This window comes from Salmo salar, chromosome 05 (genome assembly GCF_965601325.2).
Source record: "Salmo salar chromosome 05, fSalSal1, whole genome shotgun sequence".
In the NCBI taxonomy this organism is placed as follows: domain Eukaryota; kingdom Metazoa; phylum Chordata; class Actinopteri; order Salmoniformes; family Salmonidae; genus Salmo; species Salmo salar.
Window position 1 is genome coordinate 57141208 of NC_138295.1, and position 288358 is coordinate 57429565.

Below are 288358 nucleotides of genomic sequence, written 5' to 3' on the forward strand. Positions count from 1 at the left end.
CCAGAACACATGCTGACAAGGTTATTAGCAAGTCAATGATTTATTTTTCTGCCATTTTACTTATAAAAAGTATTATAATCTAACCTGAGAATAGCACGTCTGCTACAGGGGATAGAGACGGGTAAATTTAGGTTTTGATATTACAAAAAAAGAAAACAAAATGAACTACAGGCAACAATTTCCTTCGCTACCTTATTACTTGTCACCATAATTGACCGTGCTCACTTCCCACTAAAAAAGTGTTTATTTTGCAGTTGAATTCTACACAATCAGTCAACTTTGGCTATATTCCGCTGAAGAGCAACAGTTATAAGAGACAGTTTCGAGCAAAACAGGATAACAATTTTATTCTGCACTTACAAAAGCACAAGGTCACAGAGTAGGAGAGCTTGTCGAGGTGGAATTGTTGAGTATACATGAATTTTCACTGGGTTGAGTATTAGTGCTGCTTTGCTGATTCCGGAGCCAGACTGTACATGTCTAAAACTCTCTGATCAGGCACTAAAACACAAATTGACCTATTCCCATTTCCCCAAATTCAGAACAAAATACATGATGCAAATCCAGTCATCAATAACATTGGTATCATCATCAACTTGCCTGTTTTGCACGTTGAATGCATTTCAACTTCGTTATTGTCCTAGATGAGTGAAAGAGTGTCTGAGATTAAAATGTTTTCCAAGTCTTTATTAGCATCCATTCGTTTGCAAAGAGAGGAAATTCAGAACACAGATACGAAGTGCAAGGACGGGAGGTTTCTCTGTTTCTATCTTGAGCAGTGAGTTGGTTAATTTATTCTCTCCAGAGTCTTTTTCCCTGGGTGCATTAATCTCCATTTGATGTGTTGGTTACAAAAATAAAAGCCAAACATGATACTTGTGGTTATTCTTACACATAAAGACACAGATACATCATACAGTCGCAAAAAACATCCAGACTTCTGTAGCCGCTAAATTCAGCTCAGCAGTGAACTCAATGCGCTTTCTCAAGAGTGAGTTTAACGTGACAATGTTGAAATAAAAAAAGAAAACTTGGTAGTGTCTGAAATGGCATCCTATCCCTTCCATAAATCACTACTGTTGGTCAAAAGTAGTGCACTACATAACAGGGTGCCATTTCAGATGCAACCTGTGATGTTCCACCCCGAATCATATGCATTTGGACTCACTTCATATGTCAGGTGACATTTTAAGAGCTCAACCTTTCTCTCAGAGGCTGTATCAGTGGTCTATCAAATGCTCTATAATCGAACCCGGCCACAGTCTCAAACCAGCCTTAAAGATTGTGTTTTAAATGGCATAATTGTAGAAAAAGGACCAGCGTACACAGTAAATTAATTATTGATTACTATTTATTTTCCCACTAACACCAGCGGCCATTGGCTTTACTTCAACATCACATATTTATATAATGTTGCATTGACGCTATTTTAACAACAGCTCTGTTAATGCAAGCACTGTAAAACTGAGATATTGGGCAAAGCACAGCTATTCCTCTGGGTATACCAAAATTGCATCCTTGAGATAGTTGTTTTAGCTCTGTACTCGAGCACTTTGGATTTGAAATTATACAATGACTGAGGTTAAAGTGCAGAAAGTCAGCTTTAATTTGAGGGCATTTTCATCCATATCGGGTGCTGTTTAGAAATGAATACACATAAATGAATGTCACAATACTTTTGGTCCCCTAAAAAAAAAATCAGGGGGGAACTATGTAAAAAAAAAAATATATATATATATATATATATATTTTTAAGTGCTGTAAAGTACTCAAAGGTTTAGTATTTTGTCCCACATTCCTAGCACGCAATGATTACGTCAAGCTTGTGACTACAAACTTCTTAGATGCATTTGCTGTTTGTTTGCTTGTGTTTGATGATTACGGACAGTCCTGAATGAATCGAGAACAATGACGAGTGAGAAAGTTAGAGGCATAAACATCATACCCCCCCCCCCCCCAAATATGCTAACCTCCCGTTATCGTAATGGTGAGAGGTTAGCATGTCTTGGAGGTATGATATTTGTGCGTCTAACTTTCACTCATCATTATTCACGATTCATTCAGGATTATCCATAATCATGGTAGCATCCACATTAAATGTAGAAGTGTTTAGAAACGAATGTACAATAAAAGGGGCTCCAAAATGACAATGCATTATTTACCATTGATTTCTATTGGGCACAAAATAATCTGAAACAATCAAAACAAACAGGAAATGCATCCAACAAGTTTGTAGGGTCACAAGCTTTATATAATCATTGCATGCTAGCAATATGGGACCAAATACTCAACTTTTGACTACTTTACTACACAAGTGAATTCATCCAAATACTTCTGATCCCCTAAAATAGTTGGGACAATGTACAAAAAGTGATGTAATTTCTAAACGGTTCACCCGATATGGATGAAAATACCCCAAAACTAAAGCTGACAGTGTGCACTTTAACCTCATAGTCATTATATAATTTCAAAGTGCTGGAGTACAGAGCCAAAACTAAAAATGTGTCACTGTCCCAATACTTTGAGCTCAATTTATATCGGTGTCACTTTGAAAAACGCCTAATAATATTGCCAACTATCAAGGCATTCTTTCACATAGTTCTGCAATGCAGCGGTTTATTTGTATCGTGTTTCTGTTCTACTGGCTGGTAGCCTACCACTCACTCATACATCATCTATTCCTCTAGGATACATGAGCTTTTCTAAATGAGTCTTTCTGGGCATATTTTTAACAATACACAAACTAATAAATTAAAAACTGCTAACGTAACAAAATTGTAATATGACCCTCAACCACAAATACAGACTAAAATAAAACATGACTGAAGAGAATGGGAAAAGAACTCCTCAACAACAAAATATCCAACGTCACAGTCCACAGGTGAAGAACTAAATAAATATTGAAAGGGAGGGAGGAGTTGTGCAGTGGGTTTCTCTGGGCTAGTAGAGGGTTTCTCTGGTGGTTGTGACCTCTTCTCTCTCTGAGACATGTCTATGGTCTACATGGTGGCTTCTTTTGTCATTTCGACTGATCCTGGATCAGTCAAGTGCAGCCAACAAAGCAGCAGGAGTCTGCCAAGAGTCTCGTATGCAGCCAGGGAAGACTGTCTAACTGTCTGCGACTGTGAAAAAGAGTGATTCGTCAGTCGCTCGTTCGTTTTGTTCTGCTCCTACGTGTCATCTCCAGTCTGCCTCGTCCTCCTATTCCTTCTACCCATCCTGCTCTCCCAGTCTTCCTTGTTCATTGTGGTGGCGTCTCGCCCACGCTTTCGATGCCGTGCTGCTGGAGCTGCGCTCGGAGAAGGGCATTCTCATTCTTCAGCTCCTCGATCTGAGACGAACAACAAATGGGTGTCCTCAATGTAATCAATGAATTAGCAGCAACTTAGCAAAATACAACATCAACTTCTAGGCCTCAATTGTTCTTTCAATGATTCTAGACAGAAATGTCTGTTGTATACACTTTCCAACAAAAGTTTTAGACAACTCTGGCCACAACATCCATCGGTTTTAAATCTCAAGGTACTGTCCTATCATCCCAGTTTCTCCTCTGGGCTATCACACACTCACTGCCTCTCTCTCCCCCACAGGACTGGAGACTTCACTTCTGAGCATTAGAATGAGGACATGAAGAACAGTGCTTTGGGATTCAGTAAGGAATGAAAAGGCAAAACACTTTCCATGCAAATATATGCTATAACTTCATTTTGAAGTAAAAACGGCACTTCGGTCGTCAGACGTAAAATGACCGTTAAACGTAATCAAGCGCCTACATTTGTTTGAACATTAACCCTTTCTGTTCGCAGGAATGTGATGCTATGTGATAGCCGGGTCCCAAAAATCGGTTTGTGCGGTCTTGCCAACTCCAATGTTGTGCCTGACAATGACCATAGAAGTTGGCAAGACGGCACAAACAGATCCGGGTCCAGGCTCGGCCTCCGATTCTTTGTGATAGCCTTCTGTCTAGGCTGTTTTACCTGCTGTCTGCAGAGCTCGTTGTCCACCTGTACTCTCTCCACCTCTTTGACACCGTCCAGGAGCCTCTGGTTATTCTGACGGAGCTCTCGGATGTAGTCACACGCCTTAGACAGGATGCCCCCTTTACTCTGGGGGAAGGAGAGAGGAGTTCATTAAGACATCCCGCCGTGTGGACGACAGGAAGAGTAGCCGCTGCTTTCGCAACAGCTATTGGGGATCCTAATAAAATACTAATACTTGTGCATGCACACACACACGTCTAAATGAATGCAAACACCCTCCCACACAATTGATTCCAATTCAAAAATTGTATTTTCCCTAAGCCTAACCTTTACCCTAAAAATTTACCTAACCCCTAAGCTTAATATAGCCTTTATAAAAGGGAGGACCGGCAATATGTCCTTACCTCTCTGAATTTAAGTTGGTTTACCATTCTTGTGAGGACTTCTGGTACTCACAAGTATATTAAAATGTGTACACACACACACACACACACACACACGACAAAGCTGCTGAGAGTGCCTTACAGAGTGACTTACAGCCCCCGTCTTGGTGCTGTCTATGTTGCAGTCGGGGATGATTTTGGAAAGCGTGACGATCCAATTGTTGATCTTGTCTCTCCGCCGCCTCTCAACTGTTAAGACACACAGAACAGGTTTAGAGAAAGAGGAACAATAGGGATACATATGGGGAGTGGTTAGTGTCTACATGGATATTTTTCTCTGTATGCCTTGAATAGTCACTTAGCTAGACATGTGACATTGTGGGAACAACCGACAGTTCAACAGCAGCATCTAGTGGTTGGTTGAGATACAAAATGAAATTCCAAAAAGTGCCTCCACTTGAGAAGTCTTTGGGATAGAAATACACTGCTCAAAAAAATAAAGGGAACACTAAAATAACACATCCTAGATCTGAATGAAATAATCTTATTAAATACATTTGTCTTTACATAGTTGAATGTGCTGACAACAAAATCACACAAAAATAATCAATGGAAATCCAATTTACCAACCCATGGAGGTCTGGATTTGGAGTCACACTCAAAATTAAAGTGGAAAACCATACTACAGGCTGATCCAACTTTGATGTAATGTCCTTAAACAAGTCAAAATGAGGCTCAGTAGTGTGTGTGGCCTCCACGTGCCTGTATGACCTCCCTACAATGCCTGGGCATGCTCCTGATGAGGTGGCGGATGGTCTCCTGAGGGATCTCCTCCCAGACCTGGACTAAAGCATCCGCCAACTCCTGGACAGTCTGTGGTGCAACGTGGCGTTGGTGGATGTATTGAGACATGATGTCCCCGATGTGCTCAATTGGAATCAGGTCTGGGAAATGGGCGGGCCAGTCCATAGCATCAATGCCTTCCTCTTGCAGGAACTGCTGACACACTCCAGCCACATGAGGTCTAGCATTGTCTTGCATTAGGAGGAACCCAGGGCCAACCGCACCAGCATATGGTCTCACAAGGGGTCTGAGGACCTCATCTCGGTACCTAATGGCAGTCAGGCTACCTCTGGCGAGCACATGGAGGGCTGTGCGGCCCCCCCAAAGAAATGCCACCCCACACCATGACTGACCCACCGCCAAACCGGTCATGCTGGAGGATGTTGCAGGCAGCAGAACGTTCTCCACGGCGTCTCCAGACTCTGTCACGTGCTCAGTGTGAACCTGCTTTCATCTGTGAAGAGCACAGGGCGCCAGTGGCGAATTTGCCAATCTTGGTGTTCTCTGGCAAATGCCAAACGTCCTGCACGGTGTTGGGCTGTAAGCACAACCCCCACCTGTGGACGTCGGGCCCTCATACCACCCTCATGGAGTCTGTTTCTGACCGTTTGAGCAGATACATGCACATTTGCGGCCTGCTGGAGGTCATTTTGCAGGGCTCTGGCAGTGCTCCTCCTTGCACAAAGGTGGAGGTAGCGGTCCTGCTGCTGGGTTGTTGCCCTCCTACGGCCTCCTGCACGTCTCCTGATGTACTGGCCTGTCTCTTGGTAGCGCCTCCATGCTCAGGACACTACGCTGACAGACACAGCAAACCTTCTTGCCACAGCTCGCATTGATGTGCCATCCTGGATGAGCTGCACTACCTGAGCCACTTGTGTGGGTTGTAGACTCCGTCTCATGCTACCACTAGAGTGAAAGCACCACCAGCATTCAAAAGTGACCAAAACATCAGCCAGGAAGCATAGGAACTGAGAAGTGGTCTGCACCTGCAGAACCACTCCTTTATTGGGGGTGTCTTGCTAATTGCCTATAATTTCCACCTGTTGTCTATTCCATTTGCACAACAGCATGTGAAATGTATTGTCAATCAGTGTTGCTTCCTAAGTGGACAGTTTGATTTCACAGAAGTGTGATTGACTTGGAGTTACATTGTGTTGTTTAAGTGTTCCCTTTATTTTTTTGAGCAGTGTAGAAACAATATCTATTGTCCACTTAATGTGGCTTTGGCTTCAACAAACAAAAACATCACAAGGTGCAACTCATTTAAAAAGAAATTCAACATGATTTTGCATACACTACATGGCCAAAAGTATGTGGACACCCCTTCAAATAAGTAGATTAAACTATTTCACCCAGACCTGTTGCTGACAGGTGTATAAAAAAAATATATATAAAAATCGAGCACACAGCCACGCAATCTCCATACACAAGCATTGGCAGTAGAATGGCTTGTACTGAAGAGCTCAGTGACTTTCAACGTGACACCTTCCCAACAAGTCAGTTCATTAAATTTCTGCCTTGCTAGAGCTACCCCGGTCAACTGTAAGTGCTGTTATTGTGAAGTGGAAACGTCTAGGAGCAACAACGGCTCAGCCGTGAAGTGGTAGGCCACACAAGCTCACAGAACGGGACCGCCGAGTGCTGAAGCGTGTAAAAATTGTCTGTCCTCGGTTGCAACACTCACTACAGAGTTCCAAACTGTCTCTGGAAGCAACGTCAGCACAAGAACTGTTTGTCGGGAGCTTCATGAAATGGGTTTCCATGGCCGAGCAGCCGCACACAAGCCTAAGGTCACCATGAGCAATGCCAAGCATCAGCTGGAGTGGTGTAAAGCTCGCCGCCATTGGACACTGGAGAAGTTGAAACGCGTTCTCTGGAGTGATGAATCACGCGTCACCATCTGGCAGTCCGACGGTCTAATCTGGGTTTGGCGGAAGCCAGGAGAACGCCACCTGCCCAAATGCACAGTGCCAACCTTAAAGTTTGGAGGAGGAGGTATAATGGTCTGGGCCTGTTTTTCATGGTTCAGGCTAGGCCCCTTAGTTCCAGTGAATGGAAATCTTAACGCTACAGCATAAAATTACATTCTAACTTTGTGGCAACAGTTTGGTGAAGGCCCTTTCCTGTTTCAGCATGACAATTAGTGCACAATGCAAAGTCATACAGAAGTGGTTTGTCAAGATCGGTGTGGAAGAACTTGACCGGCCTGCACAGAGCCCTGACCTCAACCCCATCTAACACCTTTCCGATTAATTGGAACGCCGACTGCGACCCAGGCCTAGTCGCCCAACATAACTAATGCTCGTGGCTGAATGGAAGTAAGTCCCTGCAGCAATGTTCCGACATCTAGTGGAAAGCCTTCCCAGAAGAGTGAAGGCTGTTATAGCAGGAAAGGGGGTGGGGGGGGGGGGGCAACTCAATATTACTGTCTATGATTTTAGAATGTATACAAAAGTACCATATACTTTTGCCATGTAGTGTATCTTGGAATGTAGAAGTAAAGCACAGAGTTGCATGGTTAAGATAGATTGGGGCGGCAGGTAGCCTAGTGGTTTGAGCATTGGACTAGTAACCGAAAGGTTGCAAGATCGAATCCCCAAGCTGACAAGGTAAAAATCTGTTGCTCTGTCCCTGAACAAGGCAGTTAACCCACTGTCATTGAAAATAAGAATTTGTTCTTAATTGACTTGCCTAATTAAATAAAAGGTTAAAAAAAAAAAAAAAAAAAAAAGATTGGCTCTGGGAGAACATTGCTCACCTTCATTGTGTTGAGCTCTCCTCCTCTCATCTCTGGGTGTCCGTGGGCCATCCATTTTCCTATAGACAAAAACAAATGGCACACTTCACCCATTTTCAAAACCCGGGAGTCCTCAGGCCACCTCTGTACAAAACAGGTGGAACTCTTCAGACTAAAAGAAAAAATTATTTAGACTACAGCGCTCCACGCAACTAATCTAGTGCAGAAATCCCCCACCAGAACCACTATCTCAAAGCACCTGACCCTTTTACAATTACACACCACTCAGGCACCAGAGCAGTAATATGCAGGGGGGGCCGCCCTGCACTGCCTTGGGCAGCCGTGCTGATCTGAAGCAGCCGTATGGGCCAGTATATGAGGCAATAACACCACCTTGGTGCTGACAGCGAGACGCAGTGACTGAAATTACTGATTGTCTGACGGCCGTCTAGACAGGCAGCTTTCTTGGAGGTGTACGTGCCCTTCCCCGCTGTACCCCAGGGAGTCTAAGGCGCGGGCATCATTATAATCCTAAATTGCGATGTTGTCGCATTGGTGTCCAGAGTACGGCTAATGACAACTGTTTTTCCTGTGTGTGTGTATGTGTGTGTGTCTTCCCCGAGGTATTCTTTAATTAAGTTCCCCATACGTGACAGCCAGATGAGCTCATGAAGGCACTGGGGACAAGATGCGCAGGGCCGTGGCAGTAAACTAATACAATTCAACAGCACTTACTTTGACAAAGCTTTAATCCGTCTAATGAATTGTGTCATAAATTAAACCAAAACAGTTGGTGTTCACACAGTGCACTTACCTTTTTTCGCATCTAATGAGTAAAAGCAATTAAAGGCAAGCTAAAACAAAGTGGGCTGTTTTTACTTTAAACTAGCTCTTCAAGGTCTTACAGAACTGAACAACAACTCATGGCAATACTGCATCAGGACTACCATCAAAGAGTACACACACATTTCCCAATGCTAAATGTATCTCAATCACATCAAGGGTCTAACATAATCACCAGGGAATTGTACTAAAGGGAATAGGGAGGTGGTATGATTGCTCCTTCTTCTTTGTGGTATATGATCTAGGCCTAATTTGATTGGTTTATTGGTTGCAGGGGGAGGGGATGTGGAAGTTGTCCTCACCAGTTTAAACCGTCATGTTGCAGCATCTCGGTTTCGTCTCTGCGAACGGCAGGTAAGCGGTGGAAGTTTTCATTTAATTTCACTTATTTGCACAGATCAAATATGTTCAGTCATGGATTAGTTTATGCGTTGTTGATGTAAGAATAAATAAAAATACACAAATTAATCACACACAAGAAAAACACATGGAAAGGAGGAATAGAATGGCAAACCACAGAAAAACAAGTCCTCCCTAGACAACAGCACACACTGCAGTGGTATTCAGCCCTTTTAGACTGTATATTTAACAGTGAAGTAGATAACTTTACTGGTAGCTAAGGAGACGTGGGGAAATCACTGCAGCCCGACACTAGAAATACAACTGGGATAGTCTTGTACGAACATCCCACACAAAAGCCCCAAGCAGCCTAAAGAACTTGAAGAGTCAAGATCAGTCCTAATAACAAACCCATAGCCCAACACCTTACTGTGTTGGGCAATATACCTAAAGCTATATTGTAAAATGGATTTTTCAGAGTGTAAGAGGCACAAAATCTCCATGTTGTTCTACAGGCCTGAGAATAAGAGTTCATCACATACAGGCAGGGAAATTGCAAGGCAAGGGATATCCACTCAGTCCAACACAAATTACATTTCAGAGGATCATGCGTTCGTTCTGGATGGCAAAACAAGCACGGCATTATGTCAAATTAAAAAAAAGCACTTTGACCTATTCTTCCAAACCATTTCCCTTATGTGCAGATCCCTTGAAACAGAATCTCATAACAAAACACACAACTCCTTGTTTTATATTCAAACACTTGCCTGGCACTCCCCCCTTCTAGATTATATGTTTAGTTTATGGGCATATTTACAATTTACTCACACCCCTTGGCTCTGGGCATGCAGTATGTCTTCATTGAAAAATAATAAGCACATTTAAATTCATTTCCTAAATTAACCAGAACACTAATGTAAAATTAATTCACTGACACACATATCATTAATCATCCATTTGGCATGAGAGATTATTTTGATTTTCAAAATGGATTAACCAGATTTAACAGTTTGGTTTTGATTCAGTGTTACTCATTCAGAGTGGTTTGAGGAAAATAGCTTAATCACAAGATAATGATGATTGAAAGAGATAAACAAATGAGGAGGAAGTAGACAAGGAAGAGGGAAACCAGGGCAACAAGGACACAACAACCCTGTGATGACATCATCCATCCCACAAGAACAGCTGAGTGTTCAAGAAAACCACACACACACACACACACGCAGTGCTGTCTGACCCAGGTCCAAGTCACACTCTTAATCAACCCACATCTCTGTGAAAGTAAATAGGGGGGTGCAGTGCAACTTTACTTTCAGTTTTTGGAGAGAATAGTCAATATACCATTTTTTCAATAGTGAATATCAGTGGCTTTTAGTTTTCCAGTCTAACTGATACATCTCAGACTCAAATTAAACCAACTCTTAGATGCTCTAGAAAAATCCAGTTAAATTACTTCTTAATAGGTCATTATTGATGAAAGGTTGAAATTATCGCATAACACCTAGGCGTATAGGCTAGGTCCTACTTGCAAAACAGGTCTGACATGCTTGTGGAAGATGAACGTAAAGACTGCGTAGGTAGGTTTTTGACTGCTTAACATCTGGAGTGGCTCAGACTGCTGTGTGCATGGGCTCTCCTTTCAGAGCCCCCCTAAAATGAGGGACATAGGAGGAGAGGAAGAAACAGTGTGGTTGATACTCACTCAGGGTAGGGGTGTGTGCGCGGGGCTATGGTTCGCTGTGTGCCTGTCTGCAAGACGTCAGGAGGGGTCATCATCACGTAGAACTGACCTGTGGGAGAAGAGATGACATTGGAACAAGAGAGAGAGAGGGATGGGGCAGGTTGGAGACCTCAGTGACAAAGTCTTAAGGCAGAATTTGCTGAGTGACACTGGACTCTAGCACTGAGACAAACCTTGTGGCTGAGGGGATGAACAGTTAATCTCTCTCAGCCAGCACCGGGTCATGGTACTCAAAATGTCAATTTGATATGTGGTCATTCTTCTTTATGTCTGTTTGGTTGGGACTTGAACCAAAAGCGAGGGACAGTATTTTGCCCTCAGAGGACTGCTAGCCTAGCGTTAGAAGTAGAGGTGACTCACCTCCGGCCTGTGTGGGGTCGGAGGTGGTCTGCACAGACACAGTGCCGTCGCTCACAGCCGTAGCTGGGAAGTAGGCGAAGCGCGTCTCCCCTCCCAGCGTCTCTCCCACGGGGCTACCCCCATTACTGAAAGGGTTCTGGATCACAGCCTGACAGGGGACAAGGTGGGAAGGGTTAGCAAGCCCTACTGACAACACGGATATTACTTGATAATAATCAACTACAACAAGTGAGATATAACTTGTATAACGATCAATAGTTTGACACATTTAAGTATGTCAGGCTCCTTAGCCATTAGGGAACTGTGTCATTGTAAGGGGTGACAGTAGTGGCCTCGGTTCCTGGTACCTACCTGGGCCACTGCTTGAGGAGCGCCGGGGAAGGCGGCCGTAGAGACCACGCTAACCGGCCCTCCCCCGTCATCTCTCCCCTCCAGCTGCTGGTCAGTTACCTGGACAACGCGGTAAGTCACCTGAGGAAGAGAGGGAGACAGAGAGATGGAGAGAAACCAGAGTCATTAATTCTACAACAAAGAGCTTGGGATGCCTTCTAGCCTGACCATGGTCATTTTAATGTCACTGTGTTTTCAGTACTTGCAGGTTGTTGACCTCATACTGATGTTCACACCCTAGGCTATAGTATTTAAGCCCTTGCACATTGAATGATACCGTTAGGCCTATAAGTGATCTACACACTCAACGTATGCTTATATGGCAGAATGTGCCTAATTCAATATAAAAACAGCCAGATCCAGAAAAACACGGGTTCGTTTCAAAATAATCAGTATTTGTACCCCTTCATCGTGTGACTCGCCTCCTGACTAACATGTGACACCAGCCGCATGCCAATCCAGGAAGGGGATTGGAATCACATGATCACTCACACCAGCTCTGTTTACTCCAAATGAGCAGCGAAAGGAACAGCTTTAACTAGATTCATCCTTCACCCCCCCCCCCCCCCCCCAAAGAATTGGTTTATGTGAAGATATAACATTTACTGTGACAATCAACAAAAGCGTAGACGTAAACATCCACAATTAACGAACCAATTTGACATCCAAACCTGTAGGCCTATCAATGTCCTGGCCGGTTCTATTGTCTGGGTTCAGAGCGAACGCACACAAGGCTCTCAATTCAACTGAGAGGCTAGTGTTGAATTACAGGGTTATTCAGGGTTTTCCATTGTGTAATACGGTTGATTCTCTAGTGGAGGGATGGACAACACCAGTCCTCTGGGGCCTGATTGGGTGTCCAGCCCCAGCTAACACACCAGACTCCAATAATCAACTAATCATGGTCTACAGTTGAGAATGCAATTTGTTAAAATCAGCTGTGTTTGCTATGGATGGGGGGAAAGTATGACACCACTCTGGCCCCTGGGGACCGGAGTTTCCCACCCCTGTTCTAGTGTGAGTGAGTGATGCAGTAAACTGACCTCATACAGCAAAAACAAACCTATGTGAATTCAGCTAGTTAAATGTTTCTAAAATCTGCAAAACGCTGTTTACGGGACACCCACCTGACCACCCTCAGAGCGGAACTGGTACTGAATGTTGTGGTCCGCGAATGCCTGGGCCTGCTGAGTACTGCCTATGGTAACAGCAGTCTGCTCCCCTTCCCCGTCTCCTGAGAGAAGGACAGTGGAATGAGAGGATCGATAGAAGGATGGAAAAGAGAAATAACACTCAGATATCCATTGATGAAAAATTAGTGAGGCAAGGAGCATTATTGCAAAAAAAGCTAGGCCTAAAACTATTTGACACTTAAGCATGTGTTTTTGGTCTGTTCTTTGGTCGGTTTTTAAAGAAGCAGGTTTTTTAAGAGGATGTCTGAAATGTCAGTACTTTGAAACGTGTTAAAGAGTCAGAATGGTGAAGTTACGCACAATGGCAAACATGCATGCGAAACACATACATCCCAACATAAATTCTTACCTTCTAATTGGACGACCTCCTCCTCTTGTTTTTCGTGACTAGGAAGACATAAACAAGGAACAATCCTAAATATAGGCAAGCAAGGTCTAGCAGACAAGGTTAACAGAGTAGGGGATGGCAGTGGAGTACAAATGTTACAGTGACCTGGCTAATTGCCAGCAGTGGCGGAAAAAGTACCCAATTGTCATACAGTAAAGATACCGTAATAGAAAATGACTCAAGTAAAAGTCATCCAGTAAAACACTAGAGTAAAAGTCAAAGTATTTGGTTTTAAATATACTTTAGTTTCAAAAGTAAATATAATTGCTAAAATATACTTAAGTATAAAAAATAAAAGTGAAAGAATAAATCATTTCAAATTCCTTATATTAAGCAAACCAGACTAGAGGTCGACCGATTTAAAAATCGGCATGGCCGATTAATTAGGGCCGATTTCAAGTTTTCATAACAATCGGTAAATCTGCCTTTTGGGCGCCGATTACATTGCAATCCACGAGGAAACTGCGTGACATGCTGACCACCTGTTACGCGAGTGCAGCATCAAAAGGACCTTGTGGCCGCAAGGAGCCATGGTAAGTTGCTAGCTAGTATTAAACTTATCTTATAAAAAAAACAATCAATCTTCACATAATCACTAGTTAACTACACATGGTTGACGATATTACTAGGTTAACTAGCTTGTCCTGCGTTGCATATAAGCAATGCAGTGCCTGTTAATTTATTTTTGAATCACAGCCTACTTCAACTTCGCCAAACGGGTGATGATTTAACAAAAGCGCATTCGCGAAAAAAAGCACAATTGTTACATTTCTGCAACTAACCATAAACATCAATGCCTTTCTTAAAATCAATACACAGAGGTATATTGTTTTTAACCTGCATATTTAGTTAAAAGAAATTCATGTTAGCAGGCAATATTAACTAGGGAAATTGTGTCCCTCCTCTTGCGTTCAGTGCAAGCAGAGTCAGGGTATATGCAACAGCTTCGGTCGCCTGGCTCGTTGCTAACTGTGTGGCCGTAATTAATTTGCCATAATTTTACATAATTATGACATAACATTGAAGGTTGTGCAATGTAACAGCAATATTTAGACTTAGGGATGCCACCCGTTCGATAAAATACGTAACTGTTCCGTATTTCACTGAAAGAATAAATGTTTTGTTTTCGAAATGATAGTTTCTGGAATTTGACAACATTAATGATCAAAGGCTCGTATTTCTGTGCTTATTATATTTGAATTAAGTCTATGATTTGATATAGCAGTCTGACTGAGCAGTGGTAGGCAGCAGCAGGCTCGTAAGCATTCATTCAAACAGCACTTTACTGCGTTTGCCAGCAGCTCTTAGCAATGCTTGAATCACAGCACTGTTTATGACTTCAAGCCTATCAACTCCCGAGATTAGGCTGGCAATCCTAAAATGCCTATAAGAACATCCAAAAGGTATATGAAATACAAATGGTATAGAGAGAAATAGTCAATGCGTCATAAATCCTATAATAACTACAACCTAAAACTTCTTAACTGGGAATATTGAAGAACTGGGAATATTGAACCACCAGCTTTCATATGTTGTCATGTTCTGAGCAAGGAACTTAAACGTTAGCTTTTTTACATGGCACATATTGCACTTTTACCTTCTTCTCCAACACCGTGTTTTTGCATTATTTAAACCAAATGAACATGCTTCATTATTTATTTGAGACTAAATAGATGTTATTATATTAAGTTAAAATAAAGTGTTCATTGTTCATTCAGTATTGTTGTAATTGACATTATTTTAATAAATCGGCCGACTAATCAGTATAGGCTTTTTTGGTCCGCCAATAATCGGTGTTGAAAAATCATAATCGGTCGACCTCTAAACCAGACGGCCCCATTTTATTGTTTTATTTATTTATGGATAGCCAGGGGCATATTCCAACACTCAGACATCATTAACAAAATAAGAAGTATTTTTACACCACTGCTCCCTCCCTTACATCGGCGTCATTAAAAGGCATGGTCATCGCCTCCTCAAGCACAACGAACAATGGCAGACTGGGGCATGGGGCCGATGTAGAGATTGCTCTGTCATTTCCTGGTTGCTAAAATTCTACACCCGTCGCTCAATTTGAATAGTGTAGGGAATCATTTTGTAGGGAATCATCTAAATTGCAGGACAATATATTTTCAATAACAAAAAAACATGGCTGCTTGAAGTTGGTGGACTTAAAGTAAAACAGTCTCCATCATCGTCTATGCAATCTTGAATCCTTGAGGAGGTAACCACCATGGTCTACAGTATGATATCTGGGATCCTTGGGACATCATTAACCTCCTCACATAATTGTGGGAAAATGTAATGCAGGGAAGGGGGAGAGTTGTTTATATTCAAAGTGTTGTTGCAATTCACTTAGCTTCCACATGGATGAGATATTCTAAATTTAGCATGTTTAATTCTTCAAGAATCAATGGGCAGTGTTTTCCTCTATTCAATTAGCAGTGGTGGCCCACTACTGCTACATTCTTGCCACTGCTGCAAAAAAACATTATTAAAAAAAAAAAAAAAAAAGAAAACACACACACACACCGAGTACACCAAACATTAGGAACACCTAAGGTGTCAAAAGTATTCCACAGGGATGTTGGCCCATGTTGACTCCAATGCTTCCCACAGTTGAGTCAAGTTGGCTAGATGTCCTTTGGGTGGTGGACCATTCTTTATTACTACGGGAAACTGTTTAGCATGGAAAAACCCAGCAGTGTTGCAGTTCTTGACACAAACCAGTGTGCCTGGCACCTACTACTATACCCCGTTCAAAGGCACTTAAATCGTGTCTTGCTCATTCATCCTCTGGATGGCAAACATACACAATCCTTGTCTCAATTGTATTAAAGCTTAAAAATCCTTCTTTAACCTGTCTCCCCCCCTTCATCTACACTGATTAAAGTGGATTTAACAAGTGACATCAATATGGGATCATAGCTGTCAGAGCAAGTGTATACTCATATATTAGGTGTGAATGTTTAAACGTTAAAATGTTTACATGAAGTTGGGATCATTAACATTAAACATCCCTAACCGAAAAACTGTTTTTTTCCCCCCTCCACATAATTAAAATCACAGGGCAGTTATCACAAAACATTATTTTCCCTGTTATAGCCCAACTAGACAATAGACAATAAAAGGCCTGGGGAAAGTTGTGTAATTTAAATAAAAACAGGGAGGAAGAGGCAAACTTTAGGCTATTTTAGTGAATATGCGAGGCATGCAAGACAAGACATTGCGAGAAGCAGAATACCAAGAGATCATATAGGCACGGTTCTGCCTGCCCCATCCTCTCTTGGGGGCTGCCCTGCCTGCGCTTTCTCATGGCTAATGATGCAAGCGTGTGGTCAGTCTTCGGTCTGTTGCATGTAAAATAGCCTTGCCTGTATCAATTACACTTGAAAGCGCCTCGGCTGTTTGTCTGTCTTTTAGGGTAGGCTTACACTATGGCTTATTAAAATGCTGACACAAAACCTTCTCTGGCGATATGAAGCGGGACTAACGTCCATCACTAGGCGACCAGAACTGTCAATCAAATAATATAGACCACACTCTCCTAAAAAAAAAGTACTTTAATGTTTGTTAAATGCCGTGGCTTACCAAGACATTTAGTAGAAAGAAAACACATCTAGCTACCCTACCATAACAAACATCAGTACATTAAATCAGAAAAGATGATTGTTGTCAGGGTAAAAATACAGATAATTCTATGCCGGAGCAGAATTCTACTGTCTGAAATGGTAGGCCTACAGACGCTTCTGATGCGTCACTTTTTTTTAATTCTCTAAAAAGTACATTGTTGCTATCGACACGCTACTGTAACTGAGTTCTATGCCTGTAAAGGGTTGCGGTAGCTATAGCTTCATTACCTGGCCGTAGCGGTCATACATAGGCTACGTCACATGATCATTATTCTGCATCGTGAATTGACGTGGAATTTTATGATTTTAACAGAAAACATTAACATATTATATGCATTTTTTTTTAAATATGTATATATACACACACCACACTGTACCAGTCAAAAGTTTGGACACACCTACTCATTCCAGGGTTTCTTTATTTGTACTATTTTCTATATTGTAAAATAATTGTGAAAATAAAACTATGGAATGTAGTAGTAACCAAAAAAAAAAAGTGTTAAATAAATCAAAATATTTTTAATATTTCAGATTCTTCAAAGTAGCCACCCTTTGCTTCCTGGAAGCTGAAAATGTCCCAGTTCTTCCCTGGCTTGCATACTCAAACATGTCACCCATTAAGCATGTTTGGGATGCTCTGGATCGACGTGTACAACAGCGTGTTCCAGTTCCCACCAATATCCAGGAACTTCGCACAGCCATTGAAGTGGTGCGAGAGAAGGTACTGACTGGTTCTGATCCACACCCATACCTTAAGGCTTAAGGTATCCGTGACCAACAGATGCATATCTGTATTCCCAATCATGTGAAATCCATAGATTAGGGTCTAATGAATGTATTTAAATTGACCGATTTCCTAATATGACCTGACCAAATTCACATAGAATTGGACATTATAGATGTGTCACTCTCATTGAAAGCAAGTCTATGAAGCAGCAGATCTATTCTCTCTGTGCCATTTCTATTCCTCCCGGTCTTAAGTTTCGTTTTTGTACACCTGCTTCAAACAGCTGAAAATACAGTGTTTGGTTATGGAAAATATATTTCACTGTGGTTTAGATGGTACAATGATTCTCTACACTGTAGTTACTTGTGTTGTGGCAGAGCGATTTCTACATAGTGCATATTTAATTTACAAGTCCAAAAATGGATGTAGCAACTACATTCTAGCTGTAAGCTAGCAAGTTAACTTTGTATCTCTAACTAACGTTATCTAGCAAGCTAACTAATGTTAGTTCAGTGTTACCGAAACTGATAGCCCTAGCTAGCTAACGTTAGTTTAGTTAGTTAGCTGCCTAGCGTTACTACTAGCAAGATTTAGATTACTTACTTACTGTAAATTCACTACCGTAGATAACCGTGTTTGCATGAAATGCTGTGATCGTTTGCTATACTGTAACCCTTTCCTAATTGGATTTGCTAGCTTAACTGTGTAAAAATATTACTAAAATAAACCACTTTTTTATATCTAGTTTATACTACACATAATCAAGCTGTTCTCTAGAAAATGGAGGCCAGGCCTTCGCTTGCTAGAGGAGACGTCCGTACATGACGGAGAGGAAGTGGCGGGCATTGTATTACCTTGTCGCGGTGTCCAGACTCTGTTCGAGGTGCATATCCATCAGGGTTGGAATAAAATGTGATATTCACTGACACAGACGCGTAGATGGAAGTGCTGATCACGGGAACAAACACTCGGGTCATGTGAGAGAGACAGTCCAAGACACGTGAGGCATAGATCGGACTCGAAGTTAAAATGGAGACCGCTGCCGCTGGCTGGGGTTTATGTCGCTCTCGAAGCTTTCGTTCTCACGGTTTCACTCGCGCCACTTGCACTGCTAAATTGAGTCTGTGTCGTCAGGATAGCAACTTGGACTGTTGGAATTGTTTCGTTGCAAGGTTATGGCACAGTAATTCGTCGAGTAATTTTGGTAAATGTTTTCTCACGCTCGGTTTTTTTATCCTCTCAAAACCTCTGCAGTAAACCAACGTCCGTCGTGTCTCACAAAATATGGAGTGGACTGTTCGTGTTAGCGAATTGAATTCCCCGCCCTGCATCTATTTTTGTTCAACTTTTGATCTTGGAAGAGGAGTATGTAGAAATGTGTTTTATGTACAGTATGCTACACTGCAATGTTGATTTGATGTGCCCCTGTTTGAAATGAATTTCAAACTTCTCGATTCCATTATATCCATTGCGTGCCAAAATGTGTATCATTACACAACATTACAAATACACCTCTGATATTTTTTTTCTGTCTGCATTCATGTCTGATATTTACAACAAAGATGGTTTAGAAACTGTTCGGAGTACAAATCAAGCTCATGTGACATGATGCTGCTGATCACGTTGGTTTACTCAGGTGAGAGCTGAGATCGAATCCGGGTTTTTGCTTTAACCACATGACTACCCTTTTTAAATAAAAGTGGTATACGATAACAAATCGCACCATTTTGTGGCGCATTGAGCATTTCGTGTGCAAAGTCTACCTAGAGACAGTGGTTGATATTTAATAACTCAATTTAAATAGCTAAATTAAGAGAATATGTGAAGGAGATTCTTCCACTGATATTTTCTATTGACAACCAAGGAACATGTTGCATATTTGATATGATTTAATACAACGTTTTAGATTGTGTGAGCATGATAATGTTCTTGACAGCTTCCCTAAATATGATCTACAGTAGCTCAGTCTTAGGAGTTTGCCAGAGAACAAAGATCCCTAGTGATAAAGCAGCTGAAATTGTGCGAGTAACTGTGTTCTGGGCCCGGTTTCCAAAAAGCACGTTATAGCTAAGTTCATCTCAGAACCATATGGTTCTAAGATGAACTTAGCCATAAGATGCTTTTTGGAAACCAGGCCGTGGGGACTGAAATTCTGGGTTGACCTCTCTTCGTCCGCTTATGGCAACCATTGGTATTTCTATGCATCTTTAATGCCATTGCCAACTCACTCTTCCATTCCTCAGGATATACTGTATATCATGGGCTTGATTATGCTTCTGGTTCCAAAGAGTGTTTTCTCAAAGTCTGAGAGGCCCCCAAAGAGTATATATTTTCAGGTATGATTTTAACTGAATGTGTGATTGTTTGGTCAACATGTTCCTAAAAGTATCGACAGACCAGTGACAGTCAGTGCCGTTTAAGATGAGAGAGGAAGATTTGTATTTCTATTACAGCATTTTGGATGATTCTTAATCATATTCCATTCACCTAGTTCAATGTAACAGCGACAGGTTTAGGCTACTAAATGATACTCAAATTTTCCCTATACCCATCATAAGGTTGCTACAACCTAGCCTATGAATGAAAGTTTACAATGTAGGTGCACACAAGTCGAGAGACAAATTTGAGTTGACAGACAATGACACGTGAACATAAGGTGACATTCAATACCGCCTTGCAAACTCTTGCCTGCATCTAGCTGATATAGGGTGTAATCATTAATCCAACAGTTGCAAACGAAAGTTTCTATTGGACACCTTCAGATATTTTAAGAAACTTTTTTCAACAGAATCGGCGGAATGAATACACCCCTGATCAGGTGTAAACACGTTTTATTCCTTCTTGCATCTATGCGCTCTCCTCTCACCTCTTCCCTTTGCTTGTGGACTTCAATGCACAACACATCAGTTTAGCTGTGTGACCAGGCGAAAAAACCTTTCCAAGCCAAACCGCTACACACATTCCACATCGTTGTCACCATATTAGCTAAAGTAACGTCATAGTCAGCATAGCTAATAGAACTAAGGCGTTAGTAAACCCGCTACAATCATGCAGTAACGTTACAGTGTACAGTCAGTCAGTCAGTCAGCAGTTACACCGGCGTGCCCCTGTGGCAATAAATGAGTAATAACAAAAGCTTACCTTAACTTGGAAGAGTTCCAGTGTTGTCTTGGAAAGTCATAGCCAGCTAGCTAACATAGCAAGCATCCTTCTGTTTAAGCAGGGTGTTTCAGCAGGCTAAACTTGGTAGCTGCATTTGCTAGCTAAGTAAGTGAAACCACTAGCGGTTCTGGGGGGCCCCCTTGTGGCCCCCCTAAATGTGGAGTATGAAATGATTTTTACATACATTTTTGCTATATTTTTTGGGGGAAATCCGTTATTAGACAGTGGCAACAATGATGATTATGAACATGGTATTTTGCCTGCTAATGCCTGCAATGCAGTGAAGAAAACGATATGACAACAATAACGCCTAATGTAACTGGCCCCTCTAACAGTACAACTGGCCCCAGCTTGCCCCCCCCCCCAGTTGAAATGGTCTAGAACCGCCACTGAGTGAAACTGAAAGTTATTTTTTTTAATGAAATTTCTATCGCTTCTCCTTCATTTTGGAAGAAATTAATTTATTCAAAACTGTTCAACTATTATCTTTCTCTTTGAGTCAACTACTCACCACATTTTATACACTGCAGTGCTAGCTAGCTGTTGCTTATGCTTCCAGTACTAGATTCATTCTCTGATCCTTTGATTGGGTGGACAACATGTCAGTTCATGCTGCAAAACCTCTGATAGGCTGGAGGACGTCCTCCGGAAGTTGTCATGATTGCTGTTTCTAAATCTATGGAATGGGGTGAGAACCATGAGCCTCCTAGGTTTTGTATTGAAGTCACTGTACCCAGAGGAGGGCGGAAGCTAGAGTGCTGTTGAGGCTAATGTAGACCTTTGCAAAATGGTGTGTTTTAATCAATTATTTGGTGACGTGATTATATTTAGTATAATTTTATTTAAAAAGGATAACTTTTTAAATGTTAGAACATTTAACATTTTATGAAATTCAGTGAGGAGAATGGTCCTCTTCTTCCTCTGAGGAGCCTCCACTGCTACAGACAATCTTGAGATCACCTGCCTATGATGTTTGAACCAGACTTCTATTCCCATTATCTTTTTATTTTTTTTACTATGAAGTGTTATTGAACCCTATCCACTTTATATTGGCCCATTGTTTGTTTTCATAATCTTACATAGTTGCTGCTACTCAATGTGTATTATCTCTGCATAGTCACTTTATCCCTACCTAAATGTATATATTCAAATCAAATTTTATTTGTGATATGCGTGCAATCCCACAGGTGTAGACCTTACCGTGAAATGCTTACATACAAGCTCTTAACCAACAATGCAGTTCAAGAAATAGAGTTAAGAAAATATTTACAAAATAAACAAAAGTAAAAAAAATAAAAAAAAAAGGCTATATCCATAGATAAAACAAAAGGGGGGGGGTTCAATGTAAATAGTTCGGGTGGCCATTTGATTAATTGTTCAGCAGCCTTATGGCTTGGGGGTAGAAACTGTTAAGGAGCATTTTGGACCTAGACTTGATGCTCCGGTACCGCTTGCCGTGCGGTAGCAGAGAGAACAGTCTGTGGCTTGGGTGACTGAAATCTTTGACAATTTTTGTGGACTTCCTCTGACGGAAGGCCTGGATGGCAAGAAGCTTGGCCCCATGTACTGGGCCATACGCACTACCCTTTGTAGCGCCTTACGTTTGGATGCCAAGCGGTTGCCATACCAGACAGTGATGCAACCGGTCAGGATGTTCTTGATGGTGCAGCTATAGAACTTTTTGAGGATCTGGGGACCCATGCCAAATCTTTTCAGTTTCCTGAGGGGGAAAAGGTGTTGTCATGCCCTCTTCACAACTGTCTTGGTGTGTTTGGACCAAGATAGTTTGTTGGTGATATGGACACCAAGGAACTTGAAACTCAGCTCCACTGCAGCCCTGTCATTAATGAGGGCCTTTTCGGCCCTCCTTTTCCAGTAGTCCACGATCAGCTCCTTTGTCTTGACGTCATCAATGCACTTATTGATAAAGCCGGTGACTGAGGTCGTATACTCCTCAATGCCATTGGATGAATCCCTGAACATATTCCAGTCTGTGCTAGCAAAACAGTCCTGTAGCGTAGCATATTACCTCAGTTACCTCAACTAACCTGTACCCCTGCACACTGACACGGTACCGTCACCCCCTGTATATAGCCTCGTTATTGTTATTTTATTGTGTTACTTTTTTTCGAACTTTTGTTTATTTTAAAAAATTTGGCAAATATATTCTTACTTACTTTAAAAAAAAATCTGCGTTGTTGGTTAAGGGCTTGTTGTATTTGTACCGAATACCTGTTGTATTCGGTGCAAATACATGTAATTTTTTTACATAAAGAGTTGTTTTCACCTCATGTAAGCAGTTTATAAAGATGAGCTATTCCTTTAATTACACCATGACCTTTACCCTAGTTGACCCAAGAGTGGAACACACTTCCTGGGTTTTGTGTCCGACTGAAATAGTAGGAGCACCAGCTTGTTCTCTGTGATTGGTTACAGGTCACTTTTGCTGACAGTCTTCAATTTCACATAATTTAATTGGTTCCAACAATGGGCGGTCCCGTTTAGACCCGCCTTCTTTCTTTTCAACGGAATCGTAAAATATTTCCGACCTTTCCTGCGTTACCGTTCTCCTAGCAGCAGAATATTATGCTGGCAGTGCGATCGTGGGTTTTCTTTTTCAAAATAACAGTCCTGCAGAGACACGCAAACTTCATTTTTTTTTTTTAGCACAAGTGCAGCACAACTGTTTTTTACAGCATTGCAACCCACTCTGAAAAAATGTTTTGATAATTTGACGCATTTTATTTGCAATATTAAATTATTTATCCCAGTATGTTGAAAATGATTGTGTAGGCTATATTTAAAGAAATACACTTTTAATAAAATACAAATATATGTTATTGGAAATACTCAATAGAGTCTGCAAAACTTGAATTGGTCTTGTGCTGGGCAACTGGTTTAATACAGAGTACTGGTGACTCCTTACTCCACCCACTCCTTTCACTGCAACACAATACACGGTAGATGGGATACTTATTGGCTTGTAGAGAGAGAACCTTTCTACCTGTCTCAGCTAAAGTGGGGTGGGAAATGTTCAGTAGGGTCTCTACCAACCAAATATGTGTAGTTTTGGAGGGGGACTGCTGCTGGCTGAGAACGAAGTCCTTCTGGGTATGTACAACACTGTCCCACTCCAAAACGAACCATAATATTTGGTTAGTAGAGACCCTGCTGATTATTTCCCACCCCACTTTAGCTGAAACAGGTAGAAAAGTTATCTCTATGAGCCAATATGTAACCCATGTACAGTCTATTACGGTGTCTTGCATTGGGGGCTATTAGGGGACACACAATAGCCGCCAGTGTCATGTCTTTTTGCATTATTGGTATAAAAATAAATAATCTTAAAACATATTTGGGATTTGTTTTCATAAATTACTCATTGCATTTTCTTGTTGTCACAATAGAAGTGGCTATTGATTACAATTCAATGTCTTTTGAATGAGTTATCCATTTATTTGAAAGGTTTAAATATTTACCATACCGAAGTGACGTTATCATTTGTGCTGCTAGCAGAATACTAGTCTCTTGCTTCTTGGGTGAAGGTTCGTTGCGGTGACTGGGTAGCTAGCTACTGTACTGTATTGCTGAACCGAAGAATCGCTAACAATGTCGCGGGTTCTTGTTGGAGTTAAACGTGTAATTGACTATGCTGTCAAGGTAGCTACTTCCCCACTGTCTTGTATTTAAAAGCAATTCAACATTTCACCTGCAGAATTTTGGTTCGAGACTTCCTATGGCAGCTAGCTAACGTAAGGTGGGTAGATGGATGAAGGGTTAGTTTAGCAAGCTAGCATTCATTGTTTGAATGTCAAGTCTGTTCAACTAACAACCATAACTGCAAGGAAAATACCAAGGTCATTACAGGGTTGTCTAGGTAACAGTTAAGGTTAATTTGTCTAGCGTGCTACTTCTAGATTTGGTAAAACGATAAACGACTGTCAAAATGTAAAAAAGAAAGCTAGCTAACAATGCATTGTCACTGTGTTGTGACAATGTATTGCAAATGTTAAGCTACATGTATAATCATCATTCAGGCGTCATCAGAGTGATTTAAAAACATAAAATCAACTAGGTGTCACAGCATCAGGACAGTTAGATAGTAGGCTAGCACTATCCAAGCCACCCCTATCAGATAGTTCCAAGGTAATACTTTTTTGTAAAGGAAGCCTAGCACCATATCTATTACCAGTTATTTCATACTACAGTCTGAGCACTCCTGCTTCAGCTGCACATAACTAGATCCCTGTAGCTGTCTCTCGATGCACTCGTTAAGCTATGTTTGTACCCTCCCCTGTCCCATATGCTGCCCCAACTTTTATCAGATGAAGGGTGGTATGTGTCTGAGACACTGTCTGGGCCAGTCATGTATTTATGAGGTGACTAATATATATGGGCTGGACTTAAGACAGAATTTTGGCGTTTTAAATGGTTTATTTACAATGGCTGTTCAATACTATTGGGTTAGTGGCAGGCTTTCAAAAGTGTTCCAGAATTGGTTTGACTGCCTCACAAATTCAATTGGAAAGTTCTGAGAGCACACCTACATTGGGCCCACAGCAACTATTTCCGAGTGCACAGCGTCCCCACACTCAACTCTGGCACATTGACTGCATGCACTTCATGTCTCCAGCCTCTGTCTTTGTCTGTCTCTCTCTGACCCTTCTGAGTGACTATCCAGTAGTCACTTATGTTCATTAGGGCAAAGCTCTTTGAAACTGAATTAGCATTTCTTATTGGAGTTCAGGTAGTCCCACCCTTTTTCAGTCTGTTTTTTTTCCTGTTTGGTGCCTAATGAAGACAACCCTGCTCTCTCCCCTAGATCCGCGTGAAGCCCGACCACAGCGGGGTGGTGACAGATGGCGTCAAGCACTCCATGAACCCGTTCTGTGAGATCGCTGTGGAGGAGGCCGTCAAACTCAAGGAGAAGAAGTTCATCAAAGAGGTGGTGGCCGTCAGCTGTGGGCCCGCGCAAGTAACGGTAAGAGTGACGGAATGCTCTGACGACACCATTTTGAAGTCGGGTGTATTCAACGATGCAAAATATTTTCCTTATTCTACATGACATTATACATATCTGTTCTACTCAATTCATTTATATCTTAACGTCCTGTAGTTTTAGGCTTCATTTCTATCCGAACACTCTGTATCATTAGGCTACATCCTCCTTAACAGGCCTTCAATAGCTAACATTTGGAGGGAAGCTTTGGATCTTGTTTCTTCATTAGGATAGCGGTCATGAGTATGTTTTCATTCTATTGTAAGAAGGATTCTGCAGATGGTCACCTCCAACTTGATTGTGTTAATGATTGTATTATTCTGTCATTGTTCTCAGATGGTGTTCTTATATAATTTTGAGAACCCTACCGCTCAAGTGTTTGTATTTTGTGTGTGTGTGTGTGTAGGAGACCATCCGTACTGCACTGGCCATGGGGTGTGACCGCGGCATCCACGTGGAGGTCTCAGGAAAAGACTACGAGGCCATGGGACCCCTGCAGATCTCCAAGATCTTTGCTGCCCTAGCCAAGAAGGAGGAGGCCTCACTCGTCATTCTGGGCAAACAGGTCATCCGATGCAATAGATTGCGCCACTGCCACACCAATGCCAGTTGACTTTGAAATCGAACCTCATGATCTCATGTAATGCTCACTGATTGTGTTGGTATTTTTTGACAGGCCATTGATGATGACTGTAACCAGACAGGTCAGATGACGGCAGCCTTGTTAGACTGGCCTCAGGTCAGTAGTGGTTTCTTCTTGTTGTAACCCTTTTTCTCAGCAGGAATCACTAAACTGATCTCAGAGCATAGAGGCCTTGTTTACTGTTAACTGCTGACTTGGATACCATTGTAGTCCGGACCAGGACCTTTTCTCATGGTCTTTATAAGCATTAGCATATCGACGTAATGTCAGGTGAAGAGACCAGCTGAACTAGCAGGCCTTAGATTATGTCACTACAGTCAACACAGTCTGCACTGAAAAGTAGACCAAAGGCCAAATGAAGGGCAAAATTAGGGTGTATTTACATGGTTAAACCACCAGATGTCACACTTGGATTGCCTCGTGGCCTACAACGGGTTTGCAATTGTCAGGTAACATAGGAAAGAAGGCTTTGTTTTAGTTGTAAATTAATTTGATAATTTCAGATAATATTCAATCTCAATGTGGATTATGACATCTACTAAATGTAGGACCTCCCATTCTTGCAGGGCACATTTGCCTCTGAGGTGACCATCGATGGGGAAAAGGTGAAGGTGGTGAGGGAAATCGATGGTGGTCTAGAGACCATCAAAATCAGCATGCCAGCCGTCCTCACAGCAGACCTTCGACTCAACACCCCCAGATACGCCACCCTGCCAAACATCATGGTAATACACACAATGTACATTTCCTCACAAAGTGTACACACACACACACACACACACACACACACACACACACACACACACACACACACACACATAGCACTTTAATTTCTCATCTCCTTCTCCCTCCACCTCCCAGAAAGCCAAGAAGAAGAAGATAGCCAACATGAAACCAGCAGACCTGGGGGTGGACATGGTGTCGCGAATGGAGGTGTTGAGCGTGGACGAACCCCCAACGAGACTGGCCGGAGTGAAGGTGGAGACGGTGGATGACCTGGTCGCCAAACTCAAGGCTAACGGAACAATCTAGAGGCCCTGTGGGAGCCAAAGGGAGAGTGCAGGGGACACAGGGGTGAGTCTCAATACCTAAAAATAGTATGACTGTTTGAGATAGTATTTGTAACCCATTAGAAAATGTCAGAGCACTGATGAATTTCATGTTCATGTAACAACTGTGAATGGTGAGAGAAATTTTCATTTTTGGGGAATCTGCTTCTTCCACCAAATTGCCTCAACTGTAAATGCAGACCTTTGCCATAGTGTGCTGTACTTGACCAAGCTCAGTGTTTCTGTTTCTATTTGGCTGTAATATGTAATTTCCCCCTTTCATTTTGCAGGTCTCTGTTTGAGAGATGTAACAAAGTAATTTAGCAAACATGGAGGACTGGTTGCATAAGGCAGAACCCATCGCCACCCGGCCCTCTGTGTTTAACTCTGACTTCCATGATAGTAGCCTACTGACCTGGAATAAAGAGATACTGAGAAACACTGTCCTATAGGAACCCACACAGCCCAGAGGGTGAAGAAGAAGAGGGTCTGTTGTTATTGTGCAATTTAATTCACATGGTACATCTGTATTGTAATTAATGTATCTTCTCTGTGAGTAGAGGTAACTAGGTATGGAGGACCTAGACTCAAAAAATGCACAACTTCCAAGCCAGTAATATAAGTCAGTAACTTTCTTTCACCCATGTTTCTGTATGTGTTGCACTATACATTTAAGAGTGTCACAATAACATTTTCATCTGTAACATGGACCTATGAAAACCCTACATTGACACATCTGGGCTATGCAGTTTGAGTTGGATGCTATGTGTAAATAAGAACCCAAAGTTGCCGAGCTGAATGTGCATTCAGGGTTCGTGATATGTCTACTGACTTGGTTTGTATAAAGTTTATATAAATATCATTATTTCTGGGTTGGGTGGCAGCTCTGGTTGGACAGTGTCTCTCAGTAGATGTGGGAAAATGATTAAAAAGAACACACGCAAAGTTGACTCTTTACCATAAGCGCCTCTTCTGTTTAGATTGTACAGCATCCTACCATAACAATAAAGGTATCTTTCATATCTACATCTGCTGTTTTCCACTGTCATTCTATGTTGTATTTTGTCTTTCCACATCATTATTTTGGTTTTAAGATAGTCTCTTGAGTAGCGTGAACCAGGGGGCTGTTCAAAGCCACGACGAAGTCTGCTCAAAACAAAAGTTGTGCAGCCTAGGCTAGTGGTACATTGGAGTAATTAGTGGGATTCTGTTTTTATATGCAAAAGTGATTGCTTTTGATAAAATTGCCTTCCCAATGAAAAAAGCTTGTTTGATAATTCCAAATAACATTATTTTATGGAAAAGAGATGTATGTTTCTAGATGGTGCACTGTGCTGCTTTGATGACAACCTGACCATGCGGCATAGATTACTGTTCGATTTGAGAAGGGTGCTCCTCCCTCTGCTTTTGCCCGTTCACGTCACGGGCCATTGACGGGTGCACTGCAGCTCAGGTTAATATAACTCCCTCAATGGAACTATACTATTTCAGTGGTAACCAATAACTGGAATAGCTGTGTGTGATTGGCCCACTCCTCATTCCTTGGGACCAGATACCAAGGTTGTGTCCAGAGAGGAAGAGGCCAAACTCGGCGGGATATCTTTCTCCCTCCAGCAGGTGGCGTTTTTGTATTGAGGTTAATGAGTATCGAATTTGGTCAACAACAAATTATGGTTTATTTGCTACGTGAGGTGTATTTGATCAAATAGAAGTTACAAATCTTAAATTATTACGAGTGTACCGATAAGTAGGAAACGCGACACCCCGGAAACTTTGAGAAGAAAAAAAAAACACTTTAAATCGGAGTTGTCTCAATGGCTGGCTATTCATGGCATGAAGCTAGTAGCATAGCGTTCCCATTGAATACAGGGCGGTTGACGTCAACAACCCTCCTCGAATATTCAAAAGAGATCACATGATTGAGATGTATTCACCAATCCAAAGAAAGGATAGGCGAGAGCTAAGCAGCCCAGCCGTGTTGCTTTGTGAACAACAACTCCGGTTGTTAAGGCGGGGAGATCGTTGGTTTCTCCCGGAGGACAAGTGCAATAGGTGATGGAAATAATGCAGTCCAACCGGTTACCTTTCATTAATCGGGTCATTCTGTTACAATAGACCTGAAACACTGGTAAATCACCAGCCTACACCTTTTTATTTTGTGTCAACGTCAAGGTGACTGCCCAATAAATCATATTCCTGTTTGGTTGAATATGCCATCCTAGACTAGTTTACCTGTAGATATTGCTATAGTAAAGGACTGTCCCACCTCAAAGCTCAACAAGCAGTCACTTTTGCATTGTTTATTGAAAGTTTGCCTGTAAAAGTAAAGCCCACGTTTACCAATATTTTACCAATCAAGGCTTTGACATCGACACAGGTGAATTGCTCTCGAATCTTGATAACAGATAACCCGGACAGCTCGACAGTGAAGCAAGGTTGAGCGCAACAGAGGACACAACGCAGGAGCGATTGTATTACATCAGTTGTCCATCGAACTTTCACAAGGACTCTAACCAGATTTTTTTTTGTGGTATCTTAATAGAAAGCTAAAATGTGGAATATTTTTATGTGAAAGCTGTGGGAAATTTATGGTTTCGGATTTCGTGGATTCCTCTTTGAAGTAAAAAAAAAATATGTCCTCGCACCAGTTTGGTGTCCACAAATGGCACATTTTTAAGTTGACTCTATTGATATTTGTGATTGGAGGTAAGTTTCAATTTATCATGCTGTTTAATTTTGTATGTCACGTGCCAATAAACAAAACTACCCTGCTTTATATAGGTCTACACCAAACAAATGATTATTGATTCACCTAATTAACTTCGCAATAAATTGTGACCATATAGAATGTATCACGAGATGATTGAGATCCTATTTTTGTGTAGGATTTAGTTACAATTTGTGACCCTTAATCAACTTTGTATTAATGTTAACATTTCCATTCATTATTTGCTTCATCATGATCAACTACAGGTGTAAACTGTGATTTGACCATCTCTCCCCTGGGACCCTCACTGCTCAACACCACTGTTGGCAGCAATGTGACTCTGGTAGTGACCATCAGTGGTGCACCTGACCCTGTGGTCACATGGAATATGGGGAGTTTACCTGTGGTTACCTGGACCCTTGGCTCCAGTGTTGCACCAGACATAGCCATCATTCACCGTAATGTGCTGAAGATGGAGACCGATGGGTCCCTCACCTTCCGAAATGTGTCATTTCTCTACAGTAACACCTACACTGTGGAGATAGTCAAGTCTGGATTAAAAACTGTCTCAGCCACATTTGTGCTGAAGGTCTATGGTGAGTATTGGGCATTTGGTGCCAGTTTCCCAGACCCAGATAAATCATATTCCTTTACTAAAAAGCAGTTTCAATAGATATTCTCCTTTGAGCACACCTTTTATTTGAATATTACACATTTTAGTTGAATTTTAGACTTCATGTAGAGTTTGGTCATGTTAGGATCACATGTAAGTTTCTTTTACCCGTTCAAGGAATTATGTAGCTACATTGACCTCCTCACCATGGAGAAGCAATATGGTTTGTCCATCCATCTGTGTCCTTTACCCCAACTGTTGCTCTCCTTTCTGCTTTTAGACTACATCCAGAACGTGTCTGTGAACACAGAGCCTGCCAATGCCATAGAGGGAGCCGAAAAGTTCACTTTGCAGTATAGCACACTGCAGGGTGAGGCCGACCAGTGCAGGTGGTACTTTAAGGGTGTGGAGGTACAGAACAACTCTCACTACACAGTGGGCCAGAAGAGCCTGGTCATCAATCAGCCCAACCGGAACGACACAGGACCTTACACCTTGGTCTTGACCAACCCTTTCAGCGCCGTCACATTTCATAGGAATATAACTGTTCTCTGTAAGAAGGAGTAGTTGAATCTCGCCTTATTTGTCCAAAGCATTAGTCTGAACATTACTTGTATTCTACTTTATTAGTTATTTTCTGTCTCGTGCACCTGTAATTACTTGCATGTCTCTAGTTTTGTAGTTGAATCCTTTAACTTAATCCTTTACTGAAAGCAACAACATGTTTCCCTGTCTCACAAATCCACTTTACCACTGCACGTCTTTATTTACTTCAACTCCTCTATATGCAACACGCATGTGGAAATGGCAATAGTCCTCCTCCCTTTCTTACTCTTCTACCCTACACTGAACAAAAAATGCTACCACAAATGACATCCACTTTAACCAGCCATTTGATGACTACCTGTCGTCTCCCGTAGATGGACCAGACGAGCCCATGCTTGGAGCAAGTCCGTCCCAGGCCTTCTTTGTTTCCGGAGATTCCCTCTCTCTCTCCTGTCATGCCGAGGGGGTTCCCCAACCCTCCGCCTCCTGGATGTTTGGGGGTCAGACCCTGCCCGTTTCCCAAGGAGGAAGTCTCAATCTGACCAATGTCCAAACTAGCCAGGGGGGCATATACACCTGTGTGCTGGTCAATGTGAACACTGGAGCGCAGCGCAAGAGGAACTTGACGGTCAACGTTTATGGTAGAGTATTAGCGTCTGTTGAGGGGGTAATACGGTACACTTGTTTTGTGTTTGATATCATTGATCTTAGCGTAAGGGGTCTTGAAACATCTGGACGGACCATTGTGCCTGTGCGACACACAACCTGTGTGTGTGCGCCAAACCAATAAGCTTTTTGCATTTATTTAGGGTGCAAGTGTTCTAATTACCCTGCCCCCCCCCTTGTCTTCCTACCATCACAGAGAGCCCGACAGCCAGCCCACTGTGCTCAGTCAATGCAGTGAACGGAAATGTCGACCTGCAGTTCCACTGCAGGTGGCCAGGAGGCACCCCAGAAGCCCTGCTGTCCTTTCCTGCCTTGACCAACACCACCAGCGGTGCTGGAGACTTCAGCCTGACCATGCCTGCCTCTCAGGACCTCAATGGGAAAATGGTCTTCTGTAGGGCCAATCATCCCCTCCATCAGACACAGTGCAATATTACTGCCAGTGAGTTACTTATTCCCTATTCCATACTAGACTATGTAAGGTCCAGGCATTTTACAGGTCTGCACAACAAACAGAATGTTTGAGGATCACACAGTGTAACTAGTGGTCTCATTCCTCCTTAGCTGGTCCTGCAAATTTTTTACCGATGGTCTTGACCACAGTGGACCGAGAGGGTAAAATAGTGGTCACCATCCACTGCAACAGCGAGGCCACGCCCAAGGCTATGGTCACATGGTCCAAAGGTACCGAGCTCTTAGCCAATGGGTTGCAGTACCAGATCAGCGTGGACACTGCGCAGCTCAGCATCCATGATTTTAACTCCAGCACCGCTCAGCTCTACACTTACACCTGTAACTGCAGCAACCCACTGGGCAACAATAGAAAAAAGACTCAGTTACTGGGTATGTCATCGACCAGTTTCTCGGGTGGTGGTTAGCGGCCTGTTTCTCTTGGGTCATGGATAGAGTTAGAGCGCAATACATGGTGGTGTTTACTTGGTGGGTCACCGTGAAATTTGAAAGGCTTTATGTAAGAAATTGTGATCCACTGTTATAGTAGTGTTTTACGCTATACAGTAGTTACAGCATGTGGTTAAACATACATAATGTGATCTCTGTGCTGAGCACTGGGAAGGGGTTGTACTGATTTGAAATGACTGGAGAATCAGATGTTACCTGAAAGTTCTAGAGCAGCACAATGCAGCACAATGGGGTCTTAGACTGTGTAAAGAAAAACATGCTTTTAAAAAAAAAAGTTTTTACATAAAGCTCCATAGTTTTCCCCTCACCCCTCTCTCCAGGCCCCACCATCTCAGATTCCAGTCTTTTCCCTAATCAAGATGGAACCATCGTCACAATGACCTGGGAGGTCCCTCCCACCTCTGTGATTACAGGTAAAGCTGCCGACGTACCAATTCTCACAAATGTTCCTGTAAAAACAATATTGTCAGAATCTAAGAATAGTATTTTCCACAATTTAGGCATTGTTATTTGACAACATGGGAACCTCCCCAATTTTCAACCTTTTGGTTAAAATTATTTAGATTTCACTGCTGAACTACTAGACCTCACATATACTGCTGCTGGGAAAAGATACAAATCCAAACACAGTAGATGGGGGTGTACTGTAAATATTGCTTAATGTCTGAGACCATCTGGACTATCCGGCTTTGTTCTAGAGTGCACAATGCTTTGGTGTGAGAAACTGATATTGTAGCCTAATAGGTCTTAACCAATTTTTTTTTAAATGAGCCTGCTTTTTTGATGCTATTTTCCTTTTATGTCGTTTTGGGTCTATAAGTCTGTCTTCAAGCAGTTGGCGGAGAACCTTGTATAATACTACTCAGTAGTGACAGCTTCGGGATACAATTTGACATTTTTTAAATGGTTTTCTATGACTCTTGACTGTAGTTAATGTCAAATTATATGGAACATCCCTTTAAGTACTGCTCAACACTGGTTTCTGTCCCTCCGTTGCTTTGAAGGCTTTGACATCCAGATGAGCGGACCAGACCTCCTAACTGTCACTAAAAATGGCAGCCGAAGGAAAAGATCCACAGAGGGATTCCGGAGCATTCAGCAGAGGTCCGGTTCCTACCGGAAAACTGATATCTCTGTTCTGGATCCCAAATCCACATACTACTTCCGGGTCATCCCCGTTGCTGGCAGAACTCAGGGGGAACCATCAGCGGTGCAGAGAATTGGACCCGGTATTTGAACTGACTTGGATAACATTCCTACTCAGATCGTTTGGAGGCTGCTAATCTGGTTGCCACTTACTAGTAGGCTTGGCGTTGTTCCATGTGACGCAATTAATTAATTTCTTCATAAGATAGTCTGTTGTATTGTTGAAAGAGACTGGGGAATGAGCTGGATGTTAACATAAAGGTAAACTTCTACATGATACTGGTAAAGTTATAGTCAACATTATGTTTTCATGTCACCTTTCACGCATCAGTGAAAGGCTCTGTGAGTACTGCTCTAACAGATTGTACTGTGTCTGTGCTGGCATGACAGGTGGTCTGAGCAGACCACAGATTATAGGCCTCGCTGCCGGGATCCCCTGTAGCCTCCTCTTCCTCCTCCTCCTCATCGGCCTCATATACCTCTGTGTCTACTGCTGCAAGAAGAAACGTAGGAGCACTACTCTCAATCCCCTGATCTTCCTTCCATTTTTATTATCACATCCGGAATCAAGTTGTTTTCACTCTAAAATGGTGTTTCTGTTTCATAGGTGAACAGAACAGATATCCCGTGCCCAGAGCTGTAGAGAAGGTAATGTCAGTAACTGGGGAAATTTGTTATTGCGCAAATGTCATGTTCCTACCAGTACTGTAGAACTCTTTCCCCACCCCACCCCATGCAGGTGGTGTCAACCCAACCAGACGTAAACACTCCCAACCACCTTCTGACTGGAGGACTCAAACCACTGCCTGATTACAACAGAATAACATCACAGGCGGTAATTCACCCCGCCTTGTCATGACGTATACACTTACAAAATATCTGAAGTACACATCAGGGCCCGTATTCACCAAGCATAGATGAGTAGGAGTGCTGATCTACGATCAGTTTTGCCTTTTAAACCATAATGAATAAGACTTCTACTCTGAGACACTTTGGGAATATGGGCCCTGTGGAATTGCTACTGGGTTAGAACTGTTATATAGAAATGTAGGAGAGTGACATACAAGATGTCTATTCAGAAATGATTTACCAGCCATGCTTTGTATCTGATATCTTTTCCAGGCTCCGGCTGAGCAGTCAATCCCTCTCCCCACGTTTGTCGCTCCTCCCCCTGTGAGAACTGCCACAATTGTGTAAACGGTATAAAACTGTTATTTTCACCGTGATGTGCAATATTTTATGTCAAATGTTTTCTATTCTTAATATTATTTTATCACTAATGTGAAAAGCTCTTATGTATGTGAGGTTGATTTAATATGGGGATATGTTGCTCTCTGTAACAGCAGAACTGACTGGTGTTTCTTAATCAAGATTGTGTTTCTGCTTCAACCAAATTGAATATACATGTATATCCGAACGCCAATCTCTGTGATCAGCAAACTTTGTACTGATATTTATTTTAAATAAATCTTATAAAAATGACAGTGTCTATTGTATAGATACACCGAGTGTACATAACATAATGAATACCTGCTCTTTCCATGACATAGACTGACCAGGTCAATCCAGGTGAAAGCTATGATCCTTTATTGATAATACTTGTTAAATCCACTTCAATCAGTGTAGACTAAGGAGAGGAGACAGGTTAAAGGATTTTTAAGCCTTGAGACAAGGATTGTGTATGTGTGCCATTCGAAGGGTGAATGGCAAAACAAAAGCTTTGTGCCTTTGAAACGGTGTATGGTAGTAGGAGACTGGCACACTGGTTTGTGTCAAGAACCGCAACGCTGCTAGGGTTTTTCAAACTCAACAGTTTCCTGTGTGTTTCAAGAGTGGTCCACCACCTAAAGGACATCCAGCCAACTTGACACAACTGTGGGAAGCATTGGAGTCAACATGAGCCAGCATGAGTTGAGTAGAGTTACTTCATTAATCCCAATTTGGGAAATTGTTAAATCACAGCATGCATCATCAATAACAGAACCTGCAACAATGACCAACACATGATCAAAAATAGAAACACATTAAGACAAAGGCACATGAACCAACCATATTCTGTTTTCTATCTTCCTCTGGGAAAACAGGCAACGACATTTTCCAATAGAAAGACTGCATAAAAAAAGTTGATCCATTACACTCATTAAAAAGCCTCATGACCGTCTAAACCTCTGTGGAACATCTGGGCAGGATGAACCTGCTACTAAAGCTGCTCCTGTGTTGCAATAGAGTGCTGGGGAGTGGGTGTGTGTCATTGTCCATGCTCATGTGTTTTTACTTGCAGCCTTTTTATGAACATGTTCTGCATTCATTGGGCCGGCAGGTAGCCTGGTGGTTAGAGCGTTGGACTTGTAACCGAAAGGTTGCAAGATTGAATCCCCGAGCTGACAAGGTCGTTCTGCCCCTGAACAAGGCAGTTAACCCATTGTTCCTAGGCCGTCATTGAAAATAAGAATTTGTTCTTAACATTAGTGGGGATGTAAGACTTGCCTAGTTAAATAAAGGTATAAAATAATTGATTCCAGGCTGCAGCCAATTGTATCACTGGCTTTGTTAATTATTTTGTCAAGCTTGTTTAAGTCTTCCTTAGCTAAATTCACTTTTCAGCAAACAATGGGATCGGTCACTACACTCACCACAACACTGCTATAGAACATATGAAGCATTTTGTCACATACATTAAAAGATATAAGCTTCCTTAGGGCTTTTTAGTAGACACTGAGGATTCTCCTTCCAGTTCAGTTTGTTGACCACTATTACACCCAAGTACTTATAAGAGTCAACAGGGCCAATCTCTTCACAATTAATAGAAATGGGATTAAAAAGATCTTTCTTTTTCCTAAAATCTACCACTGGCTCCTTGGTCTTCAGTACATTCAGGTCCAAGTAATTGGCGTCACACCATTTCACAAAGGACTCAGTTATATCCCTATGATGAGCATCATCTCCCCCACATGACACAGTTTACTGTAGCAGAGTCATCAGAGAATTTCTGTAAGTGACTCAGTTCAGTTGTGTAAAGAGTAAGCAGAAAAGGTGACTGCTCCCGTACATATACATGTCCAATCTGATACTGCCTGGTTCGGTCATACAAACTGTCGTCAATTGGTCAGGTAGTTCACAATCCATTTGATTGTATGTGGATTTACGTGAATGTCCTTTAGCTTTTGGGCCAGCAGGTGGGGTTGTATGGTGTTGAAAGCACTGGAGAAGTGGAAGAACATTGCTCTCACCACACAGCTGGGCTTCTCCCGGTGCTCATATACTCTGTGGAGGAGACCAAGCAGAGCATCTTCATTCACCAGTTTTTGGGCGGTGGTCACATTGCAAAGGTTCCAGATAGGCTGCCGCCTCAACTCTTAATAAGGATATTAACCCCATCAGACCCTGCTGACTTCCTGGGATTGATCCTCTTTAACTGCTTCACCACTTGTTCTTCCGAGATGCTCATGGGCTCAGTGCTTCCCAGATCAGAATCCAGCACCCCCCCCCATCTGCTGTTGCTCTGCTGAAAAATCATACTCATCAAATCTGGTAAAAAACTGTCTCTGTCCCTTCCCTCATCACTCTGTAGTTGTCCCCTGGTGCTGTAGTCTGTTATCTTTTTCATACAATCCCAGACATCCTTAATGTTATTCGCTTGCAGCTTGCGTTCTAGCTTCAGTTTGCATTCATGTTTGCCTTTCCTGATCAGACCTTTACTTTCCTTCTGTACTACTTTCAATTCATCCCTATTTCCAGTTTCATCCCTTTGGAACGCATTCCAGTTTCATCCCTTTGGAACGCGTTCCAGTTTCATCCCTTTGGAACGCGTTCCAGTTTCATCCCTTTGGAACGCGTTCCAGTTTCATCCCTTTGGAACGCATTCCAGTTTCATCCCTGTGGAACGCATTCCAGTTTCATCCCTGTGGAACGCATTCCAGTTTCATCCCTGTGGAACGCATTCCAGTTTCATCCCTGTGGAACGCATTCCAGTTTCATCCCTGTGGAACGCATTCCAGTTTCATCCCTGTGGAACGCATTCCAGTTTCATCCCTGTGGAACGCATTCCAGTTTCATCCCTGTGGAACGCATTCCAGTTTCATCCCTGTGGAACGCATTCCAGTTTCATCCCTGTGGAACGCGTTCCAGTTTCATCCCTTTGTTACGCATTCTAGTTTCATCCCTGTGGAACGCATTCCAGTTCCACCCTGTGGAACGCATTCCAGTTTCATCCCTGTGGAACGCATTCCAATTTCATCCCTGTGGAACGCATTCCAGTTTCATCCCTGTGGAACGCATTCCAGTTTCATCCATGTGGAACGCATTCCAGTTTCATCCCTGTGGAATGCATTCCAGTATCATCCCTGTGGAACGCATTCCAGTTTCATCCCTGTGGAACGCATTCCAGTTTCATCCCTGTGGAACGCATTCCAGTTTCATCCCTGTGGAACGCATTCCAGTTTCATCCCTGTGGAACGCATTCCAGTTTCATCCCTGTGGAACGCATTCCAGTTTCATCCCTGTGGAACGCATTCCAGTTTCATCCCTGTGGAACGCATTCCAGTTTCATCCCTGTGGAACGCATTCCAGTTTCATCCCTGTGGAACGCATTCCACACCTCGGAGAGTCCATGCCCCGACAAATTGGGGAAAAGGGGTGCAACTCAATATTAGGAAGGTGTTTTTAATGTTTTTTTACATTCAGTCCGATGTGATTGCAATGCCGTTCAGTCAGTTACACAATATCCCGTTTTTTTAACACTTTTTAAGCAACCCATGACAATTCATATTTTAAGAAATTCCTTTTTCCACCAATTTACAAGTTTCATAACTTGGGGGATTATTACAGTTCATATCACCACTCTGTTCTGGTTTTAAAGACGGGCCTATTTTAGTGTCTTTAAGGGTTACTTATGGTTGTGCACCTGGTACATATAAACATGGTCATCTCTGACAACCACTTTCAAATCCATTTCTATCCTCCATGAACATGGTGAAATGTTTGGACGCCTGTCAAGCTGTTGTAACTTAGTAAAAAGTCAAATTATACCTTGTAATAGAGTTATGACCTTAAGGGACATGTCCTCCCGAGCTGCTCTTAAAGTTAGCCACGATGCTCTTGGAATGTTTTTTCTCCACTGACTTCTGCTAGAAACTATTTCCAAATACTTGTAAAGCTTGTGCGTGTAGTACTTCAGGGAGTACTGCTGTTATAGAGGTGTTGTATGTCTATGTGGTTTCAGATGGTTGAGGTGTGGAAGGTGGCAACATTGTGACCACTCTTGGGCATGAGAAGCAGAAGAAGGTTAGGCATCAAGGTCACGTTAGTGTCATTTCCAAGAGCAATGGTCATCAGTGGGAGACACAGACAGGACTACTGAGGTATGTTACCAAATGCAGCCTAATATATTTTGTTAGAAACATTTCGTGAGCAGTTGCACTGCATTTACATTTCTCAGAAATGTCAATGACTGTATTGGACTGTTACTAATGAATGATTGCATCTAGACAAAGGCATGCTGTATTTTGTTTTCTCTTTCTGCCTCAGATTTTTCGTACTGGAGAAATCTGGAGTAACTGAATGAGTAGTCGTACCAGTTACATTTTGATCACAGTTTATCTGCACTTGAGTGACATTTTGTCCTCTAGATTCAATTGGATTTCCAGAGTCTAATTCTAATGATGTCATCCATTTATGCAGGTGCATCAGTCATGAAAACGTGTTCCTCTGCTATACACTACAAGGTAGGTCTACTTTATACCTCATTGATGATGACTGTTTGTGCCTGCTCATAATGGGCATTTATCTTGCCTCGAGTTGAGAGGTAAAAGTTTACAAAAATGATCATGATGTCCTTAGCCTTGAATGGGTGTACAATCTGGCAGATAAGACATTGTGTTGTCTTCTGTTTCCAAGATAAATGTACATTGGGTCTTTATATTCTCAATATCATCACAAATTGCTGATACATTTGAGCCCACAAATTAAATTTTTTCTGGAAGTTGTTCTATTATTTTGCCATATATGACAGCATTCAGCTATCAAACAATACTCATTGAATGTCTGTCTTTCTCTCATTTCTTTTCACCGTCTCTTTTTCTGTCCAGTGGTGTGGTGTGTGTTGGTAGTGGCCCGAGGAGTGGACCGTGACCATTCCTAATCAGATATCTGGCCTGACGGAGTCTTGTATCCTCATCCCCTGTTCTTTCACACACCCCAACTCTTATATCCCCACTAATGTCACCTGGTACCAGTATTCCAAGCTGCCTGGTAAATACCCAGTCATCGTCAGCCACACCAAACCAGTGGATATCATAGAGCACTACAGTGGTAAAACTGAACTGGTGGGAAGGGCCTCTATGGAGACTGCAGCCTGATGATCAATGGAATGATATTAGAACATAACGTAGAGGACATTTACCCCTGGGTTGATGAGGTCAATAAGTCTGTCTTTGCCTTCTTTCAGTGGAGGGTGACACTGGAGATTCCTAGGTAATGAATTATGCAAAAGCTGACAAAGGGCTCTTGAAATTGAGATTTTTTTTTATTAACCAAACATTATAAAAACATGAATCCAAAAGAAAATGTGCCTTAGTGTAGTTTTTTTGGTTACGTTATGTAGATGTTAGCAGACTGCTCAAAAACCTGAGAAGATTCCTTACAGGAAGTGCCATCTCTGACAAGATCTTGTTCTTCTTGTCTCTGTTTATTGAAGACTGAGGATCTTTGCTGTAACGTGACACTTCCTACGGCTCCCATAGGCTCTCAGAGCCCGGGAAAAAGCTGAATGATATCGAGGCAGCCCCAGGCTGAAACACATTATCGCGTTTGGATAGTGGCCGGTCAGAGTACTCTGAGACTCAGGCTCGTGCACGAGATGTTTTTATTTTCTCTCTCTTTGTACGTATACACACTTTCCGGGTCGGAATATTATCGCTTTTTTACGAGAAAAATTGCATAAAAATTGATTTTAAACAGCGGTTGACATGCTTCGAAGTACGGTAATGGAATATTTACACATTTTTTTGTCACGAAATGCGCCATGCTCGTCACCCTTATTTACCCTTTCGGATAGTGTCTTGAACGCACGAACAAAACGCCCCTATTTGGATATAACAATGGATTATTTGGGACCAAACCAACATTTGTTATTGAAGTAGAAGTCCTGGGAGTGCATTCTGACGAAGAACAGCAAAGGTAATAACATTTTTCTTATAGTAAATCTGACTTTGGTGAGTGCTAAACTTGCTGGGTGTCTAAATAGCTAGCCCTGTGATGCCGGGCTATCTACTGAGAATATTGCAAAATGTGCTTTCACCGAAAAGGTATTTTAAAATCGGACATAGCGAGTGCATAGAGGAGTTCTGTATCTATAATTCTTAAAATAATTGTTATGCTTTTTGTGAACGTTTATCGTGAGTAATTTAGTAAATTCACCGGCAGTGTTCGGTGGGAATGCTAGTCACATGCTAGTCACATGCTAATGTAAAAAGCTGGTTTTTGATATAAATATGAACTTGATTGAACAAAGCATGCATGTATTGTATAACATAATGTCCTAGGGTTGCCATCTGATGAAGATCATCAAAGGTTAGTGCTGCATTTAGCTGTGGTTTTGTTTTTTGTGACATTATATGCTAGCTTGAAAAATGGGTGTCTGATTATTTCTGGCTGGGTACTCTGCTGACATAATCTAATGTTTTGCTTTCGTTGTAAAGCCTTTTTGAAATCGGACAGTGTGGTTAGATTAACGAGAGTCTTGTCTTTAAAATTGTGTAAAATAGTCATATGTTTGAAAAAATGACATTTTTGAGGTATTTGAATATTGCGCCACGGGATTACACTGGCTGTTGAGTAGATCACCTAGCCCAGAGAGGCTAGAGTCTCTCTACTCTTACTGTTAGTTTCTATTCACTGTGTATCTTATCATTCAAATTGTAGCATTACATCAACTAACAGATGTCTTTCAGTGAGGTTCTGCACAGCAGATGTTGCAGTATCGCAGTAGGAGGTTTGCTTTCTAGGCTAGGAACGTTCTGTGATACAACTTGGGACATAGGAACATCAGCAATTCCCCCAACAATAACGAATGATGAACTCCATTTAAAGGCTCACTGTGATATTTCCAGCATCTCTCCTTTGTCCCTCTTCTCTCTCAGATGCCCCCAGGTCTGTGAGTGTCTCAGGGGGAAGCACTGTGGTCCAGGTTGGCACTAACCTTTCCCTGTCCTGTGTGAGTGATGCCAACCCCCCTGCCAGCTCCTACCTGTGGTACTTGCTGAGAGATGGCCTGGTCATGCCAATGAACCACAGCACAGAGACCGCTGCAGTCACAGACCTGCACCCAGACAAGAATAGGTTCCATTGCACAGCTATCAACCCTCTGGGGAGGTCCAAGCCCTCCTCTAGTTTTGTGGTCACTGCAGAATGTGAGTTTTAGGTTGATCTGAGGTTTACTGAATAGATATGTGGATTTAGTGTCTTGAAATCAAATCTATTCCAATGGAAAAAAATTGATTAAAAAGAGAATGTGATTTTCCAGAATTATTCCACCACTACAAATTGCAGACAATGGAGGAGAGCACATTGACTACTACTGCCAAAATATGGACTGTGAGATTTTGTTTAATATGAAGTAGGCCTAAATGTGAACTTTTATTCATAGTTAATGGAATTAACAGTAAACATATTTTCATTCTCCTGTCAAGCCATCTGTATTGGCAAACTCCAGCTGCTCCTACCACACTGGCCAAGTCATCTGCAGGTGTCAGGCCCGGGCTTGACCACGGGCTACAGTGCTGTGGATGGTGGATGGATGACCACTGTTTCCTGGCTCTGACTCAACCACCTCCCCCCAGAACCACATGGTGATGGATATCTGGGCTGCAGAGGGCACGTATGAAAATGTGTCTGTCACCTGTCTGGTCAACAACACACATGGCCATGATAAGATTCTCCTGAGTGTATTTGTGAAAGGTATTATGAAAATGTCCTCAGTGGTAGATGAGGGTCTCCTTTTCTAATGGTCAGTATTAATTGAATATGTAGTATGAATTATGTTCAATTAAATAAATTAGAGATTGTACACTCATTTGTGACATTTATGCTTTCCACAACGCTTTTTCTACTCAACACAAATGTACTTGAAGATTATGTCACTGTGAGAGCTATTGGATACATTTTTAACATACCTGTATTTTCCTACATTTTTTGTCTTCACCAGCACCCCCCACTAATGTGTCCATCAGCCTGCTCCCAGCCTGGCCTCTGGTGGGAGAAAAGGTCACTCTGTCCTGTCTGGGTCACGGTCACCTCCCAGTCAGCTCCTACAGGTGGTACCGTGTGTTCGGGGAGCAGTCAGTCCTGCTTAGAGAGAATTCTGGGAGTTTGAGTCTCTCTGTGACCAGAGACGTGGGGCGGTTCCGCTGTTCTGGGAGAGTGCAGTTCAGACACCATGGCTGTGAACGTTGTGTGAATGTATCATTATGCCATTAACATTTTTGTAACCATTTTATTATATGGACGTTTGTCGTAGTCGTTTTGTCATTTTCTCTCTTTCCATTTATCTTCCTCTCTTTGAGATGCACCGGCTATATACTTCCCATCTCCTTTTGTTCTGGGAATGATGGGCAGGTGAGGTGTGAGTGTGTGGTGGACTCTCACCCTGTGGCGAAGATCATTTGGACACCATGGAGCATCCAGGACAATCAGACTCACAACATCACTGACCTGCTCAACTGGAGGATCCTGAGGTCCATTCTCATTGGGCCCAAGGGTGATGACATGGGTGATGTCCTCTGCAATTCAACCAATGAGCATTCATTGGTAAGTTTGGCCATATCTGAGTGAAGGACATAGGGTAATTGGCAAAATGTTAAAGAATCAATATCTAAAGGACAGTATTTATAGTGAAATGTGCCATCTTTATCAAGCAGAAGTTATACCACATTCACTACAACGTAGTGAAGAGAGTCAGATAAATTGAAAGAGTGAAAATGAAGCTGTAGTGTTATTGTATCGTATTGCTACTGTAGCGTCTGGCTTGCCCTAATGCACCTTTGGAGCTTGAATGAATCCAGACGATATTTCATGTGAATGTAGAATGTTGGAAAGCTCCAAGTGGTAAGACTGATGATCCCTTTGTGGATTTTTCAATAGCAGGTGAAACGTCTGCCCAGCGGTCCCTGTTCTATGTCGGAGTTGGGGGCGCCCTGTTGCTGGTGCTCTGCTTTGCCTCCTTTTTATTTTGGAGATTCTACTCCACCAAGAGGTGAGCACGATGATAAAACACCATAAGTTACTTTTTTACATTACATTTAAGTCATTTAGCAGACGCTCTTATCCAGAGCGACTTACAAATTGGTGCATTCACCTTATGATATCCAGTGGAACAACCACTTTACAATAGTGCATCTAAATCTTTTAAGGGGGGGGGGGGTAGAAGGATTACTTTATCCTATCCTAGGTATTCCTTAAAGAGGTGGGGTTTCAGGTGTCTCCGGAAGGTGGTGATTGACTCCGCTGTCCTGGCGTCGTGAGGGAGCTTGTTCCACCATTGGGGTGCCAGAGCAGCGAACAGTTTTGACTGGGCTGAGCGGGAACTGTGCTTCTTCAGAGGTAGGGGGGCCAGCAGGCCAGAGGTGGATGAACGCAGTGCCCTTGTTTGGGTGTAGGGCCTGATCAGAGCCTGAAGGTATGGAGGTGCCGTTCCCTTCACAGCTCCGTAGGCAATCACCATGGTCTTGTAGCGGATGCGAGCTTCAACTGGAAGCCAGTGGAGAGAGCGGAGGAGCGGGTTACTGATCTTATAAACACTTCCGGCTTCATAACCAATATTGCACACCACACTGAGTATACCAAACATTAGGAACACCTTCGTAATATCCCTTTTGCCCTCAGAACAGCCTCAATTCGTCGGGGCATAGACTCTACAAGGTGTCGAAAGTGTTCCACAGGGATGCTGGCGCATGTTGACTCCAATGCTTCCCTTAGTTGTGTCAAGTTGGCTGGATGTCCTTTGGGTGGTGGACCATTTTTGATGCACACGGGAAACTGTTGAGCGTGAAAAACCCAGCGGCGTTGCAGTTCTTGACACAATATATTACCATATCCCGTTCAAAGGCACTTAAATATTTTGTCTTGCCCATTCACCCTCTGAATGGTACACATACACAATCCATGTCTCAATTGTCTCAAGGCTTAAAAATCCTTCTTTAACCTTTCTCCTCCCCTTCGTCTACACTGATTGAAGTGGATTTAACTAGTGACATAATAAGGGATCCTAGATTTCACCTGGTTAGTCCATGTCATGTGTTTCCCTGAAATACTTTATTTAGGGTATTTTGACATTTTATTGACAGTTGCATATCAGAATATGAGATGGTAGTGTTTATTGGGGATTAAGGCGAGGGAGTGATTGGCGGAACGAGGGATCAAACCATTGTGGTCCAAGGACAGCAGCACTACCAGCCTTTTGAAACAGCTTATACACTACATTTATCAGGTATCAAGGTAAGACCCAGGTGCAGACCGTGTGGAAGTAACAATGTTTATTAGAGCAACAGGGGAAAAGGTACAGGACGGCAGGCAGGCTCACGGTCAGGTCAGGCAGAGGTCGGTAATCCAGAGGTGGGGCAAAGGTACAGGACGGCAAGCAGTCAGGCATAGAGGTCAGGCGGGTGGGTACAGGGTCAGGACAGGCAAGAGTCAAAAACCAGGAGGACGAGAAAAGAGAGACTGGGGATAAACGGGAGCTGACACAAAAACGCTGGTTGGCTTGACAAACAAGACGAACTGGCAACAGGCAAAAATACACAGGGGATAATGGGCGACACCTGGAGGGGGGTGGAGACAATCACACAGACAGGTGAAACAGATCAGGGTGTGATAACATTTACATTTTAGTCATTTCGCTGATTCTCTTATCCAGGGCGATTTAAAGTAGTGAGTGCATACATGTTCGTACTGATCCCCCATGAGCATCAAACCCACAACCCTGGCGTTGCAAGCGCCATACTCTACCAACTGAGCCACTCAGGACACTGAAAGGACATTATCATCATTTTCACATTATTATTCCAATCGCATAGTGTGGAAATATATATATTAAACATAGGAAAATCACATTTTGGACTGTACTACCCATTAAACTATAATGTCAGCGATGTCATCTAATAACTATGGTCTTACCTTCACAGAAGAGATTGCCACGTTGCACTGGAGGAGGTTGAGCTGAAGGGGGCACTGCAGGTGGTACACCATGAGCCTACTGACTGCCCAGGTAATACACTCACTCTGATGGTGTCAGAAGAGGACTCCCCCTATAATGTGTATGACACCGGGTACAGTGTCCAAGTTCAAAATGGCTGTCTCCTCCTTTGTATAAAGCTGGGTGGATAATATTTGGAGATGGGAGATATTAAAAAACACACTAGCACACAGACCAATAGATATGGAAAGATGTTTATTAGAACAAGAGGTCAGTGAGAATTGGACTCAAGAACATCTTTGAATGCTCATCGTAGAATAATTTCCTGTGTTTGTTTAGGCAGCCCAGAGGCCCGTGTTCACTGGATTTGAGGTCTATGAGGCCTGGAGCTAAATAACAGGGAGACAGACACACAATCAGTTCTGTTTCACCCTCTGTGTTGGTACAGTTCACTGGTGTATTTATTTACCATACCATTCTTTCTCCTTGAATTCTGGGCATGAATGTTAATACTTAATTAAGCCCCTTATTGACTGATCAAACCAATTTGTCTGACTGCAAGTTATCTAATATGCATGCATGGAAATTCTGTGTAAATAAGAATATTGTAATTACTTGGCAACAGATCATTTTGAATAAGTTAAAAGGATCATCAGTGCCGGCGATGTCATGATGGTACTGCGTATGTATGTTGACATTGTGTGTGTGTGTCTGTGAGCATGTCAATGCGTGCGTGAGAGAGCGAGATGGAGAGAGGGAGTTCATTTAAGCCATGCGTGTGGGCATGTGTGGGCTCTCTCTAAGCGTGTATCTGTTCTCATGACCCTACCCAGCCCACACATGACAGTTGCCTCCTCCAACTGAAAGAAAGTGTGAGCTTCAGCATGTTGCATTGACCACCCCCAGTACTGCAAGCCTCTGCACATCCACAGTTCCAGAACACCAGATACAACAACAGAAAGAGGACCACGGCACACCGGTGGCGGCCACCCCCCCCCTCCCCATCCTCCACTGTCCCATACTATCAACCCAATCCCCCCTCCAACAGTCCCCATGGTCACTCAATGGGAAAGAGCCACGTGCCTCTGCGGCCACCAGCTCAGGTGCATTTGTTCTCGCTGCTGGTTGTTGTAAAGGATTTTGCCTCCATAGACAGAAAAGCGGAGCGGATAACTTTTTGGAATTCGGCCTAGGGGGTCCTCTTTGACTTTTTGCTCACTCCAGGCTTGCACTCTCTCTCTTTCTCTCTCAGTCTTTCCCTGCGGAAAGGTTGACACTTAAGAGGGTTTATTTATCCTGAAGAACTCAGGTAAGATGCATCCTGGTACTTTACTCCCAGTGCTGTTATGTTGTGTTGCCAGATTGGGCCGTTTGGACTGATTGGACTAATAAGCAAGCGTATACAGTAAATCTGTGTGGAGTAAAGCATTGTAGCCATATGGGGCACAGGTGGGCAAAGAGGGACACTTCTGTCCATGGAGAAAAATAGCAGAGCTACTGAATGTAAGCGTATTTTTCTAAGACTAAGGAAGACTTGGTCTGAAGTGCAATTAAATGGTTAAGGGCTAATTACATTCAAATCATTCAGTGCAAAATTGAATGAGATAATGCTTGAGTCTCTAAAGCGAAATAAGTAAATAACTTTTCTTCAATCATTGTCATTTCATTTTATGTCAAAGTATGCATTAAAATAAATGCAATCACAACCAATTCAGCATTCTACAGATATTGACTTCAACGCTTGACCTCAAGTAACGTTCAATGCAAGAATGTTGAATGTAGCACAACAAGTATGAGGCATCCATTAGTCTCTGCAGTACATAGGGCCTTGGTGATTGGTCTGGCTGTGTTGCAAATAGTATTCACTTTGCGTTGAACAACTGAACTGAATGTTTATTTTCTAGTTCCGCCTCGGGTGCGAGATCAATGAGTAAGGCAGTTAGCTCTTCATTTCCTCAACCATAAAGGAATCTCTATGGACGTTTTATCATCTGGAAACATGGAGGTGTTCCAGAGGTGTTATGACTGTTGGCTGGATGGTCACTGTCTCAGGAAATACCATCTAGCTTTTATATCCATCATTTGTTGTTGGTTAGTTCTACATAAGCATTTTTTGGAGCCGGTAAATACTTACAACACTGTCCATCCTCCACTCTCACTTTGAAATGTAACACTTCGATATTTCAGTATGACCACGCTTGTGGAGTGTTTGAGTGTTTCTGTATGTGTTTGAGGTTACTGAGCTGACGTCTCTACAATGCACGCAGGTAATGGATAGCGTAAGTGGGTTGCACAGTGTTGACAGTGATACAGAAATTGAACATGTACAGTTCAAAATAGGGTCCATACTGTCTCTGTGCAACTACAGAGACACTTTGCCATCCTGTGCTATTGAATATGACACATGTTCACGTGTGCCTCTTCAAATAAGGAAGTGATACAGTGTTGTTTCATCTGGTTTGTGCTGAGTGTGTGTCACGTCTCTGCGCTGTTGCTGAGTGAAGCATTGCCTACATTGTCTGGTTCTACGCACCATTGATGCGTCTGTCTAGGTCTGTGTGTTGTGTTTAGTGTGTGGGCACAATGTGTGGCATTGTGGCCTGCAGTACTGGGGTCAGTTCTATTTCAATTCAGTCAATACAGGAAGTTATTTCTTTTTAAAAATAATGATAACCATAAGCAGCTATTTGTAATTCTGGACACGCAATTCACTTCCTGAATTCACTGAATTAAAATGGAATTGACCCCAACCCTGGCTGCCTGCAACTTAGTGTAGTAGGACCTTGAAGGCATCCGCAAAATATTGCATCGTCCAATAGCTGACTCTATTGCCTGTGCCCCATAGTTGACTGTGTTGCCTGTGCCCCATAGTTGACTGTGTTGCCTGTGCCCCATGGTTGACTGTGTTGCCTGTGCCTGATGTTTCCCTGTATTGACTGTGCCATTGACCCTGTCCCTCTGCCTTGCTGTGCGCAGCAGTGCGTAGAGCCTCGCCACCGTCGCAGTGTCACTCAGGATGCACAGCTTTATGGGAGGGGGCCTGTTCTGCGCCATAGTGGGGAACATCCTGCTGGTGGTCTCAACTGCGACAGACTACTGGATGCAGTACCGCCTGTCGGGCAGCTTCGCCCACCAGGGCCTGTGGAGGTATTGCATGTCGGGCAAGTGCTACATGCAGACAGACAGCATCGGTGAGTGGGGCACATTGGGGACCCATAGCACCACTGGGACTGCCTGTAGGGCATCCATATTAGGAAGTCCCTCAGTTGTCAGACGAAACTCCCTTAGTTGAATGACTTCCTAATATGAATGCTGTATGCCTGTCTTACCCATGTTCAGGACTACCAAGGAGGACTGTATGTAATGAAGGAGATGACTGAATGACTGAAATAGCAACATGTCATTAGACTCAGACTCAATAGAATCAATACGTTTTTTAGACTCAATATGTTTTTACAGTTAACTATGGAGGCAAATCATGCACCCGTTGGCCCTAATTGGCTGGTACTAGTTTAGGTGAAAAATAACATTTGGAGCATTAGACTGAATGAATGGGTCAAGACACAGTTTTCACAGGTGTGTGGGCTTGCGACTTTCTCTAATCTTTGAAATTGTATCTGTCCTCTCTTTTTCTTGTTTTATTCCTCTCTCTCTCTCTCTCTCTCTCTCTCTCTCTCGCTCTCTGTCCTTAGCCTACTGGAATGCCACCCGTGCCTTCATGATCCTGTCGGCCATGTCGTGCTTCGCCGGCATCATCGCAGGCATTCTCTCCTTCGCCCATTTCTCCGCCTTCGAGAGGTTCAACCGCTCCTTCGCTGCAGGGATCATGTTCTTTGTCTCCAGTGAGTCCCACTGGACATTGCGAAGCTAACAGAGCTAGACACAATACACAAATAGTCACAGCCTCAATACACAAATGTAAATGAATCCAGGACAAATCATTTTGTCTCTGTTTACAGACCCGACCGCTATTTTACCTACAATTCTGTCTCCTGTAAATTGGGAGTCCGAATTTGAATTTGTCCTGTTTTACTCTTCGCCAGCACTCTTTGTTCTGCTTGCAATGGCCATCTACACTGGAGTGACGGTGAACTTCCTGGGGAAGCGATTCGGTGACTGGCGCTTCTCTTGGTCCTACATACTGGGCTGGGTGGCACTACTCATGACCTTCTTTGCAGGTAAAAATATAAAAAAGACATAAATATGGATAGAGGGCACACTTGCCAGCAAGTCTGTTTTAGCATGGGCAGCACCATTAAAAGCTTACACCATTTAAAAGGTGTCAATTGGGTGGGACTTCCTGTAGGTTAAGGAAGGATCATAGAATTCCATCCAGGTCAGCGGGAGGGATCAGCCGAAGAATTATACTCCTGAGCAAACATTCCAACACTGCAGGTGGCAGTAAATTACCAACTTTGGCTGTATGGCTGTTTTGACAAAAAACACAATCCCGCACAGTAGGTGGCTGTATGCACTTTTTCCTTTTGTTTACAGACCGCCGATAAATGTATAGAAGGAGATAATATGCCAACTACTTTATTCTCTGTCCCCAACGCACTAGACGACCAGTTTTGCTAGCCTTTAGCCGTACCCTCATCCTACTCCTCCTCTGCTCCTCGGGTGATGTGGAGGTTGACGGAGGCCCTGCATGTCCCCAGGCACTCTCATTTGTTGACTTCTGTAATCGAAAAAGCCTTGGTTTCATGCATGTTAACATCAGAAACCTCCTCCCTAAGTTTGTTTTACTCACTGCTTTAGCACACTCCGCCAGCCAACCCTGATGTCCTTGCCGTGTCTGAATCCTGGCTTAGGAAGGCCACCAAAAATTTGGAGATTTCCATACCCAACTACAACATGTTCCGTCAAGATAGAACTGCCAAAGGGGGAGGAGATGCAATCTACTGCAGAGATAGCTTGCAAAGTTCTGTCATACTTTTCAGGTCTATGCCCAAACAGTTCGAGCTTCAAATGTAAAAAATTAATCAGTCCAGAAATAAGTCTCTTATTGTTACCGCCAGTTATAGACCCCCCTCAGCTCCCAGCTGTGCCCTGGACACCATATGTGAATTGATTGCCCCCCATCTATCTTCAAAGTTTGTACTGTTAGGTGACCTAAACTGGGACATGCTTAACACCCCAGCAGTCCTACAATCTAAGCTAGATGCCCTCAATCTCACACAAATTATCAAGGAAACTACCAGGTACAAACCTAAATCTGTAAACAGGGGCACCCTCATAGATATTATCCTGACCAACTTGCCCTCCAAATACACCTCTGCTCTTTTCAATCAGGATCTCAGTGATCACTGCCTCATTGCCTGCGTCCGCTATGGGTCCGCGGTCAAACGACCAACGCTCATCACTGTCAAACGCTCCTTAAAACACTTCTGCGAGCAGGACTTTCTAATCGACCTGGGCCGGGTATCCTGGAAGGATATTGACCTCATCCCATCAGTCGAGGATGCCTGGTCATTCTTTAGAAGTAATTTCCTCACCATCTTAAATAAGCATGCCCCTTTCAAAAAATTTAGAACTAAGAACAGATATAGCCCTTGGTTCACTCCAGACCTCACTGCCCTTGACCAGCACAAAAACATCCTGCGGCGGACTGCAATAGCATCGAACCAATACACGCAGTCAGTCAAGAAAGCAAAGGCTAGCTTTTTTAAACATAAATTTACATCCTGTAGCTCTAACTCCAAAAAGTTCTGGGACACTGTAAAGTCCATGGAGAACAAGAGCACCTCCTCCCAGCTGCCCACTGCACTGAGGCTAGGTAACACTGGTAACACCGATAAATCCATGATAATCGAACATTTCAATAAGCATTTCTCTATGGCTGGCCATGCTTTCCTCCTGGCTACCCCAACCCTGGCCAACAGCTCCGCACCCCCTGCAGCTACTTGCCGGAGCCTCCCCAGCTTCTCCTTCACCCATATCCAGATAGCAGATGTTCTGAAAGAGCTGATGCTAGCGTCCCACCTCGACAACATCCGGTGAAATTGCAGAGTGCGAAATTCAAAATACAAAAGTAATAATATTAAACATTCATAAAAATACAAGTGTTATACACCATTCTTTAGCTTAGAATCTTGGTAATTGAACCGCTTTGTCCGATTTACAATAGGCTTTGAAAGCATAGCATTTGATCATCTGAGGACAGTGCCTCACCCACTTCCTGCATTTACATGAATTCATAACCTGCACAGGTGTCACAAAACTCAAAAATAGTGATAAAATAAATCACTTACCTTTGAAGATCTTCATCTTTTTGCAATCCAAAGGGTCCCAGTTATACAATGAATGGTCGGTTTTTTCGATAAAGTCCTTCTTTATATCCCAAAAATGTCAGTTTATTTGGCGAGTTTGATTCAGAAATCCACCTGTTCCAACTCACCCAACATGCCTACAAAGGAATCTAAAAAGTTACCTGTAAACCTTGTCCGAACAATTCAAACAATGTTTCTAATCCAACCTCAGGTACCCTAATATGTAAATAATCGATACAATTTAAGACGAAATATACACTGTTCAATACCGGAGAAAAAGAGCGAGGAGCGCGCAAAATGACTAGAGTCCTTCTGAGGGATACTTTCGAAAGAATACGAATACTTCTTCATTTAAAAAAAACAAGCACGAAGCAATTTCTAAAGACTGTTGACATCTAGTGGAAGCCATAGGAACTGCAATCTGGGTCCTAATTATTAGACTTTTCCATAGAAAAGCATTGAAATGTCCAATGACTTCAAAAAAAAATCCTGGATGGATTGTCCTCGGGGTTTCGCCTGCCAAATCAGTTCTGTTATACCCACAGACAATATTTTAACAGTTTTAGAAACTTCAGAGTGTTGTCTATCCAATGCTATTGGATAGACAAAGCTATGCATATCCTAGCTTCTGGGCCTGAGTAACAGGCAGTTTACGTTGGGCACGTTTGTCATCCAAACTTCAAAATACTGCCCTCTAGCCCAAAGAAGTTAATAAACAGATCACTGACCATTTCGAATCCCACCGTACCTTCTCCGCTGTGCAATCCGGTTTCCGAGCTGGTCATGGGTGCACATCAGCCACACTCAAGGTAGTAAACGATATCATATCCGCCATTGATAAAAGACAGTAATGTGCAGCCGTCTTCATCGACCTGGCCAAAAAGAAAGCGACTCTGTCAATCACCCTATTCTTAACGGCAGACTCCATAGCCTTGGTTTCTCAAATGACTGCCTCGCCTGGTTCACCAACTACTTTGCAGACAGAGTTCAGTGTGTCAAATCGGAGGGCCTGTTGTCCGGACCTCTGGCAGTCTTTATGGGGGTGCCACAGGGTTCAATTCTCGGGCTGACTCTTTTCTCTGTATATATCAACGATGTCGCTCTTGCTGCGGGTGATTCCCCGAACCACCTCTACGCAAACGACACCATTCTGTTTACATCTGGCCTTCTTTGGACACTGTGTTAACTAACCTCCAAACGAGTTGCAATGACATACAACACTTCTTCCGTGGCCTCCAACTGCTAGTAAAACCAAATGCATGCTTTTCAACCGTTCGCTGCCCGCACCCGCCCGCCCGACTAGCATCACTATTCTGGACGGTTCTGAGCTGGAATACGTATACAACTACAAATACCTAGATGTCTGGCTAGACTGTAAACTCTCCTTCCAGACTCATATCAAACATCTCCAATCCAAAATCAAATCTAGAATCGGCTTCCTATTTTGCAACAAAGCCTCCTTCACTCACGTTGCCAAACTTACCCTAGTAAAACTGACTATCCTACCAATCCTCGACTTCGGTGATGTCATCTAAAAAAAATCTTCCAATAATCTACTCAGCAAACTGGATGCAGTCTATCGCAGTGCCATCCATTTTGTTCACAAAGCCCCTTATACCACCCACCACTGCGACCTGTATGCTCTAGCTGGCTGGCCCTCGCTACATATTCGTCGCCAGACCCACTGGCTCCAGGTCATCTATAAGTCTATGCTAGGTAAAGCTCCACCTTATCTCAGCTCACTGATCACGATAACAACACCCACCCGTAGCACGCGCTCCAGCAGGTATATCTCACTGGTCATCCCCAAAGCCAACACCTACTTTGGCCGCCTTTCCTTCCAGTTCTCTTCTGCCAGTGACTGGAACCAATTGCAAAAATCGCTGAAACTGCAGACTTACATTTCCCTCACTAACTTTAAACATCAGCTATCTGAGCAGTTAACTGATCGCTGCAGCTGTACATAGTCCATCTGTAAATAGCCTACCCAATCTACCTACCTCATCCCCATATTGTTTATATTTACTTTTCTGCTCTTTTGCGTACCAGTTTCACTACTTGCACATCATCATCTGCTCATCTATCACTCCAGTGTTAATCTGCTAAATTGTAATTACTTTACTACTATGGCCTATTTATTGCCTTACCTCCTCACGCCATTTGCACACACTGTATATAGACTTTCTTCTTTTTCTATTGTGTTATTGACTGTACACTTGTTTATTCCATGTGTAACTCCGTGCTGTGGTTTGTGTCGCACTGCTTTGCTTTATCTTGGCCAGGTCGCAGTTGTAAATGAGAACTTGTTCTCAACTAGCTTACCTGGTTATATAAAGGTAAAATAAAAAAAATGGAGGAGCTGCCAATGCTGTCACAGAAGCGATCAATGGCAAATATAGGAGTGTGCCCTCTTTTGGTCTCTATGGATAAGCAGAACTAGAATCAAATGGCACATGTTCTTCTCATCTCCTAAGTCATTATTTGAAATCCAAAAATGCTAGTCGAATTGTCAAACCAAACACTGCAGAATATCATCAACTGTTGTAGTTTTATTGATGAAACATGCAGACAATGCTGGTATTCATTGATAACAGATAAGACACTATTCTTTATCTATCTATATGGGAACTACCTCAAGTAGCATGGATGCTGGACAGTTGTTGATTTACAATTTTTTCTTTTGCAGGAATATTTTACATGTGTGCCTACAGAATGCATGAATGCAGGAGAGTGGTGGGCCCACGCTAAAAGAGAGAGGAAAGCCAGTGAAAAAAAATGGGGACATTTTGGGCCCTCAATTCCAACACGATGAAAGAATCAAGCTTACACCAATAGACATATCACTGAAATATAGAAACTGTACTGGAAAATTGAGAACCAAAGATGAATACAAATGTTTGATTCTGCCTGAGCAGTTTACGTGTCATTTTAATAAAGCTATAACTCTCTTTAACAGTAAAACATTTATACTCTTTGTTACATTCATTCTTGAAACTCTTGAATACAGAAAGGTCTTTGCAACACAAATATGTTAGCAGATTCATGCCAATACAAATGGAGGTAGAAAATATTTAGCATTATGTGTCAATTAAAATGGGTAACACAGCACATACTCTAACCAAACAAATTCATTAATTTAAAGGACAACAACCAAGCTTTCACATAGTGTGCAATTCAAAAGGGTAACAGAAGCTACTGCGATGAAACAAATGAATCATGTATGAAGTGCTCACTTTTGTAAATGGAATTTAAACATTTAAATATGAATGACTTTGGCAAAAAAGGTACAGTTCACAGAAATGAGTAAAACACAAATTACATATTATCTTGAAATATACTGCATAATATACTGCGTAATTTCAATGGAATCACATACATCTATGCTCTAGCCAAGCCGTTTTTTAATTTTTTATTTACACATTCTAATAGCAGTGTGTTTTCATTAAAGTAAGGTATTTATTTTTCTCTGAAAATCCCCATTTGGCATGTCCAATTGTCACGTCCTGACCAGCAGGTGGAGTAGGTGTATAAGTTTTGGTCAGGGTGTGGCAGAAGAAGTTGTGTTTTCTATGTTCTGTCTAGGTTGGGTGTTTCTATGTAGAGTTAATTGGGGTGGACTTCCAATTGAAGGCAGCTGTGTGGTGTTGCCTTTGATTGGAATTGTTGGGTGTGTTTGTGTGTTTGTGGGGAATTGTTTGTGCGCACTGCGTTATTGAGCCTGCTACACTGTTATGAGTACTGTTTATTGTTTTGTTTTTGTTCTGTGGATGCTTTACATTTTTCATTAAAAGAATGAGTATCCATATACCCGCTGCATTTTGGTCTTCCCTGCAACACCACAACGAATTTCGTGGCAGAATTCCCCACCAAACCAAGACCAAGCAGCGGAGAGAGGAGCAGCACGCTCAGTATATGGACGAGGAGGAAGGATGGACGTGGACAGAAATAAGGTTGAGCGTTTCCAGGGCTATGGAGGAGTTTAGGAAACTCGAGAGGCAGCCCCAATAATATTTTTTGGGGGGGCACAAGGGCAGTTCTGCGGGGCAAGAATGGAGCCCCAGGCCAGCTCCCCGCACTAGCCCGAAGGTGCGTGTCCGAGGCTGGCACGTCCAGTACCAGCCCCACGCACAAGGCTTCTAGTGCGTCAGTCCAGCCCCGTCAGTCAGGAGTCGCCAGAGCTGCCCGTCAGTCAGGAGTCGCCAGAGCTGCCCGTCAGTCAGGAGTCGCCAGTGCTGCCCGTCAGTCAGGAGTCGCCAGTGCTGCCCGTAAGTCAAGAGTCGCCAGTGCTGCCCGTCAGTCAGGAGTCGCCAGTGCTGCCCGTCAGTCAGGAGTCGCCAGTGCTGCCCGTCAGTCAGGAGTCGCCAGTGCTGCCCGTCAGTCAGGAGTCGCCAGTGCTGCCCGTCAGTCAGGAGTCGCCAGTGCTGCCCGTCAGTCAGGAGTCGCCAGTGCTGCCCGTCAGTCAGGAGTCGCCAGTGCTGCCCGTCAGTCAGGAGTCGCCAGTGCTGCCCGACTGCCCGGAGATGACAGAGCGGCCCGCCAGCCGGCCACGGCAAGAGTCGCCCGCCAGTCGGGCGAAGTCCGGTGCGCCTACTAGTCTTCCGGAGCAGCCAGGGGCGCTACCAAAGTGGGCAACGACGAGGATGGAGCGGGGTCCACGTCCCGCACCTGAGCTGCCTCCAACATAGGTGGGTTGGGGAGGGGGGGTGTAGCACAGTGCCGTCGTTGACGGCAGCCACCCTCCCTTCCCTCCCTGTAGTTAGGGGGATATTTTCTGGTTGTTTTGGGTGTTCTGTGTTTTTTCTTTTGAAGGTGCATTTGGGGTCTGCACCTTTAGGGGGGGGGGGGGGGGGGGGGGGGGAATGTCACGTCCTGACCAGCAGGTGGAGTAGGTGTATAAGTTTTGGTCAGGGCGTGGCAGAAGAAGTTGTGTTTTCTATGTTCTGTCTAGGTTGGGTGTTTCTATGTAGAGTTAATTGGGGTGGACTTCCAATTGAAGGCAGCTGTGTGGTGTTGCCTTTGATTGGAAGTCCTATATTAGTTGGGTGTGTTTGTCTGTGTGTTTGTGGGGAATTGTTTGTGAGCACTGCGTTATTGAGCCTGCTACACTGTTGTGAGTACTGTTTATTGTTTTGTTTTTGTTCTGTGGATGCTTTACATTTTTCATTAAAAGAATGAGTATCCAAATACCCGCTGCATTTTGGTCTTCCCTGCAACACCACGACGAATTTCGTGACACCAATGTCATCTTTGTTCACCTTCTACGAAATATATCTACTTAAGTCCTAGTTATTTTGTTACTTTAGGAAAGTAATGGCTGAAGATTTTTACTTATTTAATGATTAATTTACATTTGTCCCTCAGGTTTATGTTAACCCTGTAACATGAACTGAACTCACGTTTTAATATGGTAAAACTATTAGTTTTTAAATGACTGAATCAAAAGAAAAACGTACCATCTAGTAATATAGCCGTATCATAGTGTAAAAGCAGGTAAGCTGGTTCTACTTTTTTAGGCCATTAGTTTTGTGCAGGAAAACTGAGCACGTCAAGCATAACCCATAAACCCTGTGTTACCAATAGATAGATAGGCTAGAAATGTGTTTATCAAGTTAGTAGAAATGTTTTTGTTGAACTTGCATGCAATTGCCTCCCGCTGTTGCACACAACATGCTTCCATTCCCCCTGTCACAAAGGAAGTTATGGTGGATTTAAGATAACATTGTTAACCCTATTACAGTCAATCCTGTCACTTCAATTTGAATTTGTATAGTTATTCTTCTTAATTGAACCTCTTGAGATGGGAAAACATGTTTTTTTATGAAGTTGATCATTTGCTGTGTATGACAGAATTAAAACATTTGGTGAAATGAATAGTTATTTTTGACAAAATTACCCAAAAGGCACTTACTGGAGTAAGGTGACTACATTTTCTACTCTTGGCCCATATTGGCTATTGTGCTTTCCCTGTGGACTGCAGCCTGACCCTGTCGCAGTCCCAGCATCTTGTAGATGGCCATCTTGGTAGTGATGCGAAAAGCAGAGGAGGAGAAGTAGAAGATGATAGGGTCCAGGCAGGTGTTGAAGGCGCTGAGCAGTAGGGTGTAGTACCTCCACGAGGGGCTGGAGCCTGTGAAGAAACCCAGCACATGGGAGAAGTTGTAGGGAAAGACACACACAAGGAAGACGGCCAGAGTACCCAGCGCCATCCCGATGGCCTTCTGCTTCTGGCCTGGGCTGATCCTGGGGATCATGTACAGGATCCAGATACAGCGGAGGTAGCAGAAGATGCAAACCAGGAGAGGAACCAAGCAGAGCATGACGAAGAACTCCAGACGCACCGGGAGGAGGATGGCCAGCTGTTGTTCGGTGAAGTTCTCGTAGCAGACGGAGGTGTTGCTTTGGGAGAGGTACGGCTGGTGCTGGATGATGAACACGATGCTGCAGTGGGCGGTGGAGAGAAGCCAGATGATTGTGCTAGCCACCACAGAATAGAAAGGTTTGTGAAGTTTGTGGTAGGTGATGGGATAGGCCACCGCCAGGTAACGGACCACACTGACAGCCATCAACAGGAGAGAACTGGTGTAGATAGTGGAGAAGAAGGTGTAGGAAGTGATGGAGCAGAGGAACTCGGGCAGGTTCCACAGCATGCCGGAGGCCGCCTCGTACATCTTGAGAGGCAGGAAGAGAAGAAAGAGGAGGTCGGACACAATCAGGTTGAGCAGGAGGATGTCTGTGGGAGTGGGCTTGTTGTGGATCTTGACGCTGAAGGCGTAGAGCACCAGGATGTTGGCAGGCAGGCCCATCAGGAAGGTGATGATGTAGATGGATAGAATCACTTCACTTTTCACCCACACCATGGCTCCGAAGCTATAAGATAAACAAAACCAAAAATAACACATTCAGGGTGCCCAATAATCATATTTTAAAATCATACAAATGTAGCTGTTTTCAATGATCAATGTATTTTTTGTTACAATATCTCAGCCAACTTCTTATTACCGATGAAGGAATCACAATATGTGTATAGCTACATCCTCCCCACAGTACACTTGCATCTCAACAGTGAAAACCTTAAAGGGAGAAAGATAACACATTCTTAGTTCCAAATGGTCATAACCTACCTGGCTGTAGATGTGTATTTCTTTTTAATCAGGAATTGGAGAGCTCAGCCAAGTGTATTCAAGCTTCCTAAGGAGGTCGTTACTTTGGTCAAAACAGCAGAATGCACTATTTAAAACTTCTAGCATATATAGCAGTCAAGCAGATCTGTTTGAGTGCACAGCAGACGTATTGAACAGTGCAAACATGAGGAGGCGAGAGTGCATGGTAACGATTAACTAAAATGCAAAACATTGCTGTGTTTACATCTGATATTACATGTGTGTAGGAGGGAGTGTCTAATTTCAATATCGATTTTGTAAATAGTGTGGAAACAGACATTGCCTTCCCAAGAGAACAGTCATGTAAATGATAACAGAATCCTAACATTTATTTTTCCACGTGCCCAAGGTTGATGTAACGTCATATGTGTATTAACATTTTGCTAACACTTGATGGGTACTGTAGCAACAAACCACTAATTGTTACTGTATGTGTCCATGTGGTTGTGGCTCAGGGTTGGAATAATCTATTAGCATTTTGTTGTCACTTCATCAATAACTATTGTATAATAACAAGTTACAAATAGTAATGTGCTGAAAAGCAATACTCTTTCAAAGAGAAAAGTTATGTAAAGATTGGCAGCTTCACAATGAACCTTTCAGGTTTTTAATTTTACCTGTATTTTACCAGGTATGTTGACTGGGAACACATTCTCATTTACAGCAACAACCTGGGTAAAAGTTACAGGGGAGAGGAGGGGAATGAATGAGCCAATTGTAACCTGGGGATAATTAGGTGGCCATGATGGTATGTGGTCCGAGATTGGGAATTTAGCCAGGACACCGGGGTTAGCACCCCTACTCTAATGATAAGTGCCATGGGCTCTTTAGTGACCACTGAGAGCCAAGACACCCGTATGACATCCCATTCCAGCAGCATCTGGTCTCCCATCCAGGGACCAACTAGGACCAACCCTGCTTAGCTTCATAGTTAAGTGAGCAGTGGGATGTAGGTTGGTATTCTGCTGGCAGGTATGCTGCTGGCAGGTCTCTCTCTAGTCTACATCATTGTCTGTGAACTGGTGACTGTCTGCCCCGTAATATGGCATCCATATTAGGAAGTCTTCAATTGTCAGAAAAAGCTCTGTCACTTGTCAGACAAACCTCCCTCAGTTGTGGGTGGGTTACTGTGTCCCTCTATGTCTCTAGTGTTGTTTTGAGCTGTCATGAAGACACCAGGGGAGCTGGTCCTTCGCTTCCCAGTCAGGATCCTCTTCATGGTGGCCTGGAACATGGAGGAGGAGAAGTAGAACGTCACAGGATCCAGGACAGTGTTGACCGTGGTCAGGAGCAGAGCATAGAGCCGCCACTCCACGTTGTCTTGGATGATGAACCCCTGTACATGGGTGACATTATAGGGCAGGAAGCAGACAACAAAAACAAGTAAGGTCCCCATAGCCATTCCGACGGCTCTCTTCCTTTTCTCTGCACAAAGGTTAGGGGTCCTATTGAGGATGAGGATGAAGTTCAGGTAGCAGAACACACAGACCAGCAGTGGCACGATGTATAGAACTACACACAGCTCCAAGCGCATGGGAAGCACCACCTTCAGCTGCTCCTGGGTGAAGTTGTTATAGCAGGCATTGAAATCAGATGAGGGCTGGTTCTCCACGATGTAGATGAAGCAGAGGTGGACCGAGCTGAAGACCCACACCACCAGGCTGCTCACCACTCCGTACAAGGGCTTGCGGCGGAGCCTGTACTGGACAGGGAAGGCCACACACAGGTAGCGGTCAACACTGACCACCATCAGCAGGAGGGAGCTGGTGTAGATGGTGGAGAAGAAGACAAAAGAGGTAATGTTGCAGAGAAACCAGGGGAGAGTCCAGACCATGCCGGAGGCTGCCTCGTGCATCTTGAGGGGCAGGAAGAGCAGGAAGATCAGGTCGGACACAGTCAGGTTGAGCAGGAGGATGTCTGTAGGAGTGGGCTTTTTGTGGATCTTGACGCTGAAGGCGTAGAGTGCCAGGATGTTGCCAGGCAGGCCCACCAGGAAGGTGATGATGTAGACAGACAGAATCACCCCACTCTTCACCACCATGGCTTTCAACTGAGGACGAGCAGAGAATGACAGCAACTATTATCTATATTTGATCATATAGCACACAGTTTTAGCTGAAGAATGGTCAACTCTAAATTAAGATCAACCATTATCACAAATGATGATGTAATGGATGCAGCTTGCTGTGGAAATGTTGAAATGAAAATGAAACCATCCGTGAAATCATCTCATATTCCATTTTTTTATAGTTCAAACCCAAGCACCGCCATGTCAAAACAAAAGCATCATAGTATAATGTAGATTGTTTAGATTGTTGTTTGAGATTGATTGTATATCAGCTCCCATTATTAGGCTATTGAACTACATAAATTGACAGTCAGGACCAAGGCTTCAATAACAATAATGAGCAGTCATTGAAGTATTACTCACGCTATCAACAGTTAATCAAACAGAGGATATGGTGGAAAGTCCAAGGCTGTCCGCTACACAGGCTTCACGGAAAGTTATTTGTGCAGATTAAAGTCACTTCTCTCCTCAGCTCAGTTGGGGAGGACTGTCCACCTCTTTCTAATTACATGCTCCGAATTTTACTTGAAAAAATGTTCTCTAGCTCATTTTATCAGAACAAGTAAGCAGTCAATGAATGGGTGGTTTGTATATAATGAGATAAGCAACGGTGTAATAAACCAAGTGGTACAGCCATCACTGGGCCTAAATCATTGAAGTTTTGCATAACTGTCACCATAAGGTGTCCCTTTGACTAAGGGGTTAGAAAAAAGGGTTCCAAAAGGGTTCTTCAGCTGTCCCCATAGGAGATCCCTTTTTGGTTCCAGTTAGAACCCTTTTGTGTCACGCGGAGCGGAACAGGTGAACCCAAGAGTAGACTCAGACGGGGAGACTGGGATGAGGTAACCAAAGTATTTATTAAAACACAGGGGGAAGATTGAGGGCAGGCCAGGGGAAGCTCAGGCGGGTTTCAGTAAACCAGGTGTGGAGGCTGAGGCTTTAGCGAGACGTGTTGGGACAGGGTAAGCAGGGACCAGAGTCAGAGCGGGCAGAACTGTAGCGGAGAGGAAAACAGCGTCAGTCAAGGGAAAACAGGCACAACAGGACAACAGGATCTAAAAAGGAACAAATGGCTAGAAACATAGACTGACTGAGCAGAGATTATGATCAGGCAGCATGGAAGTGGCAGGGCTGAGAATTTGTAGAGGTCTTGATCATGAAACAGGTTGCAGCTGGTGGGGGATCTGCCCTGACTCTAGCACACCTGTCTCTGACCACACAATCACACACACAGAGAAAGGGAAAAAGCACTGGGGGAGTGGCGGCAGGTCAAGGAGACACCGGATGAGCAGTAGAGGGTGTGGCAGGAGCATATGTAACATTTTGGGTTCCAGGCAGAATCCTTTTGGGTTCTATATAGAACCCTCTGTAGAAAGGGTTATACCTGGAACCCAAAAGGGTTCTACCTGGAACCAAAAGGGTACTACTAGGAACCAAAACGGGTTCTTCAAAGGGTTATCCTATGTTACTTTTGTGGATTGCTGTACCTTAGGGACTCTGACATGTTAGGTTGCCTTGAAGACAAAAAACAATGTCAATGAGCTTGAACATTATTATTTGTTGTATGTAAAATACAGATGCAAAAATGAGAGTACCTTAGAGGGATATCCAAAGTGGGGAGATTAGAGCTGGCCTTTGGTCTACAGAAAATGGCACACCTAATATGGTTTAATATGTGACATCATCATCAAGAACCATACAAACCTCTCGCTGCAATTTCTTCTGCGTACAAACATTACAGCTCCCCACAGAAAGACACTTCCAACTGCCAGAGCAGTCAGCATCCATGGCAGAACTGTGTTCAAAGAAAGACAGACAGAGAGAGAGAGTGAGAGCAAGAGAGAGAGAGAGTGGGGACACATGGGGAGGCAGAGGAGGAAGAATGACTGTCACTGTGTGCCGATTATAATGATATCAGAAGATTAACAACAGAAATTCCGTACTGAATGCTTACTTACACTGTCCAGCTGTGAATTTTGTGTCAAGGGGCAGCTGCTGGATGTCAGTGGCCAGTGAGTTACTGGCTACACAGGAGACATTCTGGCATCTTTCCACAGGCCCCATGAGTTCTGCTGACACCATATTTTCATCTCTATATGGTGATGGAAGTGAAGGAGGATGGGAGAGTGCTGCTTCCGTTGATCGTCAGTTGACATCCAGAAACAGCAAGGCTGACTGATTTGATCCAATATTATTTTGGACAATGCAGGAGAATGAGGTGTCTCTGCTAACGTTGGGATAGGACATTTTGCCCTGAGTTGAATTCAATTGGATGCTTTGGCCTCCCTGTCGTCTGATCCACACATACCTGCCTGGCTGGGGGTTGCTGTCAGCAACACACTCCAGGTTGACACTATGACCTTCACTGATTGGCTGTTCATCCACCATCACCTTCACACCTACAGGGGCATCTGTTAATAAAGTAGACAAACATGTATTGTGACTATGTAGTCGTTTGTTCTGTAAAATTGAAGATTTATTTAAGTGATGGCCTGTGAACGGAACAATTACACAACTGAGAACAAACAAGAAAGACCACAAACGTACATGAGATGTTAAGAATGACTGGTTGACTCTCAGTTTGGACTGTAGCGAATTGAGCTGTGCATTTCATCTCTTGTTTTGTGCAGTAGGCACGTTCCTCTTCCTTGTATTGTCTCAGTAGACACCCACAGCCCTCCCTTTTCCTCCATGGAAGTCACTGCTGTAGAATTTACAGGCAAACGGCTCCAGTGAAGGGATGGAGGAGAGGATGGGCAGGAATGCCAGACAGTACAGTTGGCCTGGAATAAGGCTCCATTGTTGGATAGTTGGTTGATCCATAGAAGTACAGTGCATTTGGAAAGAATTCAGACCCCTTCACTTTTTCAACATTTTGTTACGTTACAGCCTTATTCTAAAATGGATTCAATCGTTTTTTTCCTCATCAATCTAAGACTTGTCCTGAAGCCACTACTGTGTTGTCTTGGCTGTATGCTTAGGGTCGTTGTCCTGTTGGTTAGGTGAACCCTCGCCCCAGTCTGAGGTCCTGAGTCCTCTGGAGCAGGTTTTCATCAAGGATCTTTTTATACTTTGCTCCGTTCATCTTCTACTTGATCCTGACTTGTCTCGCAGTCCCTGCCGCTGAAACACATCCCCACAGCATTTACATTTTTTATTTCACCTTTATTTAACCAGGTAGACCAGTTGAGAACAAGTTCTCATTTACAACTGAAACCTGGCCAAGATAACGCAAAGCAGTGCGACACAAACAACACAGAGTTACACATGGGATAAACAAACGTACAGTCATTAACACAATAGAAAAATCTATATTCAGTGTGTGCAAATGTAGTAAGATTAGGGAGGTAAGGCAATAAATAGGCCATAGTGGCAAAATAATTACAATTTAGCAATTAAACACTGGAGTGATAGATGTGCAGAAGATGAATGTGCAAGTAGAGGTACTGGGGTGCAAAGGAGCAAAAAAATAAATAACAATATGGGGATGAGGTAGTTGGGTGGGCTATTTACAGATGAGCTGTGTACAGGTGCAATAAATCGGTAAACTACTCTGACAGCTGATGCTTAAAATTAGTGAGGGAGATGTAAGACTCCAGCATCAGTGATTTTTGCAATTCGTTCCAGTTATTGGCAGCAGAGAACTGGAAGGAAAGGCGGTCAAACGAGGAGTTGGATTTGGAGATGACCAGTGAAATATACCTGCTGGAGCGCATGCTACGGATGGGTGCTGCTATGGTGACCAGGTAGCTGAGATAAGGCAAGGCTTTACCTAGCAAAGACCTATAGATGACCTGGAGCCAGTGGGTTTGGCGACGAATATGAAGTCAGGGCCAGCCAACGAGAGCATACAGGTCGCAGTGGTGGGTAGTATATGGGGCTTTGGTGACAAAATGGATGGCACTGTGATAGACTACATCCAATTTGCTTAGTAGAGTGTTGGAGGCTATTTTGTAAGTGACATCACTGAAATCAAGGATCGGTAGAATGGTCAGTTTTACGAGGGTATGTTTGGCAAGCATGACTGAAGGATGCTTTGTTGCGAAATAACAAGCCAATTCTAGATTTAATTTGGGATTGGAGATGCTTAATGTGATTCTGGAAGGAGAGTTTACAGTCAAACCAGACACCTAGGTATTTGTAGTTGTCCACATATTCTAAGTCAGAACTGTCCAGAGTAGTGATGCTAGACAGGCGGGTGCGGGCAGCGATCGGTTAAAGAGCATGCACTTAGTTTTACTTGCATTTAAGAGCAGTTGGAGGCCACGGAAGGAGTGTTGTGTGGCACTGAAGCTCGTCTGGAGGTTTGTTAACACAGTGTCCAAAGAAGGGCCAGAAGTATACAGAATGGTGTCATCTGTGTAGAGGTGGATCAGAGACTCACCAGCAGCAAGAGCGACATCATTGATGTATACAGAGAAAAGAGTCGGCCTGAGAATTGAACCCTGTGGCACACCCATAGAGACTGCCAGAGGTCCGGACAACAGGCCCTCCAATTTGACACACTGAACTCTATCTGAGAAGTAGTTGGTGAACCAGGTGAGGCAGTCATTTGAGAAACCAAGGCTGTCGAGTCTGCCGACAAGAATGCGGTGATTGACAGAGTCGAAAGCCTTGGCCAGGTCGATGAAGAAGGCTGCACAGTATGGTCTTTTATCGATGGTGGTTATGATATCGTTTAGGACCTTGAGTGTGGCTGAGGTGCACCCATGACCAGCTCGGAAACCGGATTGCATGGCAGAGAAGGATTCAAAATAGTCGATGATCTGTTTGTTAACTTGGCTTTCGAAAACTTTAGAAAGGCAGAGTAGGATAGATATAGGTCTGTAACAGTTTGGGTCTAGAGTGTCTTCCCCTTTGAAGAGGGGGATGACCGCGGCAGCTTTCCAATCTTTCGGGATCTCAGACGATATGTAAGAGAGGTTGAAATGGCTAGTAATAGGGGTTGCAACAATTTTGGCAGATGATTTTAGAAAGAGAGGGTCCAGATTGTCTAGCCCAGCTGATTTGTAGGGGTCAAGATTTTGCAGCTCTTTCAGAACATCAGCTATCTGGATTTGGGCGAAGGAGAAATGGGGGAGGCTTGGGCAAGTTGCTGTGGGGGGTGCTGAGCTGTTAATCGGGGTAGGGGTAGCCAGATGGAAAGCATGGCCAGCCGTAGAAAAATGCTTTTTGAAATTCTCGACTATCGTTGATATATCGGTGGTGACAGTGTTTAATAGCCTCAGTGCAGTGGGCAGCTGGGAGGAGGTGCTCTTATTCTCCATGGACTTTACAGTGTCCCAGAACGTTTTGGAGTTTGTGCTACCAGATGAAAATTTCTCTTTGAAAAACTAGCCTTAGCTTTCCTAACTGCCTGTGTATATTGGTTCCTAACTTCCCTGAAAAGATGCATATCGCGGGGGCTATTTAATGCTAAAGCGGTACGCCACAGGATATGTTTGTGCTGGTCAAGGGCAGTCAAGTCAAGTGAACCAAGGGCTATGTTGGTTCTTAGTTCAACAGTTTTTGAATGGGACATGCTTATTTAAGATGGTGAGGAAAGCACTTTTAAAGAATATTCAGGCATTGTCACGTCCTGGCCAGTATAAGGGTTAATTGTCATTTTAGTTTGGTCAGGACGTGGCAGAGGGTATTTGTTTTATGTGGTTCAGGGTGGTGTTTTTGTAGTAAGGGCATTTGATTTAGTATTCCGGGGTTTTTGGGCACTGTTTGAGATTCACGTATTTCTATGTTGATCTAGTTAGTTGTATGTCTATGTTTGGTTCATTGGGGTGGACTTCCAATTGAAGGCAGCTGTGTGGTGTTGCCTTTGATTGGAAGTCCTATATTAGTTGGGTGTGTTTGTCTGTTTAATTGTGGGAGATTGTTTCGTGTTTAGTGTGTGTAAACCTAACAGGACTGTCAGTGTATCGTGCGTTCGTTTTTGTTATTTTGTATGTTCGTTTTGGAATTTATTAAAAGTTCAAAATGAACCATCTCAACTCTGCTGCATATTGGTCCTCATTTTCCGATGATGATTTCGCCATATCATCCTCCGACGAAGAAATCTGACAGGCATCCTCTACTGACAGAATGAGGTCAATATCCTTCCAGGATACCCGGGCCAGGTCGATTAGAAAGGCCTGCTCGCTGAAGTGTTTTAGGGAGCGTTTGACATTGATGAGGGGTCGTCGTTTGACCGCGGACCCATTACGGATGCAGGCAATGAGGCAGTGATCGCTGAGATCCTGGTTGAAGACACCAGAGCACCAGAGACACCAGAGCAAAACTGTAATACTAGCTCCCATGTGGCTCAATGGGTAGAGTGTGGCGCTTGTAACGTCAGGGTTTTGGGTTTGATTCCCACGAGGGGACCAATACGAGAAAATAATACAAATGTATGCACTCACTGCTGTAAGTCGCTCTGGACATCACCCCCAGTGAATAAAAATGAGATAACAAATAGAAAACTGTATGTTGGGGTAGGTCCTGTGGGAAGAGGTTACTGGAAATGCATCACAGTGTACCTGGAGGCTACAAAATGATGTTATAAACCATAATCAGACAGCAGACCATGTATGATGACCTTTGTCAACCAAGGATAACACTGTTAACAATGTACAGATACTTACATTATATTTACATTTCCCAAAATGGTTTGTGCAACCTGTCATTGAAATGTTGTCACAAATCCCCATAAAACTAGAGATTAACATCATGCCTTACCTTCAGAGGAGGTGGTGAGCATCTGTCTGTCTGTCTGTGTTGGCCCTCTGTTCCTCTCACAAAGCGAAACCCACTACATCATCCTTCCCTTTGTTCTTTTCAAACAGAAAACTCACTGAGTCTGCCTGAGCCTACTTTCCAAATGGCCAAGCTTTCAAACACACCTTTGTATTTTTTTTGTTTTTTGTTAAATACTATTGGTACATTCAATGATATTAGAATAAGTTTAAGAGTTTTAAATACCTTGAAAACATTAAAGGTTATACAGAACGTAGGTCATCAAAATGTTGTGAACAATTACATTAGGCTACAATAAAGAACAATAAGGTGGACATTTCATGTTTTTATTTGTTTTGCGGTGAAAAAAAACAGCGTTATATTTTCATTAAGAGCAATATATCTTTGTGAAAGTACAATAGGCCCACATTATATTCATGAAAATCTAGAGAAACTGCAGGTTATCCATCTCCAGTATCTTCATTATTCTGTCTCTGCCTACATTTCCCAGCACACACCTTTCTTCCTCCAGGTAGGAACCGCTAGACGCCTCCCTTCCCCCGTCCACGGACCCCTCATTCTTCTTCTTCATCCACTTCTTCTTCTTCTTCCAAATCACACTGGAATAAAACACGCCACCCCCCTCCTTCTTTGCAGTGCCTTCTGCTGGATCTATAGCAGTGTCAGCGATAGGACTGGGAAGGCTGGTTCGGTCTGTCTCAGAGATGGCTTTGGAGGAAGGCAGGGGTTTGGGACCCGGACTGGGGGCCTCTAGGTCTTGTTTGCATCCCTGTCTCCTGGCCTGACTCGGCATCATGCTGCTGGCGTATATGTCTTCTTTTGACGCAGGAGGATCCTGCAGTAACATACATTTATAGACATTTAACCTATTTTTTTTTTTGTAATTTCATTATCAACATATTTCCAGGATGAATCTGATGATGCTTACCTGTGTCCTCTCACCACTGGTTGGAACTAGGTTCATCCCCACATCACTGTCGTAATATTTGTAATGACCTCTGAGTACCTTAAAACAACGATCCCGAACCCTGTGAAATCATCATACAAGAAACTGGTCAAATCAGATAGCTATTAATAAGTGTACACTTCAGAATCAGGAACTAAGTTAATGTAAAGCACAAAAAGTATAAAGACACAAATATGTGGAGTATTTCCACAACATTAAAAGAGTGATGACCTTACATTCGGAGATACAGTAAAGCACATATCAGTGCTGTCATTAATGCCGAAACAAATATTGCAGTGATGAAGATTGGTAAGGAAACTTGACCTAGGGGAGAACAGAAAAAGCTTTAATTGATAGACTTGCAAAAGTTGTTATCAAGGTTATCAAGATCATTATTGCAGTCAATTATGGTGTCCAACCCCCTTACGAATGATGATGACTGGTTTGTGTATTTCAAAGTACCTATACTGTACAATTATGTTTTGACCAGATCCAAATCGCTTTTACTGCAGAAAAACACCAAATGCTGCACAAAGTGTATGTATGGCATTTGATAACATAAAGAACTTACCTTCAAGAACGTCAGTGCTTTTGTCCAGCCCCTGGTGATTCCCCAGGCATTGAGTACAGAACTGGAGGCTGGAAGATCCTACAGAGTTGGTGCTGAGGCAGACCAGAGTGGGCATGTCCTTCTCCTGTGATTGGTGGGTGGTGAGGGAGATTCTCAGGCCTGTGCTGCCCATTGGCTCTCTGATGACAGTTTTAGTAAAGTGATTGACAGGCTGTCCAGCCAATCGCCACTCCACTTTGGGAGAGGGGTTCCCATGACTCTCACAGGTACAGTTGATCTGATCAGCAGTTCTGATGCAGCGAGATGAGAGCAGGATCTTTGGAGCAACTATAGACAACAGAGGAGGAAGACAGTTAAGTCAAAAATATTTATAACTAACCCGAGGTAGTTCATCTGTGTCGTTTTCAATGGGAGAAAATTAAGCATAGTGGGTAGAACGAGCAAGGAGGTGGGCAGAGCCAAGCAAGAGCTAGCGAGATCCTATTGGCGGGTTCTAGCATGTATTTTCATATTTCTGTTAGGGAACGCTTCCTCTGTGAAGTGTGCGTGTTCAATAACTCAATTTGCCATTGCGGTCCTTGTAAACAGCACAACTTTTAGAAACTTTGACAAAGGGTCACATCTACAAAACTTACTGCACTCTATTCATAACAGATTCTAGTTTTGGGAACAGAAAACTGTATTGAGATCAGGCTTGGTGTGAGCCAAATCAGGTGGAAGCAGTACTCACTAAGCAAGCAGTGTGAGGTCCATTACAGTAGTTCCTAGTGACTCAGATCTACAGTTGAGCTCAGCTCAAAGCTGGGGTTGCTGTTGAGTAATTTTGAGGTGTGAATTTAGCACATCAGTATGTGTGAAACTTATTCCTCAGCCTGAAGAGTCCCCACTTGAACCAGCAAATAGCTGGCTCAAGTGGACACCTGCTCGTCGAACATCTCATTACAAAATCATGGGCATTAATATAGAGTTGGTCCCCCCTTTGCAGCTTTAACAGTCTTCACTATTTCTGCGAAGGCTTTCCACTAGATGTTGGAACATTGCTGCGAGGACTTCCTTCCATTCAGCCACAAGAGCATTAGTGAGGTGGGGCACTGCTGTTGGGCAATTAGGCCTGGCTCGCAGTCGGCATTCCAATTGATCCCAAAGGTGTTCGATGGGGTTGAGGTCAAGGCTATGTGCAGGCCAGTCAAGTTCTTCCACACCAATCTCGACAAACCATTTCTGTATAGACCTCCCTTTGTGCACGGGGCATTGTCATGATGAAACAGGAAAGGGCCTTCCCCAAACTGTTTCCACAAAGTTGGAAGCACAGAATCGTCTTGAATGTCATTGTAGGCTGTAGTGTTAAGATTTCCCTTCACTGGAACTAAGGGGCCTAGCCCGAACCATGAAAAACTGTCCCAGAACATTATTTCTCCTCCACCAAACTTTACAGTTGGCACTATGCATTCGGGCATGTAGCGTTCTCCTGAGTGAAAAAGTTTGGGAACCCCTGGTCTAGACTTAAAAGTAGGAGGATACACATGCAAATAGAAGATGACTAGTCATTGGTGAGAATAATCAGATCAGATTGTGATGTCATGCTGTGGGCGAAAAACTCCATGCCGCCTGAACTTGCTGAAATGCAAAACATATACACTACCATTCAAAAGTTTGGGGTCACTTAGAAATGTCCTTGTTTTCAGCTGTGCTAACATGATTGCAAAAGGGTTTTTTAATGATCAATTAGCCTTTTACAGCTTGGATTAGCTAACACAATGTGTCATTGGAACACAGGAGTGATGGTTGCTGATAATGGACCTCTGTACGCCTATGTAGATATTACATTTAAAAAATCAGCTGTTTCCAGCTACAATAGTCATTTACAACATTAACAATGTCTACACTGTATTTCTGATCAATTTAATGTTTTTTTAAATGACAAAAAAGTTGCTTTTCTTCCAAAAACAAGGACATTTCTAAGTGGCCCCAAACTTTTGAACGGTAGTGTATATTTATATATCATATCTTTTTTTTACAGAACACGTTTCTGACTGCACTGCCCCTTTAAAATATGTTCACAGGACTTGGAAGTGTATCAACTTACATGTCACATCTATGTTAGTAGTTGTTGAGTTGTCCACCCCATGCTTGTTCTCTGCTTCGCAATAGTACCGCCCACTATCATTGATAGCAATCTTATTGAAGGTGAAGCTCTGTCCAGATCCTACAATGACTCCCTCATTCCCATTGACTCTGTACCAGGTGTAGGTCTTCACTGCTGGGTTGGCATTGCTGCTGCAGGTCAGAGTCACAGAGCTGCCCTCTACCACTGAACCAGAGGGACTGACCGACAATGAGGTGTTCTTGGGAGGATCTGAAGAAGTGAAGAAGCATATTGTATGGAAACAGGTAGTTTAGAGTGTGTTATGACAAAAGCCATAGTGCAAAAATATTGTGTACATTTGTTTTTATTTTGCACTTACACATCCCATCTAGTTGAGTGACAGATGAGTTCTGGGATCCAAGACGATTTCTGGTCTCACAATAGAACTGGCTGCTGTCTGCTGGTACCTTGATAGTTAGCATTCTGCTAGACCCCACTTCTGTGACCTGTTCTTGATTGACTCTGTACCAGGTGTAGCTCCCCACTGGGTTGGCATTGCTGCTGCAGGTCAGAGTCACAGAGCTGCCCTCTACCACTGAACTAGAGGGACTGACTGACACTGAGCTGTTTTTTGGTGAATCTGAAAAACAAAACAAATTATCCAGTGAAATGTTATATCTGTTGTTCGATTAAGTGATGATGCCAGATAAGCCGGTGTTTGGAGGATATATTGGCACAGTGTTGTTCATTTATTTATTTATTTTATTTCACCTTTATTTAACCAGGTAGGCTAGTTGAGAACAAGTTCTCATTTGCAACTGCGACCTGGCCAAGATAAAGCGTAGCAATTCAACACATACAACAACACAGAGTTACACATGGAATAAACAAAACATACAGTCAATAATACAGTAGAACAAAAGAAAACAATAAGTCTATATACAGTGAGTGCAAATGAGGTAAGTTAAGGCAATAAATAGGCCATGGTGGCGAAGTAATTACAATATAGCAATTAAACACTGGAATGGTAGATGTGCAGAAGATGAATGTGCAAGTAGAGATACTGGGGTGCAAAGGAGCAAGATAAATAAATAAATACAGTACGGGGATGAGGTAGGTAGATAGATGGGCTGTTTACAGATGGGCTATGTACAGGTGCAGTGATCTGTGAGCTGCTCTGACAGCTGGTGCTTAAAGCTAGTGAGGGAGATATGAGTCTCCAGCTTCAGAGATTTTTGCAGTTCGTTCCAGTCATTGGCAGCAGAGAACTGGAAGGAAAGGCGGCCAAAGGTAGGAATTGGCTTTGGGGGTGACCAGTGAGATATACCTGCTGGAGCGCGTGCTACGAGTGGGTGCTGCTATGGTGACCAGTGAGCTGAGATACGGCGGGGCTTTACCTAGCAGAGACTTGTAGATAACCTGTAGCCAGTGGGTTTGGCGACAAGTATGAAGCGAGGGCCAACCAACGAGAGCGTACAGGTTGCAATGGTGGGTAGTGTATGGGGCTTTGGTGACAAAACGGATGGCACTGTGATTGACTGCATCCAGTTTGTTGAGTAGAGTGTTGGAGGCTATTTTATAGATGACATCACCGAAGTCGAGGATCGGTAGGATGGTCAGTTTTACGAAGGTGTGTTTGGCAGCATGAGTGAAGGATGCTTTGTTGCGATATAGGAAGCCGATTCTAGATTAATTTTGGATTGGAGATGCTTAATGTGAGTCTGGAAGGAGAGTTGTTAGGGCCGAGACAAAGTTGAGGGCAGGCAAACTGTACCAATATATCCTCCAAACACCGGCATTCGAGGGCATTATCACTTTTATACAACAGGACACCAACATATTCAAATAATGACTTACGTATTTTAATTAAAAACATTATTTTTATGAATTTATTCATACTATTGCATCCTTCCACAAGACATAATCCCAACACAAATCTAGGGTTTCTACCCAAGCTGGCTGGTTGTTCGTTCTATTAGTTCGGTTGCCAGAGACGCGACCCAGTCGTTCAGTCTTTGTGTTCTGTATCTATTGGATGCAACCCAGTCGTTGGTTCTAAATGTCCATTGCCATAATTGGCTGGCAACGTTCTTATCCCTTGCTTGCTAGCTAGCGAACTACGGCTAACTGACAGTCATGTCAAACAGTGTAGCCAGAATAACAGCAAAGTAGTGGCATTTGCATTTGTTTAAGCTGTTTTCTAGTGACATTTATTTGGATACATCCATAACAATGAGCTAATGAGGCGCAACTTCGCCTGGCATTGAAAATGTGGTCTCTTGTCAGGACACTTGTTCAGAGGAGCTAGCCAGCAACACAGCTAACACAATCCCATTAAACAGAATCTGGAAAGACAGCAACCTAATTACACATTGTTTTGTTTTACCTGTTTTCTATTGATAGTTCTTTGTATATATCCATAAAAATGATGTTATTCATGATTTTAACTGGCTGAGAAAAGCTGCCTGCCTGTCTGTCTCATCCCTACTACCGACACGTTCATTACTATGGGACATCTGGAGATCTAATTTTAATATTGAAACAATGTTGCAAATGTCAGAGAGACAGACAGCAAGGTTTATACAAATGTCCTCTGTTGAAAACTAAATGTTAGTCTAAAAGAAATGTGAGAGAATGTCAATATGCTTTTTATAGTGGAGATCAAGTTTATAAAGTGCCAGTCTGGGCTGATTAGACAGTGGACTGCACATTCAGATGGAACACAGTATATAGGCATTTTAACATCATAGATTTAGCTGGTGATAATTTGTGGAATAGACACCGGCTGGAATGTGGTTTTAACCAATCAGCATTCAGGATTAGACCCACCCGTTGTATAATGTTTAATAAGTCATGGAACGCGTTTAAAGGAACTCAGTCCGGCTTTCAACTTACACTTGAAAGTTGTAATAATAGAATGCACAAGGTGCATTTTCGTAATTTGGTAGTGAACCATCAGTTTTCTTCATGTCATGTCAGTCATTTCATACCTTGGAGAGATATTTGTAACTTGTCAGAAATGTCAAAATCAAGTAGCCCATGTCAGCTTCTGTTTTTTTTTAGCTAGATGTTTTAGCTCATAGATTTTGTTGTAATGTTTGTGATGCTGAAATATCACATGAATACACATTAGACATGGCAAAATGTATAGACTTACAAGAAACTTTGCTTTAAAACTGCAAAATGTTCTCTGCACTCAATGACAGAATGTGTAGAATTGCAGGAAATAAGCTTTAATAAGCCTGCCAAATTTTCTCTCCATCAACAAGAGGGGTGTGAACAGTTTGTGTCATGAACAGTGCTTGTGCCCATAGAAATAGATGTTTTGCTAGGGGCCTCCCGGGTGGCGCAGTGGTCTGAGGCACCGCATCGCAGTGCTAGCTGTGCCACCAGTGATTCTGGGTTCGAGCCTAGGCTCTGCCGCAGCCGGCCGCGACCGGGAGGCTCATGGGGCGATGCACAATTGGCCCAGTGTCATCCGGGTTTGGCCGGCAGGGATATCCTTGTCTCATTGTGCACTAGCAACTCCTGTGGCTGGCTGGGCGCAGTGCATGCTGACCAGGTCGCTAGGTGTACAGTGTTTCCTCTGATACATTGGTGCGGCTGGCTTCCGGGTTGGATGTGTGTTGTGTCAAGAAGCAGTGCGGCTTGGCTTGGCTTGGTTTGGTTGGGTTGTGTTTCGGAGGATGCATGCCTCTCCCGAGTCTGTATGGGAGTTGCAGCGATGAGACAGGACAGTAACTACTACCAATTGGATACCATGAAAAAGGGGTTAAAAAAAAGAAATAGATGTTTTGTGTGCTCGCAGGGGGAGAGATATTTCCCAATGGTGGAAAAAATGAGTGAAAAAGTTTGGGAACCCCTGGTCCAGACACTCTAGAGCCTACCCCCCACTTACCACTTAAAAGTAGGAGGATACATACTATATACAAATAAAGATGACAGGTCAGAATAATTACATCAGATTGTGATGACGTGCTGTGGGCCTGAAACTCCATCCCACATGAATAGGCTGAAATTCCAGGATTTTTTTATTTTTATTTTAAGCACTGACCTCAGTGCTTGGAAATATCATTTTTTGAATCACGTTTTTGACTGCACTGCCCCTTTAAAGTATGTTCACAGGATATGGAAGTGTAACAACTTACATTTCACATCTATGTTAGTAGTTGTTGAGTTGTCCACCCCATGCTTGTTCTCTGTTTCGCAATAGTACCGCCCACTATCATTGATAGCAATCTTATTGAAGGTGAAGCTCTGTCCAGATCCTACAATGACTCCCTCATTCCCATTGACTCTGTACCAGGTGTAGGTCTTCACTGCTGGGTTGGCATTGCTGCTGCAGGTCAGAGTCACAGAGCTGCCCTCTACCACTGAACCAGAGGGACTGACCGACAATGAGGTGTTCTTGGGAGGATCTGAAGAAGTGAAGAAGCATATTGTATGGAAACAGGTAGTTTAGAGTGTGTTATGACACTAGCCATAGTGCTAAAATATTGTGTACATTTGTTTTTATTTTGCACTTACACATCCCATCTAGTTGAGTGACAGATGAGTTCTGGAATCCAAGACGATTTCTGGTCTCACAATAGAACTGGCTGTTGTCTGCTGGTACCTTGATAGTTAGCATTCTGCTAGACCCCACTTCTGTGACCTGTTCTTGATTGACTCTGTACCAGGTGTAGCTCCCCGCTGGGTTGGCATTGCTGCTGCAGGTCAGAGTCACAGGGCTGCCCTCTACCACTGAACTAGAGGGACTGACTGACACTGAGATGTTTTTTGGTGGGTCTGGAAAACAACAAAAAATATGCAATTAAAATGTTCTACATGTTTTTTTTTGTTGTTTAATAAGTTATTACTTGAGGCCCCAGTATGTTTGAAATGTTGTACTTACATAGCACATTCAGTAGAATGATTGATGAGTTCTTTGTCCCATGGTCATTTCTGGCCTCACAGTAAAACTGGTGGTTGTCTGTAGATGCTTCCGTTTTTAACTCTTTTTCATTAGCAATTCGTGTCACTTGGCCTCCATTGACTCTGTACCAGGTGTAGTTTTTCACAGCTGGGTTGGCATTGCTGCTGCAGGTCAGAGTCACAGAGCTGCCCTCTACCACTGAACCAGAGGGACTGACTGACACTGAGGTGTTCTTGGGAGGAACTGAAGAGACAGGTGTAAAAACAGTAAAAAGGCTGTAAAAAGTTGTAAAACTTGGTGCTATCCTCACAACTAAAATTGAGTACAAACAATAGTTCCAGAATTATACTTACACAATACATTCAGTTCAATGACTGATGAGTTCTTAGTGCCATGGTCATTTGTGGCACCACAGTAAAACTGTCTGTGATCTGTGTACACCTGGGTCTGATGTTTGTCTCCATGTCCTATTGATGTCACCTGAACTCCATTGACTCTGTACCAGGTGTAGCTCACTGCTGGATTGGCATCGCTGCTGCAGGTCAGAGTCACAGAGCTGCCCTCTACCACTGAACCAGAGGGACTGACTGACACTGAGGTGTTCTTGGGAGGGTCTGAGGGGAAGGAACAACAGCTAATGAATGAAAAAAGTAAGCATAGTGTGTGTTATGATACTGGCTACACACTTAGAGAATAGGGTTCCTCCAGGGTTATTATGGAAGAGTGACGGCTCAAAGAACCCTTTGAGCTCTTCATTGATTCTTTCCTCTCTTTGTGAAAGTTAAAATGTAAGGGGCGGCGGCTCATTCAAATATTTTGGGATGTGGTTTGCGCACAGCTCTTCTTGTGCAACCACGAGTGAGAGTGTCATTCCAGTTTATCTTATCTTTTTGTGTTATGCTATTTCATCATCATTATGACTACGGTCAGTCACAGTGTCTTGTGAAATACTCCTGAAATACTCGACTGAGAACCATTCTCTCCTCAGATGTCTCCAGCTGTTCTAGAGCTGGCACACCTGACTCAACTTGTCAATTAACACAGTTATAACACCTAAAGAATTTTAAAAGCCCAGTGCTGTCAAAAATAGGTATTCCTGTGTTTCATATAAACTGATTCTATCAAGCATTAGGAACACCTTCTTAATATTGAGTTGCACCCCTCGTCCCCGTCTCCTTTTTCCCTCATAACAGCCTCAATTCATCGGGGAAAGGACTCTACAAGGTGTCAAAAGAGTCCCACAGCTCTGACAAGACGGCTGGATGTCCTTTGGATGGTGGACAATTCTTGATACACACGGAAAACTGTTGAGCGTGAAAAACACAGCAGGTTTACAGATCTTGACACAAACCCGTGCGCCTGGCACCTACTGCCATACCCTGTTCAAAGGCACTAAAATATTTGGTCTTGCTCATTCACCCTCTGAATAGCGCACATATACAATCCATGTGTTAATTGTCTCAAGGCTTAAAAATCCTTCTTCAACCCGTCTCCTCCACTACATCTACACTGATTGAAGTGGATTTAACAAGTGACATCAATACGGGATCATAGCCTTCACCTGGAATCACATGGTGAGTCTATGTCATGGAATGAGCAGGTGTTCTTAATGTTATGTACACTCAGTGTATATTTCCACACTATGAGTGTCACGTCCTGACCATAGAAAGCTTTTATTTTATATGGTAGAGTAGGTCAGGGCGTGACAGGGGGTTTTGTCTAGTTTATTTATGTCTATGTTGGTTCTAGTTTCTTTTTTCTATGTTGGGGTTTTGTCTAGTTTATGTATTTCTATGTTGGGTTCTAGTTTCTGTATTTCTATGCTGTTGTTTTTTTGGGATGATCTCCAATTAGAGGCAGCTGGTTATCGTCGTCTCTAATTGGGGATCACATTTAAGTTGTTGTTTTTCCCACTAGGTTTTGTGGGAGATTGTTTTGAGTTAGTGTATGTTGCACCTCTTCGTCACGGTTTGTTGTTTTGTTTATTTGTATGTCTTGCATAGTTTCACAGTTAAAATAAAATGTGGAACGATACACACGCTGCGCCTTGGTCCCATTCTTCAGACAGACGTGACAATGAGGTTGGAATAATACTGTGAAATTGTAAAAACGTATGATAACGGCCTTTTAACGTAATAGCTGTTTGAAAAGATGGTCTGAAATCTTCGCCTGTTTTGGTGGGATGGAATTTTGGCCTGCCTGGTGACAGAAATTATTCTGCTAAGAAGATATTTTTGTTTCTTTTTGACAAATTTTTATTTGAAACAATCCCAGTTAGGTACTTAATTGCTATTCAGATATAAGATATTGAGATAAAAATGGCTGCATTGGACCTTTAACAATATAATTTGGTTAAACAAAATAATGAACCCTGTATGGTTCTTCAAAAAGATTTACAAAGAACCTTTGAGATCAAGGAAGTATCTTTATAAAACTATTGTCCATAAAGATTCTATATTAAAAAAAACATGAAAAAGGGTTCTATATAGCCCCCAAAAGGGTTGTAACCATAGCAGAACCCTGTTTTGGTGCTCTTCAGAACCTTTTATTAAAGATTCTTTATAGAACCTTAGGAAAGGGTTCTTTATATCACCACAGAGGTTCCATTTAAAACCTTATGAGCATGGTTATTTATAGAAGCTTATTTTTGTATATATATATTTATAACACCAACAAAAGATCCACTATGGCTACAAGCCAAAGAACCCTAATTTGGCACTATATAGAACAATTATTTTTGTGTGTATAGTACAAAAATATTATACATATTAATTTTATTGTGTACTTACACATCATATCTAGTTGAAAGGCAGAGGATTTCTGGATTCCATGGTCATTTTTGGCCTCACAGTAGAACTTGCTGTTATCTGTCAACACCTGGACAGTTAGCTCTGGCATATTCTTCACTGGTATCTCCCGAGCTCCCCTGATTGTGTACCAGGTGTAGGTCTTCACTGCTGGATTGGCATTGCTGTTGCAGGTCAGAGTCACAGAACTGCCCTCTATCACTGAACCAGAGGGACTGACTGACACGGAGGTGTTCTTTGGGGAGTCTAAAGAAGAAAATACTAATGTGTGTGTGTGTGTATATATATATATATATATATATATATATATATATATATATATATATATATACACAGTTGAAGTCAGAAGTTTACATACACTTAGGTTAGAGTCATTAAAACTCATTTTTCAACCACTCCACAAATTTCTTGTTAACAAACTATAGTTTTGGCAAGTCGGTAAGGACATCTAATTTGTGCATGACACAAGTCATTTTTCCAACAATTGTTTACAGGCAGATTATTTCACTTATAATTCACTGTATCACAATTCCAGTGGGTCAGAAGTTTACATACACTAAGTTGACTGTGCCTTTAAACAGCTTGGAAAATTCCAGAAAATGATGTCATGGCTTTAGAAGCTTCTGATAGGCTAATTGACATCATTTGAGTCAATTGGAGGTGTACCTGTGGATGTATTTCAAGGCCTACCTTCAAACTCAGTGTCTCTTTGCTTGACATCATGGGAAAATCAAAAGAAATCAGCCAAGACATCAGAAAAAGATATTGTAGACCTCCACAAGTCTGGTTCATCCTTGGGAGCCATTTCCAAATGCCTGAAGGTACCACGTTCATCTGTACAAACAATAGTATGCAAGCATGAACACCATGGGACCACGAAGCCATCATACCGCTCAGGAAGGAGACGCGTTCTGTCTCCTAGAGATGAATGTACTTTGGTGCGAAAAGTGCAAATCAATCCCAGAACAACAGCAAAGGACCTTGTGAAGATGCTGGAGGAAACGGGTACAAAAGTATCTATATCCACAGTAAAACGAGTCCTATATCGACATAACCTGAAAGGCCGCTCAGCAAGGAAGAAGCCACTGCTCCAAAACCACCATAAAAAAGCCAGACTAACGTTTGCAACTGCACATGGGGACAAAGATCGTACTTTTGGAAGAAATGTCCTCTGGTCTGATGAAACAAATATAGAACTGTTTGGACATAATGACCATTGTTATGTTTTGAGGAAAAAGGGGGAGGCTTGCAAGCCGAAGAACACCATCCCAACCGTGAAGCATGGGGGTGGCAGCATCATGTTGTGGGGGTGCTTTGCTGCAGGAGGGACTGGTGCACTTCACAAAATAAATGGCATCATGAGGCAGGAACATTATGTGGATATATTGAAGCAACATCTCAAGACATCAGTCAGGAAGTTAAAGCTTGGTCGCAAATGGGTCTTCCAAATGGACAATGGCCCCAAGCATACTTCCAAAGTTGTGCCAAAATGGCTTAAAGACAACAAAGTCAAGGTATTGGAGTGGCCATCACAAAGTCCTGACCTCAATCCCATAGAAAATTTGTGGGCAGAACTGAAAAAGTGTGTGCAAGCAAGGAGGCCTACAACCTGACTCAGTTACACCAGCTCTGTTAGGTGGAATGGGCCAAAATTCACCCAACTTATTGTGGGACGCTTGTGGAAGGCTACCCAAAACGTTTGACCCAAGTTAAACAATTTAAAGGCAATGTAACCAAATACAAATTGAGTGTATATAAATTTCTGACCCACTGGGAACGTGATGAAAGAAATAAAATCTGAAATAAATCATTCTCTCTACTTTTATTCTGACATTTCACATTCTTAAAATAAAGTGGTGATCCTAACTGACCTAAGACAGGGAATTTTTACTAGGATTAAATGTCAGGAATTGTGAAATACTGTGTTTATGTATTTGGCTAAGGTGTATGTAAACTTCTGACTTCAACTGTACAAAGTGATTGCAAAGAAATGTTCAATACTTGTATTTAATATGGATGGGCATTTGAAAAAACATCAGTGTTTGAGTACTCTCGTAAAAATACATGTGAGTTGTACTGGTTGCGCTGGTTATTCTTTACACAACTGAAAAACAAACTGAATTTTTTTTCACTGCATTTGACATACTGTATTCTCAAAACATCAAATACATCTTAGAGTTGAAATGTCAGTGCTTATAAATTTAACCAGCTAAATAGTTGCATTTGTACATTTTGAGTACTTGCATTTGATTATAGTACACAAATACAAACCTTGAATCGAGTACCTGAGTACTCAAATACTAGCGCTCATCCATAGTATTTCATTGTATACTTACACATTACATCCAGTTCAAAGACTGATGAGTTCTGTGTTCCATGGACATTTCTGGCTTCACAGTAGAACTTTCTTTGATCTGTGGACACCTGGGTCTGATGTTTCTCTCCATGTCCTATTGATGTCCCCTGAACTCCATTGACTCTGTACCAGTTGTAGGTCTTCACTGCTGGGTTGGCATTGCTGCTGCAGGTCAGAGTCACAGAACTGTCCTCTACCACTGGACCAGAGGGACTGACTAACACTGAGGTATACATGGGAGGATCTGAAAAACAGGGACAATGTTTGAAACAAGTGAATTTAGTGGTGCCACCATTGCACCCATTGCTACTGAGATAGTGCAAGTACTTACATGGCAAATCTAGTTGAATGACAGAGGAGTTCTCGGTTCCATGGTCATTTCTGGCTTCACAGTAGAACAGACTGTTGTTTGCAGACACCTGGATAGTTAGCATTCTGCTAGACCCCATTGTTGTCACTTGAACTCCATTGACTCTGTACCAGGTGTAGCTCACTGCTGGGTTGGCATTGCTGCTGCAGGTCAGAGTCACGGAGCTGCCCTCTACCACTGGACCAGAGGGACTGACTGACACTGAGGTGTTCTTGGGAGAAACTTAGAGAAAGTGCACACAATCTTATTCATGTTTGACTGAAATAAAACCAACCAACTGATGCTAATATGAGGTGGAAAAAAAGTCCAAATGATCTTACATAGAACCGTGACGGTCAGACTAGTTTCAGGTGACTTGACATTCCTGTCGTCTTGTTGTTTGTAGAGAGCAGTGCAGGAGATGTACTGTTCATGATGGAGGTATGAAGCAGTGAAGGTCAGAGAAGAGGTCTTGACTTGAGTTTTATCTTGATTCTCCTGTAGTCTCTCCACACTTTGACCCAGACTGGGGGTCCATGTCAGAGTTGGGTGGCGAGAGGGACATGGGGCTGCAGCAGAGCAAATCAAACTCACTGAGGTCCCCTCCCTCACTTCCACTGTAGCTGGGGTTAGAGTGGGTGTGGGGGGAGCGTCTAGAATAGAAAGACATGTTCCTAGCTCAATTAAACTAAAAGGAACAAAAACACCCACAATCAATGATAATCAATCAATTGATCAAAAAGATGTGAAAACAAAGTCTATAATCACAAATATGTTTAAGACAATTTCATGTAGTTTTGTCGAGGTAAAGTGTATAGAATCATGTGTGGTCAATAATTCCGTTTGATTGGATAGCTATGTGTCCTACCTGCGATATTGACTTGAACAGGTGTGCCAAAATTAAACTTGACACAATTGCCACATTCTAGTCTGAGGTAATACGTGTCACCAGTAGGCATGTTGTCCAGGATTGTAGTACAGTCTTTCTGGTTCAAGTTCCCAGATGGACTGGAGCCTACTGTGTTTGTCTTATCTGTTCCACCTCTCATCCAAATGGCATTACATGAGTGAGTTTTTAGGCAGGGATTATAGTCCACTGACTCCAAAGAACCAAGTGTAAATGAGCAGGGAATGCGCACACATGATCCCTTCAGAGCCTTTATACTCTGAGGCATCAAGGCTGTCCAATCTGCACAGAGAACACCTAAAACACACACACACACAACAGCACAAGTCTTTATAGAGTTCCATGCGACTCATTCAATTCAACAAAGACAGCGTTTTAGATGTACTGTATTTCAGCACCAGCTTTCTCTGTAAATCCATTTTTCCAGCTGGGTGACACTTTATTTGAATTTTTATATTTACGATCAACATAGGACATATGTTAGGGTGTGAGTGTGTATCAAGAACTAATTCATTATTATTACCAGACATTGCTGCTGCACATATCATCTTAGCCAGGGGTGAAAGTAGGTTTAATTTCTTCTCGGTACGGGACCACTTATGTGTGCATTTTTATGGGCCTAATCATAGAATTAGTTATAGAATCCATGTTAATTCAATAGGATCTCTGTGGGCCAAGTCATAAAGATTTGTCATTTAACTTTTAAAATGTATTACCTTTATTTATGTCATAAACACAACCAGTCATGATGTTTACATCTGATTGCGTCATCGGAAACACTTTAAGTGGCCCCTTTACTAGGCTGTACCCGAGCACGTTCCTCCACCCGAACCACATCACATTATGGAGCGTGGGCTATACCACACGTTTTCAAGTAAATTCACAAATGTTTCATGCCTCTGACATGCGGTAATGATAAATAATACTGTAATAGCCTACTTCTTATGATATTTTTTTCTTTATTATTGTGATAGGCTCATGTTTTACCGGTACGGCGTACCTCCACTATTTATTTTGCTTGGACACCATACTGGACCGTACCACCTTACTTTCACCCCTGACCTTGGCCAGTGATCCCAACTCCCACAGCCACCCACCTTGCAGCAGACAGCCACTGAGGAGGAATCTTAAAGCGCCAGCCATGTCTCTGTCAGGAAGGAGCAGAGGGAATAACACTGTTATTGGCTTGTATTACCTCTGCATGTGAAATTAAGGATTTCTTTTTTTTACAGTCAACATCCACTGTGTGGCATTTATTCATAGTATAGAGGTAGACCTGTTACGGATTCCCCTGCCTGTGAGACTTGCTCCACCTATCCCCTGATGCTGCCAGAGAGACTAGGGGGTCATAAACTGTCTGCCCAAACTCCCAGTGACCTCTGTGACCAGGCCACTGCTAGGTTGCCAGAATCAGGTGGTTGCTATGGGGTAGGACACCTGACAATCTTCTTGCCTGCTCTCTTCAAGTAACCTGTCTAAGTCACTATCGCCTTGTAGCTTTCATTTCTGTAGCCATGAAATGCTTTGAAAGGCTGGTGGCTCACATCAACAACCTCATCCCAGGAACCCTGGACCATCTCCAATTCGCATACCGCACTAACAGATCCACAGATGACGCAATCTCTATTGCACTCCACACTGCCCTCTCCAACCTGGACAAGAGGAACATCTTTCTGAGAATTCTGTTCATTGACTACAGCTCAGCGTTCAACACCATAGTGCCCTCCAGGCTCATCACTAAGCTCAGGACCCTGGAACTGAACACCTCCCTCTGTAACTGGATCCTGGACTTCCTGACGGGTCACCCCTAGGTGGTGAGGGTAGGCGACAACACATCCACCATGCTGATTCTCAACACATGGGCACCTCAGGGGTGCATGCTTAGTCCTCTCCTGTACTCCCTAATCCCCCACGACTGTGTGGCAGCGCACAACTCCAACACCATCATTAAGTTTACTGACGACACAGCGGTGGTAGGCCTGATCACCAACGACAACAAGAAAGCCTATTAGGTAGGGGATCAGAGACCTGGCAGTGTGGTGCCAGGACAACAACCTCTCCCTCAACAAAGGAGCTGATCGTGGACTACAGGAAATTGAACTTGATTTGACAGATGTCAATGTAAAAAACCTAATGAAAAATGAATTTATAAGAATGCTGTAAGTACAGAAATTGTTTGCTCAGTTGGAAATAATATCCAACTAGTCAGTGAAAACTGTATGGAGTTTGGAGTTTGTGACAGCAACTATGTTAGCTTATTACAGTATTATAGACACTATGTCCTGGAAACGTCTTACATTCTAACAACTCTTGTGTGGCTTGTGAGAGTCATAGTCGAGCAGTCTGTAGCACAAACACACAATGTTTTAACAGGGGTTAGAATTCCAAAACGTCTAGGCATCACAGTGGAACTGTAGTAACCTCCATACGACACATTAGCCCAAATCATATAGCCTCGTACAAACCATTGTGATCTCACATTCGGTCGAAACAGAATGTGAGCTCGCGAGATCAGGATGATTTGTACGAGGCTAATGTAAGTGCTTGAGTGGGTGGTAGCATCACAAATCCAACACAGGGCCTCTCATGAACTTTCGTACCCCTCCAGTCGGGCTTCTGGCCTATGCATAGCACTGAAACTGCCTTGGTAAAGGTAGTGAACGACCTCCTCTGTGCTGCTGAGTTCCCTGCAAGTTACCAGGACGTCATTGAGGACCATGTTAGGACGTTTGTAAAATGTTCTCAAGACATTAGCTTTACCAGTCATCAGGGGCCAGTTTTTCAAATTGATTAATCTGGATTAGAATGGGATCAAGGTAGTCCTGATTTTCGGCATCAAAACTATCCTAATCACCACTTTTGAGTTTTGAAAAATGCAAAAAACAAGATTTAATCCTGATTAAAGGTCAGATTGGATTACCAAATCCGGATCCCCATCTGGAGGATCAGAATAAAACATTTCCATTTTGAAAAACGCAATTCTAACATTTAAATCTATTCGATTCACAGAAAAAACAGCTCAAAAACAGCCAGATCAATCTGATCCTGGATTGCAAAAAAGCGGATTACAGAATCCGGATCATTCTGATCCAGATAAAAAAGTGAAACTGGACCATGAGATTTGAACTCATAACCTCTGTATTTGCAGTTGCTGATCTTTCTGCTGCCCTATATAGAGGGTTCTAGATCACTCTGCAAAGGGTTCTAGCCAGCACCAAAAAGGGTTCCCCTATGAGGACAAACCGAAGAACACCTTTTTTTCTAAGAGCGTAACTGTTGGTTGATTGATCAATAGGACTGTAAAGTTCCCAAAAGTAAGACTCCCGTGGTATTTATATATTTGCAGAAAACCATTCAGGTTTCTTTTGTGACTACTGCTGTGTGCTACTGCTTTCAAAACAATGATCTAACCAAAGTCGTGCTGTGCTGCTGCCTGTAAACACACAGTCCAGTGCAGTGCAATATCAAAGTGAATGGCACACACCCGTATAGCTCTGATTAGTTATGGCGCAGCGGTCTGTGTCCAGTGTTTTTATTTAATGAAGTGTCTATTAATTGCCCAAACGCACCGCCACTTTCCCATTTGTATTAATATAGAATTTTTACAAATACCTGACTCTACGTCATTTCCAAACATTCTATGAATGGATGAAAACATGAACATTTGCACATCTTTATGCTTGCTTGTCACAAAATGTAAACAAATACATCATATTCTTCCCGAGTGTGTATATGCACAGATTGTAATAAGATTTGATGGTGCTAACACAGTGTAAATTCCTCTTTAACGGTTACATTTTACATTCCAGTGCCTTTATTGCTGTGTAATTGTTCCTGTAGTGTAACAAGTATTGTAGTTACTCATTGTTATGCTGGACTTACCCTGTACTTAGGGTTAGGGTAAGGGTTAGGGTTACTGCTGTAAGTACAAGCACACTGTAACAATGAGTAATTACAATACTTATTACACTGTACTCACAGGAATAACTACACAGTAAAATGTTCCAATCAATTACCAAAATATATATATATATATTTGAGTAATAAGGGCACCATAATATAAAGTGTTACCGAGTATAATCAATAAAACTGGAGCTATTTTGATGAGTAAATAAGTATTCGCTCCTATACATTTATTATGACATTATTAAATAACGTACCTTTTTTTGCCAACAGATAGAATAGTAGGAAGGATCAAATAAGAAGTATGTTGTGTATGTATGTCCTATTCAACTGCAACTGTGTCTGACTGACTGTCTGACTGTCTGACTGTCTGACTGACTGACTGACTGTGTCTTTGGAAAATGAGGAACTTTCAAAGCTGTATGTATTATAAATCTTTAACCCTGCGAGACCCAAGCATAGATCCAAATGAGGAAAAAAATGTTATTACCCTTGAGAAATACTTGTAATAGGCCTCTGATATTAAAAATAATCAGGTTTTTTTATTTTGTTTGTAGAAGGAATTTCTGGAAACAGCAAAAATGCAACATTAGGCTTCGACGGTAGAAAATTGCGAAATTCTATAAAAATCACATCAAAATGGATCAAAAGCATTGAGAATATTGTGTAATGGTATTTACATCGGAAATTAAGTCATATTTTGTCTGAAATAGCAACATTGGTCAACTTGACCAATCCAACTATCATGCTATCAAAAACTAATATTTTTGAAAGCATTCATTATTTTGTGGGTTTCCTATATATGGAGAACATCTATCGTACTTGTATTAATATTTGTTTGGTTGTCCTTTCTGGCTTAACTTGGAAAGATAACCTCCTATCTTACTGCTGAGAGTTTTTGTTCTACCCGCGCTGCTGACAACTATTTTTGTCCGCTCGTACAGGAGTAATAAAGGCTTAGTTCACTAATTTCTGATTTATCAGGGGGTGCTGCTCAGCACCCCTACCTCCCACAGCTATGCTTGGTTGTCCATATTTGCAGAATTTGGAAGGGAAACAATCTCTCTAACTTGTCTATCAATATATGAATGTGGCCCTACGTCTCAGTTTGGAAACTCTTTAAGCCCAATGTTGTCTTTTTGTGACACTTATAAAACTACTGTACCTTTAGCTCTGGCTCAGAATGTTTCATTCTCAATATCCTTTATTTTCTACATAATCACCACATATTAAAGAAGACAGGAAAAATATGTAATGTACTTGTCTAGCATGGACACAACACATGCTTGTGTAGGGGACTCGTGTGGTCTCAGACGAGTGGACAGCTTTCTAATGTTTCAGAGGCTACAGATGCCACAATAATCATGATGACATACAAAAAATACTACTAAGAGATACATCTGGGACTGAGGAGATGTAGTCTAACATTCTTTTTGGGGTTTGGGACCTGTGCAGGATGCAATTTTGCAGCCGTGGGTCTCAGATATACTGTAACACTGGTCCACCCAAATGTGTATATTTTCATATACTAACTTCCATCTCGTTTTCTTGATCCCTGCTATTGAGTGTCAGTGCTGTTCAGCCGATAAATCATTTAACAGGTTGTATTTTCACCAAGTAACGTTTATTCTTATTACAAAAGCAAGTGAACAAATGGTAGCAACAGTATATCAACAGAGATGATGGAATTAACACTGGTTCCATAATTAAACAGTATCTATTTCCTTTTTACAGATATGTTGAATATCTAAATATGAAGAGACCATATTTCTGCATAAACCAGCCCTACAAATCCCAGCTCCATCTTTACACATTTTTTTTTTCAATATTACAAAATCCACATATAATCTCCAAGAAATCTCCAAAATCTTTTAAAGGTTAAACAAATTTGTTTGCATATTAATTATTGCTTTTCAGTAAATATAGATTTTTTTTTATTGAAATCCACACAGAGAAATCAGAAATGGGAATAGAAACAGAAAGCAGAAACAGGCCAAATATGTAATTGACACTACATTGAAACTGAACAAAATGTGCTGTATATAGCCAGTAAGCACATTTCTCACATTATGTGACCGGAGGTTAAAAATACTGCATGTGGTTCTCTCATTGTCTTTCTTTATACATGTAGCACTTTCAACAATGTTGAAATGATCATGAGAGGGGTCTACAGTGTCTAAGTGTCTGATAGGGTCCAGATGCTAGAGATGGATAGGCTGTTGAGGTTTATAGCTATAAAACAATCAACCAATTACATAAATGAAGTACTTTTTTATTACATTTCAGTTTCAACTATACATTGAATCACGACATAAATACATTCAGAATATTATATATATATATTTTTAAATACTTTCTACTGAAAACATTTCACTATACTGCAGCCTTGCAGGCTATACTGCAGTAACCAAAGGCTACATTTGACCAAACAAACATATTTCATGCTGATGTGCAAAGGGATGCGAAACTGCAATGAGGTCACTACTTCTGCCAATTTCATTTTGGTTTGATTAAACAGGATGCAGATGGACAGTTCTTACACATCACCCCCGGTGAATAGAAATTAGATAATACATGGAAAATGATATCAAGATGGATAGTCTATAGCAGATTATGTGGTAGGACCTGTGGGTAGAGTTTACTGGAAATGCATCACAGTCTCCCTAAAGTTTACAGTACCAAGTGCTGCATGTGTACACTAAAGAAAATCATGTTGTTTTTACGATATCTGGCAGTAACAGTGTGTTACTGTAAATTACAAATAAACTTTGGTTTAACAGTACACTCTGTCTGTCTGTGTTGGTCCTCTGTTTTCTGTCACAAAGCGCAACCCACTACATCACCCTCCCCTCTGTTCTTTTCAAACAGGAAACTCACTGAGTCTGGACTTCCTGACGGGCCGCCCTCAGGTGGTAAGGGTAGGTAACAACACATCCGTCACGCTGATCCTCAACACGGGGGCCCCTCAGGGGTGCATGCTCAGTCCCCTCCTGTACTCCCTATTCACCCATGGCCAAGCACGGCTCCAACACCATCATTAAGTTTGCCGACGACACAACAGTGGTGGGCCTGATCACCGACAACGATGGGACAGCCTATAGGGAGGAGGTCAGAGACCTGGCATTGTGGTGCCAAGATAACAACCTCTCCCTCACCATGATCAGGACAAATGAGATGATTGTGGACTACAGGAAAAGGAGGACCGAGCACTCCCCCATTCTCATTGACGGGGCTGTAGTGGAGCAGGTTGAGAACTTCAAGTTCCTTGGTGTCCGCATCCTGACGGGTTGCATCACCGCCTGGTATGGCAACTGCTCGTCCTCCGACTGCAAGGCATTACATATGGTAGTGCGTACGGCCCAGTACATCACTGGGGCCAAGCTTCCTGCCATCCAGGATCTCTATACCAGGCGGTGTCAGAGGAAGGCCCAAAAAACAACTTCTACCCACAAACCATAAGACTCCTGAACAGCTAACAAAATGGCTACCTGAACTATTTGTAGTTTTATGCTGCTGCTACTCTCTGATTATTATCCATGCATAGTCACTTTACCTCTACCTACATGTACATATTTCCTCAATTACCTCGACTAACCGGTGCCCCCACACATTGACTCTGTACCGGTACCCCTTGTATATAGCCTCGCTACTGTTATTTTAGCATTGCTCCTTAAAACCTCTTAAGGATCGGACCCTTTTTTTAAATTTTCGCCTAAAATGACATACCCAAATTTAACTGCTCAGAACCTGAAGCTAAGATATGCATATTCTTGATACCATTTGAAAGGAAACACTTTAAAGTTTGTGGAAATGTGAAATTAATGTAGGAGAATATAACACATTAGATCTGGTAAAAGATAATACCATTGTCTTCGAAATGCAAGAGAAAGGCCATAATGTATTATTCCAGCCCATGCGCAATTTCGATTTTGACCACTGGATGGCATCAGTGTATGCGCACATTTTTAGACTGATCCAATGAACTATTGCATATCTGTTCAAAATGTTGCATCAAGACTGCCCAAATGTGCCTAATTGGTTTATTAATACATTTTCAACTTCATAATTGTGCACTCTCCTCAAACAATAGCATGGTATTCTTTCACTGGAATAGCTACTGTAAATTGGACAGTGCAGTTAGATTAACAAGAATTTAAGCTTCCTGCCAATATCAGATATGTCTATGTCCTGGGAAATGTTCTTGTTACTTACAACCTCATGCTAATCACATTAGCCTACGTTAGCTCAACCGTCCCGTGGGGGGGACACCGATCCTGTAGACACCAATCCTTTTTTTGTCCAAATGTGTGTCCTTACCACTCTTTATCACTGGGATATGTGTTTCTGCATTAATAACAGAACTGATGTGTGCTTTACTGCTAACTCAAAGTACCATCTGTAAAGACTGTTAGTATATCAGTAACATTTTTGTGTTGCAAACACACAGACCATACAACATGAAAGCTGTAGGTCCGTCTCAACTGAAGTAATCTCAGTTTTAACTTGAGTATTTACGTGGATGGTCTTCTTGGCACAAAGTGCAACAGTCAATATTATTTTTGAGAATCATTAAAATCATAAGAGGTTCCTTTGATATGGGCTTTCAAACAAGAGTTATATTTCTAGTGACCTTTTAGCACAAAATAACTGTTATGTTCTTTTTCAGGAAGTGAAAAACTATTGACTATAATTATTCTAGCACTGGTTTGCCTTTACATCATAACTGTTGGGGTTGGTTTGTACAAATTCAGACAGTAAATTTATGAATATTGTAAAACACCAGTCATTATATTGAAACATATCAATAATTAGTAACTAACTCATAGTGCTGTAAATATGTTTTTCTTTCTCGCAGGTTGTCAAAGAGGACGATGGTAAGTCCTGCATTCTTCCTGTATATTGGTGCTTCATGGTTTTAACAACATGACCTCAATAGGATGTTCAGTATTCTACAACTTGATGATGGTTTCTCACCCTAAAAGTAGTCTATGGGCCAGGAGAAATAGTAATTGGTTTTCTTTAAACAGCCACTACAAACTTCAGCTAACTTTAGCAAACGCTAGGCGCTAGCTAACAATCATTGGAAGTGATAGGGATAAACAAGCAATGTTTTTTTTAAAATAAACTCAATATTTGGTTTGACGTTACTTAAAGAACATCCCTAAATATGTTTACTATTAGATATATTTAATTTTCTTGTAAAGCACAATCATTTCAGCCAATATACTATGCTGCATTTAGAACATACTGTACATCAAAATGATATCTTTTGGACAACAGGAAAAGGAGGACCGAGCACGCCCCATTCTCATCGCCGGGTCTATAGTGGAGCAGGTCGAGAGCTTCAAGTTCCTTGGCCTCCACATCACCAATGAACTAACATGGTCCAAGCACACCAAGACTGTCGTGAAGAGGGCACGACAAAACCTATTCCCCCTCAGGAGACTGAAAAGATTTGGCATGGGTCTTCAAAAGGTTTTACAGCTGCACCATCGAGAGCATCCTGATAGGTTGCATCACTGCCTGGTATGGCAACTGCTCGGCCTCCGACCGCAAGGCACTACAGAGGGTAGTGCGTATGGCCCAGTACATCACCGGGGCCAAGCTTCCTGCCATCCAGGACCTCTATACCAGGCGGTATCAGAGGAAGGCCCTAAAAATTGTCAGACTCCAGCCACCCTAGTCATAGCCTGTTCTCTCTGCTACCGCACGGAAAGCGGTACCGGAGCGCCAAGTCTAGGTCCAAGAGGCTTCTAAACAGCTTCTACCCCCAAGCCATAAGACTCCCCTACCACCCTTCTGCGCTGCTGCTACTCTCTGTTATTATCTATGCATAGTCACTTTAATAACTCTACCTACATGTACATATTACCTCAATTACCTCGACACCGGTGCCCCCACACATTGACTCTGTACCGGTTCCCCCTGTTGTTATTTACTGCTGCTCTTTAAATATTTGATATTCTTATCTCTTACTTTTTGGGGGGGGGTATTTTCTTAAAACTGCATTGTTGGTTAAGGGCTTGTAACTAAGCATTTCACTGTAAGGTCTACACCTGTTGTATTCGGCATATGTGACAAATACCATTTGATTTGATTTGAAAGATACTTTTGTGCAAAGTATTTAAAACAAAATAACCTAGACATTAATAGGATTTTATTGCAATCAAGCAGGTTTTGAAATGTTGTTTCTATCCTCCACTTGACACATTATTTCACACATTATCAATACTATGAGGATAATTTGAAGGGAATGGAGACCTTTTTTTGTATTCAGTTAATATAATCATACTGTAGCTATGTTTCTGTAACACATAGTAATAAAGTACAGTGGGGTCTGAAATTGACACCCTTGATAAAGATAAAAAATGTCAGTTAGAAAATAAATTAATCTTGATTGTATGCACCACAGGTTTTTATTTTAAACTAATTGCACAGAGAAAGAGTGTGTTTAACAAGTACTAGGGTCAAAATGATTGACAACCTTGTTTTCAATACCTCACCTTGCAAGGATAACAGCACTGAGCCTTTTTCTACAATGTTTGAGTTGTAGAACACATTGGTAGGGGTTTTAGACCATTCCTCCATATAGAATCCATCCAATCCTTGATATCCACACTTATGGATGTCCCTCTTCAATTTAAATCACAGGTTTTCAATGGGTTTCAAGTCCAGAGACTGTTGATTTTGTAGCCAATTAACCATTTCTTTGTGGATTCTGATGTGTACTTGGGGTCATTCTCTTGCTGGAAGATCCACTTGCGGCCAAGTTTGAGCGTCCTGAGTCCTGGCAGAAGCAACCAGGTTTTTGGCTAAAATGTCCTGGGTAAAGTTCAAGATGCTGTTGACTTTTACATGGGCCCCAGGACCAGTGGAAGCAAAATAGCCCATAACAAATATTCTCCATATTTCACAGTAGTTATGGGGTAATGTTCTGCTTATGCACTCTCATGTCGATGCCAAACCCAGCACTGGTGAGCTCAATTTTTATGTAATCTGACCAAAGGACCTGTTCCAAGACAAATGCCAATGAGCAATCCCCAGGCGTTTACATTTGTTGAACGACATGAAAATAGAGCTATTTGGCCATGCTGGGTTTGTCTTTTTACTTTAGTATTTAATAATATTTTTTTTTACTGCAACTCTCTGACTGAGAAAATTAGGACCTTTCAGAGCTGTATGTGTTAATTCACAAGTTACATTCGGCATGACACTAATTACTGTAAATGTATCAGATGTAACACTGTTCCGCCCAAATGTATTTTGACACTCTAACTTCCATCCAGTTTCTTAATCATTGCTCTCAGTGTCAGCGCTGTTCAGCTGATAAATCATTTCACAGAAACAATGTTTGTCACTCGCAGAGTTCTAAAATCCCACGGCAAACACTACCACAGAGACAGTGCGAAGTACAAGCATAGGAGCTTTATTACACGTTCAACTTTTACAGCAATGGCAACATAATCACTACGGCCCTACATAATCACTATGGCCCAATTAGAAAAGTATAAAAGGGCTAGGATTTAGGGCTATAGGCAGTGGCGTGCATTCATGGATGCCAAGGAAAGCCAGGCTTCCCAAAAATGTTTTACCAATAAAAAATGTATAATTTATCTTTCATCTCTCTGTGTTTTATAATTTTCCTTCAATTCGACAAGAGGCTGAATGTATCTCATCAGACAAAGCATCCGAGCAAGCAAAACAGCGCCCCTCTGTCCATCCATCTCTGTTCATCTATTGTTGCCGCCAATAGCATTGAATGGAATGCAAGGGAAGCCAGCAAGCATTTGGCTTTCCATTGGTAAAAGTATACAAACATATGCCAATCAACTAAACTGAGCGAGCGCAATTGTGAATGGTCCTGGCGCATCAAAAAAAAGTGTGTAGGGAAGCCAGCTTGAATTTTGGTGTCACTTCTATCAAATCGCATTGAGAGCATACATCATTCACAGAAACAACTTGAATTGTTGCATCTCGTTGTGTTGTCCTCCGGTAGCTAGCTAGCTAAAGTTGTCCCCTTGCTAAATTAGACATGGATGGAGATAAGGATTTGGACTTGTGGTTTTACTTAATTCTGAGTGATTCTGATCCAACCATTTATTCATACATTGTTGTTCACCTGGCCTGAGAGGATGGAAGTTCAATATGTAGCTAGATGTAGAAGGTTAATGTTAACTAGCTAAAGTTGCCATGAATTGAAGTCAGGCTAGCGAGCAAGCATTTTAGCCAGGTAGCCTAGGACAACAAAGAATAAAAGCGTGTACTGTATGACAGAGTGGTTGACCATTTCATCAACAAGTAGGGTGAGTCAACATATGTAACTACTTGCAATAGCACACACACACACACAGAACCATGGACAGCCACATCATATTTAGCTCATTGGACTAAATAGTTTTTGGTATCTTTTAGTTGTCACTGTGTTAGTCTAGGAACAGGTGATTTGATGTGGTTGAAGTTGAAATTGGTGCTGGAATAGTGGAGGCAGCTGCTGTTTTCTTTGAGACTCGTGGTAACTCTCCGTGGTTCTAAGTCAATAGTTGTTTAGTGGTCAGAACATTTTGGAAACATTCACTTGCTTGACCATGCTGTAGGTCATGTAACAGTTTGTTACATGCAATATGCTTTGTGGACTTCACCAGACAGAGGTTGCTCTTTGGTTTTGTGACAATGCAAAGGTGTGGTTGCATTTTATTTTGCCCATTTAGACTTGATCAGCCATCTCACTTTGTGGATAACCTGTGCTCCTCGTGGAGCAAAAGGTTAAGTGAAGTCATCTCACTCCAGCCAGGTGAGTGGGGGCGTTCAAAAGCTCCAAGATCTTGGTCTCCAGCTCCAGGGCTTTAGCTGTGTTCTCTCCTTCCACTCCCTCCCCATTTTCGCCACCTGCTCCCACCCTCAGCCCCTTCAAGATAGACTGTAGGGCATCTGCGTTCTTCACTGAGTCCATCTGGTCCCGGTCATCCCGTATCTCCTCTACCCAGTCCAGGTAGGCCTTTAGCAGTCCTAGGTCGTCCACAAAGTTCCCAATGATCTGGAGCCCCGGCCGTCGATGCCCTAGCTCCCTCAGCCTCCTCTTCCCCACCTCCCCAATGTCATTCCCCACGATGCTGGGAAGGAGAACATAACAGGTCAGACAGGATGTTATCATAGCAACAACTGTGAAATACACTAGATGGCAGTATGTCAACACCCATTGTAACTTCAGAGAAAACTGTCAACTTCAAATCAAAGTGTATTTGTCTCCTGCACAGTATACAGCAGATGTAAACAGTACAGTGAAATGCTTACTTGCAAGCTTTTCCTCAACAATGCAGTAATATTAAGTCAGATAAAATAAATATTACAAAAAAGATAACACATCTCTCTCTCCCCTTTCTCTTACGTCAGCGTTTTCAGAGAGGTGTTCTTGCTGAGGCAGTTGACAATGTTCTCTGTTCCTCTCTCTGTGATGCCAGTGATGTCCAAGTAGAGTTCCTCCAGTGTAGTGTTCTGCTCCAGGGCATTCCACAGCTTCAGAACTCCTTCCGGACCCAAATTGTTACCACACATACTGTACAAAATAGAGGAGTCAAGAGTTCAAGTGTGAGATAGAGGCGCTATGAAACAGTCTTAGAAATGAAATTATGTTATTTTCAGAAAATGTTATTTTCAGAGTCACTTACAACAGCTTCTTCACCTGACACTCGTTTGATTTCAACACTGCAGATTCCAGGATGGCTGCCTCCCTTTCCAGACAGTTATATCGCAGACTGAGAAAAAATACAAATTATAGTTACCTACAATAATGAGTTAATTGCTTTACTTCTCATCAGTTAGTCCCTGTTAATGATGAAACATTTGTAAAGCTGTGTCACACAAGAAAAATGCTATGAATACCCACTAAAGAGATTCACAGCGGTGCAATATCGGAGCTAGCCTGCTAAGACCTCTGTTTCCGATGTTGGAGTATCCCAGGTTGAGCTCCTTGAGCCTATGTGGGGAGAACTGCAACACATAGTGTAACGCTGCACAGTCCACCACGCTCAGCTTAATCTTGAACAGGTTCAGACTCCGGATCTCCGGTGCCACCCTGCTGGTGACTTCCTTCATGTGCAGCTCCATCAAACAGTGGAGCAGATTCAGCGCCGTCTGGTTGGCTAGCTGCCTACCCTTAAACTGGTTCTGGAACCAGATACCCAGCCTGGTGGGGATATCCTCCCCCTCCAAGCCCACCTCCAGAGGGGCCAGCACCAGTCCATCCAACTGCCCCCCCAGCCTGGTCCGGAGAAGCCCCATGAAGAAGCGAGTGAACATCTGCAGGTTCTCCACCCTAGTCTGGTCCAGGTGGAGGTCTTGGCTCAGTAGGGGAGTTGGGGAGGTGGAAGGTGGGGGGATCTCACCAAAGCACCAGAAGTCCAGAGCCTGGATGATGTGACCCTGCTTTGAGAGGTTGATCGCACAGTACAGGGCGGCCAGATGCTCCTGGACGGTCAAGTGGAAGAAGGAAAACATCTCCACCCTCTCCTCTTTCAGAGGCACCAGGATCTGACTGAGGAAGGTGCTCTGTATATCTACTGGCGTGAGACCATAACGTTCCAGGTCCTGTATGTCGAACATGATTTTACTCTTTAGAAGGTTTTCGTAAGCTAACCTCCCCAGGTTCGTCAGCTGTTGCTTAACTAGAGATAATACCTCCGATCTGAGGGTGTTCCTCTCCGCCTTCCCTTTCAGTGCATGGTGCTTGATGGCTGTAAACAGGTAGCAGTAGTAAACCTCGCTGACTGTCCTAGGTGGGTTCAACTCCAGAGACCATGAGTCACTATCTTCCTGACTGGAGAAGAACTCAGCCAAGGCGGTGCAGATGATATAGCAATAGAGAGGGATGAAGGAGAGCACAAAGAGGTTGTCATTGTCCAGGATGTAGTTGTACACCTTCTCAGACACCTTGGGGTCCTTGTAGAACTTGGAGGTGTACTCCTTCACCTGGTCCTCCTCGAAGCCCAGGACTACACAGCAACGCTGGAAGAACCGCTTAGGAGCATCCGTGGAAGGCCTGGATGTCAGGATGACCGAGGATTCTGGGAGTAGACTCCCCTTGATCATCGCCATTATCAGCTCTGATACAGGCACCTTGGAGTCCACGCCGATGTCCCTGTCAGGAGCATTCCAGTCCAGTTGGTATTTAAACTCGTCCAGCCCATCCAGAATGAAGAGCAAGGAACCTGGCGAGGCCAGAAGGTCTGGCAGGACAGTCTTGAAGTAACGGAATCGGTCTTCGAGCAGGTCCAGTAAGCTCAGCGGGGCTTTGATCAGGTTCAGCTCGCGGAAGCGGAGGTCGAACACACAGGTGAACTCACGCATGTGCTTCCCCAGCGCCCACTCATAGATCAGCCTCTGCACTGCCACGCTCTTGCCGATGCCAGCTATTCCCTTCACCTTTACCCGCTTAGGTGGGCGCCCTGTGGTGCCTTGGGGGCTCAGGAGGTGGTGAGGGCAGATGCGTTGGCAGGCCTGGTGGGCGTAGATGCGTGCCCGTCGACTGGCCAGGGTGAAGTACTCATGCTGGCTGCTGTCAAATGACTCGTTGTCCTCGGTCACGAAGAGATCAGTGTATCGGATCTCAATGTGAGAAGCAGAGTTGGAGGCCTGCCCTCCCCCTTCTGCGTAAGATGTAAGTCGTTCTGTACGTTCCAGAAGGGTATTTCTGTGAGCTGAAAGGGGAACTGCAATAGAAGGGAGACAAGTAAATTACACGCAACATGGGCAAACATACCTAACACATTACAATAAGATACTCAAGTCATATCTACGAGAAATGTTGCTGCAATTCGTGTATTATAATGTCTTTATAAGCAAATATTGATTCAACAGTCAATTCAATGTCAGTGCTACACAGTTTGGCCCAACTCTTAATGTTATCAACCTACCTCTGAGATGAGAAGATTTTACGCTCCGCCGAGGTTTCAACTCTTCCTCAACTAAATTATCAAGACAACGATTTAAATTATACATTTGACACATTTGAAAGATACATTTCCCCCACCTGGGGATTGAATACATTTAATTGTGTCATATTACTGATGTGTGTCATTTGGGCACACTAGAAAGCATGTTAGTGATAATTGATTAATCATCTCATATCTTTAATATTGATGGTGGATGATAGTGGAATTTATTACCTTTGACCTCAGGGGTCACAGTGAATTTACTCTTGCCTTTGAACAGTTTTGAAATGGGGCTTTTTGGCTTTTTCTTCTCTGTAGAGATGAGACAGAAAAAAAATGCATAGATGTAAACTAGAAAAACATAACTAGGCATCAGGTGAGATGTTGTCCCAGACTTTGTTGATAATGGAATGGTCTTTGACACTATCTGTACTTCCACCTAAGACTTACCTCACACCAGTGTGTCGCCAGTGTTTTATGTTAATGTAAGCACGAGTGTAAGTGTGTTTCCATTAGGAGTGTAACACTAAAGACTTTGGGCGAGCAGAATCGACAACCTCTGCATCATCAAGACTGTTGCTTTGTGAGAAGATGTTAAAGTTCACAGTTAGCCATTGTTATGTAAATGCAATCTCAGATGGAAACTCAACAGAATGTCTTATCACATTGACAGAGTATTTTATTGACTACTATATACAGGCTACAATGAATTACTTTTCTATCACTGTGCAAGGATGAGCATGTACGCAAACCGCTTGCCAGTCCAATCTGCAGTTGATAAGACCTTGGCAAGACATTAGAGGCTTTGCCACAGTTCAGTGAATTGCACTTCAGTTGAATACTACAAGCCTGAATTGACACTGTTAATCATTTCCCCATAATGTTCTATAGTTCAATAAGTAAATCTGACATAATTATTCTTTATCAGCTCTTTCACTTCGCATTCAGTCACAATTAATTCATGAATTTTCCAGTTTTTCAGCATCAGGTTTGGCTCACACTGCCAATATCTTATTTTTTTATCAAACATAATCAGAAGCCTGCCTTTGGCTAAACCTCAATGACAACACTATTACAACCATCGTGTTGTTTTTTACAAACATCACAACTGCCTTGCCTCCTATCCTGGTCGCAGATCTGTTTGTGCTCTGCCAACCAATGACAATAGGAGTACAAACAGATCTGGGACCAGGCTACAACTCCCCTGCAGCCAGGCTCACCCTCCACTCTAACCGGTTTGGCCTCCTTTATCCCTTCCGTCCTCTCTTTGCAGTGTCTCTCCACCCAGACCTGCAGCTCATCACAGTAGTAGTCTTGCACCTTATATTGATAAGGAGACAGTCACAGGACACCATTATGTTAGATACAGGAACAGAATTACGAAGATGCCCTGCTTAATGTAAGTAACATATCAGGTTATTATACTGTAAGTACTGTAGTTCATCAACATACACACCTCCCTCAGGACCTGCAGGAAGCCGCGGCTGCTCTCCTCACTTGCGCACACCGTCTCCAGGGCCTGCGCAATGGCATTGGAGGGCGAACGCTCCAGCAGGGACAGGTAGTGGGCATGAGAAAGTACCCCGGCGTCACATAGCCAGCGTAGTAGGGGGGCAGGGTGGACACGTGTCCACTCCAGGAGCACATCCCGCTGGGAGCGCAGCAGCTGCTGGGCTGTAGAGCTCATTATCCAATGGAGGTGTGGTGCTGCTGGTGCTGCAGATATGTTAGTGTATGGTTATGTATTAATGATGATTATGAATTGCATTTATTTACTGTATATTGCCACAGTCATTAATTAGGTTGAAAAGTACTTTATATTGTACCAATTCTTTATATTGTACTAATAAAAAGACTGGGGAGAAGACTGCCCTCTCTCATTAAAGCCACGGAAGTTCTAGCCTGACTGCGGTACTGCAGGCATTGGTTGCAGAAAACAGGATCCCCCGGGGGAAAAATTGCAATCTTTCTGGTCAATCTTCATATAAATACAAAACGTTTTTGGAGACAATCATGGTACCAATAATTACATCTACAACACCAAATGTATGTTCTTGAACTGATTATTTACAAAATTGCACACAGAAGAAGTTATAAGGATAATTTAGTTGCTAATAGCAGCCTGCAGTACCCCGGTTGGCCTTCAACTTTAGTTATCATATGAGAGGGGGCAGCACTGAGCTAGCCTGCAATGCCACTTCCTGGAGTAGCTCAAACTGCGCATATGTCTCCATTAGACTTCATCTTAACCTACTTCATTTGGCTTCAATGCTCTATTGAGTCTTCGCATAGGAATGAATGGTGTCACATGATCGATTGTTTTGGCCATCCGTGTACTGTATACAATCATTATAGAAGACCAGCTAGTAGGAGCTACAGCACATCCTATTTGAAAAGTGAGATAGAATTCAGATCTTATATTTTTTATTTAACCTTCATTTAACTAGGCAAGTCAGTTAAGAACAAATTCTTATTTACAATGACGGCCTACCCCGGCCAAACCCGGGCGACGCTGGGCCAATTGTGCGCCACCCTATGGGACTCCCAATCACAGCCGGATGTGATGCAGCCTGGATTCAAACCAGGTACTGCAGTGAGGCCTCTTGCACTGAGATGCAGTGTCTTAGACCGATGCGCCACTAGGGAGCCCGCTTATATGGATACTTATACAGTGCATTCGAATTGTTTAACAAAAAAGTTGGTTATTGACTTTGTAGAACATAACATCCACACCCAAGCCAAAAACCCTGAGGTACAAAAAACAGCAAGAGACTTGGTACAAACACTCTTCAAGCATGCCGTAAGAACCCTTACCTGAACAGAAGATATTCCTACATTCACTACTGCAACCTGCACTCTTTTGACCAAATACTGTTGACTGTATGCAGGGATTGTATGAATACTCTATCTTACCTGTTGGATGGTGGGAATGGTAGTGACATGCTCAGAACTACGATAACAGAGCAGCTCAAGGAGTCCATAGTCCACAGTTCAATCATGTGTCTATGAACTTGTTTTATCACTCTATTATTGTGTTAGATAGACCGCTTCCCATGGCTATGACAATAACGCTACCCATATGGAAAAGATATAGAAGAATTGAACAAGATTCTTATGAATTCTACCTGGAACTAACACATATGGCAGCAAATACACGTACAAGATTCATAGATGATTCTTGTAATATCTGACTTATATGGGTGGTTTACGTTTAGACAACAGAAATGTTGCATGTATTGAATAAAAAACATACAAGAGACATGTAAGGTCTCACATACATGGGACACACATTTCAAAGCACTTGGATAATAGTAATAACAAGCTGTTGCATGTATTGCATAAAAAACATACGAGAGACCTGTAAGCTAAGACCTCTAAGCTCTCACATACATGGAACATAGACATTTCAAAGCACTTGTATACCACCGCCTGACGTCATTCCCACATGCAATGTAACACATATTGAAAAAGATGCAAAGTCTGCCTCGAGGAGGAGCAGGAGGAGGAGGAGCAGGAGGAGGAAGGTGAAAGCAGAGGAGGAGAGGAGGAGGAGGAGCAGGAGGAGGAGGAGAGAGGAGGTGGAAAAGAGGAGAGGTAGGAGTAGGGGGAGGATGAGAGGAGGAGGGGAGGAGGAGGATGAGAAATTACTTTGATAGCAGCAGTGAATCTATTTAGTTGTTAAGTGGAGATCTTTCAGAAATCATTCTCACGAAAGCACATTGGTACAGTAGTCAGTGACAAATATCTAAGCTAAGCAGGGCTGGGCATGGTGAAAAACCTTGATGGAAGAACAAAAGGCATAGTTGAAGATAAATCAACTGTCCAGTAGGAGGTACTGCCCATCCTTAACCATGGAAATCCATTCATTTAAATGAAAATGTATATACAAATACAGTGAGGGAAAAAAGTATTTGATCCCCTGCTGATTTTGTACGTTTGCTCAGTGACAAAGAAATGATCAGTCTATAATTTTAATGGTAGGTTTATTTGAACAGTGAGAGACAGAATAACAACAAAAAAATCCAGAAAAACGCATGACAAAAAGGTTATAAATTGACTTGCATTTTAATGAGGGAAATAAGTATTTGACCCCCTCTCAATCAGAAAGATTTCTGGCTCCCAGGTGTCTTTTATACAGGTAACGAGCTGAGATTAGGAGCACACTCTTAAAGGGAGTGCTCCTAATCTCACCTTGTTACCTGTATAAAAGACACTTGTCTGTGTGGGTGGACCATTTCAGTTTGTCTGTGATGTGTACGCCGAAGAACTTAAAACGTTCCACCTTCTCCACTACTGTCCCTTTGATGTGGATGGGGGTGCTCCCTCTGCTGTTTCCTGAAGTCCACGATTCACTCCTTTGTTTTGTTGAAGTTGAGTGAGAAGTTGTTTTCCTGACACTCAGAGTGCCCTCACCTCCTCCCTGTAGGCTGTCTCGTCGTTGTTGGTAATCAAGCCCACAACTGTTGTGTTCTCTGCAAACTTGATGATTGAGTTTTGATTGAGGCGTGCATGGCCATGCAGTCATGGGTGAACAGGCAGTACAGGAGGGGGCTGAGCACGCACCCTTGTAGGGCCCCCGTGTTGAGGGTCAGCGAAGTGGAGATTTTGTTTCATACCTTCACCACCTAGGGGAAGCTTGTCAGAAAGTCTAGGACCCAATTGCACAGGGCGGGGTTGAGACCCTGGGACTCCAGCTTAATGATGAGCTTGGAGGGTACTATGGTGTTGAATGCTGAGCTGTAGTCAATGAACAGCATTCTTTCATAGGTATTCTTTTTGGCCAGATGGGAATAGGGCAGTGTGCAGTGTGATGGCGATTGCATCATCTGTGGACCTGTTGGGGCGGTATGCAAACTGAAGTGGGTGTAGGGTGGCAGGTAAGGTGAAGGTGATATGATCCTTGACTAGTATCTCAGAGCACTTCATGATGACAGAAGTGAGTGCTACGGGGCGGTATTCATTTAGTTCAGTTATCTTTGCCTTCTTGGGTACAGGAACAATGGTGGCCATCTTAACACATTTGGGGACAGCAGACTGGGATAGGGAGTGATTGAATATGTCCATAAACACACCAGCTAGCTGGTCTGAGCATGCTCTGAGGATGCGGCTAGGGATGCCATCTGGGCCAGCAGCCTTGCGAGGGTTAACACGTTTAAATGTCTTACTCACATAAGCCACAGAGAACGGGGTGGGGGCGCAGTCCTTGTTAGCGGGCCATGACGGTGGCACTTTATTATCCTTAAAGCAGGGAAAGAAGGTGTTTCGTGGAAGCGAGACGTCGGCGTCCATAACGTGGCTGGTTTTCTTTTTGTAGTCTGTGATTTCCTGTAGGCCCTGCCACATACATCTCGTGTCTGAGCCGTTGAATTGCGACTCCACTTTGTCCCTATACCGACATTTTGCGTGTTTGATTGCCTTGCGGAGGGAATAACTACACTGTTTATATTCTGCCATATTCCCAGTCCTCTTTCCATGGTTAAATGCGGTGGTTCGCGCTTTCAGTTTTGCGTGAATGCCGCCATCCATCCACGGTTTCTGGTTAGGGTAGGTTTTAGTAGTCACAGTGGGTACAACATCTCCAATGCACTTCCTTACATATATATATATATATCACCCACTGAGTCAGCGTATAGATCGATGTTATTCTCTAAGGCTGCTCGGAACATTTCTCAGTCCGCGTGATCAAAACAATCTTGAAGCGCGGATTCTGATTGGTCAGGCCAATTTACGAAGTTAAATTCATATGTAGAATATAAGGGATATACAGAATATCCATGAGTCAACTTTGTGATTGGCCCCTTTCCCAAAACTGATTGTATTGTGCTTAGAGTGATACCATGTGCTCCAGTCTACAATCTCACTCTATATGCACAATAAAGATAAACAAATAAAATAGTGATCTTTTCCTTTCTTTTTGTTTTGTCTGCAGTCTGGCTGCTGTTCACCTTACCTTTCCTGTATTAGGAGCTTGAATTGCTTTATTTTTTATATACACTGCGTGCACAATTATTAGGCAAATTTTATTCCTCGGGATTCATTTTATTGTTGAACAAACACAATGCTCTCAGTCAATCCAAAATGTTATTGAACCTCAAACCTGAATGTTTAACAAAGGAAAAGTGAGTGTGTCTTTCTCAGGGAAATATATAAGTGTGCACAATTATTAGGCAACTATTAGCGTGCAGAATTATTAGGCAACTAAATTACAAAAATAATTTCTCTCAACTCACTTGTTTATTCTCAATTCTTAGAGTAAGTGTAACAGATAACTAACACAAAATGACAATTATATAACATTTTTGGCCTATCAAAAATATTCAGTGACCAATATAGACACCCTTATTTTCAATAACTGCCATGAGCCTTCCATCCATGGAGTCTGTCAGTTTCTTGATCTGTTCACGATCAATTTTCGCTGAAGCAGCAACCACAGCCTCCCAAATGCTGTTCAAAAAGGTGAATTGTCTTCCATCACTGTAAATATCACGTATGAGAAGGGCCCACAAGTTCTCAATAGGATTTAAGTCAGGTGAGGAAGGGGGCCAGGTCATTATTCAGGCATCTTTGAGGCCTTTGCTGGCTAGCCAAGCAGTGGAGTACTTGGATGCATGTGATGGATCATTGTCCTGCATAAAGATCATGGCCTTCTAGAATGCTGAGGACTTCTTCCTGTACCACTGTTTGACGAAAGAATCTTCCAGAAACTGGCAGTAGGTTTGGGAGTTGAGTTTCAGCCCATCTTCAACCTGAAACGGTCCAACTACCTCATCCTCAATGATAGCAGCCCATACCAGTACCCCTCCTTCTCCTTGCTGGCACCTGACTCAAAGTGGTGCCCTGTGTCCATTACTGATCCAGCCACGGGCCCATCCATTTAGTCCATCAAGAGTCACTTTCATTTCATCTGTCCATAAAACCTTTGAAAAATCTGTCTTCAGGTATTTCTTTGCCCAATCTTGACGCTTCAACCTGTGAATCTTATTCAGTGGTGGTCTTGTTTCAGTCTTCTTGACCTTGGCCAAGTCTCTGAGCACTTGACACCTTGTACTTCTGAACACTCCAGGTAGATTGCAGTTCTGGAATACGGTGGCACTGGAGGATAATGGGTTCCTGGTAGTTTGACGTTTAATTCTTCTCAAGTCTTTTGCAGTTAATTTGCGCCTTTTCTTCCCCATGCGTTTTTTGCGCCCCAGTTGACTATTCGCAACAAAACGTTTGAATGTCCGGTGGTCACATCTCAATAGTTTAGCTATTTAAAGAGTGTCGCATCCGTCTGAAAGGCATTTTACATGTTTGGCTTTTCAGTGTCAGTTACATTTCTTTTTTGGCCCATTTTACCTGAGGTAATGAGGCTGCCTAATAATTATGCACACCTTGATATAAGGTGTTATTCACTTTCGCCACACCCTCCCTCATTACACAAATACATATCACCTGAAAAAGATTAAATCCAATAAGCATTCAAGTTTATATGGTTTGGAGTTCGAAAATGTGAATAGAAACAATGATTAGATCAGAATACTCACTTGCCTAATAATTGTGCACGCAGTGTATATTTACTTTTTTATTTCCAAGTAACTGCTTATTTTTCTTCTTTAACACGGGTTGAACCCTCTCCCTCTTGATCTTCAGAGTCTTTCTAACATTTAGTCATTTTATTCACCTTGATCTTGACCTCTCAACACATTGTTTTTCATAGTTATTTTTAGAACTACAGCTTTACATGAAAAACATTCCATGCCATGTTGTTTGTCCTGGCTTGTGTACCAACATTGTTCAGTATATTTCTTTAAAACTAGTAATAGGAACTTTGCTGGAAGGTTAAAAATATTTTTCTGTAACCCAGGTCATACTATTTATTTATCTTATTAGTTATGAACATTCTATAGAATTTTACATTCTACATTATCAACCTACATTTATGCCAAAATAAGATTGTTTACCCTGCATGAATGCAACGGCCTACAGCTAATAATGAGTGGGAGTCAATGAGAAGAGATTTAGTGGTGTTAGGAAACAGCATGAGTGTGAGTCACACACACAACTGCTGATGTCTCTTTCCTTTATATGTCACTTAGGCAATGGAATCCTCCGTCTCAGGGGTGATGGGCCTCTTTTAAAATGGCTGATTGTATTAACAGTTATTCTTCTCATACGATTGTAGGATCATCATTTATTGTATTTTCACCTTGGCCCGTGCACTGCGCAGACACACAATGTATCAAAATCAAATCAAATCTTATTGGTCACATACACATGGAAAGCAGATGTTAATGTGAGTGTAGCGAAATGCTTGTGCTTCTAGTTCCGACGGTTCAGGAATATCTAACAAGTAATCTAACAATTCCACAACAACAACCCAACACACAAATCTAGGTAAAGGGATGGAATAAGAACATGTACATATAAATATATGGATGAGCGATGACCAAGCGGCATAGGCAAGATCATAAGCCAATAGCAAGTGGTGTGTCAGCCAAGGAGTGTTTTATAGGCCTTTGTATTACGATAATACCAGTACAAATTCCGATATTATATGAGACGTATAGTGAGGGAAAAAAGCATTTGATCCCCTGCTGATTTTGTATGTTTGTCCACTGACAAAGAAATGATCAGTCTATAATTTTAATGGTAGGTTTATTTGAACAGTGAGAGACAGAATAACAACAAAAAATCCAGAAAAACGCATGTCAAAAATATTATAAATTGCATTTTAATGAGGGAAATAAGTATTTGACCCCCTCTCAATCAGAAAGATTCCTGGCTCCCAGGTGTCTTTTATACAGGTAACGAGCTGAGATTAGGAGCACACTATTAAAGGGAGTGCTCCTAATCTCAGTTTGTTACCTGTTGTAACGGCTGTCGTATAGAGGGGACCAAAGCGCAGCGTGTTGAGTGCTCATTATGATATATATTAACTAAAAAACACTAAAGACAAAATAACAAACGGCAAACGATCAGAATACAGTTCTGTCAGGTACAGAGACTAAACAGAAAATAACTGCCCACAAACACAGGTGGAAAAAAACCCTACTTAAATATGATCTCCAATTAGAGGCAACAAGGACCAGCTGCCTCCAATTGGAGATCAACCCCCCAAAAAAACATAGAAATAGAAACCTAGAATAAACATAGAAATAAAAAAAATGGAAAACCACCCCAAAACACCTCCTGTCACGCCCTGACCTACTCTACCATAGAAAATAACCTCTTACTATGGTCAGGACGTGACAGTACCCCCCCCCCCCCCCCCCAAAGGTGCAGACTCCAAATGCAACTAACAAAACCAACAAAAGAAACCACAAAACAAAAAGGGAGGGTAGGGAGGGTGACCATTGTCTATGGCGGCTCAACCGTAGTCCTCATAACCTTAACTGGTAAGGCGCACCTCAGGTTGAGTGCGGGGAGGAGGCACAGGACGTACTGGGCTGTGGAAGCGCACTGGAGGGAGAGTGCGGGGAGGAGGCACAGGGCGTATTGGGCTGTGGAAGCACACTGGAGGGAGAGTGCGAGGAGCAGGCACAGGACGTACTGGGCTGTGGAGGCGCACCGGAGGCCTGATGCGTGGGACTGGTACAGGTGGCACCAGGCTGATGACACGCACCTCAGGGCGATTGCGGAGAGGAGGCACAGGACGTACTGGGCTGTGGAAGCGTACTGGAGGGAGAGTGCGAGGAGCAGGCACAGGACGTACTGGGCTGTGGAGGCGCACCAGAGGCCTGATGCGTGGGACCGGTACATGTGACACCGGACTGATGAGACGCACCTCAGGGCGAGTGCGGAGAGCAGGCACAGGACGTACCGGGCTGTTGAGACGTACTGGAGACCTGGTGTGTATAGCCGGTATCACTTGTTCCAGAACTTCCACACACTTCTCAGGATGAGTACGGAGAGCTGACTCAGTTGGCACCAAACTGACGACATGTTCCTTTGGGAAAAACATGTGCGTCCTCCACCAACTCAATAACTCTTCCATTTCTCCCTTCTCCAAATGTTCTTTCTTCTCCCGGATTGTCTCTGGTTTACTCCTCGGCTCCGCCGACTGCTGCATGTGCCCCCCCCCCCCCCAAAAAAAAGATTTGGGTTTCTGTAGCCTCTCGTGCCTCCCTGGCAGGCTTCTATATCTGTCTATTACTTGGCCCCAAGTTCAGTTTACCCTCTCTAGCCTCTCCTTCAGGGACCAGGTATCCATCTCCTCCCGTACACGCTGCTTGATACAATTGTGATGGGCAGTTCTGTAACAGCTGACGTATAGAGGGGACCAAAGCGCAGCGTGTTGAGTGCTCATTATGATATTTATTAACTCAAAACACTAAAGACAAAATAACAAACAGCAAACGATCAGAATACAGTTCTGTCAGGTACAGAGACTAAACAGAAAATAACTGCCCACAAACACAGGTGGAAAAAAAAAATACTTAAATATGATCTCCAATTAGAGGCAATGAGGACCAGCTGCCTCCAATTGGAGATCAACCCCCCAAAAAACAACATAGAAATACAAACCTAGAATACACATAGAAATAGAAAACATAGAAAACCACCCAAAAACACCCCCTGTCACGCCCTGACCTACTCTACCATAGAAAATAACCTCTTACTATGGTCAGGACGTGACACCTGTATAAAAGACACCTGTCCACAGAACCAATCAATCAATCAGATTCCAAACTCTGCACCATGGCCAAGACCAAAGAGCTCTCCAAGGATGTCAGGGACAAGATTGTAGACCTACCCAAGGCTGGAATGGGCTACAAGACCATCGCCAAGCAGCTTGGTGAGAAGGTGACAACAGTTGGTGCGATTATTCGCAAATGGAAGAAACACAAAAGAACTGTCAATCTCCCTCGGCCTGGGGCTCCATGCAAGATCTCACCTCGTGGAGTTGCAATGATCATGAGAACGGTGAGGAATCAGCCCAGAACTACACAGGAGGATCTTGTCAATGATCTCAAGGCAGCTGGGACCATAGTCACCAAGAAAACAATTGGTAACACATTACGCCGTGAAGGACTGAAATTCTGCAGCGCCCGCAAGGTCCCCCTGCTCAAGAAAGCACATATACATGCCCATCTGAAGTTTGCCAATGAACATCTGAATGATTCAGAGGACAACTGGGTGAAAGTGTTGTGGTCAGATGAGACCAAAATGGAGCTCTTTGGCATCAACTCAACTCGTTTGGAGGAGGAGGAATGCTGCCTATGACCCCAAGAACGCCATCCCCACCGTCAAACATGGAGGTGGAAACATTATGCTTTGGGGGTGTTTTTCTGCTAAGGGGACAGGACAACTTCACCGCATCAAAGGGACGCTGGATGGGGCGGGGCCATGTACCGTCAAATCTTGGGTGAGAACCTCCTTCCCTCAGCCAGGGCATTGAAAATGGGTCGTGGATGGGTATTCCAGCATGACAATGACCCAAAACACACGGCCAAGGCAACAAAGGAGTGGCTCAAGAAGAAGCACATTAAGGTCCTGGAGTGGCCTAGCCAGTCTCCACACCTTAATCCCATAGAAAATCTGTGGAGGGAGCTGAAGGTTCAAGTTGCCAAACGTCATCCTCGAAACCTTAATGACTTGGAGAAGATCTGCAAAGAGGAGTGGGACAAAATCCCTCCTGAGATGTGTGCAAACCTGGTGGCCAACTACAAGAAATGTCTGACCTCTGTGATTGCCAACAAGGGTTTTGCCACCAAGTACTAAGTCATGTTTTGCAGAGGGGTCAAATACTTATTTCCCTCATTAAAATGCAAATCAATTTATAACATTTTTGACATGCGTTTTTCTGGATTTTTTGTTGTTGTTCTGTCTCTCACTGTTCAAATAAACCTACCATTAAAATTATAGACTGATCATTTCTTTGTCAGTGGGCAACGTACAAAATCAGCAGGGGATCAAATACTTTTTTCCCTCACTGTACTTTATTTGAAATGTGTTAGCTTAACTATATAGTATTTTCAACTATTGGGGATATTGTTAGGAGTTTTAAAATAAGTTCATGTCACCGTGACATTATGAAACCAAAACAACTTCCTCCTCGCCTCTTCTTCCATCACACCACCCTTCCCTCTGTTGTGTCTGTTGAGCATGCTTCTAGTCATGTGTCTGGACAGAATGCTCCTGCTGTGTACTGTGATCTTTGGTGAGTTGCTTATGATGTTATATTTAAATACTAACTGCCATGTTTTAAAATGTGAAGAGCCTTATCACTAGGATAATAGGGGTAGTCACATTTTTTATCTCCTCAACTAACTGTAAGTTGCTTACATTGACGTAACATTACATATGATGCAACATGGAGATTTGACCAGTGATCCAGTTTTATATTGTGGCATTTTAACGTAAAGTAAGGGATATATTGACAAATATATATATTTTTTTAGATATGACGAAAATGAGCTGCAGAGCAGTTTGCCGCATGCATTGAGGCCCAGGACTATTATAAAAAGAGGGAAAATTACTTCTGTACAATTCTATCCATTCACTGATGCAATTGTGTATTCAACAATATAAAGGGTGACAAAATAAGTAATTAAAGCACAGAGACCACGTTCGTACAGTAGGAAGCAAAGCAAAACGAAGCATGCCCCTTCCCCTTTTCTTAATTTAACTCTATTGTGAAATGTCCCACCATGTCACATTGTGCCAGACTACCTGGCAACAAACAGCTGGACAGAGAGTAATTATTTAAATTTTGTACAATTCTATTTCATTTCATTGTTCATTGATAATTGATAATTGATTGTACTGTGAACACAATGTTCTTCCTCCATAGCATGACTTTAAGATTTAATTTTAGCTAGGAGTATTTGTTACTTCTGTTCTGTTATAGTGTGGTGCTACTATTTTTACTTCTACAGTATCTTCTTCACATCTACCAGACAGTGGCATAGTTGCAAAGTCACATTGTTGCCAAGTCATATTGTTGCACTACAGGGCTTTAACTTTTGGTATAGCTCATGTTTCTCTGCTACTTCATCCCAACAGGCTTCTGGAAGGACACCTATGCTGTGTCCCCAGTGCCCTCTGTCCCAAACCATGTCCCTGCCTTGGCAGGTTCCTGCGTGGTCATCCCCTGCTCCTTCACTCCTCCAGCCTCTCACTCCATCTTGGGCAGGCAGGGGAAGGTGGTGGGCGTGAGGCTGCGCTACAGGACTAGTTACATCTTCCTCCTGCGGAGTACAGCTTTCAGTTCGGATGACATATCCACGGTCAGCAAGGCGTTCCAGGGCCGGACATCCCTATGGGGAAACACGGACGATGGAGACTGCTCTGTAATGATTGACAGGGTCCACCTGGCTGACTCCAATGTCTATCAGCTGGCGCTGAAGGGCCATGGACAGAAAGACTGGGGGAAGGCGAGTAGCGTCAATATCGTTGTGTCAGGTGAGAGGGATCTCATTGCACAGAATTACATACATTGAGTATACCAAATATTAGGAACACCATCCTAATATTGAGTTGCATCCCCCTTTTGTCTTCAGAACAGTCTCAATTCGTCTGGGCATGGACTCAACAAGGTGTCAAAAGCGTTCCACAGGGATGCTGGCCCGTGTTGACTCCAATGCTTCCCACAGTTGTGTCAAGTTGGCTGGATGTCGTTTGGGTGGTGGACCATTCTTGATACACACGGAAAACTGTGGGAAACTGTTGAGCTTGAAAAACCCAGCAGCGTTGCAGTTCTTCACACAAACTACGATACCCCGTTCAAAGGCCCTTAACTTTTGTTTTGCCCATTCACCCTCTAAATGGCACACATACACAATCCATGTCTCAAGGCTTAAAAATCCTCCCCTTCATCTACACTGATTGAAGTGGATTTAACAGGTAACATCAATATGGGATCATAGCTTTCACCTGGATTCACCTGGTCAGCGTATGTCACGGAAAGAGCAGATGTTCTTAATATTTTCTACACTCAGTGTATCTATTGTTATTTAACAGAATCTCTGCCTCTCATCTGTTATTATATAGAGATAAAGTAACTGCTATCTTTTTGTTGTTAACATGTTTAATACGTTATAAGAGGGTTATTTTATATGGCTCATGTTAATACACCAATCTACCAATTTTTACACAACCTGAGTTGAATTATCCCTAATGCTAATGGACTAAACATTTACTTTATCCCCATTTAGACTATGTTCATCAAGTCAGTTCTTATCTCTCTTTGTCCCCCTCACTGACAGAGTCCCCAGAGCTCCCAGTGATCAGCGGTGTGTGGGCAGCGACAGAAGGACAGATGGTGTCACTAAACTGCAGCATCAGTTACTCCTGTCCCTCCCAGGCCCCCACCCTCCAGTGGCGGTGGGAGAGAGGAGCTCAGGAGAACAGCAGCGAGTACGGGGAGCCGCATGTACTCCGGCCCCAGGGCCAGGGGCCTACGCTACAGACCTCTCTCACCTTTATCGCATCGTACCGCATCAAACCCAGAATGAGGTGTGAGGCAGTATATCCAGGAGGAAGAAGAGTATACACCGTAAAGGAGCTCCATGTGACATGTAAGTACTTTCAATATAAATGTATGATTGTTTGCAATGCTAAGTTAGGGCCCATATTCATAGTGTTTCAGAGTGCTGATCTAGGATCAGATTTTACTTAATTAAAAGGATTTTATAGGCTGGGGAGCTGATCCTAGATCAGGACTCCAACTCAGAGATGCTTTATGAATACTGGCCTTGATTGCTATTGCATCTCTCCTCTAGTCCCTCCCAAAGATGTCACAGTCCAGGTCCATACCTTGACTGTCCAGGAGGGGTTGAACGTGTTACTGGCCTGCTCCTGTAAAGCTGACCCGCCTGTGACAGAGTACAGGTGGTCATACACCCAACATGGGCTAACTGTAGACCTTCACCAGCGCACATTTACGGTCCGGGTGTATAATGTGACCCGCGACATGAGGGTCCGCTGCACAGCCCAGAACCTAATTGGACGGGCAGGTTCCAAATCGACTTCCTTAAACATTCAATGTAAGAATTCTATACAGTCAATGTTTGATCGATTATTTTGCTTCCAATTCCTTCGTATGGATTTAGCGGGTGCTGTTTGTACAGTTGTACACTTTACATTGTGATACAAGAACAATATTTTGAATTGAGACACTACATTGTTCTTGAAATACGGTGTCACAACCTGTAAGGGCAGACCCCTTATAGAAGATCCCAGGTACTCTAACGTCCCTGATCCTTCCATGATGCTCTCTCTCTTTCTCTTGCTCTCTCTCTCTCGCTCTCCCTTCTTCTATCCCCCAGACAAGCCTGTCATCCTCCATCTCTCCTCCTACTGTGTTGTGGAGAGGTTGGAGGTTCTGTGTCGCTGTTCTGTAGACTCCAACCCCCGGCCTGCCGTAACCTGGAGTGTCAACGGTAGTGTTCCACCATACAGTTACAACACATCAGTAGGCTCAGAGAACGGTACACTAACAGCCACGCTGAAGGGCCACATGGACACTCCACTGAGTGTAGTCTGCTTCGCCATCAATGCACTGGGCAACGACTCCCACACACTGCTTCAAGCAAAGGATGGTAAGCATCGGGGCACCACACCACACAAGAGAAATACATGGGTGCATCTTAAATGTATTTCCTTTACTTCTCACGTCCTCTCTCCTCGCTTCCTTCTCAAAACGCATGTATTTTGAGAAGAAGGCGAGGACATGTGGAAACAGGGAAACACAATTGAGATGCACACACATTATACATGGTGTATTGTAGGAAGCATCTGTACTGTGAGTAAAATATGAGGGTGAAATACTAAGCATGAATCGTTCAAGGTCGCTAAGGCTTATTCTTTCAGATTATCCTTACAAATGTATGAATGGTTCCTGCAATGTCACTGGTTGGTTAACCTGTTCCAATAATATAATATAATAATACAGTATAATATATGATAAGAAGATAATCTGTTTGCTGAAGGTTGAAGAGCAAAAAAAGTGGTATCTTTAGTTTACATAGCTGTGTTTTTGTTGTTGACTGACAGGTTCTCTGCTGTGGAAAGTGATACCTGCAGTATGCATCTCTTTGGCCACCTTCCTCCTCTCTCTACTCCTCCTGTTCTGCTGTCGAAAGAGGCCCGGAAAGTAAGAAACATATTTTCTGAGAGTTGCTTGTCTCTGACTTCTCTAACGTCTGCCACCATTGTTCCTCAGTTACTTCAGATGTCCTACAAACTTGGAATAACCAAATGACATACCAGTACATCAAACATACGTTGTTTCATTTAAGATAACATTGAATAGAATTCTGAAAGAGGAACTATTCATTCACATGTAAAACCGTTCCAAGAGGAGAAATATTACATCTTAAAAGTAGATGTTTCATGATCATGTCCTCTCTAATCCAAACTCTTGTCTTGAACTTCATTCCTTAAATACGTGTGCTGACCTGCAGACCTCCGGTGTATCCTGGGGACATGGGGATCTACCAGGATCGGATGCCCCTCTACATCAACTGCACTGAGGTCACCAACACCTACAACAATGGCAGTTACCAGCTGGTTTACCAGAACTGCACCCCTCTTTTCGTCCGGACCAAACAGGTACACCTACTGTTCTGTACCAAAAATATAATTTTGCTTGTAAATGGTTATGTTACAATACAGTGCAATACAATAGCTTTATTATCCATTGAAACATAAATATACAATTGAATGGCTGATTAACCACATCATGTCGTGTCTCAGACACATCCGATGGGGAGGCGAGGTGGGGAGAGACGAGGTGGAGAGAGGAGAGGGGGAGAGAGAAGAAGAGGTGAGAGCCGAGGATGGGAGAGAAGAGGAGGAGAGAGTCAAGGGGGAACGGTGGACAGAGGAACAAGAGACAGACAAAGCCCTGCCTCCAATGACAATAATACTGAAACAGCTATCTACCTAGAGATCATCTGAGTTCATCTCTCAGTGAGGTATGTCATGGATAGCTCTGGTCCAGATCGTTAGCACTAACGGCTTGGACCAGAGCTATGTCATGGAGTGGAAGAGAGCTCTTGCAGTGTATAACAATACAAGCATGAACGTACTGCTTGACTGATGAAGATAATTGCACAAATGATATCATATCCATTTGATATCATTTTGCATGATTATACATACTGTACCAAGTAGTTATGCAAAAGTATACCAAATGGGTTAAGTGGCACATTAAGATTATCCTTCTCTCCTTTAAAATTATATATACAGTTGAAGTCAGAAGTTTACATACACCTTTGCCAAAAACATTTAAACTCAGTTTTTCAATATTCCTGACTTTTAATACTAGTAAAAATCTTAGGTCAGTTAGGATCACCACTTTATTTTAAGAATGTGAAATGTCAGAATAATAGCAGAGAGAATGATTTATTTCAGCTTTTATTTCTTTCATCACGTGGGTAGCAAGTTTACATACACTCAATTAGTATTTGGTAGCGTTGCCTTTAAATTGTTTAACTTGGGTCAAATGTTTCGGGTAGCCTTCCACAAGCTTCCCACAATAAGTTGGGTGAATTTTGGCCCATTCCTCCTGACAGAGCTGGTGTATCTGAGTCAGGTTTGTATGCCTCCTTGCTCGCACACACCTTTTCAGTTCTGCCCACAAATGTTCTATTGGATTGAGGTTAGGGCTTTGTGATGGCCTCTCCAATACGTTGACTTTGTTGTCCTTAAGCCATTTTGTCAAAACATTGGAAGTATGCTTGGGGTCATTGTCCATTTGGAACACCCATTTGCGACCAAGCTTTAACTTCCTAACTGGTGTCTTGAGATGTTGCTTCAATATATCCACATAATTTCCTTTCCTCATGATGCCATGTATTTTGTGAAGTGCACAAGTCCCTCCTGCAGCAAAGCACCCCCACAACATGATGCTGCCACCCCTGTGCTTCACGGTTGAGATGGTGTTCTTCGGCTTGCAAGCCTCCCCCCTTTTCAACCAAACATAACGATGGTCATTATGGCCAAACAGTTCTATTTTTGTTTCATCAGACCAGAGGACATTTCTCAAAAAATTATGATCTTTGCCCCCACGTGCAGTTGCAAACCGTAGTCTGGCTTTTTTATGGCAATTTTGGAGCAGTGTCTTCTTCCTTGCTGAGCGGCCTTTCAGGTTATGTCGATATAGGACTCGTTTTACTGTGGATATAAATACTTTTGTACCCGTTTCCTCCAGCATCTTCACAAGGTCCTTTGCTGTTGTTCTGGGATTGATTTGCACTTTTCGCACCAAAGTACGTTCATCTCTAGGTGACAGAACGCGTCTCCTTCCTGAGCATGATGGCTGCGTGGTCCCATGATGTTTATACTTGCGTACTATTGTTTGTACAGATGAACGTGGTACTTTCCGGCGTTTGGAAATTGCTCTCAAGGATGAACCAGAGTTGTGGAGGTCTACAATTTGTTTGCTGAGGTCTTGGCTGATTTCTTTAGATTTTCCCATGATGTCAAGCATAGAGGCACTGAGTTTGAAGGTAGGCCTTGAAATACATCCACAGGTTCACCTCCAATTGACTCAAATGATGTCAATTAGCCTATCAGAAGCTTCTAAAGCCATGACATCATTTTCTGGAATTTTACAAGCTGTTTGAAGGCACAGTCAACTTAGTGTTTATAAACTTCTGACCCACTGGAATTGTGACACGGTGAATTATAAGTGAAATAATCTGTCTGTAAACAATTGTTGGAAAAATTACTTGTGTCATGCACAAATTAGATGTCCTAACCAACTTGCCAAAACTATTGTTTGTTAACAAGACATTTGTGGAGTGGTTGAAAAATGAGTTTTAATGACTCCAACCTAAGTGTATATAAACTTCCGACTTCAGCTGTATATATATATACACTACCGGTCAAAAGTTTGGTGTCACTTAGAAATGTCCTTGTTTTTGGAAGAAAAGCAAAGTTTTTGTCCATTGAAATAACATAAAATTGATCAGAAATACAGTGCAGACATTGTTAATGTTGTAAATGGCTATTGTTGCTGGAAATGGCAGATTGTTCATGGAATATCTATATAGGCGTGCAGAGGCCCATTATCAGCAACCATCACTCCTGTGTTCCAATGGCACGTTGTGTTAGCTTATCTAAGTTTGTCATTTTAAAAGGCTAATTGATCATTAGAAAACCCTTTCGCAATTATGTTAGCACGGCTGAAAGCTGTTGTTTTGTTTAAAGAAGCAATAAAACTGGCCTTCTTTAGACTAGTTGAGGTTCTGGAGCATCAGAATTTGTGGGTTACAGGCTCAAAATGGCCAGAAACAAAGACTTTCTTCTGAAACTCGTCAGTCTATTCTTGTTCGAAGAATTGCCAAGAAACTGAAGATCTTGTACAACGCTGTGTACTACTCCCTTCACAGAACAGCACAAACTGGCTCTAACCAGAATAGAAAGAGGAGTGGGTGGCCCCGGTGCACAACTGAGCAAGAGGACAAGTACATTAGAGTGTCTAGTTTGAGAAACAGACGCCTCACAAGTCCTCAACTGGCAGCTTCATTAAATAGTAACTGCAAAACACCAGTCTCAATGTCAACAGTGAAGAGGCGACTCCGGGATGTTCCTCTATTCAGTGTCTGTGTTCTTTTACCCAACTTAATCTTTTCTTTTTATTGACCAGTCTGAGGTATGGCTTTTTCTTTGCAGCTCTGCCTAGAAGGCCGGCATCCCGGAGTCGCCTCTTCAATGTTTTTCATCGGCAGGTACTGGGAAACTGCTCAGAATCGAAGGAATGATGGATGGCGCTAAATATAGGGAAATTCTTGAGGGAAACCTGTTTCAGTCTTCCAGAGATTTGAGACTGGGTCGGAGGTTCACCTTCCAGCAGGACAATGACCCTAAGCATACTGCTAAAGCAACACTCGAGTGGTTTAAGGGGAAACATTTAAATGTATTGGAATGGCCTAGTCAAAGCCCAGACCTCAATCCAATTGAGAATCTGTGATATGACTTAAAGATTGCTGTACACTAGCTGAACTCATCCAACTTGAAGGAGCTGGAGCTGTTTTGCCTTGAAGAATGGGCAAAAATCTCAGTGGCTAGATGTGCCAAGCATATAGAGACATACCCCAAGAGACTTGCAGCTGTAATTACTGCAAACGGTGGCTCTACAAAGTATTGACTTTGGGGGGGGGGGGGGGGGGTGAACAGTTATAAACGCAGAAGTTTTCTGGTTTTTTTTTTGTCTTATTTCTTGTTTGTTTCACAGTAAAAAAAAGGGGATCTTCAAAGTGGTAGGCATGTTGTGTAAATCAAATGATACAACCCCCCAAAAATAAATTTTAATTCCAGGTTGTAAGGCAACAAAATAGGAAAAATGCCAAGGCGGTGAATACTTTCGCAAGTCACTGTACTTTGTGGCTGATGAAGATAATGGTCCACACATGATATTCACCTATTTCATGCAGTACATTTTGCATCATTACATGTATAATGTCTGTATAATGATATTCTAGATGGGATGAACATGATTGTATGATGTGATGATGATAAAGGTGTTAGACACACCTCTCTTATAAAACAATCACTTTTGTATGTGTTTTATATATGTTCCTCTCTTCACCTCCCATCCTGACCCTGTACTCAAGAGGATTGATGGTTACTAAAGCAAAAGCCATTCTTCACTACACTAAAAAGCAATTTCATATTCTGCTATTTGTATGTTCTGGTTCTATATTCATGTTACGAAATAAAGCTTTTTTATGTGCTTTTAATGTTGATAAGCATTTATACCCTCTCTCTTTTTAATATTTTGTTTTACCACCAACATGAAATACAATCCAGTAAGTGGCAGAGTATACCCCCATACTGGTTGCAATATACACTATCATACATAATCCAGTAAGAGCATATGACACTTTCTGCACTAATTGCACCCTGGAAACTTCAACCTGTCTCAACCGCACAGGACATTTCTGATGCCTAGCAACATGGCCACCCCCACAATTGAAACACTTCACTTTTCCCAACACAAACAACGCACCCGAAACACCGTAGTGGGTTCTGAAACAACCACAGAGAAGTTTTTGGGGGGCAGATATTTTAGGCAGAAGGTTCCAGGTACCCAGGCCGACAGCCTAGCGTAGGATCTGTTAGGGCCAAAGTAGTGGGAAGGGGTGGTGAGGTTTGTGGGGATAGTGGTACATATTGTAACGACCCTGGGTTTATAACCCACAACTGTCTGTGCGGGTCGCTACAATATTGTATATATAGGGTTAGATGGTGGTGCAATTTCCTTTTCTCCCCATTTCCCTTTTTTGTGAACAATGTGCAATGCTCTTTTCGAACTGTTAAAGGCAGAAATACGCAACAAAGAGTCTAGTCGGCCGTAAAACCACACGAAGAAGAATAAGAAGAAGCGTCAACTGTTTTGATTGGCTAAATAAAATATCAACCGGAAGTTACGTCAGAGATTATGAATTGAGAGGGATTTTGGCGTGAAATTCAGGGGGCACGGTTCAACCTCCAAATACGTTTCGGCTGTTTTTGTCCGCCTTTACATTAGAATAAAATTCACAGGGAAGTCAAATACAATGCATAAAACACAGAAATGTCAAACACGGTACTTCTATTAAGCATTTAGAGGTGTTTTGCTTTCTATAAACGTGTTCCGTTGTTTGCTACCCAGGCAATTGCTAACTAGCTAGCAAGCGTAGAGCTTTTGATTAACTGAAAAAACACAAATAAAGCGCATCACTTTTTTGACAAGTCAAGTGACTGGCGCAAAATGCCGGAGATAAAACTCAAGCACGTAGTGTCTTGCAGCACCGAAGACAATGTAAGTTGTCCAACTACTATCTAGACGAATTAGCTAATACAGTATTCGTAAGCCCGCTTGCTAACTTCCTAAAGTGTTAGCTAGCTAAGTTTGCTTGCTGTCTGATTGAGAGATAATGTCGACTGTCTAGCCCTCTACTGTATATAAGTACAGTCTGCACATGGCTTTTTTTCAGCCCACCAGAACATAATCATTGTGACAGTACTGAACAGTATTTGCATGCACCATTCGAAGTAGCTAGCTAGCTACAGTACACTTCCCAGTCATTTCTTGTTGTCAAAAAATGTATTTTCTTGAATGTAAACAGTAACACCCATTTCCAGTGATAACACCAGATGGTAATTGCAGATCATGGGGTCCTAGCTATTCTTGTTGTTTCCTTGCAGACTCACAAGGCTGACAACCTGCTGAGCTCAGACACATACAGAAAATGGAAAGCAGCAAGGCCAGGGGAGAAACAGACCTCCGTCATTATACAGGTAATAGGCTACTTCGCCTCTGCTCTGTGTTTTCATGGGATTGTGTAACAATTCACAGACTCCAATTCATACAGCAAATTTGTGGGTGTTAAATTCTCGATTTTGAGGTCAAAAGTGTTGTGAGTGTTGACTCTAGTGGGGTTAACACCAGTGGGATTTACACGGGTGTCGTTACTCGACTTAGTTAATTTCTGTTGATTCTCTGAATGAAAAATACTTTGGAGTGGCCCATCATATTTCCCAGCATGCTTTGTTGCGGGTTGATTTTTTTGAATAGTTTGTTTTAATATAGACTGTATGTTTCTGCATGCACATTAATTAATTGATCTAAGACAAATAACGTGCATTTTCCTATAATATTCCAATCTGTAAGTGGTTGGACTTATTGCACCCGTACTGAGATAGATGGTTGTTCCAGTTTAGATGTTTTAGGTAGTCTTGTGTGATGAGTTCTTCACCATAGCAGTTATTCTGAATGCAGATTGTAGATAATCAATTGTTGAATATCTTCCCTACTAGGGGTGTAAGTAAACGTTAACATTTTTTAAAGTAATTGGGATTTTCAACCTTAAGTAAAACTCCCTAACTGAATAGCTACCACTAACAGGTCCCGATCGTCATCATCATAAAGGGAAAATAAAAGTTGAATAAATACCTAACGCAACAAAAATCTAATCAAATTTTATTAGTCGCATGTGCCGAATACAACAGTGAAATGCTTACTTCTGAGCCCCTAACCAATGCTGTAAAGATAGTAGGAGGGAAAAAAGCAGAGCAGCAGCTCAAATGTGAGTGACAAGGAGAGGGGGGAGAGAGATAGTGACCAAGTCAACTTGTGCTGGTAGACTACTTATTGCTAGTTATTTATCATCTCATCTGATTACACCAGGGCTCTTTAACCCCAGTTGGAGAACTACCCTCCTGTAGGTTTTCGCTCCAACCCCAGTTGTATCTACCGTAACCTGATTTGGTTTATCAACCAGATAATTATTATAATCAGGTGCTCTAGATTATAGTTGGAGCGAAAACCTACAGGACAGTAGCTCTCCAGGAACAGTTTTGGAGAGCCCTGGATTACATTGTACCTGTATTGACTGCATCAAACCAAGAGAAGCTCGTTAAGCCAGCTAGCTAGCAAATGTTAGCTAGGCTAATTGAAACTGTATAACTTTAACTATACACTTTCTCCCCTTCTCAATCTTACAGTAACAACTCCATTCAGATTATTATGTAGCAGCCTACCTGTTGGCTCTTGGTGTTGTAGCTTGTCCTTCTCATTTAACTTCTTGTTCTGTCATTTTAATTCCATCTTCCATAGATATATATTTTTTTACTCTTAATTTGGCAAGTCAGTTAAGAACAAATTCTTATTTACAATTACAGCCTACACCGGCCAAACCCGGACAAAGCTGGGCCAATTGTGCGCCACCCTATGGGACTCCCAATCACGTCCGGTTGTGATACAGCCTGGATTCAAACCAGGGTGTCTGTAGAGACGCCTCAAGCACTGAGATGCAGTGCCTTAGAGCGCTGCGCCACTCGGGAGCTAATAACTTGCCACATGGAGGTTCTAGCTCTGACTTTAGCCTAGTGCCGGTTTGATGACTTGTGATTGGACGACAAAAACAAGCTACACGCGACACGTGAAAGGCAAGAGCAGCAGTAGCGATACAACTTTCTCTCTGCCGGAAGCACGATGTAGACATCTACATTGTGAATTCACTTGGAATTGGAGGAGTGTTTCTTATAGTTTTAATGGAAACCGATAAAAAATGTCTAACTGACAAGAAAACATTTCCAATTGTCACATCCCTACTCCCTAAAGCTTGATTCCAATAGGAATGACAAATTACTTCACAACCCAGCATATTCTAACTTGCAGATCTGATATGGCCAGGTTTTTCAGACCACAATGTTGGGGGGAAAACTAGGCCATAACTAAAGGCCTTATGAAATCTATAATGTATGGTCATGAAGGGTTTATAAAAAAGAAACGGAATGGAGCTAAGCACACAAAAAATCCAATCAGGTTCAGTTTGCTTTCCACCAGACACAGGGAAATGAATTCACTTTTCAGCAGGGCAATAACCTAAAACACAAGGCCAAATCTACACTGGAGTTGCTTACCAAGAAGACAGTGAATGTTCCTGAGTGGCCGAGTTACAGTTTGGACTTAAATCTACTTGCTAATCTATGGCAAGACCTGAAAAATAGTTGTCTAGCAATGATCAACATTTGCACAATCCAGGTGTGGAAAGCTCTTAGAGACTTACCCAGAAAGACTCACAGCTGTAATCACTGCCAAAGGTGCTTCTACAAAGTATTGTCTCAGGGCTGTGAATACTTATGTAAATTAGATATTTCTGTATTTAATTTTCAATACATTTGCAAACATTTCTAAAAACATGTTTTCACTTTGTCATTATGGGTTATTGTGTGTAGTTGGATGTGAAAATACATCTATGTAATCCATTTTGAATTCAGGCTGTAACACAATAAAATATGGAATAAGTCGGGGTATGAATACTTTTCTGAAGGCACTGTATGTATTATAACACTGCATTGCCCTGTTTGTTTTTTCCTAGTTTGCCCTAAATAACCTATGCTCTTTCCCCCATCGTTTTAGTTTGAGAAAGAAGAGCAGGTGTACAGCATAGACATAGGAAATGAAGGGTCTGCTTTTATCGAGGTTCTGGTGGGACACTCAACCTCTGTCAAAGACCAGGACTATGAGGTATGCCACCCCCTTACTGTATATTGTAGTACCTGTATACCTCGCTGATATCTACCACACTGAATGCACTGAGTGAAGGTACTAGTCTCTGCCTCTTATTATGGACAATGCATAGTTGTGGCTTTACAACCATCAGGTATAGTGTGCTGCTTAATTCCTAAGAGAACTTCTCACGGTCTCTCCCAGGTTCTGCTGGTCACGTCCTCCTTCATGTCCCCCATGGAGAGCCGTAACGGCACCAACATCAACCGCGTGCGCTTCTTTGGCCCTAACCAGCTGGTGAAGGCACACGCCCAGGAGAAGTGGGACCGCGTGAAGATTGTGTGTAGCCAGCCGTACAACAAGGTGAGCTGCACAGCACTAAGTGAGAACATTAGTGGACAGAGAGCATTGTGTGTGTATGTGATGCCACCTAAATCAATGTAAACCAGGGTCGTATTCATTAGGCAGCAAACGGATGGAAACAGGGTGGGACTAACTACACTTGTCCAATAAGAAACGTCCACTTTTGTTTTCCTTTGGCATCTCTTACATTCAGTGTCTTGGTCTTGGAATTTGAGGTTACGGTAATTGGCCAGGCCAAGTCACTGACATAACCAGGGGGGGTTGCTTCTTAATAAAACCTATTTGAAAAAAGCGATTACACTTAATTATTATCATGGCATTTAATTATTATTCAGGTTATTACTTATTAATGGAGTCAAAATAAAGACGTATGTCCTTTTCTGTTGGTTTTTCTTGCATATAAAGAAATTCTATACAGATCCTATTTCAACACAAAATCATTGAAATGAAGTCCGGTGGGTTTTCTACCACTTTCCCCCAAAATAGTCGCATAACGTCACAGTCCGTGCTGCTGTCATTCGATGGCATTGGCATTTGTTTTTCAAAGAGATTACGCTGTAATGAGAGAAATAATGTAGCCTAAGCTACTGAAAATAGGCCTTTACAAGATTACATCATGACAGGAGTGTTTGATTTTTATTAAAGAGATGGAGTCCAGACAGGGTGCTTTAGGAAACATTCTGAATGGTTATATAGCCCTATTGAGCACCACAGTGGAGGTGTCCATATTACCCATAAAAACTTGGGGTCAAACAGGGAAATTGTTCCAATCGTTTTTGCACCATTCATTTTTCCCATTGGGTTTTTTATAAACACTTAAAAAATGGCTGTGTTTCGTGTAGGCTTACCCTGGCGTGACGTTTTGATAACCATTTAAATCTCTCTTGGACTTTTATCAATATATTCGGCTCTATTTACTCTCTAATTTCAAAGTTGACATTATGTGAAATTACCAATCCCTGCAAGCTCCTACACGTCATCTCTAGCTGACACCTTTGCTAACAGTTATTGTGTTAATTTATATATACTTTGTTGACTTCCTACTGTGGGAGGCGAAGAAAAAATTACTGAGAAGCCCAGCTGGGCACTTTACTACATTTGACATTTACAAGAAGCAGGACATGTACACGATATATGCAAAAGTATGTGAACACCCCTTAAAATGAGAGGATTCAGCTATTTCAGCCACACCTGTTGCTGACAGATGTATGAAATCATGCCCATAGGCATGCAATCTCCATAGACAAACATTGGTAGAAGAATGGCCTTACTGAAGAGCTCAGTGACTTTCAACGTGGCACTGCCATAGGATGCCACCTTTCCAACAAGTCAGTTCGTAAAATATCTGCCCTGCTAGAGCTGCCCTGGTCAACTGTAAGTGCTGTTGTTGTGAAGTGAAAACGTCTAGGAGCAGCAACGGCTCAGCCGCGAAGTGGTAGGCCACACAAGCTCACAGAACAGGACCACCGAGTGCTGACACACTCACTAGAGAGTTCCAAACTACCTCTGGAAGCAATGTCAGCACAAGAACTGTTTGTCAGGAGCTTCATGAAATGGGTTTCCATGGCCGAGCAGCCGCACACAAGCCGAAGATCACCATGTGTAATGCCAAGCGTCGGCTGGAGTGGTGTAAAGCTCGCCGCCATTGAACTCTAGGGCAGGGGAAACGCGTTCTCTGGAGTGATGAATCAAGCTTCACCATCTGGCAGTCCGACAGACGAATCCTGGTTTGGCAGATGCCAGGTAAACGCTACCTGCCCCAATGCATAGTGCCATCTGTAAAGTTTGGTGGAGGAGGAGTAATGGTATGGGGCTGTTTTTCATGTTCGGGATAGGCCCTTTTAGTTCCAGTGAAGGGAAATCTTAATGCTACAGCATACGACATTCTAGATGATTCTGTGCTTCCAACTTTGTTGCAACAGTTTGGGTCAGGCCCTTTCCTGTTTCAGTATGACAATGTCACTGTGCACAAAGCGAGGTCCATACAGAAATGGTTTGTTGACATTTATGTGGAATAACTTGACTGGCCTGCACAGAGCTCTGACCTCAACCCCATCGAACACCTTTGGGATGAATTGGAACGCCCACTGCGAGCCAGGCCTAATCGCACGACCTCACTAATGTTCCATTCAGCCACAAGAGCATGTCCCCGCAGAAAATTTCCAACATCTAGTGAAAAGCCTTCCCAGAAGAGTGGAGGCTGTTATAGCAGCACAGGGGGGACCGACTCCATATTAATGCCCATGATTTTGGAATGAGATGTTCAATGAAAAGGTGTCCACATACTTTTGGTCATGTAGTGTATTTCTATCAGTGCTCAGGCGTACGTGCTCCGTCAACATTAACAGGACAGAGAAACCAGCCCCATGCTCATTTCTCAGATGGAGTGTGTATATGATGGTATGAAATAAACCAAAATGTATTTCTCACAAGTGTAGCAAGTTGTGATCTCCGCAAACGTTTCTACTCCGAGAATGAGAACGGTAAATTTCTGTGATTAGTACATGCATTAACAGAAATGAATGTAACAATGACAGGGATTGTTACATTCATTGTTTTAAAAATGGTAGGCTACCACATGGGTATTCATAAAAGTGCATTGCGGACGACACTGTGTGTATATATAGCCCAGGTTACTATTCTACTTTGGGGGCGGTAGGGGGGCAGCAATTTTTTTTTGTCTCGCCTAGGGCAGCATATCGGCCAGGAACGGGCCTGATCAGCGTTGATTAGTCTATAAATTAAGGAAGGATTACGTATCAAGTTATACCATGCCAGGTTGGAGAGGATTGGCGCATTGTCCATTTGACACATTAGTGCATTATAGGCCTTGGTGCCAGAACAACCTTGTCGACCTTTGTTGAATAATTAATGAATAGTCAGACACATCCAACTTTTTTTATTTTTTATAACAATTTATTTATTTACTAGCAAGCAATGAAAACGTGCATTGTATAAAAGAAAGTCCACACATCAAAGCTTTTTTACTGAAGTGCCATAGCCTATAGCACCCTACACCCCCACGCATCTAGGGATTAGCTGCTCAAACATCAAAGGACAGTTGGAAAGAGGAGATGTATAACATTTAGTAGACACCGTTAGCAAAATATTTGCTTAGAATCATTAGTGAACACTCCCGCTATTAGGTAAAGTTTATCTGCATGAAAATGAAGTTTATAAAACATTTTATAAATCCTAAAATGAATGTGGATGACAGTCTTCATCCATAACCGTCAGCTACACAGTTATTCAGTGACTGTCACAGCCCTAGTCTCAGCACAGTTCCTATTGTATACACTTATGAAAATGATTCAGGTTGGAACGACATGACGACAAATGGCATTTTCCACCCTCAGAGCATAGCATACGGAGTGGCCTTCGTGAAGTTCCATTCACCACCAGACAAAAGTGATCCACCAACCACAACAACACCGGTAAGAGAAGCTCAGCCGCCATCTTTAACCTTCTTCTACATAACCCACTCTCCACTGAGACTAAGACTCAATAGACTCATTCAGTATATAACTAAACTCAGCAAAAAAAGAAACGTCCCTTTTTCAGGACCCTGTCTTTCAAAGATAATTCGTAAAAATCCAAATAACTTCATGGATCTTCATTGTAAAGGGTTTAAACACTGTTTCCCATGCTTGTTCAATGAACCATAAACAGTTAATGAACATGCACCTGTGGAACGGTCGTTAAGACATTAACAGCTTACAGACAGTAGGCAATTAAGGTCACAACTTAGGACATTAAAGAGGCCTTTCTACTGACTCTGAAAAACACCAAAAGAAAGATGCCCAGGGTCCCTGCTCATCTGCGTGAACGTGCCTTAGGCATGTTGTAAGGAGGCATGAGGACTGCAGATGTGGCCATGGCAATAAATTGCAATGTCTGTACTGTGAGACACCTAAGACAGTGCTACAGGGAGACCGGACAGACAGCTGATTGTCCTCACAGTGGCAGACCATGTGTAACAACACCTGCACAGGATCGGTACATCCGAACATCACACGAGCAGGACAGGTACAGGATGGCAACAACAACTGCCCGAGTTACACCAGGAACGCACAATCCCTCCATCAGTGCTCAGACTGTCCGCAATAGGTTGAGAGAGGCTGGACTGAGGGCTTGTAGGCCTGTTGTAAGGCAGGTCCTTACCAGACATCACCGGCAATTACGTTGCCTATGGGCACAAACCCACCGTCGCTGGACCAGACAGGACTGGCAAAAAGTGCTCTTCACTGATGAGTTGCGGTTTTATCTCACCAGGGGTGATGGTCGGATTCACGTTTATCGCCGAAGGAATGAGCGTTACACCGAGGCCTGTACTCTGGAGCGAGATCGATTTGGAGGTGGAGTGTCCGTCATGGTCTGGGGCGGTGTGTCACAGCATCATCGGACGGAGCTTGTTGTCATTGCAGGCAATCTCAACGCTGTGCGTTATAGAGAAGACATCCTCCTCCCTCATGTGGTACCCTTCCTGCAGGCTCATCCTGACATGACCCTCCAGCATGACAATGCCACCAGCCATACTGTTCGTTCTGTGCGTGATGTCCTGCAAGACAGGAATGTCAGTGTTCTGCCATGGCCAGTGAAGAGCCCGGATCTCAATCCCATTGAGCACGTCTGGGACCTGTTGGATCGGAGGGTGAGGGCTAGGGCCATTCTCCCACAGAAATATCCAGGAGCTTGCAGGTGCCTTGGTGGAAGTGGGGTAACATCTCACAGCAAGAACTGGCAAATCTGGTGCAGTCCATGAGGAGAAGATGCACTGCAGTACTTAATGCAGCTGGTGGCCACACCAGATAGTGACTCTTACTTTTGATTTTGACCCCCCCCCTTTGTTCAGGGACACATTATTCCATTTCTGTTAGTCACATGTCTGTGGAACTTGTTCAGTTAATGTCTGTTGAATCTTGTTATGTTCATACAACTATTTACACATGTTAAGTTTGCTGAAAATAAACGCAGTTGACAGTGAGAGGACGTTTCTTTTTTTGGCTGAGTTAATATTATAAAGCCCAAATGGTTGCAGAGTTCAACTCGAGTTGAATTATACGTTTTCTGACCTTTTACATATACACCTCATTTGGAACGTTTTCAGACCTCTTGACTTTTCCACATTTTGTTACAGCCTTATTCTAAAATGTATTAAATTGTTTTTTCCCCTCATCAATATACACAATCGATACCCCATAATGACAAAGCGAAAACAGACATTTTAGCAAATGTATAAAAATACAAAAACTGAAATATTACATTTACATAAGTATTCAAACCCTTTACTCAGTACTTTGAAGCACCTTTGACAGCTATTACAAACTCAAGTCTTCGTGGGTATGACGCTGCAAGTTTGGCACACCTGTATTTGGGGAGTTTCTCCCATTGTTCTCTGCAGATCCTCTCAAGCTCTGTCAGGTTGGATGGAGTGTCACTGCACAGCTATTTTAAGGTCTCTCCAGAGATGTTCGATCGGGTTCAAGTCCACGCTCTGGCTGGGCCTCTCAAGGACATTCAGAGACTTGTCCTGAAGCCACTCCTGTGTTGTCTTGGCTGTGTGCTGTCGTGTCTGGACTATTATTAAATGTGAAGACTGTTATTTATCAAATCAATTCTCTGTGTAGATGTTATTACGTGATTAAACTAATCATGTAAACTTTGATTAACTAGGAAGTTGGGGTACCACAGAAAAATGTTGTTTATAGAGCGCCAATTTCCCGAATATAACTCTTTTAGATATTTTCATGTGAAAACAGTCGCTTATTAATGAATTGTTATTATTACCTCATCAGTTCTCATTACAGAACGTCGCAAACTTTTGGATATCTGCACAAACCCTAGCCTTAATCATGAATCAGCGATATACAAATTGGCTTAATTATATTAAAAGAAAGGAGGACCAAGGCACTCGTCATATAATAGATAAAACGCCTTTATTAGTATGGCATGTTCAATAGAAACAATGTTTTTAAAAATCCGACGCATTTCGGCTGCTTGGCCTTCGTCAGAGAGTACAAAGAAATAATATAATGTTCTCTTTTTAACAGCTTTTCCAATTAGCCCTAATTTGAAGAGGGAGTGGTTACAAGATTGATTGGACACACCTAGTAAGCAATACTATAAACACTTTAAAGTGAAATACTGTAGCTATGTTATCATAAAAATACAACTCCAAGCTCGAAGAATCAGAACACTTCGAAAGGTAGTTCTAACCTTAAATATGGCTGGGAGAAGTGTCAAGAATAAGAAAGCAATATATCCCATTGTACACTAGAACACAGCAAAACATGAACAACAAGAGTCTAAACATAGCTGAGGGCAATTGAGCAAAATTTCCACTAGATGACAACAAATGGACCCATCACAACCCTACAGGAAGGGTGAGAAATCCATATCTTCATTTAAACCTGGGTATTTAGTGGCCTGTAGTTTGTAAATCCAAAAACGTTCCCTTTGGTTTAAATGTTTAAGACGGTCCCCTTTTCTAATAGAGGCCGGGATATGATCAATACCCATAGCTTGTAGGGAGGCAGGGTTGCCATGGTGTAAGGACGTGTAATGCCTTGCCATGGGGTAGTCGTCATTGCCTACCCGTATGGCGTACTTGTGTTCCGCTCGGCGGTCTTGAAGGCGTCTCTTTGTCCGTCCAATGTAGAACACCTTGTACTGTGGACATTCCAATCTATAGATGACATGAGTGGTTTTGCAGTTAATGAAATGCTTGACGTAATACTCCATTTTGGAAGCTGTATCAAATAATATTTTTTCTGTGCAATATTTCTGCAATGGTTGCACTGGTTACATTTAAAAGAGCCTTTGGGTTTGTGACCAAGCCAAGTTTTTTTGAGAGTCACCCGGAAGATAACTGTGGACTAATTTGTCCTTTAGGGTAGGACATCTCTTAAAGCTTATGACTGGTGGCTCAGGAAAGACTTGGCGTAGAAGCGTATCACTTTGGATGATTCCCCAATTATTTTGAATGATTCTTTTAATGTTATCTGCTTCAGTGCTGTATTTTGTAACAAAATACACTCTCTGATGCATCACGAGGCACTCCCCTTCGCAACAAGTTCTCTCTGTCAAGTAATCCAGCCCTTATACCTGCATCTTTCAGGACCTGAACGCTGTAGCCCCGATTTCAAGAATCGATTCTCCAATTCAGCAGATTTGACACTATAGTCTGTTTCCTGATCGCAAATTCTGCGGACTCTTTGGAATTGGCCATATGGAATATTCTCTTTTAGCCTTTTGGGGTGAAAGCTGTCTGCCCTCAGAATGGTATTCCCATCTGTAGGCTTCCTAAAAATTGATGTGTGCAAACAACCTTTGTCATTTTTACTGATGTCGAGGTCCAAAAAATGAACGTTATCCTTGCTGTACGCCATAGTTAGTTTGATGTTAGGGTTAATGCTGTTAAGGTATTGGTGGAAGGAAATAAGTTCATCTTCTGAGCCGGACCAAAAAAGGCAAACATCATCAATATAGCGTCCCCACCATATAATCCGGTCAAAGAAATGGTTATTAGAAGGATCCAAAATGAAGTCATTTTCCCATTTACCCAAGTACAAACCAGCGTAGGAAGGGCTGTAGCAAGCTCCCATGGCACATCCTTTGACCTGTTTAAAAATACGGTCCTGAAAGATAAAAATGTTATGATTAAGAGTCCATTCAGTCAGTGAGACGACAAATTCTGTAGGAGGCATCTCAGTTTCAGGTCGGGTACTCAAGAAATTGTGCAGAGCTGCCAAACCTTGTTCATATTCAATGGTGGTGTATAGAGACTCCACATCCATGGTGACTAAAATGGAAGCTGTACCTATATTATTCAATTCCTTAATTTTGTTCAACACATCTGTGGTATCTTGAAGATAGGCTGGGAGTGACGTCAGAAAAGGCTTAATAAAGTAATCAATGTACTTAGAGATGGGTTCTGTCAGACTTTCATTACCACTAATGACTGGCCTGCCTGGGGGATTTTCAAGATTTTTGTGGACTTTTGGAAGAAGGTAAAAAGAAGCCATATGTGGACTGCCATTGAAAAGAAATTTGAACTCATTGTCTGAAATGTAGCCATTCTCCTTAGCTTCTGTGAGGATCCCTTTCAATTCAGTTTTTAGGTCCTCTGTAGGGTTGAAGGTAAGATTGGTACAATTCATCATTGTCTAATTGACGGTAGGCTTCTGTCACATATTTGTCTTTACTCCACACTACTGTAGCGCCACCTTTTGTCTGCTTTTTTAACCACAACCCGTTCATTTTTGGACAATGATTCCACTGCATCCCTCTCTGTCTTAGAAAGGTTATGTCGTGTTTGGTTGGAGTCAATTTTACCCTTAAATAGATTCTCCACATCAAAATTCACCTTCTTGGCAAATATTTTTAGTGTGGCATTCTGGACGATGGGACAGAAGGTGGACTTGGGCTTAAAAGGTGTTTTTGAGTGAACAGAAACTGCCTGACCTGAGACACTGGCATCTGTAGTTGGAGAGATGTTTTGCTTATACCAGGCTTTCAGATGTAGATTCCTGTAGAAGCGAAATATGTCAATCTTTCTATTAAATTCATTAGTTGAGTATGTGGGGGCAAAGGACAGTCCTTTAGACAATACCCTTACGCAATCATCAGAAAGAGGTTCTCCAGAAATGTTGATCACAGCCTTGTTCTGGTCCTGCTCCATGTGGTTGGATAGTCTTGATTTATTCCTCCCCCTCCGTGTTGGCCTCTTGCGCGTCCTCTCCCTCTCCTGTTGAGGTACCTGCGTGTCTCCTCTTCCTGATCTAAAAAATCTTGGGAGGAGCTGGCCTCTGAGTGTCTGGGGTGATCCTCATCGTCACTGCTTGTAAGGTTGAAAGAGACAGATCTAGGCTTCCTCCTCTGCAGATGTGATTCTGAATTCTTGCGCATTGGTTTTCTCCAGGAAAAGACCTTGCCATCTCTGTAGTCTACTTCATCTCTTCTAAATTTTCTTAGCTTGTCTTGCTTCAATGTCAGAGTGAATGTGTCTACTTTCTCTTTCAAGATCTCATCACATTGTGCTTTGTTGGAATTGTCACTGTGTTCTGTGATTTTCTTTTTTACTACTTCAATTTCTGTTTGGACTACTTGTCTGTCCTTTTTAGATTCTTCTATTAGAAGTAGCATTAGGTCAAAAGAACACTTGTTGAGAATAGCCTCCCATTTATCTCTAAATTCAGCTTAATTATTCAGCTTAATTATTTATTTACTAACTAAATAATCACACAGAATTACATAACAAACAAACAGTAGATATTTGGGTTACTACATGAGACAAAGAAAAAGTCCCTGGCGGACGAAGCCGATATGACTGCTTGGAAAACAAAGGAAAAGGGTGGGGACTGAGAGAGCGGGAAAGACGAAATGGATTCACTACACATAGTGGATAATTGTACTCATGGACATGTTAATACTTTGCACATGAACGTCCACTCATTCTGAAAGAAATAGCAATGTACATATTTACGCTTGTATGTCGTTGTTGTCTTTCCGTTGAAAACACTCGATTGTCCTGTCGAGTTCATCATAGTCTCTGGTTAACTTTTCCAGAAGTCACAATGTCTTTCATGGTTGTTGGTGGTTAAAATGGATACTTCAGAGTACAATTCGGAAATGTTCTCATAGAATAGATGCTTCGGCGGTTGTCGGTATACTCTTTCTAGGTTACAAAATTTCTTGTTGCAGACTAGTAATTAGTGTCATCTAGAATTTGCTCCTTCTTTAGTGAATCGATAGTCTCAGAGTTGAACCATTTCTAGCCATGTAGCCAAAACTACAGCTGTATGGTCTCCGTTGCCTATAGAATTGTTGCCATTCCAACGTGGGGACTCTGTCCCGGCGTTCTCTGACATAATTTACAGTTGAAGTCGGAGTTTAGATACACTTAGGTTGGAGTCATTAAAACTTGTTTTTCAACCACTCCACAAATGTGTTGTTAACAAACTATAGTTTTGGCAAGTCGGTTAGGACATCTACTTTGTGCATGACCCAAGTAATTTTTCCAAAAATTGTTTACAGACAGATTTTTTCACTTATAATTCGCTGTATCACAATTCCAGTGGGTCAGAAGTTTACATACACTAAGTTGACTGTGCCTTTTAAACAGCTTGAGAGAAATCCAGAAAATGTCATGGCTTTAGAAGCTTCTGATAGGCTAATTGACAATTGGAGGTGTACCTGTGGATGTATTTCATGGCCTACCTTTAAACTCAGTGCCTCTTTGCTTGACATCATGGGAAAATCTAAAGAAATCAGCCAAGACCTCAGGAAACAAATTGTAGACCTCCACAAATCTGGTTCATCCTTGGGAGCAGTTTCCAAACACCTGAAGGTATCATGTTCATCTGTACAAACAATAGTACGCAAGTATAAACACCATGGGACCACGCAGCCGTCAATACTGCTCAGGAAGGAGACGCGTTCTGTCTCCTAGAAATGAACGTACTTTCGTGCGAAAAGTGCAAATCAATCCCAGAACAACGAGCAAAGGACCTTGTGAAGATGCTGGAGGAAACTGGTACAAAAGTATCTATATCCACAGTAAAACAAGTCCTATATCGACATAACCTGAAAGGCCGCTCAGCAAGGAAGAAGCCACTGCTCCAAAACCGTCATAAAAAAGCCAGACTATGGTTTGTAACTGCACATGGGGACAGAGATTGTACTTTTTGGAGAAATGTCTTCTGGTCTGATGAAACAAAAATAGAACTGTTTGGCCATAATGACCATCGTTATGTTTGGAGGAAAAAGCGGGAGGCTTGCAATCCGGAGAACACCATCTCAACCGTGAAGCACAGGGGTGGCAGCATCATGTTGTGGGGGTGCTTTGCTGCAGGAGGGACTGGTGCACTTCACAAAATAGATGGCATGATGAGGGTGGAAAATGATGTGGATATTTTGAAGCAACATCTCAAGACATCAATCAGGAAGTTAAAGCTTGGTCGCAAATGGGTCTTCCAAATGGACAATGACCCCAATTATTCTTCCAAAGTTGTGGTAAAATGGCTTAAGGACAACAAAGTCAAGGTATTGGAGTGGCCATCACAAAGCCCTGGCCTCAATCCAATAGAACATTTATGGGCAGAACTGAAAAGGTGTGTGCGAGCAGGGAGGCCTATAAACCTGACTCAGTTACACCAGCTCCGTCAGGAGGAATGGGCCAAAATTCACCCAACTTATTGTGGGAAGCTTGTGGAAGGCTACCCGAAACGTTTGACCCAAGTTAAACAATTTAAAGGCAATACACTCAATTAGTATTTGGTAGCATGTAAACTTGTGACCCACTGGGAATGTGATGAAAGAAATAAAAGCTGAAATAAATCATTCTCTCTATTATTATTCTGACATTTCACATTCTTAAAATAAAGTGGTGATCCTAACTTTGTACTAGGATTAAATGTGAGGAATTGTGAAAAACTGAGTTTAAATATACACTGCTCAAAAAAATAAAGGGAACACTTAAACAACACAATGTAACTCCAAGTCAATCACACTTCTGTGAAATCAAACTGTCCACTTAGGAAGCAACACTGATTGACAATAAAGTTCACATGCTGTTGTGCAAATGGAATAGACAACAGGTGGAAATTATAGGCAATTAGCAAGACAACCCCAATAAAGAAGTGGTTCTGCAGGTGGGGACCACAGACCACTTCTCAGTTCCTATGCTTCCTGGCTGATGTTTTGGTCACTTTTGAATGCTGGCGGTGCTTTCACTCTAGTGGTAGCATGAGACTGCACTACCTGGCTCAGGTAGTGCAGCTCATCCAGGATGGCACATCAATGCGAGCTGTGGCAAGAAGGTTTGCTGTGTCTGTCAGCGTAGTGTCCAGAGCATGGAGGCGCTACCAGGAGACAGGCCAGTACATCAGGAGACGTGGAGGAGGCCGTAGGAGGGCAACAACCCAGCAGCAGGACCGCTACCTCCGCCTTTGTGCAAGGAGGAGTAGGAGAAGCACTGCCAGAGCCCTGCAAAATGACCTCCAGCAGGCCACAAATGTGCATGTGTCTGCTCAAACGGTCAGAAACAGACTCCATGAAGGTGGTATGAGGGCCCGACGTCCACAGGTGGGGGTTGTGCTTACAGCCCAACACCGTGCAGGACGTTTGGCATTTGCCAGAGAACACCAAAATTGGCAAATTCGCCACTGGCGCCCTGTGCTCTTCACAGATGAAAGCAGATTCACACTGAGCACGTGACAGACGTGACAGAGTCTGGAGACGCCGTGGAGAATGTTCTGCTGCCTGCAACATCCTCCAGCATGACCGGTTTGGCGGTGGGTCAGTCATGGTGTGGGGTGGCATTTCTTTGGGGGGCCGCACAGCCCTCCATGTGCTCGCCAGACGTAGCCTGACTGCCATTAGGTACCGAGATGAGATCCTCAGACCCCTTGTGAGACCATATGCTGGTGCGGTTGGCCCTGGGTTCCTCCTAATGCAAGACAATGCTAGACCTCATGTGGCTGGAGTGTGTCAGCAGTTCCTGCAAGAGGAAGGCATTGATGCTATGGACTGGCCCGCCCGTTCCCCAGACCTGAATCCAATTGAGCACATCTGGGACATCATGTCTCGCTCCATCCACCAACGCCACGTTGCACCACAGACTGTCCAGGAGTTGGCGGATGCTTTAGTCTAGGTCTGGGAGGAGATCCTTAAGGAGACCATCCGCCACCTCATCAGGAGCATGCCCAGGCATTGTAGGGAGGTCATACAGGCACGTGGAGGCCACACACACTACTGAGCCTCATTTTGACTTGTTTTAAGGACATTACAACAAAGTTGGATCAGCCTGTAGTGTGGTTTTCCACTTTAATTTTGAGTGTGACTCCAAATCCAGACCTCCATGGGTTGATATATTGGATTTCCATTGATTATTTTTGTGTGTTTTTGTTGTCAGCACATTCAACTATGTAAAGAAAAAAGGATTTAATAAGATTATTTATTTCATTCAGATCTAGGATGTGTTGTTTAAGTGTTCCCTTTATTTTTTTGAGCAGTATATTTGGCAAAGGTGTTTGTAAACCTCCGACTTCAACTGTATATTTTGTATGAAGTGGGTTTTATGCTCTGTGGAAAAAGGGGCAATTCTATGATGCCTGATGTAATGTCTGGGCTCACAGGGGTGTGGCCACTGACTAGTTAACTTTATAACTAAACAAGTGTCTCGTTTAGAAGGCCAACATGACATTACATCTTCTCACACACAGTTTCTTATTCAATCATATATTTTACACAACATTGAGGTAGAAAACTGAGAAATGTACACTTCCAAAGCTACCGTTATTCTGCGCTACCATCCTTCCTGATGTCACAAAATAAAACAATTTAGACCGGATTGTTCTTTAAATACCCACTGACCATTCCCACTTTCTCAAAAATTGAAATATTGTTTGTTCCTCCAATTTTTGGCAATAGGAGTTGAACAACGAGTAGCTATTTGTAACATAGGTTTATTTCACTTCTCTTTCTGCATGACCAGGGGGAGAGGGTCTCTGCCAGGAATTTATGTCCTGTCGTAAAGTCATAAAACTTGTGGTGGGGGGGGCACGATATACACCCCAAAGGACCATGTCGTGACAGTGCTTAGAGTTGTTGTCCTGTTGGAAGGTGAATCTTCGCCAAAGTCTGAGGTCCTGAGCAGGTTTTCATCAAGGATCTCTGAACTTTGCTCCGTTCATCTTTCCCTCGATCCTGACTAGCCTCCCAGTCCCTGCAGCTGAAAACCATCCCCACAGCATGATACTGCCACCACCATGCTTCACTGGTGCCAGGTTTCCTCCAGATGTGACGCTTGGCATTCAGGCCAAAGAGTTCAATCTTGGTTTCATCAGACTAGAGAATCTTGTTTCTCATGGTCTGTGAGTCCTTTAGGTGTCTCTTTTTTAAATCAAACTCCAAGCAGGCTGTTGTGCCTTTTACTGAGGAGTGGCTTCCGTCTGGATGCTCTACCATAAAGGCCTGATTGGTGGAGTGCTGCAGAGATGGTTGTCCATCTGGAAGGTTCTCCCATCTCCACAGAGGAAATCTGGAGCTCGGTCAGAATGAACATCGGGTTCTTGGTCACCTCCCTGACCAAGGCCCTTCTCCCCCGAATGATCAGTTTGGCCCTGCAGCCAGCCCAGGAATAATCTGGTGGTTCCAAACTAATCTAGTTTAAGAATGATGGAGGCCACTGTGTTCTTGGGGACCTTTAATGCTGCAAACACAATCCTGACACAATCCTGTCTCGGAGCTCTACGGCAATTCCTTTGACGTCATGGTTTGGTTTTTGCTCTGACATGCACACACCTATATAGACTAGGTGTGTGCCTTACCAAATCATGTCCAATCAATTGTATTTACCACAGTTGGACTGCAAGTTGTAAATAAATCTCAAGGACGATCACAATGGAAACAGGATGCACCTGAACTCAGTTTCAAGTATTTAGAAAGGGTCTGAATACTTATGTAAATAGGGTATTTGTTTTTTATTTTTAATAAGTATGCAAAAAATTAAAATCTGTTTTTCACTTTGTTGAGGTATTGTGTATAGATTGAGGAATACAATTCAAAAATTCAATTTTAGATTAAGGCTTATTTAAGGTTGAGGTCTGATTAGATTAGACTGAATGCATTGTCCATATGCCATAGTCTAGCCCAGTCTAGTGTCTGTTGCGCAGATCCAGTAATATGCTTCATCCGCAAATTAATGGGCACTGTTTTATTTCTTTATTACATGGTGCTTGTCTTTCCCATTCATTTGGGATTTAGGCATATAGCTGGATCCACACAACAGATGGGCTAGACTGTGGACTCATCTAGAGAGTAGACAACTTTTTTGCTTAACTTTATTTGATTTGAGTGAACTGGAATTTATACCATGAAAAATTCTGTTTATGTGCACTGTCCTGTGCTTTCCTAACATGACTGACTGATCAGACTCTCTCACAACACTGTCTTTCTTGCCCCCTGATAGAAGTTGACCAAGCTGGGCCAGTTCCGGGTGAAGGATGAGTCCCCCTTGGCTTGTCCCAGTCTACAGCCAGGCAGCCTCTTCTTCAACAGAGAGAGCACCTCCAAAGCCAGCCCAGCGCTCAAGGGTACTACTACTGTACTCAAGCTAAAGGCCTAGTTACAGCTAATTTCAGATTGCATGTTTATTAGTGCGCATTGATGTGGTGTGATTGAGCTCCGTGAGCGAAAAGCACCATAGGGTCTGCTGGTGGGGTGAGAAATGTGAAACAATATTTCCCAACTTCTCTCTCTGTCTCGTCACCTCTTCTACCCCCCACAGTTTCGCCACAGACTGAGAAGCTCAGCTATGCAGCTGCCGCCCTGCAGTCTGGATCAGGGTCTGGCCACTCCTCAGCCCCACCGTCCTCCAACTCTCCCCCAACACAGGTAAGGACCAAGGCTTGGACTGCGTCCCAAATTGCACCGTAATCCCTATATAGGGCACTACTTTTGATCAGAGCCCATAGTGATGCATCATTGGCTTCTCTAAGACCAGAATCATTCATTAAGTCCTTCCAGGCTAGTGCGGACTGACCTGAATCTCCAGGCTATGATACTAGTTATGTCCCAAATGGCACCTTATTCTGTTCCTATATAGTGCACTAGTTTTGCCAAGCGCCTTATGGGCCTTGGTCAAATGTAGTGCACAATATAGGGAATAGGGTGCCATTTGAGAGGCAGACAACATATTGATTTCTTTAAAAATAGGGTTTTTTAGCCCTGCGGCTGTGTTCGGTAGACTGCGCCCTCGTAGCTAATGTAGTATAGATTTAATGTAAACATTGTAAATCATTGATAGTGAAAAGAGATGACAGTATGGAGGCATATGTTTGCTTGTGGTAAATTTTTCCAGAGGCTCAGAGATGGATCATTCTTTCAAACGAGAGGCGATGTTACTCACTTACACATTCATTTACATAAGTGTAAACATAATTAGGGCCTGCATTTGTTTGCTTGTTTGTTTTATCTGCTCGTTTTTGTCAGTTATCCCACTTTTAGAAATTATAAGCAGTTTTCTTTCTAAATCTCTTGTTTTCTTATTGAAAAGTGAGTGTTCTCAACTGCTTTGCTCTTTGAGTATGTATTTCTCATGGTTTTACCATAAGGACAAATTGCTTTATCTATCCTCTCTCCTTTTTCCTAGGCAGCAGTGAAGAGGAAGTTTGAGTTCACTAAAGAGCGCCAGACTGCCCTCGCTCCGCCCCCCTCAAAGAAACCCAGCCCTATGGGCTCTCCTGAACGGGGAACTACCACCCCCAAACCCAAGGCCAAACCCAGCACAGCCAGTACTCCCAGCCCCAAAGGTAAAGACACCCTGCAAGTCAGTCAGCCATCCATCCAGCCAGCCACTCACTGACTCACTCTACACATTTTTCACCTATGCTTGTGTGAATAAAGTAAGTTTTAATAAATCGATGCAAATACCCTGGTAGTTTATATATTCTTATTTTCCCCTCTCCTCACCTCTGTCATTCTTTTCACACCAGTCTCCCCTGCCCAGAAAACCCCAGACACCAAGAAGAAAGAGAGCCTGTCCAAACCAGAAGCCAAGCCCAGACCCAAACCCTCCAAAGCCCAGTCCAGCTCCTCCGAAGCCACCGTTCCCCTCAACAAGATCATGGAGGGGGTGGTGTTTGTGCTGAGCGGCTTCCAGAACCCCTTCCGGGGGGACCTGAGGGACAAGGCCCTGGCCATGGGGGCCAAGTACCGCTCTGACTGGACCCCTGGCGCCACACACCTCATGTGAGTGGAGGAGATGGAGATACAGGGTGCTGGGACTGGGAGGTAGTAGTTTGGGAAGTACTCTTAAGTTGGGTTCTCATTGTAATCTGAAATCATATTTGTAATTTAAAGATGCATGAAAATGGTAATAGAGTGAGGTAAGAACATATTGGAAACAGGTCAACAAGAATTGTGTGGAATACAACCAACAATGGGGCTAGTATTATAGTGGTAGTAATGTTTCTAGGAGTAATATTATCAAGTATATTCTCCATCTCATATACAACCAAGACTAGTATAACTAGAGGAGTATCACGATAACAGCATGCAAAGCAAAGCAGACCATATCACCCTAATCACACTCTGCCATAGTAGCAGTGGGCTGTCCCTGGCTTCCTTCCAGTGCTTGCGTCCCATATGGCACCCTATTTATTGCACTATACAGGGAATCGGTGCCATATTTTGGATGTAGCCATGGTCACTTTGGACCCTGGTCGAAAGTAGTGCATGATGTAGGGAATAGAGTGCCATCTGGGATGCAGCCGTGCTAACCAAGGGTTTATCATCTGCTTCATCCAGCTGTGCCTTCTCCAACACCCCCAAGTACAGCCAGGTGAAGTCAGCAGGGGGCGTCATCGTCCGGAAGGAGTGGGTGCTGGACTGCCACAAGAGGAAGCAGAAGATCTCCTTCAAACGGTAAGGGGAGGGAGGGGGAGACTGAGGGAGGCAGAATGAGGGGGAGGGAGGGGGAAACTGAGGGAGGCAGAATGAGGGGGAGGGAGGGGGAAACTGGGGGAGGGAGGGGGAAACTGAGGGAGGCAGAATGAGGGGGAGGGAGGGGGAGACTGAGGGAGGCAGAATGAGGGGGAGGGAGGGTGAGACTGAGGGAGGCAGAATGAGGCAGAATGAGGGGGAGACTGAGGGAGGCAGAATGAGGGGGAGACTGAGGGAGGCAGAATGAGGGGGAGACTGAGGGAGGCAGAATGAGGGGGAGGGAGAGGAAACTGAGGGGGAGGGAGGGGGAGACTGAGGGAGGCAGAATGAGGGGGAGGGAGGGGGAGGGTGGCAGAGAGAGAGTGGAGGAAGGTAGACTGTGTTAAGTCTGCTTCAAATAAATGGGTCCTTTGACTCATTGCCACCCATTCTCTATCAGAAAGCTTCTTTGAATTCAGTGAATTAAGTGAAGTTGGCAGTTAATGGTGTTTATAAGCACCTATTGCCAAGGCTTTACCTGTACCCATGCAGCTCACTGAAGAATGTTATCTTGAAGAGCTGAGGCCTGCTGTGATGTATTCAGTCTAACTTCTACTAATGTTTCTTGTCACTACAAGCAGACTCAATGAAGATCTCTCTTCAATCAAAACTGTGTATTGAAAAATACATGGCTGAATCTCGAGTTAGTCAGAGCAAGGCCTCAGATAATATGAAAAGGGTATTTTGAGGGTTTCTTACCGCACCTCTCTTCAAAGTGAAAATGTCTTTCACATAAGGTCTTCACTTCTCCTCTGTCAACTGAGGTGAAATCACTGCTTCCACGGGTAGTTACGAGACCTGGTTTCAAATACTATTTGTAGCTCAATAAGACCTCATTTCAAATACATTTTGAACGACGTGTTTAGACAAAAAATGTTTTGTAAATACAAGTTACATTTTGGAAAGTATTTACAGGCATTTACAACTACTTATATTTAAAGTTGTTGTTTTGAGCTGTATATTTCAAACTACTCAAATACACAGAAAAGTGTATTTTAAAATACTTATAAGCGAAACATGCAACAATTTAAATGATATAAGGATATCAGTCAATTGAAATAAATTCATTAGGCCTTAACTGATGGATTTCATATGACTGGGCAGAGGCGCAGCCATGGGTGTGCCTGGACAGGGCATTGGCCCAACAATTTGGGAGCCAGGCCCAGCCAATCAGAATGAGTTTTTCCCCAAAAAGTGCTTAATTACAGACATAAATACTCCTCAGCACCCCCCTCAGACAATCTCGCAGGTGAAGAAGCCATATGTGGACGTCCTGCGCTGGCGTGGTTGTGTGACAAAACTGGTGCACCTGTGTAATGACCATGCTGTTTAATCAGCTTCTTAATATACCACACCTGCCAGGTGGATGGATTACCTTGGCAAAGGAGAAATGCTCATTAACAGGGATGTAAACAAATTTGTGGCCAAAATTTGAGAGAAATAAGCTTTTTGTGGGGATCTTTTATTTCAGCTCATGAAACATGGGACCAACACTTTACATGTTGCGTTTTTGTTCAGTGAAAATATGCATGTATTTGAACGCAGGCCTGGTACTTTCTAGGCTCGGTCAGGTCTCAGTGATTGCTGCCTGCATCAGTCACCTCCCATGTTTTTCTACACATTTCCCTACTCCTGTACAACGCGCTCATTTTCTTTAGTCAGTATTGACATCATGTCTGTGTAATTGGCCCTCAGAAACAAATGAATATCCGCTCATCTAATTTGAAAGCGGTGTGCGAAATGATCAAGTACTATTGTAAGAGGGTGTTGCGGAAATAAGTCCAATTAACACTGTTGAGGTATTAACACGCTAATTGTGTGTATTTTTCTCTGCGTTAGCATCATAATTCTACATTGGGACGCTCGCACACACACACACCCACTACCACCGTTATTTGGCTGTGTTTACTGACCCCCTTCTGCTGTAGACTGCTCTCCATCTCCCTCAACCACTCTCCTTTCTGTATAGAGAATCCCTCTGTCCTCCCTCGTCTATCCTCACTCTCATCCCTGTTCCTCATCCACCCATCCGTCCAAGCCATCTCGTCTCTATTGTGCAGCTCTTGTTTGGAGTGCGGAGCTCTAATGATTTATTCCTTATTTAAAAGCTGCATCTGCTATGGGTAATTGAAGGGTCCACTTCCTTTGAAGAAGACTAGTGCTCATACACACACAATCACGCACGCACACCTACACACACGCACGCACACACACACACACACACAGAGACGTAGACACACACGCATACTCAAACACAGAGAGACAGTCGCCGCACGGTCGTACACAAACGCACAGGCCAACTCAAACCAGACGAACACTGCTATGCATCTAAATGTTTTGGGCCTTTTGTCCTTTAGAGAACACTTCAAAATGAAAGGAGGGACAGAGGAGAGGAGAGGAGGGCCGCACGCTTCCCTCAAGTGGCATCAAGATAAACCGGCAACACAATGGAATGAATGGGGAATAAATAAGTAAACTTTGCGTTAGTGTAGATTATTTAAGGTTCCGTCCGTCGGTAACATCTGAAGTGCCTCGGAAACATTTTCAGATTCCCTTTTAGTTATCACAGACCTAGGTTGCGTGCCAAATTGCACTCTATTCCCTAAATAGTTTTTTTTCCTTTACCATTATTACCGTAGATAATAAATCGTGATGAAGAACTGGTGTTGTGCAAATAACCATTTCCCTCCAGTAAAGCCCTTGACCTTTTAATAATTAGAATTTTCGTATCAAAGGACAAATTTAACTGATCCAATACAACTTTATTCCTCCCCTCAGATTGGGCGTAATTCCCCGTCCCCTCAGGAGGCCTTTTGGTAGGCCGTCATTGTAAATAAGAATTTGTTCTTAACTCACTTGCCTAGTTAAATAAAAATAAAAATATTGAAGCAATTATGATCGTATAAGTAGTTTTGCTACTTTTATTATTTGATATTTAGTCTGCCCTTGACTCGTAACTTACCTGAATCAACAATCAGACATTGTTCAATCTGATTTATTGCAGAAGTAATTAATCAAAAAGGCACATTAACATATTAATAATGCTCATGGTCATACAGTAAATGTTTTTATCTGCTTTCATTCTTTTTTGGCCCTGAAGTCGAGACTAATATTATTTTCCCACACAATTCAGATGAAATACGTAGCCTTCTGGGGACCTCTGATTGCAGAGGGAAACAAATCACTCTTGCACTCTGCTCTCCATAGAGGGAGGATAAGTTTTCCTTTAGGACCTACCCTCTGGTAGAGCTTTGAGAATTCTATTCCTTAATTCAATACATTTCTTTAGGTAATTCGCCATACTGCATATGAAGTGAAGTGTCCTAAGAGGATTGAGAAGCTCAGAGATTCTCAGACCCCGTCTCTGTAAGCTAAGCATATAGCCAGTCGTGTGTGTGTGTGTGTGCACCCACTACACTACATTAGGAAACCCTCTACTTTTTCATTTTCCAATCTAAACTGTGCTGTAGGATATGAGGATTCGAAGCACAGAATAGAGCAGTAACAGTGTGAGTAGTGATGACCCTTGGTAGCCGTATTTCATCTTAGCGGTCGTCTTGGTGACTTGAGGGGCTAGAGAGTGTGTGTGTGTGTGTGGAAAAGGTAATGCATATTTGATTGAGAATGAAGTGGCGTGTGTGTGAGAGAGGGTTAGCACCGCCGCTGTCGAGGCTGAGGCTCCATTTCACCTGGGTGCCACAGCCACACGCTTTTCCGCCGCCCCTCTCCTCATCCAGACGTATTGTTTTACTCTGTCGTATATTTGCTTCACGGACAGCCTAATCTAATGCAATTTAAGCCACTTAACTTTTTCATAGTGCACGTTAGCCGTTCAGTCGTGCCTGAGCGGACCGGGTTAAGGACTTTCCCTTAAGGGCACTGCCACCACAGTGCCAGGCTCGCCCGTCATAGGACCCTCTCAGTCCCTTTCTGTGGGGTGGCTCGGAGGGCACGGACACACCGACACCCCTCGATGGGTGTCTCAAAACCTATTTACTGGTGTGAATGGCCTCGTTCCATTCCAACAAGGGCATTTGTCTTGTCAGTTTAGGACTTTGATACCGCAGTCGACAGTATGTCACGTTCTATTGATGGTACGGAGGTAGATGTACGCCCAGTAAAATAACGTAACGTCAGATCCACACACTTAGTTCGACCGCCTTTGAATTCCTCACAGAACATAGCTCATCAAATTCAAGGTAGTGCATAAATGTTTGTGTTTCCGCCCTGTTTGCGTAGTAGCACTTCTAACATTTGCGAAACAACATGTACAATTACATTTACAGTAGTGTGTCAAATGTATACTTACATTAGAGCTGGAACGGTAAACCGAAAATTATCGACACCGACCATAGCGATCACTTATCGCAGACATTTTGCTGATATCGTTCATTACGATAAGTAGCCTATACTAGAGAAATGTGAAGTTTGAAATGAAATACATTTAGTTAATATGGGTGATTGTTAATGTGTCACCTGATGGCTACAATCATCAATCTAGTTGTAGTAGTTTAAAGGGTAATACAAAAAAACTGGTGCACATTCATGTTATAAACTTATCGATCTATTTATCGGTATCGCATCAGTTCATTTATTTTTGTCCATATCACCCAGTTAAATGTACATTCTGCAAATACATAATTATAGGGGACAGAACCACCCCCAAGTGTCAAATTTATCCACTTAACAGGAAGAGGGAAGTATGAGGATGCATTGACTGTGCTGTCCATGGTGCTGATTTCTGGTACTGTGTGTGTGTGTGAGACCTGTGACTGTGGTGTGTGTGCAGTCTGTTACTGTTCTGTATCTGGCAAGCCTTTGTGTCCATCTGGAACTTTTTTGCACCCTTCAGATGTTGTGTTCTTCCAACATTTGAACCTTTGCGCAGAATTCCAGCCAGTGTGATCATCTCTTTGCTGCCCGTCTAGTGGGAATCTTCTTGTTTACCCAATCAGATGTTTTGCTGCTTTTCCCCTCACCCCCTTTTTTTTGTATTTCTTTATTTAATACGATCTTTCTCTTCTTTCCCGCATTCCTCTCTTTCTGCCAGGTACCTGATGGACGGAGCAGAGTCCAGCTCGGAGGGGAGCGACGTAGAGGTGGATGAAGAGAGTGAGGAGGAAAAAGAGAGGAGGGTAAGGGTTACTTAAACCGTTCCATGACCTAGCACTATGACGTGAAATGATTGCCTAAGAAAAAAAACAACACAACTCTGCTTCAAGTAATTGTAATTGTTCTGATTTACATGATTGTATTTGTTTATTTCCACCCCCATACTGCCCTCTCCGTCATTGGCAGACTCCACAAAAGATGAGAGAAGAAGAAAGGCAACCCACTCCCAGAAAGACCCCCATCAAGAAAGAGGAGGAGGATCTGTATGGTGGCTCCACAGACGCAGATGAACCAGGTTTCCATTATACACACCTCCATTAGAGCTGGGACGATAAACCTAAAATGACCGTGATTTTGCTACACAACGTTCCTGTAGCTTGTTCTAAAACCATTTGGTCAACAGTAGCCTATGTATTATTTTGATTCCCGTTAGAAAAGTATCTGCCTGTCCCTGTTTCGCTGTCAGCTGCTGACTCTGAATTCTCAGAAGCACAAGCATATGACCGTTGCTCAAAATGCTAATGCGGGAAAAATACAGTTGTCAAAGGAACTAATGTTCTATACTGAACAAAAATACAAACACAACATGCAACAATTTCATTGATCTTACTGAGTTACTGTTGGTATGAGGAAATCTGTCAATTTAAAGTCATTCATTAGGCCCTAATCAATGGATTTCACATGACTTTTTTTTAAGATGCCTTTAAAAGAAATGGGCCTCAGGATCTTGTCACGTTTTTTTTTTGAGCATTCACATTGCCATCGATAAGATGCAATTGTGCTCGTTGTCCGTAGCTTATGCCTGCCCATACCATAACTCCCCTGCCACCATGGGACACTCTGTTTACAACTTTGACATCAGCAAAACACTCGCCCACACGACGCCATACACGTGGTCTGCGGTTGTGATGCCGGTTGGACGTACTGCCAAATTCTCTAAAACGACGTTGGAGATGGCTTATATTAGAGAAATGAACATAAAATGATCTGGCAATAGCTCTGGTGGACATTCCTGCACTCAACATGCGAATTGCAAACTCCCTTATCACAATATCATTTTTTTGTCCATTTAGCCCAGCTCTAGCACCTCCCAAAATGTTTTTTTTTTAACTGTAATTTATCACTGATTTATCGTTAGAGCAAAAATTGGTCAATATATCACAATATGGATTTTTGTCCATATCGCCCAGCTCTAACATACAACACTGCCTAGGTTCAGACAGACAGAATCACTGATCAAAATGCATCTCAACGCATCACTGTCTCTTGGTTTTTCCTGGGGTTGAATGTATGAATGAATTAGTTAATGCGTGAATGAATTAATCCTTTAATGTCCCATAGGGAAATCTGCTTGGCAACATATGGGACATTAAAATATTAGTTAATTCATTTGTTCGATCGTTCATTCGCTCGTTCTTTCATTCAAATGTTGTTGACAAGCTTGAGTTGGATTTCACTCCCTACGACTTCCACGTTAAAGGTAAATAATAGTAAATAAACACTACCACAGGCGATGGGCCTAACATTGAGGATCAACTGCTATCTAGGGCAATATGTCTGTAGTGCAGTTAGAGGCGCTTGCAAAGTAGTCTCAAGATGTCTTACTTAAGAGAGAGTCCTGCTACACCTGAGACAATGCGGTTAAGAGGAGGGATGAACAGATTTGGAAGGAGGGGAAGTATGGAAATGTATGAACTCACTATTGTAAGTCGCTCTGGATAAGAGCGTCTGCTAAATGACTCAAATGTAAATGTAAGTGGACAACCAGCCCCCAAGAAGAAGGGGATAGATTAAATGGAGAGATGAGCTAAGAGTGTGTTATTTTGACTGATTGGGGGGGGGGTAGAGGAAATGGAGAGGAGCTAAGGGAGTGTTCTTTTGACTGATGGGGGGGGGGGGGTAGAGGAAATGGAGAGGAGCTAAGGGAGTGTTATTTTGACTGATGGGGGATAGAGGATTCTGAGGGTGACATGTTTATCATCCTAAACATTGAGGCTGTAGTCAAACCAGTCAGGATCACTACAGATATTCAGTGCAGCACTGCTTTTGAAACAAACAACAGAACAGATACTAATTTGCGCAGCGGACATTATTCTCTCCACTTATTTATAAACCTGCATAAATCATTGCTGCCAGTTTTTTCGTGAGCTAATGGTGCTCATAACAGACAACCACACACTTTTAATAGCAGCTGAATCACGTATGTCAGAATGGAAGGACCCTGACATGGTGTTGGAAAGGATAAGAGAAATGAGCATACTCTCTGGCCATACTCGTTTCCAGAGACTCGTTTCGTCACCTTTTCCTGCCAGCGCCATTATTGCCGTAAATGTTTTTCTACGGCCATGTAGTGAATGAAATTGCTCGATGGGCTAAATACATTTGCTCAAGTAGCTAGCCGAGGAAGAAAGAAATACTAACACCACTAAGACTGAAGAGGATGGACATGAAAGAGGGTGAAATGGACAGAGGAAGAGAAGTTGGGAAAAGACTGCTTTAATGAATTGCGTGGCGGGATGGACGGATTGACAACACCGCCATTAAAAGGACAGGAAGAGAGGGATGCGTGTCGAGAGGACAAGGGGAGCGAAAGAAGCACTTGCGTAGAGCAATCGCTGCCGAGAGACTTGTGCATGATTCTAATTTCTATGGTAATGCGAGGCCAGGAGTAAGTGGTCCGGGCGCATTAGTGTGTCGAGAACGTCTTTACTAACGCATCACATACCTGGAAAGAGGGAAGACGAATGAATCGCGACTGGGTGGATCTCAATAGTCTAGAAGTAGCATATTTTCCTTGTCTCCTTCATCTGCACTGGTTGGAAAATACATATTAACAGTATTAAGGAAACCTAGCCTTTAACTAGGGCCTAAGTACAAGGCTTTTTATTTTGGAAGAGCAAAGCTTAGAGGTATGGGTGAAGCACTTACATACGTTTCTACAGCATAGTATAGACTTAAGTTATGACCCGATGTAGGTTAGTAAGATGGTATGCTTCTGATGTAGGTTAGTAAGATGGTATGCTTCTGATGTAGGTTATGTTCTTCTGATGTAATAAAATGTTGTTATTCTCCCACAGAAGATGAGTCTGGCATGGACACGGAGGACGAGCTGAAGAGGTAACGAACATCACCAATGAACATGAATGGGATAGTGTTCATATTTGACTGTAGCGGGGGTCGAAGCCATGTCCTACTGCAGGACCTCTGGGTTGACAGTGCCTCTGCCCTAGCCTGGTTTCAGATCTCTGTGCTGTCGGAGTTGCCCAATGACCATATGAGTTGCCCAATGACCATATGAGTTGCCCAATGACCATAGGAGTTGCCCAATGACCATAGGAGTTGCCCAATGACCATAGGAGTTGCCCAATGACCATAGGAGTTGCCCAATGACCATAGGAGTTGCCCAATGACCATAGGAGTTGCCCAATGACCATAGGAGTTGGCAAGACAGCACAAAGGTCTGGGACCATGATACCTTGATCCTCTTGTTGCTCATCATGGTTATAATTACACGTTTTGTTATTTTACTGGGTTTGCCAACTCGCCAAATATATATTTTTCCATCTGTTTAAGGCGGGTGTAGGTAGGTTGGAGAGAGATCGACGGAGAGAGATTGTTCTCATTTTGATTCATTAGTTGTCGGATTGCGCTGTCGTCGTGAATGTAAATGAATTGCCGAGCTTGTTGGTGGAAAAGATTTTTGTTGTAGAGCATCAATACAAGTCTTAAACTCCGCCATACTGAAATGGTCTTGCATCAAACATTCCCCTCGCGCTCAAGTTCTTTCAGTATTCTGAAGAGAGCGTGGGTGTTTCTTTTGTATGTGGGCAGAAATGTCTGGTTCTGTCAGTTGTATTTGTTGTGCGGCATCACAACAGAATGAACAGATGTCGTGTCTCTTCATTCAAGGACACCAGCAGAGCATCAATCAGTAGTTTCATAACCCCCATTTCATAAACAACTTTTCTCTCTCTCGTCGGCAGGGTGGAGAGCGCGAGTCGGCAGAAGGAAGGAGAGAAGGAGACAAAAGGAGTGAAGGAGGAGGACCCTTTTGGGGGGTCGACGGACGAGAACACTGACGCTGAGGCTGAGGAGGACAAGCCCATCCCTGAGTTACCAGGTCTGTCTCTGTCTGTCTCTGTCTGTCTGTCTGTCTGTCTGTCTGTCTGTCTGTCTGTCTGTCTGTCTGTCTGTCTGTCTGTCTGTCTGTCTGTCTGTCTGTCTGTCTGTCTGTCTGTCTGTCTGTCCTTGTCTGCCTCTCTGTATAGTCTGTGCTGGCTGTGTGTGTCAGTTTGTTCTTGCTAATTGTTCATGTTATTCAACATCAATAAAGTACTTTTCTGTAAGCCATGCTGTTTTTCACGACGCTCACAAACGTTAAGTTGTCAAATTGCACACAATTTCTTATCTTTTTCCCATCAGTGATGAACAATGATGATTACTGTAATGCTATGCAGGGAGTCTTTCTCTCATGTGGAGCTATCATTTTCTTACTACCCTTTAGATTTCCTAACTGGAAAACGATTCTTCCTCTACGGCAAGTTCCCCAACAATGACAGGCGCCTACTCCTGCGGTACATCATCGCCTTCAACGGGTAGGGAGAAGAAAGAGAGACTGACTACAGAATGAGAGTAGGGCAAATTTTCCTGTAACAGTAGTACTTTACTAGTACTTTTTGAGGTAATACAAGTGATCAGCGGATGAGGGATTGTGTGTCATTGTACCTTTATATACAGTGCCTTGCGAAAGTATTCGGCCCCCTGGAACTTTTCGACCTTTTGCCACATTTCAGGCTTCAAACATAAAGATATAAAACTGTATTTTTTTGTGAAGAATCAACAACAAGTGGGACACAATCATGAAGTGGAACGAAATTTATTGGATATTTCAAACTTTTTTAACAAATAAAAAACTGAAAAATTGGGCGTGCAAAATTATTCAGCCCCTTAAGTTAATACTTTGTAACGCCACCTTTTGCTGCGATTACAGCTGTAAGTCGCTTGGGGTATGTCTCTATCAGTTTTGCACATCGAGAGACTGACATTTTTGCCCATTCCTCCTTGCAAAACAGCTCGAGCTCAGTGAGGTTGGATGGAGAGCGTTTGTGAACAGCAGTTTTCAGTTCTTTCCACAGATTCTCGATTGGATTCAGGTCTGGACTTTGACTTGGCCATTCTAACACCTGGATATGTTTATTTGTGAACCATTCCATTGTAGATTTTGCTTTATGTTTTGGATCATTGTCTTGTTGGAAGACAAATCTCCGTCCCAGTCTCAGGTCTTTTGCAGACTCCATCAGGTTTTCTTCCAGAATGGTCCTGTATTTGGCTCCATCCATCTTCCCTGCCCCTGCTGAAGAAAAGCAGGCCCAAACCATGATGCTGCCACCACCATGTTTGACAGTGGGGATGGTGTGTTCAGGGTGATGAGCTTTAAACAACACTTTTTATGGATATCTTTAAGAAATGGCTTTCTTCTTGCCACTCTTCCATAAAGGCCAGATTTGTGCAGTATACGACTGATTGTTGTCCTATGGACAGAGTCTCCCACCTCAGCTGTAGATCTCTGCAGTTCATCCAGAGTGATCATGGGCCTCTTGGCTGCATCTCTGATCAGTCTTCTCCTTGTATGAGCTGAAAGTTTAGAGGGACGGCCGGGTCTTCGTAGATTTGCAGTGGTCTGATACGCCTTCCATTTCAATATTATCGCTTGCACAGTGCTCCTTGGGATGTTTAAAGCTTGGGAAATCTTTTTGTATCCAAATCCGGCTTTAAACTTCTCCACAACAGTATCTCGGACCTGCCTGGTGTGTTCCTTGTTCTTCATGATGCTCTCTGTGCTTTAAACGGACCTCTGAGACTATCACAGAGCAGGTGCATTTATACGGAGACTTGATTACACACAGGTGGATTCTATTTATCATCATTAGTCATTTAGGTCAACATTGGATCATTCAGAGATCCTCACTGAACTTCTGGAGAGCGTTTGCTGCACTGAAAGTAAAGGGGCTGAATAATTTTGCACGGCCAATTTTTCAGTTTTTTATTTGTTAAAAAAGTTTGAAATATCCAATAAATTTCGTTCCACTTCATAATTGTGTCCCACTTGTTGTTGATTCTTCACAAAAAATTACAGTTTTATATCTTTATGTTTGAAGCCTGAAATGTGGCAAAAGATCGAAAAGTTCAAGGGGGCCGAATACTTTCGCAAGGCACTGTAACAGTGTTTGGGATCTCCAGCGAGACGGGTAGCTTTCTCACTCTCTTCTTCCTCTTCCCCTTCCCCATATCTCTCGCTCTCTGTCTTTGTTCCTCTCCCTCTCTCTTCAGGGAGGTGGAGGACTACATGAGTGAAAAGGTCCAGTTTGTCGTTACCAGCGAGGGATGGCACGACTCCTTTGAAGACGTGAGTGTGACCTCCCTTTTGTTTCCTTCGAAAGACCTCTTGATGTTAAACACACACAAATATGAGAGTGCGATACACAAGCAGGCAGGCGCACACTCACACACCACGAACATGATTTGTGTAACACACACACACTTATAAAGGTCTCATCTCTTTGTAAAAAGGTAACGACTCCAGGGAGTTAGAATGCTAGTCATCTATGTAAAATGCTCAATTCATAGTCTGCTCCCAAAAAGAGACAGAGAAATGGATAATGGTATTTTCCCCTTTGAAAGGCTTGGAATGAAATAACATTGCCACTCTAGCTATCACATGATCATCTTAAGTGAAATAAGTAGTACATTTTTCCTAGATGAGGCCAGCCAAAATTGATTCACTGTTTTAACGTATTTTCCCCCCAGAAAAGTGAGGCGAGCGAGTGGAAAAAAATAAAATAATAATCATTAGGTGGGTAAGGAATAACAGTACTTTACCACACTGTCCTAGGCTATATGGACATGAACAATAGGCGAAATATTCAATTTGACAGATTTTCAGATTATTATTATTAATACACAAATTAACATTAACATTATTCACATCGGATGTATGAAAGAATGCAATATTCTATCATTTTCCAAAATGATTGAAAACAAAGTAATGTATGAATGTATTATCAGTTCATTAATCTACCGTAAATTCCGGACTATAAGCCGCAACTTTTTTCCCACGCTTTGAGCCTCGCGGCTTAAACAATGTCGCGGCTAATATATGGATTTTTCCCGCTTTACATTAAAACAACAAAAAAAAAAAACACATTCTGTGACGTGCTCAGTTTTTTGGCGGCATGAAGCTTTCATTAGACCAATGAAATTGCCGAACGGGTTAAGGTCAAACAACTTTTTTGTTTACTGTTTAGATTAAATCGAGCGCTATCAAACTTCCCATCATTCTGATTACGGTAGTAATTTTGTCGCCCTCATCATGGCAAAGACACGGAGAAATGCATATGATGCAGCTTTCAAGTTGAAGGCGATTGATCTGGCTGTTGGAAAAGGAAATAGAGCTGCTGCACGGGAGCTTGGTCTTAATGAGTTGATGATAAGACGTTGGAAACAGCAGCGTGAGGAATTGACTCAGTGCAAAAAGACAACTAAAGCTTACTGCTAATTTTTTTTTTTTTGTTACAAGCCGTGTTTCGTTAAAGCCTATTTATTTTTGTTACAAGAATTCATGAATTCAACCGACTGTTTGTTTATAATGAGGGACGTCCCATGTTTAACCTGGACACATAAATAGTAGGAATTTGCGCTGGCTTCAGCCATGACGGCATGAGAAAGAAATTAAACATCTGCACGTCGCCTGCAGGTGCCAGTGTGTGTGTTTCGCTCTCCAATCCGAGGCTGGAACATGGTCTGAACGTGTGATCTGAGGCTGTTCGGTCTCTTGGGCATCAACTTGGGAAAGCCTCAAGGCAGAGCGGACAGTGCATTATAAACAAAGAGCCGTGTATATTGGCCAAAAAATAGAACATCTGATTATTATTATTATATATATTTTTTTCAGGGTGTGGAGAAAAGTGAGGCGTGGCAACCGTTAAACAGTAATTCAACTTTGTACGGCCTAAGTATTATTTATATATTTTTTAAATATCCCAAAAAGGACGGATTCTAGGACATGGATAATTTTAGGAATACTTTTGATGTGCTGTTTACCTACCTCAGTGCCTTTTGATGTGCTGTTTACCTACCTCAGGGCCTTTTTCGTGCATCACTGATGTTTGATTTGATATTGGACATGCGTGGTTAGTTGCCTTTTGATGTAGGTCGGTTACACGGACATCTGTGTTCCAAGCCAGCTCATTTGCAATGGAAAGTGCTTCTGCCAAGTCACGAGCTATTGAAATATATATGTTGTTGACCTATTTGGTGTACCATTTTAAATATTGGCTGGCGAACCCTCATGCGCTCAAAGGGTTCAGTCTCTGTAGCCCTTTATTATTAAACAGATTCCCACCTCCTGACATATTTTCCTCTCACTCTCTCGCTTTCTCTCTCTCTCTCTCTCTCTGCCACAGGCACTGATGGAGAATGGTAATTTAAGCTTTGTCAAACCCACATGGATTTTTGCCATCAACGATCGACAGAAGATGCTGCCATATCAGCCCTACACTGTTGTCCCTTGAGACTTGCATTTGCTAACGTGCTCACACACACTAACACACACACAACAGTATTGTACCTGTCCAAAGGGTAGGAGAGATCTACATTGAAGCCATAGAGACTAGCTCTTCTCCGATCCTCAGGTAAATGAAACCAAGCCCGTGCCATTTTGGTACAAATGCCTTAACTTTACCTGAGGCCATCCAGAGAGCTGGATGAAATGGTTTCCTTACCAGAGATGGCATATCTTCACAGACAGATCATTACCGGTGCACAAAAATAACTCCCCTATCGGTCTCTCTTTTAGGGCTTTTAAAACTACATTTCTCTGCTTTACCTCCACTACCTCAGGGTCTATGTGGAAACTTCAGTTATCACTCATGTCCTGAAAAGCCACTGGCTTTGATAGAGGGGGGTGTATTGGTGTTAGGAGAAACATAAAGAGTCCTAGGTGTAGCCGGAATGGCACCCTATTGTCTATAAAGAGACCTATAGGCCCTGGTCAATAGTAGTGCACTACATAGGGAATAGGGTGCCGTTTACAGACGTAAAGGTGTTTTGTTAGTTATTTAAGGTCACTGACACTCGATGTCAACGACCACGAAATATGAATAGAAAATAAGGCCTTTGTCCTTATTAGGTAGGAATATGAAATGGGCTTCAAGGATTGGTTGGTATTTCTCATCTTATTATTTTATTTTTCAGCAAGTCCACTTTGGCCAAATACATGGGATTGTAGTGTAATTTGTAGCATGAGTGCTGTAGAATTACGTGTACTTTTGTTTTATTCATGTTGTATGCTGTTTGAATAGTACACAGAGACTATTGTGTGCAAAAGTGTGAGGATCCAATAAGTCCTGTTTTTGCTTGGTTATTTTTGGAAGTATCTGATGTGTGTTCATCATCCTTTTTTTTCCCGTCTAGATTCGACTTGTTTATTACAGTATCTTAGCTTTGCTTTCAGATTCTTCCCCCCAAAATAAATATTTGATAAATTAAAATAATGGATTTTTTAATGAATTGCACACCCTGCGTGTTTTTATTGATCAACTAGACAGATTTAAGCTGATTTGAATGGAACCCATCCTTCTTTCCTCTATTCATATTCTGTTTTCATCCCTCCATTCTCTATCATCCCCCGTAATTCAGTTCTCCCCATGTTTCCCTCTCCAGTCAAGGGGATTAGGGTAATGGAAGAAGAGCAAGAGGGAGAAGAGAAATTATGATAAAATGTTTGAATTCTCTACGATGATTTTTTTGAATATATATATTTTTTTTGGGGGGGGGGAAGAAATATGTCAGTGGTGTGAGATGAATGCATACAGTTTTAGACATTCATTACCTGACACAACATTGTTAAAGTTGAAATGCATTTATAATATTTTTCACAAGCCTTTTAGGAGTGTATACTTAATTCCATTTGGAGCCCCAGATGGATTCATAGACGTTTCAAAAGCTTTTATTCATTTTATGGTCTCATGTTCCTTTAACATATTTGGCATGTCCTTGAAATCGAGAGACCAGTAGATCTAAGAGTTTAGAATTGTGCAAAGTAAGGCCCTTTTCACTTTATAGTGTTGTCTATACTGTTTTTCTTTAGTCTGATAGGCAATTTATTAGTCAAATATTGACATTTTATAGCTATATGGCTACATTCTGATGTACTTTGAGTATCATACCTTAATCAAGTATTCCTGTTAGTGAGTTGTGTGTATCAAAGTTCTCACACAATATTTTTATCCAGCTCTACTTCCTCAAGTTGTCATTGTGTAGACTGAACCATTGTCTGGCCCACCTGAGGTACCTTATTCACAGTTTCTAAGCTTGCTTTCTCATTGGCTATGTCCCGATTCTCCACCCTTTTTAAAGCATAGGAATGGTGTAAGCATTGGCTGGAAGGAGTTTACACCATTGTAAAATCCATGAGAGGAAGTGTGTGCACACTTTGGAAGAACGGTGAAGAATTGGGGCTCAGCTATACTGTGTAGATCACATTATGCTCCCAGTGAGGGACATTGGTGAGAGCTATGTGCATGGAACAAACCAGCAGTTATGATCATTTTGAGTGAGTCGTTTACTGAGATACTGCAATTGGATGAAGGGGATTTTGATTTGATATACACAGAGAGGCTTAAAGGTCTGCTTCATTGGAGATGGTTTAATAACCTTTCCAGATAGTGTGCTGTCTTATCTTAACTTCGGAGGCAGGGGTGGGCAACTAGATTCAGCTGCGGACTGATTTTTGTCAGAGCTGATGAACTCGGGCCTGCAACATAATTATAATAATTTGTACACTGCAAATTGACCAAGTAAGCACAAAAATAAATGAAGTCATAATGAAGTCATAATGAAGTCATAATTTCATACCTTGATTCCATTGAGACACGATCATTTACATTTACATTTAAGTCATTTAGCAGACGCTCTTATCCAGAGCGACTTACAAATTGGTGCATTCACCTTATGATATCCAGTGGAACAACCACTTTACAATAGTGCATCTAAATCTTTTTAAGGGGGGGGGTTAGAAGGATTACTTTATCCTATCCTAGGTATTCCTTAAAGAGGTGGGGTTTCAGGTGTCTCCGGAAGGTGGTGATTGACTCCGCTGTCCTGGCGTCGTGAGGGAGCTTGTTCCACCATTGGGGTGCCAGAGCAGCGAACAGTTTTGACTGGGCTGAGCGGGAACTGTGCTTCCTCAGAGGTAGGGGGGCCAGCAGGCCAGAGGTGGATGAACGCAGTGCCCATGTTTGGGTGTAGGGCCTGATCAGAGCCTGAAGGTATGGAGGTGCCGTTCTCTTCACAGCTCCGTAGGCAATCACCATGGTCTTGTAGCGGATGCGAGCTTCAACTGGAAGCCAGTGGAGAGAGCGGAGGAGCGGGGTGACGTGAGAGAACTTGGGAAGGTTGAACACCAGACGGGCTGCGGCGTTCTGGATGAGTTGTAGGGGTTTAATGGCACAGGCAGGGAGCCCAGCCAACAGCGAGTTGCAGTAATCCAGACGGGAGATGACAAGTGCCTGGATTAGGACCTGCGCCGCTTCCTGTGTGAGGCAGTGTCGTACTCTGCGAATGTTGTAGAGCATGAACCTACAGGATCGGGTCACCGCCTTGATGTTAGTGGAGAACGACAGGGTGTTGTCCAGGATCACGCCAAGGTTCTTAGCACTCTGGGAGGAGGACACAAGGGAGTTGTCAACCGTGATGGCGAGATCATGGAACGGGCAGTCCTTCCCCGGGAGGAAGAGCAGCTCCGTCTTGCCGAGGTTCAGCTTGAGCTGGTGATCCGTCATCCACACTGATATGTCTGACAGACATGCAGAGATGCGATTCGCCGCCTGGTTATCAGAAGGGGGAAAGGAGAAGATTAATTGTGTGTCGTCTGCATAGCAATGATAGGAGAGACCATGTGAGGATATGACAGAGCCAAGTGACTTGGTGTATAGCGAGAATAGGAGAGGGCCTAGAACAGAACCCTGGGGGACACCAGTGGTGAGAGCGCATGGTGCGGAGACAGATTCTCGCCACGCCACCTGGTAGGAGCGACCTGTCAGGTAGGACGCAATCCAAGCGTGGGCCGCGCCGGAGATGCCCAACTCGGAGTTCACATCCTGTATGTCTATCTTTTTATTTGTGGGAATACTTGGGAACAGATTTCCTAAATAAACATTATTTTTAGCTGAATTCCTGCTGATTTTGCAGTCCTCTTTGACAAAAAACTTTGAGGGGCCAAAATAAATTACTCATTGGCCGAAGGAGTGTCTGTTTGTACCATGAAAAACAAACTGAGCGGATAGGCTTCATTCAGTACTTGGGCACTAGCCAACTTCACTGAACTATCTTTTATAATTATGAGATATGATTCTTACTCTCACTGCGTTTTCAAGTGAGTTAGATAAAACTGCCTATTTCATAATGCCTGCCCTCATCCATTGCTATCCCCGTTTATGCATTGATGATGAAGCATATATGTTTTCCCCTTCGAATTGTCTTCCCCGTCTCATTTCTCTCTGATGATCTCCTCTGTTGCTTCTGCTCATTGCGAGCGCTGCCAAACGTATATGGATGATTTTAATTTGTTGCCCAATTGGAGCGCTTTAGAGATCTTTTTACCCACGCAGTTCATTTGTTTTCATCGGTCTGTTTTTTTCTTCTGAACACACACACACACACACACACACTGCTAACTGGATCTGATCTGAGGAACGGCTAATGAGGGAGGGGGGAAGAGGGAGAGGGAGGGTACTGCTAAATCACTTGGAGGAAAGTACAGAGTGAAAACCAGAGAGAGGTGGCGAGAGGAAGGGATTTTTCTGCTGGAACACTCATTGAGGAGTAGAGGGAGTGAGTGTGTTGCATGTTATAGAGGTTGAGGTGTGAGCTCTGACAGGAGAGGGTTAGCAGGCTCAGAAGCAGACTGAGTGGTGACTGACTGATTCACTCTGTCATTTTCCATTTTCTGCTTATTCAGAGCGACCTACAGTATAGTGAGTGCATACATTTTCATACTGTATGCTGTATGTTGCAATTCTCTGTTTGGAGGGAATGGGACTGACTACCACTACAGCCGACTGAGGGTAAGTTGCAGTTTAACCTATTTTTTTTACTCATCATTTTGTTGCTATTTGGATTACCTGTCTCTGTATTTTTACGTTATCTGGTGTGTCTCTCTGTGTCTGTGTGTACTTGTTCATTCATTCATGCACATATGGTGGATTTACACAGAGCTTGAGACTTAGCTGCAGCAGGAGATGGGTTGTTCAGGAACTAGCACTTTAGAATGTCAGGTAGCAGGTCTGCGTCCCAGCAGGAGCATAGAAAACCCTTTGAGAATGGTCGACTCCCCTAGAAAAGGAATGGGATTAAATATACCACTGTTTGGTATAATGACTGAATACATTAAGACTAGTAATGAGTCCAGGGGATGCATGTATTAAAAGTCTGAGTCGGAGTTCTTATTTAGGATCAGTTTAGCCTTTTAGAACACAAGATTGCATGGATAGGGCAGACCTCGTTCTAGATTAGCACTCCTACTCTGAGATGCTTGATGCACCAGAATTTCTGCTTCGAAACATATGATAGCAGGTGGTACCTGCTATCATAAGGCCTCTTGCCAGGCCGTCATTGTAAATACGAAAGCAATTATTAATTGACATGCCTGGTTAAATAAAGGTAAACTAAATCGTTTTCTAGAGCTGATTATGGTCTTAATAAGCACTGAGAGGAATAGTAGATCATGGAGCGTTGAGTCTGAGAGAAGTGAGGGATTTAAAATATACCAGTCAGTCAGTATTTATTAATTAATTAATGAATTTCCCACCAACTCTCAGGAGTGGGATGATAATGCGGCAGCCAGCCCAGCCACTACACTGAGTCCATCCTCTCAACACTGACGATTCATTCACGCTGCTCAATTTCCTCCCTTTCCCTCCATTGATTGTCGCTGCCCAGTGAATATCTCACCTAGAACAAAGTTGGGTACACGTTTTTAAAAAGTATTTTACATTTACATTTACATTTAAGTCATTTAGCAGACGCTCTTATCCAGAGCGACTTACAAATTGGTGCATTCACCTTATGATATGCAGTGGAACAACCACTTTACAATAGTGCATCTAAATCTTTTAGGGGGGGGGGGTTAGAAGGATTACTTTATCCTATCCTAGGTATTCCTTAAAGAGGTGGGGTTTCAGGTGTCTCCGGAAGGTGGTGATTGACTCCGCTGTCCTGGCGTTGTGAGCGAGCTTGTTCCACCATTGGGGTGCCAGAGCAGTGAACAGTTTTGACTGGGCTGAGCGGGAACTGTGCTTCCTCAGAGGTAGGGGGGCCAGCAGGCCAGAGGTGGATGAACGCAGTGCCCTTGTTTGGGTGTAGGGCCTGATCAGAGCCTGAAGGTATGGAGGTGCCGTTCCCTTCACAGCTCCGTAGGCAATCACCATGGTCTTGTAGCGGATGCGAGCTTCAACTGGAAGCCAGTGGAGAGAGCGGAGGAGCGGGGTGACGTGAGAGAACTTGGGAAGGTTGAACACCAGACGGGCTGCGGCGTTCTGGATGAGTTGTAGGGGTTTAATGGCACAGGCAGGGAGCCTAGCCAACAGCGAGTTGCAGTAATCCAGACGGGAGATGACAAGTGCCTGGATTAGGACCTGCGCCGCTTCCTGTGTGAGGCAGGGTCGTACTCTGCGAATGTTGTAGAGCATGAACCTACAGGATCGGATTTTGTGTTGCGACTAACAAGGCCAAAGCTGTGCTAGACCTGGCTAGAGTCAATGTGACAGACAAGGAGGGAGAGAAGACAGAGAGAGCATGGAAGGACAGAGAGGTGATCTAGTGCATGGGTTGTTGTCATTTAGAGACCACATATTTAACAGCCACAAGTTAAGGGCATATTCTAAAAAAGAATGAGGTGGCTGTTAAATATCTCCAAACACAACCATTTTTAGGGAGAAAAGGATTGTCAGAGAAAGAGAGAGCGAAAGAGGGGGTTTGAAGACACTGTTCTTATTTAATGAAAAGTCTAGACTGTCTACTTCACTAGATAGTTTGAGTCTTCATCTGCATAACTTTAATTAAGTATGGCTTAAAGAAGCACTGACACAGTGTAAAACAACAAGGTTAACTCAATTCCCCTCTTAGACACATCTCATCTATTTAAAATTCGTTTTTTTTTTATCCATGAAACAAGTCTTAGAACACGTTTTGTAGCCACTATCCATGATTTCTCATAAGCACTGCCGTGTAGAGCTTTTTCACAACAAGCCCAATTGCTCAACAGTACTGACCTTGTTAAACATATTGATTTCCTGTCAGTCAAAGGACTAAAGGAAGTAGGATAAAATAATGTATAGTAAATAAGGGATACAAATTATATTCCCTTACAAAAAAAGGTTGCCGTTTTGAAACGGCAGTCAACTGTGGTATTTTCAAAGCAATAATTGCAGAATAACTGCAGTTGAACTTCAGTTACACTGCAAAATTACTACATAAAAAAAACTTCTTTTGGATGCCGTATTTGCAGCATCCTGCAGTTATTCTGCACTCTGACTGCAATCTTTTTTCGTAAGGGTTGAAAGCAGATGGACTACAGGAAAAGGAGGGGAAAAGGTTCAAGTTCCTTGGTGTCCACATCCCCAACAAACTATCATGGTCCAAACACACCAAGAAACTCATGAAGAGGGCACGAGGGCCCCTCAGGAGACTGAAAAGATCCTCAAAGTTCTACAGCTGCACCATCAAGAGCATCCTGACCGGTTGCATCACCGCCTGGTATGGCAACTGCTCGGCATCTGACCGCAATGCGCTACAGAGGGTAGTGCGTACGGCCCAGTACATCACTGGGGCCAAGCTTCCTGCCATCCAGGACCTCTATACTAGGCGGTGTCAGAGAAAGGCCCAAAAAATTGTCAAAGACTACAGTCACCGAAGTCAGACTGTTCTCTCTGCTACCGCACGGCAAGCGGTACCGGAGCGCCAAGTCTAGGTCCAAAAGGCTCTTTAACAGCTTCTACCCCCAAGACATAAGACCGCTGAACAATTAAGCAATTAGCCATCTCGACTATTTGCATTGACACCCCCTCCCCCCTTTGTTTTTACCCTGCTGCTACTCACTGTTTATTATCTATCCATAGTCACTTTACCCCTACCTACATGTACAAATTACATCGACTAACCTGTACCCCAGTACATTGACTCGGTACCGGTACCCTCTGTATTTAGCCTCATTATTGTTCTTTTTTGACTTACATTTCTTTCTTTTTTAGTAAATATTTTCTTAACCAACAATGAAGTTTTAAGAAAATAGAGTTAATAGAGTTAAGTAAGCATTTCATGGTAAGGTCTACACATGTTGTATTCGGCGCATGTGACATACATTTTGATTTGAATTCGTTAAGAAATTAACATCCCATCATCATGCTTTGGGCCATTATTTTGGCTACCATGACTATGCCCCCATAGGGTACAATCTTTCCAGCACTCTCCCCTAACCACCGAGCCTCAGGGTAAAAGTGGAAAATGTAATGCTCTGAGACTATATATTCTGCGGAAACATCATAAAATACCTGAACACTTCTTCTTCCTTGCACAAATAAAGCCGTATGTCTGAAGCTCACCGGTGCGGGAATCTCTGAGGGCCCAGAATAGTTTATAAAATGTTTCATCTTCACTAGCAAGAGCTGAAGACAGATGGGCTAGAATAAAAGCAGACTGGTGGAGTAGAGAGAGGTACATGCAAGTGAAAGAACCTGAACCAACTGCCATTGGTGTAGCCAATGTGATTTATAATGGATATTTATTATCATCAGCATATTTTCTGTTCGACGAAAATGCGCACATGAAAATCAGAGGTCCTAACTGGCATGCAGATTGGTAGAAATGGTCATGTAAATTGTCACTCCACATGAAAAAAGTTGCTGACCACTTTTAAGCTTTAATTCATTAATTCTTCTGTAAAATAGGAATATCTGGCAATTCCGGCAGATTGGCCATCTGGCAAAGAATTTTTATTTTTTTATGTAACTTTATTTAACTAGGCAAGTCAGTTAAGAACAAATTCTTACTTTCAATGACGCCCTAGGAACAGTGGGTCAACTGCCTTGTTCAGGGGCAGAACGACAGATTTGTACCTTGTCGGCTCGGGGATTCGAACTTGCAACCTTTCGGTTACTAGTCCAACACTCTAACCACTAGGTTACGCTGCCGCCCCAAATGCCAGATGAGCTGGACCATTTCTTTGGTTGGGTGTGCTGGTAGAAATATTGTTTTAATATACAAATTAAACAATGAGAAAGGTGACATGGCCAGCGGCACATGGTCCTATTTTTTGCCGTACCAGGCGGTGATACAGCCCGACAGGATGCTCTCAATTGTGCGTCTGTAAAAGTTTGTGAGGGTCTTAAGGGCCAAGCCGAATTTCTTCAGCTTCCTGAGGTTGAAGAGACGCTGTTGCGGCTTCTTCAGCATGCTGTTTGTGTGGATGGACCATTTCAGATCGTTGGTGATGTGTATGCAGAGGAACTTGAAGCTTCTCACCTTCTCCACTACGGTCCCGTCGATGTGGATAGGGGCGTGTTCTCTCTGCTGTTTCCTGAAGTCCACGATCAGCTCCGTTTTGTTGACGTTGGGAGAGAGGTTATTTTCCTGGCACCACTCCGCCAGGGTCCTCACCACCTCCCTGTAGGATGTCTCATCATTGTTGGTATTCAGGCCTACAACTGTTGTTTGCAAACTTGATGATTGAGTTTGAGGTATGCGTGGCCATGCAGTCTTGGGTGAACAGGGAGTACAGGAGGGGGCTGAGCACGCACCCTTGTGGGGCCATAGTGTTGAGGATCAGCAAAGTGGAGGTGTTGTGTCCTACCTTCACCCCCTGGGGGGCGGCCCGTCAGGAAGTCCAGTACCCAGTTGTAGAGGGCGGGGTTCAGACCCAGGACCCTGAGCTTAATGATGAGCTTGGCGGGTACTATGGTGGTGGCTGAGCTATAGTCAATGAAGAGGGCAATGGGGTACAGTTGGGCGGGCACTGTCCTCTAAGGCCTGCACACAACGCCAGTCCTGACCAACACACATTTTTTTAGAGGTCAACACAGAGGTAAATAGTGTGATTTAGTCCAATAGGAACTCCGGTCATAGATTGTGGCCCTCTGAGAGACTCCTATTACCACTATGTGTCATTGGATGGAGTATGGATCCAATAGACTCTGTCTGGACAGCTAATTCTGAGAATGTGCTATAGTGCATTCGGAAAGTATTCAGACCCCTTGACTTTTTCCACTTTTTTTTTTTACTTTAGACTTATTCTAAAATGGATTAAGTAAATAAAAATCCTGACCAATCTACACACACAACCCATAATGACAAAGTGAAAACAGGTTTTTAGATTTGTTTGCACAAATCAAAAACAGAAATACCTTATTTACATAAGTATTCAGACCCTTTGCTATGAGACCCGGAATTGAGCTCAGGTGCATCTTGTTTCCATTGATCATCCTTGAGATGTTTCTACAACTTCATTGGAGTCCACCTGTGGTAAATTCAATTGATTGAACATGATTTGGAAAGGCACAGACCTTTCTATATAAGGTCCCACAGTTGACAGTGCATGTCAGAGCAAAAACCAAGTCAAGAGGTTGAAGGAATTGTCCGTAGAGCTCTGAGACAGGATTGTGTCAAGGTACAGATCTGGGGAAGGGTACCAAAACATTTCTGCAGCATTGAAGGACTCCAAGAACACAGTGGCCTCCATCATTCTTAAATGGAAGAAGTTTGGAACCACCAAAACTCTTCCTAGAGCTGGCCGCCTGGCCAAACTGAGAAATTAGGGGTGAAGGGCCATGGTCAGGGAAGTGACCAAGAACCCAATGGTCACTCTGACAGAGCTCCAGAGTTCCTCTGTGGAGATGGGAGAACCTTCAAGAAGGACAACCATCTCTGCAGCACTCCACCTATCTGGCCTTTATGGTAGAGTGGCCAGACGGAAGCCACTTTTCAGTAAAAGGCACATGAAGGCCCGCTTAGAGTTTGCCTAAAGACTCTCAGACCATGAGAAACAAGGTGCTTCAACAAAGTATGGAGTAAAGAGTCTGAATACTTACAGTACCAATCCAAAAGTTTGGACACACCTACTCATTCAAGGGTTTTTCTTTATTTTCACTATTTTCTACATTGTGGAATAATAGTGAAGACATCAAAACTATGAAATAACACATGGAATCATGTAGTAACCAAAGAAGTGTTAAACAAATCTAAATATATTTTAGATTCTTCAAAGTAGCCACCCTTTGCCTTGATAACAGCTTTGCACACTCTTTGCATTCTCTCAACCAGCTTCATGAGGAATGCGTTTCCAACAGTCTTGAAGGAGTTCCCACATATGCTGTGCACTTGTTGGCTGCTTTTCCTTCACTCTGTGGTCCAACTCATCACAAACCATCTCAAATGGGTTGAGGTCGGGTGATTGTGGAGGCCAGGTCATCTGATGCAGCACTCAATCACTCTCCTTGGTCAAATAGCTCTTACACAGCCTGGAGGTGTGTTTTGGGTCATTGTCCTGTAGAAAAACAAATGATTGACCAGCTAAGCGCAAACCCTCTTTTTGTCATAATGTTTGTGTGTGGTCACTGACTGCTTAAAACTTCATATGAAAAACAATTAATTTAGAAGACTAACATCACATTACATCTTCTCACAAATAGTTTCTTATTTAATCATATAAGTACCACAACATCTAGATGTGAATCTGATCACTGGGAGATATACACATTCAAAGATAGTTATGTTATTCTACTGTCCTTAGTTACATCACAAATTAGTAATGAATTCGATGTGATTGTTCTTTAAGTACCAACGGACCCTTCCAACTCTTTGGATTACAGAAATATTGTTTCATTATTCAACCTTTTGATGTTACTGTAATGCAACGTCTCTCTCTTGAGTAACAAAGGGATTTAACTTCTATTTCTGAAAGAGTGGGAGAGAGAGTTTTCCTGCAGGTATTTACGACCATCATAAAACTGTGGTGGGAAAGGGGGGGATCTGGTGGTCATGACCTCATGCTGGTTAAGTGTGCCTTGAATTCTAAATAAATCAGTGACAGTGTCACCAGCAAAGCACCCCCACACCATCACACCACCTCCTCCATGCTTCATGGTGGGAACCACACATGCGGAGATCCCCTACTCTGCGTCTCACAAAGACATGCCGGTTGGAACCAAAAATCTAACATTTGGACTCATCAAGCCAAAGGACACATATCCACTGGTCTAATGTCCATTGCTCGTGTTTCTTGGCCCAAGCAAGTCTCTTCTTCTTATTGGTGTCCTTTGGTAGTGGTTTCTTTGCAGCAATTCGACCATGAAGGCCTGATTCACACAGTCTCCTCTGAACAGTTGATTTTGAGATGTCTGTTACTTGTGAAAGCTTTATTTTGGCTGCAATTTCTGAGGCTGGTAACTCGAATGAACTTATCCTCTGCAGCAGAGGTAACTCTGGGTCTTCCTTTCTTGTGGCGGTCCTCATGAGAGCCAGTTTCATCATAGCGCTTGATGGATTTTGTGAATGCACTTGAAGAAACTTTCAAAGTTCTTGAAATTTTCTGTATTGACTGACCTTCCTGTCTTAAAATAATGATGGACTGTCGTTTCTCTGCTTATTTGAGCTGTTCTTGCCATAATATGGACTTGGTCTTTTACCAAATAGGGCTGTGTTCTGTATACCACCCCTACCTTGTCACAACACAACTGCTTGTCTCAAACGCATTAAAAAGGAAAGAAATTCCACAAATTAACTTATTAACAAGGCACAGCTGTTAATTGAAATGGATTCCAGGGGAATTCTCATGAATATGGTTGAGAGAATGCCAGGAGTGTGCAATGCTGTCAAGGCAAAGGGTGGCTTATTTGAAGAATCTCAAATATAAAATATATTTTCATTTGTTTAACACTTTTTTGGTTACAACATGATTCCATACGTGTTATTTCATAGTTTTGATGTCTTCACTATTATTCTACAATGTAGAAAATAGTAAAAAGAAAGAAAAACAACACTGGAATGAGTAGGTGTGTCCAAACCTTTGACTGGTACTGTATGTACATTTGATATTTCCTTTTTATTGTATTCATACATTGGCTCAAATTTCAAAGAACCTTTTTTTGCTTTGTCATTATGGGGCATTGTGTGTAGATTGAGGGGGGAAAAACGATTTAATATATTTTAGATTAAGGCTGTAATGTAACAAAATGTGAAAAAAAAGTCAAGTCTTAATATTTACCGAATGCACTGTACATGTGCTTATACAGCATAGTATAGACTAAGTTATGACCTGATGTAGGTTAGTAAGATGATATGCTTCTGATGTAGGTTATGTTCTTCTGATGTAATAATATGTTGTCATTCTCCTGTCTCCTACAGAAGACGAGTCTGTGGGATCCATTTTAGAATGAGGCTGTAATGTAACAAAATGTGGAAAAATTCAAGAGGCCTGAATACTTTCAGAATGCGCTAAATGTAGGCTGGTGTAGGTATGTAGGGTAATTTAGAGGGTCAGGGAGGGAGCTTTAGATCTCTCCCTTTATGTATCTCAAAGCCAATCTGAAACATTGGATGGTAGAGGTGCTGTGGTTAGTTAGAGAAATGGGCTTAAGGTGGAATAAAACTGCCAATCGAATGAAGAATACCACTGTAATTCACGTAAAGTAGAAACATATGGTAGATGCTTTTATCCAAAGCGACTGATGCGTAGTAACAACAAAGACATTTGATATGTGTGGCCCATGTGGGAATCAAATCCACAACTGATATTGAAAGCGCAATGCTCCAATCTATTGAGCCATCGGCACCGCACCAGCTAATCACATCTCTTACAGGATGTAAAACTCCAATCTGCATTGAGCTGAGATAGTTGACAATTGTACATAAATCTACTCTGTGTTGTGTAAATACAAGGTACAGAGTTGTAGAGCTTTGTGTGTCAAATTGTGAGTTATAACGCTTGATGTTATTAGTCTCTCTTGTTACTTTTCCAGACTCTTCCAGACACACTTGTCCAGAGGAGCATGATGACTACTTTCCCCAATGAGACAGATGAGACAGGCTTCTCCTCCCTCTCTCCTTCATACCCCCCCTCCCTCACACCGTCCATCTCCCTCACATCCAACCCTTCCTCTTCCTTCGCCTTCTCCCTCTCCACCTCCTCCTCCCCTCTGTCCAACTGCTCCAGCTCTCCATCGCCCTCCTCCCCTCCCTATAACTTCTACGCCGTGCTGCTTGTGCTGCTTATCTTCTGCGTGGTGTTCGGCAACATGCTAGTTTGTGTGGCGGTGTCGCGCGAGCGCGCCCTCCAGACTACCACCAACTACCTCATCGTCTCCCTGGCCGTGTCCGACCTGCTGCTGGCCACCCTGGTCATGCCCTGGGGCGTCTACCTGGAGGTGGGTGGGTAGGTGTGTGTGGAGGTGGGTGTGTGTGGGTTTGTACGTGTTTCTATCCATCTGGCAGCCAGTGCTTTTCTGTCTCTCACATTTGTCTGTCTCGTTCCATGTCTTTACCTTCTAGTCTCTCTACACTAGTTAATTCGTAGGTGTTTCAAAAGCCCTCTTGGTTGATGTCAAGGTAGCATGATCAATAACAGAAGCTACAGTTGGTTCCCATCAACAGTTTCTTGTTGATCTGAATCTGTCTTTGTGCTGTAGCACTGTCTTTGTTCTCCTTTCCTCCGGTCTATAATTCATAAGCATAACTTCGTCCCAAAGGGCACCCTATTCCCTATGTAGTGCACTAATACTGTATGTGTCCGTTCCTAGGTGGTAGGGGAGTGGCGCTTCAGTCTCATCCACTGTGACATCCTCCTGACCCTGGACGTTATGATGTGTACTGCCAGCATCCTCAACCTCTGTGCCATCAGCATCGACAGGTACTCACTTTCTCTATCTATCTACAGTATCTCTCTCTATATACTGTATCTGTCTGTCTGTCTCGCTCTTTCTCACTCTCCTCTCATCACTCTCTTCTCACACTCCAAAATCCGGATTGATTTCATAGTGCCCTTGCAGCAAAAAAAAAACGTATTTGAAGGTGATGGTAATGTGTCCTGATGGGAAATGTATTTTTTATGGCTATCTTTTCGGGTAGCCTCCTCACTTCTCAAGTATCATTATCTTCTTAACATGAGCTTATTTTGTCCAACCAAACCCATACCCTTTTAAAACCGTTGAAAGAAATTGACAATTTCAGCAGCCTCAATACTTGTAGCCTTGTTTGTACTTTTGTAGACTGAATCCCTCTAAATGTGAAGCCATATCTCAGGGCTTAGTGTGGGTACTGTTCTTTGTTTGTGTCTGTCCCTGACCACCAACCCTATGGAGGGATGACAGTCTCCTCTCCTCACAACAGGCTTTCTATGGAGGACTCTTAGATTGGTTTGTAACGCTGCTGCACTGTGAAACTGACTTGGAGAGCTTTTTCTTGTGTTTGCCTGGTGAATGAGAGGACAATGCAACTTAACTCAGTGTGGGCAGTGGTGGACAAGGTGTTCGTGTGCATGCGTGGTTGTTTGTGCGTGTGTGTAGGTGTTAGCTCTAAATACAGCATGTGTGTGCAGGTACACGGCGGTGGCGATGCCCATGCTGTATAACACCAGATACAGCTCCAGGAGGAGGGTGGCTCTGATGATTGCTGTTGTGTGGTTCCTCTCCTTCGCCATCTCCTGCCCTCTGCTGTTTGGACTCAACAACACAGGTCTGTCTGTCTCTGTCTGTTTCGATCTCTGTCTGTTTCTGTCTTTCTCTCCTTTTCTCTGTCTCTTTCACTGTCTCTTTATCCCCCTCTTTCTCAGTGACCACATTTACATGCACACCAATATCCCATTATTATTCGGGATACTCAAGTATTCTGTTTTTGAGTTGACGCATATAAACGTCATATTCCGTTTAAAACAACCCGAAAAAGCTTGTATCCAGGTAATGAGAAACCCGGATAAGATGCCTGGGATATGCTGATATGCCCCAGAAGACTAAATAAAGTAATGCTCACCAGAATAATGTCTTACATTGATAGAATGAATGCATTAGTAATCTAGTTAACACCTGGAAAGTTGTCTGTTTTGTTTAGGGATCGGGGAGAAAATGCAATAACTACAAAACAGTGGAAAGATTGGTCCTGTGCAAAATGTCCAAATGTCATCAGTTTGACCGGTTTTAAGGAAATTTAAAGCTGAGAAAAAGACATTTCTGATAAGACTTTAGTTTGTCTTGGGTGGATATTTTATGTGGTTGAAATACTGTCTGCTCCCGTAAGTGTCAAAGATAACACATTACATGCGTATTCGCATTTTCTCAAGAGATGCTTAAAGAAATCTATCTCCACTCCTGTTCCTGAGATCAAATTTTACATTTGTATAATTTCAATGCAAGAAATGCATAATTATGCAGGAGTTAATGATATTATGCTACATGTGAGTGGTCATAGGCCTTCCATCAAATCAAATTGACTTAATAGGGTTAAGAAAATATTTACTAAATAAACTAAAGTAAAAAAAGGTAACACAATAATAAGGCTATATACAGGGGATACCGGTACCGAGACAATGTGCGGAGGTACAGATTAGTCGAGGTAATTGAGGTAATTTGTAAATGTGCTGTAGGTAGGGGTAAAGTGACTATGCATAGATAATAAACAGCGAGTAGCAGCAGTGTAAAAGCAAAGAGGGGTGGTGTCAATGCAAATAGTCCAGGCGGCCATTTGATTAATTGTTCAGCGGTCTTATGGCTTTGGGGAAGAATCTGTTAATTTTGGACCTAGACTTGCTGTAGACTCCCCATTGATGTGAATGGGGACGTGTTCGGCCTTCCTTTTCCTGTAGTCCATGATCAGCTCCTTTTGTCCGTATTGGCTGTCTCATTGTTGTCAGTGATCAGGCCTACCACCATTGTGTCGTCAGCAAACTTAATGATGGTGTTGGAGTCGTGCTTGGCCACACAGTCATGGGTGAACAGGGAGTACAGGAGGGAACTAAGCACCAACCACTGAGTGGCCCCGGTGTTGAGGATCAGCATGGCAGATGTGTTGTTGCTTACACTTACCACCTGGCTGCGGCCCGTCAGGAAGTCCAGGATCCAGTTGCAGAGGGAGGTGTTTAGTCCCAAGGTCCCTAGTTTAGTGATGATCTTTGTGGGCACTATGGTGTTGAACACTGAGCTGTAGTCAATGAACAGCATTCTCACATAGGTGTTTATTTTGTCCAGATGGGAAAGGCCAGTGTGGAGTGCAATTGAGATTGTGTCATCTGCGGATCTGTTGGGGTGGTATGCAAATTGTTGATGGGTCTAGGGTTTCCAGGATGATGTTGTTGATGTGAGCCATGACCAGCCTTTCAAACCACTTCATGGCTACCGACGTGAGTGCTACGGGGCAGTAGTCATTTAGGTAGGTTACCTTTGTGTTTTGGGGCACAGGAACTATGGTGGTCTGCTTGAAACATGTAGGTTTTACAGACTCGGTCAGGGAGAGGTTGAAAATGTCAGTGAAGACACTTCCTGGTAATCCATCTGGCCCCGCACCCTTGTGAATACTGTGGCCTGTTTAAAGATCTTACATCAGCTATGGAGGGGTGCTCTCATGCATGGTACAGTGTTGCTTGCCTCAAAGCAAGCATAAAAGGCATTTAGCCCGTCTTGTAGGCTTACGTCACTGGGCAGCTCTTGGCTGGGTTTCCCTTTGTAGTCCGTAATAGCAGGTACCACCCCAAAGCCGTAAACACGGACACCCTCTTAGATATCATCCTAACCAACTTGCCCTCTAAATACACCTCTGCTGTTTTCAACCAAGATCTCAGCGATCACTGCCTCATTGCCTGCATCCGTAATGGGTCACTGTCAAACGCTCCCTGAAACACTTCAGCGAGCAGGCCTTTCTAATCGACCTGGCCCGGGTATCCTGGAAGGATATTGACCTCATCCCTTCAGTAGAGGATGCCTGGTTATTTTTTTAAAATGCCTTCCTCACCATCTTAAATTAGCGTGCCCCATTCAAGAAATTTAGAACCAGGAACAGATATAGCCCTTGGTTCTCTCCAGACCTGACTGCCCTTAACCAACACAAAAACATTATGTGGCGTTCTGCATTAGCATTGAACAGCCCCCGTGATATGCAACTTTTCAGGGAAGTTAGAAACCAATATACACAGGCAGTTAGAAAAGCCAAGGCTAGCTTTTTCAAGCAGAGATTTGCTTCCTGCAACACAAACTCAAAAAAATTCAGGGACACTGTAAAGTCCATGGAGAATAAGAGCACCTCCTCCCAGCTGCCCACTGCACTGAGGATAGGAAACTCTGTCACCACCGATAAATCCACTATAATTGAGAATTTCGATAAGAATTTTTCTACAGCTGGCCATGCTTTCCACCTGGCTACTCCTACCCCGGTCAACAGCACTGCACCCCCCACAGCAAATCGCCCAAGCCTTCCCCATTTCTCCTTCACCCAAATCCAGTCAGCTGATGTTCTGAAAGAGCTGCAAAATCTGGACTCCTACAAATCAGCCGGGCTAGACAATCTGGACCCTTTCTTTCAAAAATGATCTGGCGAAATTGTTGCAACCCCTATTACTAGCCTGTTCAACCTCTCTTTCGTGTCGTCTGAGATTCCCAAAGATTGGAAAGCAGCTGCGGTCATCCCCCTCTTCAAAGGGGGACACACTCTTGACCCAAACTGCTACAGACCTATATATATCCTACCCTGCCTCTCTAAAGTCTTCGAAAGCCAAGTCAACAATGATCACCGACCATTTCGAATCCCACCGCACCTTCTACGCTATGCAATCTGGTTTCAGAGCTGGTCATGGGTGCACCTCAGCCACACTCAAGGTCCTAAACGATATCATAACCGCCATCGATAAGAAACAATACTGTGCAGCCGTATTCATTGACCTGGCCAAGGCTTTCGACTCTGTCAATCACCACATCCTCATCGGCAGACTCAACAGCCTTGGTTTCTCAAATGATTGCCTCGCCTGGTTCACCAACTACTTCTCTGATAGAGTTCAATGTGTCAAATCGGAGGGCCTGTTGTCCGGGCCTCTGGCAGTCTCTATGGGGGTGCCACAGGGTTCAATTCTTGTGCCGACTCTTTTCTCTGTATACATCAATGATGTCGCTCTTGCTGCTGGTGAGTCTCTGATCCACCTCTACGCAGACGACACCATTCTGTATACTTCTGGCCCTTCTTTGGACACTGTGTTAACTACCCTCCAGACGAGCTTCAATGCCATACAACTCTCCTTCCGTGGCCTCCAACTGCTCTTAAATACAAGTAAAACTAAATGCATGCTCTTCAACCGATCGCTGCCTGCACCTGCCCGCCCGTCCAGCATCACTACTCTGGATGGTTCTGACTTAGAATATGTGGACAACTACAAATACCTAGGTGTCTGACTGTAAACTCTCCTTACAGACTCACATCAAACATCTCCAATCCAAAGTTAAATCTAGAATTGGCTTCCTATTTCGCAACAAAGCATCTTTCACTCATGCTGCCAAACATACCCTCATAAAACTGACCATCCTACCGATCCTCGACTTCGGTGATGTCATTTACAAAATAGCCTCCAATACTCTAGTCAATAAATTGGATGCAGTCTATCACAGTGCCATCCGTTTTGTCACCAAAGCCCCATATACTACCCACCACTGTGACCTGTACGCTCTCGTTGGTTGGCCCTCGCTACATACTCGTCGCCAAACCCACTGGCTCCAGGTCATCTAAAAGACCCTGCTAGGTAATGTTCCCCCTTATCTCAGCTCACTGGTGTTGTGGAAAATTGTCTTAAGAACATAATACTTTTACAAGAACTTGTGAATTCAATATAGACTTTAATACAGAGTAGCAAAGCCGAGCCCTTCCATGGAAGGACCCTACCACACACGCAACAGGGCCGAGCCCCTCCATGAAAAAGACTCAATTCTCATATTACAGAGTCCTATCTTTATATGATTCTGTCTTTGCATAACGTATAGAGTCCCCTCCCTCTATATGAAAATAGCTTCCCTTGACCTTTCTTTACCATTATCTCTCCATATCCGTTGTTGCTTGTTAACGCCCACATCCGACAGCTGTATAGATTATAATGCTAGCAGGGCCTCCTCATGTGGTTTCTCTGTACTTCTTTGTCTGGCTATCTTGAGTATTTGGGCCCTTTCTGCATAACTCAAGTCTGGTTGTCAGGTCGCTGTGCCTCCCACCGTGGCCTGTTGCTCTATCAGAACCAGATGTCTTCTTCTCCCCCTATAGCCAAAATATTTATGTTCTTTCCCCCTCAGCACATCTTCTTATCTCCCACACTGGTCACCATAGCAGCCACCCACCTGTAGCACGCGCTCCAGCAGGTATATCTCTCTGGTCACCCCCAAAGCCAATTCCTCCTTCGGCCACCTCTCCTTCCAGTTCTCTGCTGCCAATGACTGGAACGAACTACAAAAATCTCTAAAACTGAAAACACTTATCTCCCTCACTAGCTTTAAGCACCAGCTGTCAGAGCAGCTCACAGATTACTGCACCTGTACATAGCCCATCTATAATTTAGCCCAAACAACTACCTCTTCCCCTACTGTATTTATTTATTTATTTTGCTCCTTTGCACCCCATTATTTCTATTTCTACTTTGCACTTTCTTCCACTGCAAATCTACCATTCCAGTGTTTTACTTGCTATATTGTATTTACTTTGCCACCATGGCCTTTTTGCCTTTACCTCCCTTATCTCACCTCATTTGCTCACTTTGTATATAGACTTATTTTTCTACTATATTATTGACTGTATGTTTGTTTTACTCCATGTGTAACTCTGTGTTGTTGTATGTGTCGAACTGCTTTGCTTTATCTTGGCCAGGTCGCAATTGTAAATGAGAACTTGTTCTCAACTTGCCTACCTGGTTAAATAAAGGTGAAATAAAAAAATAAATAAAAATAGTTGGCATGCCCTGCCACATCCTACGAGCGTAAGAGCTGGTGTAGTAGGATTCAATCTAAGTCCTGTATTGATGCTTTGCCTGTTTGATGGGTCTTCTGCGGGCATAGCGGGATTTCTTATAAGCGTCCGGATTAGTGTCCTGCGCTTTGAAAGCAGCAGCTCTAGCCTTTAGCATGGTGCAGATGTTGCCTGTAATCCATGGCTTCTGGTTGGATAATGTATGTACGGTCACTGTGGGGATGACTTGTCGATGCACTTATTGATGAAGCCGGTGACTGAGGTAGTATACTCCTTCTTTGCCATTGGATGAGTCCCGGAACATATTCCAGTCTGTGCTAGCAAAACAGTCCTGTAGCGTAGCGAGTCACTTGTACTTCCTGCTTTAGTTTATGCTTGTAAGCAGGAATCAGGAGGATATAATTATGGTCAGATTTGCCAAATGGAGGGGGAGTGAGAGCTTTGTACGCGTCTCTATGTGTGGAGTAAATGTGGTCTAGAGTTTTTTTCCCTCTGATTGCACATTTGACATGCTGGTAGAAAGTAGATGAAATGGATTTAACCCTTGTGTAATCTTAACGTTCTGTATACTCCCCTTGTCCTAAGGGTAAAAAATGACTCGCCTTCACTTTACCCCTAAAATAAAGCAGCTTAATTGAATTTTAAACCCCAAATCTATTTTGCATGAAGAAACAACCTGCCATTCATCAAACTTTGAATATCTGGGTTTTCCCTCTTCACAATGCAGAAAGACTGCATTTAATCAGTGGACACCACTCATTTTTATTACAACACACCTGTCATAATTGTTTTCTTTACTAAAGTAGAGGAATTTTATTATTATTATTGCTAAAGGTACTGCATAGGTGTAAACATTTTTTAAAAAATGTTTGCAAGAGAGCACTTGTATAGCTTACGAAAGTAGTAGAAATGTGCAGAAAGTCGTTTTGAACGCGTTTTATTGAAGGGAAGCAATAACAGTCTTGAACTTTTTTGGCAACATAGTGATATATTCTTATATACTGTACAATGAGGAATCCAACTACAAAATACTAGTCTTCCATTTTTTTTTACCATTGCCCCCACCCACAAGGTGTATAAACAACAACAATAAATAAGAATAAAATAAGATAATAGATACAAAACAAAAACGTTAATTAGCACATGTAGGACAGTATGCAAGTGTGTGTGCATGGACTTTGCAGATGTATTTCTCACATGTGCAGCACATTAGTATTTGTTTTACAGTCCTTCTTTGGGGGGTAGACGTGGCATCTCCTCCTCTTGCCTGCCTCAGCTGCAGCCTCAGGTGGATCAGGACAAGATTCAGCCCCCTGAACAGCTTTCACAAGCGCTGCAGAGGTTGCTGTCAGGCCACTTTTCTCTCTGTAATTGATTATGGTGACTTGTTGTATATGCATGCAACCTCCTCCGTCTTACAGAGACGACTCTGTTATCATGCATCCTTGCGCTTTATTACGAATGCCAAGTCACTCACCCACCATTGCACATTTTACCAAATGGTAGGTTGGACCTCACTTTATATGCACAGAAAGTTACATTTGTATGTGTTCATCTACTAAACCCTTTTGGGTAAACTCCCTCTTTACCTCTAGTCTGGTCTCCTTCACCACCAGCAGTTACCATACCCGGTCTACTAGGTGGTTGCTACTTAAAGTCCCAGGACATTCACAGTATTAGGTAAGAATGCATTCTCTTCTTGTGCACCAGACGCATGGAATAATCTATAGTCCATGCTTCATCTAGATATGTTAGTGCCACTGAATGAATTAAAAATATTGATGGGAGACTCTGTTACAGAGTAGTGTAAATGCTTTTTTTAGGCTGGATCATGTTATTGTATTGTTGTATGTTTTAATTATGTAATGTATTGATTGGGGCGGCAGGTAGCCTAGTGGTTGGAGCGTTGGACTAGTAGCCGAAAGGTTGCAAGATTGAATCCCTGAGCTGACAAGGTGAAAATCTCTCGTTCTGCCCCTGAACAAGGCAGTTAAACAACTTTTCCTAGGCCATCATTGAAAATAAGAATTAGTTCTTAACTGACTTGCCTAGTTAAATAAAGGTAAAACATTTTTTTTGCTGCCTTCTTGGCCAGGTCTCCCTTGAAAAAGAGACACTGCGTCTCAATGGGCTTTTCCTGGTTAAATAAAGGTTAAATTTAAAAAATGGAAGATGACCAGGGGCCAGCGGCAGTCATCCTCCTGCAGCTGTAAATTCCAATCACCTTGTCCAGGTAGTCCACTCCTCCTTTGTTGTGGTTGTAGTCCAGGATGATGGCTGGCTTCCTGTCCTCACGATCACTGATCGCAGCCGTTTTGTGCAGTGTGCTCAGTAGGACCACTTTCTTGTTCCTCTTGGGAGGTAAGAAACTAGAGTGGTGGTGGGGATGAAGGCAAACTTTGATGAGAAGGCCTCTCTCCCCTTTGTTGCGAGGAGTGCAGGGGGGAACTCAGGCTTGTTCTTTCTAACTGTGCCAACCATGGTGATCTTCCTCTTCAGGAGCTGCTGGCTGAGTTCAATCAGTAGCACACATAATCTCAATTTCTCATTGTGTGTGTGTTTTTGTGGTGTAAGTAATTTTATAACTTCCGGGTCAAAAATTACCCTAAGACCATCTTTGTACCCTGGTGGTGTACAGCTTTCATGGAAATATGATCAAAGGCGATGTTTCACTTTTTCTAATGTTGGTGTCACTCTAGGAAAAGTTCTCAAAGTACAAGTTGAAAAAATATCAATTAGGGGGTTTTCTCTGCTGTTAAACATAGTGGCGGGTCATTTTTGACCCTTAACTTAACCCTTGTGTTGTCTTTTCTTGCATTAAGTCCCCGGCCACTAGGAGTGCCGCTTCTAGATGAGCATTGTCTTGTTTGCCTATGGCCTTATACAGCTTGTTGAGTGCGGTCTCAGTGCCAGCATCGGTTTGTGGTGGTAAATAGACAGCGATGAAAAATATAGATGATAAACTCTCTTGATAGGTAGTGTGGTCTACAGCTTATCATGAGGTACTCTACCTCAGGCAAGCAATACCTCAAGACTTCCTTAATATTAGACATTGCGCACCAGCTGTTATTGAAAAATAGACACACAACACCACCCCTCGTCTTATCGGAGGTAGCTGTTCTGTCTTGCCGATGCATGGAAAACCCAGCCAACTGTATATTTTCCGTGTCGTCGTTCAGCCACGACTTGGTGAAACTAAGATATTACTGTTTTAATGTGCCGTTGGTAGAATGGTCTCGGAACGGAGCTCATCCAGTTTATTCTCTAGTGATTGCTCATTGGCCAATAGAACGGATGGTAAAGGTGGGGTTACTCACTCGCTGACGAATTCTCACAAGGCACCCGGATCTGCGCCTCCTGTATCTCTGTCTTTTCTTCATGCGAATAACGGAGATTTGGGCCTGGTCTGGGAGCAACAGTATACCCTTTGTTTCACCCATTAAATAAAAAATCTTTGTCCAGTTCGAGGTGAGTAATCGCTGTTCTGATATCCAGAAGCTCTTTTCTGTCATAAGAAACGGTAGCAGAAACATTATTTACAAAATAAGTTACAAACAGTGCAAAAAAGCACACAAAATAGCACGATTGGTTAGGAGCCCGTAAAACCGCAGTCATCCCCTCCGGTGCCATTGTTCATCAGTGTCCATATTTCAGATACTGTTCCATTTAACCCATATAATTAAATTATGAATATTCTGTTTATTCATGGATGCAGGGATACTCATGAGCTGGATATCAAAGGTGCATGTAAACAGCTTATCTGGAATAAGACCTTAAGCGGGATATGAGCTAATATCCAGAAAACTTTGAACGTAGTCAATGACTCTAGGCCGAGGCTACAAAAACGTTATTTTTGCCCCTGTCCCGCCCCTCCTTAAACTTCTTTCACAAATCTAAGGATCTGAATCATGTTCTGCGCATGTTATTTTACACTCATTCACATTTCTCTCTTTACTCACCCTCTTCTGAATCCTCAACCAATTTGATCGATATGAGGATATGTCTCTGCCTCATATTTCCGAACAGCTGCAATTTGAATGAAAGTTCCCACAAAAATATAAAGGCAAAAGCCTTCTCTGTCTGTTGTAACGGATATTGCCATAGCACAAGCAAGAAGCAGTCTTCACATTGGATTAGGGCAAAACAAATAGCATTTTGTGTGATGTAATCTTTATAGTTTAGTTGCCATATACTGTAGACAGCAGTCTGCCTCCTGTTTAAAAAAAAATTCCGATGATGATGAAAAAATAGTATGAAATTGCTAATGATAGCCTGTCTGTCTTGTTTGTTTGATATACTGTGTGGGCTACATATAGCTTGCCTAAATAGCTTCATGTACTGTAACTGCCCTCCTGAAAAAATTAGGAATTGTTTGACTACCTCCTTGTCTCATGCTTATGTTTGCAATAGCCTACTGTTACAACAGACAAAGAACTACGTTTGTTCGAACTGTTTTGTGTACAAGCGCAGAGTCAGAGTGACTGAGCAGCAGCTTAAAGGAGGTAGACTAGTGGATCCCGCATGCACAGAAATCTCCATATTTTTTTGCAACAGCAAGTCGAGTTCCAGGAAATCCAGAACCACAGCCACTCCAATGAATCTATTCAATGCAATCACAAATGCACTAGTCTCATTTACTCATTCAGTCTAGGAGAGACATAAACATGGCATGGGAAGTCACACGTGAAGAAACCCACACTCCTTTTGTTATTAGCTATGTAGAATAACCATTGCAATCTTCCAGTCCATCTGTTGTAAGCCTGGAAGATTGCAGCCCTACTGGATATCTGGGTATCACCAGTTGGTGAGAGACAAAATTAATAATTAGTTGGATAGGCTTACATCTGTTTAGTCATGATGCCCAGTTATTTCTTGAACTGCATTGTTGGTTAAGGGCTTGTAACTAAGCATTTCACGGTAAAGTCTACACTTGTTGTATTCGGCGCATGTGACAAATTTGATTTGCAGTAACTGCAATCACTAAGAACACCATGCATGCACACACACACACACACACTACTGCTTACTAACAGCTTTCAGCTCTGTATGCTTTAATAATAGTCAACACGCGTTTCAATGAAAGAGGGACTCGTTGATTGGCCTGTCGGTCGACATCCACAATACAGAATGTTTACCTGTGATGCGGGTGTCATTTTAAGTCGGAGGACGTGCCCATTATCACGTTTCGCTCAAGGCGGCATTTTGATTTGAAAAATGTTTGCGTGGTCTCGTCGGAGCGGTAGCTCGTGCGAAAACAAGCAAACTGAGGTTTGGAACATAAGCTCCTACCTTGAGGACGGGGCTGAAGAGAGTACTGCTTTCATATGCAAAGGCTGCACAGCTTGATGCAACTGAATGGCAACAACCACTTGAGCTGGAGTGGCCAACACTAAAAGCCAATTTATGCTTGATCTGAAAAATGTGGTCGCAGGCTTCGTTATGGAGGGTGTGACGCAATTGCGGAGCATCTGGAGGCATGCAGAGGCCAAATCAAGCTCCATTCCGCATGTCCGTGTGCCTCTCAAATTCTGTAACAATTCGAAGGGCTCAATATAGCTCCACATTGACATGATTAGTTGACTGTAGCTGAAGGCGAGAGTTCTTGTATAAACACAAACTCACTTTCTTGACAACATCCTTCACAACAGCTCTGTGCTGCTCGGCAAAGCGCAAGAAGTATAAATGCCCTGACTTCTGTAGAGGCCATATCACAGTAAATGCTCTACGGCCACTGCAGATGTCGGATTGACCATGCAGCGCCTTTAATCCGCATGTTAACATTCAGTAACCTTTTGAGAGCGCCTCTAGCCTTTGAACACATTGCTGGGAAAACAAGAAATGATGTGGCGCTCAGGGTCATCATGTGTCCTATAGAAAGGCTATGGTTATACTGTATATGGGGAAGCTTGAGTTTATTGCATTGGACCTACCACCTAAACATCCAATTCAACAGAAAGGCAGTATTTAAGGCAGTGCAGCATATAGTCATTTGCTAGCAACTGTAGTGTGTTATGCTATAGGCTGTGGCCTGGCCTTATAAGAAGCAGATTTTAAATGCCTTTCAGATGTTGTATCCAGCTTGAATATGGAGAGAAAAAGCCATTGTCAAATGCTTATGTACCTGTCTTCTCTGGAGCTAAACCAGGCATTTACTTGGTTGCCACACCATTACAGAGTGGACTTAGCCAAAGATGTCAACGCTGTTAAATATGTCAATCTGACCTGAACTGTAGAGGAAAACTTCTCTCTTGCCTTAACATGCACTTCCTCCCACCTGTCCCAACTCCCAAACAACATCTCTGTGTTTCTATCCACCTATTCTCATCCCCTTTTACTCCATCAGCCAGTCGGGAGGAGACCAAGTGTGCCTTCGCTGATCCGTCCTTCGTGGTCTACTCATCCGTGGCCTCCTTCTACGTTCCTTTCATCGTGACCCTGCTGGTGTACGCCCAAATCTGTGTAGTGCTACGGAGGCGGGGCCGACGCACCGTGCCCCGCAGACACGGCCTGCACCCACAGGGAGGAGGCAAGACGGGGGAGGGCCACAGGCACAGGAAGGTTCATGATTAGTCAATCAATCTATCAATCAACTAATCAGCCAGTCATCAATCAATTAACCCCATAAAACAGCCAGCCAATAAATCAGAGGCAGGATGAGGAAGTCAAAAAAGCTTGATTTTTAGAAGACAGTAGGTCCAAAAGCAAGCATCTTTGATTTTCTATCCCTCAGTCTTTTCTCTCCCTTCATCCTCTCAGAATAAGTGTACCCACCCCGAGGATGTGAAGCTGTGCACTCTGATCATGAGGCCCCCCACCAGCGCCCCCCAACGCAAGAAAGTGGTAAGTCGCTGGAACACTGTGAGCCACTGCACAGGGGAACTACTGTGACCATAAAGTTGGATTCCGAAAACTCCTATAACATGAGCCTTAGATTTGAACTACAGCACATATCTCTCACTGTTTCCTCTCTCTATTTGTCCCTCCCTTCCCATCTTTTCTTCCTGTCCCCCCCCCCCCCCCCCCCCCATTAGACGTTAGTGAAGGAGGCGGTGGTGCACCCCCTGGATGAGGAACCTGTGGGGCGTGGTTTCCTGTCCCAGTTAGACCAGAGCCTCCCCCCACCTCCCCCCCCTCCCCCCTCTGGACGAGCCACCAAGGTCTCCCTTTCTATCTCGGTGGCGCCTGCGCCCTTCCTGTCCCCGTCGGTGGCACCACGCTCCGCCCTCGTACCCCGCCGTGCCACCTTCGAGGACGGCATGAGTGGCCGCGAGCGATGGAGGGAGCGCAATGCAGACAGGGAGAAGGGAGCGATGGCGAAGGAGAGGGTGAAAGGGACCCTGTCGCAGCAGAAGGAGAGGAAGGCGACCCAGATGCTGGCTATCGTGCTAGGTGAGAGAAACAGGAGGAGACAATGAGGGTGGCTGAATAGAGTGTTTCAGTCAGTCCCAATTCACTCCTTACCCCTTCCCCTTGGCCCTTCAATGTTTGATGATCTGAAGGGAAGGGGCAGAGACACCCTTTAATTCTCCTCTCTCCTCCATCAGGTGTGTTCATCATCTGCTGGCTGCCCTTCTTCCTGACCCACGTGCTGAAGGCCCACTGTGGCAGCTGCTGTATCTCCCCCTCCCTGTACAGTGCTGTCACCTGGCTGGGCTACCTAAACAGTGCCGTCAACCCCGTCATCTACACCACCTTCAACATCGAGTTCCGCAAGGCCTTCATCAAGATCCTAAACTGCTGAGTACAGGGAAGAAGAAGAGGAGGGGGGGAGAGTGGGAGGAAGGACAAGTGTGAAAAGTGTTTGAGTAGTGGAGAGAGGCAAAAAAAGGTCAGAGACTAGAAATAAACTAAAGGGAAAGAGAGAGGTGAAAACAAAGACAAGAAGGGAATGGAAGGAGAGATAGAGGGGGTAGAGAGAGGCGACGGAGAAGATAAAAAGGAGAATTTAAGAGGTCAAACAGAAGAGCAAGTGAATTAAGACAGAAATACCAAATCAAAAACAGCCTTGGGAATTATAAAGAGATGATGTACACATCTGTAAATATAAAACATAACAGGGGGAGAGAAATATTCTGAAGGTTCTATGGGAAGAGATGGGTTTCTCATGGGGTAGGGCACAAACGGTGGCAAAAGACAGACTACAGTGGCAGAAGACTGTCCCACTACGTACGAGGATGACGTGCGAGGATGACTAAGTAAATGTATTGCTCTCTGATACCGCTCTCGAATATACTGTCAAAGCGTCTGCAGACATTGTCCAGTTTTTACTCCGATACAGTTATTTACAGTTTGTAAATTACGTTAATTAAATTACAGAGGTAATCTTTTAAGGAGATACACAATCAATCTGCACCATCAAGCGCAATTTTTCGTCCCAGTGTAAACACGCCTATAAGAGATGTATTATATTAAGGACATGATGATGTTGGTGAAGATATGATGCCGGAATAACATGGTGAGCGACTAATCAAGGTTTGTTCATAAAGTATATGTATATATTGTTGTTTAGAGTTTGTTAATGTGAGCTCTGCTGTAAATTTCTGTATTACTGTTATTGTACAGATACATGTAACAAATGAGATTCTACTCATGTTAATGCTGGTCTATTTCAAGTTTGCTGTGGGTTAGGGTCAATTCAAATTGAAGTCAGTCAATTCTGGAAATGAAGACATTTTCCAATTGAATAATAACGCAGAAAAAAGTTGTATTTTCAATGACGACTTATTCAGCTGAGGAGAAGCTATTTCAAAAGTCTAGCCGTTTTTGTATTTTAAATTCAAATCACTTCCTGAATTGACTAACTTAATTTGAAATTGACCCCAACCCTGCTGTACTGGTCAAACAATAGACAGAAATTGACAAATTGGTTTTCAAAACTGTTTAAATACATTTGCTCTCTACGTTGATCTTTGGCTCTTCTCTCAGCACTTCTTTAATCCCTCTGGTGGTGAAGCAGTGTGGACGCTCCCTATGCTTGTCTGCCAACACCTGTCTGCTACAGTAACGTGAGAGGCCAAACAAATGCTGCTGATGTGAAACAGGACTCACACACACAGAGATAGTGGGTCAGTGTAAGTCGTGGTTAGGTCACTGTGACTGCATTGGTGCGTGCCCCCCATTGATAACTCCCGTCCCATCAATAAACATACGCAAACTGCCCCATATCTGTGTTTTTGTCATACTGTATGCAAACCAACCTAGGAGATCATATAAAATGAGAAGCCCTTCAAATACGAATGGATTTATTGTATATTTAACACATATAAGTATGTTTTCATTCAGTATACTGTGTATGTGTCTGTGCACCTCGGTAACTGAGTATCTGCGAGTGTGAATGACTTGGTACAGTATGCATTACCCTCTGTTAAACTCTGACCCTGGCTCACAATTATTCACATGCATATTTCATGATCCCCGATGACAAGAGTGCATAGATCTGTTACAGCCCTACCTTGTCCAGTACTGCTCGCACCTACCTACCTACCTCCAGAGGAGGAGAGAAAGATTAAGGAGAGGTAAAATGGTGTATCTCATGAGAGGAGAAGGAGAGGGATGATGGGGGTGCGATAATGAAACAATTAGGAAAGGAACAAGGTTGGGTACGGAAGGAGGAGTGCAAGTAGAAGAAGAGACAAAAGAGGAGCGGTCTGGCGAAAACAAACTGAAAAAGACCAAGCCTGTGATGATGCTTTTGACAGAATTGTTGCCACTATTTCAAGGATGTTTTTATTGTGACTTTGGAATTCCAACTTTGAGTGAAGGAGCAATAGATTAAGTTGAATAATCCCTGATGAAGTAGAGACGCACAGCTCTCTATGGCTTACATTCAGGTAAAATCAATTTATCTACACTTTTTTTTGTAAACAAAATGTCCTTGCCTAATCTACAATGAGTGGTATTTGATTGATTTCCCAGCAAGCTTCTAATTCCTTATAGCTCTATTATAGCAATTATGCTCTTTCTCGTAATTTTCTCTCATTCATGCACACAATTCTGTCGATTCAGAACCGACAGCACAAAACTTCTGGAGGACTTAATGTGTATACAGATATGTTAATACATCCTGTGTGTGCTTGTAAGGACAGAGATTGTGTCAAGATGTAAACATTCACACTTAAAACACATTGTACAGGTTCTTAAAAGCGTGTCTATATCTCTGCTGAAGGGCACCTGTCGTACCTCTGGTACCAATTCATCTGGGATAGGCCCAGAGCTCCCCTCTCTGGTCTGCTCTCCTGCCCAGCCTCATACCCTCTCTGCTGAATCCCACTCAGGGCAGACTCCCCCTGGTCAGATCCATCCACCACCTGTCACACGCCTCCAACCCCTACAGCATCGGTCTGCTATCACCCCCCTCGCCCAACCACTCCTCACACCACCCCCTCAGAAACTCCTATACCCAGACCTCACGAGTATAGATATGAAGGCCTCCATTTTCCTTCCACATTTATTTATTTTTATTTAACCTTTATTTAACCAGGTAGGCAAGTTGAGAACAAGTTCTCATTTACAATTGCGACCTGGCCAAGATAAAGCAAAGCAGTTCGACACATACAACAACACAGAGTTACACATGGAGTAAAACAAACATACAGTCAATAATACAGTAGAAAAATAAGTATATACAATGTGAGCAAATGAGGTGAGATAAGGGAGGTAAAGGCAAAAAGGCCATGGTGGCAAAGTAAATACAATATAGCAAGTAAAACACTGGAATGGTAGATTTGTAGTAGAAGAAAGTGCAAAGTAGAAATATAAATAATGGGGTGCAAAGGAGCAAAATAAATAAATACAGTAGGGGAAGAGGTAGTTGTTTGGGCTAAATTATAGATGGGCTATGTACAGGTGCAGTGATCTGTGAGCTGCTCTGACAGCTGGTGCTTAAAGCTAGTGAGGGAGATAAGTGTTTCCAGTTTCAGAGATTTTTGTAGTTCGTTCCAGTCATTGGCAGCAGAGAACTGGAAAGAGAGACGGCCAAAAGAGGAATTGGCTTTGGGGGTGACCAGAGAGATATACCTGCTGGAGCGCGTGCTACAGGTGGGTGCTGCTATGGTGACCAGTGAGCTGAGATAAGGGGGGACTTTACCTAGCAGGGTCTTGTAGATGACCTGGAGCCAGTGGGTTTGGCGACGAGTATGAAGCGAGGGCCAGCCAACGAGAGTGTACAGGTCGCAGTGGTGGGTAGTATATGGGGCTTTGGTGACAAAACGGATGGCACTGTGATAGACTGCATCCAATTTATTGAGCAGGGTATTGGAGACTATTTTGTAAATGACATCGCCGAAGTCGAGGATCAGTAGGATGGTCAGTTTTATGAGGGTATGTTTGGCAGCATGAGTGAAGGATGCTTTGTTGCGAAATAGGAAGCCAATTCTAGATTTAACTTTGGATTGGAGATGTTTGTGAGTTTGTAAGGAGAGTTTACAGTCTAACCAGACACCTAGGTATTTGTAGTTGTCCACATATTCTAAGTCAGAACCATCCAGAGTCATGATGCTGAACGGGCGGGCAGGTGCAGGCAGCGATCGGTTGAAGAGCATGCATTTAGTTTTACTAGTATTTAAGAGCAGTTGGAGGCCACGGAAGGAGAGTTGTATGGCATTGAAGCTCGTCTGGAGGGTAGTTAACACAGTGTCCAAAGAAGGGCCAGAAGTATACAGAATGGTGTCGTCTGCGTAGAGGTGGATCAGAGAATCACCAGCAGCAAGAGCGACATCATTGATGTATACAGAGAAAAGAGTCGGCACAAGAATTGAACCCTGTGGCACCCCCATAGAGACTGCCAGAGGCCCGGACAACAGGCCCTCCGATTTGACACACTGAACTCTATCAGAGAAGTAGTTGGTGAACCAGGCGAGGCAATCATTTGAGAAACCAAGGCTGTTGAGTCTGCCGATGAGGATGTGGTGATTGACAGAGTCGAAAGCCTTGGCCAGGTCAATGAATATGGCAGCACAGTATTGTTTCTTATCGATGGCGGTTATGATATCGTTTAGGACCTGGAGTGTGGCTGAGGTGCACCCATGACCAGCTCTGAACTTGGCCTACTCAGAGGACCCAAATTCAGAGACCTCCTCGCCCCTCCCTCCCTGTGATTGCCCTCTGGAGGTCCCACAGAGGAAGCCATCTGAAGTGGATGAAGGATCTGTTGGGCTAACACTCCCCAAAGACTGCCCTGATGAAGAGCCAGGTAGGCTACTGTGCCGTATTGGAGAGAGAGACTTGAATACACGGGCATATTCATTACGGAAACCGTTTACCGTTTATAAACCAAACGGAAGCAAAAGAGCAAAACAAGAGTTTCTATTGGACAAATTCAGGTAGGTCCCTTCCCGTTTTGTTCCGTTTGCTTCCATTTAATACAAATGTTGCAATGTTTTGCAACAGAATTGGAGTAATGAATATGCCCCAAGTCTTACTAGGCTTTTGGTAGATTATCTTGTGTTCATGTCAAGTTGTGATTTATCTATGCTTTGCTTCCATAGGCACTACCATTCCTATAGTTTTTTCACTCAGTGACACTAACGCTAGCTATAGTGGTGGCTGAAGGTAATAAAACAAATGGAGGGCTGGATGACTGTGCTGGCACCTAAACAACTTTCACTGTAACAAGAACATTTATTTTTCTTCATTTTTTTCATGTAGGTGAATGTACCCTTTAAGTGTCTGTAGTTGAGCACCACAGTCCCCCTGGCTGTACCATGAACCTTTCCATGGTTGTATAATACACACTGTTGATTGCATAAATGTTCCAACCTATTCCTGGGCAACCATGAAAGCTTGCAGACACGTCAACCACACAGGACCAGACGTCTTTGAATCGTATTGTTATTTTCCATGAAGGTTTTGCACATTCTTGTTAAAAGCCCTTGAATGTTCGAGGTATCCAAAGAATGCAGCAGTTTATTCAAAACAACGGGTCTATTATTCTATTCTATTCCCTTCTTACTGTAGATCTTGAGCCCCCGCGGTGCACTTGCCCCTCAGGTCTGACAATGGTGACGACCTTCATCGCTGTCTTCATTCTTCTTTTCATTTTCTTCGCCATTTTAGGTAATCTCACTGACAATACAGTGCTTGGCATTGTAGACCCGGGCTGTGTCTGAAAACGTCACGAGCCTTTGTCACTCAACTCCTCTCAAAGCTCATTGGGGGAGGAGGTCCCTTGCATCCTCTCCTCCAATAAGCTTTGAGAAAGCAAGGATTTTATGGCTAGTAACGTTTTCAGACACAATGTCATATCTTAATATATTTACAGTCATTTAGCAGACACTCTTATCCAGACCGACTTACAGGCACAATTAGGGTTATATTCACAGATTTTACAGGCACAATAAGGGCACATCGATTGGTTTTTGACCTAGTCAGGTCAGGGATTCGAACCAGCAATCTTTCAGTTCCTGGTCCAGCGCTCTTAACTGCTAGGCTACCTGCCGCCCAAGACAAGACGCATTTGACAGTAAAAAAGGATGGAAGCATTCAACAAACATCCATTTTACCTCGTCCTCGCTCACTCTCCTTTGCATCTTGTTTGTCTCCTCCTCAGTCAAGTTCCTGTGTTTCCCACCCAACCTGAAAGACATTGTGCAGCCATGTGGCGTTAAAGGGAACTGCAGTGTCCCAATGCCAGTCCTGCTGCCCAAGCAACCCATCAACTTGACAGGAAACGTCAGTGCAGGTGATGCCATCCGATCCACTGATACATCAGAATTGTATAGGTCTTCATTCAAATGCACAAGCAATCTGTAGACAACTGGCCAAATGACTGGCTATGACAAAACGTACAAACTGAACAATGTCTTGCATAACCCAAATAACGTGTTCAGGTTATGTCTGTGTTGACAGTTCATTTGTTGAAGCACCCATCCCCCATCCCACTCTCCCTCAGGTTGCCTAGGTCCAGTTGGTGCTGGTCGGAAGGCTTGGAGGATTATCGGGGGGATGTTGGCAGAGGACAAGTGGGGCTGGCAGAGCAGTTTACACTGGAGAGGGAAACGTGTGCAGGGGAGACATCGTCACCCCACTTTGGATCATTGCTGCAGCCCACTGCTTCATCCAGTAAGGGGGAGGGAGAGAGAATAAATGCTTTATTCATTTCTTTTTTATTACGGTGTTCATATTATGACATCCTCAACAACTCCTTTTGACTCTGAGGCTGTGTTAATATAGAAACGGTACTTATTACATTAGATAATATCTGCCTTCTATTTCCCTGCATTCTCCATAAACCAGGTACAACATGTTGTAGGAGTCAGAGTGGCAGGTGGTTGTGGACACGCTCAGTTTGACGGACACATCAGCGGGCCATACATTTTACATTTTAGTAATTTAGCAGACGCTCTTATCCAGAGCGACTTACAGTAGTGAATGCATACATTTTTTCCCCCCCGTACTGGGTCCCCCGTGGGAATCGAACCCACAACCCTGGCATTGCAAACACCATGCTCTACCAACTGAGACACATGGGCCATCGCTACAGAGCACTGCAGATCCTCTATCACCCCAGCTTCTCCATAAATAACAACGACTATGACCTTGGGCTACTGCGCACCGTGGCTGACATAGACATGGGAGGTGAGAAGAATTCATGTTGAAGGTTGTTCAGCGGAGGTTATATGGCTATATGTATGGTTACTCCTATTCTGATTTCACCTGTTCCTGTTTGGCATTTGTCATGTTCATGGTTTCTCTCAGGCATGAAATCTAACTGACAACGTAACACTATATCAACACAAAAAGTATCTCAGTTGGTAGAGCATGGTGCTAAGATGGTGGGTTCGATTTTTTTATATTAAAAGTAGAATGTGAAAATACTACCTCAGGACCGCTTTTGATTTAACCATTGACTCATTGGGTACATGTGAGCTTATCGTCAGTGCAGTACAGTCAATGTGCTGCACAAAACGGAGAAAACTGTCAGAAACGGAGTGAAATGGCGAGGTACTATTTGAACTTGTCTAATAAGAAACTGTTTTCTGTTGCAAAAAGTTTTGCTACGTTGTGTCCTAAATGTGAAAATGCACCACTCCATGTTATGATTTTGACTCTTTTACAGATGGACACATTTGAAGAATCTGGAACCCCAACAATGAATTATACCTCTGACAGCTAGATTTTATTAGCAGCAATATGACCACTTACATTTCTGCAAAGTATTATGTATTTTTGGTTCACATTCCATTTTTGTATTAAATAAAAATGTCCTTTAATCTGACCATTTTATTGAAAGCACATTCTTATTCAAACCATTATATATGGTTAGTATACTAATGCATGGATTGTTGGATTCAACTGGGACTGGGTTTGTTTCTTATCTGGAATTGCTGACAATAGTCACGTAGGGGAAAAAGCAGTGTAAAGTACCTTGTTATATGAATACACATGTGCACAGTCATAGTGACACACCGAACTCTGACCCCCCATCTCTCTCTCTCTCTCTGTGTGTGTGTGTGCGCGCGCCGCGCGTGTGTGTGTTGAAGTGTTGAGAGCTTGCACATATCCTCTGCTCTAGTGCTTGGAGGTTCGCCTTATCATATTTCTGGGACTTCCTGGATACACTAAACTACATGCACAATAAGTCAATATAGCTCCAATATTTGTGGCAACCATGCTAATTATGTTTTAGGCTATAGCCAAATATACTTCTACGGCAACGGACAGCTAGAGGATAGGGACACAACAAACTAGTCAAACTCGTCTGCTCAGTTTTGGGATTTCTACCCCTGCCCGTCGCCCAGTAGGAAGCCGAAAAAAGTGTCAGTTAAAATAACAGTGAAGAAAAAATGTGTTCAGTTGTAAACCGACTGAAACCTGCTCTGGCCTACAGGCTGTGGCTCCAAACAACCAGGTACTCGCGTAAAGTTCCAGCCCACATCGGCCCGGGTTTACGCATCAGCAAGCAGCCTCTTGAATCGGTCATCATACGACCTTACTGCTCCAGGATGGAGTTGGGAAAAGGACCTTTCTTCAGGCAGGTGAGTTAGCCACTGCAATCATTTATATTTTTAGCTTTTGGCCAAAGTTTGGCATGCTTAAAAGTTCTATGGCTGAAGTTTCAACTGGGTTCCGCCGACTTGTTGAAAGTACAGTGAAAATATGATTTTTTTGTTCTCAGTGCATGTAAACAAGTATTTTGCAATTGGTCAACATGAGAATTAGGGGGAACGTATTTTCCAGGCATCCTTCGTTATTGCATTAACAAAAAAAGTGGAACAATGGAACGTTAGTAAACTGTAGTAGAGGGGGCGTGTTCAAGTCGCCACTCGTACGGAGGACAATGTTTACACATTTTCTGGCAAAAAAAAATCACTAGATTTGTGATAACTCAAATCTAAATAAAATCTAAATAAACCAAACTTAACTAGATAACCAGGTGAAACCAAGAAAAACGTAACTAATTACATAACACAAGTACGCCATCTTCATGCTTGTGTGAGACTTGATATTCTGGATTTCGGGGGCGAATAACACTGTCTACCGGTTTGCTAGTTAGCTACCAGTGTCGCCTCCGTCTGATGTGTACCGGAGCGTCTTTCACTCCCGCTTGCCGAACACTCTGCCCTCGCCGTCGTTAGCAGAACTGCGAGAAAACAGTGCCCGAAATGCGGGGGCGGAGTACACGGTCTACCGGCGTGCTAGCTACCTCTCCCACCGGCTGTGTACCGGAGTCCTAGCTTGTTAGCTAGCACCCAGTGTTCTAAACGCCTACTAACTATCCTCGTCAACAGGAATGCGGGAAAAGTGCCCGACAAGCATGGGCGAAGGACACTGTCTACCATTACCCTTGCTAGCCACCGGTGTTGTCGCGCCCCCCCCCCCCCCCCCTCCTTCTTCTGTGGAGTTTATCGGCGGTTGGCAACTTTATGGTGCATTACCGCCACCTACTGTACATAATCGCCTCCATACGGGAGTCAGCTTAAAAATGGACCAATAGAAGGATAAAGAGGGGTTCCTGCAATGCCCACATGTAGGACCGCCTCAAAGTATGAAAATCCACCTTGACGGTGACTCTTGACACAGAACTGCAGCCAAAAACAAACCCCTTATCACCATAAAAGACTACACACCCATATATTATCATCCACGATCAATATACAGGCATGATGTGTGTTATGTAATAGCATACTGTACTGCCCCCTCATCTTTTATAACCTATGGTTACTCACTCACCTGTATTTGCTTGTTCCAACCTTTTACAGCTGTTTGAGTCAGTGAGCAGCACCTACACCTATCTACTGGCTGATACAGAGAGCAGGGAGGCGGTCCTCATTGATCCAGTACTGGAGACAGTGGACAGGGATCTGAAACTTGTAGAGGAACTGGGTTTCAACCTGAAAGTGGCAGGTAACTTGGATGTCACTAAAACATGGACAAACACACAAGCATGCACGTCAACACACACATTGACATGCACTCACTCACCCATCCACTTACACACTAACTCACTCCTCACACACACACACACACACACACACCACACACACACACACACACACACACACACACACACACTAATCCTACATCCATTTTGATCTCCTTGTTTATCCTATCCTTGTTTAAGATGACATATGACTCACACTGTACCCTGTCCCCCCCCATTAGTGAACACTCACTGCCATGCAGACCACATCACAGGCACGGGACAGCTGAAGAACAGGCTGTTTGGGATGAAGAGTGCCATCTCCAAGCACAGCGGGGCCAGTGCAGACATCCTGCTATCAGATGGAGATAAGATCAGCTTTGGCAAACATGTGAGGACAGACCTACCTACAGCCATATAGCTATAGAGAATACAGTATGGGTCTGGGCCTACCCCAATTTGTGGTCACCCAAAATCCATGGTCCTGGAGAGTCATAGGTTTACATTTTGTATTATTTTTTCAATTGAGTACGAGTGCTGGGCTGAAACAAAAGCCTACACATCATGTACTGTTACTCTCCAGGACCAGGGTTGCTGTCCACTGCTCTAAATGCTTCAGCTGTATTCACCTTCTTCATCTCTCCTTCACACTCCCTTTCTCCACTTTACTTCCCCCTCCCTTGTTATCTGTAATCCCTCTTACTGCCTCTCTCGTCCCTCAGTATCTGACGGTGAGGGAGACTCCAGGACACACAGACGGCTGTGTGACGTTGGTGACAGGGGACCAGAGCATGGCTTTCACCGGGGACACGCTGCTAATCAGGGGCTGTGGAAGGACAGACTTCCAGCAGGGTAACGTTAACCTTTTCCACACTACTAAGCTAAACCGAGCAGAGCCAAGACAAAATGTACTGCAATGCACTGGACTGGTTGGGCATCCACAAGACTGAATCCATGCTGAACTTGACAATGTGAAAAGAAAGTATCTAAGCCAACACAGTACTATAGTGTGACTCAGTCATATTCTCTCTGATTTTTGACCTCTGTGTTGATATATCTAGCCATGGAGTTATTATCAGGGTATATCACAGACTTTCATCCCTATACACTATTGTTTCCCAATTCTTTGGTCAGAACTGTTTTTAAACAATGCATGAAAAGTTTGTGGATCATTGCCTCACCCACACTTGTTGCGTTTTATGCTTAGTGGACACAAGGTGGCAGTATTGTAGTCTGATCACAAATAGTCACTGAACCATAGCCTACTCCTGGGTTACGTTCAATAGAGCATGCAACGGAAAACGTTTTGGAACGGAAAAACGTAAATTAGTGTTTCTTATCAGACAAGTCCAGGTAGTCCCTCCCTGTTTCAGTCCGTTTGTTTGGGGTCCAATGAAAACAACCCTGATCTGTTTGTTTATCTACTTCCCAGGCTGCTCTAGGAGGCTCTATGAATCAATCCACCAGAAGATCTTCACATTACCTCCTCAGTGCCTCGTCTTCCCTGCACATGACTACAAAGGTTGACAAGACATCCTCTTTATGCAATAGTGTTATTGTATTCCAGTGTAATGTGTATATCCCCTGACCCCTTTCCTTGCAAGATTTCCTTTTTTACATCTATGCTCTTGGGGATAGCCTCACCAATAATTTCGTACAAGCATACCCAGAAGGCTTGTATACTCTCACAGTGCTATGACTATCCTTTCCATAGACTTTACGAAGTTAACTTGTCCAGTGTACTGTACCACCACTCTTCACCATTTGTCTACTTTAATTTTCAACTCTGTTCTCTTCTGAGTCATACCTAAGCCAGATCAGACTGTGTGTTCTACAGTTGAGTGTAGTCATTGAATCATCACTGTGTTGTATTGCTAACAGGTCTGTTAACCCTGTGCTGCAGGTCAGACAGCCTCCACCGTGGGCGAGGAGAGGAGGTTTAACCCCCGCCTGACCAAGAGCGTGGAAGAGTTTATGGACATCATGACCAACCTGAACCTCCCCAAGCCTGCTAAGATAGGTATCTCAGACAGTCCACCCTCTGCAGCGATTCTATTACAATAGAAGCTGTTATTGTGTATGATATATTATATTACTATAGGGCCTATTATTATCTAGATTATATGCAACTATTGTATTACAATAGAGTTATTATCAGTGGTCTTTCACCTCACTTAAACCTTATCACGGGAATGAGCATGACAGAGCTATCTGTGAAGAAATGGCAATATGTTACACATACTGCACTCTTTCAAACTGTCCTTCGATTTGATTACTTGTTAGTGTAAGCTCTTCTTAACTCACTGATAGAAACAAGATGTTGATTTGTTATTTCTCTCTCTGCCAGATATTGCGGTGCCTGCAAACCTGGTGTGTGGACTCCATGAGGTTTGAATGTCAAATCGATTTCAGGATTTCACTTTAAGCACTATTGGGAGGAAGAGGGAAATGATTTTCACCCAGCCACAACTTAATGTTGTATGTATTTTATTTCCAATTTGAACATGCATTCCTCCTTGTTTGCCTATGGGGGGAAAAAAGCAGTGGTCATGATTTGGTGGGTGTACAGATACTGAAATTGTATAGTAAAAGATGCATTAATGATAATTGAACATTGCCATGTACATTGTAACATTTTATAATACAATCTCCTGGAAAAATGTGAACATTAAGATGACCTAGGTTTATATTAAATCAAGATTGTTCAAATGTAAATGTCTGAATTAACGTTTCTTTGACTACACTTGTATAAATTGTAGAATTGCAGTGTAACTTATTGAAAATGCTCTTATACAATGAGGGAAAAAAATATTTGATCCCCTGCTGATTTTGTACATTTGCCCACTGACAAAGAAATGATCAGTCTATAATTTTAATGGTAGGTTTATTTGAACAGTGAGAGACAGAATAACAACAAAAAAATCCTGAAAAACGTATGTCAAAAATGTTATAAAATTATTTGCATTTTAATGTGGGAAATAAGTATTTGACCCCTCTGCAAAACATGACTTAGTACTTGGTGGCAAAACCCTTGTTGGCAATCACAGAGGTCAGACATTTCTTGTAGTTGGCCACCAGGTTTGCACACATCTCAGGAGGGATTTTGTCCCACTCCTCTTTGCAGATCTTCTCCAAGTCATTAAGGTTTCGAGGCTGACGTTTGGCAACTCGAACGTTCAGCTCCCTCCACAGATCTTCTATGGGATTACGGTGTGGAGACTGGCTAGGCCACTCCAGGACCTTAATGTGTTTCTTCTTGAGCCACTCCTTTGTTACCTTGGCTGTGTGTTTTGGGTCATTGTCATGCTGGAATATCCATCCACAACCCATTTTCAATGCCCTGGCTGAGGGAAGGAGGTTCTCACCCAAGATTTGACGGTACATGGCCCCGTCCATCGTCCCTTTGATGCGGTGAAGTTGTCCTGTCCCCTTAGCAGAAAAACACCCCCAAAGCATAATGTTTCCACCTCCATGTTTGACAGTGGGGATGGTGTTCTTGGGGTCATAGGCAGCATTCCTCCTCCTCCAAACACGGCGAGTTGATGCCAAAGAGCTCCATTTTGGTCTCATCTGACCACAACACTTTCACCCAGTTGTCCTCTGAATCATTCAGATGTTCATTGGCAATCTTCAGAGGGGCATGTATATGTGCTTTCTTGAGCAGGGGGACCTTGCGGGCCCTGCAGGATTTCAGTCCTTCACGGCGTAGTGTGTTACCAATTGTTTTCTTGGTGACTATGGTCCCAGCTGCCTTGAGATCATTGACAAGATCCTCCCGTGTAGTTCTGGGCTGAATCCTCACCGTTCTCATGATCATTGCAACTCCACGAGGTGAGATCTTGCATGGAGCCCCAGGCCGAGGGAGATTGACAGTTCTTTTGTATTTCTTCCATTTGCGAATAATCGCACCAACTGTTGTCACCTTCTCACCAAGCTGCTTGGCGATGGTCTTGTAGCCCATTCCAGCCTTGTGTAGGTCTTCAATCTTGTCCCTGACATCCTTGGAGCTCTTTGGTCTTGGCCATGGTGGAGAGTTTGGAATCTGATTGATTGATTGCTTCTGTGGACAGGTGTCTTTTATACAGGTAACTAGCTGAGATTAGGAGCACTCCCTTTAAGAGTGTGCTCCTAATCTCAGCTCGTTACCTGTATAAAAGACACCTGGGAGCCAGAAATCTTTCTGATTGAGAGGGGGTCAAATACTTATTTCCCTCATTAAAATGCAAATCAATTTCTAACATTTTTGACATGCGTTTTTCTGGATTTTTTTGTTGTTATTCTGTCTCTCACTGTTCAAATAAACCTACCATTAAAATTATAGACTGATCATGTCTTTGTCAGTGGGCAAACGTACAACATCAGCAGGGTATCAAATACTTTTTTCCCTCACTGAAGAAGGTTCCGTTCATGGTTTAGTATTCATGAATGCTGACTGACACAATTGAGCTCTTCCACATGGCCTTTCCAGCATCCCCAAGTCAAGGCAATACACACACACACATCCTCTACACACACACAGTACTCTGACTGTTGCCAGCCATGGCCTTTTTGCATACCAGGAAAACCTAACTCTTCTATTTGCATTTGAAATCACTGTGGGCCAAGTTTCCATTGCGAGAGTCCAAAACTGGTCATTGCCATGCCTTTGTGTGCTTGTTTCTCTATCTGACTTCTATCTACCACTTAATTATCCGGTATCATCCTGTTATTCTCTCAGCCGCTTTATATAATACCATATTATAATGTCCTGAATACATCAACATAATCGGCTTAGCCTTAGGATTCCTCTTAGCTGTGTGTCTAGCCTAGTAGCATACTACATTCGTTTTTGTCCCACGGTCCATTGACTAGTCTACCTGGTAGACAGGTTTGGGGAGATGGGAGTGTCTGGCTCTGACTCAACCATGTCTCTGTCTCTGAACCTGCCTGATGATTTCATAATAATGGTCCACTGTGAGCTCATACTTCTCAGATACTTCTCAAAGGTACTGTATCCTTTCTTCTGTATGTAAATATTTGAGTATGGTTACTTGAGCAGTTCATGCCTTTGATGCTGTGACAAAAGTGACCGCTTGGTTTTGACTGCATTGAAAGACACCGGACACACCATGTGCGAAATGACTGAACTTTTAGGTTTCTACTGTACCCTTCGGATGGAAATAGAGAAGATGTATTCAAAGTGGGAAAAAAAGAAAGAACTAGAAGTCTGAAGAAAAGATGACATTGTGTTGTTGTCACATACATCTTCACACCACTTCATCTGCCAGCTGTCCCTGTCACCACTAGAGACAAACAGAACACCCATATTAGGCAACTCTTTTCTCACCTACCGACTGACAGAAACGCCCGCGTTCATTGTTTTGAAATGCACAGGGTGTAACCAGTGTTGCCATCACGCCTAAGCTATGTTTTATTTTGAACTTAAAAAAAAACAACATACATAGACAAACAATAGGCAACTTAACATGTTGTGCCACAGTGTTTCGCCTGTGAAAAGGGCACTATTCTTTGACTTTGTTGTGCGTTTTTACAATTCACCAGCTGTTCGTTCACCCAGTCTGTACCCTGCCCCTTCCATCTGCTCTCTCTTTTACCCCATTCACTCTCTTTGCCCACTCACGGTCTGCTACCAACCCTGACTCCAGGCATTCTCTCTCACCCTGTCCACATGCCCTTGTTTAGGGGAAGACTGAGGGAATAATCTATGATTACACTATCAGCTCATTGAGACAGAACTGTTAAGGGGGCAGGGGCTGATAAAGGCCCTTGGGTATAGTAAAGAGAGTGGAGGAGAGATTTACGTGGCAGCTATTGATGCTTTCCAAGGGCCCTTGGCATTGAAAGTGATACAAGACCCGCGAGGTGTGTTGGCAGTGTGCCAGGCCAAACTGCTTTTGCTTTAGCCTATAGCGAGCCTATAACGAGGGCATTACAATGACAAAGCCATGTCGTCGCGGGAAATCCCAGAGCAAGAGTTCTCATTTCGGTGCGGAGCCCCCTAACAAACAGACCACAGAAACTGTGTAGTCAGTTAGTGACGCGCTCAGGCGCATTTTCACACCAACCTTGTGTCTGTTAGTGTGCCCGCCTCACATGCATTCCATTTCACCTGTTGACGACGACAGCTCACTACGATCTGTCATTTTCACTGGGAGTGATTTGAAAGGATTGAATCAAACCAGAGCGGAGAAAGGAAAATAGAGACATCAAAGGAATCCAGGCGGGATATGACAGCAAACAGAAACTCTGAAAGTTCTCTGGATATAGTTCGTATGATTGAAAGCGAAAGCGCGCGCCCGGTCCAAACCCATCACTTCTTTATTTAGTCACTGTTTTTATGAGCGTCTATTTTCTTCAAATTCAGCGTCAACAATACACGTTCCCCACAACAAAAACGCTTTTGAAGAGAGAACGGCATATTCTCAGGTAAGGCATTAGTTCTGTGTTTCTGTTCTGTGTCGCTGTAGTTTGATGCATTGTAGCTGGTGAATGATCGCGATTTGATAACACTAGGATTATTATTATTCCACAGTAGCTACCTACAGTGTTAATTATCTACTTAAAGTGGTCGTCTGTTTATAAATGGACTTCATTGGTGTCATGAGAAGGTATGATGTCACTTTGAACTTGACAGAGCATGTAAATAAATGGAACACAGAATCTCTATAATTGTTTACAGTACGCCACTAGGCTACTGTAGCCCACTTTCTAAACTATTTATATAAATAAACGGTAGGCCTATGCCATTTATATAAATGGACTATTTTAAATAATACAGCTATCATTAGTCTGTTAGTTCACACCAAGCCAAATAGCCTACTTTTTAAAAAACTATTTATGCAAATTGTGTACATGCTTTAACTTAAATAACAACTTTTCGGGGGGGTTTAGTCGTTTTTAAAATGTCAGAATGCTTGGCTGTATGATTATGAACATCCAGATACTCAAGATTCTATGACAACGTTCTATTTGATTACCCAATATTTGGGACTTTGTGCTTGAGGTAGTTAGATGGGCTAAACATGTCCTCCAGGCCTATAGCTTTTCAATGTGTCATTTTCACTGTGAAGATATGAGATGACCCGATGTGTTTCAGTTCAAACATGTTTTTCTTAATGTCCCAAACCTCCTTTCCCATGGCATCCTCAGTTTATGTAAACTCACATTTGTTTACCAGACTCTTCTGATATATGCTGTTTATCATTGTTTATCATTTCCATCGGGCGCATCGTGTAAACAAAGGAGAGGGGGAGTATAGGATGACGCTGACAAGAGGTGGAGAGAAAAGATTGCCTGGGTGGGTAGCCATCAGGGGAGTCGAGAGCACATATCTCTCTTCTGTGTTCAAATCTCTCCTTCTTTCTTTTTCTCTCACGCCCCCTTTTTTTTGGCTGCACTTGTACAGACATCTCTATATCTGGGAGCTAGCCTGTCATTAATGGGTCGTTATTTCGCTGACCTCAGAACGGAGAGATTTGCTCAGCCCACTGGAATCTCTGCTAATGTTGTTGAACTAGCATATATTCAAAGTCTGTGTAATTAGTGGTGTCTTCGGACCATTCCAGTCAATTTTGCAGTGTTGAAATATGCACAAGTCACATTTGCTGAATTTTTCTATTAATGCAGTGGTATCATAGTGTGATAATCTACTTTATTGGAGAAACAATTAGGCCTATAGGGTATCTTACTTGCTAATTAACATACAGGAAATACAACTAATCATCTTCCCTAACAATCAATGATCCTAGCTTGTATTTTAATCTTCAACCCTTTGGTCCCATAAAAACAAAAAAAATCTATTCCCCAACAGTAGCCAGTTGGCTCAGCTACAGTATCATTCTAGGAGTCTAACAATAGGCCTATCTGCCCTCACACCTAGAAGACAGTTAGTCATGATATCTCACCTCTCATCTGACAGACAAGAGCTGTCCAGCCTTGGTTGTATTCATTAGGTACCAAAGGGAAAAAAACTGACTGAAGTGGGGAGGGACTTCCTGGACTTATCCAATAAGAAACGCTCATGTTTGTTTTTAAAACATGTTTGGGTGCCCTAATGAATATGACCCTGGTTCCTCTCACCTGCTCTTTCTGCTCAGGCTGCAGTGTGGTAATGACAGTTTCTTCTCTCGGCCCATAGTCCCCCTGTAAACTAGAGATCGGCCGATTAATCGGAATGGCCGATTAATTAGGGCCGATTTCAAGTTTTCATAACAATCGGAAATCGGTATTTTTGGACGCCGATTTGGCCGAATTTATTTTTCATTTAATTTTGATTTTTTTTTTTACAATCAATCAATCATAATCACTAGTTAACTACACATGGTTGATGATATTATTAGTTTATCTAGCCTGTCCTGCGTTGCATATAATCGCTTAGGTACACGTTGCTCCAACGTGTACCTAACCATAAACATCAATGCTTTTCTTAAAATCAATACACAAGTATATATTTTTAAACCTGCATATTTAGTTTATATTGCCTGCTAACATGAATTTCTTTTAACTAAGGAAAATGTGTCACTTGTCTTGCAACAGAGTCAGGGTATATGCAGCAGTTTGGGCCACCTGGCTCGTTGCGAACTGTGAAGACTATTTCTTCCTAACAAAGACAGCTGACTTCGCCAAACGGGGGATGATTTAACAAAAGCGCATTTGCGAAAAAAGCACAATCGTTGCACGACTGTACCTAACCATAAACATCAATGCCTTTCTTAAAATCAATACACAAGTATATATTTTGAAACCTGCATATTTAGCTAAAAGAAATCCAGGTTAGCAGGCAATATTAACCAGGTGAAATTGTGTCACTTGTCTTGCGTTCATTGCACGCAGAGTCAGGGTATATGCAACAGTTTGGGCCGCCTGGCTCATTGCGAACTAATTTGCCAGAATTTTACGTAATTATGACATAACATTGAAGGTTGTGCAATGTAACAGGAATATTTAGACTTAGGGATGCCACCCGTTAGATAAAATATGGAACGGTTCCATATTTCACTGAAAGGAAAAACATTTTGTTTTCGAGATGATAGTTTCCGGATTCGACCATATTAATGACCTAAGGCTCGTATTTCTGTGTGTTTATTATATTATATTTAAGTCTATGATTTGATAGAGCAGTCTGACTGAGCGGTGGTAGGCAGCAGCAGGCTCGTAAGCATTCATTCAAACAGCACTTTTGTGCATTTTGCCAGCAGCTCTTTGCAATGCTTCAAGCATTGCGCTGTTTATGACTTCAAGCCAATCAACTCCCAAGATTAGGCTGGAGTAACCGATGTGAAATGGCTAGCTAGTTAGCGGGTGCACGCTAATAGCGTTTCAAACGTCACTCGCTCTGAGACTTGGAGTAGGTGTTCCCCTTGCTCTGCATGGGTAATGCTGCTTTGAGGGTGGCTGTTGTCGATGTGTTCCTGGTTCGAGCCTAGGTAGGAGCGAGGAGAGGAACGGAAGCTATACTGTTACACTGGCAATACTAAAGTGCCTATAAGAACATCCAATAGTCAAAGGTATATGAAATACAAATCGTATAGAGAGAAATAGTCCTATAATTCCTATAATAACTACAACCTAAAACTTCTTACCTGGGAATATTGAAGACTCATGTTAAAAGGAACCACCAGCTTTCATATGTTCTCATGTTCTGAGCAAGGAACTTAAACGTTAACTTTCTTACATGGCACATATTGCACTTTTACTTTCTTCTCCAACACTTTGTTTTTCCATTATTTAAACCAAATTGAACGTGTTTCATTATTTATTTGAGGCTAAATTGATTTTATTGATGTATTATATTAAGTTAAAATAAGTGTTCATTCAGTATTGTTGTAATTGTCATTATTACAAATAAATTGTAAAAAATCGGCTAATTAATCGGTATTGACGGTTTTTGCCCCTCCGATAATCGGCATCGGTATCGGCGTTGAAAAATCAGAATCGGTCGACCTCTACTGTAAACCACCATAGCCTATCTCGGTGGGCTCTGTCATAGCTCTGAGGTCATACAGCTCAGACTGGTCACCATGTATTCCTGGGAACCTGATGTGTCAGGACACAGTGTGGGGATGACAGCTTCCTGATAGCCCTCCTTAGACTACCGTATCCCTCCATAGACCACTGAAGCATTGCTAAGTGGGCTCTGAGGTCATACAGCTGAGACTGGTATGGTCACTACCCACTGGGCATACACCGGTTGAATAAAAGTTGTTTCCACATAACTTCAATGAATTTACGTCGAACCAGGAATAGAAGTTGAATTGACCTCTGCCCAGTGGGTAGGGTCCAAAATGGCATCATATTCCCTATATGGTACCCAACTTTTGACCAGGTCAAAGGTGACCATAGGGAATAGGGTGTCATTTCTGACATACAAAAATGTATCATGGCGCTGGAGAGGATGGCTGCTGTTTTATTGGCTCTTAACCAACCGTGCTATTTTTTTTATTTTTTTTCGCATTGTTTCTAACTTATTTTGTACATAATGTTGTTGCTACAGTCTCTTATGACTGAAAATAGCTTCTGGACATCAGAACAGTGATTACTCACCTTGAATTGGATGAATCATTTTTCTTTAATGAGTCGGACGAGAGGGATTTACCTCAGACACCCGAACAGGCACTCATCCCTGTCATTCGCAGGAGAAAGAGATGGAGATTTCGCGGAAGGAGATTGGGGTGCCTTGTGAGGATCAGGCGATGCGTGGCTAATCTGGCTTTGCCATCCGTACTATTAGCCAACGCACAATCACTGGAAAATAAATGGGACAAACTAAAAGCATGTATAAGCTACTAACAGGACATTAAAAACTGTAATATCTTATGTTTCACCGTGTCGTGGCTGAACGACGACATTAATAAAATACAGATGCCGGGTTATACACTCTATCGGCATGATAGAACAGCAGCATCGGGTAAGACAAGGGGTGGCGGTCTATGTATATTTGTAAACAACAGCTGGTGCACGATATCTAAGGAAGTCTCAAGGTTTTGCTCGCCTGAGGTAGAGTATCTCATGATAAGCCATAGACCACACTATCAACCTAGAGAGTTTTCATCTGTATTTTTCATAGCTGTCTACATACCACCACAGACCAATGCTGGCACTAAGACCGCACTCAATGAGCTGTATACCGCCATAAGCAAACAGGAAAACGCTCAACCAGAGGCAGCGCTCCTAGTGGCCGGGGACTTTAATTGCAGGGTAACTTAAAGTAGTTTTACCTAATTTCTATCAGCATGTTAAATGTACAACCAGAGGGGGAAAAAACTCTAGACCATCTTTAATCCACACACAGAGACACGTACAAAGCTCTCCCTCGCCCACCATTTGGCAAATCTGACCATAATTCTATCCTGATTCCTGCTTACAAGCAAAAATTAAAGTTGGAAGCACCAGTGACTCGGTCAATGAAAAAGTGGTCAGATGCTAAACTACAGGACTGTTTTGCTAACACAGACTGGAATATGTTCCGGGATTCTTCCGATGGCATTGAAGAGTACACCACATCAGTCACTGGCTTCATCATTAAATGCATCGATGACGTCGTCACCACATTGACTGTACGTACATACCCCAACCAGAAGCCATGGTTACAGGCAACATCTGCACTGAGCTAAAGGGTAGAGCTGCCACTTTCAAGGAGCGGGACTCTAACCCGGAAGCTTACAAGAAATCCTGCTATGCCCTCCGACGAACCATCAAACAAGCAAAGCATCAACACAGGACTAAGATCGAATCGTACTACACCGGCTCCGACGCTCGTCGGATGTGGCAGGGCTTGCAAACTATTACAGACTACAAAGGGAAGCACAGCTGAGAGCTGCCCAGTGACAGGAGCCTACCAGACAAGCTAAATAACTTATATGCTCGCTTCGAGGCAAGTAACACTGAAACATGCATGAGAGCATCAGCTGTTCCGGACGACTATGTGATCATGCTCTCCGCAGCCGATGTGAGTAAGACCTTTAAACAGGTCAACATTCACAAGGCTGCAGGGCCAGACGGATTACCAGGACGTGTTGTCCGGGCATGCGCTGACCAACTGGCAAGTGTCTTCACTGACATTTTCAACCTCTCCCTGTCTGAGTCTGTAATACCAACATGTTTCAAGCAGACCACCATAGTCCCTGTGCCCAAGAGCACTAAGGTAACCTACCTAAATGACCACCGACCCGTAGCACTCACGTCTGTAGCCATGAAGTGCTTTGAAAGGCTGGTCATGGCTCACATCAACACCATTATCCCAGAAACCCTAGACCCACTCCAATTTGCATACTGCCCCAACAGATCTACAGATGATGCAATCTCTATTACACTCCACACTGCCCTTTCACACCTGGACTAAAGGAACACCTATGTGAGAATGCTATTCATCGACTACAGCTAAAGGCCCAGGTGGTAAGGGTAAGTAACAACACATCCGCCACGCTGATCCTCAATACGGGGGCCCCTCAGGGGTACGTGCTCAGTCCCCTCCTGTACTCTGTACTTCACTCATGACTGCACGGCCAGGCACGACTCTCCAACACCATCATTAAGTTTGCCGATGACACAACAGTGGTAGACCTGATCACCGACAATGACGAGACAGCCTATAGGGAGGAGGTCAGAGACCTGACCTTGTGCTGCAAGGACAACAACCTCTCCCTCAACGTGATCAAGACAAAGGAGATGATTGTGGACTGTAGGAAAGGAGGACAGATCACACCCCCATTCTCATCGACAGGGCTGTAGTGGAGCAGGTTGAGAGCTTCAAGTTCCTTGGCATCCACATCACCAACAAACTAACATGGTCCAAGCACACCATGACAGCTGTGAAGAGGGCACGACAATAACTATTCCCCCTCAGGAGACTGAAAAGATTTAGCATGGGTCCTCAGATCCTCAAAAGGTTCTACAGCTGCACCATTGAGAGTATCCTGACTGGTTGCATCACTGCCTGGTATGGCAAGTGCTCGGCCTCCAACCGCAAGGCACTACAGAGTGTAGTGCATACGTCCCAGTACATCACCGGGGCCAAGATTCCTGCCATCCAGGACTTGGCGGTGTCAGAGGAAGGCCCTAAAAATTGTCAAAGACTCCAGCCACCCTAGTCATAGACTGTTCTCTCTGCTACCGCACGCATGTTAAGCGGTACTGGAGCACCAAGTCTAGGTCCAAGAGACTTCTAAACAGCTTCTACCCCAAAGCAATAAGACTCCTGAACCCAGACTATTTGCATTGCCCCCCCCCCCCCCCCCCCCTTCTACGTTGCAGCTACTCTCTGTTATTATCTATGCATAGTCACTTTAATAATTCTATCTACATGTACATATTACCTCGACTAACCGGTGCCCCCGCACATTGACTCTGTACCGGTACCCCCTGTACATAGCCTCGCTATTGTTATTTCACTGCTGCTCTTTAATTATTTCTTACTTTTATTTCGTACTTTTTTGGGGATGTTATGCATTTCACTGTTGTATTCGGCGCATGTGACAAATAACATTTGATTTGATTTTTGATTTGACATATAGTGCATTACTTTCGAACATTAAAGGAAATAGAGTGCCATTTTGGATGCATCCTAGGTATTCCAGGGCACCTGATCTGTCAGATGTCACAATGTGCTCATGGCTAACAGGTCAGGTGGGGGTTGGATAGTTTCGCTGTAATCCTTTGGAGAGTACTAGAGACCTGAGCAATACAGTAACTGTAGTCTATGGAAATGCCCTTTATTGTTACTGATGTAAATGTCCTTCATTGTTACACTTGACCGCTATTGACATTCTGTGCTAGCCCATTGTGAGGCTGGCAGACGAGACAGACTAGTCGGTTTGAATGGAGCACAATTCATCATAATCAGTATGTTGATTACATACTTCTCCGTCAATATGCAGAATGGCATACACAGATGACAGTAAGTTTCCTTTTTTAAGTCTTCTGGACTCAAGGAAGAGATACACTTTAGCTACTTGAACTGCTGGTGGGTTATGGATGTAACATTGTAACACCTGATGCCTTTCTTGAGGATAGTGCAGCAAAGTGCTCACCAATGCAGAAAATTCTGGTGTTTTTATGTTTCTCAGGTGACAGCAGCTTTTGCTCAATATCAGCCAGACAAAGGTTAAAGGCACAGTCCATACATTTGATTTTCACCCTGAAATTCTCTGGAAGACTGAGGGGGATGTGTTTGCTAGTGTACCCTTCTTAAAAAACTAAGAGTAAGACAAATATGACCAAACATGTGCAAATAATATACTTATACTCATTGGTGTAAATGGTTTTGTTTGTTTGTGTTTATACTTGGTCTGGCCACCAGGGACAGCGAGAGTGTGGACTGTCCCTTTAATTGAATGTCAGGACCAGGTCAACCCCTAGCAGGGCAGTTGTGTTCATGTGTTGTCTGTGTAACATTTTTCCCTGGTGCCCTTGCTTTGAACACATAGTGAAAACAAACCCTCTGCATTCACTCACGCATACAGCATGCCATACTTAAGTATCTTGTTTCTTAAGTTTGTCGCGCTACAGTGCCTTGTAAAAGTATTCACCCCCTTGGTGTTTTTCCTATTTTGTTGCATTACAACCTGTAATTTAAATATATTTTTATTTGGATTTAATGTAATGGACATACACAAAATAGTCCAAATTGGTGAAGTGAAATGAAAAAAATAACTTGTTTAAAAAAATTCTACAAAAATTAAATGGAAAAGTGATGCGTGCATATGTATTCACCCCTTTGCTATGAAGCCCCTAAATAAGATCTGGTGCAACCAATTACCTTCAGAAGTCACATAATTAGTGAATAGTTATGGACGCTCAAGTTTTCTGTTTTTTTGTCATTGTCTTGTTTCACAATAAAAAATATTTTGCGTCTTCAAAGTGGTAGGCATGTTGTGTAAATCAAATGATGCAACCCCCCCCCCAAAAAAAAATCAATTTTCATTCCAGGTTGTAAGGCAACAAAATAGGAAAAATGCCAAGGGGGTGAATACTTTCGCAAGCCACTGTATATAGCCTAGCTCTTGTCACTTGTCTTGATTGTGAATGTACGTATGGTTTTGAATAGGCTACACAGTGCTTAGCCTACTTTTTCTTTGTCATTTCTCCATACAATTATATTGGGGAATTATGGTCACAGTCAGTGTGACTCTGTGAGAGACAGGCACTTGCCCTTCTAGTCTTAGAAGTGTTTAAAAAAAAAAAAAGGTTGTTCTGAACCCAATGCCTGCAAGTTGTTGTTAAATTCGCGTGAAATATGTGTCATTTAATTCCCCGTTAACCTCTATGGGCTAGGTGGGACGCTGAAGTTTAACAGGATCCAAACCTGACCTCAAGTGGTTATTAAAGGGGCTAGAGGAAGACCATTGCCTCGTCCCCCCCCCCCACACACACACACACACACACACACACACACACACACACACACACACACCACACACACACACACACACACACACACACACACACACACACACACACACACACCAATCAGTGTCCTATGGCTGCTAGCAATAATTGCCCCTCAGGGATGAATAAAGTTGTTTGAATTGAATTGAATCACAGTCCTGTAATCCTGTTAACACAGGTGGGTCAAGAGTGAACAGACTTCCACTTCTTTAGATATGATTGCATATTACCAACTGCAGTGCGAGGGAGGAGGGACAAGTATGAATGAACTCCAATTGTGTACTTTTTTTCTCTATCTCTTTCTGTGTGTTTGTGTGTTGGTAGTAAGGATTGTGGAATCTAATTATTGTGGAATCCTTGCTTCTGTTCGTGCATGATCGATCACTGTTGAGAGGGCGTGTATGTTCTTGTGTGTGTTCTAGGGGTATGACGCTTCAACTGTTGCTGGTTATTGCTGAGTCGAGGGGAAAGATTAGAACTACAGTGTGAGAGATTGAGTGAGTGAGTCTTCAGACCTCGGACTTGAGGGTTACGCATTGTGTCACCTCCAGATAGGACAGTAGCTGGGGCCATAAACTGAAAATGATCGACACGACCATACCGACCATGCTGATATTGTTCATTACGATAAGTAGCCTATACTAGAGAAGTTTGAAATGAAATACATTTAGTTAATATGGGTGATTGTTAATGGGACACGTGATGGCTACAATCATCAATCTAGTTGTAGTAGTTTAAAGGGTAATACAAAAAAACTGGTGCACATTCATGTTATAAACTTATCCATCTATTTATCGGTATCGCATCATTTCAGGAAATCTAGCGCAACTGGATCGCACAGCTTTAACACACACACACACACACACACACACACACACACACACACACACACACACACACACACACACACACACACACGCACACGCACACGCACTCACTCCTTGGGACTGCCTCTGTTTCTTCCACTCTCTTATCTCTCCTGACACTCCTCTGTAATCAATACCTATTTTCAGCACATTAACACAAAAATGTTCAGCTTAATCTTCCTCTCTATTATACCTTTTCCCCTTAATTATGTCCCTTTCTACTCACTTTCTTTTCCATCCTTTTAAATTCGTCTCTTTGTGTTCTCTCCCTCCCTCCCGTCCTCTCTTTTCTCTGTATTGTTGTCCATGGGCCCTGGTCAAAAGTAGGCAATAGGGTGCCATTACAGACTCAACCCTGGTGTGTTTGTTTAGCTTTTGTTTTGTTGCTTTTGAATAGCATCTGTGTTGACATGACAGAATGGACTTTACTCCTGCATGACTCTCTCTCCAACACTACAGTCTCTCTTACTGTTGATAGTGTATCTCAACCGGATAATGCAAACGTCCGTTTGGGTCGTATGGATGTGAGTCAGTCTTGGTTTAAACAAAGATTTCTCCTCACCAGCATTCACTCTAATTTTGCCCTCTTCCCAAAGCATGACCTTCATGTGGTGTCCATTACATGTAATATCTACATTTATGGAATGGAAGTAACAGTAACTAATAACTTCACCATATGGAATTTGGCATATGGTATTACTAGGTCAAATATGTATGTGTAATTATGGGTATTGATGAATGGTAGCCATCCTCTTCAACATGCATGCACACACACACACACACACACACACACACACACACACACACACACACACACACACACACACACACACACACACACACACACACACACACACACACACACACACACACACACGCGCACAATTAAAAACACAGTATATACATAGTTCCTGCATGCAGCCATACACTATTATTCTATAAACAACATAGTATTGTATGTTCTGTGTACAGCTCTGTGAAGATATATGCCACACACTCTGACTGTTTTTCATCTCCTCACTGGAAATATGACACTGGCCTCTGACATTTTAGAACCCACTCCCCCCCCCCCCCCCCCCCCTCCCCCCACACTTGTCTCCTCTCCTCCTCCACTCTCTGTCCCTCTCTCTGTCCCTCCTCTGCCTGTCTCTGTGTCAGTGTGCCAGTCTGATGTTTGGAAGCCCTCACTCATATCAGAGTTGTATATTTATCTCCATGCCGCCACTCCTCCAGGCCCCATCGCCTAATAAGGCCTGTGCAGGGAGAGAGAGAGAGAGAGAGAGCAGGAGGAGAGGAGCGAGAAAGGGAGAGAGGAGTTCAGAGAGACGGAATGAGAGGAGTAGAGAGGGAAAAAGGAGAGGGTGGGAAAGGTTTGGACAATGGGAATCCAGACTATTTTCCCACGTGTGTGTGTGTGTGTGTGTGTGTGTGTGTGCATGCATGCATGCGAGTGTGTGTGTGTGTGTGTGTGTGTGTGTGTGTGTGTGTGTGTGTGTGTGTACTCGGATGCTGCCTGTGAGTGTGCACTCGGTTTGCTTGGTCGTTACATCATATTTGCTGCTATTTTACTACTGATTACACTCGTATGAGCAAGTGACATAAAGACATTAAATAACCTAGTTATCGCTGAGAATTCTCCATCTAAGACCTCACCAGTGATGCATATCGTTCATAATGTGGCTTTGTGTTGTGCGGGAGCAGTGTATAGTAGTACTATGTACAGTGAATAGTACTTCAAAGGTGAATCCTCTTGTTTCTATGTATATCTGTGTATGGTTATTGTAAGACCACATCATTGCACTGACTCAAATTTGTGTGCCATTCTTCCCCACAATGCACTTCAAAAAGCTGGGAGGTGAATAGGCATTGTTTACTGTACAGTACCCTCTGTCCATACAGCGAAAGCCTTGCGCTAACAGTCCTTGTCCTGAAATACAATCCCAAGCCACCTTCTCACATCCTGTGTTCTCTCCTCTCTTTCACTATCACTTTTTCCTGAGTGTTTTCTCCATCAACTGTAACATCCTTTCTGGAAGTCAGGGGGATATTCTGCTTTAAAGTGCTTAGTGCTGCTGACACACTGGTGTACTGCTCATAGTGTAGTATCACTTCTGTGAACTGTCACCTGGTTCCTTTTGCTCTTAACCATGCGGTGTATTGAATTACCACTATGTTCAGTGTCCTTGCCATCTGGGATCCTTGGGACGTCACCCCATTGAAGTTCACATTTAAAATGGGCAAGGTAAGGGGTACTGGTCAAGGACATCCAAGGATCCCAGATAGCACTAACCCTATTTCGTCAAGTCATCAAGTCATGTACAATCATCCCATCTCCTTCTATCCTTCTATCCTACAGAAATGCACCTTCACAATATAGACACCCCGAGGAGCCGATGGGAGCAGGGCTTGCGGCCGCCATGGGTCACCCGATTGGCTGGAGGGCAAAGCCCCGCCTCTTCAGGGGTGGAGTCAGACACAGAGAGCAGCAGCACAGAGAGTGAGAGGGTAAGGAGGAGTGGGTCTCACGTTAACTTGCGTCAGGTGGTTGGTTGGGTTGTTTGTTTATTCTGGTAATGTGGTCAGAGTCAGACGCTGCGATCCAAAGCGACTCATCATATACATCAGTGTATGTGTCCAACGCTGGAATTGAACCGGTAACTTTGGCGCCGCAGTCATCGCACTCTAACCAACTGAGCCACCGGAATGACTTTTAGATCCAGGTTGAATAGTCTCTTTTCAGTCTTCTGTGTGTCTCTTCTCTACCTCTCAGTCCCCAGCCAAACGTTTAGAGGCGCGGTCACCGAGGATCCTACTATTGCCCTCCATGCTGCAACAGCGAATCACAGAGATCGACCAGCAGAGGGAGGAGCTAAAGATAGAGGTGAGACACCGATGGATTAATGAATGAACCAAGTCAAACCCTGATTGTGTCTCGTATCAAACCGTTTTTATGAAGAGTGGTGGCTGTTCAGTAAATTAACCTGATGAAGTCTGATTCTGGATCTGTTCAAAACAAACCAACTCCTTTTTTCTAATGTCTCCTTCAAAGGCACATTCTGCATTCTTCTTTGTGGGACTGACCTCTCTATCTCTCTCCTGTCTGCCACTCCAGCTGCAGTTGGAGATAGCCCTGTTGGAGGGCGAGCTGCAGGAGGAGAGGAACGAGCTGCGCAGACACACTCTGGGTCTACAGACACTGCAGGAGGAAGGCAGGCACAAGGAGACACACAGACAGACGGACAGACAGAAGGTCAGTAGTACTGAACACACAAGGAGCATGAGAAGCCACGCAGACAGTCACAGACAGACTGACGGACGGTTAGCGGTACACAGACAGAGCGCCATTCAATACCATCCAAAGCATCCTGTCTTCAGGCGGTATGTTTGTATCTCATGGTTTGGGACTCGAGAGTGATATGGCCCGAACATGAGTAGCTATAGCAGTGAGGTAGACACCGAGTCACTCCATGTGACACTTTACACTATAGGCCTAAGCTATGTGATAGCGGAATGATCTGACAAACAGATGGATCTTTATATAAAGGGACGACTGTTCCCTCTCTCTCATCCTCCTCTTTTCTCTCTCTCTGTAGGAGCGAGCCAGTCTGGAGGTGGAGAGGGCCCGGGTTGAGGAGCTGAGGAGTAGGTTGGTGGAGAAGGAGACACTGATCCCCAGTCAGCCAGAGGGCCAGAGAGAGCAGCTACTGGTCCAACTACAACAGGTGATTTACTGATCCAGGAACAGTCACTGACTGGGGTGGTATTCATTAAGGCACGCAATGTTTTAAAACATTTTGCAAAAGAAAAAGAGCGCTTTTTAAGTCCAGGTTGTCCCTACCTGTTTCAGTCCGTTTTCTTCCGTTTAGTACCTTATGAATAGTACCCAGTTAACTGATTTTATGCCTTGCCATGAGACTGCGTGTAAAAGAGAATGCACTGCATCTTCTTCCTGTTCGTCTGGCTAGATGTACTAGGGGTAGTTCACAGGTAGCCTAGCCTGGCAAGGTGACATCACCTGCCCTGAGACCTGAAGTGAAGTCAACTTTGTGCATTGGAGAGCTAGCTTTTGGTCTAGTCTCATATACAGTTGAATTCAGGTGCTAGTGACAGCATGGTCTCACACTGCCTCTGGTTGGAACCCATTTAACATCATGTGTTCTAATTCAAATCTCTCTGGTCATGGTTATAAAGGATTGCATGAGAACCCAAGGGGAAAGAAGAGGAAAGAGTGCATAAGGACATGAAGACGAAGATACAGTATAACAAACAACAGCGCCATAGAACATAGCCCTAGCCACATTCACAACTTACTGCCTTGGGACACGATAGCTAGCTAAGCTGGCCTCAGGGGCACAAAGACATAGTTCCGTTCTATTTCTGTTAAGTTACTGTATGTTCTTTCTTGTCGGCGGTACTAGTTATCTTTGTAGTACCTCTTCTACCTGATAGGTCAAAGTGTCATAAAGGTATCTGAGACAGACATGCAGGCAGACAAAGGGTTCATTGTGCATTTTGGCAGTGACACTGACATGGCGTGTCATTCTGATGACAGAGGATGTGTCCCACATGGCACCCTATTCCCAATATAGTGCAGTACTTTTAACAAGAGTCCTGGTCAAAAGAAGTGTACTATATAGAGAATAGGGTGGCCTTTGGGACACACACTAGAGACCTAGGACTTAGGGTTTATGGTCTGTGTTTAATTAATGTTCTTGAATGGAGTGGTCTAACCAGTTGTTTTTTGTTTTAGTGTTCTAAGCCACAGGCTCTTTCTGTACTAATCGACAGCTTTCTTCCATTTTCTGTCTGTTCCTCTCCTTCTGCATCTTTCTTTCATCACTTTCTCTCTCTGCATCCCTCCATCACACTCTCTTTTTCTCTCCATCTCTCTCTGTTCTGTCTCTCTTTCCTCTCTCTCCCTCTCCCTCCATCCTGCTCTCTTTCTTTCTCTCTGTTCCATCTCTCTTTCCCTCCGTCCCTCTCTCTCTCTCTTCCAGGAGAAAGAGATGGTGGATGCAGCCGGCCGGGTGTTCGAGGACTGGGAATTCCGTGTCCTGGAGAGTGAGGCCGGAATAGAGGAGGAGGAGAGCGAAGGAAAGATTGAAGGGAAGGAGAGCGGGAACGAGGAAGATAAGGAGAAGGAGATCTCATGCCAAAAGCATGCTGTTTACTCAGCGCAGGTAAGCCAGGGTCGACAAATAAAAGACGACAACATTTCAGAGAATCTCACATCTCCAAGCAGGTTCTACTGGTTTGGTTAGAAGCGTATCCCCCACCACAGACTCTCTCTAAATGCCCCCTCCCCCCCCACTCTGTGACCCCAATGGTAGTCACTCTCTGTTTGGAAACGGCTCCTCACAAGTAATCCCCATCCCCTCATCCTCCTCTTCTCAAACGGAGACATGAACGTGAACTCTCCCTTCTCCTCACACTATACGGCATCACCTTCCACTGTCACATGACTGCACAAACAAGTTAGGCAATTGCATCAGAAGCCCCTTTGGGAGGGAGGGAGGGAGGGAGGGAGGGAAAGTGGAGAAAGATGTATAGATGAAGGGAGAGCTGGTCAATTGAGGAATTGGAGGAGGAGAGGAGAGGGACTAAAAGTAGAGAATGGAGAGGGAAGGTTAAAGGGGTATGGTGATAGTGGTGTGGAGGGGTTGAAGGATAAAAGGAAGGATTGTATCGTGAGGAGAGAGAAGAAAGAGGATAAACTTAGGATATCATGTGATGAGGAGGAAAAGTGGGAGAATAGAGAAAGATGAAACAAGTGATAGTGATGGAAAGAGGGGAGGAGAGAGTGGGAGAGAGTTGATTCAGCTGCACTGTGGCCTTGCTTGGGTTGACAGCTCATCTCTATACCACTCTCTCTCTCGGTCTCTGTCTCGGTCTCGGTCTCTATCTCTTTCTCTATCTCCTCCTCTCTCACTTATTAACTGTGCTGAGCTGACATCACTAATTCTTTCTTCCCTGTCATCTCTCACTCATCTCCTCTGTTATTCATCCCTCACTCCTCTCCTCTGTTATTCATCTCTCACTCCTCTCCTCTGTTATTCATCCCTCACTCCTCTCCTCTGTTATTCATCTCTCACTCCTCTCCTCTGTTATTCATCCCTCACTCCTCTCCTCTGTTATTCATCTCTCACTCCTCTCCTCTGTTATTCATCTCTCACTCCTCTCTGTTATTCATCCCTCACTCCTCTCCTCTGTCATTCATCTCTCACTCTCCTCTGTTATTCATCTCTCACTCCTCTCCTCTGTTATTCATCCCTCACTCCTCTCCTCTGTCATTCATCTCTCACTCCTCTCTGTTATTCATCTCTCACTCCTCTCCTCTGTCATTCATCTCTCACTCCTCTCCTCTGTCATTCATCTCTCACTCCTCTCCTCTGTTATTCATCCCTCATCTCCTCTCATAACTCAAATGGATGTTGGAAGGTCTGCCATTGAACATACCTAGAGTAATTGACTATTAATATAAGACATGAGACATAACAGATAAGATACTGCGCATATTTAAAACAACAACTCTATAATACTAACAACAACAACATCATCTGTCTAACATGCCACTGAACATGCAGTACATGAATTACAGGAGACAGAATGATGCGATGTTTAATATTAAGTGCCTGACGTTTCATTGGTCGATTTCTTTTCTTTATTCATTGATTTCTTCAGGAGCGAGTCCAGCAGCTTGAGAAGCAGTTGAAGGAGATGGAGAGAGAGAAGGATAGAGAGATGAATGCCTTGAGGAAGGAGAGGAAAGAGTTGCTCCACCCCACTCAAAGGGTAATAAGGGAACAGACACTGATGATCAGCAAATGTCATAACTTTAACTTTATTCATTTATTATTTATCAGGGAAATGATTATGTCTTATATTCCCGGTGGCTCAAGTATGATAATATGATACATTAAATGAAGTGTCTGAAGTCCCGCTTGTGCCGTCAAACCCCTGCAACTTATCCAGAACACTGCAGCCCGCCTCGTTTTCAACCTTCCCAAGTTCTGTCATGTCACCTACTGATCTACTGATAGCTACGTTATTGAGGAAAAATGAACTTTCTATGCCTGTAATATGTGGTTGTCCCACCTAGCTATCTTAAGATGAATGTACAAACTGCGTCTGCTAAATGACTAAAATGTAAAATATAAATGAAGTGTTTGGAAGCTAGATAAGAATGTCCATTGTTGCTAGTGTTTTTATTCAATATTCATAATGGTTGTCTGAAGCGCCAAAGTGTATGATTTGTCAACTCCCTGCTTGGACAGTGATATTGTTTGTTGTTGAACCAATGATATGCCTTTGATTAGAATTATAACAGGGCAAGTTGAAAAGGGGGAGGAGACTAGTTAGAGACAGGGAAAGAGCACAACTGAGCATAGAGAGTGAGCGAGAGAGAGGCATGACTGAAGGGAGGGAGGGAAGAAACAGGGAAGAGAAAAGCAGAACAGGGGAGGGTGACTATGAGGGAGAGAGAGAGGGAATGCGAGAAGACAAGCTGAGATAACTTAAAAGCGTCGCAACAACACCGGTAAGCTGAGAGACACTACAAATCAAATATGCATGCTTCAAGTGTCTGTAGATTGGGTTAATCAGAAAAGGCATTTAATACAGGCTAAGTGTGTCAGTTAATACTAGGACAAGAGAGGGAGTGGACAAGGGAGTGGCAGATAGGGGGAGAAAGGAGGGACAGACAGTGTGTTTCTGTACAACTGTGTCTGAATGCAATATGACTTTGTATGACATGCTAGGGTAGTCATATGGGTAGTAGTCACTAATGAGAAGAGATGGAACTGTTTTTGGCAGAGAGAAATTGATTTCATTGCTCATCCAGACACGAGAGAGAGAGAGAGAGAGAGAGACTGAGACGGGTTAACAGAGAATACATGCCGCTTCTGAATTGCTCATGTGTCTGTGAGTCAGGGAGAAGGGGTGGGAGGGAAGGAGCGAAAGCGAGATATTGTGAGAGGGAGATCATTTTTTTTAACTCATTAGGGTGGTTCCTGAGAGCTGGCATGCGTTTTCCATTCTCAGTGAGTTTCAGAATGTATTTTACTACTTGTTACACTCCCACTATGTCATTTCATTATGTGCCATGGCTAAATGTTGACACAACCGTCTTAGTGTGTCGTGTGGTCATCCAGGTCTGATGACTGACGGTCTGGCCAACCTAACTGACATGTCTAGGTCATTATAATAACAACATTCACTTGTCTCTTTTTTCACTCTCCTCTTCACGGCTGAGTTTATGCCATAACCGGTTATATAACGGTCATACTCCCATCTCCTATCAGGTCTTGAAAGAGAAGAAGCCACTCACTGATTGGTCCAACATCCCCAGCTCGGTCCCTTGCATGATGTCACTCTCGCCGCTGACCATTCACAAATCACCTCAGGTGTGTTGCCGGGCCGTTACCATTGACATGGATCATGTTTGCCAATTGTATGTGACACATACAGTGGCAAGAAAAAGTATGTGAACCCTTTGGAATTACCTGGATTTCTGCATAAAATGTTAATACAATTTGATCTGATCTTCATCCAAGTCACAACAATAGACAAACACATTCTGCTTAAACTAGTAACACACAAACAATTATACGTTTTCATGTCTTTATTGAACACCCCATCTAAACATTCACAGTTTAGGGTGGGAAAAGTATGTGAACCCTTGGATTTAATAACTGGTTGACCCTCCTTTGGCAGCAATAAACTCAACCAAACGTTTTCTGTAGTTGCTGATCAGACCTGCACAATGGTCAGGAGGAATTTTGGACCATTCATCTTTACAAAACTGTTTCAGTTCAGCAATATTCTTAGGATGTCTGGTGTGAACCGCTCTCGAGGTCATGCCACAACATTTTAAAATCGGGTTGAAGTCAGGACTCTGACTGGGCCACTCCAGAAGGCTTATTTTCTTCTGTTGAAGCCATTCTGTTGTTGATTTACTTCTGTGTTTTGGGTTGTTGTCCTGTTGCATCACCCAACTTCTGTTGAGCTTCAATTGGCGGACAGATAGCCTTTCATTCTCCTGCAAAATGTCTTGATAAACTTGGGAATTCATTTTTCCGTCGATGATAGCAAGCTGTCCAGGCCCTGAGGCAGCAAAGCAGCCCCAAACCATGATGCTCCCTCCACCATACTTTACAGTTGGGGTGAGGTTTTGATGTTGGTGTGCTGTGCCTTTTTTTCTCCACACATGTTCCTTCCAAACAACTCAACTTTAGTTGAATCTGTCCACAGAATATTTTGCCAGAAGCACTGTGGAACATCCAGGTGCTCTTTTGCGAACTTCAGACGTGCTGCAATGTTTTGTTTGGACAGCAGTGGCTTCTTCCGTGGTGTCCTCACATGAACACCATTTTTTTTTAGTGTTTTACGTATCGTAGACTCATCAACAGAGATGTTAGCATGTTCCAGATATTTCTGTAAATCTTTAGCTGACACTCTAGGATTCTTCTTAAACACATTGAGCATTCTGCACTGTGCTCTTGCACTCATCTTTGCAGGACGGCCACTCCTAGGGAGAGTAGCAACAGTGCTGAACTTTCTCCATTTGTAGACAATATGTCTTACCGTGGACTGATGAACATCAAGGCTTTTAGAGATACCTATGTAACCCTTTCCAGCTTTATACAAGTCAACAATTCTTAATATTAGGTCTTCTGAGATCTCGTTTTTTCGAGGCATGGTTCACATCAGGCAATGCTTCTTGTGAATAGCAAACAAAAATGTTGTGAGTGTTTCTTATAGGGCAGGGCAGCTCTAACCAACATCTTCAACCTCGTCTCATTGATTGGACTCCAGGTTAGCTGACTCCTGACTCCAATTAGCTTTTGGAGAAGTAATTAGCCTAGGGGTTCACATACTTTTCCCAACCTACAATGTCAATGTTTAAATTATGTATTCAATATAGACAAGACAATCATTTGTGTTATTAGTTTAAGCACACTGTGTTTGTCTATTGTTCTGACTATGATGAAGATCAGATCAAATTTTATGACAAATTTATGCAGAAATCCAGGTAATTCCAAAGGATTCACATACTTTTTCTTGCCACTGTACATAAACACTGATTTGATTAACTTGTTGTTTTTCTCCTAGTAATGTACTGAAACACAAACTCACAGTGTTATTCCCTAACTTCAGGAACAAGCCAAAGAATCCGCCAGTTTATCCCGGAGACGGAGCTCGCACCGCAACAACAAGCTCGCTGATAGGCCGGTCTCGGCGCAAGGTGAGCTATGATTGGTGTTTAATTATGAATTCCTTTGTGTTTTTCATTTGCTTTACCTCAGAGCATTTATACATTTTTGCTTTCTCTTGCTCTTTGATCCTCTGTCTTTGTCTGTGTATTTGTTTAGTTTCACCCCATCTCTCTCTCTTTCTCTGCTGCTCTCTCTCTCTTTCTCTCTTTCTCTCGCTCTCCTCTCTCTCTCCCTCTCTCTTTCCCTGTCTCTCTCTCCCTGTCTCTCTCTCTCCCTGTCTCTCTCTCTGCTTCTCTCTTTCTCCATCTATTTCTCTGTCTGTCTCTCTCTCTCTTTCTCCATCTCTTTCTCTCTCTCTCTGCCTTTTCAGTTCTGCTAAGGCGTGTCAGTAGCAGACGTAGCTGTTTGTTATTACCATGCCATGAGCAGGATATAGCTGTATGAACTGGATGAGCCAGTGGGGCTACTAGTCTATGGCTGTTCTTTAGAAATTCTGTTCAGTTCGTTTGCTCCACTGTTGCCTAAATCCCATTTCTAGGCTCTCTCTCTAACCCACTGTGTGTGTGTTTGTGCGTGTTTGTATGTCTGCACTGTCATCCATTCTCTCCCTCTAATTTCTCTCCTCTGCTCTCTCCATTCTCTCCCCCTTTCTCGTGCTCTCCTTACCATGTCTCTTATATAATATAATAAGTGCTATGTGTGCTGTTTTTGTGTCCCTTCCTCTTTCTCTCTCGCTCTCTCTATCTGTCTCTCTCTCTCTCTGTCTCTCTATCTCTTTCACAGGGCTGGTGAGAATGGTACCTGACAGTCCGAGCCCAGAGCGCTTCACTTCCCCCCTCCCCTCTCACCGGCACAGCAACGGGCACAGCAACGGGCACATCAACGGGCACAGCAACGGGCACAGACCTGGGCCCAGCAATGGCAGTGGTCTCCTCACCCCCTGTAACAGTGCTAGTAGCTCCCGTGCTGCCAGGTCAGTGGAGGGAAAAAATGTCTAAAGTCACACAAAGTTTAAAGGAACATGTTAGTGTGATTGTATTGTGAGTGAATAAGAGGAGGTATCTGATTGGCTGTCAGGAGGAGAGGGAATGGATGAGTTGTCTGTGGAAGATTGATTGGGTGATTGGGTCAGAGTGGAGATGTAGTTGATGTGAAGGGGAGTGTGATAGACTGGTCAGGTGAGTTTTCTAGGTGTGTGTGAGTGAAATATAAATGCAGCTCTCACTCTGTGTGGGCGTGTGTGCATGTGTCTGTATGTTTCTACGTCTGTGTCTGCGTCTCTGACGACAATAATGCCAATAACTCTGCTGACATGCATGTATTTTTCCTTCTCCCTCCAGCCCGAGTCTGGGACTGTTAAACCTGGTGGAGATTGAGAGGAGACTGAGGGAGGCCAAGGCAGAGAGAGAGCGGCTTCTCAAAGAGAGGGTGAGTCACCACCACTAACATCCCTAATCACCAGGGACACACAGCTTTAGACATGCTGGGTCATATTCATTAGGGCACACTGTAACAAAACGTTTAAAAACGTTTGTTTATTATTGGACGATTAATTCAGGTAGTCTCTCCCTGTTTCAGTCAGTTTTCTTCTGTTTGTTGCTTAATGAACACAACCCTGTTGTGTGACAACTGACTGATTACCATACATAATTAACATGACCACCAGAAGAAAACAGACTGTGAAATGGAAGAACACTTCATAGAAAATGAACAAAACTGAACTATGTCATCACTACTGTGTCTCCAACACCGAGCAAATACACTCCCCAATGTATTTATTTGGACAGTGAAGCTAAAACTTGTTTTATATGAAGCATCAGTACAGAATTTCACCTTTTATTTTAGGGTATTTTCATACATATATGTTTTATTATTTAGAAATGAATGCACTTTTATGTATCTAGTGCCCCCATTTTGAAGGTGTCATAAGTATTTGGACAATTTCACTTATAGTGTATTAAATGTAGTCAAAAGTTTAGTATTTGATCCCATATTCCTAGCACGCAATTATTACAACAAGCGTGTGACTCTACAAACTTGTTGGATGCATTTGCTGTTTGTTTTGGTTGTGTTTCAGATTATTTTATGCCCAATAGAAATGAATAGTAAATAATTTATTGTGTCATTTTGGTGTCACTTTTATTGTAAATAAGAATAGAATATATTTCTGAACACTTCTACATTCACGTGGATGCTACCATGATTATGGATAATCGTGAATGAATCGAGAATAATGATGAATGAGAAAGTTACAGATGCACAAGGATCATGCCCCCAAAACATGCTAACATTTTAAGTGAATTTGTCCAAATACTTATGATACCTTCAAATGGGGGGGATAGATGCATAAAGTGCTTTCATTTCTAAACAGTAAAACATATGTATGAAAATACCCTAAAATAAAATGTGACCTTCTGTACTGTCGCCTCATATAAAAAAAGTAATCTCAAATCCAAAATGCTGGTGTATAGAGGCAAATGAAGTTATAGCTTCACTGTCCAAATAAATACGTAGGGGAGTGTATATGCCTCAGCCTAGATATTGTACTTAATCTTAATCCCCCTGTTTTCAATTAAAAGTATGCCTCTTTCTAAAAACGAAAAACTAATTGAAGAAGGTCTTCAAAGGGAGGCACCTTCTCCAATACGATTAATAAGGACACGAGGAGATAGGATACAAGGAAGTGGATAATTGAGATAAAGCCTGTGTGTTGATCCAGGAGGAAAGGAGGCAGGTGGTAGTGGAGGAGAGGAGGCAGAGGGAGCTGGAGGGCCGAGGAGCAGCAGAACTAGTAGAGTCCCAGACCAGGCCGGTCCCTGACCCAGAGGAGCAGCCCAAAACCACCAGTCCAGTCCCCAGCTCCCCTGAGGTCTGTCTGTCTGTCTGTCTGTCTGTCTGTCTGTCTGTCTGTCTGTCTGTCTGTCTGTCTGTCTGTCTGTCTGTCTGTCTGTCTGTCTGTCTGTCTGTCTGTCTGTCTGTCTCTCTCTGTCTGTGTTCTCTATAGTGCTATACATCCTTTCTCCAACCTCTCCTTTCTCCCGGCTTATTGCTCCCTCAATCTGTCTTTCTTTCTGTCTGTCTCCTTCTCACTAATCTTGTAACGATCTGTTTTTTTTGTGCATATTTATAGTGAAATTATATACATTATACTCATTATTTTCCTCAGCGCTTCCTACCTCTCTTCCTCTCTGCGAACTTTGATCTGCGGGCCCACGTGGAGTCGCTGGGTCACGGGGTGGCGGGGTGCATGGGCCTGCGTATGTCCCCTCGCCGCTGTGCCGGCTTCTTGACCAAGCGAGGAGGGCGGGTCAAGACCTGGAGGAGGAGGTGGTTCCTCTTCGATATGGACCACAGGCGGCTAGCCTACTACACAGGTGAGGGGGCTGAGAGAGAGAGAGACTGTGTGTGTGTGGTGGGTGTTGGTATGTATAAGCCTAAATGCTAGGGTTGTCGCGGTGACCCTTTTACCGCCACACCGGCAGTCATGAGTCATGACCACTGTAAATTTCCATGTGACGTTGAGTTAAGGTAATCTCCTGTTATGCACTCTGGACATGCTTAGATAGTACCCAACTTGCTAATGATCATCAGTTCCTAATGGCCTGGTATTCAGGGCTCTGTTGTCCCTCTAACCACTCTGACATCAATGCAAATGAATTTAAAAATCACATCAAACACTTTTCATCAAAACAGTATCGTGCTTTTAAAACTCACCTCACTGTGAGGATCAATTTGAAGAAAGAAGTTCAACAGCAGGTTGAACCTGAGTGTAAGACATGGTTATTGTAGATGTTGTTTCAAAGCCTAATGGACAGCTTTCTAAGGTGATGATATTTTAAAAACACCCATAGGCATATTATAGTTTATGCATCAAAATAAAAAAAAATCAAACTTTATTTGTCACATGCGCCGAATACATGTGTAGACCTTACCGTGAAATGCTTACTTACAAGCGCTTAACAATGCAGTTCAAGAAAGAGTTAAGAAAATATTTACCAAATAAAATAAAGTAAAAAATAATAAAAAGTAACACAATAAAATAACAATAACAAGGCTATATGCAGGGGGTACCGGTACCGAGTCAATGTACAGGTTAGTCGAGGTAATTTGTACATGTAGGTAGCTGACTATGCATAGATAATAAACAGCGAGTAGCAGCAGTATAAAAAACAAATGTAAATAATCCGGTGGCCATTTTGTTAATTATACAAAAGGCTTGGGGGTTGAAGCTGTTAATTAACCTTTTGGTCCTAGACTTGGCGCTCCGGTACCGCTTGCCATGCGGTAGCAGAGAAAAAGGTCTATGACTTGGGTGACTGGAGTCTTTGACAATTATTTGGGCTTTTCTCTGACACCGCCTAGTATATAGGTCCTGGATGGCAGGAACTTGATCACAGTGATGTACTGGGCCGTAAAGGCATTACCCTCCGTAGTGCCTTGCGGTCAGATGCCGAGCAGTTACCATACCAGGCAGTGATGCAACCGGTCAGGATGCTCTCGATGGTGCAGCTGTAGAACTTTTTGAGGATCTGGGGACCCATGCCAAATCTTTTCAGTCTCTTGAGGGGGAAAAGGTGTTGTTGTGACCTCTTTACGACTGTCTTGGTGTGTTTGGACCATGATAGTTCATTGGTGATGGGAACACCAAAGAACTTGAAACTCTCGACCCGCTCCACTCCAGCCCTGTCGATGTTAATGGGGGGGGCCTGTTCGGCCCGCCTTTTCCTGTAGTCCACGATCAGCTCCTTTGTCTTGCTCACATTGAGGGAGAGGTTGTTGTCCTGGCACCACACTGCCAGGTCTCTGACCTCCTTCCTATAGGCTGTCTCATCGTTGTCGGTGATCAGGCCTACCACTGTTGTGTTGTCAGCAAACTTAATGATTGTGTGGGGTCGTGTTTGGCCACTCAGTCGTGGGTGAACAGGGAGTACAGGAGGGGACTAAGCTCACACCCCTGAGGGCCCCCAGTGTTGAGTATCAGTGTAGCAGACGTGTTGTTGCCTAACCTTACCACCTGGGGGCGGCCCGTCAGGAAGTCCAGGATCCAGTTGCAGTGTGAGGTGTTTAGTCCCAGGGTCCTTAGTGATGAGCTTTGTGGGAACTATGGTGTTGAACGCTGAGCTGCAGTCAATGAACAGCATTCTCACATAGGTGTTCCTTTTGTCCAGGTGGGAAAGGGCAGTGTGGAGTGCGATTGAGATTGCGTCATCTGTGGATCTGTTGGGGAGGTATGCGAATTGGAGTGTGTCTAGGGTATCCGGGAGGATGCTGTTGATGTGAGCCATGACCAGCCTTTCAAAGCACTTCATGTTTACCGATGTGAGTGCTACGGGGTGGTAATCATTTAGGCAGGTTATCTTCTCTTCCTTGGGCACAGGGACTATGGTGGTCTGCTTGAAACATGTAGGTATTACAGACTCAGTCAGGGAGAGGTTGAAAATGTCGGTGAAGACACTTGCCAGTTGGTCCACGCATGCTGTGAGTACACGTCCTGGTAATCCGTCTGGCCCTGCGGCTTTGTGAATATTGACGTGTTTAAAGGTCTTGCTCACATCGGCTACCGAGAGCGTTATCACACAGTCATCCAGAACAGCTGGTGCTCTCATGCATGCTTCAGTGTTGCTTGCCTCGGAGCGAGCATAAAAGGCATTTAGCTCGTCAGGTAGGCTCGTGTCACTGGGCAGCTCGCAGCTGGGTTTCCCTTTGTAGTCTGTAATAGTTTTCAAGCCCTGCCACATCCGACAAGCATCAGAGCCGGTGTAGTAGGATTCAGTCTTAATCCTGTATAGACTCTTTGCTTGATTTATGGTTCGTCTGAGGGCACAACGGGATTGCATACACATAGGCTTATGAGCCCAAGCCCATTTTCTTTTTTTAATTAAAATTATTATTGTGCAGTTATACAGTACTTATCGCTTATTATTCATGGCAGAAAAACATAAAATAAAACTATTTTAAGATGTCTTTGGTGCATAATTACCCCAAAATTAAACAAATTTGAGTAATCAATCGCCTTTGAGTGTGGATTGTATTAGTATGCATACTGGATGGACTGGTTACCTAATGCTATGCTCCAAAATGTCTATCCATGAGTCTGGGAGAGAACGTATAGCCCTAGGCGATGCAGTCAGTAAATTGAGTGTGCAGGGCGATTTTGAATGGCCTAGTAATAGGGAATGAATTGGGTGACACATTACCTTTAGCTATACAGAATATCTCACCACCATGCATTTCCATCTCTTCCTCTCTCCTTTATTCCTTTCTCGAGCAGGCAGACGGGCTGTCAACAGTTTAATGAAATATGTTTCATTTGATAATGGGCATTCTAAATCAAAACTAATTTGACATATTAGTAAAGACAAGATTAAATTGAGAATAGTTTCATGGGTGAAAATATAATCACTTGATGAGAGAACAGCTGTGCAGCCTGAGGCAAGTAACAGAAATGCAAGCTTTTTTAAATACTTTCTCAAATCATGAATAGCCTGTAGTCGCATCATGCAGGGACGCAACTTTGGTTTTAGAAGTGGGAAGGACATAATTATTCAAAAAAAAGTGAAGTCAGATAAACACTCTAAACAGCCTACTGCTCGGAGGCATCCCCATGGTCCTAAAGCACACCGTAGCCTAGTTTTGTATCACATTCCAAAACTGGGGGTGGACCATGTCCCCCTCCCCCGTCCCCAGTTAAATTTGCGCCTCTGGCATGCAGCCCATATATGTTTTGATTTCTAAGAGATTCTAAGGTTTGTATCATTCACAACTAAAGTTGTGAAATAACTCTGAATCTAGCATAATATAGGACCTGTTTCAAATGATCACTTTTACGCTCAGGGACTAATTAGGGACTGATTTAGACCTGGGACACCAGGTGTGTGCAATTAATGATCAGGTAGAACAGAAAAGCAACAGGCTCTCAACCTCGTAGGGTAAGAGTTGAGTATCCCTGGCCTATGGCATTGAGCATAGCCAGATAACATACAGTAGGCCAAATCATATTCTGTTCCTCCGAAATACATGTTCTTCATATCATAATGTTTCTTTAGACCTGCCTAAAATAAATAATGGAATGTATTGTGATGGTGTATATTCAATTGATTTATTATACTTATTTTTTTTTTTGATGTTGCAAGGTGTGCATCAGCAGCTTGTATTCAGGTTGTATTCGTGGAGGTCTGGAGATACTAAACGTGTTTATGTTAATTGCCGGTCAATTACCATGAGACTGGCAGTCTTTTGCATGACAATAACCGGCTGACAAAATGTAATGACCGCCACAGCCCTACTAAATGCCTATGTGATTTGTGTCTGTCTCTCTCTTTCTTTCTCTCGTTCTCTCTCTAATTGACTATTGTTTACCTTCAGACTGTGATGAGAGGAAGCTAAAGGGGGTGATCTACTTCCAGGCTATAGAGGAAGTCTACTATGACCACCTGCGCACAGCCACTTCAGTGAGTCCTCATATACAGTATTTTATCACCATAGAGAGGGAACAATGTGCCCATGATATCACCACAACTGTTAAAAAGATGATCCATTCATGCATTCAATGCTTGAACCAAGTCCCAAGAATTATCGCTCTCTCACCATTCATCTCACTCTCTCTCACTCTCCTCTCTCTCTCTCTCTCTCTCTCAGTCTCCGCGGCCCAGCCTTACGTTCTGTGTGAAGACGTACGAGCGCCTCTTCTTCCTGGTGGCGCCCAGCGCCGAGGCCATGAGGATCTGGATGGACGTCATTGTCACAGCAACAGACGAGCACAGCCGCTACTGACTTTGACTTTACACCTGCCCCCTTTCCTGTGTCTGTCTGACCTTCCCCTTGGGCTGAACCTCCATTCACCTGGCTGACTTGGGTAACCTGGCTACAGTTTCAGCAGTTTACATTATGTGGGGAAAACTGCGCCGAACATAATATTCAGGAAAGCGCTTCCTGAAGGAACTGACATTTGATTCTGGATAGTTTCTTAGGAGCTTTGGTGGCATGGGACTGAGTGGCAGACTGTTACAGGTTCTGTGTGGAACAAGAGATGTTTAGAGGATGGAGGAGGGACAAGGCCATGGGAATATAAAGACGTGGATGTGCAAGCTGGAGCAACCATTGGACATTGTGGAGTCAGTGCCAACCATGATATACTGACAGACAAACCTATGATGTTTTTATTAGTCTCAAATCAGGATTTAATGGTTGGTGTCTCTCTACCAGCTGTGTTTGAGCTCCCTCTTGTGGCCAGATTGAAGTATTGAAGTACTACAGCTTCCGTTGAAATATACAGGTAGCTGCCAAAATAAAGGAAACACCAGCATAATGTGTCTTAATAGGTTGTTGGGGCCACCACGAGCAAGAACAGCTTCAATGCACCTTTGTGTGGATTCTACAAGGGTCTGGAATTCTATTGGGGGGATGCGACACAATTCTTGCATAAGAAATGCCATACTTTTGTGTTTTGTTGATGGTGGTGGAAAACATTGTCTCAGGCACCGCTCCAGAATCTCTTATAAGTGTTCAATTGGCTTGAGATCTGGTGACTGAGTTGGCCATGGCATATGGCTTTACATAGTGTTAATGCTCATCAAATCATTCAGTGACCACTCGTGCCCTGTGGATGGGGGCATTGTCATCCTATGGTGGCATAGCCATGGTAGACAAAATAATAGCCAAAGTAATGGCCTGCCCAGCATTTTTATACATGACCCTAAGCATGATGGGATAGCAATTGTTTTAATAACTCAGGAACAACACCTGTGTGGAAGCACCTGCATTCAATATACTTTGCATTCCTCATTAACTCAAGTGTTTCCATTATTTTGGCAATAACCTGTACATGTATATCTATGTTGACCAAATATATATTTTTCATCTGTCAAAAGGGCTGTTCAGAGTCAATAAAAACACTGACCGAGCATTCAGTTCTCAAAATGGATTGTTTTTTTTTTACTATCAACACAGAAATACTATATGCTTATACATATGTATTATTACTATTATTTTTATTATTATCATTAAAGGTTATTCATACACTTTTGTTGACTCTTTGTGAAAACAACCTTCCCTACTGATTCCCATTGCTTTAATGTCTACTTGAAATCCACTTTTTAAATCATGCTTTTATTTTTACTTTCCTGCCAGACAACTATAGAGCTATACAAACTGGCACAGATATATTAATTATGGTATTGACCGTTTCAAATTGATGGGAATTGAATGGGAACCATGTTTCTCTTGCCCCCAGCTGTTGTAACATGAAGAGAGGAGATTGTATTATTTGTTGAATTACAATGACAACAAAATGTATTTCCATTTCAAAATGAAGAAGAAGATAATATTGTCGAAGGTCCTCATCTGTTTTGGGAAGGGTATGTGTATCAAAGGAAGTGGTGCCGTTAAAACACTTACAACATCTGTCTCAGCCATACACCCTATAGATAAAGGTCTCAGAAAGCAATGCGGGTAAGAGTTGAACAATAACGACATGTTTATCAAAAATGTTTTTGCTTATTTTAACTTATCATTAACTACTGTAGTATTTCATTAATGTTATTTATGTGATACTGCCCAAGAAGAAGTGTTTGGAGGATATATTGGAACGGGTTCGTCTTAGGCCGGCAAACCGTGCCAAAACATCTTCCAAACACCGGCTTCGAGGGCATTATCACTCGTATACAATGGGTTCAGTGTTGCCAACTAATTTTCAGGGTAAGTTGCTAGAGGCAGGTTGATTTGTTGCTAAAAGTTGCTAAATGACGTTGTGATGTCATTGCGTGATAATGTAAAACTACATCATTACGTAGAATACACAATAACGTTACTCAAATTGACTGGCCATCTCGGCGAAAAATCTGATTTGACATTTGTTCAGGTACAGACTCCCACTCTTTTCTGTACTTCTGGCTGTACAATTTTGATTGAGACATGTTTATTGATGTTGTAAGTTCTGTTCACGATCAAACATTCGTGACCAACTATATTCATTGAGTTTGGCTTGTCGAACTCGTACTACTGCAGTCAGCTAACAATGATTTGCAATGTACTGAAATTGCTGCTGGCCTTCTGCTGACGTCACTCACAATGCACTTTTGCAGCCAGGCACGTGTGTTGTGACTGAGTGTGTGACAGAGAAAATAGTTTTTGTGTCATTTAGAGGGAAAATACGTGCATTTTAGCATTTGAGTCACTTTTCAAAAGTTGCTAAAAATTCCAAATACATTTTTAAAAGTAGCTAAATTTGTTGCTAGGTGCTGTCTGTTAGGGTTTGACCAACTATTTGTTTGCATATCCTATATAATATAACAATTTGTTTGCATAACCTATATAATATAACACAGAAGCTATAATACACTATTAAGTTTACTAACTATAAGATAATTGCATACTGCTGAGTTAGGGGAAGTGGCTCATGTGATGTTGGGTCATGGGGAGAGAATGCTGATACTGTAAAACAGGGTTTTGCAAGAGCTGTCTGTAGAATAACAGCAATAACAGGAGATGGGTGAAATGTACATGCGGGGGGGGGGGGGGGGGGTTCGGGGTTTAGAGAACTGTGCATTGTGCAGTCACAAGACAAGGCAACTGCTAAAGATAATATCTACGCCCGGCAACAGGATGCGTCTCGAGGTTGGGACCAACCTGCACGCCATCGATAGGCTGGAATAAGTCTAAACCATATTCTAGCCTCTACTATGACAAGCCCTCAGGGAGAGGGAACTAAGTCTGTCAAGTATTTAAAGACATTTTTACACTACGGTACCATTCCGAGTAGTAGAGGTTAGGACAGGAGATAGTTCTACCTCCAGCCAGGATACCAGTTGTACCCCTGATAAAACGAACATTACACGTGTAGTCATCCAGAGCCGAGGACCGGTGAGGATAGTTCAGACGAAAGATCTTAAGGAAGTGATTGAGGTGGAGACTTGGTTTGGGGATTCCAACCTATGGCTGGAATGGATTCAGTATACAGCTAGCTAGATCAGTAGCTAAAGAAGAATGTTATGCCTGCGCAACAGCCAAACTTCAGTTGACAACCATCCCCTTTCCACTCGATGGAATTAATTTAAGGGGAATGGCCTGTATGGTAAAGCTGGCCATGAAGGCAGGGAAGCCAGACAATAACAGTTGCACTGATCTGCATTATCTGTATCCTATGTGCCCATTAGATCCAGACTTCCCCCTTTCAGTCGCAGGAGGAGACTATTATTGTATGGCTTGACACAATATACACGGACGGGATGTAGGGGAAGTGAGAACACGCAATAGAACAGAGAGAGAGAAGGAGTGTTCCGTCTGGGTCCTTAGATGATAGAGTTTACAGTGATAGCATTGGGGTTCCAAGGGGGGTGCCTAATGAGTTTAAAGCTAGGAATCAGATATTGGCTGGATTGGAATCAAGCATCTTCGGGTGGTCAACCCTCAATAAAAATGTAGATTGGATAAATTATATTTATTATAACCAACAGCAGTTCATCAACTATACTAGAGATGCGATAAAAGGATTAGCAGAAAAGACAGAGGCAACCAGTTTGATGGCTTGGCAGAATAGAATTGCATTGGATATGTTACTGGCGGAGAAGGGTGGTGTGTGTGTGATATTCGGATCAATGTGCTGTACTTTCATCCCAAATAACACAGCTCCAGATGGATCAGTGGCCAGTGGCCAAGGCTAACGAGTTAGTGGAGAACTCTGGGGTGGATACCTCACTGATTTGGTTAAAACAGTGTTTTGCAAGAGCTGTCTGTAGAATAACAGCAATAACAGGAGATGGGTGAAATGTACATTGTGCAGTCACAAGACAAGGCAACTGCTAAAGATAATATCTACGCCCGGCAACAGGATGCGTCTCGAGGTTAGGATCAACCTGCACGCCATCGATAGGCTGGAATAAGTCTAAACCATATTCTAGCCTCTACTATGACAAGCCCTCAGGGAGAGGGAACTAAGTCTGTCAAGTATTTAAAGAAGAACTTATGATGTCATTCCAGTTCTCTGTCTGCCCTGCGTGGTGTTACAGTGAGCCCGTATATACGAACAACATATTTACCATTCAAGTGTTTGCATTAATTAAAGTACAAAGAAATCAGAAGTTACAATGTGCTGACTATTTTGTTCTGATACCAGATTCGAATTGACGCGACCCAACAATTTGTGACCCCGACGTGATCTGGTATAGGAACTTCGCTGAGTATTGATCAGCCGATTGGACATCACTGTTGTGGGACGGTGTGTTTCACAAAGAGTCCGGACAACTAAAAACAGGTAAGCAGACACCTATTGTTATAATAACTAAAGATCTGCATATTGGCTATATCCAAATTAATTTTGTGAAGCACCTGTTCGATGTAAGTGAACCAAATTATGAATTATTATGAGTAGATAAGAAATATTATAGAGTCATTATTGTGACATGCAAACCTGTGGTGAATGTGTTGTTATTACCTTGGTACCATAGAGTATTGTTCTACCGGCAAGATCCGTGACATTGAGGGCTCGGTTAGGACCGGAGAAAATACTGAAATCTCCCGGCTAGGATCGTAACTTGGAGGGTGCGACTAGGACCGGGGATATAGGGAATAATTGAAATAGCAATTGCTGCCGGCGAGGTTGGTAACTACGAGGGTACGACTGGGGTCGGAAAATTTTAGATAAGAATACTGGGTGACCGGCGAGACGGCGGAGTAATTCTTAGGAAAGGAGGTGAGGTTGGAGGCGAGATAAAAGAGGAATAGTAACTTAGGAATTTAAAGGCAAGAGAATGATAGTATAATAGAAGTTCGAAGATAAAATTATATGCCTAATTTAGGTGTAAAATAAAAGGAGATATTTAGCTGGTTGAATTTATTAATTTAACCTCTTACATCTAGACGTTCCGCTAGCGGAACACCTGCTCCAATATCCAATGATAGGCGTGGCACGAATGACAAATTCCTCAAAAATACAAAAACTTCAATTTTTCAAACATATGACTATTTTACACCATTTTAAAGACAAGACTCTCCTTTATCTAACCACACTGTCCGATTTCAAAAAGGCTTTACAGCGAAAGCAAAACATTAGATTATGTCAGCAGAGTACCCAGCCAGAAATAATCAGACACCCATTTTTCAAGCTAGCATATAATGTCACAAAAAACAAAACCACAGCTAAATGCAGCACTAACCTTTGATGATCTTCATCAGATGACACGCCTAGGACATTATGTTATACAATACATGCATGTTTTGTTCAATCAAGTTCATATTTATATCAAAAACCAGCTTTTTACATTAGCATGTGACGTTCAGAACTAGCATTCCCACCGAACACTTCCGGTGAATTTACTAAATTACTCACGATAAACGTTCACAAAAAACATAACAATTATTTTAAGAATTCTAGATACAGAACTCCTTTATGCACTCGCTATGTCCGATTTTAAAATAGCTTTTCGGTGAAAGCACATTTTGCAATATTCTGAGTAGATAGCACGCCATCACAGGCTAGCTATTTAGACACCCACCAAGTTTGATCCTCACCAAACTCCGATTTACTATTAGAAAAGTTTGATTACCTTTCCTGTTCTTCGTCAGAATGCACTCCCAGGACTTCTACTTCAATAACAAATGTTGGTTTGGTTCCAAATAATCCATAGTTATATCCAAATAGCGGCGTTTTGTTCGTGCGTTCAAGACACTATCCAAGGGTGACGAAGGGTTACGCGCCCGACGCGTTTCGTGACAAAAAATGTCTAAATATTCCATTACCGTACTTCGAGAGCATGTCAACCGCTGTTTAAAATCAATTTTTATGCCATTTTTCTTGTAAAAAAGCGATAATATTCCGACCGGGAGTGGTTGTTTTCGTTCAAAGAGAGAGAAAGTAAACATGGAGTCGACTCGTGCACGCGCCTCAGTCTCATAGTAATCTGACCGACCACTATCCAAACGCGCTAATGTTTTTCAGCCAGGGCCTGCAAAGCCACCATTCAGCTTTTTGCCGCCTTCTGAGAGCCCATGGGAGCCGTAGGAAGTGTCACGTAACAGCAGAGATCCCCTGTTTTGGATAGAGATGATCGAGAAGGCCAAGAAATGGTCAGACAGGGTACTTCCTGTACAGAATCTTCTCAGGTTTTGGCCTGCCAAATGAGTTCTGTTATACTCACAGACACCATTCAAACAGTTTTAGAAACTTTGGAGTGTTTTCTATCCAAAGCTAATAATTATATGCATATTCTAGTTTCTGGGCAGGAGTAATAATCAGATTAAATCGGGTACGTTTTTTTATCCGTCCGTGAAAATACTGCCCCCTATCCATAACAGGTTAAATTAGAAGGTTAACCTCTTACATCTAGATGTTCCGCTAGCGGAACACCGCTCCAATATCCAATGATAGGGCGTGGCGCGAATGACAAATTCCTCAAAAATCCCAAAACTTCAATTTTTCAAACATATGACTATTTTACACCATTTTAAAGACAATACTCTCCTTTATCTAACCACATTGTCTGATTTCAAAAAGGCTTTACAACGAAAGCAAAACATTAGATTATGTCAGGAGAGGACCCAGCCAGAAATAATCACACACCCATTTTTCAAGTTAGCATATAATGTCACAAAAACCAAAACCACAGCTAAATGCAGCACTAACCTTTGATGATCTTCATCAGATGACACTCCTAGGACATTATGTTATACAATACATGCATGTTTTGTTCAATCAAGTTCATATTTATATCAAAAACCAGCTTTTTACATTAGCATGTGACGTTCAGAACTAGCATACCCACCGAACACTTCCAGTGAATTTACTAAATTACTCACGATAAACGTTCACAAAAAACATAACAATTATTTTAAGAATTATAGATACAGAACTCCTCTATGGACTCGCGGTGTCCGATTTTAAAATTGCTTTCGGTGAAAGCACATTTTGCAATATTCTGAGTAGATAGCCCGGCCATCACAGGCTAGCTATTTTGACACCCACCAAGTTTGGCACTCACCAAACTCAGATTTACTATCAGAAAAATTGGATTACCTTTGCTGTTCTTCGTCAGAATGCACTCCCAGGACTTCTACTTCCACACCAATGTTGTTTTGGTTCCAAATAATCCATAGTTATATCCAAATGTTCTTGCTTTCAAGATACTATCCGAAGGGTGACGCGCTGGCACGTATCGTGACAAAGATTTTCAAAATATTCCATTACCGTACTTCGAAGCATGTCAAACGCTGTTTAAAATCAATTTTTATGCCATTTTTCTCGTAAAATAGCGATAATATTCCGACCGGGAGACGTCGTTTTCGTTCAAAGACTGAAAATGTAAAATGGACTCTTCACGCGCACCCGTTTCATTGTTCTCAGATCGACCACTATCCAAATGCGCTACTGTTTTTCAGTCAGGGACTGCAGAGTCATCATTCCCCGTTCTGGCGCCTTCTGAGAGCCTATGGGAGCCTTAGAAAATGTCACGTTACAGCAGAGATCCTCTGTTTTCGATAAAGAGGCTATAGAAGACCAAAGAAATGGTCAGAGAGGGCACTTCCTGTTTAGAATCTTCTCAGGTTTTGGCCTGCCATATGAGTTCTGTTATACTCACAGACACCATTCAAACAGTTTTAGAAACTTTAGGGTGTTTTCTATCCAAATCAAACAATTATATGCATATTCTAGTTTCTGGGCAGGAGTAATAACCAGATTAAATCGGGTACGTTTTTTATCCGGCAGTGAAAATACTGCCCCCTATCCTAAACAGGTTAAAGATAAAATAGTAATAGTACAATAAAAAGGCTGGAGATAAAATAATATGCCCAATTTAGGTGTAGAATAAAAGGTGATAATTAACTGTTTGAATTGATTAACGAAAAGGCATCAAAAGGACTGGAGGAATATTTTAGATAGGACGATAATTGTGGTTATTGGCAAGGCACGTACTGCGGGCGTGGCTAGGGTTGTAAAGTATATGTTTTGAATGGTGGGGTATTGTCGGCTCTAATGAAGAAGTTATTACTTGGTCTGATATACTATGGGTGTGGTTAAGTTTGAAGAGTATATGTTTTAATTGATGGGTTATCGTTGGCACAACTGGGGATTTATCAATTGATTTGATGTTTTAATGTTTAATGTTTGACGGTGCACAAGCACCACGTTTGAATAGGGGGGCTAGAATGGTTTGATTTATCAATAGATTTGATGTTTTAATGTTTGACGGTGCACAAACATCAGGTTTAAATAGGGGGGCTAGAATAATTTAGATTATTGTTTGGTTTAATGTTTGATGATGGACACTGTATAACACCGAGTTTGAATAATTTGCTGTTTGCTGTCTGACATTGTATAACACAATTTAAAATAATTGGGTTGGAATAATTTGGATTATTATTCGATTTGATGGTTACTGTTTGACATTGTATAACACGGGTTTAAAGAATGGGGTCGGAATAACTTGGAGTATTATGTTTTTTAATGTTTGATATTTGCTTTGTATTGAATAACACCAGTTTCAAATAATTCGGGTGAAACAGGCACAGAGTTTAGTTAAATAGGTTGAAACAATTTGGTTTAAATAAATTAAATTAACATATTTTTAATAACAGATCGGTTAGAGGTAAAATACGAATATTATAAATTTAAAAAATAAATAAATATGACTACCAGTGAGGAAGCGGAGAGAGTACTAAAGGCTCTAAAATCCATGCTCAAGAGCAACGGAGGAAAGGACGGGAAAGAATGGAAGAGAAGAGGAGAGAAACTCTATAATGAATGGATAGAGGATGGTTTAATATTATCCCCCGATGGAGTTCCCACAGGAGGCGAGCCAGGTAGAATACTGGGAACACTGAAGCGAAAAACACAGAAAGCAGAGGGGGAATGGAAGAAAGAGGGAGAACCCAGAAGAGGTAAAATCAAGGAAGCAATGGAGAAAGCCAGACTGAAGGAGAGAATAGGACTGGCGATGTTGGAGAAACTTAAGAAAATGTGGGAAGAAAAACAAAGTAACGAGGAAAAGCAGAACAAGAAAGAAACACCCAGATTATACCCAGTTCTGCCTACGGCCCCACCCCCGTACGAAGCACCAAAGCTGATGGCACCAACACTGGATATTGTGGGGCAGGTCCAGTATCACAAGCGGCCAGATGAGGAAGAAGGGGAAAAGTGGGTGAAGGTGAGTGATCTGGGCGATCGGAGACAGGAGGTAGTGTCACTGCTAGAGGCAGCTAAAGCAATACGAGAAGGAGTTTCTAACTTGTTCAGAATACAGGACGAAGAAAACTGTATGAGTCTAACCGGTGACAGTGAAAGGGGACGCCTGGTGCACCCGGAGTGGACCCAGATGGAGCAGGAGAACCGAGAAGTGGAGAACAGGGAGCGTGAAGAAAGAATAAGGAAAGTGAAAAAATTGGAAGAGGAAGTGAAAAGAGGTGCGATACAGTTGCATGAATTGGAACAAACTGTGCGAGACCTGGGCGAGGAAAGGAAACAAGGAAGTAGAACGGTGTCATGGCGTTGGCCTGTGGGTAAGGTTTATGACCCCCCCATAAATACCTTTCTCCCTTCCCCTCTCTTTCTGACCCTACTGAAGAACTGCTGAATAGCCTGTGTTAAATATAGAGAGTCTGGGAACATCAAACAAATGGGGAAAGGAACCATATTTTGGTAATAAAACCAGTTGGAAATATACTTTGGAACGTAATGAGTATGGATGTCAGTTCGGTTGTCATCTGAGACATTATGACTGATGACAGGACGACATAAACTGCACCTGGGAAAGTATACACCCTCTAGTTATCAGAGTCACATGGAATTGTTATGCAATTGAAATGTTTGATATTGAAATTGTTTGTTAGGAGATTAAATGTAATTTTATCTTCCAAATGAGAGAATTGGGTTTTCATAAGGAAAGTGCCCTGCTTGATCAGTGGCCCACCCCTGTGAAGTGACAGGGGTTATAAACGATGAAACACATCCTTCCCCCTCTCCACTATATAAGCCTTTGACGAAAAGATAACCACATGTTCCAGTACGTGAGGTCTGCAGCCTCTACGTTAGAAGGACACACGTCAAGTACAGAACTAAGCCAACCTCGGCGTGAGCTTTGGTGGCGAATGGTATGAACTTGGAGCTTATTCACTACAGAAGTGATACTTCCTAGCCGTTGAGTTAGCAGCGGCCGCTGTAGACGTGGGCTAGGAAAGGACGGACGACGGATCCAGTCTAACAAAGAGACGAAGATACCACCACGTATCCAATTTACCACCAGAGACATTCTTCCGAGGACAGGAAGATCTGTTGGCCAACCCGGCCAGCATCTACGACCAATATACCGAAGCGCAGCTCAGAGTAAATATTTATTGCATTTTCCTTTTCCAAATGGGCGGTAATTTAGAATGCATAAGATAATGTATTTACGATAGCATAGCTGCTGTTTCTTTGTTCCTAAGTCTTCCCGCTATTTCATTCAAGCCCAACCCCCTTTCCTTTGTGTAACCAGCCATCATACAGGTTCCGTCCACCAGGGACGTTTTCTGTATGACATCATTTGTATTCTGTGTATTTGTAATTCTGTGTGATTAGTTTAGGTATTTAGTAAATAAATAATTCAACCCAATTTTGTATTGCTGATTCAACTTGTTAGCCAGGGTTCGTGAAGATAGCCAAGAATTTACAACTTTCATTATGAGACTGAAAATAAGATAAGAGTTAATATTGACTGCTATCGATGTAAAATATTACTAAGTATTTTAACCTCTATGGGCTAGGTGGGACGCTTGCGTCCCACTTACTCAACAGCCAGTGTAATCCCGTGGCGCGATATTCAAATACCTCAAAAATGCAAAAACTTCAATTTTTCAAACATATGACTATTTTACACCATTTTAAAGACAAGACTCTCGTTAATCTAACCACACTGTCCGATTTCAAAAAGGCTTTACAACGAAAGCAAAACATTAGATTATGTCAGCAGAGTACCCAGCCAGAAATAATCAGACACCCATTTTTCAAGCTAGCATATAATGTCACATAAACCCAAACCACAGCTAAATGCAGCACTAACCTTTGATGATCTTCATCAGATGACAACCCTAGGACATTATGTTATACAATACATGCATGTTTTGTTCAATCAAGTTCATATTTATATCAAAAACCAGCATTTTACATTAGCATGTGACTAGCATGTGACTAGCATTCCCACCGAACACTGCTGGTGAATTTACTAAATTACTCACGATAAACGTTCACAAAAACATAACAATTATTTTAAGAATTATAGATACAGAACTCCTCTATGCACTCGCTATGTCCGATTTTAAAATAGCTTTTCGGTGAAAGCACATTTTGCAATATTCTCAGTAGGTAGCCTGGCATCACAGGGCTAGCTATTTAGACACCCAGCAAGTTTACCACTCACCAAAGTCAGATTTACTATAAGAAAAATGTTATTACCTTTGCTGTTCTTCGTCAGAATGCACTCCCAGGACTTCTACTTCAATAACAAATGTTGGTTTGGTCCCAAATAATCCATTGTTATATCCAAATAGCGGCGTTTTGTTCGTGCGTTCAAGACACTATCCGAAAGAGTAAATAAGGGTGACGAGCATGGCGCATTTCGTGACCAAAAAATTCTAAATATTCCATTACCGTACTTCGAAGCATGTCAACCGCTGTTTAAAATCAATTTTTATGCCATTTTTCTCGTAAAAAAGCGATAATATTCCGACCGGGAAAGCGTGTATACGTACAAAGAGAGAGAAAATAAAAACATCTCGTGCCCTCGTGCACGAGCCTGAGTCTCAGAGTACTCTGACCGGCCACTATCCAAACGCGATAATGTGTTTCAGCCTGGGGCTGCCTCGATATCATTCAGCTTTTTCCCGGGCTCTGAGAGCCTATGGGAGCCGTAGGAAGTGTCACGTTACAGCAAAGATCCTCAGTCTTCAATAAAAAGAGCCAAGATGAACAACAACTTGTCAGACAGGCCACTTCCTGTTCAGAATCTTCTCAGGTTTTTGCCTGCCATATGAGTTCTGTTATACTCACAGACACCATTCAAACAGTTTTAGAAACTTTAGGGTGTTTTCTATCCAAAGTCAATAATTATATGCATATTCTAGTTACTGGGCAGGAGTAGTAACCAGATTAAATCGGGTACGTTTTTTATCCGGCCGTGTCAATACTGCCCCCTAGCCCTAACAGGTTAAGAGTTTATTCGGAAGATAACGGCTCTATAAACGTTCTTCCGTGGTGCCCCGACTTTCTAGTTAATTACATTTACATGATTAGCTTAATCAGGTAATATTAATTACAGAGAAAGAATTTTATAGGTTAGCATGTCATATCACTTAATCCGGCATAGCCAAAGACACGACAACGGGCACTCCACCACTGAGGCACAGACCAGTCTCACCTCCCAGAGGGCAGGCACTATATATACATTGGAGAAGGATGTGGGGAGGAAGTGGGAAGAGAGCCCAAAATATTATGTGGAACATTTGAAGGAGACATGTGGGACCGATGAGATGCTCCTGCTCAACACACTCGGGCAAGAACTCAGGAGCGAGAAACCAGGGGCCAGTACCCAATGAGAGACACGCCAGGGGGTGATGCTGTTTACAAGCCCTGGGCCCATAGAGACGTACAAACTCTGGTGGATGCTCTCCCTGCCCCGGAAGAATCTGGAGATAGATGGATTAAAGCCTTTGAAAGCTTAACCGCTGCAGATGAACTTACAATAGGAGACATGGCAGCAGTGATGTATGGGAGATCAAGAATGCCGGGAAAGAAGAATGGGCCGGTTTGCAGACAAACTGAAGGGGTTATAAGGTTTTAAGCAATCTTGGGTCGAATTAGTCAAATAGTACGTTAAATATGGGGGTTTCATAGATTGGAAGTACAGTATTGTATCCAAGGGTAGTGTATGTTCAATTCAAATACATAGAACCATCAAGGAAGTTTAAAACGAATGATGAATGATTTGAGGAAGTACAGTGGAGTTATTATTAGGTTTTGTTGACTTTTCCTTTTGTGGTCTGATCAGCCGCAATGAATAATAATAATAATAATATGAAAAGTTAGGAGGAGAGGCAGGTATTTTAGTTTTGATTTTTATACATGGCTTGAGCCATGTATAAATAAAGGGGGGAGTATGGTAGAGCAGGCAATAGAACAGGTTAGGATAATTACTTAAACAAATTGTTTGTTGTAGAATATCCATTCCAACATTTGGAAATAGACTTATTGAACTATTCCGAATTGAGGGGAAGAAGGGGTGTTTAACAATAACAGATAAGTATAGCAAATGGGTAGAAGCGTTCCCAACTTACTTGGTGGACATGATTATGGTAGCTAGAATATTAGGTCAAGATATTATCCCTAGAGTTGGTTTACTAGGATCTATCTCTTTAAATGATGGATGACATTTTAGCTAATCAGGTTGAACAAATAGAATGCCAGAGTTAGAGATACCAGAACAGGTAGACATAGAAGTTGAAGAAATACTAGCAGAGCACATGAAAAGACTGTTTGTTAATCAAATCAACTCGTATGTCCGAGATTTTGTGTCCAACAGGTGAATTACAGGAGAAGGTGATTCACTCAATCCAACCAGGAGACTGGGTGTGGATCCAGTCCCTGAGGAGAAAAGAACTGGAAGCAGCCACGGTGGGAGGGGCCATACCAAGTGCTCCTGGTAACAGCCTTCTCGGTGAGAATAGTTGAAAGAGCTACCTGGGTTCATATCACACATTGAGGGAAGGTAAGACACACTGACACTGTCGAACAATCACAGAGTTAGGAGAAGAACCGAATACCAATAAGGTTTGGGTGTTACCTCTCTAACGAAGATTCCCTAACCCGCCCGATCCTCACTGTGTGCGTTCATAGAAGTGAAAGTATGGGTTGGCCTCTAGCCAGTGATATGTTCTCCGGGAGGGGGTGGGGCTTTACAGGGGTACTGGTCAGTCTGAGCTGTCTGATTGTGGGAGCCATATTCCTAATACACCATGAACCACTCGAGAAGTCACAAAGTGGTAACTTGACCCATAGTGTAGAAGATGAGGAGTTTTTATGGCCTAGGTACAAAAGGTCACTCGATCTGGATAAAAAGGAAGTGAGAGTAGAGTTAGGGAAGGATGTCTCAATAGAGTTCTATGCAGACCAAATGGGGTCCCTAACCTCCTGGCAGTCTAAGACTCTGACTTCATGGGGAAGATATCTGTGTAGATCCCTGTGTAACTTATGGAATCAGGTCATGGCTCACACAGGGAGAGAAGGCTATGTCAATCCACACACCCAATATAGAAACAGACGGAGTATAGTGAAGGCCAGGGTTTTTGACTGCAATCCAGAGCAAGGGAAGTATTGCTTAAATGTATGAATTACCATTAAAAGCGTAAAGAAAGAGGATTTAGTGTTATGGTATGTCGACCAGTGTCGACACTACGGTACCATTCCGAGTAGTAGAGGTTAGGACAGGAGATAGTTCTACCTCCAGCCAGGATACCAGTTGTACCCCTGATAAAACGGACATTACTCGTGTAGTCATCCAGAGCCGAGGACCGGTGAGGATAGTTCAGACGAAAGATCTTAAGGAAGTGATTGAGGTGGAGACTTGGTTTGGGGATTCCAACCTATGGCTGGAATGGATTCAGTATACAGCTAGCTAGATCAGTAGCTAAAGAAGAATGTTATGCCTGCGCAACAGCCAAACTTCAGTTGACAACCATCCCCTTTCCACTCGATGGAATTAATTTAAGGGGAATGGCCTGTATGGTAAAGCTGGTCATGAAGGCAGGGAAGCCAGACAATAACAGTTGCACTGATCTGCATTATCTGTATCCTATGTGCCCATTAGATCCAGACTTCCCCCTTTCACAGTCGCAGGAGGAGACTATTATTGTATGGCTTGACACAATATACACGGACGGGATGTAGGGGAAGTGAGAACACACAATAGAACAGAGAGAGAGAAGGAGTGTTCCGTCTGGGTCCTTAGATGATAGAGTTTACAGTGATAGCATTGGGGTTCCAAGGGGGGTGCCTAATGAGTTTAAAGCTAGGAATCAGATATTGGCTGGATTGGAATCAAGCATCTTCGGGTGGTCAACCCTCAATAAAAATGTAGATTGGATAAATTATATTTATTATAACCAACAGCAGTTCATCAACTATACTAGAGATGCGATAAAAGGATTAGCAGAAAAGACAGAGGCAACCAGTTTGATGGCTTGGCAGAATAGAATTGCATTGGATATGTTACTGGCGGAGAAGGGTGGTGTGTGTGTGATATTCGGATCAATGTGCTGTACTTTCATCCCAAATAACACAGCTCCAGATGGATCAGTGGCCAGTGGCCAAGGCTAACGAGTTAGTGGAGAACTCTGGGGTGGATACCTCACTGATTGGGTTAAAACAGTGTTTTGCAAGAGCTGTCTGTAGAATAACAGCAATAACAGGAGATGGGTGAAATGTACATTGTGCAGTCACAAGACAAGGCAACTGCTAAAGATAATATCTACGCCCGGCAACAGGATGCGTCTCGAGGTTAGGATCAACCTGCACGCCATCGATAGGCTGGAATAAGTCTAAACCATATTCTAGCCTCTACTATGACAAGCCCTCAGGGAGAGGGAACTAAGTCTGTCAAGTATTTAAAGAAGAACTTATGATGTCATTCCAGTTCTCTGTCTGCCCTGCGTGGTGTTACAGTGAGCCCGTATATACGAACAACATATTTACCATTCAAGTGTTTGCATTAATTAAAGTACAAAGAAATCAGAAGTTACAATGTGCTGACTATTTTGTTCTGATACCAGATTCGAATTGATGCAACCCAACATGTCTGAAAAGAAAGTTGCCAGGGTAGTCTGAAAAGTTGCTAAATCTAGCAACAAAATTGCTAAGTTGGCATCACTGAACGGGTTACCAACATATTCAAATAATTATTGACATATTTTCATTAAAAACGTTATTTTGATGATTTTATTAATTCTATTTCATCCTTCCACAAGATTTAGTCCCGACACATATCTAGGGTTGCTACCCAAGTAGGCTGGCCGTTCATTCTATCGGTTCGGTTGCAAGAGACGCGAGCCAGTCATTAAGTATTTTTGTTCTTGTAGCAATAGCCTAATAAAGTTTGCTTAACTATATATATTTGTCTGCCGTGACTACAACACAAAGCATATTGAAACAGTTCTGTATCTATGGACGCGACCCAGTCGTTCGTTCTAAATGTTCCATTGCCATACTGGCTGGCAACGTTTTTATCCCTTGCTTGCTAGCTAGCCAACTACGGATAACTTACAGTCACGTCAAACAGTGCAGACAGAATAATAACAGTAGCTGCATTTGTTTAAGCTGTTTTCTAGTGACATTTATTTGGTTGCATCCATAACAATGAGCAAATGAGGCGCAATTTTGCCTGGCATAGAACATACTCTCTTGTCAGGATATTGTTATTCAGAGGAGCTAGCCAACAACCCAGCTAACACAAGCTCTTTAAACTGAAGCTGTAAAGACTGCAAACTAGCTGCATTTTGTTTCGTTTGACCTTTTCTTTGTATATATCCATCAAAATTATGCCATCTGATTAATGATTTCAACTGGCTGAGAAACGCTTCCTGTCTGTCTGTCTGTCTGTCTGTCTGTCTGTCTGTCTGTCTGTCTGTCTGTCTGTCTGTCTGTCTGTCTGTCTGTCTGTCTGTCTGTCTGTCTGTCTGTCTGTCTGTCTGTCTGTCTGTCTCGTCCCGACTCCTGACCCTTACACGTGCATTACTATAGGACAGCTGGAGATCGAATTTGAATATTGAAACAATGTTGCAAATGTCAGAGACAGAAAGGTTTATACAAATCTCTGCTGTTGAAAACTAAATGTTAGTCCAAAAAAAGTGAGATAATCTCTAGAGGCTTTTTATAGTGGACATCAAGTTTATAAAGTGCCTGGCTGAGCTGATGAGACAGTGGATTGTGCAGTCAGATGGAACAGAGTAAATAGGCATTTTAACGTAATAGATTTAGCCGGTGGTAATTTGTGGAATAAACACCGGCTGGAATGCAGTTTTAACCATTCAGCATTCAGGATTAGACCCACCAGTTGTATAAACTATATTATACTGTACACTGATTGTACAAAACATTTCATATCCTGAACATCCCTTATCCCCGTTCCTACCTCTCCCAATATTACCTGAACCTTGAATAAGACAACAGTCTTCCATTTGTGTTTCCTGAAAGCGTCAATATTGATGTTAAAGGTGCATTATTACTATTTACAACCGTTCTTTGTTTTTATTTCTGGTGATTGAGCTTAGTTACTGTGTTCACATGTTGATGCAGGTGGTTTATTAATAAGTTGGAGAAAGAGTTTTCATGGAATCCAATGGGCTGCTATAACATTAGCTAGCCTAGCATGTTGACGAAAACGGTTGTTTCATAAAAAACTTGCAGTATTTCAATCTTCTTGATTTGTCAGTTAGGATAATGGAGTACAGCGCCATCCCTGGATTGAGGTACATTTCCCAAGCCGGCTCCACATTCAGGGATAGAACCGTTCTGACTAGAGAGAGAAGTAATGAAAATCTAGTTGGATTTTTTATTTCCTTCATTTAACTAGGCAAGTCAGTTTAGAACAAATTCTTATTTTCAATGACAGCCTAGTGGGTTAACTGCCTTGTTCAGGGGCAGAACGACAGATTTTTACCATGTCAGCTCAGGGATTCAATCTTGCACCCTTTGGGTTACAAGACCAATGCTCTAACCACTAGGCTACCTGCCGCCCCATTTGAATGGCTAGGTTACACCCTGACTACACCGGCCACATTGCGTGTGTGAGCGTTGCAAAATAAATGTACACACTTGTCATTCAATCATCCAACACTGCCTGCGTGCATCAACGAGTGTTTGATGCCACATGCTAAAATAGAAGTTGCGAGTATCGCGTTAGTCAGAACCCACGTTGTTCTCAGGGCAGGTTTGCCAGTTTTGACTAGCAAAAGTGACTTTTCTTTTTCGTAGCAGGTTAGAAGAACTTACGCAACAGGTTAGGAGAATTAACATGGCAGGTTAGAAGAATTAACATGGCAGGTTAGGAGAATTGTCAAAATTCAACAAAGAACCAGCTAGAAAAGGGAACAATATTTTGAGCTGCATAGTCAGGTAAAATAACAACCCAATGTTCATCTCCATGGAGAAACTGCTAGCAGCAGCTATCTAGCTAAATGTCCATGAATGTTTTATGTGTGTTTCGACCTGTCCCCAAATTAATATAGTTGGTTCACAGTTGGTTTTGGCATTTTAACCTGTGTTTCATGATCACGTCTGGTGGGGATACACAACATCAACATACATAGGATGGTGCAGGCGGACGCACCCACAGAACCGGTGTAACCATGGAGTTAGGGTGCAATGGTGGCACCCACTGAATTGACTTTTTTCAAACATTGTATTTTTTTTCGGACCCTCCCAGGAACAACACCTCAGTATTAGCCAGTCCCTAGTGGTAGAGGGCGCTCTGTGACTCTGACCTGCAGCAGCAATGCCAACCCAGCAGTGAAGACTTACAACTGGTACAGAGTCAGTGGGAGCAAGATAGTCCCCATAGAGTCTAGATCTCAGTGTCTGGTTCTGCAGTATATCAGTGAGAGTGGACTGTTATGTTGTGAAGCACAGAATAGCTATGACAAAGATAGGTCCAAGATCTTTGTGTATCTGCACCACTGCATCTCCACACCTGCAGGTAGGCCTGCTCCTGTAACAATCAAAGCATATGTGTTTTGAGAATGTACTTTATTCCTATCACAGATAAAACAGATTGCTGTGTAGTTTTAAGTGTATGCGAGATGAGACTCTATACACAAAGATCACATTGGCATATTACGCCACATCATTATTTTTAATTTTATTTATTTTTAGGGGGTGGATCAGCTTTAATATTGCAGATAGATTGTTGCTTCCATCAATGTAATTGTCTGCGTCATTTCCAATCCCCCATATATTTTTGGGGTAAATATACAGTTGAAATCGGAAGTTTATATACACCTTAGCCAATTACATTTAAACTCAGTTTTTCACAAATCCTGACATTTAATCCTAGTAAAAATTCCCTGTCTTAGGTCAGTTAGGATCACCACTTTATTTTAAGAATGTGAAATGTCAGAATAATAGTAGAGAGAATGATTTATTTCAAGGTAGCATTACCTTTAAATTGTTTAACTTAGGTCAATTGTTTCGGGTAGTCTTCCACAAGCTTCCCACAATAAGTTGGGTGAATTTTGGCCCATTCCTCCTGACAGAGCTGGTGTATCTGAGTCAGGTTTGTAGGCCTCCTTGCTCACACACGCTTTTTCAGTTCTGCCCACAAATTTTCTATAGGATGGGGTCAGGGCTTTGTGATGGCCACTCCAATACCTTGACTTTGTTGTCTTTAAGCCATTTTGGCACAACTTTGGAAGTATGCTTGGTGTCATTGTCCATTTGGAAGACCCATTTGCGACCAAGCTTTAACTTCCTGACTGATGTCTTGAGATGTTGCTTCAATATATCCACATAATTTTCCTACCTCATGATGCCATCTATTTTGTGAAGTGCACTAGTCCCTCCTGCAGCAAAGCACCCCCACAACATGATGCTGCCACCCCTGTGCTTCACGGTTGGGATGGTGTTCTTCGGCTTGCAAGCCTCCCCCTTTTTCCTCCAAACATAACAATGGTCATTACGGCCAAACAGTTATATACACTGCTCAAAAAAATAAAGGGAACACTTAAAAAACACAATGTAACTCCAAGTCAATCACACTTCTGTGAAATCAAACTGTCCACTTAGGAAGCAACACTGATTGACAATAAATGTCACATGCTGTTGTGCAAATGGAATAGACAACAGGTGGAAATTAAAGGCAATTAGCAAGACACCCCCAATAAAGGAGTGGTTCTGCAGGTGGGGACCACAGACCACTTCTCAGTTCCTATGCTTCCTGGTTGATGTTTTGGTCACTTGAATGCTGGCAGTGCTTTCACTCTAGTGGTAGCATGAGACGGAGTCTACAACCCACACAAGTGGCTCAGGTAGTGCAGCTCATCCAGGATGGCACATCAATGCGAGCTGTGGCAAGAAGGTTTGCTGTGTCTGTCAGCGTAGTGTCCAAGCATGGAGGCGCTACCAGGAGACAGGCCAGTACATCAGGAGACGTGGAGGAGGCCGTAGGAGGGCAACAACCCAGCAGCAGGACTGCTACCTCCGCCTTTGTGCAAGGAGGAGCAGGAGAAGCACTGCCAGAGCCCTGCAAAATGACCTCCAGCAGGCTACAAATGTGCATGTGTCTGCTCAAATGGTCAGAAACAGACTCCATGAGGGTGGTATGAGGGCCCGACGTCCACAGGTGGTGGTTGTGCTTACAGCCCAACACCATGCAGGATGTTTGGCATTTGCCAGAGAACACCAAGATTGGCAAATTGGCCACTGGCGCCCTATGCACTTCACAGATGAAAGCAGGTTCACACTGAGCACGTGACAGACGTGACAGAGTCTGGAGACGCCGTGGAGAACGTTCTGCTGCCTGCAACATCCTCCAGCATGACTGGTTTGGCGGTGGGTCAGTCATGGTGTGGGGTGGCATTTCTTTGGGGGGGCCGCACAGCCCTCCATGTGCTCGCCAGAGGTAGCCTGACTGCCATTAGGTACCAAGATGAGATCCTCAGACCCCTTGTGAGACCATATGCTGGTGCGGTTGGTCCTGGGTTCCTCCTAATGCAAGACAATGCTAGACCTCATGTGGCTGGAGTGTGTCAGCAGTTCCTGCAAGAGGAAGGCATTGATGCTATGGACTGGCCCGCCCGTTCCCCAGACCTGAATCCAATTGAGCACATCTGGGACATCATGTCTCGCACCATCCACCAACGCCACGTTGCACCACAGACTGTCCAGGAGTTGGCGGATGCTTTAGTCCAGGTCTGGGAGGAGATCCCTCAGGAGACCATCCGCCACCTCATCAGGAGCATGCCCAGGCATTGTAGGGAGGTCATACAGGCACGTGGAGGCCACACACACTGCTGAGCCTCATTTTGACTTGTTTTAAGGACATTACATCAAAGTTGGATAAGCCTGTAGTGTGGTTTTCCACTTTAATTTTGAGTGTGACTCCAAATCCAGACCTCCATGGGTTGATAAATTGGATTTCCATTGATTATTTTTGTGTGATTTTGTTGTCAGCACATTCAACTATGTAAAGAAAAAAGTATTTAATAAGATAATTTCTTTCATTCAGATCTAGGATGTGTTGTTTAAGTGTTCCCTTTATTTTTTTGAGCAGTATATTTGTTTCATCAAGACCAGAGGACATTTCTCCAAAAAGTACAATCTTTGTCCCCATGTGCAGTTGCAAACCGTGGTCTGGCTTTTTTTAATGGTGGTTTTGGAGCAGTGACTTCTTCCTTGCTGAGCAGCCTTTCAGGTTATATTGATATAGGACTCGTTTTACTGTGGATATAGATACTTTTGACCTGTTTCCTACAGCATCTTCACAAGGTCCTTTGCTGTTGTTCTGGGATTGATTTGCACGTTTCGCACTAAAGTACGTTCACATCTAGGAGATAGAACGCGTCTCCTTCCTGAGCAGTATGACGGCTGCGTGGTCCCATGGTGTTTATGCTTGTGTACTATTGTTTGCACAGATGAATGTGGTACCTTCAGGCGTTTGGAAATTGCTCCCAAGGATGAACCAGACTTGTAGAGGTCTACAATTGTTTTTCTGCAAATGTCAGAGACAGAAAGGTTTATACAAATCTCTGCTGTTGAAAACTAAATGTTAGTCCAAAAAAAGTGAGATAATCTCTAGAGGCTTTTTATAGTGGACATCAAGTTTATAAAGTGCCTGGCTGAGCTGATGAGACAGTGGATTGTGCAGTCAGATGGAACAGAGTAAATAGGCATTTTAACGTAATAGATTTAGCCGGTGGTAATTTGTGGAATAAACACCGGCTGGAATGCAGTTTTAACCATTCAGCATTCAGGATTAGACCCACCAGTTGTATAAACTATATTATACTGTACACTGATTGTACAAAACATTTCATATCCTGAACATCCCTTATCCCCGTTCCTACCTCTCCCAATATTACCTGAACCTTGAATAAGACAACAGTCTTCCATTTGTGTTTCCTGAAAGCGTCAATATTGATGTTAAAGGTGCATTATTACTATTTACAACCGTTCTTTGTTTTTATTTCTGGTGATTGAGCTTAGTTACTGTGTTCACATGTTGATGCAGGTGGTTTATTAATAAGTTGGAGAAAGAGTTTTCATGGAATCCAATGGGCTGCTATAACATTAGCTAGCCTAGCATGTTGACGAAAACGGTTGTTTCATAAAAAACTTGCAGTATTTCAATCTTCTTGATTTGTCAGTTAGGATAATGGAGTACAGCGCCATCCCTGGATTGAGGTACATTTCCCAAGCCGGCTCCACATTCAGGGATAGAACCGTTCTGACTAGAGAGAGAAGTAATGAAAATCTAGTTGGATTTTTTATTTCCTTCATTTAACTAGGCAAGTCAGTTTAGAACAAATTCTTATTTTCAATGACAGCCTAGTGGGTTAACTGCCTTGTTCAGGGGCAGAACGACAGATTTTTACCATGTCAGCTCAGGGATTCAATCTTGCACCCTTTGGGTTACAAGACCAATGCTCTAACCACTAGGCTACCTGCCGCCCCATTTGAATGGCTAGGTTACACCCTGACTACACCGGCCACATTGCGTGTGTGAGCGTTGCAAAATAAATGTACACACTTGTCATTCAATCATCCAACACTGCCTGCGTGCATCAACGAGTGTTTGATGCCACATGCTAAAATAGAAGTTGCGAGTATCGCGTTAGTCAGAACCCACGTTGTTCTCAGGGCAGGTTTGCCAGTTTTGACTAGCAAAAGTGACTTTTCTTTTTCGTAGCAGGTTAGAAGAACTTACGCAACAGGTTAGGAGAATTAACATGGCAGGTTAGAAGAATTAACATGGCAGGTTAGGAGAATTGTCAAAATTCAACAAAGAACCAGCTAGAAAAGGGAACAATATTTTGAGCTGCATAGTCAGGTAAAATAACAACCCAATGTTCATCTCCATGGAGAAACTGCTAGCAGCAGCTATCTAGCTAAATGTCCATGAATGTTTTATGTGTGTTTCGACCTGTCCCCAAATTAATATAGTTGGTTCACAGTTGGTTTTGGCATTTTAACCTGTGTTTCATGATCACGTCTGGTGGGGATACACAACATCAACATACATAGGATGGTGCAGGCGGACGCACCCACAGAACCGGTGTAACCATGGAGTTAGGGTGCAATGGTGGCACCCACTGAATTGACTTTTTTCAAACATTGTATTTTTTTTCGGACCCTCCCAGGAACAACACCTCAGTATTAGCCAGTCCCTAGTGGTAGAGGGCGCTCTGTGACTCTGACCTGCAGCAGCAATGCCAACCCAGCAGTGAAGACTTACAACTGGTACAGAGTCAGTGGGAGCAAGATAGTCCCCATAGAGTCTAGATCTCAGTGTCTGGTTCTGCAGTATATCAGTGAGAGTGGACTGTTATGTTGTGAAGCACAGAATAGCTATGACAAAGATAGGTCCAAGATCTTTGTGTATCTGCACCACTGCATCTCCACACCTGCAGGTAGGCCTGCTCCTGTAACAATCAAAGCATATGTGTTTTGAGAATGTACTTTATTCCTATCACAGATAAAACAGATTGCTGTGTAGTTTTAAGTGTATGCGAGATGAGACTCTATACACAAAGATCACATTGGCATATTACGCCACATCATTATTTTTAATTTTATTTATTTTTAGGGGGTGGATCAGCTTTAATATTGCAGATAGATTGTTGCTTCCATCAATGTAATTGTCTGCGTCATTTCCAATCCCCCATATATTTTTGGGGTAAATATACAGTTGAAATCGGAAGTTTATATACACCTTAGCCAATTACATTTAAACTCAGTTTTTCACAAATCCTGACATTTAATCCTAGTAAAAATTCCCTGTCTTAGGTCAGTTAGGATCACCACTTTATTTTAAGAATGTGAAATGTCAGAATAATAGTAGAGAGAATGATTTATTTCAAGGTAGCATTACCTTTAAATTGTTTAACTTAGGTCAATTGTTTCGGGTAGTCTTCCACAAGCTTCCCACAATAAGTTGGGTGAATTTTGGCCCATTCCTCCTGACAGAGCTGGTGTATCTGAGTCAGGTTTGTAGGCCTCCTTGCTCACACACGCTTTTTCAGTTCTGCCCACAAATTTTCTATAGGATGGGGTCAGGGCTTTGTGATGGCCACTCCAATACCTTGACTTTGTTGTCTTTAAGCCATTTTGGCACAACTTTGGAAGTATGCTTGGTGTCATTGTCCATTTGGAAGACCCATTTGCGACCAAGCTTTAACTTCCTGACTGATGTCTTGAGATGTTGCTTCAATATATCCACATAATTTTCCTACCTCATGATGCCATCTATTTTGTGAAGTGCACTAGTCCCTCCTGCAGCAAAGCACCCCCACAACATGATGCTGCCACCCCTGTGCTTCACGGTTGGGATGGTGTTCTTCGGCTTGCAAGCCTCCCCCTTTTTCCTCCAAACATAACAATGGTCATTACGGCCAAACAGTTATATACACTGCTCAAAAAAATAAAGGGAACACTTAAAAAACACAATGTAACTCCAAGTCAATCACACTTCTGTGAAATCAAACTGTCCACTTAGGAAGCAACACTGATTGACAATAAATGTCACATGCTGTTGTGCAAATGGAATAGACAACAGGTGGAAATTAAAGGCAATTAGCAAGACACCCCCAATAAAGGAGTGGTTCTGCAGGTGGGGACCACAGACCACTTCTCAGTTCCTATGCTTCCTGGTTGATGTTTTGGTCACTTGAATGCTGGCAGTGCTTTCACTCTAGTGGTAGCATGAGACGGAGTCTACAACCCACACAAGTGGCTCAGGTAGTGCAGCTCATCCAGGATGGCACATCAATGCGAGCTGTGGCAAGAAGGTTTGCTGTGTCTGTCAGCGTAGTGTCCAAGCATGGAGGCGCTACCAGGAGACAGGCCAGTACATCAGGAGACGTGGAGGAGGCCGTAGGAGGGCAACAACCCAGCAGCAGGACTGCTACCTCCGCCTTTGTGCAAGGAGGAGCAGGAGAAGCACTGCCAGAGCCCTGCAAAATGACCTCCAGCAGGCTACAAATGTGCATGTGTCTGCTCAAATGGTCAGAAACAGACTCCATGAGGGTGGTATGAGGGCCCGACGTCCACAGGTGGTGGTTGTGCTTACAGCCCAACACCATGCAGGATGTTTGGCATTTGCCAGAGAACACCAAGATTGGCAAATTGGCCACTGGCGCCCTATGCACTTCACAGATGAAAGCAGGTTCACACTGAGCACGTGACAGACGTGACAGAGTCTGGAGACGCCGTGGAGAACGTTCTGCTGCCTGCAACATCCTCCAGCATGACTGGTTTGGCGGTGGGTCAGTCATGGTGTGGGGTGGCATTTCTTTGGGGGGGCCGCACAGCCCTCCATGTGCTCGCCAGAGGTAGCCTGACTGCCATTAGGTACCAAGATGAGATCCTCAGACCCCTTGTGAGACCATATGCTGGTGCGGTTGGTCCTGGGTTCCTCCTAATGCAAGACAATGCTAGACCTCATGTGGCTGGAGTGTGTCAGCAGTTCCTGCAAGAGGAAGGCATTGATGCTATGGACTGGCCCGCCCGTTCCCCAGACCTGAATCCAATTGAGCACATCTGGGACATCATGTCTCGCACCATCCACCAACGCCACGTTGCACCACAGACTGTCCAGGAGTTGGCGGATGCTTTAGTCCAGGTCTGGGAGGAGATCCCTCAGGAGACCATCCGCCACCTCATCAGGAGCATGCCCAGGCATTGTAGGGAGGTCATACAGGCACGTGGAGGCCACACACACTGCTGAGCCTCATTTTGACTTGTTTTAAGGACATTACATCAAAGTTGGATAAGCCTGTAGTGTGGTTTTCCACTTTAATTTTGAGTGTGACTCCAAATCCAGACCTCCATGGGTTGATAAATTGGATTTCCATTGATTATTTTTGTGTGATTTTGTTGTCAGCACATTCAACTATGTAAAGAAAAAAGTATTTAATAAGATAATTTCTTTCATTCAGATCTAGGATGTGTTGTTTAAGTGTTCCCTTTATTTTTTTGAGCAGTATATTTGTTTCATCAAGACCAGAGGACATTTCTCCAAAAAGTACAATCTTTGTCCCCATGTGCAGTTGCAAACCGTGGTCTGGCTTTTTTTAATGGTGGTTTTGGAGCAGTGACTTCTTCCTTGCTGAGCAGCCTTTCAGGTTATATTGATATAGGACTCGTTTTACTGTGGATATAGATACTTTTGACCTGTTTCCTACAGCATCTTCACAAGGTCCTTTGCTGTTGTTCTGGGATTGATTTGCACGTTTCGCACTAAAGTACGTTCACATCTAGGAGATAGAACGCGTCTCCTTCCTGAGCAGTATGACGGCTGCGTGGTCCCATGGTGTTTATGCTTGTGTACTATTGTTTGCACAGATGAATGTGGTACCTTCAGGCGTTTGGAAATTGCTCCCAAGGATGAACCAGACTTGTAGAGGTCTACAATTGTTTTTCTGAGGACTTGGCTGATTTCTTTAGATTTTCCCATGATGTCAAGCAAAGAGGCACTGAGTTTGAAGGTAGGCCTTGAAATACATCCACAGGTACACCTCCAATTGACTCAAAATATGTCAATTAGCCTATCAGAAGCTTCTAAAGCCATGACATCAATTTTTGGAATTTTCCAAGCTGTTTAAAGGCACAGTCAACTTAGTGTATGTACACTTCTGACCTACTGGAATTGTGATACAGTGAAATAATCTGTCTGTAAACAATTGTCGGAAAAATGACTTGTGTCATACACAAAGTAGATGTCCTAACCGAATTGCCAAAACTATAGTTTGTTAACAAGAAATTTGTGGAGTGGTTGAAAAACAAGTTTTAATGACTCCAAACTAAGAGTATGTAAACTTCCGACTTCAACTGTATCTACACACACACACACACACACACATACATACATACATACATACATACATACATACATACATACATACATACATACATACATACATACATACATACATACATACATACATACATACATACATACATACATACATACATACATACACCACCGTTCAAAAGTTTGATGTCACTGAGAAATGTCCTTGTTTTTGAAAGAAAAGCTATTTTCTATCCATTAAAATAACATCAAATTGATCAGAAGTACAGTGTAGACATTGTTAATGTTTTAAATGACTATTGTAGCTGGAAATGGCAGATTTTTTTATGGAATATCTACATAGGCGTACAGAGGCTCATTATCAGCAACCATCACTCTTGTGTTCCAATGGCACGTTGTGTTAGCTAATCCAAGTATATCAATATAAAAGGCAAATTGATCATTAGAAAACCCTTTTGCAATTATGTTAGCACAGCTGAAAACTGATTAAAGAACCAATAAAACTGGCCTTCTTTAGACTAGTTGAGTGTCTGGAGCATCAGCATTTGTGTGTTCAATTACTGTCTCAAAATGGCCAGAAACAAAGAACTTTCTTCTGAAACTCGTCAGTCTATTCTTGTTTTGAGAAATGAAGGCTATTCCATGTGAGAAATTGCCAAGAAACTGAACGTCTTGTACAACGCTGTGTATTACTCCCTTCACAGAACAGTGCGAACTGGCTCTAACCAGAATAGAAAGAGGAGTGGGAGGCCCCGGCGCACAGGAATGGTGCAATTTTAATCCCTCAACTAACTGAATTTATACCTTTTATGCCACATCTTTGGTGACTGATTTTGAGTTTCTTACAGTTGTAATACCCTTGTTTGAACTAGGTATTGAGTTTATTCTTGTTTAAACCAAGTATTGAGTTTATTTGTTATAATTCATTTGTATTATATTTAAAAGATGATTGAATTGCTCCTAAACTGTAATGTTGCATTATGCTTTTTGAATAAATATTTATTTAATGTATAAGTGAATAGTTTGGTTTACTTTGAAGTTTAGGTTTTGACCAATTAGGTCGCTTGTTAAGCTGTGGCCAATGGGAGTTGACCTGGTTAACGGGAGGCCTGGGAAAAAAGAGAGGGAGAAAGACGTTGATAAAAGGATGGACGTTTTACATTAGGACCGTTGGTGAAGAAAAATTATAAAAGAAGACGACAGAACTAGAACAAAACCCATACCTACTAAGACATGAAGGGAAATACATATTTTATTTTCTAAAAGAGTTGTTATAATTTTGTTAAAACTTAGTAAAGACTGAAGCTATCGTCTCGTCGTGGAGGTATCTGCCAGCCTTGAGGTTAGCCTAGCATCGTGTGACACCGGGAGATAATTGCTTGGGAAGCTTAACGAGTTCGTGTTCCCATGGGATATCGGTTACGGCTAAGGAGTACTGTCTGCATGGGTAGCTGTGCTTGCCTTGGACTTTGTCAGGAAACCTGCATGGAACTGCCATACTTCGCTGAGGGAATATCTACTAAGTAGTGAGTAACCACAACGTGAGGTGCTTCTGGATATTTTTCGGTGTCATCTTTTTTTTTTTTTGCTTCAACGCGGGCCAACGGTTTATTTAAGCAAACTTGAAATAATTTGGACACGGGTTGTGCACGACTCATTGGGGTTTATTATTTTTTTTGATGTTGTGTCTGAAAATGTATTTGTGTTTTGAAAATGTTTTAATACACATATGGAACCTTATGTATGTTGCCTTGGTGGAGTCATTGATTATTTCAATTTAATGCATGGGATAGTTTATCCTGATTCAATAACAGAAACCTTTAATAATTTAATCTGAAGTTAATACCCTATTGTCATAACCCTAGATAGTTTACAATAGGAATTCTTATTGGCGATGTCCTTCTCACCTAACATCCCATGCTGTTGAGATACTCTACATAAGTTAATATTGTGAGAGTCATATTCGACCCTGGTGAGAGGGTTACACAGTCATTTCAATGGGCATAGTTACAGTGCCACAACACTGAAATGCAGCAACCCAAAATGATATCAGTTATGTTAATTGATGCATTATAAAGTATGTTTATTTAGTTGACCAATCAAGTTCAAATTACTATTTTTTTCATATCCACTTCTAAAATGCATTGCCAAAACATTCTCTACATGCCGTTTGAGAATAGGTTTAAAGGGTTTAGATATATTATGTTCTATATGGCTTCATGTGTTACTGGATTCTAGATGCAAGCCATAACCGGTGTGTTTTTACTATTCATCTCAGTCTAAACATTCATTTGTGTTTTTCAGGTGTTCTGTGTCAAAAAGGGGAAGTCTTGATTCCCAGCGGTATAGAGGCTCTGAGTGGATCTTGTGTGCTCATTCCATGTAGATTTACATTGGAGCCTAAATATGAGTCATCCCTCTCTCATCCATGTAAAGGAACATGGAACAGAAGATTCGTGAAACCAGTGTTAATGGCACCCACAAGAGATTACTTGCTTGAGAAGGACTGCACCAGTATCCTGAACATCCCTTATCCCAATTCCTACCTATCCCAATATTTATTCAACCTTGACAAAAGTCTTCCATCTGTGTTTTTATTTCTGGTGGTTGAGGTTAGTTACTGTGTTCACATGTTTATGCAGGTGGTTAATTAAGTGGAGGAATGAATAATTGGGTGGAGAGTGTCTAAGTTCTTGTCACTAAATTCAGGAATACAACTTCAGCAAAAATTACACAAATGCTACTCAATAAAATGTCATGCTTTAGAATATGCCATTTCTTTGTGCCATGTCAGTTACAGTAATACATTGATGTAGCTTGTGTTATAAACTATATTACATCCTTATCTCCTGAAGACACTCCTCCCCAACCCACTCTAATCCCAGCTACAGTGAATGTGAATGAGGGGGAATCAGTGAGTATGATCTGCTCTACTGTAGCCCCCTGTCCCATTCTCCTTCCAACTCTGACATGGATCCCGACTGGGTGACAGTGTGGAGAAGAAAAAACAAGAGAAGGGACCAAACTGAAGTCAAGAGTTCTACTCTGACCATCTACTGCATCATACCTCCATCATGGACAGACAATCTCCTGCACTCCTCTCAACAAACGAGAAGCTAGCAACAGTGATGTATCGTTGGAGAAAAGTCTCACAATCACTGTTCGATTTATGTCCAATTGTTATTCTGGTTATAATGGAATAAGTTAGGCCATGTTTGTGTTGATAGTAAATCATTATGTTTTTCTTTTCCCCAGACCCTCCCAAGTACACCTCAACGTCAGTCCGTCCCTCTGGTTCAGTGGTAGAGGGCAGCTCTGTGACTCTGACCTGCAGCAGCAATGCCAACCAAGCAGTGAAGACCTACAACTGGTACAGAGTCAATGGAAAACAGTTCACATCAACGGGGTCTAAAAGAGTTCGTACAATCCAGGTGTCTGCAGACAACAGCCAGTTCTACTGTGAGGCCAGCAATTATCTTGGATTACAGAAGTCTACTATCATTCAACTAGGTGTGCCATGTCCATTTATAAAAAATTAAACCAAAAACTATATTGTAGCATGAACCAGATTGACCCACTGCTAGCAATGGGTGAAATGGTGCCCACCACAAAATCTAGTAACATTTTTTTTTATTTTCTCAAACTTTTTACAGACCCCCCAGGAATACATTAGCATCAGTCAGTCACTCTAGTTCAGCGGTAGAGGGCAGCTCTGTGACTCTGACTTGTAGTAGCAATGCCAACCCACCAATGAAGACCTACACCTACTACAGAGTCAATGAGAGTAAGATGGACCCAATGGAGTCTAGATCTCAGTTTCTGGTCCTGCAGGATATCAGTGAGAGTTCTGTTCTGCTGTGAAGCACAACATAGCTATGGCAAAGATAGGTCCAACTTCCTTGTGTATCTGCACCACTGCACCTCCACAACTACAGGTAGGCATACTGCTGTAACAATGAGAATGTACTTTATTTCCATCATAGACTAAACAGATTATTGTGTATAATTAAATTAATTAACATTAAATTAATTACATTTTAAGCAATTTTACAAATTAATGATTATGCTATTACCTGTATACATTCGTTATAAAGACTATTGGTAAACATACAAAAAGTATAAAGACTGGATTTGGTAACTAACAAAGTAAATCAAACATGTCTTGTAGCTCAAATATCAGTTCCATCCATAATCTGTGGAGTGGTCATTGTCCTGTGGATTCTATAAATATAAACATATCAGGTAAAATGGACTTACTGTAATTGCTAAGCAAGTAGAATCTTGTATTTCATTATTTCATGGACATTCTTCAGAAATAGTCTTATATATAATCTTGGTTATCCCAGAACTAAAATCTAGCGTAATTTGGTCATTGGTAGTCTGTCAGTGAGAAATTAATATACTGCTAAAAAAAATAAAGGGAACACCTAAACAACACATCCTAGATCTGAATGAAAGAAATAATCTTATTAAATACTTTTTTCTTTACATAGTTGAATGTGCTGACAACAAAATCACACAAAAAGAATCAATGGAAATCCAATTTATAAACCCATGGAGGTCTGGATTTGGAGTCACACTCAAAATTAAAGTGGAAAACCACACTACAGGCTTATCCAACTTTGATGTAATGTCCTTAAAACAAGTCAAAATGAGGCTCAGTAGTGTGTTTGGCCTCCACGTGCCTGTATGACCTCCCTACAACGCCTGGGCATGCTCCTGATGAGGTGGCGGATGGTCTCCTGAGGGATCTCCTCCCAGACCTGGACTAAAGCATCCGCCAACTCCTGGACAGTCTGTGGTGCAACGTGGCGTTGGTGGATGGAGCGAGACATGATGTCCCAGATGTGCTCAATTGGATTCAGGTCTGGGGAACGGGCGGGCCAGTCCGTAGCATCAATGCCTTCCTCTTGCAGGAACTGCTGACACACTCCAGCCACATGAGGTCTAGCATTGTCTTGCATTAGGAGGAACCCAGGACCAACCGCACCAGCATATGGTCTCACAAGGGGTCTGAGGATCTCATCTTGGTACCTAATGGCAGTCAGGCTACCTCTGGCGAGCACATGGAGGGCTGTGCGGCCCCCCAAAGAAATGCCACCCCACACCATGACTGACCCACCGCCAAACCGGTCATGCTGGAGGATGTTGCAGGCAGCAGAACGTTCTCCACGGCGTCTCCAGACTCTGTCACGTCTGTCATGTGCTCAGTGTGAACGTGCTTTCATCTGTGAAGAGCACAGGGCGCCAGTGGCGAATTTGCCAATCTTGGTGTTCTCTGGCAAATGCCAAACGTCCTGCACGGTGTTGGGCTGTAAGCACAACCCCCACCTGTGGACGTCAGGCCCTCATACCACCCTCATGGAGTCTGTTTCTGACCGTTTGAGCAGACACATGCACATTTGTGGCCTGCTGGAGGTCATTTTGCAGGGCTCTGGCAGTGCTTCTCCTGCTCCTCCTTGCACAAAGGCGGAGGTAGCGGTCCTGCTGCTGGGTTGTTGCCCTCCTACGGCCTCCTCCACGTCTCCTGATGTACTGGCCTGTCTCCTGGTAGCGCCTCCATGCTCTGGACACTACGCTGACAGAAACAGCAAACCTTCTTGCCACAGCTCGCATTGATGTGCCATCCTGGATGAGCTGCACTACCTGAGCCACTTGTGTGGGTTGTAGACTCCGTCTAATGTTACCACTAGAGTGAAAGTACCGCTAGCATTCAAAAGTGACCAAAACATCAGCCAGGAAGCATAGGAATTGAGAAGTGGTCTGTGGTCACCACCTGCAGAACCACTCCCTTCTTGCTAATTGCCTATAATTTCCACCTGTTGTCTATTCCATTTGCACAACAGCATGTGAAATTCATTGTCAATCAGTGTTGCTTCCTAAGTGGACAGTTTGATTTCACAGAAGTGTGATTGACTTGGAGTTACATTATGTTGTTTAAGTGTTCTCTTTATTTTTTTGAGCAGTGTATATCCATATGGTAATATATCAGTTTCAATATTTCCGTTCTAATCTTTGTCTTCATCTCTATTCACTATCAGATTATCCAGAGCACTTTATCTCACAGTACAGAAAATACTTTGGAGTTTTGAACACAATAATAGGTATCTTATTGTAATTACCTAGAAATAACATGGTAGTAGTCTTTGTTTTCTTTTTATGGTGCTTTTGCTATTAAATACTGTATTACGAATTAGGCACTTATTGTGTGACATGTTCCCATTTCTGCCAACAGGCAGTAGGTGACACATACGCCACACTACAGATCTCCAACGTGACCTCTACTTATGAGGTCATACAGGCGAGAGCACTCTTTAGGCTAGTATTAGTGATTTGCACACCAAAAAAATCTAAGTAGTTCTAGCACTTTTGGAATTGCGTATACAAGTAGAATTTATTTGACCACACATGACATACTTGTGTGTGTGTGTGCATGGGTGCGAGCATGCATGTGTTTGTGTGTTTGTGTGTGTGTCAGAGGAAAGAGTGTGGCAGCAGAGGAGCACGGAGAGAGCCCAGTGGCAGCGATATGTGAATGCTGCAGAGGGGAGAGCAGCAGTCACACCATGAGCGTAGCTCTGGATTCCCGGGTTCGGCTCAACCTGAGAGACGTGAATACAGGGACTGTGGAAATAGACCTCATCAGAATCTTTTTAATCTATCAGATAACTGTAAATAACAAGCTTAAATCAAGCTTTTCACCTTGTCATCTCCAAATATTTTAGTTTAACCATCCATTTCCACCCTTTATGTTTCTTTCAATTCATGTGTATTTCAGATTTTATTGCACATTTTTATATAGCCGTCTACAAAAATCGCAGCACCCCCACCCCCAAAATACTTCCCATGGCTAAGCAAGAGGGAACTACGTATGCACATATGAGTGGCCCTCGTGTTGAGGGTCAGAATTGCGGTTGTGTTGTTGACTATGTAGTGCTACAGGGCGATAGTCATTTAGACAGGTTACCTTGGCATTCTTGGGCACATGTAAGTATGACAGACTGGGTCAGGGAGAGTTTGAAAATGTCAGAGAAGACACTTGGCAGCCAAATGGCTATTCAATGACATTCATGTTCTTTGAAATTGCATATTATGTCCATGTAGCCTGCCAGTGTAACTACAACGCTCTGGCACTCGCACTGAAATGTTTAGGAGGCTACTGTCAGAATGTTTTAGTCCAGTCCATCCAATCAGCGTTTTGGGTGGGATTTTTTTTTCTTCTTCAGGGAGTCAGACATGCGCAGACTGACCTGTGCTGTGTTAAGAGGGGAAATATTTATGTTTTTTTTTCATGCTGCGCACGGTAGCAAGCTGGGAAAAAATGCACTACCCTCCCCTGTGCGAAATAAAAAACCATCCTCCCCTCCTCTGTGTCCAATAAAAAAACATCCTCCCCTCCCCTGTGTCCAATAAAAAAAACATCCTCCCCTCCCCTGTGTCCAATAAAAAAAACACACCACCCTCCCGTGTCCAATAAAAAACCAGACTACCCTCCCCTGTGTCCAATAAAAAAAACACACAACCCTCCCCTGTGTTGTCACGACTTCCACCGAAGTCGGTTCCTCTCCTTGTTCGGGCGGCGGTCGGCGTTACCGGTCTTCTAGCCATCGTCGATCCACTTTTCATTTGTTTTGTCTTGTTTTCCTACTTTACAGAATTCCACACCTCACCATGGAGTCAGCAGGAGCAGGTACCCCAGTTATAGGAGTCGAGGAGCGCGTCAGAGAACACGCGGCGATGCTACAACATCTCGGCGTCGCGATGGACCGCGTCGTCCAGACCATGGAGCGCGTCGTCCAGACCATGGACCCCTGGGAGAGACAGGGAGTCCCTCCAGCACCTCCACCAGCACAACAGGGGTTCCCACTACTCGTCCCTCCTGTACGCGGTTCCAGGGGATGCGTCTCGCCCTTCACGGGGAGTATGATGGGACATCGGCACGGTGCCAGGGGTTCTTGCTACAACTGGACCTATACCTGGGCACCGTTTACCCGGCTCCCTCGGGAAGGGAGAGGGTGTCCGCCCTCGTCTCGTGCCTCTCAGGGAGAGCTCTGGAGTGGGCTAACGCCGTGTGGGGAGAAGGAGATGCGGCGTTGGACGACTTCAGAGTTCACCCGCCGCTTCTGGACAGTCTTCGACCACCCGCCCAAGGGTAGAGCGGCGTGTGAACGTCTTTTCCACCTGAGGCAGGGGACGAGGGACGTCCAGGAGTTCGTCCTGGAATTTTGGACCCTGGCCGCAGGAGCGGGATGGAACGACAGGGCCCTTATCGACCACTACCGTTGCAGCCTGCGCGAGGATGTCCGTCGGGAGTTGGCCTGCAGGGATGCCACCCTCACCTTTTACCAGCTGGTGGACCTGTCCATTCATTTGGATAACCTGCTGGTCACCCGTGGACGTCCAGAGAGGGCTCTGTTGATTCCCTCTCCCAGCACCACCGCTCCGGTGCCTATGGAGCTGAGAGGTGCTGCGCTCAGGGAGAGTGGAGGAAAGGCTTTCATGTGTTCCATCTGTGGCCGCAGAGGTCACACTGCTGGTCGGTGCCGGGTTGGTTCCTCTAGGGGTCGAGGCAGTAGGCAGGGCGCTTTGGCGTCGCCCCAGGTGAGCATGCACCACTCTCATCCAGAGCCCTCTGTTGTACACCTGTTTGTAAATGTTTCCTTTCCTGAATTTTCCCCGCATTCCCAGCATAAGGCGCTCGTCGATTCAGGCGCGGCTGGAAATTTTATCGACAGAGCATTCACCCATAGGTTTGGGATCCCTATTGTTCCAGTGGTTAGGCCTTTCCCAGTTCACTCTCTGGACAGTCAACCATTAGGGTCCGGGGTAATTAGGGACGCTACCATCCCCCTGGGCATGGTGACGCAGGGGGGTCACGAGGAGAGAATCAGTCTCTTCCTCATTGACTCTCCTGCATTTCCCGTTGTACTAGGCCTTCCCTGGTTAACTCGTCATGACCCCACCATTTCATGGCAACAGAGGGCTCTCATGGGGTGGTCGCGAGAGTGCTCAGGGAGGTGTTTAGGGGTTTCCATTGGTGCTACTACGGTGGAGAGTCCAGACCAGGTCTCCACCGCGCGCATTCCCCCCGAATATGCCGATTTGGCTCTCGCCTTCTCCAAAAAGAATGCGATTCAATTACCACCCCATCAATGGGGGCATTGTGCGATAAATCTCCTGGTAGACGTTGCACTTATGGAAACATATGTTTCTGAATCTCTGCGTCAGGGGTACATTCGGTCCTCCACTTCACCCGCCTCCTCAAGTTTCTTTTTTGTGAAGAAGAAGGAGGGAGGTCTGCGCCCGTGTATTGACTACCAAGGCCTAAATCAGATCACGGTGAGGTACAGTTACCCGCTACCTCTTATCACCATGGCGATTGAGTCAATGCACGGGGCGCGCTTCTTCACCAAACTAGATCTCAGGAGCGCTTACAACCTGGCGCTTATCAGGGAGGGAGACAAGTGGAAGACGGCGTTCAGTATGACCTCAGGGCATTATGAGTAACTCGTCATGCCGTACGAGTTGATGAATGCTCCATCAGTCTTCCAAGCCTTTGTAGGCGAGATTTTCTGGGACCTGCACGGGCAGAGTGTAGTGGTGTATATTGATGACATTCTGATATACTCTGCTACACGCGCCGAGCAAGTGTCCCTGGTGCGCAGGGTGCTTGGTCGACTGTTGGAGCATGACCTGTACGTCAAGGCTGAGAAATGCCTGTTCTTCCAACAGTCCGTCTCCTTCCTAGGGTACCGCATTTCCACCTCAGGGGTGGAGATGGAGAGTGACCGCATTTCAGACATGCGCAATTGGCCGACTCCCACCACGGTAAAGGAGTTGCAGCGGTTTCTAGGGTTTGCCAATTACTACCGGAGGTTTATCCGGGGTTTTGGTCAGGTAGCGGCTCCCATTACCTCACTGCTGAAGGGGGGACCAGTATGTTTGCAGTGGTCGGCTGAGGCGGACAGGGCTTTTGGTCATCTGAGGTCTCTGTTTACCTCGGCTCCCGTGCTGGCCCATCCGGATCCCTCTTTGGAGTTCATAGTGGAGGTGGATGCGTCCGAGGCTGGAATAGGAGCCGTGCTCTCTCAGTGCTCGGGTACACCACTGAAGCTCCGCCCCCGGCCGAGTGAAACTATGACGTGGGGGACCGGGAGCTGTTGGCTGTCGTCAAGGCTCTGAAGGTGTGGAGACATTGGCTTGAGGGGGCTAAACACCCTTTTCTCATCTGGACTGACCACCGCAATCTGGAGTACATCCGGGCAGCGAGGAGACTGAACCCTCGCCAGGCAAGGTGGGCCATGTTTTTCACCCGTTTTGTTTTCACACTTTCTTACAGACCAGGTTCCCAGAACGTGAAGGCAGACGCACTGTCCTGGCTGTATGACACAGAGTGGCCCATGGATCCCACCCCCATACTCCCGGCTTCCTGCCTGTGTGGGAGCTGGACGCGGACATTGAGCAGGCGTTACGTGCAGAGCCCGCTCCCCTCCAGTGTCCCGCTGGGTGTCTGTACGTTCCGTCTGCTGTCCGTGATCGGCTGATCTATTGGGCCCACATGTCACCTTCCTCTGGTCATCCAGACATTGGTTGGACGGTGCGCTGTCTGAGTGGGAAGTACTGTTGGCCCACTTTGGCCAAGGACGTGAGGGTTTATGTTTCCTCTTGCTCGGTGTGCGCTCAGTGTAAGGCTCCTAGGCACCTGCCCAGAGGTAAGCTACACCCCTTACCCGTTCCACAATGGCCATGGTCGCACCTGTCAATCAATTTGCTGACCGATCTACCCCCATCACAGGGAAACACCATGATCCTGGTTGTTGTGGATCGTTTCTCTAAGTCCTGCCATCTCCTTCCTCTGCCCGGTCTCCCTACGGCCCTACAGACTGCAGAGGCCTTGTTTACACACGTCTTCCGGCACTACGGTGTGCCTGAGGATATAGTGTCTGATTGGGGTTCCCAGTTCACTTCAAGGGTCTGGAGGGCATTCATGGAACGTCTGGGGTCTCCATCAGCCTTACCTCGGGTTTTCACCCCAAGAGTAACGGGCAGGTGGAGAGAGTTAACCAGGATGTGGGTAGGTTTCTGAGGTCTTATTGCCAGGACCGGCCGGGGGAGTGGGCGGCATTTGTGCCCTGGGCAAAGATGGCTCAGAACTCGCTCCGCCACTCCTCCACTAACCTCTCCCCCTTCTAGTGCATACTGGGGTATCAGCCTGTTCTGGCTCCTTGGCATCAGAGTCAGACCAAGGCTCCTGCGGTGGACGACTGGTTCCGGCACACAGAGGAGACATGGGACGCCTCTCATGTTCACCTTCAGCGCACCGTGCTGCGCCAGAAAGCCAGCGCAGACCATCACCGCAGTGAGGCCCCAGTGTGCGCGGTTTTTTGGGGCCATTTAAAGTCCTGAGGAGACTGAACGAGGTGAGTTACAGGTTACAGCTTCCCCCCGATTACCGTATTAACCCCTCGCTCCATGTGTCTCTCCTCAGGCCGGTGGTGGCTGGCCCGCTCTAGGAGTCTGAGGTGCGGGAGGTTCCTCCACCCCCTCTGGACATCGAGGGGACCCCGGCGTACTCCGTTCGATCCATACTGGATTCGAGGCGTCGGGCGAGGGGCCTTCAGTCCCTTGTGAACTGGGAGGGGTACGGTCCAGAGGAGAGATGCTGGGTTCCAGTGGAGGACGTGTTGGACCCTTCAATGCTGCGGGAGTTCCACCGTCTCCGTCCGGATCGCCCTGCATCTCGCCGTCCGGGTCGTCCTCGAGGCCGATGTCGGCACGCTGCTGGAGCCTCGCGTCAAGGGGGGGTACTGTCATGACTTCCACCGAAGTCGGTTCCTCTCCTTGTTCATTCGGCGGTCGGCGTCACTGGTCTGCTAGCCGTCGTCGATCCACTTTTCATTTTCCATTTGTTTTGTCTTGTTTTCCTACACACCTGGTTCTCATTTCCCTCATTAAGTGTTGTGTATTTAACCCTCTGTTCCCCCATGTCTTTGTGTGGAATTGTTTGTTGTAAGTGCTTGTGCACATGTTTACTGGTGCGCGTCGGGTTTTGTACCCATGTTGGTTATTTATTTATTTATGCCGTTGGTTTTGAAATGAAACTGCTCCGGCTATTATCTAGTTCTGCTCTCCTGCATCTGACTTCACTGCCACCAGTTACGCACCCCTTTACATGTGTCCAATAAAAAACCACACTACCCTCCCCTGTGTCCAATAAAAAAAACACCCTCCCCTCCCCTGTATCCAATAAAAAACCACACAACCCTCCCCAAAGCAAAAAATAAGTTGCACGCTCTCCCCTATTTTGGACCTCCCCTCCCCCTAGAATTTTTCGTACGGTCCTTAAGTCACTTTGGATGAGAGTGTTTGCTAAATGGCATTTATAATATATATATATATTTATAATATATATATATATATATATATATATATATATATATATATATATATAACATACGCAACACTGAAAGGTTTACAGTGCCTTGCAAAAGTATTCACCCCCTTGCCATTTTTCCCATTTTGTTGCATTACAACCTGTAATTTAAATGGACTTTTATTTGGATTTCATGTAATACACAAAATAGTCCAAATTGTAGAAGTGAAATGAAAAAAAATTATAAATGGAAAAGTGGTGCGTGCATATGCATTCACCCCCTTTGCTATGAAGCCCCTAAATACGATCTGGTGCAACCAATTACCTCCAGAAGTCATAATAATTAGTTAGATTGCACACAGGTGAACTTTATTTAAGTGTCACATGATCTGTCACATGATCTCAGTATATATACACCTGTTCTGAAAGGCCCCAGAGTCTGCAACAGCACTAAGCAAGGGGCACCACCAAGCAAGTGGCACTATGAAGACCAAGGAGCTCTGCAAACAGGTCAGGGACAAAGTTGTGGAGAAGTACAGATCAGGGTTGGGTTATAAAAAAATATCAGAAACTTTGAACATTCCACAGAGCACCATTAAATCTATTATAACAAAATGGAAAGAATATGGCACCACAACAAACCTGCCATGAGTGGGCCGCCCACCAAAGCTCATGGACCAGGCAAAGAGGGCATTAATCAGAGGCAACGAAGAGACCAAAGATAACCCTGAAGAAGCTGCAAATGTCACGGTTTTCGTCGGTAATGGAGGACCAAAACGCAGCAGCTATGTGTAAGCTCATCTTGAGGTTTATTAACTTCCCAAAATGAACACCAAAATAACAAAACAAGTGAACGAACGATATACAGACAGTCTGGCAAGGCACACGGCTAAACACAGAACAATCTCCCACAAACACACAGACAAACACACCCAACTAATATAGGACTTCCAATCAAAGGCAACACCACACAGCTGCCTTCAATTGGAAGTCCACCCCAATTAACTCTACATATAAACACACTTACTAGACTACACATAGAAATACATAAACATAGACCATAAACCAAAAACCCGGAAATACTAAATCAAACACCCTTTTACCAAAACACCACCCCGAACCACATAAAACAAATACCCTCTGCCACGTCCTGACCAAACTACAATAACAATTAACCCTTATACTGGCCAGGACGTGACAGCAAAGCTCCACAGCAGAGATGGGAGTATCTGTCCACAGGACCACTTTAAGCCGTACACTCCACAGAGCTGGGCGTTACGGAAGAGTGGCCAGAAAAAGCCATTGCTTAAAGGAAAAAAATAAGCAAACATGTTTGGCATGTAGGAGACTCCCCAAACATATGGAAGAAGGTACTCTGGTCAGATGAAACTGCAATTTAGATTTTTGGCCATCAAGGAAAATGCTATGTCAGGTGCAAACCTAACACCTCCCATTACCCCAAGAACACCATCCCATCAGTGAAGCATGGTGGTGGCAGCATCATGTTGTGGGGATGTTTTTCATTGTTAGGGACTGGGAAACTGCTCAGAATTGAAGGAATGATGGATGGGGCTAAATATAGGGAAATTCTTGAGGGAAACCTGTTTCAGTCTTCCAGAGATTTGAGACTGGGATGGAGGTTCACCTTCCAGCAGGACAATGACCCTAAGCATACTGCTAAAGCAACACTCGAGTGGTTTAAGGGGAAACAGTTAAATGTCTTGGAATGGCCTAGTCAAAGCCCAGACCTCAATCCAATTGAGAATATGTAGTATGACTTAAAGATTGCTGTACACCAGTGGAACCCATCCAACTTGAAGGAGCTGGAGCAGTTTTGCCTTGAAGAATGGGAAAAAATCTCAGTGGCTAGATGTGCCAAGCTTATGGAGACATACCCCAAGAGACTTGCAGCTGTAATTACTGCAAAAGGTGGCTCTACAAAGTATTGACTTTGGGGGGGGGGGGGGGTGAATAATTATGCATGCTCAAGTTTTCAGTTTTTTTTTTTTCTTATTTCTTGTTTGTATCACAATAAAAAAATATTTTGCATCTTCGTAGTGGTAGGCATGTTGTGTAAATCAAATGATACAAACCCCCCAAAAATCCATTTTAATTCCAGGCTGTAAGGGAACAATATAGGAAAACGCCAAGTGGGTTGAATACTTTCGCAAGCCACTGTATAAATTGTGTAGGGAAACAATTATATCAATTCATCATCAAAGGGACTTTTATTCATTTATTAATTTAATTTTCTCTTTTTCTAAGCCTTTTGAATTGTACATTTATGATATCCACATTAAAGTCTGCTTTTAAACCTTCTTTGAAATGTAGCCCATTGAGTAGTAGCTATGGAAAGCAGCAAGTTATGCAACATGTCAAATGTGTAATATCCATCAGCCACAGATGTCTTGAACAGTTATTGCCCCATTAACCTGGAACTCGTTGTAAAAAGTCAACTTGAAACTTGACTATTTCATTACATTTGTGTATTTAAATCTCTGGTCAAATTACTGTTGGATTGTATTCCTTTGACATAAAACATTTATAAAAAAAGAGAAGTAAAGATAATTATTGCAAGGGGCTATAGCTTTCTGTGTAATTTACTAGCCACTGGATTATATATTTGCGTACGTTTAAAGGAATCAGTGCATGTTGCCCTCCTTGTGAAGCTTGATATATCTCACTAGTAAATGTGAGTAAAAAAATCTGATGATCATTTGATATTACAGAGGAAGTCTAGCGCTTGGGGGTTGACGCTTATTCAGTGAAGGAAATGTCTGTCTTGCAAACAGCAGCGCCACTTCTTCTGACACTCTACCACATTGACAGGCAGGCAGCTGAACAACAGAACACCACTTCAGGTGTCATTTATAAAGCCTGAATTGTGCACTGGATTTGAACAGATGACCATCGCGTGAATACTGGTAAGAGGTCGCAGACACTATTTCTGTTTGTACTATTTCTGTTATGGTAATTCATGCGACTGTTATCGTTTTGCAATGTGGAGTGCAACATTTTAAAGTGTATGTTCCCAGGTGTTGATATTTTCAGATGAGTTGGATTTGGGAACACATTTCAGATATTTATTGCATCAAATTAAAATCAAATTGCTGATATTGTCAAGTTCAACTAGGCTACATTTTCTTAAGTGTGTCAGGTATAGGCTACATCTACATTTGCACAAATATCAACCTAATTAGCTCATAGCTCTATACACTTAATACATTTCTATTGGTCAGTATTTTCAATGGAAATGAATCTACACCCAAAACATGAACCTGTTTGACTTTATTATGCTTAATTTAGGTATTTATACCTACTCAGAATCAACACATCTTCATTGGCTTTAGGGTACAATTGAATAATTTATTTTTTATTCTATATTTATTATGTGTGAAATATGTTCATGTTACTATGATTCAAATCTCATTCTGATACAAATTATTGTGGTGTAGCCAACATGTCAAGTAAAAAAGCAAGAAAACTCACTCTGTCTTGTGGAGAATAGGGTCAATGTGGTTTCAGTTCCCTACAATCAAAATCTGTGTGGAATCATTCTATTAATGACAAATCAAAACTAAAATGTCGACATTTTGATGTGTTTAACTTTAATTAAAGTTATTTTCACTGTTAGTTTAATGTTTAAAAAAATTAAGACAATGTACTGAATGTGTGTGTCTGTCTGTCCAGACAGTGAGCTCATCTGAGTATTTCTGATACAGAGAATCATGCACATGACAGGAGCTGAAAGACTCATCGTCATTGGTTATCTACTGCAAGGTGGGTCGATGTGGGAAAGGCTGGGTCTGATGCACTGCTTTCTTGCGTCTCCCATTGCACGTTACCATTTACATTTTATAGGTTAGCTAGGTTTCTGTAGCTAGGTTTCCATCCAATTGGCGACAGATGTTCATGTGAATATTTAAAAATCTGCATAAGGAAAATATGAGTTGAAAATGCGATGGGAACACTATGAACTTTAGATTTTTATTTGGTACATGAAAATGTAAGCGAAAAAGTACATGTTGTGTGCACTATGTAATCATGCAGTGATTTCTATCTGCAACAAGTCCATTTGGTGGAAACACCACTGGTGGGAAATTGCACATATTTTCTTTATCGGATTTTAGAATATTCGCATGAAAATCTGTCGCTAATTGAATGTTAACCTAGCTACTGCCATCATGATTTTTTTTAATACGATATGACTTTACTCTCATGAAAACTGTGGATGGAAACATGGTTAGTGTTCTGATCCTTATTAAAAGCCCAGCGCAGTCAACATTCAGTTTTTCCTGTGTTTTGTATCATATTTATACAACAGCTGGTGAACTAACACTGTAAAAATGTGATTGGTGTCATTTCCTGATAGTTGCTGGTTGAAATACAGGACCTTCTAAACAGCAGGTTTTGCGTGGTTGGAGTTTTGGCTTCCCTGGTGGCATCACCAGGGGGGTAAAGTTAATAGACCAATAACAAAGAGCGTTTCAAACCTCTCTGCCAATAACTTCGTTTTAAGGTTGCATATCCATTCTCTGCTCAGGTGGATTGATCCACACTGTGGTTAATGCACCATTTTGTTCCCTTCCCCACTCGAAGACAGTCCTAGCAAAATTCTTGCTTGAGAATTAAAACAAACAACAACAAAAAACATTAAAAATAACTATTACAGTAAGTTGCTTTATTGTTAGCCAGAAATAATGTCATATTGAGATAAAAACGTTTGCACTGGGTTTTTAAAGTGATAGTTTATACAATCCATGTCTACTAGCATTGCTACATCCCCCCAAAATACTAGCCAGATTATTCTGCACATCGCTAAATAACTAGCCAACATATTCTTTTACGGTTTGTAGGAAAAAACAACAACCTAGTGAAGTTGAAAATAACCTAAGTCTAATAGTTTGTTGTGTGTATTTCAGGTGTTCTGTGCCTAGACTTTGCAGCTCTGATGCCTCAGAATATAGAGGCTCTCAGTGGATCTTGTGTGGCCATTCCCTGCTCATTTACACTGGGATCTGGATATGAGTCGTCCCTCACAGCTTCATGTAAAGGAATATGGAGGAAAGGATGGAGAAGAGTACACGTGTTTGATTCTAGTCTCACAGGAACAGGCTTAAACACCATTCAAGGGAATCTAACTGGGAACTTGCAGCAGAAGGAATGCACCACAATCCTGAATGACTTCACATCTTATTTCAATGACTACTTTTGTTTCAGACTTGAATGTGACAATGCTCTGAAATATAATTTTCCAGGACGTGTCACGATTGATGTAAAAGGTAGAGTATCATTAGAATATGCTATTTCTGTGTTGTGTGTGTTGTGTGTGTTGTGATGTGGTGTGTTCATTTAAGTTGCAGGTTTGAACTGGCTGTATTTAATGCACTGCTCATGTAATAAAAGGTTGTTTTTTTTACTCCCTCAGAGTATCCATCCAAACCCACTCTAAGTCCAGCAACAGTGGATGTGATGGAGGGGACCTCAGTGAGTTTGATCTGCTCTGCTGCTGCCCCCTGTCCCTCACTCCCTCCAACTCTGACATGGACCCCCACACTGAGTGACAGTGTGGAGGATTTGCAAGAGACTCCGAATCAAGTCATAACTTCTCTCCTGAACTTTACCGCTTCACATGTCCACCATGGAGAGAAGATCTCCTGCACTGCGCTGTACAAACGACAAGCTGGCAAGAGTGATAAATCATCCAAAACGTATCTGACAGTCACTGTTCTTTGTAAGTTGATTCATGACTTCACATCTTAAGTTAGATTCATGTATGGTAAGTTATTTATTTCTATAGAATTTGACAACTTTCTCTGCACTCTCCCTCAGACTCTCCCAAGAACACCTCAGTATCAGTCAGTCCCTCTGGTTCAGTGTTAGAGGGCAGCTCTGTGAGTCTGACCTGCAGCAGCAATGCCAACCCAGCAGTGGGGCGCTACAACTGGTACAGAGTTATTGGAGAACAGGTTTCAACAGTGGGGGCTAGCAGAATGCTAACTGTCCAGGTACCAGCAGATGATAGTTACTTCTACTGTGAAACCATCAATGACCATGGAGCCGAGAACTCATCTGTCATTCAACTAGATGGAATATGTATGTACACAATGAAACCAAATATTAACAATATTTTCAACTATGGACAGTATCATAACACACACTAAATTGACTCTTGGCGTACAATATCTATTGTTTCTTTCCCCCAGACCCTCCCAAGAACACCTCAGTGTCAGTCAGTCCCTCTGGTTCAGTGGTAGAGGGCAGCTCTGTGACCCTGACCTGCAACAGCAATGCCAACCCAGCAGTGAAAAACTACACCTGGTACAAAATCAATGGGACTGAGGCTGTCACTTTAGGATCTGGAGAGAGCTTCACCTTAGACAGTAAAGCAAGTGATAGTGGGGAGTACTGCTGTGAAGCACTGCATGCACTTGGTACGGAAAAAGCCACAGTTGTTCAGCTGGATATTCAATGTAAGTTATATACATTATACTTTTGCAATGGTATGATAAGGGATGTAATTTAAGGATTTTGGGCACTGGCCAGCCAGGATAGTATACTGCAATTTTTACTAACCTAGGTCCAAAATATGTGCCACGCAATATTTGAAAAGACAAAATGTCACTAGCTGGCGGGCTAGTCGGTTCACATTTTCTACTAGCCCGGTCTGAAAAGTACTAGACACGGGTTAGCAGGCTAGCTTAATTTCCATCCCTGGGTATAATACAGTATAGCTCCTAGTGTAGGAACAGAAACATAGAAACATCAAGACGCTGCTAACACTTTACCATAAGGCTTCATTATTTGGCATCAACTAATGTATCGTTAAATTGTGTCAATGCATTTGTTAATCATTTACTAATGGTAAAGGAACATGTCATATTTTAGCCATCATTTAGAAATGGTACATGTAGAACCTTTCACTAATATAGTTGATGCTAATCCATAACCTTATTGTAAAGTGTTACCAAGATGCTGTGTTACCAAGACGCTATAAACACTCTATTTATAACTGGTTGAATATGACTCTGTGTTGAGGCACACATCCAGCTGCTGTGGCCAGCCACACCTGGTGTGTGGCCAACGTCTGGGTCATGGGTTCACGCCAGTGCCCAGACTGTCTGGTCCAATGACAGTGGGCCATTGTCCTGTTGCGTGACAACCATGAATCTTTACTGTGTGTGTGTGTGTCAATGGCCCTCCATCACTGAAGCCTGTTGTTGAGTTTGTATGGCAGTGTGAATATGTTTATGCATGGCTGTTTGTTCTGTATTGTCATTGGCAATCTAGTCAAGATTTGTGTTTTATCTCAACTGAAGGGTTTCCGAAGACAAACCTAGAAAGCAAAATTATTATTGGCCAAATCCAGCCCCCAAACAATCCTCCGGCGTGTTAATGTGGCCTAGTAAACACTTGGAATAACGGTCCAAAAGTGGGTCAGGTTTGATTGCCTTAACTTAGCCAGATCATTGCCATGAAAAAGCTAGACCTAGCCTATCAAGTTGGATGCGGCCCACTTCTGGTGTAATTCAAAGTGGTAACTGAGCCACATCTATATGCCAGCCCAGGTTTGGCCCTTATTGTGGAAAGGATCTGGCTTAGGTATGGCAACGGAATCTGGCTCACAGCTGGCTTTATTGTATAGAATTACAGACATGTAGCATGGGAAGTATGGATAGGCAGACTAACACCACTGTTGAGAAGTGTATAATGCACTGTTTTCTTCCAGATCCCCCCAAGAACACCTCAGTGTCAGTCAGTCCCTCTAGCTCAGTAGCAGAGGGCAGCTCTGTGACTCTGACTTGCAGCAGCAATGCCAACCCAGCAGTGAATAACTACACCTGGTACAGAGTTGAGGGATGGGAGAAGGACATTGTAGGGTCTGAAGAGAACCTCAACATCTTCAATGTAACCAGGCTTTCAAATGAACATTACTACTGTGAGGCTCAGAATGTCCATGGACTGCAGAACTCTGAAGCCATCAATATCGATGTGACATGTATGTACTGTACAGTATTTATTCTACTGATTATAAATGGCAATAACTCATTAATGTGAATGAACTATTAACAACAATTGTGACCTCCCTGTCTGTTCGGTGTAGTTGCTTCAGAGATCCAGAACACCTCTCGCTGCATCCGGATTTCAGCTACATCTCAAATCAGATGTTTCTGTGATAGCTTTGGAAACCCTGCTCCCACACTGGTGTGGCAATTGGCTGGAGAGTCTGTCAATCACTCCACTAACACCATCATCAGGGAAGAGCCAATGGGCCGAGCAGGCCTGAGGAGCTCCCTCACCATCCGCCAACCACAGGAAGAGGAAATACCGAGTCTGGTCTGCCTCAGCTCCAACATTGATGGTTTTGACAGCTTCTCATTTAACTTAACATCAATGAAAACATATGAAGGTACAGTTAGGAGACGTTTGTCCTGCTCTACACCAGAATTAGTTGCTAACAGTCCCCCCGGTCCCACTAACCATTCAAGAGCTTGGAACTATAAGGTTCTATCTTTATTTTTTGTCAAAATGTAGTTATTGACATAGCCTTGTTCTGTTCAATGTTCTCTGTGTATATAGTAAAAATACCCCTATTCATGTAAAAGAATACAAGATAAAAATGGCTGACACCATTCAAACCAATGAGGATTCAGAACTTTAAAACCAATTATCTCAGAAACATCTTTATGCAGATAGAACCTCATAGTCCCAAGCTCTCACATCGCCAAATAAGAAGGGTTTTTAATACAAAGAAGGAATGGCGGTGCTTGTTTTACACCTCATTTGTTTTCTCTATGTTTTGATTGTGCAGGTTTCCACCTAATCTCTCTGTTGATCGGGGCTGGTGTGGGGGCAGGAGTGATGATGCTCCTGTGTATCCCACTGCTTCTCATCTGCAAGTAAGTGACTGACACAGGGGCCAGGGCAGGTACGATAATGTGAAAGACCTTTGGATAGATCGGTCCAATTTTTGTCTGGACTGGTATTTGACGACATTATCTTAACATCTCTGTTGTTTTGCTCTCAGGCGTAGGAGAGCCAGGCAATCACCAAACAAAAGACAGAAAGACACAGCAGAGTTCATAGTGACTGATGAGGTAAGTAACTACACTGACATTCCGACATTGCACATGTGTATGTGCTTACAGTTTAACAATGTGGAAAGGCATTGATATACATATTTCACAGAAGAGTGTGCATGAACACCCTATTACATATCCTAGATACTGGTATTTTTGTTGGAGTGAAAGATTGCGGGTAGCTTGGCTGATGGAAATAAAAATGTAAATATGCAAAAATCAACCGTGTGCATGAAGAGGACCTCAAAGTCAGTTTAGAATGCAGTGGTTCATTACTGTAATCAAGTGTTTTGCAACCATATTGTCTGGATCTCATCTTAAACAACTAACTAACAACTAGCCCTTTCCTATCCAGTGGTTGATTTGCTCATATGATTGTTTTGCATTGTGTTTTGTGTGGACACCAGGCAGTTACAGCTTATAGGAGTCAACATAAAAAAAAACTCTGCCAGTAAGTATATAAACCCCTCTAATGTGATGCTTACCCCTCAGACCCTGTTTCAGGAAGAGGACAATGTCTATGTCAATAAAGCCATGCTGGATGAGGCCCTCGGGCCCAACAGGACAGTGGACAGGGAAATTGACGACACAGACCTACTCCACTACGCCAACATGAACTTCACCAAACTCCAGGCCAAGGTGGCCAAGCAGGGGGAGGGGGAGGGGGAGGGAGAGATCAGGGGAGTCGCCTCCAAAACGGCAGAGTACGCAGTGATCCGTCTGCACTCCACAGGTAGTATTGAGGGAGGGGCTAGGAAGAAGGAGGCCAATCCTGCTCTGGAGCAGGGGGATCACGCTGAAGACCATGGAGCTAAAGTCTTAGAAGAAACCCAGGCAGGGCACGAGAGTGATGGGGAAGAAGAAGTTGCAAAGGATTCTGCGCTGCCAGAGCTACAGGGCGTGACTAATTCTGCCCTCAGTGTCCAGGAGTCTACAGAGGCCCCACTGGGACAATCTGAGCAGCACAACACAGCAGAAACAGCTGTGGATGAGGTGACACTGCTTTCTAAGTAGAAAGATTCCTCTAATGGTGAAGAGGAGGTAAGGTATGGGAACATATGTCATGGTCAGGTCATATCTGAGGCAAATTAGGGAAAACCTGAGTTAGATAAGAGGAAGAGGAGGAGAGTATAAAGGCACAGTAAGCTGCTGTATAGAGGGAGTAAAGCTTATGTGCAGATAAGCTAGTGCAAGGTTGTGAAAAACCACCCATAATGCACTGCAGAGACATCATCGTCACCTTTCAAACTGTAGAAACACTACGTCCACCTTTTTTTAACACCAGTCATTCTACAGTGTCTGTTCATCAGTTAGATTTGCATCTCTATACACACAATATATACAAAGTATGTGGACACCCCTTGAAATTAGTGGATTTGGCTATTTCGGTTTAAGATGAAATCCAATTAGGGAATACATTAGATTTTGTCCTGCTGATCTACACAACCAACTCCACATTTTCAAAGTGAAAGAACAATTATACCATTTTTTTTTTACAATTTAATAGAACAAAAAAAAATAAGATGTTTTGATTGCGTATGTCTTCACACCCCAGAGGTAATACTTGGTGGAAGCACCTTTGGCCGCTATTATAGCTGTGAATCATTTTGAATAAGATTCTGTGAACTTTGCACAACTCTTAGGGTAACACATACCCATTGTGTTTGTCAAAATAGCTCAAGCTTAGAAAATTTGGTTTGGGAGTCATTGATGGACAACAATATTCAAACCTTGTCACTGATTGTAAAGCAGATATGTCAGTACAGTCCACAATACTTGAAAATACAAAGGGTTTCACTCTGTGTTGTGTAGTTCTGGATTTGGCCCGTGGTTTTTAATTTAGGACAAAAAGTGTATTTATTTGCTGTGTTTCCTTGCAGTATTACTTAACAGCCTTGTTGCAAACAGAATGGCTGATTTGGAGTGGTTTTTTTTTAAACACAGGCTTCCTCCTTTTTACTTTTCTATACAGGCCAGTAATGTGGAGGGAATGCAATGTTGTTGATCCTCCTGTTTATGGCGACAACATCGTGTTATTGGTATGCTTGACCCCGGCAGGGATTGGGGAGTTTGTCAGGATCATAATAAATATGAAAGGAGCAAAGCCCAGATAAAAAGTTAGAAACCCTCCCTTCTGAATACCAAACACTGGGATAGAGTTGTATTTTTCAGCAAGTCAATTACATACATTTTAATCTCAAAGACAAACAAGAATGGCTTTCCAATAGCTGCTGAGTGTTTCTGAATGGTCCAGTCTCAGTCCTGACTTAAATCTGCTGGATTCAATCCGGATTCAATCTGTATCGCCGAAGTCAAATTAAATGAAAATCAAATCAAGAAGCTGATTTTCAGTCTCTCAGTCGCAGCTTTGATGAACCTGTACTGTCTCCGGAAGATCCGAGTTATAGCTTGATTGAAATTTAAAGGCAATGTTCCCGCGTTTGCGGAGACTACATTCACGTTAAACGCTGCAAATGTCGGCTCAATCATAAATTACATTTTTAAGTAGATCCTACGTGATACTTCAGTGATACGGCTGGAATCCAGCACAAGGTTTGAATATTGCTGTCCATCAATGACCCCCAACAAAATTTACTGGACTTGAGAAGTTTTGACAAAAACAATGTGTATATGTTGCCCTATGAGGTGTGCAAAGTTGTTAGAATCTAATTCAAAATTATTCACAGCCCTAATAACTGCCAAAGGTGCTTCCACCAAGAATTTACTCTGGGTTGTGAAAACATACGTAATTAAGACAGCTCCGTTAAATGTTTTTATTTATTCATTTGGAAAATGTTTTATAATTTTTCTTTCACTTTTAAAATGTGGAGTAAGTTGTGTACATCGGTAGGAAAACAATCAAATGTATTTTTTTTAAGGCAGCAAAATGTAAAGACTGTGCAAGGGGTGTGTAGACTTTCACTAGGCACTGTATATGTTCTTTTATTCTGACTTTTAACTGTGTGTTTATAGATTAGTGTCATTCCTTACATACATTTTCAATTAATTCCATTTAATCTCGCAACAGTTTAAGAGTGTGATATTTTTGTTTGTTTTTCCCTGAGTTGTTCCTCTTCTATGAATATGTAACTTAGCGTTACAGAAAATGTGTATTTAAGAACTTACAAAATGTGTGTGATGGTTATGAATCACTTCAACATGTTGTATTTTTGTTGTTATTGTATATTTATTTTTTGTTAATGTATTTACAATGAATACAGGTGAATACAGGTTACAAGCAGTCAGTAATTTCAGCATGATTCAGTAATTATGTAAAGTAAGAAGTCAGTAATGACACACATTACAATGTTGAACAAATATTAAAACATGGTGCCAGTTGCATAGCATCTACACAATAGCACATCCTGAAATATGGGAAATTCCTAAACAGTGAAGCATTTCTATTTTGACAGCCAAGTAAGCACACATTGCATTGATGTACCACACGATGTTCAAACCCACTTTGAATGACGTCAATAAATTCTGTTTCCTGACATTTTGGTGTTGACTGACTTATAATTTAAAAGTACAGTTAAGGCAACTACCGATACTTGAATGTGTTTTTATTGCTAACAATCCAGATATAAAGCACTAGTCAAAAGTTTGGCCACACCTACTCATTCAAGGGGTTTTCTTTATTTTTACTATTTTCTACATTGTTGAATATTAGTGAAGACATCAAAACTATGAAATAACACATTTGGAATCATGTAGTAACCAAAAAAGGTGTTGAAAATATATTTTATATCCTTCAAAGTAGCCATCCTTTGCCTTGATGGCAGCTTTGTACACTCTTGGAATTCTCTCAACCAGCTTCATGAGGAATGCTTTTCCAACAGTCTTGAAGGAGTTCCCACATATACTGAGCACTTGTTGGCTGCTTTTCCTTCACTCTGCAGTCCAACTCATCCCAAACCATCTCAATTTGGTTGAGGTTGGGTGATTGTGGAGGCCAGGTCATCTGATGCAGCACTCCATCACTCTCCTTATTGGTCAAATAGCCCTTACACAGCCTGGAGGTGTGTTTTGGGTCATTGTCCTGTTGAAAAACAAATGATTGACCAGCTAAGCGCAAACCAGATGGGATGGTGTATCGCTGCAGAATGCTGTGGTAGCCATGCTGGTTAAGTGTGACTTGAATTCTAAATAACTCAGTGACAGTGTCACCAGCAAAGCACCCCCACACCATCACACCTCCTACTCCATGCTTCACGGTGGGAACCACACACGCGGCGATCATCCGTTCACCTACTCTGTGTCTCAAAGACACAGTGGTTGGAACCAAAAATCTAAAATTTGGACTCATCAGACCAAATGACAGATTTCCACCGGTCTAATGTGCATTGCTCGTGTTTCTTGGCCAAGCAAGTTTCTTCTTCTTATTGGTGTCTTTTAGTAGTGGTTTCTTTGCAGCAATTCGACCATGAAAGCCTGATTCATACAGTCTCCTCTGAACGGTTGATGTTGAGATGTGTCTGTTACTTGAACTCTGTGAAGCATTTATTTGGGCTGTGATGTGAGGTGCAGTTAACTCTACTTATCAACTTATCCTCTGCAGCAGAGGTAACTCTGGGTCTCCTTTCCTGTGGCGGTCCTCATGAGAGCCAGTTTCATCATAGCGCTTGATGGTTTTGCAACTGCACTTTAAGAAACTTTCAAAGTTCTTGAAATTTTCCAGATTGAATGAACTTCGTGTCTTAAATTAATGATGGACTGCAATTTCTCTTTGCTTATTTGAGCTTTTCTTGCCATTATATGGACTTGGTCTTTTATCAAATAGGGCTATCTTCTGTATACCACCCCTACCTTGTCACAACACAACTGATTGGCTGAAACGCATTAAGAAGGAAAGAAATTCCACAAATTAACTTTTAACAAGGCACAACCTGTTAATTGAAATGCACATCAGGTGACTACCTCATGAAACTGGTTGAGAGAATGCCAAGCGTGTGCAAAGCTGTCATCAAGGCAAAGGGTGGCTACTTTGAAGAATGTGATATATAACATATATTGTTATAATTGTTTATAATTGCTATAATTGTTTAACACTTTTTTGGTTACTACATGATTCCATATGTGTTATTTCATAATTTTGATGTCTTCGCTATAATTCTACAATGTAGAAAATAGTCAAAATAAAGAAAAACCCTTGAATGAGTAGGTGTGTCCACACTTTTGACTGGGTGTGATACAAATATTTACAGATATTTACAAATAAACCTTTATACTTTTTTTGACTATGAATGAAACTTCCTCTGATATTTTAACATCAGTATACTGGGTTGTGTAGTCTTCTTCATCTGAGCTGCTGCTGTGGCCTGCTCTGCGGTGGCGAGGGTCAGAACTACAGACTGTCTCGTGTCTTGGCTTTGCTCTGAACGTGACCTCAGAGTAGCTGATCTCCACGTCATCCTCACTGCTCCCTGTCTCCGTGTCCATGTTTGGCTCGATGGTGGGCTTCGAAGCACACACTTCCTTAATGTTCTCGTAGTCATCGCACTTATCAGTCTAAATATAGAAAGAGAGTTATACAAAAAGGAGCCCTAATGAAGCAGCTCGAATGTTGATATTTTGTATATTTGGAGAATATTAACTGACTTGGGCAGCCAGATTTTTTTCTAAATTATTCTTAGCAAATATCTTAAGGCTGTGTGAGTTAATCTGCCTTTTCCAAACGATCAAGTGCTAACATTAAGGTCCAGTAAAACACATGAAGTCATTTTCCCATTTTCTTTGCCGTTGTGATACCCCTTCTGCTACTGCTGGACTGCCTGTACAAACGTCCTTCTAAACGTCCTCTTGCTTTTTATTCCATCAGTATTTCTCCTACTACACATTTTCTATGATGTAAGATGCACCACAAATAGAATTACAGGATCTCTGTGTACTCTTACCTCAATAACCTGTTTCAGTAACAGTGGCGTTTTGGTTTGTTAGTAGATTTGCAGCAAAGTGATTATGACACATCACTTCAAAGTTTCCATTCACAATGCTCGGTTTAACTTTATATTCAGTTGAACTGACATGTGGTTACATAGTTACAGAGTAACTATTCAAATAATTCAATTGAATCAGAATTTGACTAGTTTCCTTAAAAAGCACTCATTATTATATGCAGGCCTATCTTAGCTGCAGTTACAGTGTAAAGCTGAATAATGACATTCTGGTGATCAAAGAAGTTACAGTGTCACTTCATGGCATAAGGGCTAATGTGTGATGTTGCCCATTGTTTTGGTATACACATTTGTTATTACGGTTGACTGACCTTTTCCTTCAGCTTTGGCTTGGCATCCTTAGCATAGACGTCACCCTCTCTCGCTTGGTCTCTAGGACCCAAGCTACCCCTGGAAGACAAGTTGTGTAATTGTAAGCGTTTGACTCATATTTGTTGCCACATCAGGTTATTTCCCTATGTACGTTTTGGTCGACTACTACAGTCATTTTCACAGTAGTGGTTTCAATACATTACAAGGACAATATAAATGTATGATATATTTTAGGCCATTTGTATGTTTTCCCACATCATATGCATTCACTGTTTGGAATTACTGAAGAATGCTCTCTGTGGTACTGTAGTACGGTGTCCATTTTAGGACACCATCAGCCTCAAAAGGTTAAGCTTGAGCCTGGGGGTGCCCTAAAATGGATACCGTACTGTAGCTGTCAATGTAAAAAAAATATTATTATAATTTTTTGGCACATTTTACCCCTTTTTAGTGATATCCAATTGGTAGTTACAGTCTTGTCCCATCGCGGCAACTCCCGTACTAACTCGGGAGAGGCGAAGGTCGATAGCTATGCGTCCTCCGAAACACGACCCCGGCAAGCCGCACTGCTTCTTGACACACTGCTCGCTTAACCCGGAAGCCAGCCACACCAATGTGACAGAGGAAACACTGTACAGCTGGAGACCGAATTCAGCATGCATGCTCCCGGCAGCTACAAGGAGTCACTAGAGCGCAATGGGACAAGGACATCCCAGCCGGCCAAACCCTACCCTAACCCGGACGACGCTGCGCCAATTGTGTGCCACTTCATGCGGCCGGCTTCAGCACAGCCCGGGATCGAACCCAGATCTGCAGTGCCTTAGACCGCTGCCCCACTCGGGAGGCCAATGTGATGTGTTTTTATTTGAACCTATCCTTTTTTCATCTGCCTTCCCCACATTCTCAGAAAAATTGTCAATCTTACATCTCCTGGCCCCTGAATTGCAGCGAGGCATAGTTGACTTCATGTTGCTGTGTGTGTCCAGTGTGTCCATCTTTGTTTCTGATTGGATGGCTTGGTGAAAGAACCTGAATAAATTAGATGGAATGCATTAAAATAATGTCAAGTATTGAAATAGTTCATTCATCCCTTCATTCATAACTGTACAATGTGTATGCTATACTCAGTCATTCATGACTTACTGAATACTGAATGATTGTAAATAGTCATTGATTGAGTAAACTGTAGAGCTACAGTATATACAGCATATAAAGGCCTCATTCTTCCATATTTAACCCCTTCAACAACATTGTTCGATTTCTCTCACCTGCTTTCCACCTGGTACCTTCAGAACACTGTACGCAGTGTACATGTCAGAGGTCGACCTTTAAAGAAATAACAAACAAATTGAATCACTCTGCCAAGACTGACAAGTAGACACAGGACTATATCTTCCTTTAGATGTTCAAACTGAGACAGAAAGTAGTGGTGATCCACAGTAACTAGTATAATGGAATCCCATTGTGAGTGAGGGAGGCCTGCTAAATGTTCTCATTGAGACTTGCGTATGTCTGCCCATCCAGACGTGTGTCTGTGTGTGTGTATGTGTGCATGCAAACGTGGCTGCTTATGTGTGTTTGTCTACAGTGTGTTCTTGTCTGTGTGACACCATGCCTGATGCTCTTACGTGCTGTCTGGACACGATGTCCTGCTAGGATAGGGATGCTGCAGTTGGGGTAGGGGCTCTGGGTGGTACGGGCCGTCTGGTCACAGCTGATCTCTGCTGCTCCCCGGGGGGTCTGATGCTGACGCACCCCCTTCACTCACCAGGTTCTCACTTGTGCCATTACGCCAGCCCTGACAATGACACACACAGGCATAGAGGTACACACACACACCCAAGTAAGAACACACACAGGCATAGGCGTACACACACACAAACACATACACAAACATGTACAATTAACTAGGGATTTTCACAAAATGAACTACAGAATAAATAGAAGAGAATAATGCAGCATTTGTGAAATGCAACAGTACCAGAAAACCAAAGTGAACACAACATGGCACTTTATTTGATGTCCCCTGCTAGATTGATTTGTTTCTCTTGTGTCTGAAAAAGCGCTAAACAAAAAAACAGTGGTGTTGTGGTGAGTTTCCAGTCATTGCTAACTGTAGTCAACACGTATGGTTAAGAAATATATGTATTTTATAAATAAGAGGAATGAAGTGAGTGAGTGTTGACAGAGGACTCACCTGTAGACCAAAAAGATGAGTAAAAGAACAAGCGGAACACAACAGAAAAGAAGGACGAGAGAGAAGACATGGAAGACACTTCCTGCGGTGAGAGAAGAGAGGGAGGAGAAACGATAAAGAGAAGTGTGTCAATATTGGACCGTTCAGACATTTTGGCTACAGTCTGGCATTTTGTGTAGAACTGTGACTTTAAATGCCAATGCCACCAATATGTTGTTACAAACTGTCTTACTGTATGCATACAATCAATTGCACATCTTGAAGGATGGTTTTTAAGACCTATATCATCATTGATTCATACATTTCGGTAACATATCAGGGGAGAATCAAATATGCAACACTCTTAGAAAAAAAGGTGCTATCTAGAACCGTAAAGGGTTCTTCGGCTGTCCCCATAGGAGAATCCCTTGTAGAACCCTATTTGGTTCTACGAAGAACCCTTTTGGGTTCCATGTAAAACCTTTTCTACAGAGGGTTCTACATGTAACCCCAAAGGGTTCTACCTGGAACCAAAAAGGGTTATCTTATGGGGACAGCTGAAAAGTGAGATAGAAATACTGAGGTAATAATGTTAATCAGTTGTGAATAAGTCACACTGTATTCTTTTGATTTTCCAAAGTGGCTGTCAGTCACTATGCACTCACGGTTGAGAAACAGCTTGACTCTTTCCGATACCCCCCCCCCCCCCATGTTATTGGTGGCGACACAGTAGTACGTCCCGGGCTTGTCCGGGTGGACAGTGATGTTCTGGTGATTGATGATGAAATGCTCCCTTTCCTCAACCAGCCTGTACCACTTGTAGCTGTTGAAAGGGGGGTAACTGTGACTGTGGCAGGTCAGTGCCACAGGGCTTCCCCCATCACTCTGCCACCTATTGGTCATGTTGTGAATGACCTCTGTGAGCTTTGGCGCATCTGTGATGGAATATAATGGAAGAAAACTATTCTTATACATTTGAATAGAAAGATGCATTTGTATTTTCCTTGTGTTGAATTGTCTTTAGTTATAGTATTAGAAGATTATAAGTTCAGGCTCTACACAAATAACCACATAAGTCTTTATTCGAGAAACCTGAACCCATTTGAAAGAATGACTCTGATCCCAAATGTAGATCTGAGAGGATTGCAGTAGGCTGTATGGTTCATCTCCTCCCATCTTGCCCTCTGATAGGCCAGGTGGAATTATCACCTTATTAATAACATCTATTCATTCCTCTCAGATCTACATAGGGTTTATGTCCTAGGGGTAGTTGTCATAAAGCAGTGACAGAGATGTACTTACACTTGACTATAACTTCAACCTGTTGGGATTTCCCAGTTCCTAAGGGGTTCTGGGCAGTACACCTGTACAGTCCACTATGGGACGGGGTTGTGGACATCACCGTCAACTTCTGGACCAGCCCCACCATCCTGGTCTCTCCTGGGCTGATCTGGATCCAGGTGTAAGTGGTGGCATGGGGGGTTGGAACGAGCCATTGCAGGTAAGAACCAGCTGGCTGTTTTCAGTCAGGACCGTGTCAGGGTGAGCAGAGGCTGTCACATATTTGGGGCTGGAAAATGTTTATGTTGGAAATCGAATATGTTTTAATATTTCATCATAATGTTAATAGAATGATGATGATGGTGATGATGATGGATTGTACTCACATGTAATCTCCGGCTCCTGCTCTGTGCTGCTATTCCCCTCAGAGTTCTGGGCTCTACAGGTGTAAACTCCTCCTTGCAGAAATGTAACATTAAAAGAACCCCAGACAGCATTGGTAGAATGCTGGTTGAGGCTGCATTTGAAGAGGGGAGCTAGACATAGGTGAGTCAGAGGGACGAGGGGTCCATGTCAGAGTGAGCTGAGAGACTGGGAAACTCTACACGGTGGAGTTGATACTAACCAGGTGGCCCTCCTGGGCAATACGCACCATAGAAAGCAATGGTTTGGTTGGGCCATCTGTGGAGAGGATGAGAGTTTTGAAATAACCACCTGTTCAAATGTCTGTCAGAGAGGACTGTAGATACGATATACACATTTCAAATATGAACACAAACATGAATATAGGGGCTGCCATGTATAAAAAGTCATCATGAATAAGCTAACCAAAATATCTTATATAATATCTATTAATCTTAATTTTTCTTAGTCCAAGATGGCGTAGCAGTCGGACGTCTGTTTTTCTCTTGTCCCATCCCATCCAGTGTATATATCGTTTTCTTCGTATATATTTCGCATATATTTTTTATCTCAATTTCCATCTATGGACTGAACATACTCTCCTGCAACCCGCCTCACCCAATGTGGTACGGATCTGCTATTTTTATACTTTAGAACCGGAACCCCCACCAGAAGCTAGCCAGCTAACTAGTTACTAGCTAGTAGTCAGTTAGCCACTGCTAGCGGTCCTCACCGTTAACTCGGACATCAGCCAGCCTCAGCCCGGTCAATTCCTGCCAGTCTGCACAGCGCAATATCAACCCAGAGCATATCGGACTTCTTTTTCTCAACCACATCTCCAGATTCCTACCGCAAGCTCTGAACCTTTACACCAGATCATCACAGCTAGCTAGCTGCTATCCGAGAGGCTACTCCTGGTTAACGTCTCTGTCTCGAAGCAAGCACCAGATAGCCTGGAGCTAGTCTCGAGTTAGGCCCATCTCCCAGCTAGCTGAAGAGGTCCATCAGCCAATTCTTTGGCTAAAATACTTTGTTTGCCAATTGGCCTGGACCCTTAACTGTTGACACAGAGCCCAGCCGATCCATCATGACTGGTCTACCGACGTAACCGTCTGAGGTGGTTTCAACAGGCTCTTCCGTTGCGACGTCCCCGGATGCCAATCTGCTAGCCCCGGCCCGCCTGCTGTCTGAATCACCACGTCTCCAGCTTGCCTAGCGTAGCAGCACTACTGAATTGGCTCCCTGACTCGTCTATTCCTACTCACTGGACCCGATGATCATTCGGCTACACATGCCCCTCCCTAATGTCAATATGCCTTGTCTATTGCTGTTTTGGTTAGTGATTATTGTCTTATAGTGATTATTGTCTTATTTCACTGTAGAGTCTCCAGCCCGGCCCAATATGCCTTAACTAGCCCTTTTGTTCCACCCCCACACATGCAGTGACCTCACCTGGCTTAACTGGTGCCTCTAGAGACAAAACCTCTCTCATCGTTACTCAATGCCTAGGTTTATCTCCACTGTACTCACATCCTACCATACCCGTGTATGTACATTATGCCTTGAATCTATTCTTCCGCGCCCAGAAATCTGCTCCTTTTACTCTCTGTTCCGAATGCACTAGACGGCACGTTCTTATAGCATTTAGCCGTACCCTTATCCTACTCCTCCTCTGTTTCTGTGATGATGTAGAGGTTAACCCAGGCCCTACAGCCCTGTGCACCACTCCCATTCCCCAGGCGCTCTCATTTGTTGACTTCTGTAACCGTAAAAGCTTTGGTTTCATGCATGTTAACATTGGAAGCCTCCTCCCTAAATTTGTTTTAT

The 288358-nt window shown here is 43.0% G+C and overlaps 14 protein-coding genes and 1 long non-coding RNA gene across 24 annotated transcripts; 10 read left to right on the forward strand and 5 right to left on the reverse strand.

Annotated features, from left to right (window-relative positions):
* Window positions 1-672: 672 nt before the first annotated feature.
* On the reverse strand, window positions 673-18706 carry LOC106605158 (upstream stimulatory factor 2). Of its 6 annotated transcripts, none has more exons than XM_014200529.3 (11): window positions 18411-18706; window positions 13159-13196; window positions 12744-12847; window positions 11578-11697; window positions 11227-11374; window positions 10828-10915; window positions 9089-9127; window positions 7965-8023; window positions 4518-4612; window positions 3978-4106; window positions 673-3331 (listed from the first exon to the last, which is right to left on the reverse strand). In XM_014200529.3, exons 1-11 carry the CDS (start codon window positions 18449-18451, stop codon window positions 3242-3244), a joined length of 951 nt encoding a protein of 316 aa, XP_014056004.1. In that variant the 5' UTR covers window positions 18452-18706; the 3' UTR covers window positions 673-3241. The 6 variants fall into 6 exon arrangements, with proteins under 6 accessions (XP_014056004.1, XP_014055999.1, XP_014056000.1 ...); XM_014200524.3 differs by having other exon boundaries at window positions 4506-4612; XM_014200525.3 differs by having other exon boundaries at window positions 12744-12850.
* An 83-nt stretch (window positions 18707-18789) lies between these two features.
* On the forward strand, window positions 18790-28437 carry LOC106605159 (electron transfer flavoprotein subunit beta). Of its 3 annotated transcripts, none has more exons than XM_014200530.3 (7): window positions 18790-18921; window positions 25541-25699; window positions 26124-26282; window positions 26394-26456; window positions 26927-27085; window positions 27222-27434; window positions 27700-28437. In XM_014200530.3, exons 1-6 carry the CDS (start codon window positions 18841-18843, stop codon window positions 27390-27392), a joined length of 792 nt encoding a protein of 263 aa, XP_014056005.2. In that variant the 5' UTR covers window positions 18790-18840; the 3' UTR covers window positions 27393-27434; window positions 27700-28437. The 3 variants fall into 3 exon arrangements, with proteins under 3 accessions (XP_014056005.2, XP_014056006.1, XP_014056007.1); XM_014200531.3 differs by lacking the exon at window positions 18790-18921 and adding an exon at window positions 24208-24378; XM_014200532.3 differs by lacking the exon at window positions 18790-18921 and adding an exon at window positions 24224-24475.
* Window positions 28438-28977: 540 nt separating this feature from the next.
* On the forward strand, window positions 28978-35490 carry vsig10l (V-set and immunoglobulin domain containing 10 like). Its single transcript, XM_014200533.3, has 12 exons — window positions 28978-30115; window positions 30383-30712; window positions 31010-31282; window positions 31650-31916; window positions 32138-32383; window positions 32506-32784; window positions 33183-33275; window positions 33867-34091; window positions 34399-34515; window positions 34616-34656; window positions 34748-34843; window positions 35131-35490. Exons 1-12 carry the CDS (start codon window positions 30043-30045, stop codon window positions 35203-35205), a joined length of 2115 nt encoding a protein of 704 aa, XP_014056008.3. The 5' UTR covers window positions 28978-30042; the 3' UTR covers window positions 35206-35490.
* A 3760-nt stretch (window positions 35491-39250) lies between these two features.
* On the forward strand, window positions 39251-44446 carry LOC145879527 (uncharacterized). The gene is made up of 5 exons (XR_014392347.1): window positions 39251-39368; window positions 39688-39731; window positions 40095-40479; window positions 42147-43812; window positions 44146-44446. It is a non-coding gene; the product is annotated as an uncharacterized LOC145879527 (long non-coding RNA).
* Window positions 44447-44528: 82 nt separating this feature from the next.
* Window positions 44529-55425, forward strand: lim2.5 (lens intrinsic membrane protein 2.5). Of its 2 annotated transcripts, none has more exons than XM_045718390.2 (6): window positions 44529-44604; window positions 46185-47504; window positions 49175-49386; window positions 49888-50037; window positions 50239-50373; window positions 55151-55425. In XM_045718390.2, the coding sequence occupies exons 3-6, from the start codon at window positions 49212-49214 to the stop codon at window positions 55210-55212; spliced, it is 522 nt and encodes a 173-aa protein (XP_045574346.1). In that variant the 5' UTR covers window positions 44529-44604; window positions 46185-47504; window positions 49175-49211; the 3' UTR covers window positions 55213-55425. The 2 variants fall into 2 exon arrangements, with proteins under 2 accessions (XP_045574346.1, XP_014056009.1); XM_014200534.3 differs by having other exon boundaries at window positions 44532-44604; window positions 49172-49386.
* A 1888-nt stretch (window positions 55426-57313) lies between these two features.
* On the reverse strand, window positions 57314-59767 carry LOC106605003 (free fatty acid receptor 2-like). The gene has a single exon (XM_082975291.1). The coding sequence runs from the start codon at window positions 59361-59363 to the stop codon at window positions 58395-58397; it is 969 nt and encodes a 322-aa protein (XP_082831417.1). The 5' UTR covers window positions 59364-59767; the 3' UTR covers window positions 57314-58394.
* Window position 59768: 1 nt separating this feature from the next.
* On the reverse strand, window positions 59769-61668 carry LOC106605005 (free fatty acid receptor 2-like). Its single transcript, XM_014200194.3, has one exon. It carries the CDS (start codon window positions 61663-61665, stop codon window positions 60712-60714), a length of 954 nt encoding a protein of 317 aa, XP_014055669.1. The 5' UTR covers window positions 61666-61668; the 3' UTR covers window positions 59769-60711.
* A 7062-nt stretch (window positions 61669-68730) lies between these two features.
* LOC106605162 (sialoadhesin) lies at window positions 68731-87645 on the reverse strand. Its single transcript, XM_014200537.3, has 17 exons — window positions 87516-87645; window positions 84453-84502; window positions 83317-83652; window positions 82790-83101; window positions 82431-82691; window positions 82080-82343; window positions 79726-79989; window positions 77290-77550; window positions 76916-77179; window positions 76549-76809; window positions 76170-76439; window positions 72401-72661; window positions 72022-72291; window positions 69936-70262; window positions 69601-69688; window positions 69347-69446; window positions 68731-69253 (listed from the first exon to the last, which is right to left on the reverse strand). Exons 2-17 carry the CDS (start codon window positions 84496-84498, stop codon window positions 68843-68845), a joined length of 3996 nt encoding a protein of 1331 aa, XP_014056012.2. The 5' UTR covers window positions 84499-84502; window positions 87516-87645; the 3' UTR covers window positions 68731-68842.
* Window positions 87646-94668: 7023 nt separating this feature from the next.
* Window positions 94669-102089, reverse strand: LOC106605163 (NLR family CARD domain-containing protein 3-like). The gene is made up of 9 exons (XM_014200538.3): window positions 102000-102089; window positions 100642-100901; window positions 100406-100505; window positions 99420-99497; window positions 99168-99218; window positions 97142-98963; window positions 96924-97010; window positions 96644-96811; window positions 94669-96368 (listed from the first exon to the last, which is right to left on the reverse strand). The coding sequence occupies exons 2-9, from the start codon at window positions 100870-100872 to the stop codon at window positions 96032-96034; spliced, it is 2874 nt and encodes a 957-aa protein (XP_014056013.1). The 5' UTR covers window positions 100873-100901; window positions 102000-102089; the 3' UTR covers window positions 94669-96031.
* Window positions 102090-111229: 9140 nt separating this feature from the next.
* On the forward strand, window positions 111230-119281 carry LOC106605187 (myelin-associated glycoprotein). 2 transcript variants are annotated; one of them, XM_045718391.2, is made up of 9 exons: window positions 111230-111327; window positions 112173-112571; window positions 113375-113686; window positions 113891-114154; window positions 114437-114709; window positions 115164-115263; window positions 115574-115721; window positions 115866-116086; window positions 118791-119281. In XM_045718391.2, the coding sequence occupies exons 1-8, from the start codon at window positions 111273-111275 to the stop codon at window positions 116067-116069; spliced, it is 1755 nt and encodes a 584-aa protein (XP_045574347.1). In that variant the 5' UTR covers window positions 111230-111272; the 3' UTR covers window positions 116070-116086; window positions 118791-119281. The 2 variants fall into 2 exon arrangements, with proteins under 2 accessions (XP_045574347.1, XP_014056043.1); XM_014200568.3 differs by having other exon boundaries at window positions 115866-119281.
* A 1268-nt stretch (window positions 119282-120549) lies between these two features.
* Window positions 120550-156642, forward strand: LOC106605164 (DNA repair protein XRCC1). Its single transcript, XM_014200540.3, has 17 exons — window positions 120550-120921; window positions 121308-121400; window positions 124027-124134; window positions 124321-124479; window positions 127836-127913; window positions 139451-139574; window positions 139769-139875; window positions 140633-140792; window positions 140976-141231; window positions 141790-141906; window positions 147014-147098; window positions 147262-147370; window positions 150153-150192; window positions 151059-151195; window positions 151580-151670; window positions 153406-153481; window positions 155538-156642. The coding sequence occupies exons 1-17, from the start codon at window positions 120871-120873 to the stop codon at window positions 155643-155645; spliced, it is 1899 nt and encodes a 632-aa protein (XP_014056015.1). The 5' UTR covers window positions 120550-120870; the 3' UTR covers window positions 155646-156642.
* Window positions 156643-169554: 12912 nt separating this feature from the next.
* Window positions 169555-185261, forward strand: LOC106605165 (D(2)-like dopamine receptor). Its single transcript, XM_045718392.2, has 6 exons — window positions 169555-170029; window positions 170717-170853; window positions 182441-182655; window positions 182854-182937; window positions 183129-183486; window positions 183642-185261. Exons 1-6 carry the CDS (start codon window positions 169980-169982, stop codon window positions 183836-183838), a joined length of 1041 nt encoding a protein of 346 aa, XP_045574348.2. The 5' UTR covers window positions 169555-169979; the 3' UTR covers window positions 183839-185261.
* A 6328-nt stretch (window positions 185262-191589) lies between these two features.
* LOC106605166 (persulfide dioxygenase ETHE1, mitochondrial) lies at window positions 191590-196171 on the forward strand. Its single transcript, XM_014200541.3, has 7 exons — window positions 191590-192071; window positions 193296-193440; window positions 193699-193847; window positions 194179-194308; window positions 194889-194978; window positions 195360-195476; window positions 195804-196171. Exons 1-7 carry the CDS (start codon window positions 191880-191882, stop codon window positions 195848-195850), a joined length of 870 nt encoding a protein of 289 aa, XP_014056016.3. The 5' UTR covers window positions 191590-191879; the 3' UTR covers window positions 195851-196171.
* Window positions 196172-199330: 3159 nt separating this feature from the next.
* LOC106605167 (uncharacterized) lies at window positions 199331-228940 on the forward strand. The gene is made up of 15 exons (XM_014200542.3): window positions 199331-199882; window positions 212063-212211; window positions 212477-212587; window positions 212819-212956; window positions 213300-213428; window positions 214704-214886; window positions 216388-216498; window positions 218007-218108; window positions 219862-219949; window positions 220704-220893; window positions 221261-221348; window positions 222640-222789; window positions 223087-223294; window positions 227286-227371; window positions 227559-228940. The coding sequence occupies exons 2-15, from the start codon at window positions 212065-212067 to the stop codon at window positions 227691-227693; spliced, it is 1866 nt and encodes a 621-aa protein (XP_014056017.2). The 5' UTR covers window positions 199331-199882; window positions 212063-212064; the 3' UTR covers window positions 227694-228940.
* Window positions 228941-270122: 41182 nt separating this feature from the next.
* LOC106605168 (myelin-associated glycoprotein) lies at window positions 270123-279902 on the forward strand. Its single transcript, XM_014200545.3, has 11 exons — window positions 270123-270250; window positions 271017-271106; window positions 272249-272608; window positions 272755-273060; window positions 273159-273422; window positions 273533-273799; window positions 275056-275325; window positions 275431-275736; window positions 276139-276226; window positions 276355-276424; window positions 276899-279902. Exons 2-11 carry the CDS (start codon window positions 271055-271057, stop codon window positions 277418-277420), a joined length of 2505 nt encoding a protein of 834 aa, XP_014056020.2. The 5' UTR covers window positions 270123-270250; window positions 271017-271054; the 3' UTR covers window positions 277421-279902.
* Window positions 279903-288358: the final 8456 nt, after the last annotated feature.

Coding starts and splice junctions, on each gene's coding strand:
- LOC106605158 (XM_014200523.3), bottom strand. CDS start 18,451: ATGGATATGCACCTCGAACAGAGTCTGGACACCGCGACAAG. Junction 12,851..13,158: donor GGAGGTCGTCCAATTAGAAG/GTAAGAATTTAT, acceptor TCCTTCTCTCAG/GAGACGGGGAAGGGGAGCAG. Junction 11,698..12,743: donor TCCGCTCTGAGGGTGGTCAG/GTGGGTGTCCCG, acceptor TCTCTTCCTCAG/GTGACTTACCGCGTTGTCCA.
- LOC106605159 (XM_014200530.3), top strand. CDS start 18,841: ATGGAGTGGACTGTTCGTGTTAGCGAATTGAATTCCCCGCCCTGCATC. Junction 18,922..25,540: donor CTTTTGATCTTGGAAGAGGA/GTATGTAGAAAT, acceptor TCTCTCCCCTAG/ATCCGCGTGAAGCCCGACCA. Junction 26,457..26,926: donor CCTTGTTAGACTGGCCTCAG/GTCAGTAGTGGT, acceptor CCATTCTTGCAG/GGCACATTTGCCTCTGAGGT.
- vsig10l (XM_014200533.3), top strand. CDS start 30,043: ATGTCCTCGCACCAGTTTGGTGTCCACAAATGGCACATTTTTAAGTTG. Junction 32,384..32,505: donor ACAGTGCAATATTACTGCCA/GTGAGTTACTTA, acceptor ATTCCTCCTTAG/CTGGTCCTGCAAATTTTTTA. Junction 34,657..34,747: donor TGCCCAGAGCTGTAGAGAAG/GTAATGTCAGTA, acceptor CACCCCATGCAG/GTGGTGTCAACCCAACCAGA.
- lim2.5 (XM_045718390.2), top strand. CDS start 49,212: ATGCACAGCTTTATGGGAGGGGGCCTGTTCTGCGCCATAGTGGGGAAC. Junction 49,387..49,887: donor CATGCAGACAGACAGCATCG/GTGAGTGGGGCA, acceptor CTCTGTCCTTAG/CCTACTGGAATGCCACCCGT. Junction 50,374..55,150: donor ACTCATGACCTTCTTTGCAG/GTAAAAATATAA, acceptor TTTCTTTTGCAG/GAATATTTTACATGTGTGCC.
- LOC106605003 (XM_082975291.1), bottom strand. CDS start 59,363: ATGTGTTATTTTTGGTTTTGTTTATCTTATAGCTTCGGAGCCATGGTG.
- LOC106605005 (XM_014200194.3), bottom strand. CDS start 61,665: ATGGTGGTGAAGAGTGGGGTGATTCTGTCTGTCTACATCATCACCTTC.
- LOC106605162 (XM_014200537.3), bottom strand. CDS start 84,498: ATGGCTGGCGCTTTAAGATTCCTCCTCAGTGGCTGTCTGCTGCAAG. Junction 82,692..82,789: donor TCTGACCGTCACGGTTCTAT/GTAAGATCATTT, acceptor ACTTTCTCTAAG/TTTCTCCCAAGAACACCTCA. Junction 82,344..82,430: donor CATTCAACTAGATTTGCCAT/GTAAGTACTTGC, acceptor CCTGTTTTTCAG/ATCCTCCCATGTATACCTCA.
- LOC106605163 (XM_014200538.3), bottom strand. CDS start 100,872: ATGAGCTCTACAGCCCAGCAGCTGCTGCGCTCCCAGCGGGATGTGCTC. Junction 98,964..99,167: donor AAAATCTTCTCATCTCAGAG/GTAGGTTGATAA, acceptor CTTCTATTGCAG/TTCCCCTTTCAGCTCACAGA. Junction 96,369..96,643: donor ACCTCTCTGAAAACGCTGAC/GTAAGAGAAAGG, acceptor TCTCCTTCCCAG/CATCGTGGGGAATGACATTG.
- LOC106605187 (XM_014200568.3), top strand. CDS start 111,273: ATGCTTCTAGTCATGTGTCTGGACAGAATGCTCCTGCTGTGTACTGTG. Junction 115,264..115,573: donor TGTCGAAAGAGGCCCGGAAA/GTAAGAAACATA, acceptor GCTGACCTGCAG/ACCTCCGGTGTATCCTGGGG. Junction 115,722..115,865: donor TTTTCGTCCGGACCAAACAG/GTACACCTACTG, acceptor GTCGTGTCTCAG/ACACATCCGATGGGGAGGCG.
- LOC106605164 (XM_014200540.3), top strand. CDS start 120,871: ATGCCGGAGATAAAACTCAAGCACGTAGTGTCTTGCAGCACCGAAGAC. Junction 120,922..121,307: donor CTTGCAGCACCGAAGACAAT/GTAAGTTGTCCA, acceptor GTTTCCTTGCAG/ACTCACAAGGCTGACAACCT. Junction 147,099..147,261: donor AGGAGGAAAAAGAGAGGAGG/GTAAGGGTTACT, acceptor CGTCATTGGCAG/ACTCCACAAAAGATGAGAGA.
- LOC106605165 (XM_045718392.2), top strand. CDS start 169,980: ATGATGTGTACTGCCAGCATCCTCAACCTCTGTGCCATCAGCATCGAC. Junction 170,030..170,716: donor TGTGCCATCAGCATCGACAG/GTACTCACTTTC, acceptor ATGTGTGTGCAG/GTACACGGCGGTGGCGATGC. Junction 182,938..183,128: donor CCCCCCAACGCAAGAAAGTG/GTAAGTCGCTGG, acceptor CCCCCCCATTAG/ACGTTAGTGAAGGAGGCGGT.
- LOC106605166 (XM_014200541.3), top strand. CDS start 191,880: ATGTGTTCAGTTGTAAACCGACTGAAACCTGCTCTGGCCTACAGGCTG. Junction 192,072..193,295: donor AAGGACCTTTCTTCAGGCAG/GTGAGTTAGCCA, acceptor AACCTTTTACAG/CTGTTTGAGTCAGTGAGCAG. Junction 194,309..194,888: donor AAGGACAGACTTCCAGCAGG/GTAACGTTAACC, acceptor TCTACTTCCCAG/GCTGCTCTAGGAGGCTCTAT.
- LOC106605167 (XM_014200542.3), top strand. CDS start 212,065: ATGCACCTTCACAATATAGACACCCCGAGGAGCCGATGGGAGCAGGGC. Junction 222,790..223,086: donor CAGTCCCCAGCTCCCCTGAG/GTCTGTCTGTCT, acceptor TATTTTCCTCAG/CGCTTCCTACCTCTCTTCCT. Junction 227,372..227,558: donor ACCTGCGCACAGCCACTTCA/GTGAGTCCTCAT, acceptor TCTCTCTCTCAG/TCTCCGCGGCCCAGCCTTAC.
- LOC106605168 (XM_014200545.3), top strand. CDS start 271,055: ATGCACATGACAGGAGCTGAAAGACTCATCGTCATTGGTTATCTACTG. Junction 273,423..273,532: donor CATTCAACTAGATGGAATAT/GTATGTACACAA, acceptor TCTTTCCCCCAG/ACCCTCCCAAGAACACCTCA. Junction 273,800..275,055: donor TGTTCAGCTGGATATTCAAT/GTAAGTTATATA, acceptor GTTTTCTTCCAG/ATCCCCCCAAGAACACCTCA.